General features: G+C 37.4%; 4 protein-coding genes, 1 non-coding gene and 2 pseudogenes across 25 annotated transcripts; 4 read left to right on the top strand and 3 right to left on the bottom strand.

Moving 5' to 3' along the window:
* Positions 1-5,058: 5,058 nt before the first annotated feature.
* Positions 5,059-101,110, top strand: MIGA1 (mitoguardin 1). 6 transcript variants are annotated; one of them, XM_046020318.1, is made up of 16 exons: positions 5,059-5,143; positions 7,901-8,014; positions 21,372-21,549; positions 23,619-23,755; positions 26,107-26,233; positions 33,505-33,638; positions 34,401-34,524; positions 67,100-67,200; positions 87,604-87,722; positions 87,983-88,055; positions 88,747-88,833; positions 90,923-91,021; positions 92,901-93,035; positions 94,467-94,520; positions 96,529-96,645; positions 99,412-101,110. In XM_046020318.1, the coding sequence occupies exons 2-16, from the start codon at positions 7,916-7,918 to the stop codon at positions 99,628-99,630; spliced, it is 1,803 nt and encodes a 600-aa protein (XP_045876274.1). In that variant the 5' UTR covers positions 5,059-5,143; positions 7,901-7,915; the 3' UTR covers positions 99,631-101,110. The 6 variants fall into 6 exon arrangements, with proteins under 6 accessions (XP_045876274.1, XP_045876238.1, XP_045876230.1 ...); XM_046020282.1 differs by lacking the exon at positions 5,059-5,143 and adding an exon at positions 5,309-5,503 and having other exon boundaries at positions 7,906-8,014; XM_046020274.1 differs by lacking the exon at positions 5,059-5,143 and adding an exon at positions 5,309-5,503.
* On the bottom strand, positions 29,423-29,522 carry LOC123928324 (annotated as a pseudogene).
* LOC123946996 lies at positions 80,611-81,184 on the top strand (annotated as a pseudogene).
* Positions 101,111-108,374: 7,264 nt separating the features above from the next.
* NEXN (nexilin F-actin binding protein) lies at positions 108,375-161,746 on the top strand. 2 transcript variants are annotated; one of them, XM_046008951.1, is made up of 12 exons: positions 108,375-108,888; positions 130,687-130,765; positions 132,564-132,642; positions 132,728-132,876; positions 140,433-140,474; positions 141,660-141,854; positions 141,956-142,132; positions 144,703-144,891; positions 150,513-150,710; positions 153,592-153,813; positions 159,947-160,132; positions 160,366-161,746. In XM_046008951.1, the coding sequence occupies exons 2-12, from the start codon at positions 130,739-130,741 to the stop codon at positions 160,735-160,737; spliced, it is 1,836 nt and encodes a 611-aa protein (XP_045864907.1). In that variant the 5' UTR covers positions 108,375-108,888; positions 130,687-130,738; the 3' UTR covers positions 160,738-161,746. The 2 variants fall into 2 exon arrangements, with proteins under 2 accessions (XP_045864907.1, XP_045864914.1); XM_046008958.1 differs by lacking the exon at positions 140,433-140,474.
* Positions 161,747-161,785: 39 nt separating this feature from the next.
* Positions 161,786-195,582, bottom strand: FUBP1 (far upstream element binding protein 1). Of its 14 annotated transcripts, XR_006818735.1 has the most exons (23): positions 195,365-195,582; positions 190,078-190,168; positions 189,164-189,226; positions 188,316-188,354; positions 187,798-187,837; positions 187,269-187,321; positions 187,106-187,177; positions 186,840-186,897; positions 184,394-184,556; positions 184,200-184,298; positions 183,964-184,065; positions 183,606-183,708; positions 183,414-183,514; positions 182,904-183,045; positions 182,092-182,252; positions 179,117-179,268; positions 178,948-179,027; positions 175,548-175,685; positions 173,805-173,879; positions 167,130-167,189; positions 166,904-167,049; positions 165,203-165,297; positions 161,786-164,335 (listed from the first exon to the last, which is right to left on the bottom strand). XR_006818735.1 is itself a non-coding variant. In XM_046008842.1 (22 exons), the coding sequence occupies exons 1-22, from the start codon at positions 195,482-195,484 to the stop codon at positions 165,292-165,294; spliced, it is 2,064 nt and encodes a 687-aa protein (XP_045864798.1). In that variant the 5' UTR covers positions 195,485-195,582; the 3' UTR covers positions 161,786-165,291. The 14 variants fall into 14 exon arrangements, 13 of the variants coding, with proteins under 13 accessions (XP_045864798.1, XP_045864894.1, XP_045864779.1 ...); XM_046008842.1 differs by having other exon boundaries at positions 161,786-165,297; XM_046008823.1 differs by lacking the exons at positions 161,786-164,335; positions 165,203-165,297 and adding an exon at positions 166,385-166,527.
* A 253-nt stretch (positions 195,583-195,835) lies between these two features.
* On the top strand, positions 195,836-240,564 carry DNAJB4 (DnaJ heat shock protein family (Hsp40) member B4). 2 transcript variants are annotated; one of them, XM_046008970.1, is made up of 4 exons: positions 195,836-196,085; positions 230,238-230,522; positions 236,808-237,376; positions 239,366-240,564. In XM_046008970.1, exons 2-4 carry the CDS (start codon positions 230,312-230,314, stop codon positions 239,597-239,599), a joined length of 1,014 nt encoding a protein of 337 aa, XP_045864926.1. In that variant the 5' UTR covers positions 195,836-196,085; positions 230,238-230,311; the 3' UTR covers positions 239,600-240,564. The 2 variants fall into 2 exon arrangements, with proteins under 2 accessions (XP_045864926.1, XP_045864935.1); XM_046008979.1 differs by lacking the exon at positions 230,238-230,522.
* LOC123928338 lies at positions 214,232-214,337 on the bottom strand. Its single transcript, XR_006815669.1, has one exon. It is a non-coding gene; the product is annotated as a U6 spliceosomal RNA (small nuclear RNA).
* Positions 240,565-243,793: the final 3,229 nt, after the last annotated feature.

Here is a 243,793-nt window from a genome sequence, read left to right as displayed (position 1 = left end):
TGTGCTCAGTGTAGAGTCTACTCGTCCCTCTCTGCTCCTTCCACAACCCCCTCTCTAATGAATAAATAAATAAAATCTTTAAAACACAAAGCTAAACAAAAAAGAAGTCCCATACCCTTTAGCAGCAATTTCCATTTTTCCACAACCCTTCCAACACTAGGCAAACTAATCTACTTTCTGTATCTATAGATATCCCTATATTGGACATTTCATATAAAGAGAACCGTATAGTATATATATCTTTTATGATGGGCTTCTTAGCATCTTTTCACATTGTAGTGTGTACACTATTCCTTCTTTATAGTCAAGTAATATTCCATCGTGTGGACACACTACATTTCATTTATTCATTCATTAGTTGGTAGATATTTGGGTTGCTTTCACTTTATAGGTATTATGAATAATGTGGCTATGCACATTCATGTACAAGCTTTTATGTGAATCTATCTTCTACTTTCTTTTGTGTATTATTTAAGAATGGAATTACTGGGTCACAAGGTATCACTGTGTTTAATATTTTGGGGAACAGAATCTGTAATATTGGATGTATACAGTCATGTGCTAAATTAACATCTAGAACCATAGTCTGAGTTCTTTTTTTTTCCCCATAGTCTGAGTTCTAAATGCCTTGGTTGGCTTTGTTCTGACTTGTGGAGGAGTCTACCATACACTTCTGGGTAGGTAATGAGAGCAAAGATATAATGGCCAATATATATACTTTGGCATCGTATAGATTTAAAAGGAGGTCCTGAATTATTTCTGGGGACCCTGCCAGGTTTTAACAGTTAATGGAAAAAGTAATTGCATATATGAATTACCTAAAACAATTAATCTATTTAGGTGATGTAATGTTTTTTAACTAAAGTACTGGACTTTGGTCAGACTTAATGTTTTCACTTGGTAAGTGCAGTTTCCACCTATACTTCATGAAGTTCACTGGACATATACTAATGAGTCAGCTAGAGTGAGCAGTGATCCTATATATCCTAAGTGAAATATCAGATACACACAATCAGTGCATTAAGTCTATCTAGAGTGCCTTCTGCATGCGACTCATTCCTAAATGCTGACTCTTTTCTTATAGGGCCCTTTTGTGGGTTCCTCAGTAACCTCCCCCTCTTGTTAGGGATCTCTCGCTGTACTATCTTCTAACATTGGGGGCAAAAATCTGTGGCTAACCATTTGGATAGTCCACTTAGCTCCTCGTTCAAAGATACACTCTCTTAAGCTCATTCAAGCCTGGCTAACTTCTGTGACATTCACATAACCCCCAGGATAATTTTTCTTGCAAAATTGCAAGTACAGGCCTCTTCCACTGTAGCCCTTTTTCTGCTCTGCCATCAAAGACCTCTTTGGATAGTCTGTTGTCTTTAGACTTTTCAGGTAACATAAACTACAGGGCACAGAAGTCAAATGGTCTGAGTTTGGGGCATGTGGGCAGCTTGGTTAAGTATCTGCCTTCAGCTCAGGTCATGATCCCAAGGTCCTGGGATCAAGCCCTGCACTGGGCTCTCTGCTCAGCAGGAAGCCTGCTTCTCCCTCTCCCTCTGCCTGCAGCTCTGCCTACTTGTGCTCTCTCCTTCTCTATGTGTCAAATAAATAAGTAAAATCTTAAAAACAAACAAACCTTGCCGGAGTTTCTGTAAGTTCCTTCACTTGGCTTGAGGTGGGGTTAGGATGGGATATGCACTTTCCTCTCCCCACTCTTGGGAAGGGGGAGGAAAATGCACAGCACTCCAGAAAACTGTCTCTTAGGCATCTTCATTTTTCAGTCTTTGATTGATTCTGCCGTATCATTCCTTGGAGGTATATGAGGACAGAGAATTGCTAAAGGGTCTTCAGGGGCACCTGGGTGGCTCAGTGGGTTAAAACCTCTGCTTTCGGCTCAGGTCATGATCCCAGGGTCCTGGGATCAAGCCCCACATCAGGCTCTCTGCTCAGCAGGGAGCCTGCTTCCTCCTCTCTCTCTGCCTGCTTCTCTGCCTACTTGTGATCTCTGTCTGTCAAATGAATAAATAAAATATTTAAAAAAAAAAAATAAAGGGTCTTCACATTATTCCTAGCATGCCTTGTATGGTTGGTCTAGCATCCTTTTTAAGAATACTTAGCACACTCACTTGACATTTCTTTCTTTTTTTTTTTTAAGATTTTATTTATTTATTTGAGAGAGAGAGAAAGTGAGTAAGAGAGAGCACAAGTTGGGGGAGGGACAAAGAGAGATGGAGAAGCAGACTCCCCACAGAGCAGGGAGCCAGATGCAGGCCAGATCACAGGACCCTGAGATCATGACCTGAGCTGAGGGCAGATGCTTAACTGACTGAGCCATCCAAGCACCCGGGATCTATTTCTTTTAACTTTGGAGCCTCTGCCAAAGAACATGGAAAATTCCCACTGAATATGACTACGTCTTAGAAATTTGTGCCAGGATTATTCTAAGTTCTTAACCATTTTTTGGTATCTTGGACCCCTCTAACATTCTGGTAAATGGCAAATTAGAGACCCCTTTCTCACATGACATTTCTATGTGCATAAAACAAATGTAAAGGATTACAACAGAGACCAATTATATGGCAGTAAACTTTAATCCTCAGATCCCATGGAGTTACCTTTCAAGTTGAAAACTTACATAAGAATCCTAGTACTTTACAAGAACTATTAGATTTATCTTCCTAACACCCCAATGAGGAAACTGAGACATAATGAGGTTAAATACTTGGCCTAAGACCACGTACCTAGTAAGAGGCAGAGAAAGGATTTGAACCTGGGCAGTCTAAAACTACAGTGTTGTTTTGAGATTATGCATATGAGAGCTTCCAAATTCATTGATGGTTGAGTTATGATTTCTTTGGGTGAGGGACAGACCTTTAGAGTTAACCAAGCTCCATTTTTCCCCTGGGCCAGAATAACATAAGGCATCATCTCCAAGGGTGCCTGTCTGGCTCAGCCAATAGAGTGGGCAACTCTTGATCTCAAGGTTGTGAGTTCAAACCCATGTTGGTTGGGTGTAGAGATTATTTTAAAAAATAAAAAATTTTAAAGATTTTATCTATTTATTTGACAGAGAGAGAAAGACATAGAGAGAGAACACAAGCAGGAGGAGTGGGAAAGGGAGAAGCAGGCTCCCCGCTGAGCAGGGAGCCAGACGTGGGGCTTGATTCCAGGACCTTGGGACCCTGACCTGAGTGGAAAGCAGATGCTCCATGAGTGAGCCACACAGGTGCCCCTAAAAAAATAAAATCTTTAAAAAAAAAAGCCATCATACACAAATATGAGACTGTGCCTCCTTGATGCTGTATCTATGTGGAATACTCTGTCCTGTGGTTTAAGCCACTATTTGGTTTTCTTGTAGCTAACAGCATCCTAACTGATATACGTACAAATGGCTAAGATTGTGTGTTAACCTTAAAAATAAAACAGTCAGTTATTTTACCAGCAAAAATGGGTTTATTTGGGAATAACAGAGAATTGCAATTTGGGACAAGCAAGGTATGGCAAAGCTATAGGCAAGTGTAACAAACACAGGAGAACATTATTTTATGGAGAAGGAGAAAGATGGGAGGGGTTATTTTGAACAAAAGGCCTTTGGAAAAAAGCAAGGGTTTGGGATGATGATAGTTTCTCACTGGCTGTGTTGCAGTAGTCCATTTCTTCTAGAAGATGCAATGTGTGCCTTTCCTGTTGGGTCCTGTAACGGATGATTCTTTCCCTGACATTGAGCGGTAAAGCTTTCCCTTCCAACCTCTCCTTAAATCATCTTGAGTCCACTTTAGTGGGGTTTCCCTTCATTAATTTTAGCAATTAAATATTCCACCAATCCCAGAGAAGGGAGTCTTGGAGCAAATTACATTGAATTAGAAAAGTAACAAAAATATGGTGTTTCTTATTCCCTTGTTGAAGAGTAAAAGCCATAACGAGTATGTACTAATATCTCTTCCGTAACGTTTATTATAGAATTAAAAGAGAAAATGTTCTCAGTAGAGTTAAGAACTACTGTTCTTTCCCTTACACTGAATGTTTGGAAGTTGTGGGAAGTAGGGAGGAGGCAGCAGAAAGGAGATTGGGAGAATAAACAAAAAACAACCTTCCAGATTCCAGGTTCTTCATCTGTTAACAGGAACAGATATTTTATAAGTGCAGAATATTTTCATACAGAATTTTGCTCACTTTGTTATTATTCGTCTAGTAATGCCACACATCAGCATTGTCATTCTCCCTACTTGCCATTTGACTAAATAGAAATCTTGAAAACTAACAGAAATGATTATTCATTCCTGTTCCTTAGATAGGAATAATAACAACTGCCGTCATGTTTTAGCTATCCTTACAAAATTATTTTGACAGTTCACCACTAATATGCTCAGCAATTGGAAGTTTTAAATCTAAAGGTTTGGTGGAATGTTTTGGCTCAGGACCGGATATGGAAACAGTATCTTTTTTTGTTGTCGTTCTCCATGTCTCTCCTCCCCCATCCCCATTTATTTACTGTGTTTAGAGCCTCAGAACAGGGTATACTCAAAACCTAAAAATACTCAAAAGCCTAAAAACTCGTAGTTGGCCATATTTACATATTCCAATTCAGTGGGAAATGTGGAGAAAAAAGAGTAATTGAAATCAATAACTGCATCAATACAGGGTTAGAATGCCTCTTAACATTTATTCGTTTAAGTGCTGAGGACCTATAGTAATAGTTTTTAATCTGAGATCCGTGGATTGGTCTGGGGAGTCTGAACTTGTATATACTGTAATATATTGTTTCTTTTAACAACATATGAGTGTCTACGTGCATTTTTCTCGAGTAAAGTCCCCTGGTTTTCACCAGATTCGCCGAATGGTCCTAGAGCCCTCAAAACGCTACAAAAATACGATACCAGTTGACAGTATTGCAAAAATACATTCTACCTAAATAGTTTTTGTTTTCCTATTTGGCAAGGCAGAAACCTCATGCCCTTAACAAAAATGGCGGGAGCGGCTTCACACGTAGCCCCTCACGCTGAAAGGCTAGAAGGCCCCCGCCACTTTCTTTCCACCCTCCCACTCCTGACCCCGGAAGGACTCCGCCCCCGCGGCCAGGCGGCTGCTCAGCTCGGGGCTGCGGCGGGGAAGCAGGCGTGGGCCAGCCGCACCTGGCCTGGAGGAGCACCAGGTACAAGGGCGGAGACGCCGGGCGCTGGAGCGGGAGGGGTCGCTAAGCCAACGGGGCTGAGGCTGCGGGGCTGGGCATGGTGGGGCGTGGTGGGGCGTGGTAGGGCGCCGGCTGGGGCCCCGGTCTTGGCCCTTGAGATTCTCAGTGCTGGTGAAGGAACCGAAAGCCGGAGAAGCCCCCACGCCGGAGGGAGGCCCGCAAGGGCAGCACTGAATCGGGGTGGGCACCTGACTGGTCCGAGCCCGGCTGAGGGCCAGGGCGGGCGAGCCGAGAGGGAGACCCCTTTCCTGGTCCCTTCGTAAAGAGGGACGACCACTGAGGAGAGTGCTGTGGGGATCGGGAGTGGGGTTCTTGGTGGAGGTAGGAGCGGCTTTTGGTCTGTGTTTCTGCTTAAATGCCAGTGGTTTGAGCTGGGAGTGGTATACGAATGGGGAAGATTACGCGTTCTTTGCAGGTGCTTTCAGAGAATAATATAGCATTGGGAGGGATTGGGGCGTTGGGATCCTCTGTCAATAAAGTTGCTTAACATTTATATTCTGGAGGGAGGACTCCGGAAGATCTTGCTCTTGCACAGACTTTATTATTGTTCTATCATTATTGCAACGAAGCATTTCTGTTTTTTCTCAGAGTTCGGTTGTATGGGTTTAGGCTTCACGTCAAAATTTTTTAGGGTATTTCAGACTTTCATTTTTGTTTCAGTTGCAAAGTCCAAGCTGTAGAACAGAATTTTAGGGTGTTTAGAAACAAACCCTATCACACTTTTTAGCTCCGCAGTGGTTAGCTGTAGAGATGCGAGTAATATTACATAATACAGTATTTTTGGTGATGTTTTAGACTCTTTACGAATTTGAATATTAAACTGCCTTAGTGTTCATTTTAATTATGAAATTCTTATGGAAGCAACTGAAAGTCGGGTTTTTTTTTTTTACATTATTCAATTATTATTAAATTTGGAATCATTCCCTCAGTGATTTTAAGTTAAAGAGAATGAGGTAGTTAGGATGCAAAAAAGGAGATTTTTCAGAACTCTTAAGAAAACCCCGGCAGTTTAAATTGAAAAGTTTGCTTTATTTTCTTTCTCCTCTCCTTAAAAAATAGGAACCTCTTATTATGGAGAAAGTCACTTTGGGTGAATTACTAAGGTTTTTTTTTTTTTTTTTTTTAATGTAGCAAAGTTGGCTCAATGATCCAGAATCTATTTAGTTACTAAAAATGTTTCTCAAGAAGTTGTCAGTTTTAGGGGGGTGGAGGGGATAAGTGTACTTTTTTTTTTCTTTTCAGTGTAACAAAAAAATAATATATATAGGTGGATAGAAAATCAAATACTTGAGAAGACTGATAATGAAAAGGAATGATTCCTTCCCCAGCCTCCCTTATACCCCAGAGGACCATTTTTCTCTTGTTTGTTTATGGATTCTTTTGTATTTCTCAGTAATATGTTTATATCATAGTTTATTGGTTGGAATAAATGTGGTTCAGTTAGAATTACACTGAGGCTGAACATTGTCATTAGAATATGTGTGAGGGGTATCAAGTTTATACTCTGCGTTGCTAGTAGGGAATAAAGTTAGTAGGTTAGTGTCAATAGCAGTAACCCACCTGTGTTTTATTTGAAAGGAGACTACTACTTAATCAGTGGTTTTGATACTTGTGGGAAGAAAGAATATTAACAGAAAAGGGTAGTATACTGGAGCCTACAGAAAGAGAAGACATATATGCAGAAATAAAGGACTCAAAGTATAGCTAGCTAGTAAGCTTTTATAGAGAGATTACTAATGATTTTTATTTTCTCTTTAGTTATGTTTATGTGGCCCTATTCAAGGAAAAGAAATATTAGACTTGGTAGACATAAACATTCTGGTTACTGGGAAGGCCTACTCTCTTGTGTACCAGAGAGCTGTCTCAGGCTTTAAATTGGCCTAGATAAGGGGATCCAGGGTTCCATTAATTTTGTGCTCACCAGGCAGCCTTTTCAACTCTTTAAAAAAATTTAGCTCCTTACAGTTTTTTATTTCAGAGAGGGTATGTTTTGATAACATATTTAAGTATTCTCTTACTAGATAGTATATTTCCTTATTATAAATGAATAAATTTTTAAGATAACTTATATATCAATACTATGAATTTGTTTAGGCACACAGGTAAGATTGAGTTCCTGGCTTTGAAAAGCATAGACCCAGAGCCTGAACCATTATGTTTCTATGAAGGCTACCCTTAAGGGCTTTTCTGAGAGCTGCTTTCTCTGTAGACATCTGACTTCTCTTTCTTTGGTTTCAATAGAAATAGGCATTAAAACAATTAAAATTTCATAGCATGTATGTGGCATTTCTTTGGAGATCTTTAAAATGGGCTAGTAGAATAAGTGCCTGAGTTCTGAAGTTCAGTGAACTAAGCTTTCTAGCTCCAGGAGTCCTGGTCCCAGTCATTCCCTTGTAGGAAATAAGTGGGAAGAAATCAGTTTTAAATTACTATTTAAAAGCTGAAATGTTTAACCAGAAAAGAGAAAATCGAGAACCTGCAATTTTCTAGGGAAAATGTGCTACCCGAACTCTTAGTTCAAATCTAACTCATTTTTTTTTGGGTGCTTTGGTGATAAATAAATAAACTTTTAGCTCAAATAAATTTGGCTCATAATTTTTTTCAGGGAAGTTTATCATGAATAATTAACTGCAAAAAGAAAAAAACTGATAGAATTAAAATTTCAGTTTGTCTCTTTCATTTGGTGGCTCATATGTTTTTATGTTTCATTTAATGAAGATTAGAAGAGGAGTCATGTCAGAAGAAACAGTAAGCGAATCACAGTTTTCCTTGAAGACAGCAGTACTAAGAGTGTTTGATCTTCCTCTGTCTTGGTACTATTCTCTCTCCCAGGTAAAAAAGAAAGAAACATGAAGTTGAATAATAAGTTTATTGCTCAGAGCATAGTATTTTATTTATAGTATTTAAATTTCAGTTGACATTTGAAATGTTTCAGTCAAATGTTTATTAAGGTGGTTTAATACTTACTTGGTTTTCATTTCTTGGTTTTTAGTTGTTATCATTTCAGGACTTTTTAAAGAAATAGTTCTGGGGTACCTGGCTGCCTCAGTTGGAAGAATAAGTGACTTTTGATCTTGGGGTCCTGAGTTTGAGCCCCATGAGGGTATAGAGATTACTTAGATAAATTAAATTAACTTAGACAAAAATCATCCTACCTTTTTTGTTAAGAGATTCTTTAATTTATTCATTTGAGAAAGAGAGAGAGAGCAAGCAAGAGCATGAAGGAGGAGGTTAGAGGAAGAGGAAGAGGCAGACTTCCCACTGAGTGGGGGAGCCTGGTACCTCATAAATGGAATTATATAATATTTGTCTTTGGGGGACTGCCTTATTTTACTTAGCATAATGTCCTCAAGGTTCATCTATTTTGTAGCATGTCAGAATTTCCTTCTTCTTTTTTTTTTTTTTTAAAGATTTTATTTGTTGATTTGTCAGAGAGAGAGAGTGCACACAAGCACAAGCAGTGGGAGCAGCAGGCAGAGGGAGAAGCAGGCTCTCTGTTGAGCAAGGAGCTAATGCGGGACTCAATCTTAGGACCCTGGGATCATGACCTGAGCCAAAGGCAGACGCTTAACTGACCGAGCCACCCAGCCGGGTCCCAGAATTTCCTTGTCTTCCCAGGTTGAATAACATTTGATTTTACATACATACCACATTTTGTTAATCCATTCATCCACCGCTGGTCATTTGTGTTACTTCCATCTTTTGGCTCTTGTGAATAATGGTGCTATAAACATGAGTGTATAAATATGTATTCAAGTCCCTGCTTTCAGTTCTTTTGGATATATACCTAATGTGAAATTGCTGGATCATATGGTGATTCTGTGTTTAATTTGTTGAGGAACTCACATATCTCTTTCCATAGTGGCTCCACCACCACTTTTCATTTCTACCAGCACTGGACAAGAGTTCTGGTTTTTCCAAATTATTACCAACACCTGTAATTTTCTGGCTTTTTGATGGTAGCTACCCTAATGGGTATGGGTTGGTATCTCATTGTGGTTTTGATTTGCATTTCCCTAGTGATTAGTGATGTTGAACATCTCTTCATGCACTTACTGTCCTTTTGTATATCTTCCATGAGAGCTGTCCCTATATTTTTAGTATTTGCTTCTAATGCAATTTGTGCTTCATTGTGCTAAAGAAAAAGGCACGTATAGAAAGTAGCATTTAGTTCTCTAAAGTTACACCAAATTTCATCAAATCCAAGATGATGATTTTTGACATTTCAACATTTGTAAAACTTGCTTACATATTGAAATGAATAGTATCTCAGATGGGTGAAATATAGTGTAATTTTACATGTATATAGGAAAGGAGGTTGCACAGTTAAAATATATGAGAATAATAATTACTACCTAGCATTCAGTATGTTTAAGATGTAGTTTATGTCCTTTATACATAAAATGTCTCTAATCTACAAAGTAGCCCTGGAATTTGGAAATCATATCAATTTTACTAATCTGGAGGCTTCAAGAGCTTCAGTAACTTGTCTAAAAGGGCAAATAATAGGGGTACCTAGGTGGCTCAGTTGGTTAAACATCCGACTCTATTTATTTGAAAGAGAGAGAGAGTGTGTGTGTGCAAGCAGGGGGAGGGAGAGGCACAAGCATACTCCATGCTGAGCACAGAGCCCCACACAGGGCTTGATCTCAGGACCCTCATATTAGAACCTAAGCTGAAATCAAGAGGTATACACTACTTGATCATATATACTATTCAGTGTGACTGAAGTGATTTTAATAGATGATGTAAGATAAATAGGGATTTATTTATTTAAGATTATTTTTATTGACATAAATTATTAGCCCCAGAGGTACAGGTCTGTGAATCGTTAGGCTTACACATTTCACAGCACTCACCATATCACGTACCCTCCCCAATGTCCATAACCCCACCACCCTTTCCTACCACCCAATCTTCCAGCAACCCTCAGTTTGTTTTGTGAGATTAAGAGTCTCTTATGGTTTGTCTCCCTTCAACAAATAGGGATTTAAACACCTTCAGTGATGTATTTTGATTCATGTTTCACCACTGTGGAATTGTGTGATCTTTGGCAGGTCACTTAACCTCTTTGAAGCCAATTTATCATATTTGACATGCAATAAAGATGAGTGAGCACCCCAATAAATGTTAACTCCTATTATATTTCCCTATGTCATTTATTTAAATAATAATACATTTTCCAAGTATTTGTTCTTTCTTTTAGTGAATATATACTCTAAACAAAATACTTCTGTCTCTTTTGCTTTTGTACTTTTCTTAAGGATTGCTTTGGTATATTACTGTTTATCATGTTAATAGAAACAGATTCTGATTTTCAGCTGGAAACCACAACATGAAGAGGCAAGTAGTTTAGTTGATTCTCCAAATTCAGAGTGTTAAGTGAGAAAGACAAAGACAAATTCTAAGCACTTAGGACAAAAAGTTGTCTAAATGCAATGTAGCATCCTGAACTGGTCAAGAACATCAGTGGAAAAACTGGTGAAATCAGAATAAAGTCTATAGTTTAGTTAATAATATTGTACTGTTAGCTTTTTAGTTTTGTTTTAATGTAAATTTTTTAGTTTTACAAGAGATTATATAAGATGTTAATATCAGGAAAATCCCAAGTGATGGGTATATAGGAACCCTATCTTTGCAGCTTTTCTGTAAATCTAAAATTATTTCGGTATGCCTGGGTTGGTCAGCTGGTTAAGTGTCTGCCTTCGGCTTAGGTTATAATCTTGGGGTCCTGGGATCAAGCCCCACATTGGGCTCCCTGCTCAGTGGGTAGTCTGCTTTTCTCTCTGCCTCTGCCCCTCCCGTGCTTGTGCTCTCCCTCTCTCAAATAAATAAATAAAATCTTTAAAAAAATTATTTCAAACTTTTAATTTTTTAAATTAGCATTAAATCATAGCTCACATTTTTGAGTGCCTGCTACGTGTCAGATATTATGTTATGTATGTTATCTATCCACAACAACCTTATGAGGAAAGGATTATTCCCATTTATTCAGAGTTTATAGTTTGCATGCAGTATGTTCTAGTTATCAGAAAGATGCATTCAAAGTATATCTATTAAGCCTCTACTGTGTTTCAGTCAAGACATAATTTGGTGAGCAAGATCTAGGCATAGTTACAGCCCTTACTGAGCTTAGAACCTTAATAAAGTTTGTAGAAACCACCCCTTCATCCCTGCCCCCACCCCGCCGCCACCAAAATAAAGGTGTTGTAAGTACTATGTTTGAGGAATAGATCAACTGAATCCTTTTGCTGAGTAAAGGGAAATAAGGTTTTTATTTATTTATTTTTTTTATTTTTTTATTTTATTTTTTTAAAGATTTTATTTATTTATTTGACAGACAGAGATCACAAGCAGGCAGAGAGGCAGAGAGAGAGAGGAGGAAGCAGGCCCCCCGCCGAGCAGAGAACCCGATGCGGGGCTCCATCCCAGGACCCTGGGATCACGACCCGAGCTGAAGGCAGAGGCCCCAACCCACTGAGCCACCCAGGCTTTATTTGATATATAGAGAGAGAGTTCACAAGTAGATAGAGAGGCAAGTAGAGAGAGAGGGGGAAGCAGGCTCCCCGCTGAGCAGAGAGCCCGATGTGGGGCTGCATCCCAGGACCCTGAGATCATGACCTGAGCCAAAGGCAGAGGCTTAACCCGCTGAGCCACCCAGGCGCCCCAGGAAATCAGGTTTTTAGAACAGGAGACTCGTGTGTGACTAACTATTCTGTTTCCGGAGAACATTAGATGGTGGGGGAAACTTGACAAAGAGCATTAAACAATAGCATCAGGTTATGAAGTGGGCAGGGTTGTGAAATCTGAGCTTAAGGAGTAGTGTTCTTTTCCTTTGTGTTTTCAGTGTCTGGGCCATAAATAGATGCTCAATTCATGTTGAATGAATAGGACATGTGTCTAGTTTTCATTTGTCTGGAGGTGAGGAAATGAACTGCATCACCACAGAAAACCCCTCTGAGCTTCAGGATTCTAAGATGCTATTTCCAGTGTTGCAGGCAATGATATAGGAAGTAACTGACTTCCTTATGGTGGAGAGGAGTAACATAAGAAGAAGTGATAAGCAGGAGTAAGAGACTTTCAAGTGTTGTATTTTCTAGATTACTTAGGATCAACAATTTCTTTGGGAAATTTGTTACGTTTTTTTCTCATGGAAAGGTTTTTTTTTTTTTTAAGATTTTATTTATTTAACACAGAGAGATCACAAGTAGGCAGAGAGGCAGGCAGGGGGGGGGGGAAGCAGGCTCCCCGCTGAGCAGAGAGCCCGACACGGGGCTCTATTCCAGGACCCTGAGACCAGGGCCCGAGCCAAAGGCAGAGGCTCAACCCTCTGAGCCACCCAGGCGTCCCTGTCATGGAAAGGCTTATTTTTTCATGAGATTATGACTGTAAACTTAATAGGTCTTTTACATAAAAATATATAACATATAAACAGAATTTGGATTTTAATAAAAGTGAATTGATTTTTATTGTATTTGAATTTATATTAGTAAAGACATTATATGTCTGATGGAGCAGTTTTAATTTTGTATTTATATCTCATAGTAGTTCTCTAACTTTAGTGCCCTTGGATATAGAACTGGCGATGTAAGCAGCCATGATCACTTAGCTGTGACTGGGCCTTTATTAATAGATTATTTTTCCGTAATGGAGGTCTTAATTTCTTATCTTACATTTACTCCTGCAGTAAATACTAATCTTTACATTTGATCTAAGATTAATATTTTTTTGATAATGAGGTCATGGCAGTTTATAAAATATATTGAAATTAAGAAGATGTTCTGGGGCACCTGGGTGGCTCAGTGTATGAAAGCCTCTGCCTTTGGCTCAGGTCACGATCCCAGGGTCCTGAGATTGAACCCCGCGTGGGGCTCTCCGCTCAGCGAGAAGTCTGGTTCTCTTCCTCTCTCTCTTTGCCTGCCTCTCTGCCTACTTGTGATCTCTGGCTGTCAAATAAATAATTAAAATCTTAAAAAAAATTAAGAAGATGTTCTTAATAGTGCTATTTTTATTTTTAATTAAAAAATTTTCTAAGATTTTATTTTTAAGTAATCTCTACACCCAACCTGTGGCTTGAATTCACAACCCTGAGATCAGGAGTCCCATGCTCCACTGACTGAGCCAGCCACATGTCCCAATAACAGTGCTGTTTTTAGAATTTATTTTATTATTGAGTGTTTAGCATCCAAATTCAGGGAGTGTCTTTTTTTCCAAATCTCATTTGGTTGCTCTTAACACTGAAGGTATGGTTCCAGAGGGAAAAACAGAAACGTAAAGAAATAAAAATTTGTAGGGCTCCTGGGTGGCGTAGTTGGTTAGGCATTTGACTCTTGATTTTGGCTTGGGTTATAATCTCAGGGTCTTTAGATCTGAGTGTGGTCCAGCACTGGGCTCCACACTTGGTATGGAGTCTTCTTGGGAATATTTTTCTCCCTCTGCCCTTCCTCCCATTCTTTTTCTTTTTCTTTCTCAAATAAATAAATCTTTAAAAAATTCGCTAATGCCTGTAATAGACACATTGCTTAAGAGAATAATTCTTAAAGTTTGTGAAGGGAAACAATTTGAGGTGTTGTTGGAATGTTCTAATTTTTCTTGATAGTTTTGAAGGAATTTAAATGGACTTGGAGGAAAACTAGAGAAGAATAGTTTTAAATTTTTTGTTAAATCATAGTCACTGATTTGCTGATGTTCTAATGATCACTGATATGCTAATGGCAAATAGAAGTAAATAATTTCTGGTACTCCGGAAAATGAGCAATTTTTGTGTAGAACCCAGATGTTATTTTACAAATAGCCTTATTCAGGTATAATTGACACATATTACACTGTCCATATTTAAAGTATACAATTTAAGTTTTGTGAAAGTCTTGCCACAATCAGGATAATGAACATATCCATGATCTCCAGAAGTTTCTCATTCCCCTTTGTAATCTCTCCCTTTGCATTTTCCCTGTCCCCTCCCTCATTTTCCTCCAGGCAACCACCGATCTCCTTTTTATCACTGCGTATTTGTTTGCATTTTCTGTTTTATATAAAATTATACAATATGTACATACAATATAAACTTTCTTATTTTTTCCCAAGTATTTGTTCTTTCATTTAGTGAATATATACTCTAAACAAAATACTTTTGTCTCTTTTGCTTCTGTACTTTTCTTAAGGATTGCTTTGGTATATTATTGTTTATCATGTTAATAGAAACAGATTCTGATTTTCAGCTGGAAACCACAACATGAAGATTTTGAAATATTACTTAGTCTGATTTTGAAATATATACATGTTATGTATATTAGTAGTTAATTCTCCTTTATTACTGCATAGTATTCCATTGTATGGATATACCACAGTTTGTTTACCTGTTCAGCTATTGGTTGACATTGGGTTGTTTCCTGTTTTTATTTTTTAATTGTAAGTAAAGCTGCTAAGATCATTCCCATACGAGTCTTTGTATAGACATATGCTTTCATTTCTCTTGGGAGTGGAATGACTGAATCATAAGATAGGGATATATTTAATTAAAAAAATTTTTAAAACATTTTTTAAAATTTGGGGCACCTGGGTGGCTCAGTGGGTTAAGCCACTGCCTTCGGCTCAGGTCATGATCTCAGGGTCCTGGGATCGAGCCCGGCATTGGATTCTCTACTCAGCAGGGAGCCTGCATCCCCCTCTCTCTCTGCCTGCCTCTCTACTTGTGATCTCTCTCTCTCTGTCAAATAAATAAATAAAAAACCTTTAAAAAAATTTTTTTTAAAATTTTTATTTGAGAAAGAGAGAGAGAGAGAGCGGAGAGGGGCAGAGAGGGAGAGAGAATCTGAAGCAGACTCTTTATTGAGGATGGAGCCTAACGTGGGGCTTGATTCCAAGACCACGAAATCACCATCAGAGCCCAAAACAAGAGACAGATGCTTAACCAACTGAGCCACTCAGGCACCCTGGGATATATTTAATCTTCAAAGAAAATGCCAGCCTTCTTCCAAAGTGGCCATATCATTGGGATTGCCAGTCTTTTAATTTTAGCCATTCTAATAGAATAGTAGACTCTCATTGTGTTTTGTTTTGTTTGTTTGTTTGTATTTAAGATTATTTATTTATTTATTTGACAGAGAGAGAGAGATCACAAGTAGGCAGAGAGGCCGGCAGAGAGAAAGACGGGGAAGCAGGCTGATCAGAGAGCCTGATGCGGAGCTCGATCCAGGACCCTGAGATCATGACCTGAGCTGAAGGCAGAGGCTTTAATCCACTGAGCCACCCAGGCGCCCCCTCGTTGTGGTTTTAATTTGATTTTCCCTAAGGACTAGTAATGTTGAACATGATTTCATATACTTATTGGCCACCTGTAAATTTTTGTTGATGTGTCTATTGAAAGCTTTTGCCCAATTTTAAATTGGGTTGTTTTCTTACTAAGTTTTGAGAATTCTTTATATACCCTGGGTACAGTTCCTTTATCAGATAAATCAATTGCAACTTTTTTTTTCTAGTCTATAGATTGTCTTTTCAACTTCTGGAAAGTGCCATTGATTGATTGATTGATTGATTGATAGATTTTATTTATTTATTTGACAGCGAGAGAGGGAACACAAGCAAGGGGAGTGGGAGAGGGAGAAGCAGACTTTCCACTGAGCAGGGATCCTGCTGCAGGGCTGGATCCCAGGACTCTGGGATCATGACCTGAGCCAAAGGTAGACACTTAACGACTGAGCCACCCAGGTGCCTCTTTATTTATGTTTTTAAAGACTTACTTATTTTAGAGAAAGAGCTCATGCAAGCAGGGGACAGGGCAGAGGGAAGAGGGTGAAAGAATTTCAGACTGCCCACTGAGGACAGAACCCAATGCAGGCTTGAGCCCACTATCCATGAGATCATGATCTGAGTGGAAATCAAGAGCCAGAGGCCTAAGTGACTGGCCACCCAGGTGCCTCTACGCAGTGCCTTTTAAAGAGCAGAAATTTTTGATTCTGAAGTCCATTTGCCAACTTTTTTCTTTTTTTGTAATGAATTAGGTTCTCAGTGTTGTCGCTAATATTTGCCTAACCAAAAGTCACAAAGATTTTCTTTTTTGCTTTCTTCTAGAACTTTTCTAGTTTTAGGTTTTATGTTCTTAGAGTTTTCGGTTTATGATCCATGGGTCAATTATTGTATGTAGTGTGAAATTATACAGTACATAATCTTTTGGAATTGATTTTTTTCACTTAACATAATACATTTGAGATTCATTCACATTGTTGTGTATTTGAATATCATGACCCTTTTTGTTGCTGAGTGTTCCATTGTATGGATGTACCAGTTTATCCATTTACCTGTGGAGGGACATGTAGGTGGTTTGTGGGTCTTGGTGGATTTCTAGATTACATATATTTTCTGTGTTTTCTTCTCAAAATTTCTTCCTTGAATTTACTTTTGACAAAAATAGATGGACTCTATTTGTGCAGGTTTATTTCTGAATTCTGTTCTGTTGCATTGATCTGTATGTCTATTGTTTCACCAATACCACACTGTTTTAATTATTGTAGCTTTACAGTTAAGTTTTGAAATTGGTAGAGTATGTTCTCCAACTTTGTTCTTTTTCAGAGTTATTTTGGTTATTCTAGTTCCTTTGCCTTTCCTTAATTTTTTAAAATAATGAGCTACCAGTATCTACAAAAAATTTTGCTGTGGGTTGCCTGGGTGGCTTATGCACCTGCCTTTGGCTCAGGTTAGGTCCTGGGATGGTGGTGCCTGCTTCAGGCTCCCTGCTCAGCAGGGAGTCTGCTTCTCCTCCTCCCTCTCCCCTCTCACCTGTTCATGCTTTCCCCTCTCTCAAATAAATAAGTAAAATCTTAAAATTCTTTTTGCTGGGCTTTTGACTAGGATTATATTGTTTTTTGTACATTTGGAGAGAAACAACTTTTTATAATTGATGAACATGATGTAGCTCTCCTTTTTATCTTTATTGATTTCTTTCATCAGTGTTTTGTTGTTAACTAGCACTGATTTTTTTTTTCGATTTATCTCTTAAGTATTTTTTTTCTTTTACTTGGTGCTATTATCAATGCTACTGCTTTTTAAATTTCAATGTCCAGTTGCTTATTGCTGTTACAGACTGTGGCCTATTTACCTATCAGTTCCAGGGAATTTGGGGTAGATTTTTGGGGGTTTTCCACTTAGACAATCAAAATTTTATGCAAATACAGTTTTACTTCTTCCTTACCAATATGTATCCCTTTTATTCTTTTTTCTTGACTTTTTATACTGGCTCATACTTTTAACATGATTTTGGTTCTGGTAGCTTCAGGCATTCCTTGGCTGTTGCAGTGTAACTGTAATCTCTGCCTCCCTTTTTTTTTTTTTTTTAAGATTTTTTTTATTTATTTATTTGACAGATAGAGATCACAAGTAGAGAGGCAGGCAGAGAGAGAGAGAGGAGGAAGCAGGCTCCCCACCAAGGAGCCCGATGCGGGGCTCGATCCCGGACCCTGGGATCATGACCTGAGCGAAAGGCAGAGGCTTTAACCCACTGAGCCACCCAGGCGCCCCTCTGCCTCCCTTTTTACAAGGCTTTCTCTTTTGTGTCTCTGTGTCCTTTAATCCCTTATAAGGACACTTATTTGATTTAGGACCTATCCTAAAACAGTGTGATGTCATCTTGATTCTTACCTTAATTACATGGACAAAAACTTTATTTTTAAATAAGATCATAATCAGATATTCAAAGTGAATGTGAATTTGGGGGTGGGGGACACTAAGCCACATACCTTCCAGTTCTAATTTGCTGAGTGTTTTAAAAATCATGAGTGGCTATTGAATATTTTCAAATATTCTTTTTGAATCTATTGAGATTATATTGCGGCTTTTCTTCTTGGTTTGTTATTATGGTAAGTTACATTAATTGATTTTTGAGTGCTAAACCAGATTTGTATTCCTTGGATATACACTACTTGATCTTATACAGTATTCATTTTATATACTGCTAGATTCAATGTGTTAATATTTTGTGAAGGATTTTTTAAAAAATCTGTCAACATTGTAGGTACTAGCCTATAATTTTTTTGTAATGTCTTTGGTTTTGATATTAATAGTAATGCTGGCTTCAAAAATGATTGGGAAATCGGGGCGCCTGGGTGGCTCAGTGGATTAAGCCGCTGCCTTCGGCTCAGGTCATGATCTCAGGGTCCTGGGATCGAGCCCCACATCAGGCTCTCTGCTCCGTGGGGAGCCTGCTTCCTCCTCTCTCTCTGCCTGCCTCTCTGCCTACTTGTGATCTCTCTCTGTCAAATAAATAAATAAAATCTTTAAAAAAAAAAAATGATTGGGAAATATTCCCTCATTGAAGGGAATTGATATTTCTTTCTTAAATATTTAGTAGAATTTGCCCTATCATTTGTTAAAAGACTTTATTTAACTACATATTCAAGTTTCTTCCATACATATATAACTATTCATACTATCTATTTCTTTCTGAGTGAATTTGGATAGTTTCTGTTTTTCAAGAAATTGGTTCATTTCATTTAAAGTTGTTGAATTTATGGGCATAGAGTTGTTTCTTACCTGTAAGGCCTTTAAGTGATGATATCTTTTATTTCTGATTTTGGTAATATGTGGCTTTTCTCTCTCTCCCCCTCTCTTTAGTTTGTTTTTGGTCAGACTGGCTAGAGCTTTGTCAGTTTCATTGCTTTCTCCCCCATCCCTACCCCCGGAACCTACTTGCAGTGAACGTAGTGATTTTTTTTTTTTAAACACTTGATTTTATTGATTTGGTTTTCTATTTCATTGATTTCTGTTAAGTCTTTATTCCTGTCTTCTGCTTGCTTTGGATTGAATTTGTTCTTTTTTCTAGTTTCTAAAGGCAAAAACTCAGATTATGAATTTGATCCTTTCTTCTTTAATATAAGCATTTAACGGTATAAATTTCCCTTGAAAGTTAAAGCTACATCCCACCGATTAAGTCTTTTGTTCTTTTTAAGGAATAGAGAAGGGTATTGAGGCAAATCATGCCCCTCCACAAAAACTCCTGATTCCCTCCTCCAGTTCTGCATTGTTAGGGACACTCAGGACTCTAGTAGTCTTTCTATAAGTAGGGCCTGGTGGGATTCATGAAGATAAAATCTGCAAAAAGATGCATTACTGCTATCTTTGCAGTATTCCCTCTACCCCCGGGGGTACTTTACCCTGTCTCACGAGTGCAGCTGTCTTTACCAATTTATCAGCCATACTAGCTGAACTCTTACTGATATCCTGCTGTGTTTTATCTCTGCATGCCAGAACTTATGTCCTATCTGTTCATGCAGATACGTGTGTTTCTTTAGTTTTAAGGCCAGTTGATTGCCCTCTGACCTCAAAATTGTGATGGGTTCAAGAAAAAATGAGAAGTTGCCATTTTTCTCGTTCTTTTAGTGTTGTGAGTTTGGAAGTGACACTGTCTCCAGCTCTTTACATCTCAAGACTATGGCTTTATTTATTTATTTATTTATTTTAAAGGTTTTATTTATTTATTTGACAGACAGAGACCACAGGTAGGCAGAGAGGCAGGCAGAGAAAGAGAGAGAGGAGGAAGCAGGCTCCCCGCTGAGCAGAGAGCCCGATGCGGGTCTCCATCCGAGGACCCTGGGATCATGACTTGAGCTGAAGGCAGAGGCTTTAATCCACTGGGCCACCCAGGCGCCCCACGACTATGGCTTTATTTTATAGCTCTCCTGTATTTTAGGAGAATGATAGTGTCTGTCCCCCTCTTCGTCTGATGTTAATACTTACTGTATACTTATATTACTGTATTTATCACACTATACTCTATCTGTGAATGTATTTGTCTCTACTATTAGCACACTGCTTGAAGGAGGCAAGACCTGTGTCCTCTATACCTAGTGCTTCCTGATCATTGAAAGGCATTGACACTTGCTTATTGAAGAGAATTATAGTAAAATTTTCATAGCACAGTGTGGTACATTGTAAAATGCTGAGTAAATATTTGTTGAATAATTCATGCAGAAAAGGGCTTATTCAGATCGCATTTAGAAATTGGTTAATTTGGGACTATTGGGTAGCTCAGTTGGTTAAGCAACAGCCTTCTGCTAAAGTCATGATCCTGGGGTCCTGGGATTGAGCCCTCTATTGGGCTACCTGCTTACAGGGAGTCTGGTTCTACCTTTCCTCCCCACTCATGTTCCCTCTCGCTCTCTCTCAGATAAATAAAATCTTTAAAAAAAGTTAATTCTTGGGCGCCTGGGTGGCTCAGTGGGTTAAAGCCTCTGCCTTCGGCTCAGGTCATGATCCCAGGGTCCTGGGATCGAGCCCCACATCGGGCTCTCTGCTCAGCAGGGAGCCTGCTTCCTCCTCTCTCTCTGCCTGCCTCTCTGCCTACTTGTAATTTCTGTCTGTCAAATAAATAAATAAAATCTTTAAAAAAAAAAAAAGTTAATTCTTGGCTCCTGGGTGGCACAGTCAGTTAAGCATCTGACTCTTGGTCTTAGCTTAGGTCATGATCTCAGGGTTTTGAGATCAAGTGCCACACCAGGCTCTGCATTTAGCACAGAGTCTGCTTGAGATTCTCTCTTCCTCTGCCCCTTCCTGCTTATGTGTGTGCGCTCTCTCTCCAAAATCAATCAATCAATCAATCAATCTTAAAAAAAAAAAAAAAGAAAGAAATTGAGTTAACTCATGTTTGTCCACATTTCCAGATAGTTAAAAAAAAAAATTGGTTTGTTTTAAAACTCTGACTTGGGGGGTGTGGGTGGCTCAGTTGGTTAAGCATCTGCCTCTTGATCTCAGCTCAGTTCTTGATTTCAGGGTTGTGAGTTCAAGCCCCACATTGGGCTCTACACTGGGCATGGAGCCTACTCAAAAAACAAAACCAAAACAAAGCAAAACTCTGAAATAATCATTCCTGTAATTTAAAATCTTGCAATGATTCAGACACTTAGTTGCATGAAAAATCTTTAGTTGTTCAACAAATTTTAATGAGGTTGAATTATTTTGTGTTCCTTTTGACTTTAATGGTAATATTGTTTACCTAAGAACTTTAGAAAGTAACAAATTAATACACTTCGCTTGTTTTTAAAATTCAAGTTGGGCTAGCTGTCATTTAAAGAGTGTGAAATAATATTCTCTAAGTAGTACTTAGAGCTAGGTTAGCTTAAGAATAATTTTTGTTTCTAAATCTTTATTTTAAATGAATAAATATAGGAAGCTTTTTTCAATCAACCTACATCTTTTCCAGATAAAAATTTCACCAGTAGCAAAAAAGTTGTTTGTGGTAACTGCAGTGAGTGCTGTATCTGTAATTTTTCTGGCCCATCACTTTAAAAGAAGACGTGGAAAGAAGAAAGGAAAAGCATTACCATGGGAACCAGAGCACCTTGTACTTGAATACACTAAAAGAGCAGCATCAGACAAAGGTAGGTGGAGATAGCTGAAGTCTAAAAAAAGAAATTTTATGTATAAATCATAACTGGAGTGCAGTGATTTCCGTGTTTCAGTCTCCAAAATTCCTTTCCTTAATATTTAACTTACAGATAATACAGTTTCATTTTAGAAAGATTAGAACATACAGATAAGCAAACAAAAAATTAAAATCACCTGATATTCTGGTACCTAGAAGTAATGACTGATAATACTTTGGCATTTATCTACCCGTTTCTATTTGCATTTAAATATATTGAGACATAAAATTCTGTATTATGTAGAAGTAAATGGTATATAGCGAAATTATGATTATTCTTTTTGTAGCTTTCTTGTAAGAAATTTAACAATATGTAAGATTGTTTTTCTAGGTCCACAAATATATTTCTGTGCTATCATTTTTTTAAAAAAAATATTTATTTATTTGACAGGCAGAGATCACAAGTAGGCAGAGAGTCAGGCAGAGAGAGAGGAAGGGAAGCAGGCTCCCTGCTGAGCAGAGCTGATACGGGCTCGATCCCAGGACCCTGGGATCGTGAGCTGAAGGCAGAGGCTTTAACCCACTGAGCCACCCAGGCGCCCCTATGCTATCATTTTTAATATATAATTAGTGTTAAATTTGAAAACACATACCCAATTTATTTAAGCAGTTTCTTATTTTTCTCTTTAGAATGTTTTTCTTGCTTTGCATATACTTGTCTAATTATTTTCTTGGTATATAAGTAGAAGTAGAATTGCTGGTCTTTCAAAGATAGTTTTTGTTAGAGATGTAGTACATACTGCCAAAGTGTATCAATAACAATAATTTCTTGAACATGCTGAGTTTCTTATTTATTAAAATTTTAATTTTAATTTATTAGAGTATCATATGCTTTTGTGATTAATTTGTCCAGCAAATAATCAATGAATGACTATTTTTGTGCCAAGTACAGTGAACATTGCAGTAATGATGGCTCTCACTTAATGAGATTATTAGATCTCGGATGTAGTGCTAAATTCTGTGTATTCACTTCATTATTTAACCTTCATAGCACTCCTAAGAATTAGGACTATATCCTGTGCTAGTGTTTAGACATAAAGAAAATTGAGATAAGGAAACTTACGTGACCTGCTCAGGGACATATAAGTCCAGGAATTGAAGTGTCTTAACTGTTGGATTAAGGTGAACAAAGACACAGTGTCTGCCATAGATGGATTGATAGGTGTTTAGGGGAGACAGAAGTATAAAAAACTGATTATAATGTAATGTGATATGCATATAGTTTAGATGTAATTCAGGAAAAGAAGTGCTTATATTTCGTTAAATTTATAACTTGAATGTTTTTAGTTGCCAGTATTTTTTAGAAAGATTTTATTTTTAATCAGTTTTTAATCATTTTTAACCAAAATGGGACTCGAACTCATAAACCCAAGATCAAAAGTTACATGCTCTCCTGACTGAGCAAGCTAGGCACACTAGTTGACAGTATTTTTATAGTGATTACAATAGATTATTCAAATATTGCTCTAATTAATTAGTGAATATTTTATTCTTTATTTAGGAAGCAGAGTTTAGCAATGTTAAAAACAATTGTGAAGAGATGTAGATTTTAGGGGCGCCTGGTTGGCTCAGTGGGTTAAAGCCTCTGCTTTCGGCTCGGGTCGTGATCTCAGGGTCCTGGGATCGAGCCCCACATCGTACTCTCTGCTCTGCAGGGAGCCTGCTTCCTCCTCTCTCTCTCTGCCTTCCTCCCTGCCTACTTGTGATCTCTGTCAAATGAATAAATAAAATCTTTAAAAAAAAAAAGATGTAGATTTTAATAATGGTGTACATTTAATAATTTACACAATTGAGTGAAATGAATTTTTTAAATTTTTTATTTATTTCTTATTTTTTTTAAACATACAATGTATTTTTATTCCCAGGGGTACAGGTCTGTGAATCTCCAGGTTTACACACTGAGTGAAATGAATTTTAAAATTAGAAGCTTTCTGAATGAATATAATATAAACTTTGAGATTTTACCTGAAATTTCTCATTGGAGTTACTAATACTTCTAATATTATTGATATATTTGTTTGGTAGGTTCAAGTTGTTCCAGTAGTAGACAGAATTTGACCTTATCTTTAAGTTCCGCCAAAGACAAAGGATCTCAGTCTTGTAACTATGCTAATGGAGGACTTTTCAGTAAATACTCAGGTTCTGCACAGAGTTTAGCCTCTGTAAGTAATGAAAAAATTATTATTTTATAGATTTGCTTTTGTGTCTTTAGTTATCTATTTGTTTAAATGTCATATAATTATAGATAGCCCGTGGTATGGAAAGAACCTTAAATCATCTGGTTGTGTCTGTTTTCTTTAAGCAAGTGAAATTTTCCTTTTGCTAAATAACAAGACTTTTTGGTTCCAGCTTTCTTTGAGTAAGTGATGTGGACAAATGGGTCCTGTAGAATAGTGTTGATGTGGAAGAATTGCTTCAAAACTAGCTGTTCTGCAAAAAAGCTGCAAAACTAGCTGTTCTGCAAAAAAGCTGTTCTGAAAAACAGCCAACTTTTGTAGTAGGTCACAAAATAATGAGCCTGGGTAGGTAAAAGTGTGTGGCTTGCTGAAGCCAAGTGTGGAGTTCCTCGCCTTATTCTTTGGAGCATTAATGTAGTATTGAATGACAAGTGAGGAATAAAGTTAGTATTTGTTGAAGTTTAATATAGTAAAAATGTATTAAATAGATAGGATATATATTTGCTACTAAATAAAGAAGAGGCAGAAAAATGTATAGTGATAAATATATTCCTGATCCTCTTGGTTCTCCTCCTTAGAGATAAGCAACATTGGTAATCTCCAATAAATATTGGTAATATATGGTAACATATATACTTCTGGGAGCATATGCCTCTACCATCATGTATATTCATTATTTTAAATAGTTTATTGAGGACCATGTTCTGTACCTTGCTTCTATATTTTGTTGGAATATATAGCTGTCCCATTCTTTTTTTTTTTTTTTTTTTGAGATTTTATTTATTTATTAGTCAGAGAGAGCGAGAGAGAGAGTGAGCACAGGCAGACAGAGTAGCAGGCAGAATCAGAGGGCAAAGCAGGCTCCCCACCGAGCAAGGAACCTGATGTGGGACTCGATCCCAGGACGCTGGGATCATGACCTGAGCTGAGGGCAGCCGCTTAACCAACTGAGCCACCCAGGCGTCCCTAGCTATCCCATTCTTAAGTGCCTAAAAATATACTAAATTTTGAAAGGCTATTCTGTGGTAGGAACATCTAGATCAAAGGCCTGTAGGCTTTCATTTCCTCTTTAAAACATAACAGGGTAATGAAGTATATGCCCATTCTATAATCTGATCTTATTCTGTGTCAGAGAAGTGCCTCTGTTTTGAAATTTTTCAAATGAAAGTTGAAGCTGTGCTTTTTAACTACTAAGTAGAGAAAGGGAGTTTCATGATAAATATGAGTAGAAAGTCATTAGAATCACTTTACTGTACTGGCCTCAGCTGACCTCATCATTCCACTGCCAGGGTTATGAACCCAGATTTCTGCCTTTTACTGAGTGCCCAAACAAGGCAACACATTTGGAAAGGAGGGGGACAGGGTCCACAAAACTTGGTAATTGGATATGAGAGGTGTGGGAAGAGAAGTTAAAGACAACTTTCTGTTTTCTGGTTTGGGAAATTTTGGGGATGGAAGTATTGTTAGTGAATCTGAGAGGAGGGAAAGATTTGTTTTGGAAAGTTACAGAGCTCCTTTTTCATATAGTTAGTTGAAGATGCAGCAGAAGAGCTGAGTAGAATCACCAAATATTTCCACCAGATGGGAATACAGGCTAAATTTCTTTATTTTTATTATTTTTTAAAAGATATATTTATTTGCTTTGAGAGAGAGAGAGAGAGTGTGTGTGTCAGTTCCCACAAGTGGGGAGAAAGGAAGACAGAATCCCAAGCAGACATCTTGCTGAGCACAGAGCCCAACCCTGGGCTTGATCTCATTACTCAGGAGATTATGTCCTGAGCTGAAATCATGAGTTGACATTTACCCGACCAAATCACCTAAGAGCTCCTAGATTTATTTAAAAAGGACAGAACTGGAAGTAGAGACTAGGTAGTCATTTGCATAGAGGAGACCAAAATGATTGGCTCAGTGCACCTTCCTAGAGAAGGGAAGATGATAGAGGCTCTTCAATTGTAGTTATCATTTAGAGAATCAGCATTGTTAATAAATTCTGAAAAGGAAATAAGCTAGTTACCTCAAACCAAAGTAGGTGTGGATATAATTTATAAGGAAATGCTTAATTAAACAGTAAACTACAAAAGTAACTGCTTGATCATTTAATGGAAATAACTTTTGTTTGAAATGCTCTCTGTGCATTTTTCAGCAAGCAAAGGCTTAAAATTCTTAGGGTCTTATGACTCCTAATTGAATATAATGAGAACTGTTTCTTCAGGTAGGAATTACTTGGGTTGTTTCACCAGGAATAGGACTTATATAAACAATTTGTAAATATAAATGATTGCAAAACGTTTTTGCAAAAGAGATTTTGAAGTAACTTCTGTTGATCTTAATTTTAGGTCCAGAGTGTCAATTCTTGTCATAGCTGTGCTTGCGGCAATTCTAACTCCTGGGACAAAGCAGATGAAGATGATATTAAACTTGTTAATATTCCTGTGACCACTCCTGAGAACTTATACTTGATGGGTAGGAATAACATAATAAAGTTTTAAGATATACTCATATTTAATATGAAACTAAAAAATGATGAACTATTTTAAGAGAAGCAACATAATTTTAACATAACATATCTGTTGAATCTAGTATACCTAAAATAACCTGATATATTAGTTTCTGGAGCATGCTCTAACAAATTACCACAAACTTGGTCATTTAAACAGCAGAAATGTATTCTCTCAGAGTTTTGGAGGCCAGAAGACTGAATCATTATCATTGGGGTGGAATCAAGGTATCATTAGAGCTATACTTCCCCTGGAGGCTTAGGGGAGTATCTGTTATTTGCTCTTCCCAGCTTTTGATGGCTTCTGGCTTGTGCCCTTCCATCATCACCTCCTCTCTGTATACCAAATCTCCCTCTGCCTCTTACTGGTACAGTCCTGATTTGATTTAGGGTCCACCAAATAGTCTAGGATAATCTCCCCATGTTAAATTCCTTAATTTAATCCCTTCTTCAAAGAACCCTTTTCTTTATAAGGTAATGTTTACAGTTCAATATGTTACACTCATCTAAGGGTACTAATTGAGAAAAATACACAGCCAAGAATACTATATCCAGCTAGACTGTCATTGAAAATAGAAGGAGAGATAAAAAGCTTCCAGGACAAACAGAAACTAAAAGAATTCGTGATCACCAAACCAGCCCTACAAGAAATATTGAAAGGGGTCCTCTAATCAAAGAGAGAGCCTGAAAGTAACAAAGACTAGAAAGGAACAGAGACAGTATACAGTAACAGTCACATTATAGGCAATACAATGGCATTAAATTCATATATTTCAGTAGTTACCCTGAATGTAGATGGGCTAAATGCCCTAATCAAAAGACACAGGATATCAAATTGGATAAAAAAACAAAACCCATTGATAAGCTGTCTGCAAGAGACTCACTTTAGACCCCAAGACATCTCCGGATTTAAAGTGAGGGGGTGGAAAACCATTTATCATGCCAATAGACATCAAAAGAAAGCTGGGATGGCAATCCTTGTATCAGACAAATTAGATTTTAAAACAAAGAGTATAATAAAAGATGAGGAAGGACAGTACATCATACTTAAATGTCTGTCTGACAAGAAGACCTAACAATTGTAAATATTTATGCCCCTAACATGGGAGCAGCCAATTAATAACAAAATCAAAGAAACACATCAACAATAATGGTAGGGGACTTTAATACACCCCTCACTGAAATGGACAGATCATCTAAGCAAAAGAGCAATGAGGAAATAAGGGCTTTAAATGACACACTGAACCAGATGGACTTCACAGATATATTCAGAACATTCCATCCCAAAGCAACAGAATGCATATTCTTCTCTAGTGCACATGGAACATTCTCCAGAATAACAGGGTCACAAATCAGTTCTCAACCAGTACCAAATGATTGGGATCATTCCCTGCCTATTTTCAGACCACAGTGCTTTGAAACTCGAACTCAGTCGCAAGAGGAAAGTTGGAAAGAACTCAAATACATAGAGGCTAAAGAGCATCCTACTAAAGAATGAATGGGTCAACCAGGAAATTAGAGAAGAATTTAAAAAAATTCATGGAAACAAATAAAAATGAAAACACAACTGTTCCAAATCTTTGGCATGTCCAAAGGCGGTCCTAAGGGGAAAGTATATAGCAATACAAGCCTTTCTCAAGAAACAAGAAAGGTCTCAAATATACAACCTAACCCTATGCCTAAAGAGCTGGAGAAAGAGCAGCAAATAAACATAAACCCAGCAAGAGAAGAGAAATAATATGATCAGAGCAGAAATCAGTGAAATAGAAACCAAAAGAAGAACAGAACAGATAAAAAAACTTGGAGCTGGTTTTTTGAAAGAATTAATAAGATGGATTACCCCCTGGTCAGACTTATCAAACAGAAAAGAGAAAGGACCCAAATTAATAAAATCATGAATGAAAGAGGAGAGATCACAACCAATACCAAAGAAATACAAACAATTATAAGAACGTATTATGAGCAACTCTGTGCCATCAAATTAGACAAACTGGAAGAAATGGATGCATTCTTGGAGACGTTAAACTACCAAAACTGAACCAGGAAGAAAGAAAACCTGAGCAGATCCATAACCCACAAGGAAACTGAAGCAGTAATCAAAAGTCTCCCAACAGGGACACCTGGGTGGCTCAGTGGTTTAAGCCTCTGCCTTCAGCTCAGGTTATCATCTCAGGGTCCTGGGATCGAGCCCCGCATCCCTGCTGAGCAGGGAGCCTGCTTCCCTCTCTCTCTGCCTGCTTCTCTGCTTACTTGTGATCTCTGTCTGTCAAATAAATAAAATCTTAAAAGAATATCTCCCAACAAACAAGAGCCCAGGGCCAGATGGCTTCCCAGGGGAATTCTACCCAACATTTAAAGAAGAATTAATACCTATTCTCCTGAAACTGTTCCAAAAAATAGAAATAAAAGAAAAACTTCCAAACTCATTTTATGAGCCCAACATTACCTTGATCCCAAAACCAGACAAAGACCCTATTAAAAAGGAGAGTTACAGACCAATATCCCTGATGAACATGGATGCAAAAATTCTCACCAAAATACTAGCTAATAGGATCCAACAGTACATTAAAAAGAATATTCACCATGACCAAGTTGGATTTATTTCTGGGCTGCAAGCTTGGTTCAACATCTGTAAGTCAATCAGTGTGATGCAATACATTAATAGAAGAAAGAACGAGAACCCTATGATAGTCTCAATAGATGCAGAAAAGGCATTTGGCAAAGTACAGTATCCTTTCTTGATCAAAACTCTTCACAGTATAGGGATAGAAGGTATAAACCTCAATATCATCAAAGCCATCTATGAAAAACCCACAGCAAATATCATTCTCAATGAGTAGTAACTGAGAGCTTTTCCCCTAAGGTCAGGAACATGGCAGGGATGTCCACATTTACCACTGCTATTCAGCATAGTACTAGAAGTCCTAGCCTCGGTAATCAGACAACAAAAAGAAATGATACGCATCTGAATTGGCAACGAAGAAGTCAAACTCTCACTCTTTGCAGATGATATAATACTTTATGTGGAAAACCTCGAAAGACTTCATCCCCAAACTGCTAGAACTTATACAGGAATTCAGTAAAGTGGCAGAATATAAAATCAATGCACAGAAATCGCTGCATTTCTTTTTCTTTTTCTTTCTTATTCTTTTTTTTTTAATATGGAACACTTAGCGAGTTTTCGTGTCATCCTTTTGCAAGGGCCAAGCTAATCTTCTCTCTTCCAATTTTAGTATATGTGCTGCCGAAGAGAACACCAATCAGTTGCATTTCTGTACACCAACAACAAAACAGAAAAAAGAGAAATTAAAGAGTCTATCCCACTTACAGTTGGACCTAAAACCATAAGATGCCTAGGAATAAATCTAACCAAAGAGGCAAAGAATTTGTACTCAGAAAACTATAGAATACTCATGAAAGAAATTGAGGAAGACAAAGAAATTGAAAATCATTCCATGTTCATGGATTGGAAGAATAAATATTGTGAAAATGTCTATGCTACCTAGAGCAGTCTACACATTCAATGCAATCCCTATCAAAATGCCATCAACTTTTTTCACAAAAATGGAACAAATTTGTATGGAATCAGAAAAGACCCCAAATAACCAGAAGAAGAATGTTCAAAAAGAAAAGCAAGGCTGGTGGCATCACAGTTCCAGACTTCGGGACACCTGGGTGGCTCAGTCATTGAGCTCCTGTCTTTGGCTGGGGTCATGATCCTGGGGTCCTGGGATCGAACCCCACATTGGGCTCCCTGCTTAGTGGGGGGCCTGCTTCTCCCTCTCATACTCCTCCCACTTGTGTTCCCTCTCTCACTCTCTTTCTCTGTCAAATAAATAAATAATATCTTTAAAAAACAAAACAAAACCAAACCATTCCGGACTTCAAGCTTTATTACAAAGCTGTAATCATCAAGACAGTATGGTACTGGCACAAAAACAGACACAAAGATCAGTGAAGCAGAATAGAGAGCCCAGAAATGGACCCTCAACTCTATGCTCAACTAATCTTCGACAAAGCAGGAAAGAATGTCCAATGGAAAAAAGACAAATGGTGCTGGGAAAATTGGACAGCCACGTGGAGAAGAATTATACTGGACCATTTCTGTACACCATACACTAAAACATATTCAAAATGGATGAAAGACCTCAATGTGAGATGGGAATCCCTCAAAATCCTTGAGAACACAGGCAGCAGCCCCTTTGACCTCTGCCACAACAATGTCTTCCTAGAAACATCGTCAAAGGCAAGGGAGACAAGGGCGAAAATGAACTATTGGGACTTCATTAGGATAAAAAGCTTTTGCATAGCAAAGGGAACAACAAAATCAAAAGACAACAGACAGAATGGGTGAATGGGAGAAGATATTTGCAAATGACAAATCAGATAAAGGGTTAGTGTTCAGAATATATAAAGAACTTACTAACCTCAATACCCAGAGAATAATCCAATCAAGAAATGGGCAGAAGACATGAACAGACATTTCTTCAAAGAAGACATCCAAGTGGCCAACAGACACATGAAAAAGTGGTCAACATCCTTGGTGTCAGGGAAATACAAATCAAAACCACAACGAACATCATTCAGAATGGCTAAAATTAAAAAGTCAGGAAGCAACAGATGTTGGCAAGGATGCAGAGAAAGGGGAACCCTCCTGCACTGTTGGTGGGAAGGCACTCTGGAAAACAGTATGTTGGTTCCTCAGAAAATTGAAAATAGAGCTACTCTACAATCCAGCAATTGCAGTACTGGGTATTTATCCCAAAGATACAAATGTAGTGATCCAAAGGGCATGTTCACCCTGATGTTTATAGCATTAGTGTCCACAATAGCCAAACTATGGAAAGAGCCTCGACGTCCATCAGCAGGTGAATGAATAAAGAAGCTATGGTATATATTTACGATGGAATATTATGTAGCCATCATAAAAGGAAATCTTGCCATTTGCAATGACGTGGATGGAACTAGAGGGTATTACACTAAGTGAAATAAGTCAATCAGAGGAAAACAATTATCATATGATCACACTAATATGAGGAATTTGAGAAACAAGACAGAGGATCATGGGGGAATAGAGGAAAAAATGAAATAGGATGAAACCAGAAGGGGAGACAAACTATAAGAGACTCAATCTCAGGAAGCAAACTGAGGGCTGCTGGAGTGGAGAGGGATGGGAGGGATAGGGTGGCTGGATGATGTACATTGGAGAGGATATATGCTATGGTGGTGCTGTGAATTGTGTAAGACTGATGAATCACAGACCTGTACCCCTGAAACAAATAATACATTATATGTTAATAAAAAAATGTGTTACACTCTTCTAACCTGATTTGTTGATGCTTTTTAAAAGATATACTTTTTTATTTTATTTATTTACTTTTTAAAGACTTTATTTATTTGTTTGAAACAGAGAGAGATAGTGAGAAAGAGCATGAGCAGGGAGGAGAGGCTCAATCTCAGGACCCAGTGATCATGACCTGAGTAGAAGGCAGACACTTGGCCGACCAAGCCACCCAGGGGCCCTACTTATTTATTTGAGAGAGAGAGAAAGTAGGGGGAGGGGCAAAGGGAGAGGGAGATAGAATCTCAACCGGACTCCAAGCTGAGCGCAGAGCCTGATCCAGGGCTTGATCTCATGACCCTGGGGTTATGACCTAAGCTGAATCCAAGTCAGATGCCTAACAGACTGAGCCACCCGTGTGGCCCTATTTATTTTTATTTTAAGTGCCCAACATGGGGCTTGAACTCAAGACCCTGAGATGAAGAGTCGAATGCTTTACCAAGTGAGCCATCCAGTCACCCCTAAGTTAAATACCTTTTAAAGATATTTTTTCTGGGGGGCCTGAGTGGCTCGGTTAGTGGGGCGACTGCTTTCGGCTCAGGTCATGATCCTGGAGTCACGGGATTGAGTCCCGCATTGGGCTCCCTGCTTGGTGGGGAGTCTGCTTGTCCCTCTCTTCTTCCCCCTCATGCTCTCTCTCCCTCTCAAATAAGTAAAATATTAAAAAAAAAAAAAAGATATATATTTTCTTTTGTATATCTAGAAAAATTGAAATTTTGAAATATTTTGGTTTTCTTTGAACTACAGTATTATTTTGGTAAGGTTTTTTTTACTTGGAGAAAAAGAAGCACATATTCACCTTTTTCCCCCCCATAAAAGCTGTCTAGCTTAGGGGATATGGAATTTCTAGTTGGACTGTACTGTTTGATGGGTTATCCCACAGTCTTGTAGATTTTTAACTGACTCAGCAATTTATCCATCCAAATCAACAAGTTGGTATCATATAGTTTAAGAATCCCTTTGTTGGGAAAAAAAGATGGAAAAACCTTACTCTAGGGGGTGCCTGGGTGGCTCAGTCAGTTAAGCATCTGCCTTTGGCTCAGATTTTGATCCCAGGGTCCTGGGATCAAGCCCCACATGGGGCTCCCTGCTCAGCAGGGAGTCAGTCTGCTTCTCTCTCTCTCTCTCTCTCTTCCTTGCTCATGCTCTCTCTGTCAAGTAAATAAAGAAAGCAAGAAAGAAAACCTTTATTCTAGACTTAGTATGGTATTTCCTCTCAGCTTTACTCTCTCCTTCTGACAACCTCTTAAAAACCTGATAGCTTTTTATCAACTAGTTTCTTCTATTTACCTGTTTTTTAATTTCGGGGGATATATTGAAAGATAGTTGTGTGAATATAAAAATTAGCCTTTGTTGGACTTTTGATGAACTCATGGTACTGTTCTAGAAAAATCCAAAGCACGATAGAAATTTGAGTTACATTAAAAAAAAAAAGGCAGGGGGTACCTGGGTGGCTCAGTCATTAAGTGTATACCTTCGGCTCAGGTCATGATCCCAGAGTTGTAGGATCAAGCCCCACATCAGGCTTCTTGCTCAGTGAGAAGCCTGCTCCTCCCTATCCCACTATCTGCTGCTTGTGTTTCCTCTCTTGCTCTCTCTCTCTGTCAAATAAATAAAGTCTTTAAAAGAAATTATACTTCTTCAAGAAAAAATTAAAAAGAAAATATATTGGTCATTTCTCTCTGATTTTTGGTTGAGTAGTACTGTAGACCTAGAATATATTGGGAAATTAAAATTCTGTTAAGGAATGAGGTGAACATAACATTACTCTTTAGTGCCAAAATTATATTCAGACTGCGCCATTGTTGATAACTATATGAAAAAGACTTTGGCTCTAAATAATTTTATTTTGGCACTTTTTTTCTTGTTTACAATTGTTCTGTTCTTAATTCATAGGTATGGAATTGTTTGAAGAGGCGTTGCGTCGATGGGAGCAAGCTCTTACCTTTCGAAACAGACAGGCTGAAGATGAAGCCTGTAGTTCCATTAAATTGGGTGCGGGAGATGCCATTGCGGAAGAAAGTGTAGATGTAAGGGTGATTTATCTGAGAGTGGCTTTCATAGTATTGGAAGAATTAAACAATGTTTAATGTTGACTCAGTGTACTTGCTTTTTGTGGTATTTAATAGAACTGGGTTTTTGTTTTGTTGTTGTTGTTGTTCTCCCTTGGGATAATGTGGGCATATGTCATATTGGGCCTTTTCTGTTCAGTTAATTATTAAATCGCAAATTTGCAATTCATGATCAAGTTCCCTGATTTTCCAAGGATATAGAGGATTAAGCTAATATGATTTCTAAAGGGATTTTTTTTAAAGTTTCCTTTATACTTTATGTTTAATTAAGTGCCATTATATCCATAAAAGTTACATAGAATTAGAGCTGGACTGGTACTTAATGATCATCTCAGCTAGTGATTCTCAAATTTGAGCATGCATCAGAATCATCTGAAAGTCTTGTTAAAACAGACTTTGGTTTTTAATTCAGGGGTGGGTAGGTCTTGAGAATTTGGGTTTCTAGCAACTACTTGGATGATACTAATGTTGCTAGTCAGGGATCTTACTTTGAGAACCCCTGATCCAGTTTCGCTGTTAAAATTAGAGGTAGAGAAGCTGAATCCCTGAGAACTGAGGGGACCTGGCCAAAAGCCCAGCTAGAACCCAGTGCTGTTACCACCAAACGGTTGTTCCTCTTATCCCACACTTTCTCTGCCTTTCATTTGAGAGTGGGAAGGTGTTGAGGATTTTAACATTAGAATCTAATATTTGCTATGTGTACTTTTTCTCTCCTTGTAGGATATTATTAGTACTGAATTTATCCATAAACTTGAAGCTCTGCTGCAAAGAGCATATCGTCTTCAAGAGGAGTTTGAAGCTACTCTGGGGGCATCTGATTCTAATTCCCTTGTTAATGATATCGGTAAGATGGGTATTTATATGGTTTTTATGAAATGTGAATTTTTTCTTTTATATTCTTGGAATCATTTGCTTAAGTATATTAATATGGTTGCATTTTTTTTAGAAAATAGTCAAGAGAAAAAATTGTATCATAACCACTGGGTTTTATCTTTCAATTTTATTTTTCTAGCAAGAACTTAATGCCCTTAAGATATAAAGTCAAATGCTTACCATAGGTAGGATTCTATCTTTGTTTTATTTATTTATTTATTTATTGTATCTTTGTTTTAAGATTACATTCTGATTGAAAGAATGCCAGTCCAAATGCTGGAGAGAGGAAGAAAATAAACAATAATATAAATTAGGACAGAGGCGCACCTCAAAAATGTGCATGCAGCTCATGGCATACATTTAAAATATTTTAAGTAATTCTGTTTCTTGAACCCCATTGTAACTGCAGGCTTGATTTTCACATCAGTAGTCAGGACATGCATTATTATATACCATTACTCATATTTCCTATTTTAAAGAGAAAAGAACTTTGAAAAGGCTTAAGTGACCTCTTCAAAGGGATGAATGTTTCGAATTGCTTTCTTGAATTCTGAAAATGTTCCAAAGAATGAAGACAAAAGTACATTGCATCTCTTTTTGGTAAAAATATTTTTTTTTAAGTTTGAGGAGAATTGTTGTTATAAGGAATAAAAATAGTTAAGGAGTATTAAAGTTTTTCACACTTTTTTCTAAACGTATTAAAAGTGGCTACATTTTGAAATGCTTATGTATATATGTATTTTGAATTTAGGTAAAAGATTTCATTTGTATTAGAATTAATAATTTACTGTTTAGGGTGCCTTGCTGACTCAGTTGGAGGGCATGTGACTTTTTATCTTGGGTTGTGAGTTTGAGCCCCCCGTTGGGTATAGAGATTACTAAAAAAAATAAACTTGAAAAGAATTATTGTTTATATGTCACAGGATTATATGAAGCCTCTTTGTATTATTTTGCTCCTTGCTTTTTCATACTATACTGTCACCAAAATTATTCATTAGGCTTGAGTATTTTTTAGTGGTTTCTCTGTGCTTATCATAGGCATAATGTTTTGACATGTGGAGGTTATAGGCCAGAAAAAAAGTAGACTATATTCATGTCAACAAATAGAATTTGTCAAAGTCTTCTCTTTATAGTTTCTTTCTATACAGTTTCTTTTATAACTTATTATAATGACATTTAGAAAGGACAGAGAGAAGGAACTTTAAAAGAATTCAAGTGTAACAATGGAATGGAACAACTGGAAAAGATAAGAAAGTAAAGTGGCAAGGAAAACTACAGAGAAAAAGGAGTAGGAAAAAATTATAAGGAGGAGAGAGGAAAAGGACCCCAAGTCTTAATGTCTTATTTAGGAATGGAGGCTTTGCCCTCACTGTTCTAATTGTCTATATGCAGCTTCTTTCCAGCCTCATGGTAAGGATAATGTAGGTGTGTAGTTCTTGCATTTGTACCTCAGATTTGGTTCTGTTTAGCATGCCCAAAGTTTCTTTTTTCTACTGACCATAAGAGTTGGCAAAGTCCATATCTGAATTTTTTTAGGTTATCAGGTTATAAAGATTTCTTAGCTGCTGCCCCAGAAGATCTGCTTTGGGTTCACATTACTTCTGGACAGGAAGTCGCCTAGGCAGATGATTTAATTTCTGGAGCATTCAACTTGTTTCTGAGTAAATTGTTGTTAATTTAGAACTCTAAATGGATAGGATTTCTAGAGTGGAGCCCATAATCAGTCCATAAATTTGGTTAACTCAGGTTGGGAATAAGTTCCCAACCCAACCCCTGTCTTAATCTGGTCTGTCAGTGGCTTCAAAGCTGACTGGCTTTTCCCTGCAGTGCCTTGACCTCTTATTGCCCTGGGAATTCCAGTTGACTTGAAACTGTTATATTTTGTTCCTTCTCAGGAGTTCTTTGGAAATTCTTCTCTTATTTCAAGTTATCTCTTATTTCATTTTTGAGCTTCTGGGCTGAAAGAAATCTATGGTCAATATTCTGGTAGGAGAGTACCTCTGTTACATCTGTTAGTATTGATTAGAATTGCTTAGAAGTAAGCTAACTCTCCTCATTTTCTAAATCTAAATTCATTTTACACATTTAATTTATATTATTCGGAGGCAACTTAAAGCTAGTAGTCATAAATAAAGATGTTAACTTTAGAGGGGCTTGAGTGAATTTAAACCAAATACTGATCTGATTTCAGTGAATACTTCACTGTTTCGGAATTTGATTTGTCTTATTTGATGAAATTAAATTTTTTTCCTCTTAAGAATTTGATAGGCTTTCAAGGTTGGAAGATTTCTCAGCAGTCATCTAATTTATCTCCTTTCCCCTCTGCCCTGTACTTAATAACCTGCCATTGCTTGCATGTTACCATGTGCCAAGCTCTTTGCTGAGCACTTACATAACACTGTAGTTTCTTCTTTCCCTCAGGTACTACACTGAGTGAATATTATCTCACTTAATCTTCACAACAACTTTTACAAGATAAATATAGTTATCATCCTCATCTTTCAAATGGGGAAAGAAGAAAGGAGATAGTGAGTAACTTCCCTAGGGTTGCATGGCTATCAAATGCTAGAACCCAGATTTGGACTGAGGCAGGCTAACCAGAGTTCATATTCTGAACCACCATGCTATTCCCTCACACTTTGTAAGACAGATACCTTCTTTGAATGGGATGATTGACTGTGAACTCTGTGAGTAGAGTATACCTACTGGCAAAGTTCCCTTTAGGAGATGTAATCTTGGAGCAGGTACAAGAGTCACACAACTGGACTATGTGGAAACCTCACAGCTGCTAAAATAAGGGAATATTTCTTGTGGTAGTACTTATTTATTGAAAAGATTTTATTTATTTGAGAGAGAGAGAGAGTGGACATGCATATGCATGCACGGGATGGGGGAAGGGCAGAGGGGAAGAGAGAGGAAGAGAAAAGAATCCCAAGCAGACTCTTTGCTAAGTGAGGAGCCCAGTACGGGGCATGATCTCACCACCTTGAGATCATGACCTGAGATGAAACCAAGAGTTGGACTCTTAACTGACTGAGCCTCTCAGGCATCCCTGTGGTGATTTATTTAATGTGGATCTTCCTTTCCTTAAAAATTTTTTCCTTCTTCCGTATGTGTGTGGGGATCTGAGATTAACTTTTGTATCTTTCCTCCTCTCTCAGGCCTTCTAGGCTCTCTAGACATATTTTGCTCATTTTGTAGAAAGAGGTTATCAAGATTTAATCCAAGGACAAAAGGAGAGAGCTACTATTCTTACCTGAGGGAAACAGTGCCAGCTGAATTTAGAGTTTCTATTTATTTATTTATTTATTTGGTAATCTTTACACCCAGTGTGGGTTTTGACCTCATGACCCTGAGATCAAGAGTAGCATGCTCTTCCAGCTGAGCCAGTCAGGGGCCCCAATACCAGCTGAATTTAGTGTGGTGCTTTAATGATTACGCTAATGGATTACCTTTTGGTCTATAACTCCATAATAACTGAAAGCACAGAGTCCAGATTCACACTGAGTTCAAATCCTTCACCATTTATTAGCTATGTGATTATATAACTTGTCTAAACCTCAGCTTCCTTATCTGAGAAATGGGCGTATAATACCTATTTTCACCAAAATAATTACAAGGATTAAATGAAGTAATACACATAGTGTGCTAGGTACAGGGTAACAGTGTTTATTATCTTGGAATTTGGAACTTCTCTGGGACACTCAGGAAAGCTGTAGGTTTGTTTGTTTGTTTGTTTGTTTTGGGTTTTTGTTGTTGTTGTTATTATTTTACCTTGCTCCTATATTTGCTAATTTTGAGATATTCTTTATCTGGTGGTACCTGGCAGGTTCAGTCAGTAGGTTGTGTGACTCTTGATCTCAGGGTTGTGAGTTCAAGCCCCATGTTGGGTGTGGAGATGACTTAAAAATAAAATCTTAAAAATAAATAAATAAAAATATAATTTCTTGTCCACTGATACCATTTTCATGTTTTCCAATGATGCTATAATTTTTTCCATTAATTTTTTTTCTGTCATTTTCAATGGGCCTTTGGGAAAAAGAAGAAGTAAATGCCTGTGCTCTGCTAACTTGAAATAGAAATTCTGGACATTATAATCACAGAGCCCAAGGACCACATTAGCTTTTCTACCATTAAGCTTTATCTTCCCTCATTTATTCTTGTGCAGTTGTTGTTTTGGACCCAAGTTTTAGATGTTTTATCTATTATTCTTACGAAATTGTCATTTGAGCCATCATTCTGAATTGTTGAGATCATTAGATTTTGAGTTGATATCCCTTTCGCTATCAGTCTCTAGTTTGGTCAGTCTGGTCTAATTGGTCATCAGTGTCTCATTGAAACCATTAACAAAAAGTATTTAAAGGAAAGCTTGTTAGCCTCTACTCATAATACTTTTTTTAAAAATATATTTTATTTATTTATTTGAGAGAGAGCAGAGAGCACAAGCAGGGGGAATGGCAGGCAGAGGGAGAAGCAGACTCCCCTTTAGAAGGGAACCCAATGTGGGGCTCAGTCCCAGCACCCTGGAATCCCAACCTAAGCTAAGGCTGATGCCTAACTGACTGAGCCATGCAGACATCCCTATTCATGACACTTCTGAAACTGTGTGTTTCCCGTATCAAGCAATTCTGCAATTCTCTTTAGACACCAAATGGATGTCCTACAGTTTAGTTTAGTTCTGACACTAACTTCCCAGAGTTTACATAGACCCCACAGATGAAGGGCTCTGCCTTATAAGATTGCCCTCCACTCACATGCCAATTACAAGTCCAGGTTTCCTGTACTTCTGACCAACCATCAATAAATCAGGAGTTCCACAGCTCCCTCAAGTTCGACAATTTGCCAGAACAGCTCACAGAACACTTTACTGCCTATCACCAGTTTATTATAAAAGGTATTAACTCAGGAGCAATCAAATGGAAGATACATAGGACAAGGTATAGGGAATAGGCGTAGGCTTTTATGCCCTCTCCAGGTGCATGAGCCTCCCAACACTTTGATGTGTTCTCTAACCTGGCAGCGCTCTGAACCCTAGTTTAGGGTTTTTATGGAGACTCCGTTAATGGAGGCAGGATTGATTAAATCATTGGCCATTGGTGATTAATGTTATCCTCGGGTCTTTTCCTGTCAGGAATTGAGTTTGGAGCTGAAAGTTCCAGCCTTCTAGTCTTATGGTTGGTCCCTTGGCAACCATCCCCCACCTCCAGAAGCCACTCATTAGCATAAATTCTGGTTGTGAAAGGAGCTTATTATGAATAACAAAGACACTCCCCTCACCCCCATCAATTAGGAAATTCTAGGAGTTTTAGGAGCTCTATGCCAGGAATTGGGACTGAATATATATATTATCATGTCCCAACATCACATCTTAAGGTGGGCAAAACCAGAGTCAGAGATCTGAGGTATGATACTTTCAAGTTGCCTTATGTCACTAAGAAGTAAATTCAACTGATTCTACTTTCAAACTTTTTCATCTTGATCATAAAAAGATCATGGAATACTTATTTATATATCATATCAAAATGAGTGTATATTTATATATTTAACCATTAATTTAGGAAAATGTAATTTTTTTTAAAGAGACTAATATGGGGACACATGGGTGGCTCAGTTGATTAAGCATTTGACTTAATTTTGGCTCAGGTCGTGATCTCCGGTTGTGAGATTGAGCCTGCTTAAAATTCTCTCTTTCCCTCTCCCTGTGCCCTTCCTCCTACTCCCCTTCCAAAAAAAAAAAAAAAAAAAAAAGGCTAATATCACTTCACATTTTTGGGGAAATATTGTTGATACTGAGCTATATCATAGGTGAGTATTTGCCATTAAGTCTTTATAGCTGGTTTTTAAACAAGTGTTTTTAATAATTTTTTGTTTTTTTTAAGTGATCTCTATGCCCCATGTGGGACTTGAACTCATGACCCTGAGCTCAAGGGTCACATGCTCTACTGACTGGGCCAGCCAAGCGCCCCTATAGCTGGTTTTTTATTTGTAAATCATCTTAGTTTTAGAAGTCACACATGTCAGGTTTTATTGACTACATAGAACCTCAGCAAAACTTATTTTACTAATTTGGAGTTCAAAATATAGACAGGGATTCTATTTAATTTTAAATCTGCACTACCTGTAGTAGTTTCCAAATAACTCTGTGGACAAGTTTACGAGGACAGTTTAAATTCTCCCCAACGTGATTCTTTCAGTATGTTTGGCATTTCTCTTTTTAGATAGCAGTGTGTTCATTAAAACTAAATTAAATCTATTCTCTTTTTTAAAAATAGCATATCTAAAAACTTTTGAGTTGTTGGTATTAGTTATTTGGCTACTTTAGGTAGGTAAAGTTAATAACAGTTGAAAAACATATAGTATGATTCTAGCACTGGATTATGGAAATGGTTCCACAACTCTTTACATTTACTCAAATTCATTGATTTGTACATTTATTTATCTATTTAAAGGTTTTATTTGGGAGAGAGAGAGAACATGATCAGGGGGAGAGGCAGAGGGACACGCAGACTCCCCTCTGAGGGTGGAGCCCAGGACCCTGAGATTATGACCTGAGCCAAAGTCAGATGCTTAATTGACTAAGCTGTCTGGGTGCCCCTGAATTTTAAATTTAAAAAGGGGGAGATTTATGGTATGTAAATTATACTTCAGTAAAGCTGTTAAAAACACAATATGGTTATTTTTAAGCTAATTTTGAGTAAGTTTTCATGAATTTTAATTAGTGCAAAACATCCCTTTATACGAAAAATTTTAAATAATACAAACCCCAAAAACTTTAAAAATTCATCAGGAATCATTTAGTTTCAAAGCTTTGGGCCTGGTGAATGTGTGGGTGGTGCCGCTTCAGCTGGTAACTAGAAATACTAAGTATCCTTTATAAATGTCCTGTGAACCATACTGTGGTTTATAGGCACAGAAAGTTCTGCAAGTGGTTTTAGTGATTTTGCTGTTATTTTTACTTCTGTTGTTAAATTTAGAGTCCTTTTTATATTTTGTAATATTGTCATCCAAGTGGTCGTTAAATTAAATTTTTAAAAGCACTGAAAAGATCAAATAACTGCTGATACTCTTGCTGTTAATTTAGTACTGAGCATGTTGGAAATATTGGCACTAGCAGAATTAAAGCAAGAGCACTTTTATTTTAAAAATTAGAAACTTCTGGCAACCTGGCTAAAATCACAACCATTAAAGTGCTTGGGTGGCTCAGTCGGTTAAGTGTCCTACTCTTGGTTTTGGTTCAGGTCATGATCTCAGGGTCATGGGGTCAAGCCCGCACTGGGCTTTGTGCTCAGCCCAGAATCTGCTTGAGATTCTCTCTTCCTCTCCCTTTACCCCTTCCCCCTGCTTTCTCTCTCTCTCTGAAATAAATAAATAAATAAATAAATAAATATAATCTTTAAAAAAATTTAAATAAAATCACAACCACTAATGTACTCCTAAGCCAGCTATCATCTGCATTAAAATAGGAAATACTTTTGATAATTGGGAAGGGATAGTGATACAAAAAACTTTCCTACAAATACTGCAAATGTTTTAAAAGCATTCTTAAAAAATGTTTTTGTTATAGTCATTTACTGTGCTTTAAAACTATGCTTGAAAAAAGAAACAGCATAGTAGTTGTGATGTACTTCAGCCCCTTTATATTTCTTTCTATAGGAAAGTAACTTTGAATTAGGCAGGGTTTTAAGGCAGGAATTCCTTACATAAAATATAACCACTATTTATTCTCTGATTCATCTTTTGCAGTGTTCTGTACTGGTATTTCCTTAACCCTTCTGAATTAGTAAATCATTATTGGATGTACAGTTGACCCTTGAACAACACAGGTTTGAACTGCTCAGGTTCACTTATACACAGATCTTTCTTGATAAATATGGTGTAGTACTGTAAATGTATTTTCTCTTCCTTATGATTTTCTTTTCTTTTCTCTAGATTATTTTATTGTAAAAATACAGTTTTATTTTCTCTAAGTTATTTTTTGTAAAAATACAGTATATAAAACATTTACAAAATATGTGCTAATCAACTATTTATATTATTGGTAAGGCTTCTGGTCAACAATAGACTATTAGTAGTTAAGTTTTGGGGGAGTCAGAAATTATATTCAGATTTTCAACTGCATGGGGGTTGGCGCCCCTAACATTCACATTGTTTAAGGGTCAACTATATTTCTTTATTTGTTCTTACACATCAGAAGTTTACTTGGGACTTAAATGGAAATTATTTGTTCTATTACTCCTACTATAAAATGAAATGAAGATTTGAATTCTCTAGTAATAAAAAAATGTTTTTCTTTACTTATTGAAACTGTTCAGTGTTAAATGCAAGTTATTGAAATCACTAGAGGGCAGCACATGTTATCTACATATTAAAAGCCCATGACTCACAAATACCATTCTGTGATACTGCTAGCACTTGAAGTTAAATTTAGGTCACCACATTTTTTTTCTGGCATGTTTTGTATACACCTGCTACTGTAAGTCACAGTTAGAGCATGGGTATGATGCACAGACTTGAAATAACATTAGTGTAAGTTTCCATTAGTGTACAAGTTCTTCCAGCTAACAGCATCCATAAGTATTATGTTTATATATAGTTTTTTCAGAGAATTATGACTTAAAATTTTATTTTTATTTTATTTTTTTTTTAAAGATTTTATTTATTTATTTGACAGAGAGAGATCACAAGTAGGCAGAGAGGCAGGCAGAGAGAGTGAGAGGGAAGCAGGCTCCCCGCCGAGCAGAGAGCCCGATGCGGGACTCGATCCCAGGACCCTGAGATCATGACCTGAGCCGAAGGCAGCGGCTTAAACCACTGAGCCACCCAGGCGCCCGACTTAAAATTTTATATTATAATTTAGTTATTGTAATTTTTGAAGGTTCATACCAAAAAACTGATATGATTTCAGTTATAGACAGTATAGCTTAGTAGTTAAGAACATAGGCTCTGGAGGTAAGCAAACATGGGTTCAGATCTGGTTTTAGGACTCCTAGTTGCTAAGAAACCTAAGCAAGCCTTCGCCTTTCTTAGACTCAGCTTCTTATTTAAGATGGAGGACTACATTAGAATCAACTTCATAGAATTGCGATGATTAAGTGAGATACATGTATCATTTTATTTATTTTTACAGTGTTATATTAGTTTCAGGTGTAGAATTTAGTGATTCATCACTTACGTATAATACCAAGTACTCATCACAAGTGCACTCCTTAATACCCATCACCCATTTAACCCATTCCCAGCCCACTTCCCCACTAGGGACCCTCAGTTTGTTCTCCATAGTTAAGAGTCTGTTTTCTGGTTTGCCTGTCTTAACGTGTATTGTTTTAGTATAGGCACATGGTAAATGCTTGTTATGTATTCATATTGTATTATAGTCTAGCATTTTTGAGGCCTGTTTTGTTTTTTTTTTTTTTTTTAAGATTTTATTTATTTGAGAGTGAGTGAGAGAGAGTGAGAGTGAGAGAGAACACGAGAGAGGGGAAGGGTAGAGGGAGAAGCTGACTCCCTGTCAACTAGGCATCCCAGTGTGGAGCTTGATCCTGGGACAATAGGATCATGACCTGAGCCATAGGCAGATGCTCAACCGCTCAACTGACTGAGCCACCTAGATGCCCCTATGAGGCCTGTTCTAAGATTATTTTAAAATTGTATGGTTACAGGTAGATTGGTGTCACATGTTCATAATTGGTTTTATAATGATATTGTCATATTCTCCAGATAACTTCCATTGTTTCTGGGAATTAGATTTTTCTCATGTTAAAGTAGTAACTTAAATTTGCATTTCCTGAAACACGGTATTTAGGTCATGTTTAAAGTTATTTGTGTGGGGCACTTGGGTGACTCAGTGGGTTAAGCCTCTGCCTTTGACTCAGGTCATGATCCCCATCAGGTCATGAGCCCCACATCAGGCTCCCTGCTTAGTGGGGAGTCTGTTTCTCTCTCTCCCTCTGTCCCTCCCCCCTGCTTGTGCATGCCCTCACTCTCTCACAAATACATAAATAAAATCTTAAAAAAATAATGTTATTTGAGGGGAGTCTGGCTGGCTCAGCTGGAAGAACATGCAACTGTTGATCTCAGAGTTGTGAGTTTGAGCCCCACCTTGGGTGTAGAGATTACTAAAAACAAATAAACTTAAAAAAATAATTTATTTAAAGAAGTAAAGAAGGTCTCTGGTCTCTTTCCCCATTGGCACATGTATACCTTGTTTCTAGAGTTATCTTCTTGGTGCAGCACTTCCATCTTGTCACTACCAGGGTCTCAATTACTTTTCTGACCTATTTGTTTTACTCTCCAGTATACTCCAGTCAAACTGAATAATGTCTTTTTTAGAACTGAAATTCTCTGAGATTTTAGTCATTTAATGAACTCCAGGTTTTTAGTAAATTTTTCTTGTTTTTCTTTTTGCATTCTTTTTCTGATACTATTCCTTTGCATAATTTGACATGCTCTGAAGCATTTTTTTCTTCCTATAGAATACAGTTCTCTTCAAAAGTACTTCCTCTGTGCATTCTTCTCTGCTTTTTCAGCTGGAGGATACCTCTCTCATCTTTCTCTGTTTCATAATAATATTTGTTGTTCTTAGTGGTACCATTTAAAAACTCCTCTGTCTCTCTGATTTCTAAATAAATTGAGAACAAAAAGAGCCTGATATTGATTAAACAATAGTTTTAACTTTATTTGGAACTTTTTTCGCTAATGTCCAGATTGGAAAATGTGGTAAGGCTTCCTACATTGTCCTCTCTAACCCTCAAAAAAATTCTCTGGAGAGGGGCACCTGGGTGGCTCAGTGGGTTAAAGCCTCTGCCTTTAGCTCAGGTCATGATCCCAGGATCCTGGGATCGAGCCCACATCCGTGAAAATGTGGTAAGGCTTCCTACATTGTCCTCTCTAACCCTCAAAAAAATTCTCTGGAGAGGGGCACCTGGGTGGCTCAGTGGGTTAAAGCCTCTGCCTTTAGCTCAGGTCATGATCCCAGGATCCTGGGATCGAGCCCACATCCGTCTCTCTGCTCAGCAGGGAGCTTGCTTCCTCCTCTCTCTGCCTGCCTCTCAGCCTACTTGTGATTTCTGTCTGTCAAATAAATATATAAAAAAAATCTTTTAAAAAAATTCTCTGGAGAAAAGCTGAGAATGTAGAGAAAATGCCAAGCACACTTAGCTAGTTGCAAAAGGATTCCCTACCTGCCTTATAATCCCTGCCAACACTGTCCAGTTCAGGAGAGTGCGATCCAGCACCAAAGTGAGGGGTTTGCAGACCCTAGACCTTTCTCTAGAAGACTTGAGAGAGAACAGACACTAGTATACATTAAGAGCCATGCAGTGAATAAGGATTTTATCCCATTTCCTTCTGTTTAGAACCTGGCACTCAGGTTCTCAGCATTAGCTAAGTTACTCTTCCTATAGGGAGGAGCAAATAAAGAGGGGAAGGGATTAACTTAATGTGTTGATTTCAGTAGAGCTTCTTCCTGGAAGAAGATGGGAGTGGAAGTCCCATATGAAATATGAAATTGTGAGAGGCTTAATGGTTTTCTTTGTGGAATTAGTTACTTTTGACAGTAAATTACAATTTTTAAAAAAGATTTTTATTTATTTATTTGTCAGAGAGAGAGCACAAGCAGGGGGAGCAGCAGGCAGATCCTAGGTCCCTGGGATCATGACCTGAGCCAAAGACAGAGGCTTAAAAGGCTGAGCCACCCAGGCGTCCCAGTTACAATTATTTATGTACATATCCAGTCTCCTATATTGGACCATAAACTCCTTAGGGGCAGATGGGAGTATTTAATTCTATTCTTTTCAATGCCTGTTACCGTGGCTTCACTGTAGTATAGATAATCAGTGGTCTGATGGTCCTAATAAAATGTTCATCAGAGTTACCTCTGCAGCTTTTCAACAACATAGATTCCTAGGCTTTGCTCCAGATGTATTGAATTTGAAACTTTGAGGTTGGGATTGTGAAATACATTCCTATTTCATAGTAGAGTAGATGATTCTCATGTGCATTTCTGTTTAAGAGGTCTTTCAAGTAATAACTGATAGCCATATCATTAATTTTAATTTTACCACATTTACCAATCTTTCCTTTATGGTTTGTACTTTTTGTATACTGTTTAGAAGATATAAAGAGAATTATTTTGTATTTTCTTTGGCAAGTTTTTTTTTTTAATTTTAATATACAGTGTTGTATAGGTTTCAGGTGTACAATGCAGTGATTCAGCAATTCTGTACATGACTCACTGGTCATCATGATAAGTGTACTCTTAATCCCCTTCCCCTATTTCACCCATCCCTGCACCCACCTACCCTCTGACAACCGGCAGTTCGTTCTCTATAGTTAAGGGTCTGTTTTTTGGTTTGTCTCCTTTTGTTTGTGTGTTTCTTAAATTCCACCCATGAGTGGAATTCTATGTATCTTTCTCTGACTTATTTAGCATTATACCCTCTAGATTCATCCATGTTGTTGCAAATGGCAAGATTTCTCTTTTTTACGGTTGAGTATATTCCACTGTGTATATATATATACCACATCTTTATCCATTCATCTATCAATGGACAATTGGTCTGCTTCCAAAATGTTGCACTAAATATAGCAGTGCATATGTCTTTTTAAATTAGTGTTTCGTATTCTTTGGGTAGATACTCAGTAGTGGAATTACTGGATCATGGGGCAGTTCTATTTTTAATTTTTTTTCTGTCTATTTTTAATTTTTTGAGGAACCTCCATACTGTTTTCTACATGGCTGCATCAGTTTGCATTCTCACCAACAGAGCGTGAGGATTCCTTTTTTCCCACATCCTTGTCAATACTTGTTTCTTGTGTTTTTGATTTTAGCCATTTTGACAGATGTGAGGTAATATCTTTTTTTTTTTAATTTATTTCTTTTCAGTGTAACAGAATTCAGTGTTTATGCACCACACCCAGTGCTCTTTGCAATATGTGCCCTCCATAATACCCACCACCTGGCTCCCCCAACCTCCCACCCCTGTCCCTTTACAACCCTTAGATTGTTTTTCAGAGTCCATAGTCTCTCATGGTTCATCTCCCCTTCCAATTTCCCTCAACTCCCTTCTCCTCTCCATCTCCCAATGTCCTCCATGTTATTTGTTATACTCCACAAATAAGTGAAACCACATGATAATTGACTCTCTCTGCTTGACTTATTTCACTCAGCATAATCTCTTCCAGTCCCGTCCATGTTGCTACAAAAGTTGGGTATTCATCCTTTCTGATGGAGGCATAATACTCCATCGTGTATACGGACCACATCTTCTTTATCCATTTGTCCATTGAAGGGCATCTTGGTTCTTTCCACAGTTTGGCGACCGTGGCCATTGCTGCTATAAACATTGGGGTACAGATGGCGCTTCTTTTCACTCCATCTGTATCTTTGGGGTAAATACCCAGTAGTGCAATTGCAGGGTCATAGGGAATCTCTATTTTTAATTTCTTTTTTTTTTTTTAAGATTTTATTTATTTATTTGACAGTGAGAGAGAGAGATCACAAGTAGGCAGAGAAGCAGGCAGAGAGAGAGAGAGAGAGAGAGAGAAGCAGGCTCCCTGCCGGGCAGAGAGCCCGATGTGGGACTCAATCCCAGGACCCTGAGATCATGACCTGAGCCGAAGGCAGCGGCTTAACCCACTGAGCCACCCAGGCGCCCCTCTATTTTTAATTTCTGAAGGGATCTCCACACTGTTCTCCAAAGTGGCTGCACCAACTTGCATTCCCACCAACGGTGTAAGAGGGTTCCCTTTTCTCCACATGTGAGGTAATATCTTATTTTGGTTTTGAATTGCATTCCCCGATGAAGAGAGATGTTGAATATCTTTTCATGTGTTTTTTGGCCATCTGGATGTCTTCTTTGGAGAAATGTCTTTTCAGATCTTCCACCCATCTTTAATTGGATCATATGTTTTTGGTGTTCAGTTGTTTAAGTTCTTTATACATTTTGGATAGTAACCTTTCATTGGATATGTCATTTGCAAATATCTTTTCCCACTCAGTAGGTTGTTTTTGGTTTTGTTGGTTGTTCTCTTTGTGGTGCAGAAGTTTTTTACTTTGCTGTAGTCCCAATAGTTTATTTTTGCTTTTGTTTCTCTTGCCTCAGGAGACATATGTAGAAAAATATTGCTATGGCTTATTGCGGAGAATTTGTTGTCTGTGTTCTCTTTTAGGGTTTTTAATGGTTTCGGGTCTTATGTTTCAGTCCTTAATCCATTTGAGTTTATTTTTGTGTATAGTATAAGAAAGTGGTCCAGTTTCATTCTTTTGTATATAACTGTCTAGTTTTCTGAACATCATTTGTTGAAGAGACTTTTTTCCATTGGATATTCTTTCCTGCCTTGTCAAAGATTAATTGGCCATATAATTGTCGGTTTACTTTTGGATTTTCTATTTTGTTCTGTTCTGTTCTATGTGTCTGTTTTTGTGCCAGCACCATACTGTTTTGATTACTATGGATTTGTAGTAAATTTTGAAATTGGAGTGTGTGTATCTCCAGTTTTGTTCTTTTTCAAGATTGCTTTAGCTATTCAGGTCCTTTGTGGTTCCATACAAATTTTAGGATTGTTTGTTGTAATCTGTGAAAAATGCTATAGGTAATTTGATAGCAATTGCATTAAATCTGTAGATTGTTGGGGAGGGTATGTACTATGGTGAGTGCTGTGAAGTGTGTAAACCTGGCGATTCACAGACCTGTACCCCTGGGGATAAAAATACATTATATGTTTATAAAAAAATAAGAAATAAAAAATTTTAAAAAAATCCATCTTATTTTAGAAAAAAAAATCTGTAGATTGCTTTGGATAGTATGGACATTTTAACAGTATTTCTTCTAATCCATAAGCATAGACTATCTGCATGTATCTTTAGGTGTGAAATGCATTTCTTGTAGGCAGTATATAGATGGGTCTTAGTTTTTTATCCATTCTGTACCCTACATCTTTTGATTGGAGGGTTTAGTCCATTTACATTCAAAGTCATTATTGATAGGTATGTACTTACTGCCATTTTGTTATTTATCTTATGGTTGTGTTTCTAGTTCTTTGTTCCTTTCCTCATTTGCTCTTTTCTTTCACGGATTTCTGGGGTTTTTTTTGTTTGTTTGTTTGTTTTAGATTTTATTTATTTATTTGACAGATAGAGATCACAAGTAGGGAGAGAGGCAGGCAGAGAGAGAGAGAGGAGGAAGCAGGCTCCCCGCCAAGCAGAGAGCCCGATGCGGGGCTCGATCCCAGGACCCTGGGATCATGACCTGAGCGAAAGGCAGAGGCTTTAACCCACTGAGCCACCCAGGTGCCCCTGGATTTCTGGTTTTATTTAATGATATACTTAGGTTCTTTTTTCTTTATTTTTGGCATATATATTTCTGGTTTTTGATTTGTGGTTACCATTAGGTTTATATGTAACATTTTATGCATATTAGCATTCTGTATTTGCTTGATGATCGCTGATGTTTGAACACATTTTTTACTCCTATCCCTCCAACATTCTAGGTATATGGTGTCATAGTTTACATCCTTTTATTTTGTGAATCTCTTGGCTGATTTTTATAGATACACTTAATTTTACTGCTTTTGTGCTTTCTACTTTTCTTATTCCTACTCATGGTCTTTCCTTTCCACTCAAGAAGTCCACCTTAACATTTTCTGTGGGGCTGGTTTAGTGATCATGAATTCCTTTAACTCTTGTTTATCTGGGAAACTCTTTATCTCTCTTTTTATTCTGAATAATAGCCTTGCTGGATAGAATATTCTTGCCTGCATATTTTTCCCATTCGGCACTTTGAATATAAAAACATGGCACTCCTTTTACTGGCCTGCAAAGTTCTGGTGAAAAATTGGTTGATAGCCATATGGGGTTTCCCTTGTATATAACTGTTTTATTTTCTCTTGCTGCTCTTTATCTCTACTTTTTGCCATTTTAATTACTGTGTGTCTTGGCGTGGGTCTCCTTCAGTTGATCTTGCTGGGGGCTCCCTCTGCCTCCTGGATCTGGATGTCTGTTTCCTTCCCTGATTTAGGAAGTTTTCTGCTATTATTTCTTCAAATACATTTTCTACCCCCTTTTCTCTCTATTCTCCTTGGATCCTTGTAATACAGATATTATCATGATTGCTGGTGTCTCTTAGTTTCCTTAGTTTATTTTCATTTATTATTATTATTTTTTCTCTCTCTTCTTCAACTTGATGGCTTTCCATTATTCTGTCCTCCAGGTTGCTGAACTGTTTTTCTGCCCTTCTAGTCTACTCTTTATTCCATGTAGTATATTTTAAATTTCACATATTGAATTCTTCATTCAATATGTTGATTGGTTCTTTTAAATGTTTTCTATCTCTTTGTTGAGGGTCTTAGTGAGGTCCTCCACTCTCTCAAGTCCAGTGAATATCTTTATGACCATTACTTTAAATTCTCTTTCAGGCATATTATCTCCATTTCATTTAGTTGATTTGCTGTAATTTTGTGTTGTTTTTTCATTTGGGACATATTCCTCTGTGTCCTCATTTTGTCTGACTCTGTGTCTGTGTTAAATGTGACTCTGTTAAAGTCAGCTTTGTCTCCTTCTCTTAAAAGTAGTGGCCTCATGAAGAAGATGTCCTGTAATGCCCTGCAGTGCAATGTCCCCTATTCACCAGAACCTGGCACTCCAGGGGTGTCTCCTGTGTGTGTTGCATGTACTCTGCTGTGGTGGCTGAGCCTCTTTTGCCTTCAGTCCATCTGAAGTGGCTCTCTTTGCCTTTTTTGGGCAGGTCTTGGTCCCTGTGTTGTTAGTGGGTCAGGGGTTGCCTTGGGCTTGAGTTCAGTCAGACCAGGCATTTGCCAGATATGTAGTAGCACCAAACTGCAGAGTGATTTCCCTGTGTTGTCCCCTGAGAAGCTTTCATTGTTGGGTGGGGCCTGCAGTCAGACCCTCTGTCTGTCCCCAGCCTTCTGCTGTGGCACCAATCAGATTGGCGTGTATGATTGTCTTCTATCCCAAGGTAGAGTGTGCTGGCCCCTTTCTGGGCTACTTGCACACTGGTGGGCTTTTGGCACAACTTTGGATGGACTCCACCTAAGGGCTTGTTGTGGGGGGGGTAGGTCTGCAGGAAAATTCAGTTTGGGGAGATGGGGTGTTAGCAAGGTTTGCACAGGTCTGCCCAGGGAGGAAACTCAGAGGCACAGAGAAAACTGTTCAGCCTGGCAGGTTGGAGGGGTGGATCTGCAGATGTGTGCTGGGAAAGTCGCACTGTTAGCAAGCTAGCTGGAGCTTGCTCCAGTTGTGTTGATTCCCGCAGACATCTTTGTATCTAGGCTCTGGAGCAGGGGAAGGAAATGGTATCTGCCAACTCTTTGTTCTTGGAAAAGTCTCCCAAAGATTCCTGACCTTCCAGCACATGCTTCTTCCCATAAACCATAGGTGTTTTTCACACTGCTGTTTCTATGCTTTATCTCCACGGGGCTATTTGTTTTCAACTCCTTAGGATAGGAACTCAGTTTCCTATGCCTCAGTTCCAGGTGTGAAGCCCCACTGATTGTAAGAACTCGTGAAGTTGGGTCCCGCTGGTTTTCAAAATCAAACATAATTGGGATTCGTCTTTCTAGTGCCTGGGGTGCCTGGTGTGGGGGTTTGCTCCTCTTTCCTATTTGTGCCTTCTGTGTCCCTCCCAAGGACATTTATGGGTTTCTTTTGTTCCTGACCATGTCTCTGCCCTTCTCTTGTCTTTGGTGTGGTCTTTTCTCTATGTTTAGCTGTGGAGAGTCTGTTCTGCCAGTGTTCAGTCATTTTCTGGGTTATTTACGATGGTGTGGGTGTCATCTAGGGGTATTTGTGGAACAAGGTGAGCCTAGGATCCTTCTACTCCACCATCTTCTCCAGAAGTTCTCTGATTTTTTTTTTTTTTTTTAATTTAGGTGTTTAATCTGCCAGGAGCTGATTTTTAAACATCTGTATTATTTCTATTTTTTAAACATTTGAATAAATTGTTGCCTCAGCACCATTCAATGAATAATATATCTTTTTTTTCTTTTTTTTACTGATTTGAAAGCCCCTGTCATATGTCAAGTTGTCTTATGTATTCTGTGTCTTTTGTGGACTGTTTGTTCTATTAGTCTGTCTGTTCCTGCCTTGGTTTCACAGTGTCTTCATTGCTGTAGCTTTATCTAGTTTTATTATGAGTCTTGACACCTAGCAGAGTGAGTCCATTCACTGTGTTCTTTTTTAAGAATTGCTTTGCTATTCTTAGCCCATTGCTTTTCCATGTGAAGTTTAGGACACCTTGTTAAGTTTTATGAAAACCTCTCTTGGGATTTTGATTATTACATTGCATTTATAGGTCAGCTTGTGAGAGAATTTAATCTTAATATTAATGTTTCCATCTAGAAACATGGTATGGATCTTCATTTCTTTAAGTCTTTTATGCTTTTCGTAATTTTTAATAATTTATTTCATAAAGGTCTTACATATTTTCATTCCTAGAGCCTTATAGTTTGGTTATCATTGTACATGGTATATTTTAAAAATTTACATTTATTGATATTTTCTTGTATCTAAAGTGTTGCTGATATTTGTATTTGAATATTATCAACAACCCTTCTGAGCTCTTATTATTTCTGCCACCGATAACTTGTTATAATTTCTTTTGGAATTTTTATCTGAAACACATAACTGTAGATAATAGCATGTTTATTTCTTTCTTTTCCACACTTTCTTTTTCTTTTTTTCTTTTTCTTTTATGCGCTCCACTCCCCACCCCATCACCGCATTTTACTGTAGATTCTTATGGTTCTTTTTGCCTCTGAGGAGAGCTGTGTAGAAAGGACTATGAGTTAGCTGTCCTACCACACAGAATCAAAGTCTGTGCCCCTTTTGTCTGCCATGGCCCCCTAGTAAGGTATAGGAGTGTTGATGGCAGAAACTCATGAAGACTCTGAAGGCAAATGATTGCTTAAAAATCAACTTGGTACTATTTATTTAACTTTACTCTTTGCCTAATATGTGATGGTATTCAGATGAAATAAGGACTAAAGGCCCTGTCTTTAGATTGCCTCTGGTATGATTGGCCATTTAATACTTATGAAGCAGTTAGAAAGCAATATAGGTTAGTATATGCCTCAATACTCAGCTATTTCATAAGACTCAGAGCATAAACTCCTTCCACAAAGCATAAGATCCTTCTTTTAACTTTTCCTTCCCACCTCCATTCTTTTTTGTACTTCCCAACTGAAGTGCTCCTGACCTGTTTAAGAACCCAAGATAAGAACTTGAAAGTAAACAGATCTGGTTTAGGACATGTGGTTATCTTTGGTTATCTGCTACTGTTTTTTTCCTGAAATATCTGAGTATGCTTTAAATTCATTTAGAAACACATATACATATCATGAATATGAGGTAAGAAGATATATACAGTACTTCATGACTACACTATTTTTCCTTTTAAGTAAATAATTTTGTAAACTTTGAAGAGTGTAAACGGTTGGTATATTTACAAATGTTTTTTGTAGTGGGGCCCCTGGGTGGCTCAGTTTGTTGAGTGTTTGACTCTTGGTATCTGCTCAGGTCATGATTTCACAGGTTGCAGGATCAGCCTGGTGTCTGGCCCCACTCAGGGCAGAGTCTGCTGGAGATTCTCTCCTTTTCCCCTAATCCCCAATCATGTACTTGCTCTCTTGCTCTCTCTCTCTTTCTAAAATTAATAAACATTTTTCTTCAAAGGTTTTTTCTTTAGGGGCGCCTGGGTGACTCAGTCGTTAAGCATCTGCCTTCGGCTCAGGTCATGATCCCGGGGTACTGGGATTGAGCCCCACGTCAGGCTCCCTGCTCTGTGGGAAGCCTACTTCTCCCTCTGCCTGCCTTTCCCCCTGCTTGTGTTCACTCTCTCGCTGTGTTTGTCTCTGTCAAATAAATAAAATCTTTTTTTTTAAGATTTTATTTATTTGACACAGAGAGAGATCACAAGTAGGCAGAGAGGCAGGCAGAGAGAGACAGAGGGGGAGGCAGGCTCCCTGCTGAGCAGGGATGTGGGGCTCGATCCCAGGACCCTGAGATCATGACCTGAGCTGAAGGCAGAAGCTTAACCCACTGAACCACCCAGGTACCCCAATAAATCTTTTTTTTTTAATGTTTGTTACACTGTTTTGACTCAAAATACACATCTATGCTACATATATAATTTTTGTACATATCAAATATTGCACAATAAAAATATACTTATCTTTCATATTAAACAGAAATTTGTGTTACTATCTTAATTCTTTTGGGAAAAATTAGACTTTAGTTGGTTACAACAACTAGTGAGAGATTGGTAGAATATGGGATTAAAACCTAACACCAAGGAATGATTTATACTTTAGGAGAATTCTGTTATCATCATATTGTGCAGGGTATGCATTATTATATGATTTTGTAGTTTATTTCAGTAACAGCACATTTAGGATTTAGAATCCTTTTTTTTAGATTTTATTTATTTGACAGCCAGAGATCACAAGTAGGCAGAGGCAGGCTGAGAGAGAGAGGAGGAAGCAGGCTCCCCGCGGAGCAGAGAGCCCCATGTGGGGCTCCATCCCAGGACCCTGGGACCGTGACCTGAGCTTAAGGCAGAGGCGTTAACCCACTGAGCCTCCCAGGTGCCCCTAGGATTAAGAATATTCTTTATTCACTTTCCTTAGGCTATTAGGGCTAGGCCAAATTGCTGAATTTAATACTAGTGTAAAAATAAGCCTGATGAACAACAAATGAAGCTTGCTAGCAGTTTCTTAGGGACGTGATTTAGTTGATTCATATATTTTTTTAAGATTTTATTTATTTGAGAGAGCATGAACGGGGGAGGATTGGAGGGAGAGGGAGAAGCAGACTCCCCTCTGAGCAGGGAGCCTGATGTGGGCCTCTATCCCAGACAAGATCATAACCTGAGCCAAAGTTAGACACTTAACTGACTAAGCCACCCAGGAGCCTCTAGTTGATATGGTTTATGGAAGTTAAGTTCAACTTGTTAATTATACTGTAATTAGATTTCTTCTAAAATTAACTGGGTTTCATAGTTTGTTTGCTTATGTTTTCTATAAAGAGTAGTATACATTTGCAATAGCTGTAATACAGGCAAATCTGAAGCCATAAGTTTGATAAATATTGTTTTTTTGGCTGAACAAAGAACTTTGAGATTCTTTCATACTGATGTGTAGGAACAAATTTAGCCCTTAAAAACAAACCGGAATTTTTATAGTTTTGCAGTATTGCTTTGCATATTTCAGATACATGTTTAGGCCTCATTACAATCTATTTTTTGAACAGAATGAACTCATAGGATCTTAGGTCTCAAATATTTATTTAGCAAACACTTGATTGCCTAATATATGTCAAGCATGTCATAAGGCACTGGAGAAATAAGGATGAAGATTTCATCTTTTCTTTTAAGCAACACAGAATCTAGTTTTGGAGTTATGTAGGCATTAAAAAATTATATAGCAGAGTGGAGTAAGTACTATAATAATGTGTTTAGAAAGTGCCATAAAAACACCAAAGAAAAGCAAAGATTTTTAATCTGGGGGCTCGAAGAAGTCTTCATAGGTGTTGACACTGTGAAGAAAGATCATCCACCAGGAAGATAATTGAGAAAAGGGCATTTTAAGCAGACCAAACACCATGAATTAATAAGCCTGTTAGGTCTTGGGAACACCGCGTATGTAGGAGAGAGGTGGGAAGCGAATCAAGAAAAGTGGGCAAGAGAGAAATCATGAAGGTTCTTGTTTTGTACCTTTAGGCAAAAGGGAACCACTGAGAATTATAAATTATAATCACATTTATGTGTTTGCAGGAGACTATGGAAGTGTTGACTAGTTAAGTTCAAATATTTTGTCCATCTTTCTGCTCTTTTATGCAGAGGATTTCATTGAGAAAGTGACACATTCTATAGGGAAACATTAGAGGTTTTTCCACACTAGTACTGACTGCACAAATTGTCTGGCAGAGAACAGGAAAACTTTAAAGTGGAACCTCCTGACCACCAGAGAGACGTTATTCTTCTTTTTTGATAAGCAGCCAGATAGAACATTTAGCAATATTGAAAGAGCTTGGTAACAAGAGGAAATACCTCAACCTATGATCTTGAATCAGATATCAGACAACCCAGAGTTGACCCCCTAAGACCTTGTCCTGTTCCTTTCCTGCAGCATCATTGTGTCGGGGGATAAACTCCCTGAGGGTTTATTTTTAGGGGGTGACATGAATTACAGGCTTCATTTGTATACTCAGCCTTCTAAATATACAGAGTACAAATTGCGGAACATACAAGAAATTTGGATTAGTAATTTCCTCCTGTGTTTTAAGGCTCATAATCTTAATTTCAAAGGGGTTAGTAATACTACAGACTGATGTTATATATGTAAGTCAAAGTAGGTTCAGAGCTGAAGCAATTTGGTGAATATCACTGAGGTGCCAGAGACAAGAGAAATTCCTGCTACTTGCCTTTGCCTCTTTTTATTCAAGTTACATCTTAGCAGCTTGGATTTCTAAGTCCAGGACTTCACTAACACGAGACCTTTGGATGGTTAGGAAAAGACCTATGTAGCCCCTTAGAAAGGGTTCTTTCATGATATGAAAAAGGTTCACCTTCCTCTTAGAAGATGCAGGCCCAGAATGTGGGCTGAATTTCTGCCCTGACTTGTCTCATTGGCCAGTGGCCTTTGTGTAGTATACAGAATGACCATCTCTTGCTAGTGACCCTATTAAAGTCTCTATAACTATAGCCATAACCTTAATTACTTTTGTTCCACTTTAGGTTATCTAGGCCTTTCTTCTGCTAAAAAATGGTAGAAAATGCTGTTATTCCTTTTTCTTTCCTGCTGTTACTCATTTTGCATTGGCAGCTGTATTTCTCTGTTAGGAATGACAGTTGTTACATTGGGCAGTCATGGCATATAAGAAGTTTTGATAGAGAACGCCAGAGACAACTGTTATGGAAAACTCTTTTGGTTAGATCAGTAGTGTCAAGCTGTTTTGTACACTTATTATTTCACATAGTCAAAGCTATAAGTCATAACACATCAAGAGCTGATCAGTTTTTTCTTTTGTTTCAGTGGATTTCATTGTTTTTCTTTTCAGTATTAAGGTACATTGAGGAAAAAATTAAGAAAATATCATCTCCTGGCTCTCTTAGTTGTTTTACTTCCTAAAATTATATTGGTTTAAATTTTTTGTATTCAACTTTTTCCCCCCCTAGAATTATCCTATAACATTTTAAAACAAATCAAAATAAAACGGTGTTCGCAATTTAGATGGGGCAGGTAGTTGTAGTCATAGAAGATGGACAAAGAGTAGCAGTAGTTTTCTAGATTTCTTAATTATTTTAGCAGATTACAGCAGACTGTTTGGAAAATAGCTTGTCTTGTCGGCAGCAGGAACTTTTCCACTTTTAATAAAACCATAGAAAAGACAAGGTTCCAAATCATTTAAGCCGCTAAAAATCGTCTGGAGAATAGCCGCTGACATACAAGTCAGATGACATTGAGACATTTGGCAGCCTTTCTCTTCTTGCTGGTGTTATAAAATCCATAGTGGACAGCCTGGATTTTAAAAGAAGAGTGGCATCTTTGGAATCTCCACTAGAATCTACTGAGGTTAAAATAGACCTGATGACTTCTTAAGTGACAGAAAATAGAATGTGCCTAGGGATGGCAAAAGTGAGACAAGCAGAAAACCCATTTGGATTGGTTTAAAGAAGTAGATTTAGGCCTGAAGTTGTAAATTCCAAGGTTGAAGTGTCTTCTTGCTTATTCTTTTATTTATTTCTTTTTTTTAACTTTCAAACAAATTCTGCTTTGAAAAAGACTTAAGTAATATGTGAATTATGAGATTGTGAAAGAAGGAGGAAGGCTTGAATCCAGTCAGATTTTTGGCCTAAAATGTATAACTGTTGAGTTAAAAGTAAACATTATACTTTTAGTATCGTTCCAAAGAAGAACATAGTTTATGTCTATGCATGAATGTTTTAAATGTTCTGGGTGATTGAGATAGGTAAAGCAATGTTCTTTTTTGGTTTTTTTTTTTTTAATTTTTATTTATTTATTTATTTTAAGATTTTAAAAAAATTTCTTTATTCGACAGATCACAAGTAGGCAGAGAGGCAGGCAGAGAGAGAGAGAGGAGGAGGTGGGCTCCCTGCTGAGCAGAGAGCCTGATGCGGGGCTCCTTCCCAGGACCCTGGGATCATGACGCGAGGGGAAGGCAGAGGCCCTAACCCACTGAGCACCCAGGTGCCCCTGTTTTTTTTTTGTTTTTTTTTTTAAAGATTTTATTTATTTATTTGACAGAGATCACAAGCTGGCAGAGAGGCAGACCGGGGGGGGGGGGGGGGGTTGGGGAGCAGGCTCCCTGCTGAGCAGAGAGCCCCGATCTCGATGCGGGGCTCAACGCGGGGCTTGATCCCAGGCCCCTGAGATCATGACTTGAGCTGAAGGCAGAAGCTTATCAACCCACTTATTAACCCACTTATTAACGCCACCCAGGCGCCCCAGTAAAGCAATGTTTTAAAAAGTTTTAGATTTGGGGTGCCTGGCCAGCTCAGTTGGTAGAGTCTTAATCTCAGGGTCATGAGTTCAAGCCCCACGCTGGGCATAGAGTTTACTAAAGAAGAAGAAAAGGACCTCTCTCTCTCGCTCATCAAAGTGGTAACTTAAAGTATTTTTTTTTTTTTAAGATTTTACTATTTTATTTATTTGACAGAGAGAGAGATCACAAGTAGGCAGAGAGGCAGGCAGAGAGAGAGAGGAGGAAGCAGGCTCCCTGCGGAGCAGAGAGCCCGATGCGGGGCTCGATCCCAGGACCCCGAGATCATGACCTGAGCCGAAGGCAGCGGCTTAATCCACTGAGCCACCCAGGCGCCCCACTTAAAGTATTTTTATATTTAATCCCCCAATTATGTGGAAAGTATTTTAGCTACTTCTAAGGTTAAAGATTAGGCATTATGGGGCATAGCCACATATTTTGGGTTTACAAGAAAGTATCATAAGTTTAATTTATAGCTGAGTATTGGAAAAATAAGAATTTTAACAGGGCTCTGAAAAGAAGTAAAAGTAATGTAATGGCAAAATGATTCAGAGGAGATACAAAAAAGGCTTTTAAAAATAGGGATTTTCATGTCTTAGGGATGGTCACTTTATATACCAAGTTTTATTTAGTTTATTTCAGCAAATATTGAAGTATCAGTAATTTGTTCAGTGCTATTTTGAGAACTGTAGGAACCATCAGGAAAAAAAAATGAAAGAAAAAGAAAAAAAGATGAGAAGGTCTCTGAGTAGTTGTTTCAGTCTAGCTAGACAGACAGGCTATATATTCAGGCAATTGCTAAGTGAAAATTCAGATAGCGTGGGGTGCCTGGGTGACTTGGTTGGTTAAGCATCCAACTGCTCATTTTGGCTCAAGTCGTGATCTTAGGGTCATGAGATCAAGCCCCGCATTGGGTTCTGCACTGGCTGTGGAGCCTGCTTAAGATTTTCTCTCTCCTTCTGCCCACCCCCAACACCCTTTGCCATACTCCACACTCTCCCTCTCTCTTAAAAAAAAAAAAAAAAAAAAAAAAATTCAAATAGTTATTAAATTATACATACATATCTTTTATGTAATAATGTGAATAGCTCATACTTATTGAATGAATGCTTACTTCACATGTATTAACTCATTTAATCCTTACACAACTCTATGAGGTATACTGTATTCCCATTTTCCAAGTAAGGATACTGAAAAACGGAGAATATAAACTTAGTCACGGTTGTTACACAGCTAAGTAGCAGAGTCCAAATTTGAATCCAAGCAGTCTGGCTCCAGAAACCATGATTTTATAGAAGCAAAATATCAGGTAAATTTTGGAGGATACCTAACAGGTGATAGTACTTGAGTTGCATATTATAAAACAACATGTGTTTCTGGGTAGCATGGAGCAAGGGAACAAAAGGAAAAATTTATGTGTTGGAGAAGATACAGAAGGAACCAAAGTCTTGAAAAGAATGCATATGCAATAGTAATAGCTGTGAAAAATTATTTAGCACTTACTATATACTAAGTACTACGCTTCCATAAATCTCTTATTTAATCCTCATGACAACTATGAAATTGATATCATTATCCCTAGTGTACCTTGATAACAAGTAACAAAACTGGTGATTAGAATTGGGATCCAAGTGCTACCTGATTTGAAAGCCCAAACTTTTACTCATTGCATTTTTACTAAGGTAAGTGGGAGTATAGTGAATAATATAGTATATAACATAGTGTAAGTATAATATATAGTAATATACACACAGTATGATTATAGTATAATACCCATTATACTATATGGCATATAGTGCACATTATATAATATATAATATGGTAGTATATAATAATAGTATAGTATGTAGTATAATATAGCTGAGGGATCTTTTATTAATTAATAAAACTAATTAATAGAAAACAAGATTAGATAGGGTGAACAGAAATTATGGAAAGTTTTGAAAACCAGATGAGGAGCCATTGAAGATTTTGATTGGAAAATGGCTTTTTTGTTTTGTTTAGTTTTTGTTCCAATAAAGCATTCTTGTGGATAATTAGACTATTCCTGCCTAACAGTTACACATAGTAAATATAATAGCCTGTGAAAGCATTTAGCAGAATGCTGTGGGCACTACTATTAGACACTCAAAAAATGTGAGTTGAGTCTGAATCCTGTAAAGGACTTGTAAACTCTGCACCGAGATAAGATATGAGACAGGAATACTCGAACAGTACTGTCTGATAGAAATATAATTTGAGCGACAAATGTAACTTTAAATTTTTCAGTAGGCCCATGAAAAAGTGAAATGAAAGAGGTGAAATTAATTTTAAAAATATTTTTTCTTAAACCTAATTTATATTAATAAGATTTTGTATTTTTTGATACAAAGCCTTCAAAGTCTGTTGCGTATTTTACACTTAACTGCACATCTCAATTCTGACCAGCCACATTTCATGTGCTCAGTAGATTGATGTGGCTAGCACGTACTGTGTAGGACACGACAGCTCCATAGTTTCATAGCATGGAATCTGATGTCAGATGACCTTTTTTGAATCCTGCCATTCCATTTCTTAACTGTGTGAGTGTGTACCATCCCTTAACATTTCTATACATTAGCTTCTTGATATATAAAATGAAAGAAAAAAAAAATAGTAGCTATCTCAAAGGATTAGTGTGAGAATTATGAGATAACGTATGTAAGGCATGTAACTTGGTTTCTGGCAAGTAGTTAGTGCAAAATAAATCTCTTTTGGTTTCATCACACTCTTGTTGTCATTAAATAGCCAGCATTGCTTAGTTTTCCATGTCTTCTTTCTGCAAATAGTTGATTATCCCCACCAAAACATTCCCACTTAAAATTCTAAACCAATCGATCACTAAAAAGCAAAGAAATACGGATAAACCAGGAGGAAAAAGGTGGGAGTGGTATCATCATGGCATTCGAGTCTCCCACAACTACTGGTATTCCATTATGCTTTTATACTTAACAAACTCATTGGATCTTTTGATTTTTTGAACTTAGCATCATTGTAAGTATTTCCTGTATCAGGGAATAAAATTTATGTCCAATAATTTATAGCTTTAATTCCAACACTGCAATAGTTCATTGTCTTTTCTGCTCTCAGCCATTTAGGTGCAAGATATATATAGATACATTGTTTTCTTTCCTTCTGTGTAAACCCTTAAGAGGATAGTGCACAAAACAAAGCATAGTGATTTGTTTCACTCTCTTGTGTAACTATCATGTAGATAAAAAGATAATGGATTGCAGGGGAGCCTGGGTGTCTCGGTGGGTTAAGCATCTAAACTCGAGGTCCTTGGATTGAGCTCTGCATCAGGCTTCCTGCTTGTGGAGAGTCTGCATCTCCCTCTCCCTTTGCCCCTCCCCCATTCATGCTCTCTCTTTTTCTTTCTTTCATTTAAATAAGTAAAGTCTTAAAAAAAAAAAAAACTTTAAAAAATTAAACATTGCCGGGACACCTGGCTGGCTTGGTTAGTGAAGCATGCAACTCTTGATCTCAGATTTGTGAGTTTGAGCCCCACATTGGGTATAGAGACTAATTACAAAATAAAATCTTCGGGTCACTTGGGTGGGTCAGCCAATTAAGTGGCTGCCTTCCACTCAGGTCATGATCCCAGGGTCTTGGGTTTGAGTCTTGCATTGGGCTCCCTACTCAGTAGGGAGTCTGTTTCTCCTTCTCCCTCTGCTGCTCCCCTTGCTTGTGCTCTCTCTGTCAAATAAATAAATAAAATCTTTAAAAAATAAAATAAAATCTTCTATTTATTTTTAAAGAATTTATCTATTTGAGAGAGAGAAGGCTTGTGAGAGAGAGAGAAGGAGTGCATGAGTAGGGGGGAGGGGTAGAGAGAGGGGGAGAAGCAGACTCCCCACTGAGCAGGGAGTCCCACACAGGACTCGATCCCAGGACCCTGGGATCATGATATGAGCCAAAGGCAGAAGCTTAACCGACTGAGCCACGCAGACACCCCAAGATAAAATCTTTTTAAAAAATAAAAATAAGGGTGCCTGGGTGGCTCAGTCGTTAAGCATCTGGCTTTGGCCCAGGTCATGATCCCAGAATCCTGGGATCAAGCTGGGCTCCCTGCTCTGTGGGAGGCCTGCTTTTCCCTCTCCCACTCCCCCTGCTTGTGTTTCCTCTCTCGCTGTCTCTCTCTCTCTCTGTGTCAAATAAATAAATACAATCTTTAAATAAATAAATAAATAAATAAATAAATAAGCAAAACATTGACAACTCCCTAGAAGGTCCCCTTGTACCTGGTTCCAATCAACACCCCTCCCCCATATACCTAAGACTAACCACTCTCCCAACGCTCATAGTAATTACCTCCTGGTTTTTCTTACAGTTTGACCAACTAAATGTAGTCCTGATCACTGTAGTTTAATTTTGCTTGTTTTGAATTTTATGTGAATGAAATCATACATATAATTCTTCACTCAGCATTTGAAATTCATCCTTATTCTTGCATATAGCAGGAATTCATTCACTTTTATTGTTGTATAATATTTCATTGTTTAAATATACCCCAGTTTGTGTATTGTGTGGTAGATGGACAATTACGGTTTTCTTTCTAGTTTGGAGTTGTTATAAGCAGTGTTGTTACTGCCATTCTTTTCCATATATAACTATGTACTTCTTTTTTTTTTTTTTTTAATATTTTATTTTATTTATTTGACAGAGAGAGAGATCACAAGTAGACAGAGAGGCAGGCAGAGAGAGAGGAGGAAGCAGGCTCCCTGCGAAGCAGGGAGCCCGACGCGGGGCTCGATCCCAGGACCCTGAGATCATGACCTGAGCCGAAGGCAGCGGCTTAATCCACTGAGCCACCCAGGCGCCCCTAACTATGTACTTCTGTAACAAGCGCCAAAGGATAGAATTGCTAATCATAGAGAATGCAGTCTTAAACTTTCAGAGATACTGCCAAACTCTCCAAAGTGTTTCTGCTAATTGACATTTATACTAGGGATATGTAAGTTTCCATTGTTGTATACCCTTAACAAAAATAAAAATTGCCATTTTTCCAATTTATATTATTCTGTTAGTGTGTAAAGATAATGTAGTTTTTGCTTTTCTTTCTTTTCTTTTTTTTTTTGCTAAGAAAAATTTGGTAAGATGTTTCTGAAAATAATGACTAACATGAAGCCATTAGTTTTCAGTTTTCCATGCTGTCCCTGTCTTTCAGTACCACAAGCAAGAATTTATACTTTTTAGAATGAGTATTTTATTTTAATTTTTTAAAATTTATTTATTTATTTGACAGAGAGAGACATAGCAAGAGAGGGAACATAAGCAGGGGGAGTGGGAGAGAGAGAGCAGGCTTCCTGCCAATCAGGGAGCCCAATTAGGGCTCAATCCCAGGACCCCGGGATCATGACCTGAGCCAAAGGCACACACTTAATGCCAGAGCCACCCAGGCACCCCTAGAATGAGTATTTTAAATTTTAATTTGATTCATGAAAGCGGGTAGTTAGAGATATTAATCAGTATTCTTTCTTTATGCTTTTTGTTTGCTTATCTAAAAAAACAGATGTATTATTTCTGCTCATAATTTAAGCTGCCATTCCAGGAATCATAACAATTACTGAAATAAGAGGTATGGTCTCTGGTTTCCGAAATTAGATTTAATGAATAAATCTTTCCACCAGTGCCTCTGAGCCATTTTTGCTTGTAAGGTTTTTTTCTCTTCTTCTTCTTTTTTTTTTTTTTTTTTTTTGAGTAAAGTACTAGCTGGTTACTGTTGAGTGAAGTAAAACAGACTTTTAACAGCTCATGGGTAATGCCTGAAAGGTAAAGTGACATAAGATAAATGTCTGTGTTCCACGCTGAAAATAGCAGAAGTCATATGGAACCAAGATTTAACTTAATTGACTCGTAATTTAATCCTGGTTTAAAAGTGGTTTGGCCTAATGAAAATTGTACTGTGATTTCATTTTGCACAATTAATGCTAACAATGGAAAAATAAGAAGGTAAAGTCTTGAAAGTTGTAAATGCCAGTTTCAATTTTGTAAATGATTTATCTCTCAAAGTTTGTGCATTTTTTATAATCACATGTGCACTGAAAGAACATAATGGGTATTTTTCTGGATAATTGAATGTCCAAAAATACCAATCTTACAACTGTTTATAAGCATAAAGCCAATTATGTTGTTTAGTTCTCAAGTTCAATGATAAATTTAAATTTTTAAAAGAAGGTGTGTTTTTGAAAACAGAATAATTTAATTTCTGATTTTTTTCCATTAATAGTCATTTAGTAGTAGAAGTATTTTAAGCTGTGAAGTTAAGTACTTTAAAAGGATTGATGCAACCTTCATCTGGAAACAGTTATAACTTAAACTTGGAAGATAAGTGGTTAACTTGTGAAATGTGGGCCCCCTAAATATAAAGTAGGAAAAAAAATCTGTATGGTTATTTTCAATAACTAATAGGAATGAACTTTGTACCAGTTATGGCTCCTTTGCATTTCTGCTTGGCTTACAGTTTGGAATAAAAATTGGTTGCAAAACTTAAGTTTAAACTAAATAGTTTGCATTAAAAAAAAAACACTCTACATTTCCTTAATAGAATCAAAAATGTCCGTGTTTTGTGGTACTTGAGGATTTTAAATAAGACTTGGAAAATTTCTGGTAAAGGTAATGAACTTTATTTTGGGAAAAATGATGGAATGCAAGTTTGGATGAATGAAAGCCAGAGAGATTCCTGGTTCCTTTTTAAAGAAGATAAAGTATCTGACAAATTTAGCAGATTGAGGATCACTCAATAATATTAGTATATAGTTTGTTCTTTATTTTTTCATACTTGTGATAAATTTTAAAAGATATCAGTTGTTTGCTACAATGTATACACATCTGTAAGCAAGTTCAGTATTTATCCAAAAATTCAATGTTAACAGATTCCTGATGATAGTATGTAAAGATATCGATACCCCATTCAGAATGCTGCATATATTAATATGTTGACTGGCTTGGCATGGCCAGATAAACCATTTGCCAAAGTATTTAAACTTTTACAGCTCCTGTAATCATTGGATGGTTATATTTGACCCTTAAGTAGCCAGAGGAAATATCAAGGTCCTAGCTCTGATTGTTTTTGTTATATATATATAAATATATAAAATGTATATATAAATATAAATAAACATTATACTTACATTTTTATTTATATATTTGAGAGAGAGAGAAAACAAGGAGAGGGAGAAGGTGAGGGCATCCACAGTGGACTCCCTGCTGAGCACGGAGCCTGACTTGGGTTGCCAATGCTAGGACCTGGGATCATGACCTGAGCTGAAACCAGGGGTCAGCTGCTTAACCAGTGGAACCAGCCAGGTGCCCCTAGAGATAGATACCTTCTTGAATTGTTTTAACTGATCAGTTTATCAGAAATGACTGGCTAGACAACATTTTATGTTAATATTCATTTAATATGAATGAACCTACTTGTGCTCATAATTTGGGTAAGGTAACTTGCAACTAATTTGCTCTGTTTCAGAATGTTTTTGTATATGCTGATTTGACAATGTATGGCAGATAATCTAACTCTAGTTATATACCAGTTTAAATTATTACCTGTCTAAAACCTTGTTAAATCTGATACTAAGTTCAATCCCTTTTTAAAGTAAAAGTCTGGGGTGCCTGAGTCGCTCAGTGGGTTAAAGCCTCTGCCTTCGGCTCAGGTCATGGTTCTGGGATCCAGCCTCGCATCTGGCTCTCTGCTCAGCTGGGAGCCTGCTTCCCCCTCTCTCTGTCAAATAAATAAATAAAATCTTTAAAAAAATAAAATAAAGTAAAAGTCTGCTTTATATTACTTTCTCCTCTGCTTGGCAGTGTTTCAGAATCAGTTGAACAATGAATACACTTTGAGAATCTATGAGAGTATGTCCTATTGGTTTGTACTTACTGTTTTTCTTTTAGGTTGCAGTCTAAAGATAGACAGAAAGAAAGAGGGAGGGAGGGAGGAAGGAAGAAAGACCTACTATAGAATGTCAGTGACAAGGAATATCAATTTCTTAACTTTTCTTTTTTTACTTTTAAGATAAAGATACAGATACCACCATGAAGGGGAATATGGATGAATTTGGCTTGCGAGACTCCTTGAGCGTTGCATCAACTGATTCCTTTGCTTCAGCTGCAGAGGTAGGACAGTATGTTCCTAGGGAGAATTTCTCATTCTTTTTCACCCAGAGAGTACAGTTTTGCCACTGTGCTGTAATCTAGTAGCCATTTATATAGTATTTCCTATGGGGTAGATACCATGTTACAATGATGATTGTAACATGAACATGAGTTTGCACAGGAGCTTATAGTCTTTTCAGAGAGGTGAATGTGTAAACACATACTTCAGAGGTACACTGTCATATACTGTGGATTATGGGTAAGGCATATAAGTATCTTAATGGAAAGTAATATCTTACATCAGGACTCTTAAAAAAATGTTTTGAGGGGCGCCTGGGTGGCTCAGTGGGTTGGGCCTCTGCCTCCGGCTCAGGTCATTGATCCCAGGGTCCTGGATCGAGCCCTGCATCGGGCTCTCTGCTCTGCAGGGAGCCTGCTTCTCCTTCTCCCTCTGCTTGCCTCTCTGCCTACTTGTGATCTCTCTGTCTGTCAAATAAATAAATAAAATCTTCAAAAAAATTTTTTTTGATTCCTTAGCTTAGAAGTTATACTTCTAGTTTTTTTGAAGGAGAAGCAGGCTCCCTGCAGAGCAGAGAGCCCGATGCAGGGCTCGATCCAGGACCCTGGGATCAATGACCTGAGCCAGAGGCAGAGGCCCAACCCACTGAGCCACCCAGGCACCCTTAGATATTTTTTTTTAAGATTATTTATTTATTAGAGAACACTTAGTGGAGAGGGGCAGAGGGATGGGGAGAGAGAAACAAGCAGACTCCATGCTGAGCACAGAGCCCCACTTGGGGCTCTGTCTCATGACCCTCAGATGAGAATCTGAGCAGAAACCAAGAGTCAGTCAGTCAACTGATTGTGCCACCAAGGTATTTCTTTCCAGAAGGTGATCAGATTCAAAGATTTATATATAAAAATAATTACAGTGGCATTTTAACAGTAATGAAAACCTGGAAATAGTCTAATGCCAAATTATGGTGCGTACATACTTTGAAATATTGTAGTGCTGAAAACATGTTTCCTTTTTTTTTTTTTTAATATTTATTTATTTAATTGACAGGGAGAGACACAATGAGAGAGGGAACACAAGCAGGGGGAGTGGGAGAGGGAGAAGAAGCAGGCTTCCCGCTGATCAGGGAGCCCGATGTGGGGGTCGATCCCAGGAACCTGGGATCATGACCCGAGCCAAAAGCAGATGCTTAACAACTGAGCCACCCAGGCACCCCATCCATTTATTTTTAATGACACGGGAGTATTTGTTAAATGAAAAGAATAGTATATAAAGCTTTATATAGAGAGTATGGTTGTAATTTTGTGATAAAAAAAACAGAAAAGGGGCGGCTGGGTGGCTCAGTGGGTTAAAACTTCTGTCTTCGGCTTAGGTCACGGTCTCAGGGTCCTGGGATCGAGCCCTGCATCGGGCTCTCTGCTTATCAGGGAGCCTGCTTCTCTTTCTCTGCCTGCCTCTCCACCTACTTGTGATCTCTGTCTGTCAAATAAATAAATAAAATCTTAAAAAACAAAACAAAAAACCCAGAAAAATATGTATGTAGTATATTGTGTAAGTATTTAGGCAGAGGAAAAAAAAGTCTAGATATAAATACACCATTGTGTAACCAATGGTGATCAATGAATTATAAATTTATGGGTTATTTGTTTTCTACTAAGATTTAAATTTTGTATCTAAAGAGAATGCTTATAGCGTGCTCGTCTTTTTATAATTTTTTCTACTTAAAATAACTTTTAAAATCACATATGCCCAATTTTTCTTAGGATAACGTTATTTTTAGGGTAAATTTTGGATATTAATGCTTTTTTCATATAAGTAGTATCACACATCTGCAATTCATGCTGTAGTGTAGAAAGCTTTAATATTCCAATACCTTGTACCCTAAGCCTTGATTTCTGCTTTTTTAATTTTAATTTTATTACTTTAAAAAAAAATTATTAGAGGGAGTGCAAGAGAGAGAGTGTGGTGGAGAGCAGAGGGAGAGAAAATTACAGGCCAGCTCCATGCTGAGTGTAGAGCCCTGTGTGGGGTTCCATCCCAGGACCCTGAGATCATGACCCAAGCCAAAATCAAGAAGCCGATGATCAACCAACTGAGCCACCCAGGCACCCACTGCCTTTTTTAAAGCTGTACTGATCATAATCTTTAATCTTCTCAAGATTTTTCTTTATATGTATATGTATATTTTTGTTGTTGCTTACAGTAGCATCTTCTGAATCGTTTGCATTTTCCCTTATATTTTTATATTTGTAAGTTTGCAATAGATAAAATATTTTACAGAAAAGATGTTCTCTTCCCTTTTACTATTTGATACAGACAGCTTTACCTTTCTGTTCTTTTATAACATTTTTTCCCAGCTTTATTGAGATATAATTGATATATCGTGTATAAATTTAAGGTGTGCGATGTGATAATTTGCTGCATATATATAGTGAATAATTACCATAGTAAGATTAATTAATATGTCCATCACCTCACAGGATTATGCATATATGGAGGGGCTGAGAATGTTCAATATTTACTCTCTCAGCAACTTTCAAGTATGTAATACAGTACTGTTAACTATAGTTGCCATGCTATGCCATAGATACCCAGGATTTCTTCATCTTCTTACTGGAAGCTTGTACCCTTTGACCAACATCTCCCCACTTCCCTTACTCAGCCTCTGGCAACTGCCATTCTACTCTCTGTTTCTATGGATTTAGCTTTTTCAAAAAGATTTCACATGTGAAATCTGTATTTGTCTTTCTCTGACTTACTTCACTTAGCATAATGCCTTTGAGGTCCATCTGTATTGTTGCAAATGACAGGATTTCCTTCTTTATCATAGGTGAATAATATACACACACCCCCACATATTCATACACACACACACACCCATATACACACTACATCTTCTTTATATGTTTATTTGTTATTGGACTTTTAGGTTATTTCCATATATTGGCTATTGAGAATAATGCTGCAGTGAACATGGCATATCTCACAATAGTGACTTCGTTTCCTTTGGATATGTACCCACCAGTGGGATTGCTCAGATGATATGGTAGTTCTGTTTTAATTTTTGAGCAACTTCTGTATTGTTTTCCATAGTAGCTATACCAGTTTATATTTCTACTAACAGTACACCAGAGTTCCCTATTATACTTGTCTAGGCCAGTATTTGTTATTTCTTGTCTTTTTGATGATAGCCCATTCTGATAGATGTGAGGTGAAATCTCATTGTGGTTTTGATTTGTATTTCCTTAATTAGTGATGTTGAGCACATTTTCATGTACCTGTTGGCTATTTGTGTCTTGTTTTGAAAAATGTCTACTCAGGTCCTCTGTCCATTTTTTTAATTGGATTTTTCTATTATTCAGTTCTGTGGGTTCCTTATATATTTTGGATATTAACTCCTTATCAAATAGATAGTTTACAGATATTTTCTCCCATTCAGTAAGTTACCTTTTCATTTTGCTGATTGTTTCTTTTGCTCGACAGAAAATTTTCAGTTTGATGTAGTTCCGCTTATTTTTGCTTTTATTGCTTGTGATTTGGTGTTCTATCCAAAATATCATTGTCAAGACCAGTGTCAAAGAGCTTTTCCCTGTTATCTTTTAGCAGATACATGGTTTCAGGTTTTATGTTTAAGTCTTTTTCTTTTTTTTTTTTTAAGTAGGCTCCATGCCCAGTGTGGAGCCCCGTGTGGGGCTGAACTCACAACCCTGAAATCAAGACCTGACCTGAGATGAAGGGTGGGAGGCTTACCCAGTTGAGCCACCCAGGCACTCCTTACTTTTAAGTCTTTAGTTCATTTCAAGCTAATTTTCTGAGTGGTGTAAGATAGGTGTTCAATTCATTCTTCTGCATGTGATTATCCAATTATCCCATCATTGTTTATTGAAGACTGTTGTTTTCTCATCAAGTATTCTTGGGTCTCTTGTAAAATATTGGTTGGCCTAATATGCAAGGGTTTATTTTTAGGCTCTATTTTGATTCTGTTATGCTGTTTTATGTGCCTGTTTTTATGCCAGTACTATACTGTGTAATTACTGCAGCTTTGTAGTGTAGTTTGAAACTGGAAAGTGTGATGCCTCCAGTATTGTTCTTTCTCAGGATCACTTTGGCTCCTTGGGATCTTTTGTGGTTCCACAAAAATTTTAAGATCGTTTTTTCTATTTCTGTGAAGAATGCCACTGGAATTTTGATAGGGATCACAACAAATCTAAAATGGCTTTATGGATTTTAACAATATTAAATCTTTAGATCCATGAACATGAAGATACTTCAATTTCATGTGAAAAGATAGTTTTCACTTATTTATTCACTTCAGTTTCTTCATCAAAGTTTTCAGTGTACAGATTTTCACCTCCTGGGTTAAATTTTTTAAAAAGATTGTATTTATTTATTTGACAGAGCATAAGCAGGGGGAGCAGCAGAGGGAGAGGGACAAGCAGGCTCCCCACTGAGCAAGGAGTGAGGGGCTCCCAGACATTAGGATCATGATTCAAGGTGAAGGCAGATGCTAATTAAGCCACCCAGCACCCCTCCTTGGTTAAATTTGTTCCTAAGTATTTTATTCTTTTTATTACTTTATAATAGGGTTGTTAATTTCTCCCTCTCTCTAAAATATTACCTCCAGTAGACATACAGTGTTATATTAGTTTCAGGTATACAATATAGTGATTCAACAATTTTATACATTTGGACCATTTTGTTTTCATTTTCATTTTTCTCCATATATTTTTTTATTTCGTTTTTAGTTCCTTAGTTGACCCATTGTTTAGTAGCATGTTACTTTACCTCTGCGTATATTTGTGTTGTTTCTGTATTTTTTCTTTCTTTTTCTAGATTTTTAAAAATTTTTATTTAATTTATTTTTTTCCTAGTTTTTTTTTTTTTAAAGATTTTATTTATTTGACAGCGAAAGAGAGATCACAAACAGGAAGAGCAGTGGGCAGAGAGAGAGGGCGGAAGCAGCCTCCCTGCTGAGCAGAGAGCCCGATGTGGGTCTCAATCCCAGGACCCCAAGATCATGACCTGAGCCAAAGGCAGAGGCTTACCCCACTGAGCCACCCAGGCGCCCCTTCCTAGATCTTTTTCTTATTGTTGATTTCTAGTTTCAGAACATTGTGGCTGGAAAAAATGTATGTTATGACTTTGATTTTTTAAAATTTGTTGAAACAGGCTTGTTTTGTGACCTAATATGTAATCTATTCTGGAGAATGTTCATATGTACTTGGAAAGAATATACATTCTTCTGTTTTAGGATAGAACATTCTGAATATATCTGTTAGATCCATCTTTTCCAATGTGTCATTGAAAGTCACTGTTTCCTTGTTTACTTTTTGGATCATCTATCCATTGATGTAAGTGGAGTGTTAAAGTTCCCTACTATTATTGTATTTCTATTGATCACTTCATTTATATTTGTTATTAGCTGCTTTTTGTATCTGGGTGCTCCCGTGTTGGGTGCATAAAAATTTACTATTGTTTTATCTTCTTTTTGAATTGTTCCCTTTATGATTATATAGTGTCTTTCTTTTTCTCTTCTAACAATCTTTGTTTTTAAAGTCTATTTCATTGGGGTGCCTGGGTAGCACAATCGGTAAAGCATGACTCTTGCTTTTACCTCAGGTCCTGATCTCAGGATCATGAGATTGAAACTACCTCTTGGCCTCCATGCTCAGCACAGAGTCTGTTTGAGATTCTCATTCCCTCTCTTCCCCTTCTGCTCATGCTTTCTCTCTTTCTCTCTCTCTCTCTCTCTCAAATAAATAAATAATTCTTTTAGGGCACCTGGGTGGCTTAGTGGGTTAAAGCCTCTGCCTTTGGCTCAGGTCCTGATCCCAGGGTCCTGAGATCGAGCCCCACATGGGGCTCTCTGCTCAGCAGGAAGCCTGCTTCCCCCCTCTCTCTGCCTGCCTCTCTGCCTACTTGTGATTTCTCTGTCTGTCAAATAAATAAATAAAAAAATCTTAAAAACTTATATTAAAAAATAATAATAAAATAAATAATTCTTTTAAAGTCCATTTTGTCTGGGGCACCTGACTGGCTCAGTCAGTAGAGCATATGATTCTTGATTCAAGGGTCATGAGTTCAAGCCCCACTTTGGGCTTAGAACTTACTCTAAAAAAAATAGAGTCAGTTTTGTCCCGTGGAAGTATTGCTGGCTTTTTTCCCCACTGCCCTTTGCATGATAAATAGCTCCTACATCCATTCACTTTTCAACCTGAATGTGTTTTTTTGGTCTGAAATGAGTCTCTTATAGGCAGCATAGAGATGGGTCTTGCTTTTTCATCCATACTGTCACCCTGCGTAAGTGTGTACTTACTGCCATTTTGTTACTTATTTTATGGTTGTTTTGGTAGTACTTCTCTGTTCCTTTCTTCTTTTCGTCTTTTCTCTCACGGATTGCTGGTTTTATGTAGTGATATACTTGGATTCTATTCTCTTTATTTTTTTGCTTATGTATTTCTGGTTTTTAATTTGTAATTACTGTTAGTTTTATAATCACATCTTATGCATATAGTAGTCTATATTAAGTTGATGGTCACTAAAGTTTGAACCCATTCTTGTCTTCCCCTAACATTTTAGGCATAGTGTTATATCATAGGTTATATCCTTTTATTTTGTGAGTCCCTTGACTGATTTTTATAGGCATACCTATTTTTACTGTTTTTGTACTCCCTACTTTTCTTTTCTTTCTTTCTTTTTTTTTTTAGATTTTGTTTATTTATTTGACGGACAGATCACAAGTAGGCAGAGAGGCAGAGAGAGAGAGAGAGGAGGAAGCAGGCTCCCTGCTGAGCAGAGAGCCCGACGCGGGGCTCGATCCCAGGACCCTAAGATCATGACCCAAGCGGAAGGCAGAGGTTTTAACCCACTGAGCCACCCAGGCGCCCCTACTTTTCTTATTCCTGCATATGGTCTTTCCACTCAGAGAGTCCCCTTTAACATTTCTTGTCTAGCTGAATTAGTGGTTATGAATTCTTTTAACTTTTGTTTGTCTGGGAACTCTTTATCTCCTATTCTGAATGATACCCTTACTGGATAGATTATTCTCGGTTCCAGGTTTTTTTTCTTTTTCTTTTTTTTTCCTTCAGCACTTTGAATATATCATGGCACTCCCTCTGGCATGCAGAGTTTCTGGTGAAAAATCAGCTGATAGCTTTATGGGGTTTCCCTTGTATATAACTTTCATTTCCTTTGCTGCTTTAAAAATTCTTTCTTTATCTCTACTTTTTGCCATTTACATTTGCCATTACTGTGTATCTTGGTTTGGGCCTCCTTGAGAAGATCTTATTGTGCCTCCTGGTTCTGGATGTCTGTTTCCTTCCCCAGATTCAGGAAGTTTTCAGCTATTATTTCTTCAAATACATTTATACATTGTCTGCCCCCTTTTTTCTTTCTCCTTCTGGGATCCTTATAATGTAATGTTATTATGCTTCATGGTGTTGCCAAGTTTCCCTTGTCTATTTTCATTTATTTTTATTATTTTTTCTCTCCTATTCAGCTTGATGGCTTTCCATTATTCTGTCTTCCAGGTCATTGATTTGTTCTTCTGCTTCCTCTAGTCTAGTATTTATTCCATCTGCTATATTTTTAGTTTCAGTTACTTAGTTCTTCATCTCTGATTTTTTGTTTTGTTTTGTTTTCTCTTTGTTGAGGGTCTCAGTGAGTTCCTCCATTCTTTTTCAAGTCCAGTGAGTATCTTTATGGCCATACTTTAAATTCTCTTTCAGGCATATTACTTATCTCCATTTTGTTTAGCTCACTTGCTGTGATTTTGTCTTGTTCTTTCATTTGAAATATATTCCTCTGTGTCCTTATTTTGTCTAATTCTCTGCATATATTTTTATATCTAAGTCAGCTTTATCTCCTCCTGCCCTTGAAAATAGTAGGCTTATGAAAAAGAGGTCCAGTATCCTACAGTACAGTGTCCCCTGTCCACTAGAACCTGCTTCAGGGGTGTCTCCTATGTATGTTGCATGTGCCCAGCTAATGTGGCTGAGCCACTGTTACCTTCAGTCCAGTTGTCTGAAGCTGCTCTCTTTGCCTGTTGTGGGCAGGGGGTGGTCCCTGTGTTTTTGGTGGGCCAGTTTCGGGCTGCCTTGGGCTTGAGTTGAGTCAGACCATGCATATGTCAGAGATGCAGTAGCACCGAACTGTAGGGTACTTTCCCTGTGCCCCGAGAATCTTTCACTTTGGGGCAGGTCCTGCAGTCAGACGTGGTGTCTGTCCCCAGTCCACTGCTGGAGCCACATTTGGACTGTTGTAGGTAGTTACTTTTCCTTTTCCCCAGTGATTCCCAGAATCACTTTGGAGTTTTGCCTCTGTCAGGGCTGCTTGCAGACTGCCAGGCTTACTGGATCATTTTTGGATGGGCTCCATTGAAGTGTGTATTGAAGGGGATAGGACCACAGGAGAAATCAGGGGCAGGGGTGGTGTGTTAGCAAGGTTTGTGCAGGTCTGCCATAAGAGGAGACTTGGAGGAAGGCCTAGTTGAAGAGGGTGTGTCTGCAGGAGACCACTGGGGCAGGGTGAACTGTTAACAAGTTATTTGTCAAATAATAGTGCTTCACTGATTATTGGAGGTGTCTGTGTATCTAGGTTGGGTGGGGAAGGGAAATTGTGTTTGCCAGCTCCTTTGTTCCTGGAGAATTCTCCCAAAGATCCCTGTCCTGCCAGCACATATTCTGATATTAGTAAACAAATCTCCCTCCTGTATACCCCAGGCATTTTTCAAATTGCTGCTTCTATGCTATATCTCAGTGGGGCTCTTTGTTGTGGTGCCTCTTTAAGAGTGGGGACTCAGTTTCCTGTCCCTCTGGCTCATACAGAACCAGATTTTTGCTGATTTTTGAAGTTCTAGGTGTTAAGCTCCACCAATTGTAAGAACTTGTAAAATTTGGATCAAAACCTCTGGTTGTCTTACTCTGAAGGTTCAGGTGGCTCAAGTGCTTGGTATAAGGTCTTTTTCTCTTCCCTCTCTGCACTGGTGTTGTCCCTACATCTCATGAACAGCCCTATGGGTCCATTTAGCTCCTGACCACACCTCTGCTCTTCCTACCCACTGTGATGTGGTCCCTTCTCCACATTTAGCTTTGGAGAGTTTGTTCAGCCAGTCTTCAGTCAGTTTTCGGGTTATTTACACTGATGTGAGTAATATTTACTTATATCCCTGGGTTGAAATGAGCTTAGGATCTTCTTACTCTGCCATGTTCCTCTTAATTTCTCTTTATGATTGTTGTGAGTATATAGAAATGCAACTAATTTTTATACATTGCTTTTGTTTCCTGCAACTTTACCAGATTTGTTTATGTTCTATCGGTTTTTTGGTGGTATTTTAAGATTCTTTTTTTTTTTTTTTTTAAGATTTTATTTATTTATTTGACAGACAGAGATCATAGGTAGGCAGAGAGGCAGGCGGAGAGAGGAGAAGGAAGCAGGCTCCCCACAGAGAGCCCGATGCGGGGCTCCATCCCAGGACCCTGAGATCATGACCTGAGCTGAAGGCAGACACTTAACCCACTGAGCCACCCAGGTGCCCCTAAAATTCTTTATATATATGATCATATCATGTGCAGACAGAGACAGTTTTACTTTCTTCTTTCCAATTTGGATGCCTTTTTTTCCTTTGCTTGCCCAATAGCTCTGGCTAGCACTTCAGTGCTATGTTGAATAGGAGTGGTAAGAATGGGCACTCTTATTTTGGTCTTAGAAGAAAAGCTTTCAGTCTTTCACTGTTGAGTATGATACTAACTATGACTCGTCATATATGGCCTTTATTGTATTGAGGTACATTTTTTCTGTGCCAAATTTGAGAGTTTTTAACATAAAAGGATGTTCTATTTTGTCAAATACTTTTTATCTTTCTGTTCTGTAGATACTTTTATCCTAGATGATTTATAAGAATTGCTACTCACTTGGCATTTTTCTGCTGTGAGGGATGATGTATATACCTAATTGCTCCAGTTTCTTTATAATATGCAACTTTAAAAAATATTTTGCCAAGTGTTCATTATACTTACTTTGTTGTTTAAGTTACAGAGGTTTGATAAAAAGACTCATTATGGAAAACAAAATACATGAAAACCACAAGAAGGACTCAGTATTTGAGAAACATCTTAGGAATGCTTCTAGGGTATAAATGTATGATCTTGGAATGTGAATGTTCCAAAATAAGTTCTTTTCTAAGAAATGTTTGTTAAATTATTTTTAATTGCCTTTATTATATGCCAGATACTTAAAGTAGGGAAAACTATTTTAATGAAGAAAGTTATTAAGAAAATAAGATCTGAACTCCTTGGGAAGTTAAACAATTTGTGAAGATTTGTAAGATTTACTCAGAGTTACGAGAAAGATTTCTTCCCTATTTAGATTAAAGAAATCCTGGCATAGGCTTCTTTCTAAGCCAGGTCTGTCATTTGTGAAAGTGATTAACAAGATTTTCCTATATAAGCTTTGCCAAACATTGGTTTGGAACTACAGTCTTTTTTCTCTGAAAAGTCTTTTTTAAATAATAGCTTTACTGAGAAATAGCTCACATGCTATAAAATTCACTTTTTAAAAGTGTACACTTCAGTGGATTTTAGTTGTGTTACCAATAACACATTTCTACTTCCAGAACATTTTTATCACCCCAAGAAGAAACCCCGACCAATTAGTAATCACACTCTGTTCTCTCCTATCCCCCCTCCACCCTAGTACTGATCTACCTCTGTGTCTCTATGGATTTGCCTATTCTGTACATTTCATATAAATAGAATCATACAATATGTACCCTTTTGGTTTGATATTCTTTGACTTAGCATAATATTTTCACGTTCTGAAAGGTCTTTTAAATGTTAGGATACTGCTGCACTTAGTGCTTCTAGCTCTCCCATCTGTTAAAGAGATTGTCATTTAATAGGTAGAAACTAATACTGCAGAGTAATTTTTAGCTGTGGATTCAGTTTTTCTTAGAATTAACATTCTGCAGCATGTGTATGTGTTTAATATATAAATTATAGGATGCTCTTTGAAGAGAAAATATTAGGGGCACCTGGGTGGCTCAGTTTGTTAAGTGTCAAACTTTTTTTTTTTTTTTAAGATTTTAGTTATTTGTTTGAGAGAGAGCGAGCACGCATATGCATGCATGAGCAAGGTGGAGGGGCAGAGGGAAAGGAAGAAGAAGACTTCACACTGAGCAGGGAGCTTGATGAGGGTTCAATCCCAGGACCCTGAGATCATGACCTGAGTTGAAGGCAGACACTTACCAGGCACCCAGGCCTAAGTGTTCAGCTCTTGATTTAGGCTCAGGTCATGATCTCAGGGTCATGAGATTGAACCCCCATTGGCCTCTGCACTGGGCATGGATTTGGCTTGAGATTTTCTCTCCCTCCTTAAAAAAAAAAAGGAGAAAATGTTACTTCTTATAATCCATACACTTATACACTAAATGGAAGCTTGAAAATTTTAAAATTTTTTCTGATCTTCATTTTTTTATAAAATTTATTTGAGAGAAAGTGCAAGAGCACAGGGTGGGGGGGGGGAGAGAGAGAATCTCAAGCAGACTTCCCACTGATCTTGGAGCCAGATGTGGGGCTTGATTCCATGACCCTGAGATTATAATCGTAGCAAAACCAAGAATCTGGCACTCAACTGATTAAGCCACCCAGGCGCCCCTTGAAAAGCTTTTAATACCCACCTCTGACTTGATAGCACTTGTTGATAACAATCCAAAATAATACACTAATTATTTTTTTTTAAAGATTTTATTTATTTATTTGACAGAGAGAGATCACAAGTAGACAGAGAGGCAGGCAGAGAGAGAGAGAGCGAAGCAGGCTCCCCGCGGAGCAGAGAGCCCGATGCGGGACTCGATCCCAGGACCCTGAGATCATGACCTGAGCCGAAGGCAGCGGCTTAACCCACTGAGCCACCCAGGCGCCCAATAATACACTAATTATAATATGCAAAATGACAAGGATAAATATTTATAATAATAATCTGAAAAGGGAGAGCTGTATATGCCATTTAATATTTAATATTTCTATTTCCTGAATTATTTCCTTCCTCTCGGGTCAGTTTTGTCTATGTTGGGTTCTCATTCTTGTACTGATGGTTTCCTTCTCAAATTCAAAAGCTTAATTGGTGACTAGACTAGTTAATATTCTTAGAGTGTGTGGGTTTGCATGTCTTTCCCCATGAACAGGAGACTAACTATACTTGGTTTACTTCTTCCAGGTCTGTTGATCCATAGGCTTTTCTTTAGGATAATGGTCTGGAAATAGCCTAGTAGGCAGGGTACAGCTCCATTAAGAATGAAAAAGGCCTTATTTAGGGGAGGGAGAAGGGACAGAAGGAGAGAGAGAATCCTAAGCAGGCTCCACACCCAGAATACAAAGTCCAATGTGGGGCTCGATCCCACCACTCAAAATCATGATGATCATGACAGACCTGAGCTGAAATCAAGAGTCTGTCGCTTAACTGACTGAGCTACCTGGGTACCCCAAGATAATTTTTAAAGGGAAATGTTATCTGGTTGAAAATTTGTTTTTCTATAAGCTATCCTCCTGTTCAGGGATGAAAGGGAAAGAGCAGGAATTAGAATGTAGGACTACTATAGTTGTTTGGACACAGACTTTCATTTAACCTCCCATTTTTTTCTAAAGATTTTATTTATTTATTTGACAGAGAGAGAGAGATCACAAATAGGCAGAGAGGCAGGCAGAGAGAGAGGAGGAAGAAAGCTCCTTGCTGAGCAGAGAACCCAATGTGGGGCTCGATCCCAAGACCCTGAAATCATGACCTGAGCCGAAGGCAGAAGCTTAACCCACTGGGCCACCCAAGTGCCCCTAACCTCCCATTTTTAATCCCTCTTCTTCACTCCTGTCACATACCTGCCTACTCCAAACCTGGTGTCTTTGAGGCTCTGCTTAGCAAATGTCTCTCCCTTGACTATATCCCCTATTAAATATATTTTAACAGGACTATGGGTTTCCTCATCATTTACATCTGTCCACACTCTTCCATTTGTTTTCTACTTTTTGGAAATTTGTGTGTCTTTCTTTTGCTGTTGTATTGTTCCCACTATTATATTAGTTATCTGTTACTGTATAATAATTACCCAGAACTTACTGTCTTAAGACAAAAGTAAAACTCGGGTGTGGACTTGGGGCTAGGGCTGAAGCTGTGAGGACACCCCAGGCCTCAGGGGCATGTCCTGGGTAGCAGGATTCTGTGCCCTAATTGGGGGGTTAATTCTGGGTGTCCTTGATTTCCTGGGGATTAATATGGGCAGAGGGCATATGTCTTAGCATTAATCTAGTAGTTAGAACCTTCTAAATCCTGGGGGCCCCACACTGGCCTCTAGTGAAGGCTTGAGTGTTTTGGAGGTTATTTTGTTAAAATTCAAGCTTTATAGGATAATTTTTTAGAAGCAAGAATTCAGTTCTAATGGCTAATTCAGGGAACCCTTTGTTTTGGTATTTAATTATGAACCTGCATATATTAGGTAGGGAGTGTCTTTTGGTCTACCAAAAGCAGCTGACCATCTTTCAAAATAAGGGAGTCTTGCTTGGAGAAATTAGCAAGGAGAAGCTCCCGCTCTCGCAAGAATGTTTGTCTGGGCCTCAGGATGGCCAGGGAGGCCATTGAAGTCATCTGTAGTGACAAGAAATGCCCCTTTATCAGTAAGATCTTGTTTGGTATTGTAACCAAGATGAAGATGCCGGGGACCGTTGTCATCGGCCAAGACTACCTTCACAATATCCAGAAGTACAACTGCTTTGAGAAGTGCCGTAAGAATATTTCTGTATACTTGTCCTACTTCCTTGGAGACGTTAAGATCAGTGATGTAGTCACAATGGGCAAGTGTTTGCCCTTGAGCAAACCACGTGCTTTAATGTGCTCAAGGTCAGCTAAGCCACTGGCACCAGGAAGCAGTTCCAAAACTGTGAGACTGGACACTTGCCCAGTCCCCCAAACAAAGTTATTTTCCCATTCAAAAACAACAGTTAACATTTATTATATCATCATTTTTGAAGGTCAGGAATTTGAAAGTGGCTTATGAGGGTGGTCTGGCTTGAGGTTTTTTTGTGAAGTTGTGATCAAGTATATTGGCTGGGGCTATAGTCATATGAAGGTTTGACTGGAGCTGGAGAATCTCTTCCCAAGACAGCTCACTTAAAGCATGTTGGTGCTACCTGTTGTTGGAAGACGTAAGTTGCTTACCACATGGACTTCTCTGTAGGACTGCTTTAGTGTTATCACAACATGGGACCTGGGCTTCCCGCAGAGGAAGTGATACAAGAAGAGTGAGAGCAATGCAGTGACTCTTAATGATCTAGTCTCAGAATTCACACTCATTATTTCTGTAGTATGCTATTGATTACACAGTGGTGCTCTTCAGTGTGGGTTGAGGCATGAGTACCAGAAAGAGAGAGTCATTGAGGGCCATTTTGGGGGGTGGTTATTGAGGATTTATTTCCTTTTTAATTTCTTTTCTTTTAGTGAGATAAGGGAATATAGTCAGCCTGCTTTCTTTAACTGTCAGTCCTATTTGCAATTTTAGGTGGTGGGTTTGAAAGGAAAATGTAAACATGTAAAAAATAATCCATGTTAAAATGGAACAGCCTATTTCATGACCCTATTTTGGGACTTTGGACATATCTTTCATGGTTGTTCAGAGCCTTGAAAAATAGTAAGGCTTTTAAAAATATTACTTCACGTTCAGCAAAGTCATTGCTTGCCAAGGAAGATAAGAACCAACCATGTCCCTCCTGTACCTCATGGAGAATAAGAGACAAGTAATTTAAGATGTTGGAAATCTGCAGCTAAAAAAAAATAAAACTTTTTGGCACATTGCTTCATTTATGGATTTTATCTATTTTGTTTGTTTTTATTGTTGCTGCTCTTAATGACTTGATTTCTTACACGGTCATTTTTATGGTACTTGTGAACCATGGAAGATAACTAAGGAAGTAGAATGATGCTTTGTCTAAACCAATATAATACTACTTTTCTTTTTGAAAATATTAAAATCAGTTTTTGAGAAGTGCCCTTTGCGGGAAGAATAATTTAGAAATAAAGGACATTTCAAGTTTCAGCTAGCAAAAAAGACACAAAAACAAAAAAACCCAGAAACCACCCCAAACCCTTTTTCATGGTAACATGTTTCCATATGCAGGAATTAAATAGTTTTACTGACCTCTGTTTCAAAAATAACATCTCAGGGGCACCTGGGTGGCTCAGTGGGTTAAAGCCTCTGCCTTCAGCTCAGGTCATGATCCCAGGGTCCTGGGATGGAGCCCCACATTGGGCTCTCTGCTCTGCAGGGAGCCTGCTTCCTCCTCTCTCTCTGCCTACTTGTGATCTCTGTCTGTCAAATAAATAAATAAAATCTTAAAAAAAAAATAACATCTCAGCTATCATAAGATGTTAATCTTTCTCTAAAACTTTTAAATGGGTTTTTGGCAGTTTTGTCAAAAAATTCTTCCTATACGATATAGTCTAAAATGAGGAATTTAAGACATCATGTTAGTAGTTTGCTTTTTGCTCTTAAGAAATTAATAATTTAAATAAATGTCTCTGAGTTATCATTGTCTTTTAAGAAGGGTTGATGATAATGCTAGTATCAGATCTTCAGTATGATGTATTTTCACAGCTGCAAGCTTATTTTTAAAAGACTTATTCAGGGGCACCTGCGTGGTTTAGTCCGTTGAGCATCCGGCTCTTGATTTTGGCTCAGGTGATGATCTCATGGGTTGTGGAACCAAGCCACCTCCACCCTCCGATCTGGCTCTTCTCAGCAGGGAGTCTGTTTCAAGATTGTTTCTCTTCCCACCTCCCCTCCAAATACACATGTGTGTGCATGCTGTCTTAAATGATCACTTCAGTGAAACCAGCAATAAGCAAGGTAGACCAATAAACCAAGGCTTGATTCTGGAATCTCTCATTGTTGAATGTATTCGTTTTTTATTAGTATAAATTATTTTAGGTAGAAAGTTTAGTTGGAGTCAAATTTTCCTCCTTAGGATTTTTCCCTACTGGCTGGTGAACATAAATCCTATTTTTTTTGATAGTGGTACAAAACTTTAAACTATTTAATATCTAAAGAATTTCTAAGTTATTTTAAAACATATTAGTTTAAAAAAAAAAAACTCAGAAACCTCAGAAGCGCATTGCCTTTAGCATAATATGTTTCCCTTAAAACGTGAGGGCAGATACTAAAGCAGAGAATATTTATATCAGATACTATCATTTCTGTTTACTTTTTTTTGCCTCTGATATAATGGCTGTATTTATACTATCTTAAATGTTGTTGATGCTTAAACTTCTTTCCTCTTGGGTTTTTGGAGAAGGCTAATAGGAGAGTGTAATTTGATATTTAAGAGTATCAGCTCTGAAATTAATGCCTGGGTTTAAAAATCAGTCATTTGGTTTTGGGACTTGGGGCAAGTTCCTGCTAATCTGAATCTCTGCTTCTCTACCTGTAAAATGGGGATAATAACAGTACCTACTTTATGAATTGTTGTAAAGACTAAGTCAGATTATCAAGTTAACTCATTTAGCACAGCACTGGGTGCATGGGAAGTGCCAAAACTACAGCATGGAAGAAGTACATCCAGAACAGTAGAGTAACAGAGTAAAAATCTCCTCCACGAAAGTAATGAAAACACTGGGAAGAATTGTCAAAAGCAAAATTTTAAGAACTCTGACAATTAATGAAAGACTTATTTCTGAAATTCATGGAGCTTTTTATTTCAAGAAAAATGGCTGAATCTCTGTAAGAGCAGTAAACTTTGTGGATTTTTTTTTTTTTTTTTTAACCTTGTGGATTTTTAACTTGATCTCTTCCCATCCCCCTCTCTTCCACGGTCTTGAAAACTAACAATCTTACAACAGAGGTAACTGCAAAAACGAGGCCTGGCAACCAGTAAAAGAACTTATGATTTTGGAGTTTCACAGATTCTATTTTGACCTATATGGCAGCTCCCTGCGAAGTTCCATTCTCAGGACTTAATCTTTATTTGACCTGATTTGGAGCTTGCGCCAAAGGAAAGTCCATATGGCCTTTGTTGAAAATAATCAGTGGCAATTGTTTAACATTATAGCGACCTGAGGTGGTGATACCAGTGAGGACTAATAAGAAGCTGACCAAACAACTTAAAGGGAAAAATTGAGCAATATATTTTAACAGGGGGCCTTGAAAAACTCCAACATATTCCTGGGAATCTAAAAGGCCACAGGCATGTGCAAGATTGTGATATGTCCAGGAAAAGCCACAGAAGTCCCTGAGCCCTCACTTCTGGCTGCCTTTGATGTTCTGCATAAACAGGGAGTAAAAGTTAAGGCAGAAAAGGGAAAGAATGATTAACTGGAATTTATCAAAAATAAAAACTTCTATGGTTCAAAGGACACCAACAAGAAAGTGAAAAAGCAGTAGATTGGGAGAAATATTTTTAAATCATGTGTCTTATAAATATATCCAAAATATATAATGAATGGTTACAACTCAACAATAATGGACAAATAATGCAATTTAAAAATAGGCAAAGGATTTGAATAAACATTTTTCTAAAGAAGATATGTAGAGGCCAGTAAGGAGATGAAAGATATTCAACATTGTTGTCTTAGAGAAACTAAACCACTTCACACCTGCTAGAGTGGCTATAATGTAAAAAATGGATAATAATAGGCGCATATGGTGGCTCAGGTGATGATCTCAGGGTCCTGGGATTGAGCCCTGTTGGGTTCCTTGCTCAGTGGGGAGTCTGCCTCTCCCCCTGCTTATGCACTTGGGCTCTCTCTCTCTCTCTCTCTCTCTCAAATAAGTCTTTTAAAAATTATTATTGGTGAGGGTGTGAAAAATTTTATCGTTATAAACATCGCTAGTTGGAGTGGAACATAGTGTAGCCTCTTTGCCAAAGTTTGGCAGTAGGGCATGTGAGTGCCTTAGATGGTTAAGCATCAACTCTTGATTTTTGGCTCAGGTCATGATCTCAAGGTTGGGAGATCAATCCCCATGTTGGGCTCCACGCCCTGCTTAAGATTCTCTCTCCCTCCCTCCCAAAACAAAAATTTAAAAACAAAAACAAAACCAAAAAAACGTTAAACATAAAGTAACCATCTGGCCCTTCCTCTTTTAGGTATATACTCAAGAAAATTGAAAACATTAAAAAGTTCTACACAAATGTCCAAAGCAGCCTTATTCATGATAACCAAAAGTGGAAACAATCTAAATGTCTATCAGTTAAGGAAGGGATTAAAAAAAGGAAGTGGTATATCTATACAGTTCGGCCATGAAAAAGAATGAAATACTGATACCAGCTACATCATAGATGAACCTTGAAAACATGCTAAGTGAAAGAAACCAGACACAAAAAGCCATATAGTATTTGTAAACATGAAGTTTCCTGAAGTGGGAAACTCCAGAGCCTGAGAGTAGATTAGTTTCCAGAGGCTAGAGAGAAGGGGAAATGGGGATGACTGATGATGGGTATGGGGGTTCCTGTTGGGGTGATAAAAATATTCTGAAACTAAAAGGTGGTGCTAATTGCAAAACCCAGTGAATATGCTAAAAAAACCTCTGAATTGTATGCTTAAGAGAATGAATTTTATAGTATCTGAATTATATCTCAATAAAGCTATTAAAAATAAAAGATGTGATATATATGTACATATATATACATATACATACATACATACATACAGTGGAATATTACTCAGCCATCAAAAGATGAAATCTTGCCATTTGCAACGGTGTGGAAGTAGAGGGTATTATGCTAAGTGAAATAAGTCAAACAGAGAAAGACAATTTTCATATATTCTCACTTATAGTGGAATTTAGGAAACAAGGCAGAGGATCATAGGGAAGGAGAGGAAAATTAAACAAAACGAAGCCAGAGGGAGACAAACCATAAGACACTCTTAATCTTAGGAAACAAACTGAGGGTTGCTGGAGGGGAAGTGGGTAGAAGGATGGGGTAACTGAGTGATGGACATTAGGGAGGGCATGTGATGTAATAAACACTGGGTATTATATAAGACTGAAGAATCACAGGCCTGTACCTCTAAAACCAGTAATATGTTATATGTTAATTGAATTTAAATTTTAAAAATGTTTATTAAAAAACAACAACACAAAAAGGGGCATCTGGGTGGTTCAGTTGGTTCAGCGTCCAGCTCTTGATTTCGTCTCAGGTCATGATCATGATCTTCTGGTCCTGAGATTGAGCCCTGCGTCTGGTTCACGCTCAGTGCTGAGTCTGCCTGTCCCTCTTGCTCCCCCTCTGCTCCAGCTCCCTCCCCACCCCACTTTCAGCTTGCACGCCAGCCTGTTAGTGTGCATGTGCGCACATGTGCTCTCTCTCTCAAATAAATAAATAAAATCTTAAAAAAAAAATCCAGGGGCACCTAGCTGGCTCAGTCGGTAGAGCATAAGACTCTTGATCTCGGGGCTGTGAGTTCAGGCCCCACATTGAGTGTAGTGATTACTTTAAAAAAAAAAAAAAAAAAAAAAAAAAAAATCTTGGGCCTCTGGGTGGCTCGGTCTTTAAGTGTCTGCCTTCGGCTCAGGTCATGATCCCGGGGTCCTGGGATAGAGTCCCTCATCATGCTGCCTGCTCTGTGGGAAGCTTGCTTCTCCCTCTTCCACTACCCCCTGCTTAGGTTCCCTCTCGCTCTCTCTCTCTCTCTCTCTGTCAAATAAATAAATAAAATCTTTAAAAACAATAAAATAAAGATAATTTCAAACTGTACTATTTTTTAAAAAATTTTTTTAAATTTTAACAGAAGGAAAAAAAAAAACCCCTACCTGCCATTTAAATGGATCACCTGGTATTGAAAAATGAAAACCACTCCAAAGGTTTCTTGCTTAACTGGCTACTCTAGTGTTTGCAGTTGTTGTGTTTAATGAATTGTCCGAAGACTGGAATTTCATCCGTGGTGTTGTCATGCTAGCCAGAGGTGCAGGACTGTTTTTTAGTTACACAAAGGTCAGTCAGAGCTGACTATGAGAAAAAATTCCTTGGAATTGGCCAAAGTGAGATTGCAGTATTTTTGTAGAAGTTTTACTGCATTTACAATTTGTGAGTTCTAATACTTTTAAGCATTCTTTGGATGATTAAATCCTCCCCCTTTTTTCCCTCGATGCTTCATCTTCAGTTGCTCTTATTGAACTGTAGGATACTGCTTTTCTGTGTAGTCTGTGGATTTAAACTGTTGAATTCAAATGCTTGTTATAAAGGTTTACTCATTTTTACAACTGAATTTTGAAACAAAATGCAGTTAGAGCTCACTAGCTCTAAAATCTTAGAGTGATTTTTATGGTTTAATCAAATTGAGTATGTTCTGATGTTAGCAAGATCCTGTTTTCCATCTTTTATAGTTTTTCTTCTTCTGTCAGTGTCATCTGTTGTAACCCACGGTATTCTTAGCTTGCAGAACACAGGGAAGGACGGCATGCCTACAGTCTGGAGTCTCTCTGCCACTGCCCTTTCTATGAAGAAGCCATGCATTTAGTTGAAGAAGGGAAAATTTACTCAAGAGTGCTTAGGTACCATTTCAGTTTTGCTTTTGTTTATGAAAAACTATTAACATACTGCTGCTGTGCTTGTGTAATATTTAATAAAGATGTTTATGAGAATGGGGGGAAGTGTCTTTTAGGCTCAAAAAATTTTTTTACATTTTTGTCATTATTGAAAAGACATGTGTTTTGTATTAAGGTCCTGAGGTGAAGCCTTACTTGAGTCCAAATTTGTAGTGGGCTTGATCTAGAATGCAGTTTAACAGTTGTCTTCCCTGTTTATTACATAGAACTGAAATGTTGGAGTGCCTCGGAGACAGTGATTTTCTTGCCAAACTTCACTGTATTCGACAGGCTTTTCAGGTATTTTGTTTAACATTAAGTGACTTCACCTAGCCACTCATCCCCACCCTCATGCTATAGAGTCCAGCCGAATATAAACAGGACAACTCTTTGCTTTTTATTATCCTTATTTTTAATGGCAAGTATAAAATCTACTAAGTTTATTTTTCCTGCCTGCTATTTCCTTTCATTTTATTTGTCTTCATTTGTCTTTGTCCTCTGCCATGGCTTCCCAGGTCACCATACTTGGTCACACAGGGTATTCTGATGCTGGAGATGGGTACAAATAAATGGCTGCTTAAAATAAAAATCCTCTTATTAGCAATTGGTATGCTTTCTGGATTGTTTTGTATTTGAATCACTTCTAAAATCACTGATTTCCTAAAATGAAATAAGATCACTTAACAAAAAAATCATCTTTATTTTTCTATATTTTGGGGACTATATAACATTTATTTTGGATTTCTAATATGAAATTGAACAGAACTTAAATTCATACTTATTTCCCTAATCTTTTTTGATTATAGGTTTCTAGAGCTCCTTTTACGTTAGTAAATTACAAGTTTCCTCTGTGGCCTACTTGCAGAAATAGTGCCACATGCAGTGCATTGACTGTATTAGGGTCGTTTTTGTGTAGATGTGCTGTAGAGTCAAATGTCCATTCAGATTAATTATAGGTTTCTTTTTTCTTTGGGGTTGGATATTTTTTCAGGTAATACTTTCGGAAACAGCCAACAGGATATTCCTTGCTGAGAGTGGAAGGAAAATTTTATCAGCGCTAATTGTGAAAGCACGAAAGGTAAACTTGTTTTGTTGGCAAGTTTTTTACTGTTGTTTACTGGAGATTACCGTACATTACATTACAACACATTGAATTTTTTTTTTCATTGAGATACTTTTTTTTATTTATTCCTTTTCAGTGTAACAGAATTCATTGTTTATGCACCACACCCAGTGCTCCATGCAATAAGTGCCCTCCATAATACCCACCACCTGGCTCCCCCAACCTCCCACCCCCCCCGCCCCTTCAAAACCCTCAGATTGTTTTTCAGAGTCCATAGTCTCTCATGGTTCATCTCCCCTTCCAATTTCCCTCAACTCCCTCTCCTCTCCATCTCCCCATGTCCTCCATGTTATTTGCTTTGCTCCACAAATAAGTGAAACCATATGATACTTGACTCTCTCTGCTTGACTTATTTCACTCAGCATAATCTCTTCTAGCCCCGTCCATGTTGCTATAAAAGTTGGGTATTCATCCTTTCTGTTGGAGGCATAATATTCCATAGTGTATATGGACTACATCTTCCTTATCCATTCGTCCGTTGAAGAGCATCTTGGTTCTTTCCAGAGTTTGGCGACCGTGGCCATTGCTGCTATAAACATTGGGGTACAGATGGCCCTTCTTTTCACTACATCTGTATCTTTGGGGTAAAGGGGGTTATGGACATTGGGGAGGGTATGTGCTATGGTGAGTGCGGTGAAGTGTGTAAACCTGGCGATTCACAGTCCTGTACTCCTGGGGATAAAAATACATTATATGTTTATAAAAAATAAGAAATAAAAGTGTATAAAAATTTCAAAAAAAAAATAAAAAATAGAGCTTCCCTATGACTCTGCAATTACACTGAATTTTTTTTTTAAGATTTTATTTATTTATTTGACAGAGAGAGAGATCACAAGTAGGCAGAGAGGCAGGCAGAAAGAGAGAGGGGGAAGCAGGCTCCCCGCGGAGCAGAGAACCCGATGTGGGGCTCGATCCCAGGATCCTGAGATCACGACCTGAGCCGAAGGCAGCGGCTTAATCCACTGAGCCACCCAGGCGCCCCAACACATTGAATTTTTAACAGGAGAAAAAGTTTTGTAGATTTTTGCAACGGTTCACATATTAAAAGTAAATTACCCAAAGAGCACTGACTTCTGCTTGGGTTGATTTAGTGTCTATGTATGAAGTCTGCACTATTCTGGTCAAGCTGTTCCTCATACATTATTCCCAGTTTGCTGTAAAGTCTGTGAATGTCATGTGGGGATTATCGCTAGATCTGATACTACAACCACCACTCTTATTTCTAATACCTCTTCACTTACCTCCCTCAAATCCTATTCAGTGAGGTTCCAGGAAATAGTGGAGATCTCAGAAATCTGGAAATACAAATTGAGCTGCCTCTTACTCTTATTCCTGGGACTGAATGAGGCAGAGCAATCACAAGAACTTCATTAAGACTGTAAGGAACCACTTCCCTTTATGTAAGGTGTGCCCAGATGTTGAGAACAAATCAAGTAAAACAGGCCTTCCTTGAGCCATTTGAACACCTGGTTTTCTGACCCAATCCTTTTGAACCTCAATTACCTCATTTGTATAATAGAATTATATTATGGCACACTATGTCAGAGGGTTTATGATCATTAATTAAATGATAAGTGGGAAAGCACAATTTTTTTAAGGTGCAAAATAAATGTAAGGTGATATTAACTACTTATAATTCCCAGTGTGTATCTTATGTTGCTTTCTTGACCTTCCCGTGACAGATTAAACCCAGCGATTTCACCTAGCTTCCTCTGAGAGGAATGGAACTGCATCAAAACCATCACATAGTATCTGTTGTCACCAGGTTTTCATCTGAAGGACTGACCTAAATAGGCATACATATTTGATTATGACATTTTGCTTTTGACATTTTACTAATGTTCTTAGTCTGGGGTTCTGCCCAATGTTAGAACAACAAAATATCAGACCAAGTAAATATGACATACCTTGAAAATGTATTTTAATTTGTTACTTAATAGAATAAAGAGCTAACAAACACGCTTGAAGAGTAAGTAATTTACTTGGTAGGCTTGAGCCTTGTTATAAAGTTGAGTTGAGGATTAAAGTTTGTTTTCTTCTGCAGAATCCAAAGAAGTTTGAAGATGTTTTTGATGAAATGATCTATTTTTTAGAGCAGACTGATCACTGGGATAGTACTGAAATGGAACTTGCTGCTAGAGGAGTAAGTTTCAATTTTTTGTAATATTCATCCCCCTCAGTTATGTACATATAATATTTATATGATCTGAGGCCACTGTTTCCTTGCCCCTGTTAAATGACAGTAAAACCAATTATGTGGTAGTGGTTATGACAGTCATAAACAATAGCAACCACGATAATTGAAAACGATTATTTTTTAAGCCCGTCCGTCCGTCTGTCCTTCTTTCTTTCCTTCCTCCCTCCCTCCCCTCCCTCCTTTCCTAGTTCCTTCTTTCTTCCTTCGTCAGTAAGAAGGCCCTAGCAGAGTGAGTGGTGGCCTGTGCAGGGATGGTTTTGAATGGGACAACAGACAGCTTAGATGGGCCAGAGGATTGGCTACACAGGATTAAACAAATAATTAAATGTATTGAGAATAATGGGAGCCAGGTTTCTCACTCTCAGGGAGGGAAGATATAAAAAGCTAAGATTGGAGTAGAAGCTGTCTGGGTCAATTTGTAGTTTACTCTGTGTGTGTATAAAGATGTAGAAATAAATATAAAGGTTTGCATATTTAGAAGTACCACTGTTCACTAAAAGGAACCTAGGACTCCTTGGAAAAATGGCTGATGTCAGCACCAGGATAGGGAAAGTATATGATGAGCCTGGAACATTTTGTTGTACCAGAAGCTTAAAGAATGAATTTGCAAGGGGCTGAAAGTCTTTCTTGGCAGAATAAATAGTTGGTACAAAGACAAAAAGACATAATCTTTCTTTTTTTGGTGTTCCCTCACTTGGTGCAGGGATTGGTAACTAGTCAGTTGTGCAGACCAGCACCCTGGGATTCACCCTTTACACCTCCTTGGTCCTTGCCTACCATATCATATTTATGTCTGAGTTTTGTCAGTTTTTTTAGTTTCTTCATCTTCTTTCTAATCCTGCCATTCTTTCTAATCCTAAACATTGTGCCTGAGCAACTACTCTTTCTCCCTGGACTACTTCAGAGTCTTTGCATTGCCAGATTCCCTGCTACTCCTCTGCTCTCTCCTCTCCATTCCTGTCTCTACACTGCTGCCAAAGAGTCTTTAAAAAAATGCAGATCTGATCATCCACCTCCCCTCTACCACTGCCCGTCCAAAATACTGGTTAAAATCCAAAGTTATGAATATGGACCTAGCCTTTCCTGGTTGTGTCCAGCCACTTAACCCCTGTGCCCTCTGCTGTAGGGTGCTACAGCACATTGTCGATGGTTTTCTTCAACTCAACACCACTGTGTTCCTTCTTACCTGAAACACTTTGACAAGTATTTCCATACCTGGGATGCCTCTGGCCCTAAAAAAAAGGCCCTCTCTGACATCTTGTCTAGATTAGACTCTCCATCATAAGCTCTCATAGTCCCATGTCCTTTTGCCTTTACTGGGTTTATCACAGTTTATAATTGTGTGTTTGTGGCATTATCTGTTCCTGTTTGTTTTCCCACAAAATTCTAAGAGTCTCATTTGGTTGCCATGGAAGTGTGAGCACCTGGTACAGCATGTAGTACAACACGGTATGCATGGCTGAGTGAAGGAGCAAGAGGCTCACGATGTGGTGGGGAGGACAGGCAGATATCCCAGGAGCTATAGAACAAAGTAGCTGGAGCTTGGCGGATCCCATAATCAAAGCACGGACCAAGGGCTCTGAGGATGCGGTGAAGGAGAGATTAATTTCACCTGAAGAGATCTAGGAAGGAAGAGTTGTTACATGAATTATAGTTTCTGGTGGTGAGGTGTTTTCATATTTGTCTCTCTTCCCCTTTTCTCGTCAGGGATATAATCTGAGTCATCTATAAACACCCTGCTATTATAAAGCGTGAAGCACTGGTTTGGACTTTATTTCCGCTCTATGTAACAGTAATTTGTGTTTTAACACATAATTTAATGCAGGTGAAAAACCTAAATTTTTATGATGTTGTTCTGGATTTTATATTAATGGATTCCTTTGAAGATTTAGAAAACCCACCCACTTCCATACAGAATGTAGTAAATAATCGCTGGCTGAACTCCTCCTTCAAAGAAACTGTAAGTGGTGGTTTACCTTTATCTCAGCCATTTAAATTTGATGATAAATGGTCAGAGCTGGGAATATCAATAAGATTTACTTATATATCTGCTTATAGAATGATTAGCATGGAAACTGGGTTCAGTCTTTGATACTGGAATCAGATATGTGTGATACACAACATCTTCAGATGAAATTCCCTTTGGCTCTTCTGTCTGTCCCTGTGCTGACCTGGAGGACCAGTGTTTTCTTCAGATCTCAGACTTGGGCTTCAGACCAGTTCATGCCTAACCAAATAACCGAACTAGCTCTGTGACTAACCTGAAATACAGCAGTTGTAAAAAGACAGTATGTATTTTTTAGAGGAAGATACAGAGATTTATGTTCTCAAATGCTATAAAAAATGAGGGGGGGGGTACCTCATGGGCTCAGTCCGTAGAGAGTACAACATGACATCAAGGTTGTGAGTTCAAGCCCTACCTTGAGTATACTTAAAAATAATTTTTTTTAAATGAAAGAAAAGGGGGAGTAAAAGAAATAGGCATATGCAAAAGTAAAACAGGTTTAAACTATATTCTATACTTTGAATGTTTTCAGTTTCTCTTGTTTTTTTGCATTCAGATCTCTATTTGATATTGTTTTTTTGTTGTGCTTTATTTAAGTGTGTACCCAGAAGGAAGTAGGTAAAATAAATATTCATGCTGCAATAGAATGCCTTTAAAAAATGTTCCAGCTGCCTATTTCACAATTATTTTGGAAATATCTGATATTAAATTTTAAATTTTATTTTAAATTAAATTTTAAAGCATTTTTAATAAATCCACTTTTCACTCAAAATATGTTTTAACCATAAAAGTTATATGTTCTCTCATTTCTTAACTGATTTGGCAAAGTGATCTTGATCAAAGTTGGGCCATGCCAGATTTCCTTAAGATCTACTTGGGTGTTTTAGTCCCTATCATTAAGGTTATATTTCTTAGTTTTTTATTGGAATAAAACTGTTAGCTCTACCCACAGCTATTTCCAACAATACTGTTCTTAAAGAAAAAAAATACTACATTGTCTTCATTATTATACATATACATATGCATATACATATACATTATACATATACATATTATACATATACATATACATATACATGTCTCTGTGTACACGTATTTTTATTCTTTTCCTATAGGAACAGAACTGAAGATTTCTGAGAGTTGAATTATAGTTAACCAAGTTTCTTGGTACCAGAGCTCAGCCTTTTTCCTTTAGTGCCTTTGTATTTAATTTTAAAATTTATAAAAACTAGATACCATTATTATTCACAAATAATAGGAAAAATGTTAATGTTTTGAACATTTTAAACCCATAAACCTATGAATTTCTCACAAAAATCATTCCTAATGCAAAGTCTATAAAGTCATAAATGTAAGTCTTGCTTTTTCTCCTTTGCATATATTTAGGCTGTGGCTTCAAGTTGTTGGTCAGTGCTGAAACAGAAAAGGCAACAGATGAAGGTAAACTTCATTATGCCTTGGACAACTTCTTTTTTGGGTAATTTGAGGCTCTTGTCAAAGAAACTGCTGAGTCAGTTCTCAAGTGGGGATGGAAGCTCTTGGAACCGTCCCTCAAGCTGGATGAGTGACTTATTGATACTGGGTTGGCTTCCCTGTTTTGAATAACTTCTCCCTCTTCCTTAACATTCTGTATAGTTCAGTAGAGCAGATTGAGGCATGCATGGGATTTCTACTAGGTGAAAGAAGGTTAAGGGTTAGAAATGGCTCTGAAAGAATTTTTAAGATAACTGGGGACCATGTATGTGAAAAATTCTTGTTTAAAATTATTCCAGAGGGCAACCTTCTCAGGTCCCCTCCCTCTTCGGGAGCTTTGTAGTCTATCATTCAATAAACTTAAAAAAAAAAAAAAAGATTCCAGAGACCCTGTGTTTTAAACAAGATTTCAAATGATGATTATGAACTCTTAACATTTGGGAACCACTGGTTTGGGGCTACGGAGCAGACTTGTAGACTTGGGCTTGATTCTCAGACTAGCTGTTCTGACCTCAGACAAGTTCCTATCAGCTGACCTCCACTTCTGTTTGCAGAATGGAATTGGTGCCTACTCATAGGGTCGGTATAAGGATGAAATAAGATAATACTAACCAGGTTCATTTAAGTATAAAATAAAAAGTAAATATAAAAATGAGCTTAATAAATAGTAGTTTCCATAATAATCATAATAATAACATTATAACTTTATGTTTTCTTAGCATAAATCCTATACCTTAGACTAGTCTTCTGTCCATATCCATAGATTACCTATATGTCTCACCTCTTGGGGAACTATTTTCTATACCTGGAATGCCATACTCTTAAATATGTATACATATTTAAATATATTTTACCTCTTGTTGAGTTCAGTTCATGTTATTACGTGGGGAACCATGTCTCTTCAGTCAGTTCATGCTAATGTCTTACCTGTCTGAACTCTTACTACAGTTAGAGTCTATGGGGTTTAGAATTTTAATATATGCAGAACCTCTCAGACTAATAACTTCGGTGCATCCTTCGTAACCTTTTGGCTTTCACTGGTTAGCTATGTGTGACAAAGGACAGGTTTCTTAACTCCTTTGATGTATCACTTTGTACATGATTAAAATAATGTTAACATGACCTACTTTTTCAAGAACATTTTATTAGATTAAATAGAACCTAGCACTTTATCTGGAATATAACAGGTACTCATTTAAATGGTAATTGCTGCTAGAGTATATATATATTTTAAATCGAGGTTTAGAAGATGTTTTGGAGCCTATAAAATAGGAAATAACCCCTCCAGGAGACAGAATCTTAAGGCATAGTTATCCCCAGTTGATGCTATATGACAAATCACACAGGACGTTATTTAACAAGGGAAATTCAGAAACTTATTAATAAACTTAGAGAGGTTCCTAAATTACAACTGTATGTATTACTATTATACAAGAAGAGGTAGTAATTACACAATTAAATGCTTCAATAATACCTGGTTCCTCAACTAAAAGTTAGGATTCTAATAAGCGTATTTTTGTGCTAGTCATTTAAAAATCAGTTTGGTCTTTTTCAGGTAATCTAATTAAGCGATTGAGTGGAACTGTTTAATAGCTGAAACCATGGTAATCTCATTCATCCTAAGAATTACACCGCCAAAGAATACCATAGCATTCTTGTTATTGCTTGGTTGTAACACTGATATGATTACTTTTTTATGAAGTATTTTTATGAGGTGAAAAATGCCTTTAAGAAATAATGTTCCTCAGCACATTTGAAACTGTTGGCTAGGATATGAAAATTATATAAAACATTCTGTGACTCCAGAAGTTACTTGTAAGCTTATTCAGTTCCCTAGCAGGCTGACTCCTCGTTCACCCTTGCTCTGTCCTCAGAAAGAGCTGATCTTATGATGGATAGCAATTTAAGTTTCTCTGCTAGAAATAGCTAATTCAAGAAAGTAAGAATAACTTGATTCTCCTTTATTTCCCAATAGATCCCAGATGGATTTTTTGCCCATTTTTATGCCATTTGTGAGCAAATCAGCCCTGTCCTCGCCTGGGGCTTTTTGGGTCCTAGAAATTCTCTCTATGATTTATGTTGCTTCTTTAAGGTATGTTCAGTCATTGAATCATCTTTTTTTTTCTAACTCGAAAAGTGGATGGAGACTTTATTCTGTTTTGTTTTTGCTTTTGTAGGAAAAAGAATGTTAGTGAAAGGTGAAGTTATGAAAGTCACTTAAATTCAGTGTTTAAACACCAGTGAAACATTTATTATATAGATTTGGTGCTTTATTCTGGAGTAGATGCAACAAATCCATTCCTCTTATCAATTCCTTCTATAATAGATGCGTGCTTTTGTGTGGCGTTACTGTGTTACAATCAACTTGCTGCAGACAGTTGTTCTTCACCTCTGGACTCTTTTGAAATGTATAAAACAAATAATAATGTGCCTTGTTGCACATCTGGGCAATTTAGAAGTAAGTTCTGGTTTAAGGTAACTTGAATGATAAAACCCCAGTTCTGAGAGATACCATGGGGGTTTAAGGTTGTATTCCGATGTCAGTGGTTTGCCAAAACACAAGTTACAGCTCCTTGCAGAATTTTCTGCATTGCACAGTGCCAAGAAAAGTCTCACTATTTCATAGTCTTGAATTTAGGCTGAGTTTCAAGGAGCAAATAAAAGTAAACATCAGTATGAATTTGAAAGTTTTTGATGTTTAAAAGTTTGGATGTTTCATTCTATTCATTTAAAAAGTTAAATTATTATGTTTATATGCTGTTAATGTAAAATTTGTTTAAATGTTTAGGAAATAATTATCTTACTGTCATTCCAAACTGATCAGTTTTCACTCGTGTTTTTTTGAACTCCCAAAATGTAAGGTATGTGGGAAGAATTTGGACTGGGAATTAAGTTTATCATGAATGAATGAACAGCCTGATTCTGGGCAAATCATGCACAGATCTGTCCTCCTTCTCTTCATCTATAAAATGAGGGGGCTTGACAAGTTCATTGGTAACGACTCATCCAGATACAGAGTCAAGCAAATCTATGAAGTGTGCCTTCCTAGTATTTCTTAACACCTGATTTCTGTGGGATAGATATTAAGTATTTCTGGGTTTTTTTTGTTGTTTGGAATTACTTTTTTTTTTTTTCCCATCATGGCATAACAGCCTGTGACTTAATACATACAAGTAGGATACAACTTGTTTAAAATGAGTTTCAGCAAAAAAGAGTGAGATTTTGCCATTTTCAACAGCACAGTTGGACCTACAGGGTATTGTACTAAGTGAAATAAGTCAGATAGAGAAAGACAAATGCCATATGATTTCACTTATATGTGGAAACCAGAAAACAAAGCAAATGAACAAAAAAAAAATATGTAGAATGGTAAGTACAGAGAACAAACTGGTGGTTGCCAGAGAAGAGGGGATTGGGAGGATGGACGAAATAGGTGATGGGGAGTAAGAGATATAAACTTCTAGTTATAAAATAAGTAAGTCACGGGGATAAAAAGTATAACGTAGGGAATATAGTCAATAATACTGTAAAAATATTATATGCTGATAGGTGGTAACTACATTTACCATGGTGAGCATTGAGTCATGTGTAGATTTGTTGAATCACTGTGTTGTACACTGAAACTAATACAACACTGTATTTCATCCGTACTACAGTAAAAAAATGAGTTTCAGCACAAGTATTAATTTACTGAAGTGTAATATCCTTCAGATCTTCCACCGGGTTGAGACCTGAAATTTTAAATTTTCATGTATCTTAAGTTTTTATATACAGAAAAATATACCCTTAAAACTTAAAAGTTAGGGCTCCTGGGTCGCTCAGTTGGTTAAGCGACTGCCTTCAGCTCAGGTAACGATGCCAGGGTCTTGGGATTGAGCCCTGCATTGGACTCCCTGCTCAGCGGGGAGCCTGCTTCTGCTTCTGCCCCCGCCCTGCTCATGCACATGTGCACACTCTCTGTCTCCTCTCACAAAAATAAATAAATAAAATCTTTTAAGAAAACAACTTAAAAATTGTAGGGGTGCAAAAAAAAATTACAGGGGCGCCTGGGTGGCTCAGTCAGTTAAGTGTCCAACTCTTAGTTTTGGCTCGGGTCATGATCTCAGGGTTGTAGGATCAAGCCCCAAGTGGGGCTTCACGCTCAGTGCAGAGTCTGTTTGAGATTCTCTGCCTCTCCTTCTCCATCTGACCCTTCCCCTGCTTGTGCTTTCTCTCTGTCTCTAAAATCAAAAAAGAAATAAAAGTTAACAACTATTGGAAATCGTTTACTCTTGGGTCTTAAAGTAGTACCAGTGCTCAGAGGTAACATTGAAAATATCAGTTATTGAGAAAGAATTAATAATGGCCCCTTACAGTGCTTTAGGGTTTACAGGCATTTGCCATAGATTTTTTTTTTTCATCTTCACGTCAGCCCTGAATATTATAAAGGACAAGTAGTAGTATCCCAGATTTTACAGAAAAAGAAAGTGAGATCTAGGAAAGGTTTAATCACTTGTTCAAGGTCCCTTTTTCAATGAGATATGAGACTAATACTTGAAGGCAGGCCTTCTGACTCCTAATTCAGTGCTTCTTACAATATTGGTAACCTTTTTTTTTTTTTTTCCAAAGATTTATTTATTTATTTGACAGACAGAGATCACAAGTAGGCAGAGAGGCAGGCAGAGAAGGGGAAGCAGGCTCCCTGCTGAGCAGAGAGCCCAATGCGGGGCTCGATCCCAGGACCCTGAGATCATGACCTGAGCCAAAGGCAGAGGCTTTAACCCACTGAGCCACCCAGGCACCCCACAATATTAATAACTATTTAGATTAATATGATTTTGGTCTGATAGTGCCAATTTGTTTTGTGTTCATTTTCCAGAATCAAGTTCTTTTCTTTCTCAAAGACATTTTTGACTTTGAGAAGGTGCGCTATTCCAGTATAGAGACTTTGGCCGAAGACCTCATGCAGTTACTTATTCGCCGCACTGAACTCTTGACGGCCTATCTTGGAGCTGATGCACTGAGGCATACAAGTAGCTGTCTAAGTAGTCATGGTCATGTCATGTCCAGTGGCCTTTTGGAAGCCAAAGTGCAATAAGTACCATAAAAAACATACAGTTGGAATGTACTATGAAATAGTTAAGGTAACTATTGATTTTGTACCATGTATTATAAGGAATTGGAGGATATGGACTCAGGGAGGGAAAAGACATCTGGTAGAGTATGAGTGATCATACTGTATTTACACAGTCCTGTCATTGAATCCCTGTGTACTGTATCCAAAGTGGCACTTTCTAGTCTTTAGGTAATAATTTAAGTCATGAAATGTTGTATATTTTACAGAAATACTGCTTGAATTAAAACCAGTACTTGGGAGTTAGTTGATTTGTCTTCCCGAAGCTGTCTGCGATGTCCAGTATCATTTTCAAAAGCTCTGTTTTTATGCTTTGCACCTTGAAAATATACACTGTAGCCAAGACCTCGTGGCCCCCTTATGTAAGGATATATTACTCCTAGGGTCAACACATTTAACTTTGCCTGAAAATGTATTTTTCATTGTAAAGTTATTTATTCAATCAAGTTTAGGCAGTAGTGGTGTTTAATACATGCTGCTTACATTATTGCTTGTGCATTTGCTCATGTTTGAATCAAAGAAATTGTAATGGCTGAGTATCATTATAAAACATTTAAATGAATTGACACTGAGAAGTTTACAAGTTTATATTAGATTTGCTGCAGTTTCCAAAATATATTATTGTTGGTCCTGGAAGTTAGAATAATGAGACCGAAGAAATTTCTTTTATCTTTTTATAGATTAGAGCATTTTTCCCTGGAATGATTATTGATTAAAAAGATAACATTTATTAACTCTAAGAAGTTGTTAAGATTTTTTGTGTGTAGTTTTGAAACTATTTCCCAATATCTGAAGATACTAATGTGGATACAGTAAAATAGTTTCTAAGTTCTCCTCCTATAGAACTTATAGTGCACTGGGAATTTGTCATATTATGTCCAATTTTAAAAATATTCATACTTTGACTCTTAGTGAGGTTTTAAACGTTTTTTTCCCCCTGAATATAAAACAAAATATTTTTTAGTGGTATGGAAGTATATTTCATGTCCTTTATGGTAAATAAATGAACAAATGGGTTGTTCATATGAGTAGGGTTCTTCAGAGTATATTAGATACATTCAGAGCTGTGTTTATTTTGTGTCTAAACCATGTATTGCTTATTTAAAGTGGCTCACTCAACATATCAAAGCACTGGACTCATTGATTTTGCTCCTAAGGTGAGCTTTATTTATTTCGGGAGGAGGTTACCCAGAAATATCTAAAATATATTTTTTAAAAAATGAATTTTTAGATTAAAGTGCCTAGTTTCTGACGAATGAATAGAAAATGAAAAGTGAGGGAGAAAAGCATAATCTTTTAAGGTTTTAAATTTACATTTTACATTTTTGCCACACTTATGTAATAGTTACAAAATATGAGTTTCAGAGTCTTTATGCTGTTTGCATGTATACTGTGTCCCATAATGTGTGGGTTACAGAATTAAACAATATGAAATACTACATATATTCTTCATTTTAACAATTGGCTATTCATAATTGTTATTATTGATGGAGGAATAGCGTTAGAAGTATCAAAGCTAAAAATGGCATTATGTGTTGTTTTATTTTTTAATTCATATCTTGTACTTTTAGCTTCTCGTTGGGTACCATGGGCTTTGAATGAGTCATACACGTGTGTGTGTGCATACGTGTTCCCATCATTGTGTAGGCAAGACAGGTATTGTTTATATTTATCTTCCTGTTGGGGTGGCTAAATGTTTTAAGCTGTGGTTTTATAAACAGAGCTGTAAGTAAACTTAATTACTTTTTTATTTGAGGAAGATATTATTTGAAATCTATTTTGAAGAATTGCACTATTTAATAATGCTGCTACTACATAAGGTAATTCTGGGAAATTTATTTCATCAGATAAGATGAATAGCTTTCCAGAAGGTGGGTTTTTTTCTCTTTTACACTTCATCTTAAAAAAAAAAAAAAAAAGTTGCCCCGATTCAAGAGGTCAGTTTGTCAAATTCAGTGTTTGAGATTGATTCGTTTCTGGTCAGTTATGTAGCTACTACTTCAGAAAAATGCTTTCTTTGTGGCCTTTGACAGAAGAAACAAGAGTGACCAAATAGAATTTCAGGGTAATTAGTATAGGTAAAAAAAACGCTTCTGGTTTATAAGGGAAGAAACTTGAATTTTTTAAAAGAAACATCTCTTTAAAATGGTTCTGACCACAGCAGACATACTTAAGACATATGTACCAATTTCAGCTTGCCTTGAAATTGGGTTAAACAACTAAAGCAATGTTATAAATAATTTTAAAAAATGATTAAACTAGTCTAAAGCTTTTTAGGAAAAAACCCTGTTAGACGCATGCTGGTACAGTCGGAAAACTGCCATTGCCACCGCCAGTCCTACTAGCGTCCCTTTCCCTGTGTATGTGATAATCCGAGGGCCTTGAGTTCATCCTGAGAAAATGGTTTTTTCCTCTCGTTTTCTGGAAGAGAAAAGATCCGTGTTCAGGTGATTTATGTTTAGTAACTTTCTTTCTGTTTTGGTTTCTCTACGTTTTTGTTCAACTAAAAGGCTAGTTATTTCTTCATTTAAGGCTTACAATATGTTTATAAAATGTCAAAATGAGAATTTTTTAAAAAAAGAAGCCAAGAGTCTCATACGGTTATAGTCAGCTCCAAAAAACTTTCTCTCATAAAATAGTACTTTTATTTGGATCCATTTATTTTTATTCTGTTGTTAAATTACCTGGCTTTATAAAAAATATTTACAAACTTTTTCTTGCCTTAAAATGTAACATTTTCACACCTGAAACTAATGTAACATTGTCAACTACAATTAAAAAAAAGTCACATTTTCTGCTTAAATGATTACCTAAAGAGCGATTATTTGCATCACAAAAGAATTTAGTTTATTATTCCTTTAAAGCTATTAAATAGGAATGCCAAAGTAACATTTGATACACTTCTCTGTGACCTTTCATAATCAGAAATTTAAAATTATGTTCATGACAATTTGTCTTTAATGTGAACACTTATTTGGAATATACATTTCAAAGTGATTGTAAGAATTAGGCTGAATTCAGATCTTTTGTTTTTTGCTTGGATCAATTACATCTAGAAATTTCTCTGCAAGTGAGACTTAAGAATTTGTATAATCTGTGATTAATGGAAATAATGGAAATGGGTATTCTTTCTTTGTTCCTAGTGATTCTGTTATATTATTGTTTTGCTTAGTTTGTAACAACCATGTATTGTCCTTACTCGGCTGATTAGTAAATGTGTCTATTTCCTAAATGTAGGGATTGTACTTACTAATTTATGTAAAGGTGAAACACTACAGTAGCAGAAAAAAAATAGCACTGGCTCTTTAGCTAAAATAAGCACTGTAACATGGATGTATTTCTACTACTGCCAAATAAAATAGTGATGGTACATTTTACTGATGTGTTGAGTGTTTCATACAATGCTTATATGCACATTTGCAAGATCACACTGGTCTCGTCAGACCCCGTCCTATGGGAGCTTGTGGTGTGGTGGCTGTAAGACCACATACACAGGCACAGAGAACACCGACGACTGCAGAACTGTTGGAATCAAGTGCCAAAGCACATGTTTTCTCTGTGGACGAAGTGGGAGAAGGGACAGTTCTGGGAGTGAAGCCAGAATACTTGTGTTTTAATCAATAAAGTGTTTGGGTTGGGAATGCCATCAAGCACACTATATACTTATCTAATTCATGTTCGTGTGTCTGTCCCTATTCAGACCTCCTGCTTCCCCCCACTTCCTGGTCAGAGCCCACACACGTTTTCTCAAGGAGAGGGGATGTTACCGGGCTGGCCCTGGGGGCACCAGATGGCACCGCGGCTTTCCTTGGATGTAAAAACAGTCCAAGGCACACAGTCCACGGGCACTCTTCACAGCGAGCAGACGGGGTTGGACGTGGACGGGAAGCTGGAGCAGCACCTCAGCCGCATCTTTTGTTTTCTGTGTCGCCTGCCATCCTCCAGGCTGTCCCATGCCATCCTCTTTGATCCCGCTCCCTGAATATCATGTTTTGTATATTTTAAACATCTCTGGGTTTCAGGGTGCCTGGCTGGCTCAGTCGGAAGAGCATTTGACTTTTGATCTCGGGGTCATGAGCTTAAGCTCCATGTTGAGCGTAGAGATTATTTAAGTAAATACATCAGGGGCACCTGGGTGGCTCAGTGGGTTAAAGCCTCTGCCTTCAGCTCAGGTCATGATCCCAGGGTCCTGGGATCCAGCCCCGCATCCGGCTCTCGGCTCAACAGGGAGCCTGCTTTCCCCCTCTTTCTGTATCTGCCTGCCTCTCTGACCACTTGTGATCTCTGTCTGTCAAATAAATAAATAATCTCCAAAAAAAAAAGTAAATAAATCAAAAAAACTTTCAACATCTCTGAATTTTTAGATATGTTTAAAATACGTCTCAAGCAAAAAAAAAAGAGGGAGCGATACCTGGGTGACTCAGTTGGTTAACCATCTGCCTTTGGCTCAGGTTGTGATTCCAGGGTCCTGGGATCAAGTCCTGCATAGGGCTCCCTGTTGGGAGAGGAGGGAGAGTCTGCTTCTCCCTATCCCCTTCTTCCCGGCCTGTGGTCTCTCTCTAGTAATCTAAAAATAATAAAATAAAATAGGTCTCTACAAGCATCTCAATGTCTTATTGTTACATTATTTGTAGGGCTTTGCTGGAAATCTCTGTTAACTCATTTGGTTCATCCACTGTCTTCCTTACTGTTCTTATGCCACTTTTGACTTTTATTATGTAGTATTTCTTTTCATACCGGGTATTCTGTGATACTTCACCCTGTCACCTCTTCTCCTTTAATCTTGCTCTCTTCTCATGCTGCTGACATCTTTGATCATGCTGCACAGCTCTCTTGTCTGCTAAGGTGTTTTTGGTTCTTTTTTTTTTTTCCTACCTCTAAGTAACCTTCATCGTTTGTGCGGGGAAGGACTGAATTCCAGTACAGAAGAGAAAAGTAAACCTTCCTACGATACTTTATTCTTTACTTGAAAGCCACAGCAAAGTAGTGGGTACATCAAATACCACCTCAGTATTTTGCTTTTAACTGTCTCTTATGTATGTCACAAAAGCCTTTCACAAAGTACATTTATATATAGGAGATTACAGAACTTTTATAATTTGCTACGTTTGAAATAATACCATAATGCTTGAATACAGAGGAACACTTTGACATTTGCAAGCACTTGAAATATATGATTTCCAGAACTTTGCCTTTTTTTTTTTTCCTTAACACTGTGAGAGGCCCACAGACTTTAAAAAGGACTGGATCCTTAATGTGGTAGGGGGTGGCTAATTTAAAAAAGTAGGTTAAAGCAGGTGTGTTTGTTATCCACTGCTGCATAACAAATTATACCAAAATTTAAGCAGCCTGAAACAACAAATAGTCTGGCACAGTCGCTGAGGATTAGGAATCTGGGAATGGCTGTTTCCGGTTGTTCCGGCTCAGGGTCTCTCCTGAGTTTGCAGCTATTTGAAGGTCTGACCAGGACTGGAAGATTTGCTGTCAAGATTTGCATACTCACATGGCTATTGTCGGGGATGGGAAGGGGCCATAGGTCCTTGCCACGTGGGCATCATAACAGAGCTGCCTGAGTCTCTTTAAAACTACTACTGGCGGGACGCCTGGGTGGCTCAGTTGGTTGAGCCGCTGCCTTTTGTTCAGGTCATGGTCCCACATCGGACTCTGCTCAGTGGGGAGCCTGCTTCTCTCTCTGCCTCTGCCTGCCGCTCTGCCTGCTTGTGTTCTCCCTCTCTCTGACAGATAAATAAAATCTTAAAAAAAATAAAATAAAACTACTGCTGGCATCTCCCCAAATCGAGTAATCCAAGAGGTATCAAGGCAAAAGACACAGTATCTTCTATAACCTAGACTTGGAAGTGACTTACCATAGTTCCTGGCTAACATAGCATGTTATGTTGATCATACAGACCACCTTTTGACACAGTGTGGGAGGAGATTACACAAGGGTGTAGATATTAAAAGGTGGGATCATTTGGGGTCATCTTAGCAGCTCGACGCCACTGCAAGGAACGACAGTACACTCTGTAGTTAAGGTAGACCTTTTTCGTTGGGCAGCCTTGATGTAGGGTCAAGACCTTTGCTTGGAATATGGATTCACTCGGTATTCTGAGATGTCTTCGTTGTATAAACTACACCACTAAATCATCATCTGGGATTTCCAGTTTCCCTTACTTACGAAGGAGAAAAAATTTACATGAAAAGCAATGGATGCCGAGTCCCCCTAGTTTTTATAATTTTGTACACAATTTTATACATCTGTCTTCCCTACATCTAGGTTGATGATAATTTTTATATTGTTTATCAAGTCTTCAAAACTTTCATCCTAGCTTTTATAAAACCATAACTCATTCTGCCTTTATCGCTCTTCCTTTTGTAATGTTGGTGTTATTTCAAGAGCATGCAACTGATACGATCAAGTTGAAGAACAAACCCAAGTGACTCAGGATAGGTATATGAGGAATGTTCGTACACACTGGCGAATCTTGGATTTCCGATAGCCTGAATCTTAGCATGTCCCAAACTGAGCTCCTGACTATAGCTGTTCTACCTCCTCCCGCCAGTCTTTCTCATTCCAGGAAATGACAACTCCATTCTTTTACTCCTCAGGCCAAAAACTTGGTCCTCACATCGCATGTTCAATCTGTTGCCAACATCTCCCAGTTCTACTTCTTAAAATGGACCACGAAAAAGAAAGTGCCAAGCACATATCCTCACAGGCATCACTGTGGTCCAAACTCCCATCACCTGCCAGCCCAGTTATTTTGGAAGCCTTCCAGATGGTCACCCCGCTTTATTTAGTGTATTTGCAGCACATCAACCAGAATGAACGTGTTAAAAATACGTCTGATCATGTCACTACTTTGTTCAAAATCATCATGGCCACCCACCTTAAAGGCCAAAGTCTTTCCAACATTGGGCAAAAGGATTCTCTACCAGCTGTCTCCTGCCCCACTCCACATCCTCCTTCCCCCTTGGCCTGCCCAGCTTCACCTGCACAAGCCTCCTTGCTCTTCCTAGAACATGTCAGGATCCTCCTCGGGGTTTCTATATCTCTCCCTGGGCCGCTCTCCCCCATGTCTTTCCAGATATTTACATGATTCATGTTCTCATTGCATCTCCAGAGACTTACCTCACTCACTGTCTCACTTTCCTCCGGGCTGATTTATATGAGGCTGTCCCCAGCCACACCATCTACAAGGACAGTATCTACCTGCCCCATTCCCAGCATTCCCTGCTTTCACTGCTCTGGATTTATCCATCGAGCATATCACTAAGTACATCGTTTATTTGCTCATCGTCTGCCCTCTTCCACAAAATGTCTCGAATACGATGGCAGAGCTTTTTATTTGTTTTCTACTGGTATCCTCAGTATCTAGAACTGTGTATTTGTTCAATGAATGAATGAATGAATGAATGAATGAATGATGGATTGGTGAGAGAAGAAATAGGCCTTGCACGCTGTGGGTAGCTATCAGAGTTTTGTAGGAAGAATGGAGCACTCTATTTAATCTGGTGAATCCACTGAGTGAATGTCCCTTAAGAGAGCTACGCATTTCTTTTAAGTCATACAAATAAATGTATCCTTCGAAGTTGAAAAGTGTAGGGAGGAAAGGGGTAGAATGAGAGTTTATAATAGGGGACACTGGCACAGACGGAGTGAAAGGAGAACTTCTCTGAGAAAGCAACATTCAAGTAGACAGACAGCGAAAGCTTATACCGAAGTTAGGTAGGTAGGGAGTGGGGGAGAAAGGACTTCATGCAGAGAGAACAGCTTGTGCAAAGGCCCTGAAGCTGGAAAGCTCCATGAACTAAAGAAGGTCAAGATGATGGTATTGAAAAGAGCAAAGGAGCAGGGTGAGCTAGGTCACCCAGGTCACATGTCTGTATTAGATTAAGTTTAAATAGCTGTTTTAATTACCAATCTGGAACTTTTCTCTAATGGAAGAATGAATAGCTTACACCTTTTAAAAGAATTTCCATCCCGAGTAAATAGTGAATGTGGATGGGGTGGAGAAGAGAAGTTACAACTGAGAGTAGAAAGCCTTCTCAATACCCTGAGAATATAACCTGAGCACCACTGTCTGCCCAGAACTTGAAGTTGGAAGTGGGTGTCCCTGGTGGATTTCTGTGGATGCTAGTTCAATTTAAAATTTTTTTCTTTCATCGTTATTTTATTATTTATTTTCTGCCTGCAGCGAAGAACTGAAGATCTCCCCAACCAGAAAAATTTCCCCTCTGGATAAGCATTTCAGGTTTTAATATGGGTTGTGTGATGGGTTTAATTGAAAGGCTGGTGATCCAGGTTGAAAAGGCCCATGGGTGCTAATATCCGCAGGTGTCTTTATGTAGGTTTAGAAGGACCGGAGACGATTTGCTTTCAGCTAAGGAAACGTGGAAGATTATATAAGTATTACTTGTTTTTAGGGTTGTTTTTTTTTTTTTTAATCTCCTCTCCTCCCTCCCCCTTCTCGTTCCACTCTCCTCTATCACCACTCTCCTTGGAGTTAAAGAGGAGAGCCAAAAAAGGTCAGCCACAGACAGACGAAATGGTCCCCGGACTGCTGCCCTATGGTCTCGGCAATGAAAGAAAAACTGGCCAAAGGTCATGCTTTGGATGAAGGTAGTGAGTGGCTCAGCGTCTTGGGTAGAAACCAGGACGGGAAGAGTCGCTGAGAGAAGTGGGCCCAGGGCAAACCGGCTGTGGGTGGTGGGGAGCCAGCTCCAGCCCATCCATGCATCCCATTCCAATATCAATCCCTTCCCACCGGGGAGGCGGCCTTCCGTCCCCGGCCCCCGCCGAGAGGTGGAGGCAGACAGACCCCTTGTGAAAGGCTCCACGACCCAGAGTCGGGCGACACGCAGGTTCTGGCGGAAAGTTGGCAGCCACCGCCCCCTCTCCCGTCTCCCTGCCCGACACCCCACCCCTCTCCGGGCGCTACGGCGGCGGTGGGGGTGGGGGGAACTGGCCTAGTGTTCTGGAACAGCTGCAGCCGGCGCTGGGCCCGCCTGGAATGCGGGAACAGGCTGCGCACCAGGACTTTTATGGAAACTTGCTGGTGGAGACGGCGGCGGCGGCGGCGGCAGCCAGAGGGCTCCCAGCGGCCGGAGCGGCAGCGGCAGCGGCCGGAGCGCCCAGACCCCCGCCCACTCCCAAGCGCAGGACGCGCACAGCCTCTCTGCGCGCATCGAGGACCCTAGCTCGTCGCCGGCTCCTGGCGGGTGAGAGGAGTCGGGGAACTGGGGCGGGGGCGGAGGCGGCTGACCGGGAGGGGTCGGGGCCCCGCGGGGGCGGGGGCCGCAGGGAGACGCGCCCCCCTCCCGGCTCCCGGCGGGGCTGCGGCCAGCTGGGGCGGCGCGCCCGGCCCGGCCCGGCCCGGCCCGGCCGGTCCTGCGGGCTCGGTGGGGTGGCGGCCCGGTGTCTGGCCGCGCGAACCGGCCTTTGGCTCTGGCGGCAGTTCCCTCTCCCGCCGCCCCTGCTTTCAGCTCCCCTCGCGCCGGGTCGGCCGAGTTGCATTCGGGCGCTTTCTCCACTCCTGCAGGGAAGAGCCCCCCGCGAGCGGCGTGGGTGCAGTCCCTTCGCTCTACCTTTGGGGTCCAAGCGGGTATAAAGTTTAGTGTCGTCCCCCACCCACCACGTGCCCCCGGCGCGGTCTCTACCCCGCGATGCCTGCTGATTTTAAGAGAAATCTTTTCCTGGTCTGCCCCTGCGGAGGCTGGGGAGTGAAATGTGCTTTAACAGCCTACCATCCACCCCCTCCCTCCAAAGTACGGTTTGGAGGCGATTTTGTCTGAGCTGGGATGTTGGGGTGCATGACGTGGTCACCTCCTGAGACCTCCCCTGTCCCTCTGCGTTTTCCAAATGCGAAGCCATTCCAACTGTTGATAAACTGTGAGATGCTCTACGGTGCTAAAAATGTATTGGCATTTGTAAGGAAAATAACCAAGTTCAGAGGTTAGTTGATTGTCGCAGGGCTTCGTTTTATATTTATTTAAGGTCCATAAGGCGAACAAAGAGAGTTGGGGGGAGGGTGCGGTGGAGAGAGAGCGAGAACAAGGTAAAAAATAGCATAAGGAGGTGTCCTAACAAAATGTCTGTCCTAGGGAGAGAGGCAGGTAGGAAAATGAAGTGAGCCGTAAGAAAGAAAGAGTTCCAAGAGCAAAGCAATGGCAGCATCATTCATCAGCTCAATTTTGTTAATGAATTCATATAACGGGCCCATTGGCCTGCGAGTCACAACATAACTATGTGTTGGGCAGTACCATTAAGTAAACCTGAGTATTTATACCATCTTAGTCACACGTCATCAAGTGAACCTCATTATTCCCCCCCCTCCAGTCCTTGTACAGCTTAAATAACTGCCATCAGAAAACTCAGACGACACAGAAGTCCCTGAAATTCTTTTGACTTTGAGGTGTGCAAAAGTGGAAAAATGCATCATCAGATTGAGTGACAGTTTTCTGGGGAGATGTGTTTAATATAAATGAAATTTGATTATTTAATATAATTAGTTCAGATTCATACTTACAGGTATTAGGCCATTTTTGAAACTCTTTTATATTTTGACTGGAATAATTTAAATAAAAATGTGGGGAATTGTGTATTTGATCTGCAACAACTTCTTTAAGGAGCCCTAAACAAAACCCACAACAAAATTAAATCCAGTTTCCCTCAATACAGTATTGGTGTAATTGTTTTAGTGGAAGATTCACATTTCTAAAACCATTTTAGGCGGAACTGTAGTGAATAGCAATTTTTCTTGCTCACCTTCAATGGAATCTGTGCTATTTTTGAAAATTTGATATGTAAGACTGATCATTGTCAAAATGTATGTCATCTTGAGATGGCTATATTTAGCATCAACAAAAGAATGCCTTATCTAGGCTTCTGAACAGTATTTTTCCCCTGAAATTACACTTAAAGTATTTAGGTTAGGGTTTCATTTGTGAACAGAATGAAAACTGGGTATGTATATTTGGAAGAGATTAATTGGGGATTTAGATTGCTTAGAACCAAAGTGACCTAAAATTACATACTTCATTTAGGGAATTAAAAAAACCCTACTGTAATTTTTAAAACACCATAAAGGCAAATAAAGGTATTGTTTAAATAAAAACACATGCCTGTAAGAAAGAAAACAGTGCAATAAATGTAGAAAAGTAGACAGGGAGATGTCTAAAAGTTTTTTATGGAAGAGAGGACTCAGTACATTTTATAGTATGTAGGCCGTATACACACAAAAAATAACTTGGTAGTCTACTTTATAATTTAGAGGGAAAATGACCTACAACAATTTTTTAAAATATTTTTTTATTTAACAGAGAGAGAGAGATCACAAGTTGGCAGTGAGGCAGGCAGAGAGGGGGGTGGGGAAGCAGGCTCCCCGCTGAGCAGAGCCCAACTCGGGGCTGGATCCCAGGACCCTGAGACCATGACCCGAGCTGAAGGCAGAGGCTTAACCCATTGAGCCACCCAGGTGCCCTGACCTACAATATTCTTAATAACTTCACCTATTTCTGTTCTTTAATCAGCTTGTGCTCTGTATCACCTGTGTAGTTTCTTTCATGCTCTCTTCTGGTTTTGTAATTGCAAAATCACATATTGTTTACATACACTTGGAATTGTTATATTTTCTCTTTCTGTTTAAATATTCAGGGCTTGTTTGGCCGGACTTAGGGTGGTGTACTTTCTACTGTCTAAGATGAGTGGATTTTTTTCCCTGAAATCCAACTTACTTAACTTCTAGTAAAATTTGTGTTTGTTTGTTTGTTCTAAAGTCAATATAACCATATTATATTTATGGTTAAAAATGATTAAGAATGGAAAAGGGGACTTTCAAAACGGGACACATGTACCGTTAGTGTTTTGATACGTTTCTCCTTGTCCCCGTGCACAGGACTTTTTTCTCGAGTTGCTGTATCTCCGGGAAGCCGTGTGTGCACGCCCCCAGTGCAGTCTCTGCCATCCAGTACGTGTTCAGTACCTCTTCTTTTTCTCCCCATGCCTCCTTTTGTTTTTTTCCTTCTTGTCAGCTCCTTTTTGCTATCAGATTAGAAGACAGATTGGGGCTCCCTGGGCCACGTTTTGAGGTTGGTGAAACTTCACCTTTCTCTCTGGGCCTCGTTCTTGTCCTTTCCTCCCCTTTGCCTGTGCCTCCTCCATTCAGGCCAAACTAGGCCTCCCTTTGTCTCTCTATTTTCTCAGTGCTGCCTGTTCCTTTAGATCAGGGGCTGCAAATTGGCAGCCAGAAAGCCACCTGCAGCCACAAGCCTGGTTACAAATTGGTACATTTTATGATAAAATAAGGATTTCCAGCCTCTCCTGAAAAACTGGGTCATTTCTGCATAGCAGCAGTACCCTGGGACGAAGTAGTTGCTCCTCCCTCAGGGCACACATACCCCTTTTGACACCGGCTCCACTGTTCCAGGTTACCTTACAACCAGCCGTCACTCATTCACATTGCCTGTCGGTGACACTGCCCTGCATTATCTCACAGTTCCGTCGCCTGACCCTGAACTCTTGAGTATGCAGTAGCCCGATGGAAGTGTGAGGCAGGTCTGGAGCCGTGATAGGATGGGAAGTCTGGACCGGGCATTAGGAACCTGGACTTGAAATGCTGTAGATGTGTTTGGGTTAGCAGTCCTTCTCGCAGATGATAGGATCACGGGAATGAGAAGTTAGCATTCACTGGCACTAACTGCTTGTGTTAGTTGGAGCTAGAAGGCACCATGTGTAACTAAACTAAAACATTTTAGCTGCTGGGATTTCAGAAAGCACAGGGTAGGTATTTCGGGGAAAGAAATCTTTCCCAGAACTCTTAAAATATCCTCCTCTCTCTCCACCCTAGAAGTGTTCAGGAGAGTTTTGTTTTGTTTTTAAACCTTCTAGAGATTGGCCCTAAAGAGGAGTTAACTGCTGTTCCTCTTCTGCCTCCCCACCCTCCCTTTGTTTGGAGCCCGATGTCTGGGTCTGTCCATTCCCAGCTGTGTCCTTCGTTGAAAGGCCATCATCCTCCACCTGCCCAGAGGGTCAGGCGGCCCGGGCGCCTCCAGAGATTACCACGTCCTTATGCTTGGGAAACCAGTTTCTGGTTTTTCACAATTTAATTTAAACCCATTTGATTTTATTTTCTGTTCATTCATGGATGCATCCTCATCATCAGCCCTCTTTTTGGAGATGCTGATCGAAAGTTTGACTTGGGCGGGCTTTGGATCAGGCAGTTTTTCTCTTATCTCTTTGTCATTCATCCTCTCACGCCAGTATGAATTGGTTTACACTGTGTTCTAGTTGTTGTGTGAGACACTGAGGATAAAAAACAGCAGAGCAGCATTCTTTTAAGGGGCGTATAATATGGTGAATGCTCTTTGAAAACTATCATATACTTTCATATGAGAGCAAAGTGTTATACATTATTAATAGAGAAGAAAATCAAAGGTTGAAAATAAGATTCTTGGTTATCAGTGAGGAATTGTTTATTGGTGGGAGGAAAAAAATCTCATTATTTGGAATAGGTAAAATATTTTTGAATTATGACAAGGTTTATGGTTGGCTTTATATTTTGATTTAGCTTATTAAATTTTATTTGTTTATTTGACAGAGAGCACAAACGGGGAGAGAGGGTAGAGGGAGAAGCAGATTCCCCAAAGAGTGGGGAGCCTGATGTGGGGCTCGATCCTAGGACCCTGGAATCATGACCTGAGCCAAAGGCAGATGCTTACCCAACTGAGCCACCCAGGTGCCTCATATAATATTTTTAAAGTTTAAGGTTATAATGTTCATTATAAATGTAATAAAGTTACATTGTATTTAAGTGTATATTTCTGCCATAGTGAAAAATGATAAAAATTTGGGCTCACATTTTATAAAGCTCAAAACAACATTTGTTCAAAGACTGTAAAGAGGTAGGTTTTAACATTTATTTGTAGTATACAGTTAAGTGTTCTCAAATCTTTTCTTTTTTAAAGACTTTATTTATTTATATGACAGAGAGCTAGAGAGCACAAGCAGGCAGAGCAGCAGGCAGAGGGAGAGGAAGAAGCAGGCTCCCCCCTGAGCAGGGACCCCAATGTGGGACATGATCCCAGGACCCTGGGATTAAGTCCTGAGACAAAGGCTGATGCCCAAATGACTGAACCACCCAGACGCCCCAAGTGTTCTAAAATCTTAAAGGAATGCCTGGGTGGCTCAGTCAGTTAAGCGTCTACCTTTAGCTCAGGTCATGATCCCAAAGTCCTGAGATTGAGCCCCACGTCAAGCCCTGCTCAGCAGGGAATCTGCTTCTCCATCTCCCCCTCCCCCTGTTCATGCTCTCTTGGGCACTCTCTCTCTCTCTCAAATAAATAAAATCTTAAAAAATAAAATCTTCTTAAAAGCTGAGACCAAGAATTTACTTGAATTTAATGAAATGCAGATTTAAAGCTGTCCGTCTTGACGGTCTGTTCCTTGAGAAAGGAGATAACACATTAACACAATGAAACAGTTATTATAAATGATAGCTATGATTTAAAATTCTTTTCTTGATTGCTGGATTATTTGCTGTCTTGGAATATTTTAATTGCATGTCTAAAAAGGAAAATTAATTAAATTTAGAAAATACGGAAGTCAAACATAGATCCAGGATCCAGTGAGATTCTAGGACCGAAATACTAACATGCATATTTTTAGATCCATTGTACTTAATACTACATTCTACTACAAGACTTACATATTGTCTCACAGCTTGAGCTTCACACCTTAATATCCAGCCTGGAAATTGTAACAGCCCAAAATTATACTCTGTTCTTGAACACATTTTATCAAGCTATGAAGTCATCTTCAAAAGCTTCTTGAAGCTTATCTCACTAATTGCTATGCTTGTTGATGCCAATATTAATATTACCATTGAGCATGTTCTATATATGTTTCAGGTACTTAAATTAGGTGAAAATGGAGAAAGATACGGTGAAGTGAGTAGTTGAGTAACAGTCAGGAAACCTGGAGTCTAGTTCCTTGTTCTGTGACTGAACAGCTTTGCAACCTGGATAAGTCACTGAATCTCTTTGCGGCTATTTTTTCATGTGGTAAATGAAGGGGTTGGACTAAGTGATCTTTTTTGTTTGTTTTTTAAGATTTATTTGAGAGAGTGTGCGTGTGCATGGGCCCATATGTGCGAGTCAGGGGAAGGGCAGAGGGCAAGAATCTTATACCGAGCTCAATCCCAAGACCCATGAGATCACGACCTGAGCCAAAACCAAGAGTCCGATGCTTAACCGACTGAGCCATCCAAGCACCCTAGACTAAGTGATCTTTAAGGTCCTTCAATAATGAGCTCTAAAAATTCATGATTTTTTAAAAAAAATATTTATTTATTTGACAGAGAGCACTAGCAAGGGGAAAAAGAGAGGGAGAATCAAGTTTCCTGCAGAGCAGGGAGCCTAATGCAGGCTCAATCCCAGGATCCTGGGGTCATGACCTGAGCCAAAGGCAGACACTTAACTGACTGAGCCACCCAGGTGCCCCCAAATCCATAATTCTTAATCCATGTATAAACAGACCCCAAATGTAATTCTGAAAGGTAGTAAAACCTGTTCAAAACTCTACTCATTTTCTTCAAACATATTTTCAAATTTAATCTCAATGGTAACTCTGTCTACTCATTCGCTCAAGCCAGAAACTTTGAGTTAATTCTTTCACAGTATTCGTCTTCTCTCCTCTCCCTTTCCGGATCTAACTGGCCAAAGTTCTTGCAGTAGTACCTTGGCTGCAAGGTAAATTCCCTGGATTCAGGGACTTAGTGTGTTGGTTCACTCTCATCCTTCCACAGCCTACAATAGTGCCTGGCCTATAGTAGGAGCTTGATAAACCCTGGTTAAATAAGTGGATGAATGGGCCACCATGTCCTGTCAATTCCACTTCTGAAACATCTCTTGCAACTTTTCATTCGTAATGCCACTGTCTTAATTCAGGCTCTTGTCTCGCCAAGAGCACTGTGCTTGTACTCTTCCCTGTAGCCTTCCCCCATTTAGTCCAATTTTTTTTTGCATGGCTGGCAGAGGGCTTTTTCTTTCTAGAATACATATCTGATTCAGATTCTTTTTTTTTTTTTTAAAGATTTTATTTATTTATTTGACAGAGAGCGAGAGCAGGAACACAAGCAGGGGTAGTGGGGGAGGGAGCTGAGCGGGGAGCCCCATGTGGGGCTCAATCCCAGGACCTTGGGACCATGACCTGAGCTGAAGGTAGACGCTTAACGACTGAGCTACCCAGGTGTCCCTGATCCACGTTCTTGCTTTAAAAATTCCTTTTTTGGATCCTCAATGCCTAGTTTAGATCAAGTCTAAGCTTTCTTAATAAGACATGTAGGAATCTTCCCAGTACATGGCCAACCTTTCCAGTTTCACATGGATTTGCTGGATAACCTACAGCTCCCCAAATTTGTAATGAGTCATCAGGCATTGGTGTTTTTATTCATGTTGGTTCTTCTGTCTGAATGTGTAGAATCCCATTTATCTTAAATCTATTTGTCTTTCAAAGTCTAAATCGAATGTCACCATCTCTGTGTAACTTTCCTTAAGGCCAGCCCCCTCCTTCACCCCACTGTTGTCTTTTCCACAACTTTTCCATGTTTCTATAGCCCTGTATATATACTGCTATTATAGTACTTAATACTTTGTGTTATAATTATTTCTGGTCCCATCTATTTCACCGAACAAAGGTACGTGACTTCAAAGGCTTTTTCATACATTTTGTATCCTATTGCCACACATAATGTCTGGTACAAAGTATGTTCTCTTTCTCATAAAAATACTATATTGTAAATACAAACCAAATATGTCAAAATTGAAAAAAATGGAGCCTTTCTGATAAATCGTTTAACAATATGCTATAGGCTGTAGTAATATTACAATACAGTCTCTGAAATCTATAATGTGTACTTAGTTGTCTTCATTTGACATGAATGATTAATATGTTAGAACAGAATTAAATCCCATCATCATCCCAGCCTTCTTTATTATGGCCAAGCTCTAGCTGATGAGCTACATGTTTAGCCTTATCTTTTGGTGTTTTCTCTCTACTCATTCTTCATAACAATTCATCTGTGCCTGTGATGGTGAACACTGAACAGTGCAGAGGGACTGGATTGTTGTGTTGCTGCTGCCCCCTGAAGGTGGCCAGGGGCATTGCATCTGCCTGTGCTGGCTGAAGAAAAGCCACTTAATACTAGGTTAAGAAAAAGGCTATGAGATTCCCCATATAAAATCCTTTGACATTCAGGTTACTGAGTATAGGAATTAAGTTATTAAAATAACTTCATTTAGCATTCTAAAACAGTGATGGGAGTGCTCAGTCCAACTACTTTGTGGAATGAGAACTGACGAACGTTCTTTCCTGTAATTCAGCCAATCTCAGAATGTGGTTTTAGAATACCTAGGAGTCCCCAGGAGCCTTTAGGAGCCCCTGAAGCCCTTCCTTTTCCAATTACATGTCTGTATGAGGCCATATCTTTAAATACTTAGAACAGCATATCACAATAGTTTGAATGCAGAAGCAGGTATGAGAATGTATCTGTCTCTTATTAAACCAGAATTAAAGAGATGTGCAAAAATATAAAACAATGTTACTTTACTATATTTATTTTGAAAAAGTTATTTTTCATAAAATGTTTGTGTTGATATATAACGGGTTTGTTATTATTTTAAATGATTCTCTTGGGAAGACTTTAAAGTAACCACTCAAAAAAAACTTGTAAGTACCTATTTGATGAAGTCATTAATAAGATTAAGTTCCATATGTAAATAAAATGTGAGAATTTTTTTAATGTAAGGATTTTTTTTTAAGCTGCAGTACATTGCAGGGAAGACCTGGGGTCTCTTTACTGAATAAAGAAGAGTGGGAAGAATCTTTTAATTTACAAAACATTAAATATCTGTAGATATAATCTATACAAAAGTTCTCTAAGGCTTCTCTATATGGCACAGACATTAATCCCTGAACTCAAAAAGTTTGAGAACCACTCCTCTAAATCATAGCCTTTCTTCTACTGGAGGCATTTTTTTTTTTTTAAACATCAGAGAACTTATTTTTATATGTGTTCACACTTTCAGAAGTTATTTAAATGAGTCATTTTTAACTAAAAATGTTAGCCTCATTATATTGGTAATTATCTTTTATCCCATATAGATTATGAGCTCCATAAAAAGATATCTTAGGGACGCCTGGGTGGCTCAGTGGGTTAAGGCCCTGCCTTTAGCTCAGGTCATGATCTCAGAGTCCTGGGATCGAGTCCCACATCGGGCTCTCTGCTCCTCGGGGAACCTGCTTCCCTCTCTCTCTGCCTGCCTCTCTGCCTACTTGTGATCTCAGTCTATCAAACAAATAAATAAAATCTTTAAAAAATAAATAAATAAACAATAAAAATAAAACCCCCAAGACATACTTATGTGTTGTGCTGCACGAGATGTACAAAGTAAATGAAGCAGACTTCATATTGTTGAAGATGATGGAGAAGGTGAGTGATCGTTGAAGTTTCTTGATGGGCATGTGAGGGTATGTTATATTAGTCTAATTTTGTACACGTCTGAAATTTCCTTAATAAAAAGGTAAAGAAGATAGATTAGAGTGATGGGTCTGGGATGTTTAACCATATAAAAATTTTTAAAGTTTATGCTGGGTATACCTAGAAGCCTAAGCACATTTAGAGGTCTCAAGAGACTGAAGGAGAGAAAACATTCATGCTTAGGGTTTACTGGGAGAAAATCGCAATTTCTACTACAATTAGTTTGGGAAAATACTTAACTGGTAAAAAAAAGTGGCTTAAGAATTGTCTTGGAAGAGGGCACCTGGCTGGCTCTGATGGAGGAGCATGGGACTCTTGATCCTGAGGTCAGGAGTTTGAGCCCCACAGTGGGTGTAGACATTATTAAATAAATAAAAGCTTAGGAAAAAAAAAAAAAAAGAATCCTCTTGGAGGTGGAGATGAATGTGTATGTTAGGTGAGAGGTTGAAGGACCGAGAAGGGAAACCATGCCTGGGGGAGTGTGCAGAAGGCTTCACAAGCCCAGGTGAGAATCTTCATTGTGATCCGTGCTGCCCCATACAGTTCTTGTGTTCAGAACTGGAGCGATAGGCCAGAGTTCAGGAGCACAGAGACGTAGGGGATGTGGTGGTGAAGTAGGTGAGCCTGATGAAGACAGAAAGAGGATGACTTGTTACCGTACTAGAAATCAAAGGAATCATGGCTACAAGTGACACTGAAAACTTTTTTGAACCTCGTTTTACTAATTATGTATACTTAAAATCATTATTCTGATAATATGTAACCAGTTTCTTAACTTTGAAGAAACTGCATTAAAACAGTTTCCCTCTAGAAACTGAAGTAACTTTATGTACTTACCACACTTGGATTCTGGGACCTATGGATAAGACTTGATAATTTGAAAATGTTTATTAGGATTCTGAAGAAGAGGAAACTGTTAAAATGATACTTTGAATTTTAATAGCTTCTTATCTTGTAAGTTTATTAATCAAAATGACAGTAATATGTGTGAATACTAAATATATGAGTATTTGGTAACTCTAATTATATGAAATTAAAGGAGGGCGTGGGGTCTCTCTTCTAAATGGGCAAATTCCACGTTTGTAGACTAGCAGATGAAATGTTGACTAGTAGCATATAAAAAAGCATGATAGTGAGAGGCAATGATAAAATTAGTCTAAGATTGAATGGATATTTGGATTTTGAGAATATGTGCCCAAAAGATTAGATTGAAAATCTTCTGTAACTGTCTAATAGCAGATTTTAACCCAAGTACAGTCAGTTCATTAAGGAAATAAAAGTTGGGTCAAAGGAATGGGATCTTTTAGACTATTCAGTTTTGATGATTACTACATGGATATTAAAACTCTTTCCATGATAGCTTTTGGGATTTATTTTTAATTATAACTTATTATTTAATGGGCATTGAGACAGGCACTGGAGAAGAGCCAATCTGCTATAACCTGGGAAAGGAGCATAAAGTCTACCAGATGGACAGGTGAACATCTGGGAGGATGTAAGAGAAGTGCAAACAGTAGTCTGAGAATGGAGGTCATTATCTTGGGGATCTAACTGGAAGGGGGAGGTATGGTGCATGTTGCCTTCCAATTTTATATCAGAGATGGTTGATGTTAGAATTTTACCCATGTTGGGGCGCCTGGGTGGCTCAGTCTATTAAGCATCCAACTCTTGATTTCAGCTCAGGTCATGATCTCAGGGTCGTAAGATTGAGCCCCACATCGGGCTCTGCACTCAGTAGCAAATCTGCTTGAGATTCTCTCTTTCTGTGTCTTTCCATATCTCCCTCTGCCCATCTATATCTCCCTCAATTAAATAAATAATTCATTTTTGGGTATTTATTAACTGAGGATTTTATTTATTTATTTGACAGAGAGAGACACAGTGAGAGAGGGAACACAGGCAGGGGGAGTGGGAGAGGGAGAAGCAGACCTCCCACAGAGCAGGGAGACTGATCCCAGGACCCTGGGATCATGACCCAAGCCGAAGGCAGACACCTAACGACTGAGCCACCCAGGTGCCCCATCTTTTTCTTTTGTTTTTTTTTTTAAAGAACCCTACCTTGCCTGTAGATAGTAAAACAGACTGGACCATTAAAAATTCTGTTCCAAGGCTTTTGTTGAGAGTTTGGGCCAAGGGACTCTTAATAGCATATGAGACTAGGGATAGTGTCTGTCTGTTCATTGAACTGTATTTCTCAATGCTCAGCAGAGTGCCTGGCACATAGCAGATGCTTAATAAATATTTGTGTAATAACTGGTTTGTTCTATTTATATTGTATTCCTGCATGATGAAGATCATAATGATAGTAATAAATTATATCCCAAAAGCTTTAACTGTTTACAAAGTACTTCACCTTGAAGTTGGCAGGATTTACTTATGCAGTAAATAGTGATTATGTATGTCTTCTGTATGCCAGGCACATGCCACGGGTAATGGACACAGTAGTGCATAAACTACCGTCTGTACTCTCAAAGAGCTCACACTCTGGTAGAGAGGTAGTCAGGAAAGTGGTTCATTACCATACATTATGGTAAGTGCTAGAGTCAGGGTAAGCATGAGGGTACAATGGAAACACACACAGGGAAGCACATAGTCCAGTCTTGTGGGGTCAAGGAAGACTTGCTGGAGAAAAATGACTATCGAAAACCTAAAAGATGAGGAGGAGTTAGTGAAGAACTTTAAGCTGAGGGAGCTAGCTGTGCAAAGGCTGGAGGTATGCCAATTTTTCCTTGTGGATGATAGCATGAGAGGAAAGTGTGGACAGAGATGTGGCTAACAAGGCAATGAGAACTACCAAAATGTATTACATCGCTGAATAAAAAGTGTAGAGTGAGAAGAAAAGGGCAAAGACTGAAACATGTGGGCAGACCACATCAAAGAAGTGGAGAGAGGCAGAGCAGCCCTCAGAAGAGACAGAAGGAATGGGCGGAGACATGGAGGAACAGGGAGAGAGCGGTGTCATGTGCCAAGGGAGGAGGATTTCCCAGTGGAGGAGTGCCTGAGAATGTCAGACGCAGTCTTGACATTCTGAAGGAGGGAACTGTCCATTTTATTGGGCAGTGTAATGAGAAAGGTATTGTTGTGCTCAATGAAACAAGTTCACAGAAGTAAACTGGCTTGTCCAAGACCAGGCATCTAATAAGGAGCCCAAACAGAATCCCTAATACAAGTTTTCTGGGTCTAACTCCAGTGCTTCCTCCACCATCGCGGTGTTCCTAATGTGACTGGAAAATCAGCAGTTTCCTGAGAAAGTGTCATCAGGATATAATTTTGAACATTTTGCTACAAAGGTCCTTAAGCAACAAAAGCTCTAGTTGAATACTTTGGAAGACTTCAAAATATGTTTATTAACCTTTTGCCAAATTTAATACATCGCTTTAAACATTTTTATATGAGAGGAGGTTTATGAAAAATTAGGACAAGATTGAACCTGAATATGCAGTTTTAAAAGCTGAAGTGTTGTTAACAGTGTTTTGTATTAGTTTCAGGTGTACAACATATTTATTCAACAATTCTATTCATTATTCAGTGTTCACCATGATATGGGGGTACTCAACCATTTGTCACCATATTTACTGTGTTCCCTATAGAGTGCTTTTTATCCCGTGACTTATTTATTTTATAACTGGAGTTTGTACTTCTTAATTCCCTTTATGTATTGGGCCCATCCCTCTACATGCCTCCCCCGCCCTGGCAACTACTGGTTTATTCTCTGTTTTTGAGAGTTTACTGGGTTTGTTTCTTTATTCATCTGGGTTTTTTTTTTTTTTTAGATTCCACATATATAAGTGAAATCATATGGTATATCTCTTTCTCTGATTTATTTCACTTAGCATAATGCCCTGTAAACCCATCTGTGTTGTCACAAATGGTAAGATCTCATTCTTTTTTATGCCTGAGTAATATTCCTCTGTGTGTTTTGTGTGTGTGTGTGTGTGTATCTTCACATTTCTTTATCCATCCACACAGTGATGGACACGTGGGTTGCTTCCATATCTTGGGAATTGTAAATAATGCTGCAGTAAACATAAGGGTGCATTTATCTTTCTGAATTAGATATGACCATTAGAATGACAAACACTGGAATCTCCATGCCATCTTTCACAGTGGCGGCGCTGGTTTGCATTCCCGCCAGCAGTGCATTAAGGTTACGTCTTCTCCATATTCTCACCAACACTTATTTCTTATCTTTTTGAAACTTGGTCATTTTGACAGGTGTGAGGTTATAGCTCACTGGGGTTTTGATTTGCATTCCGTGATGATTTGATGTTGAGCATCTTTTCATGTGTCTGTTGGCCCTCTGTACATCTTTGAAAAAATGTCCTTTTGGGTCCTCTGCCCATCTTTCAATTAGATTGTTTGTTTTTTTGATGTTGAATTGTATAATTTCTTTATATATTTTGAATATTAACCCCTTATTGCATATGTCATTTGCAAATATCTTCTCCCATTCAGTGAGTTGCCTTTTTGATGGTTGATGGTTTCCTTCATTGTTTTGGTGTAATCCCAAGAGCTTATTTTTGCTTAGTTTCCCTTGCTTGAGGAGACTTACCCATAAATATGTTGCTGGGGCGATTTCCAAGAGATCACTGCTTTTGTTTTCTTCCATGCATTTTATGGTTTCAGGTCAGGTCTCACGTTTAGGTCTTTAATCCATTTTGAGTTTATTTTTGTGTATGGTGTAAGAAAGAGAAGTTTCATTCTTTTGCATGTAGCTGTCCAGTTTTATCATCACCATTTATTTTCTCTCTTGTATGATCCTGCTTCCTTTGTTGTAAATTAATTGACCATGTAGGAGTGGCTTTATTTCTGTGGTCTCTATCCTGTTCTGTTCTATTGATCTACGTGTGTCTTTTTGTGCCAGTACCATACTATTTAGATTTCTACAGCTTGGTAATATGTTTTGAAATCTGGGATTGTGATACCTCCAGTTTTGTTGTTCTTTCTCAAGATTGCTTTAGCTATTTGAGGTCTAAAATAATTTTAGAATTATTTGTCTTAGTTCTATGAAAAAATGCTATTAGTATCTTGATACAGATTGCATTGAATCTGTAGATTGCTCTGTGTATGTTTTGGATGTTTTAATGATATTAACTCTTCCAATCCATGGGCATTATATCTTTCCGTTTGTTTGTGTTGTCCTCAATTTCTTTCATCAAAGTCTTATAGTTTTCAGCATACACAAAAATTAACTTCCTGGGTTAAATTTTTTCCCAGGTATTTTATTCTCTTTAGTGCATTTGTAAATGAAATTGTTTTCTTAATTTCTCTTTCTGCTACTTACTTATTAGTGTGTAGAAATGCAACAGATTGCTGTATGTTAATGATCTGAAATTTTTGTATCCTCATACACTTTGTATCACAAAAAACTATGATCATTTACATATTAGGCAGCTATTATTTAGTCCACGTTGGTCCCTAGTTGGCTGATACATGAGAGGGAGGCAGTTTGGGCAGAGTTGAGGTCACTGTGCCCTTCTGGGAGGAAGGGGCCAGAATATTTAGGACCTTGTGGAGAGAGGATGGAGAGGGTGATAGCATCAGAAAGGAGAGGATTTAAAGGAAATGGAAAACTTTCAGCTTAATGATCCATTCCTCGACTAAGTATCAGTACTGTGGGACTTCCTTCCACAGGAACTTCCTTGAAGAGTTTATGGTTCAGTGTTGAGATTCACTAACATGTGTGACACTCACATAATTTTTGAACATTTCAGTCTATGTCATGACTTTGTTGGAATCACATATACTTTAAAAATCCCTCATAAAATCAAAATCCTCACTGTCATACAATTAGAAGTGCGTTTGGTAACTATAAGAGTATACTTTTAAGTAATGTCTGCTAGATAAATTCAGACGCAATTTAGTAGAATGATAAGAGGTCATTCCTTAAGAGAATGACATTCATGTGAATATTGTTACTTGATTTTTCACTATCATTAATTACAACAATAAGAGTGCTAACTTGCATGTTGTTGGCTTGGGTACTTTTAAAATCAGAGAAAACAGTACCTGACTTTATCACATGTGAATGAATTCACTAAACGTATTCTAAACCACAGCCAGCTGAGTTAACTGCTTTCCATTCAGTACTTGAGAATCATTTAATAACCTAACTGTGGGATCTCCTCAACTCCAAGTAATTCTAAGATAATAACTGCTAGCACATATCAACTTAAAATGAAATAAATGTGCTTAAATAAAAATTGTGCTCTCATGGGGCAAAATACCAGCACCATGTTCTTCTGCCAGTTACCAACTCAAGACTACAAATTCATTAAATGTAGAGAATACTATCAGTCATGTCTTCTGAGCTTCCAGTATATTTCTACTGCTCAGAATTATGGTTCTCAAATAATTTGACTACACTAGTAGGTTAAACCTCCTAAGCTGATTGGTATTCCCCTCCCTTCACCAGTCACACCAGTTGTACTGTTTTCTTTTTCTTTCTTTCTTTCTTTTTTTTTTTTTTTACATCAGCATAATACAGTGGGTAAAACTGTAGAGTCTGGGGGCACCTGGGTGGCTTAGTGGGTTAAGCCTCTGCCTTTGGCTCAGGTCATGATCTCAGGGTCCTGGGATCGAGCCCCGCATCTGACTTTCTGCTCAGCGGGGAATCTGCTTCCTCCTCTCTGCCTGCCTCTCTGCCTACTTGTGATCTCTTGTCAAATAAATAAAATCTTTAATTTAAAAAAAAAGGGGGTGCCTGGGTGGCTCAGTGAGTTGGGGCCTCTGCCTTCGGCTCAGGTCATGATCCCAGGGTCCTAAGATCGAGCCCTGTCGGGCTCTCTTCTAGGCAGCGAGCCTGCTTCCCTCCTTCTCTCTCTGCCTGCCTCTCTGCCTACTTGTGATCTCTGTCTGTGAAATAAATAAATAAAATCTTAAAAAAAAAAAAAGACTGCAGACTCTGTAGTCAGACAACCTGTTGTATCCTGTGTCCAGTACTCGTTACTTGTGTGGTCCTGAGCAAGTTACTTAACTTTCTAAGACTCAGTGTCCCATCTGTAACAGTTTACAGGCTTCAAACCTATTGATAAACTCAAAGATATTATTTTTGTCTTGATATTTTAAGAATTTTTAAATTACTGGGCTTGGAAATTTTGAGAGTCTTTACCTGAAAGGATTATTGAGGGGAGTGGATGAAATAATGCTTTTTAAACACTTGGCACGTTTCCTGGCACACAGTAAAGTCTCCATAAAATGTTAGCTTGGATTATTAATATCATTTTATTCATATGTGATCAAAGGATTTATTAGTGAGATAGTCAGTTTCGATAAGACAATACAACCATGGACTGTGGAACAGAATTCTTTCTTGTGAAGTTACTGATCCAAACATAGTCAAATTCATACCTTTAACTTTAGCACAGGAAGATAACTGGGTTAGCAATTGGAATATAATGCTTTTTCTACCAGGCAGAGTCACACCTTTTAAAAAATTATAAAGGAATCCTGGGGTGCCTGGGTGGCTCCATTGGTTGAGCCTCTGAGTCTTGATTTGGGCTCAGGTGGTGATCTCAGGGTTGTGAGATCAAGCCCTGTATTGGGCTCTGCGCTTAGTGTGGAGTCTGCGTCCCCCTCTCCCTCTAAATAAAATCTTTGAAGATAATAAAAAATGTAAAGGAACCCTATAGATATTTGCCAGCTTGTTTTTGAAAATTTTTTCTCTAACATGAAACTATTTGATAAATAGGAACGCTGCTGGTTTGTAATCTACACCTTAAAAGACAAGTCTGGGGATGTCTGGGTGGCTCAGTCAGTTCCTCTTGCTCAGGTCATGATCCTGGTGTCCTGGGATCAAGGCCCGCATTGGGCTCCTGTTCAGTGGGGAGTCTGCTTCTCCCTCTCCCTCTGCTGCTCTCTTTCTGTCAAATAAATAAATCTTTAAAAAAAAAGACAGGTCTGTAAGACAAAAAAAACAGTAAACTTACTTTGCTACAAGTTTTTTTTATCATCAAAATGCAGAACAGAGCAAATTCTGCAAAGGATCACTTATATTTTATTTTAAAAAGTTAAATTTAGGGGCGCCTGGGTGGCTCAGTTGGTTAAGCGATTGCCTTTGACTCAGGTCATGATCCTGGAGTCCCGGGATCGAGTCCTGCATCGGGCTCCCTGCTTGGCAGGGAGTCTGCTTCTCCAGCTGACCTCTCTAATGCTCTCTCTCATTCTCTCTCTCTCTCAAATAAATAAATAAAGTCTTTAGAAAAAAAAGTTAAAGTTAGTACTATTCAAATTTTCACAGACTTTCAGAGCTCAGAATACTGAAATGATATTTAAAGACTTTTGACTGGTTTTACTCATACTGATTTTAAAAATTAAGCTTATTTTATTCTGAATCTATAAATAAGTCAAGATATAATTTGAAGATTTAAAAAAAATTAAATGAAGGTAGCTGATTCATTTATTCTCCAGGACTATTCTTGACGGGCTAATTTTTCACCATCAGCAAACCACACAATTTTCTTTCATTTCACTGCACACACAGAGAAAAAATGTTCCCTAAATTTCCCTCTGGCCAGTTCATCCAGCTAAATTTATCAATCCCTATAATCTTATGTGAGATTGCTCAAAATTTCCTCTTGTCCTTTGGTATTACTCTTTTAGATTATATAAATAATATATTAATATGTGCTCACCAGCAGGGAAATGTAGGTTTTTACTGAAGATGGTAAAAAAAGGTCGTGAGGGAGACCATGAGTAATGAAATTGATCAAAACTATGGGTACCTACTAATGTTATGTATTGTTCTAGAATTTTTCACATATGTTATCTATTCCTAACTGGGAAGCACAGAATCAAAATTTGGATTTAGGTGTGATTATCAAATTGTGATCAAAGTGTGAGGCGTTAAAGGCTCACCTGTATTATTTATGGAGGCAGTGAAAATAGTGAAGTAATATATTTGAGCAAATTTGAAAAAACCATTCACAAATCTTGACAATCTATCATAATTTAGGAGCCCTAAAAGAAGAATGAGCCAGAAATCATTCTAAGGTTTGAGAAGCTAGGAGAATGAAGGGTAAGTTTTATTATATACAAGAAGAAATCTCTAATAGTTAACTCTAGATACGATAGAGTGACTCAGGTAAGAGCTCAGGACTAGAGCTATTTGTTATTTTTATCTCAGGCACACATTACTCACAAACCTTGGTAATGACACATAGTCACACGTGGCCTGCTTTTATTAGAAAGTATTATTAATAATGTAATAACCACCCACAGGCTCACTGAACAGTAAAAGTTAAGACTTTGTTGGTAATTTTATGGAATTGTGTCCCATCCACATCCATCATATTGTCTTCTTCCAGAGAGAAAACTTTAGCCCCAGATGGCTTCACTGGAATGTTCTTGGAAATATTTAAGGAAAAAGTGATATCAATTGTACATGAGGAAAGTCTTACAGAGAATTAAAGAAGAAATACTTCCCAACTCATTCTACGAGAGCAGTATTACTTTGTTAACAAAAGCAGATGTTACAAAAAAAGAAAACTACAGACCAGTATCTCCCATAAACATCGATACAAAACTTAACAAAATTTTATCAAATTGAATTTATCAGTCTGTTAAAAAGATAATGCGTCATGACCAAATAAAGTTTATCCTAGGAATGTAAAGTAGATTTAACGTCTGAAAAATAAATTAATCTATAATAAAAATAAAAACCATCTGATTATCTCGATACAGGAAAAGCATTAGATTAAATCCAACATTCATTTCTGAAATTACTCTTGCACAATAGGAATAGAAAGGAACTTAATCTCATACAGGGCATCTAAGAAAAATCTGTAGCTAAGATCATAGTTAATGGTGAAAGACTAATCATGTTTCTCCCAAGATCAGGAACAAGGCAAAGATGTCTGCTCCCCTCACTTCTATTTGACTTTGCATCGACTGTCCTATAGCCAGTATAGTCAGGCCAGAAAAAGAAATAAGAGACATCCAGATGGGAAGGGAAAAAGTAGAAATGCATTCATAGATGATATAATTGTGTATGTAGAAAATCTAGTGGAACCTACAAAAAAAAACTCTGGTGGAACCAGTAAGTTAGTTTAGCCATGCAGCAGTATATAAGATCAGAATATAAAAATATATTTCTAGGGGCACCTGGGTGGCTCAGTCAGTTGAGCCTCTGCCTTCAGCTCAGGTTATGATCCCGGGGTCCTGGGATCGAGTCCAGCATCGGGCTCCCTGCTCAGCGGGGAGTCTGCTTCTCCCTCTTCCTCTGCTCCACCCAGCCCCCAACTCATGCTGGCTCACTCTCTCTCTCTCAAATAAATAAATCTTTAAAAAATTTTATTTCTATATACTAGCAACAAATAATCATTGATTGAAATTTTAAAAAGTAACACCATTTATAATAGCATAAAATTATGGAATTATTTATGGATAATCTCACAGAATATGTGGAAGACCTGCATGGAAACTACAAAACATTTCTGAGAAAAAAAAACATAGAATATATAAATAAATGGAGAGTTGTATAGATAAGTAGAGTTAAAAATGGAGAATTCATGGCTTAGAAGACTCAAGATGTCATTACAGATTCAGTGCTGTCCCAATCAAAATCTCAGCAGGCATTTTTACAGAAATTGATTACCTGATTCTAAAATTTATATGTGAATTCAAAGGACTCAAATACAAGTTTAAAAAAGAACAAAGTCAGAATTACACTAACTTTTTCAAGGCTCATTATAATGTTCACTAATCAGACACCGGAGTAGCTCATTCGGTTAAGCATCCCAGTCTTGATTTTGACTCAGGTCTCAGGGTCCTGGGATCGAACCCAGGGTCAGGCTCCTTGCTCAGCGGGAAGCCTCTGTCTCCCTATCACACTCCCCATGCTTGTGTTCCCTCTCTCACCGTGTGTGTGTCTCTCTCTCTGTCAAATAAATAAAATCTTTAATAACAAAGAAGTTAAACACACATCTACCATAAGTCCTAGCCATTATACTTTACTTGAGAAATAAAAAAGCGTATGTTCACACAAAGACTTGTACATGAATATTCATAGCAATTTTATGTGTAATAGTAACTGTAAACAACCCAAATATCCATCACAGATTGTGGTATATTCATACAATGGAATAATATTCAGTACTAAAAAGGAATGAATCTTTGATATATATAACAACATGGATGAATCTCAGAAATAATTATGCTGGGTAAAGAAGCCTGGCAAAAGAGTACATACTATCTGATTCCATTTATAGAACATTTCATCTACAGTGGCCAAAAGCATACCTGCCTACGGATGGGGGTGGGAAAAGCAAGAAAAGGAGGGAGTTAAGGGGTCTGAGAAAAATTTTGTGGGTAAATATATGTTCTGTTATGGTGATGGTGTCACAGGTACATACATATGTCAGCTTATCAAATTGTGCACTTTTAAAAGTAGTTTATTGTATGTCAATTAGTAAAGCCTTTAAATTTTTTTAAGCCAATGGATAAAATTCTAAAAATTATTCAGTTCAGAATTAGGCAGAGAAACAGTAATAGAAGAAGAAAAAAAAGGCAAGCAAGAAGCAAATAGTAAAATGGTAGACTAAAGCCCACTGATATAAATAATAACATTAAATGTTAATGGACTAAATGCTGCAATTAAAAGATATTATCAGAATTGATTTTTCAAAAAACCAAGGTCCAATTATATGGACCAATATGAAGTAAATGGCTAGAAAATTATATACATCATTCAGGCTAAACTTAAAGTTAGTGTAGCTATTTTAATATCCAATAAGTTCAAGACAATAAGATCAAAAGAAAATTTCATATTGATGAAGGAGTCAATTCAAAAAGAAGATACTGTAATGCATATCCACTTTAAAAAGCTTGAAATTACATGAAAAAAATTGATGGAATTAAAGGAAGAAATAGCCAATTTCACATAGTTGAAGACTGTTAGAAGAGCTAGGCCACGCACAAAAAAATAATTAGTAAAGACACAGAAGATCTAAATAACACAATTAACTACCTTGATCTAGTTGATATTTATAGAATAATATACCCAGTAACTTCAGAATACAAATTCTTTGCAAGTACACTTCATACATTCAACAAGCTCTTCTGAATTTACCAGGATCCTTTTTTTTAAAGATTTATTTATTTATTTGAGAGAGTGAGAGAGAGCGAGGGGGAGGGACAGAGAGGGAGCAACTCAAGCAGACGCCGTGCTGAGCATGGAACCTGTCGCAGGACTTGATCTCATGACCCTGAAATCATGACGTGAGCTGAAATGAAGAGTTGGATACTCTACCAGCTGAGCCACCCAGATGCTCCTATAAGGATCTCTTAATACCTAATGTGCCTTGTCCCTTCTATACCCTGAATCTTGGGAAAGAAAGCTGAAGGTTATCCCAGTTTATTACTTGCCTGGATTGTGTCAGTGTATTTTGAGGAGCAATTAACATGTTGTTTCTGTTTACAAATATACATAGCATATTAAGAATTAAGTCATTAAAAATTGTTACTCAATACTAATGTATTTTTTCAGGTACAAAAACATACAGAACTCCAAAAACAACCTGAGACTGCATTCAGCAAACATGAATGATATTTCCCAAAAGGCTGAGGTAAGTCTCCAAAGAGGAAACATAGGATTGACTACAGAGCTGCGGAAACATAGAGCTGCTTGGTGGAAAGGTCATAGTTCATAATGATATAGTGTCAGGATAGAAAATGTAAAAGCTAAAGTTCGTAGGCTCTTCTTGGGCCCAGTATTTTCGCTTGGATCCTAATTAATCTTGGCAGCATGATTATTAAATTTGTGGATGACTGTGAAGTAGATATGATGGCTAGCACCTTGAATAGAATTTTAATACTTTGATAAGCCTTGGAAGTTATTTTTTAGTATTAAAAACCAGATTTGATGTTTATCTTTGGGAGAAAGCAATAATTCACTCTCAAGTGAGGCTCCTTCTCAGCTACTTTTCCCACAGCTGCAGTAAAACTCCTCTTCACCTTTTTTCTGGTTCTTGGCTGTACTTACTGGGAGTTGTAGTAAGAGTTCATTTGCTGACACCACAACATTATGAATTAAAAAAAAAACAACCTTACAAGGCCAATGACAGCACAAGACAATAATAAAATAGAGGCTGGGTATGCCACAGATTAATAAGTAATTTTCCATTATCACGAGGAGACAAGGTTTTGGTGTTCTGAGGCACTGACGTTTTATTTACTGAAACTTTTTAGCAATCAGCTTAATTTTCAAAATGATTAAAACAAATGGCTTTCCTGGTTTTAGAGTGGAGGGAAATATTTTCTCCAGTCTTTTACTAGATTCCTCCTTTCCTGGGAAGCTCTTTTGCCATCTTAGAGTTTATCCTGCTTGGAGTGATACAACCTTTTCACACATTTTTAATGTTGGTTTACAGACATTCTAGATGGGCTGGACAGCAGCAGTACCAACCTCCAAATCACTGCTTGTATGTAAAGACCCTAGGACACCTCAGCCACACAAGGAAATAAAGGACTACCTTCAGTTTGATTCATATATTTTAGCGAAACAAGCAAGAGTGTTGATACATGAATTAGACTTTTTAGACTTTAAATCTGAAAGCCTAAACTTTTGCTTTGTTTTTACCTTCACCTAATTTATTGAAATTAGTCCTGGTATCTTTTAAGGGAGAGATGTCAAATCTGAATCTTTAATTATGGTGTAGGAAAATAGAGTATATTGTTTTAAATTACAACCCAGTATTCTATTTTTATATTTCACTAGCCTTCAGCTTCAGGGGAATACACCTACAAAATGGTACTTCTTTATATTAATAAAGGCTTTAATCATATTTTCTTAATTTCATGTTTCATACTTAGACTTTAGCAAGTAATCAGATTATGATTGTACAAATGTTTCAAACTTGTTTCTATTTTCTATTTCTAATAAGTATTTCTTATGTTGCTTGTTCTGATCTATCTTTACGTGATTTTTCCTGTGTTATTTTTTTTAACCTTTTTCTCTTTATTTTCTTCTAACGAAGATTCTGCTTTCTTCATCTAAACCTGTCCCAAAAACCTATGTGCCAAAACTTGGCAAGGGTGATGTAAAGGATAAGTTTGAAGCCATGCAGAGAGCCAGGGAAGAAAGAAATCAAAGGAGATCTAGAGATGAAAAACAAAGAAGAAAAGAACAATATATTAGAGAGAGAGAATGGAACAGGAGAAAGCAGGAGGTTATTTTATTTTATTTTATTCTTGTGCAAAATTCATTTTCATCTTTTTAATTTAGACTTTATTATTCACATTAACCATATTTTATATTAACTATAATTAAAATAATTTTCTGTATAAGTTAATTTTGAACTCTGAATATAATATAATTTAGTCTAAATTTTGGACATGTTCATATTAATTTATTTAACCATTTAGATTAAAGAAATGCTTGCATCTGATGATGAGGAAGAGGCATCTTCGAAAGTAGAAAAGGCTTATGTCCCAAAGCTAACAGGTAAGAAACTTGAAAGGTAAATTGTAAATGAAATTGCAAAGAGGGAAATGTAGCAAAATATTGAACATGTTTCATATGTTCTTAGGAACTGTTAAAGGTAGATTTGCTGAAATGGAGAAACAAAGACAAGAGGAACAGAGAAAGAGGACAGAGGAGGAACGAAGACGCAGAATTGAGCAGGATATGTTAGAGAAGAGGAAGATACAACGTGAATTAGCAAAAAGGGCTGAGCAGGTATTCACTAAATATTAAATTGGTATGTGCTTCAGAAACTAATTGTACAGAGTAAAACTAATCCGTACATTGCCTAATTAAAATATTTTAATATAACATTAGCTTATTAAGTATCAGCTAACTTGAAAACAAGATCTTAAGTACAAATATTTATTATCAAATGCCAAGAAGGATAAGGGCAGAATGTACTTATTTTAAGGTTGAATGCTGAGATAACTTTTGTTGTGTACCATCTTGTCATTCAGTCCATATTCCTTACATGGTCCACATTTCTTGTTTTTCCTGACATGTTAGAGGGTTTTACAAAGATGTAAGGCAGTTTCACATAAACTATCCACAATATGTTGGTCTTTCAATAGTAATCAATAAATACTTGTTGGTTATTACACATGAAGCATAATTAGGATATCTTCCTACTCAAGAATTTGAGACAAATCATATTTTATTTAATAATGGTATTAGATAGCTTATTTTTTAAAAAGATTTTATTTATTTATTTCACAGAGAGAGAGAGAGCGACAGCAAGAGAGGGAATATAAGCAGGGGGAGTGGAGAGGGGAAAGAAGGCTTCCCATGGAGCAGGGAGCCTGATGCAGGACCGGATCCCAGGATCCTGGGATTATGACCTGAGCTGAAGGCAGACGCCCAACGACTGAGCCACTATTAGGCTATAAACTAGCTTTTAACTTTTTTTGCTTTTGGAGGTTTTTTTTTTTTTTAAGATTTTATTTATTCGTCAGAGAGAGAGCACATAAGCAGGGGGAGCTGCTGAGCATAGGGAGAAGTAGGCCTCCGGCCGAGCAAGGAGCCCAATACAGGACTTGATCCCAGGAGCCTGGGATCATGACCTGAACAGAAGGCAGACACTTAACTGAGCTACCCAGGCGTTCCAGCTTTTTTTGTTTTTTAAGTTGGGGATGGTGGTAGAAAAGGGCAGAAATGTGTGACAGCTATTTCCTTCAGATAGCCATTATTGATGCGCATAGCCACAGGGAACAAATTAGAGGGGAGAAAAAAATTACTACTGTGATCTTATGTAGTCTGTTTATGAATTTTGATTCCCATGTTTTTTAGGGCGCCTGGGTGGCTCAGTGGGTTGGGGCCTCTGCCTTAGGCTCGGGTCATGATCCCGGCGTCCTGGGATCGAGCCCCGCATCCGGCTCTCTGCTCAGTGGAGAGCCTGCTTCCCTTCCTCTATCTCTCTGCCTGCCTCTCTGCCTACTTGTGATCTCTGTCTGTCAAATACATAAATAAAATCTTTAAAAAAAAAAGAAATAGTTGCAAAGCATGTCTTCAGTGGTAGCTTCTGAGAGCCTACAATATAACAGAACTGAATGTCTGAATTCACAGTTCTCTGTGAATATACTGACACCATGGCCACTCAGACAAATTCACCTTTTCCTTTGTTTATTGAAGCCCAATGGAAATAAAATTCTGTCTTTTTTTTTTTTTCTGTTGTGCAAGGAGTTTAAATTTTATTTTATTTTATTTTTTTAATTAATTAATTTTTTTTCAGCATAACAGTATTCATTGTTTTTGCACAACACCCAGTGCTCCATGCAAAACGTGCCCTCCCTATTACCCACCACCTGTTCCCCCAACCTCCCACCCTTGACCCTTCAAAACCCTCAGGTTCTTTTTCAGAGTCCATAGTCTCTTATGGTTCGCCTCCCCTTCCAATTTCCCTCAACTTCCTTCTCCTCTCCATCTCCCAATGTCCTCCATGTCATTTGTGATGCTCCACAAATAAGTGAAACCATATGATACTTGACTCTCTCTGCTTGACTTATTTCACTCAGCATAATCACTTCCAGTCCCATCCATGTTGCAACAAAAGTTGGGTATTCATCCTTTCTTTTCTTTCTTTCTTTCTTTTTTTTTTTATAAACATAAATGTATTTTTATCCCCAGGGGTACAGGTCTGTGAATCACCAGGTTTACACACTTCACAGCACTCACGATAGCACATACCCTCCCCAAGGTCCATAACCCCCTCCCCCTCTCCCAACCCCACCTCCCCCCAGCAACCCCCAGTTTGTTTTGTGAGATTAAGAGTCAGTTATGGTTTGTCTCCCTCCCGATCCCATCTTGTTTCATTTATTCTTCTCCTATCCCCCTATCCCCCCATGTTGCATCTCCACGTCCTCATATCAGGGAGATCATATGATAGTTGTCTTTCTCCGATTGACTCATTTCACTAAGCATGATACCCTCTAGTTCCATCCACGTCGTCGCAAATGGCAAGATTTCATTTCTTTTGATGGCTGCATAGTATTCCATTGTGTATATATACCACCTCTTCTTTATCCATTCATCTGTTGATGGACATCTAGGTTCTTTCCATAGTTTGGCTATTGTAGACATTGCTGCTATAAACATTCGGGTACACGTGCCCCTTCGGATCACTATGTTTGTATCTTTAGGGTAAATACCCAGTAGTGCAATTGCTGGGTCATAGGGTAGTTCTATTTTCAACATTTTGAGGAACCTCCATGCTGTCTTCCAGAGTGGTTGCACCAGCTTGCATTCCCACCAACAGTGTAGGAGGGTTCCCCTTTCTCTGCATCCTCGCCAGCATCTGTCATTTCCTGACTTGTTAATTTTAGCCATTCTGACTGGTGTGAGGTGATATCTCATTGTGGTTTTGATTTGTATTTCCCTGATGCCAAGTGATATGGAGCACTTTTTCATGTGTCTGTTGGCCATCTGGATGCCTTCTTTGCAGAAATGTCTGTTCATGTCCTCTGCCCATTTCTTGATTGGATTGTTTGTTCTTTGGGTGTTGAGTTTGCTAAGTTCCTTATAGATTTTGGACACTAGCCATTTATCTGATATGTCATTTGCAAATATCTTCTCCCATTCTGTCAGTTGTCTTTTGGTTTTGTTAATTGTTTCCTTTGCTGTGCAAAAGCTTTTGATCTTGATGAAATCCCAATAGTTCATTTTTGCCCTTGCTTCCCTTGCCTTTGCCGATGTTCCTAGGAAGATGTTGCTGTGGCTGAGGTCGAAGAGGTTGCTGCCTGCGTTCTCCTCAAGGATTTTGATGGATTCCTTTCTCACACTGAGGTCCTTCATCCATTTTGAGTCTATTTCGTGTGTGGTGTAAGGAAGTGGTCCAATTTCATTTTTCTGCATGTGGCTGTCCAATTTTCCCAGCACCATTTATTGAAGAGGCTGTCTTTTTTCCATTGGACATTCTTTCCTGCTTTGTCGAAGATTAGTTGACCATAGAGTTGAGGGTCTATTTCTGGGCTCTCTATTCTGTTCCATTGATCTATGTGTCTGTTTTTGTGCCAGTACCATGCTGTCTTGATGATGACAGCTTTGTAATAGAACTTGAAGTCCGGAATTGTGATGCCACCAACTTTGGCTTTCTTTTTCAATATTCCTTTGGCTATTCGAGGTCTTTTCTGGTTCCATATAAACTTTAGGATCATTTGTTCCATTTCTTTGAAAAAAATGGATGGTATTTTGATAGGGATTGCATTAAATGTGTAGATTGCTTTAGGTAGCATAGACATTTTCACAATATTTATTCTTCCAATCCAGGAGCATGGAACATTTTTCCATTTCTTTGTGTCTTCCTCAATTTCTTTCATGAGTACTTTGTAGTTTTCTGCATATAGATTCTTAGCCTCTTTGGTTAGGTTTATTCCTAGGTATCTTATAGTTTTGGGTGCAATTGTAAATGGGATTGACTCCTTAATTTCTTTCTTCTGTCTTGTTGTTGGTGTACAGAAATGCAACTGATTTCTGTGCATTGATTTTATATCCTGACACTTTACTGAATTCCTGTACAAGTTCTAGCAGTTTTGGAGTGGAGTCTTTTGGGTTTTCTACATATAGTATCATATCATCTGTGAAGAGTGATAGTTTGACTTCTTCTTTGCCAATTTGGATGCCTTTAATTTCTTTTTGTTGTCTGATTGCTGAGGCTAGGACTTCTAGTACTATGTTGAATAGCAGTGGTGATAATGGACATCCCTGCCGTGTTCCTGACCTTAGCGGAAAAGCTTTCAGTTTTTCTCCATTGAGAATGATATTTGTGGTGGGTTTTTCATAGATGGCTTTGATAATATTGAGGTATGTGCCCTCTATCCCTACACTTTGAAGAGTTTTGATCAGGAAGGGATGCTGTACTTTGTCAAATGCTTTTTCAGCATCTATTGAGAGTATCATATGGTTCTTGTTCTTTCTTTTATTAATGTGTTCTATCACATTGATTGATTTGCGGATGTTGAACCAACCCTGCAGCCCTGGAATAAATCCCACTTGATCGTGGTGAATAATCCTTTTAATGTACTGTTGAATCCTATTGGCTAGTATTTTGGTGAGAATTTTTGCATCTGTGTTCATCAAGGATATGGTCTGTAGTTCTCTTTTTTGGTGGGATCCTTGTCTGGTTTTGGGATCAAGGTGATGCTGGCCTCATAAAATGAGTTTGGAAGTTTTCCTTCCATTTCTATTTTTTGGAAGAGTTTCAGGAGAATAGGAATGAGTTCTTCTTTAAATGTTTGGTAGAATTCCCCTGGGAAGCCGTCTGGCCCTGGGCTTTTGTTTGTTTGGAGATTTTTGATGACTGTTTCAATCTCCTTACTGGTTATGGGCCTGTTCAGGTTTTCTATTTCTTCCTCGTTCAGTTGTGGTAGTTTATATCTCTCTAGAAATGCATCCATTTCTTCCAGATTGTCAAATTTGTTGGCGTAGAGTTGCTCATAGTATGTTCTTATAATTGTCTGTATTTCTTTGGTGTTAGTTGTGATCTCTCCTCTTTCATTCATGATTTTATTTATTTGGGTCCTTTCTCTTTTCTTTGATAAGTCTGGCCAGGGGTTTATCAATCTTACTGATTCTTTCAAAGAACCAGCTCTTAGTTTCATTGATTTTTTTCTATTGTTTTTTTGGTTTCTATTTCATTGATTTCTGCTCTGATCTTTATGATTTCTCTTCTCCTGCTGGGTTTAGGGTTTCTTTCTTGTTCTTTCTCCAGCTCCTTTAAGTGTAGGGTTAGGTTGTGTACTTGAGACCTTTCTTGTTTCTTGAGAAAGGCTTGTACCACTATATATTTTCCTCTCAGAACTGCCTTTGCTGTGTCCCACAGATTTTGAACCGTTGTGTTTTCATTATCATTTGTTTCCATGAATTTTTTCAATTCTTCTTTAATTTCCTGGTTGACCCATTCATTCTTTAGAAGGATGCTGTTTAGTCTCCATGTATTTGGGTTCTTTCCAGCTTTCCTCTTGTGACTGAGTTCTAGCTTCAGAGCATTGTGGTCTGAAAATATGCAGGGAATGATCCCAATCTTTTGATACCGGTTGAGACCTGATTTGTGACACAGGATGTGATCTATTCTGGAAAATGTTCCATGTGCACTAGAGAAGAATGTGTATTCTGTTGTTTTGGGATGAAATGTTCTGAATATATCTGTGATGTCCATCTGGTCCAGTGTGTCATTGAAGGCCTTTATTTCCTTGTTGATCTTTTGCTTGGATGATCTGTCCATTTCAGTGAGGGGAGTGTTCAAGTCCCTACTATTATTGTATTATTATTGATGTGTTTCTTTGATTTTGTTATTAATTGGTTGATATAGTTGACTGCTCCCACGTTAGGGGCATAGATATTTAAAATTGTTAGATCTTCTTGTCGGACAGACCCTTTGAGTAGGATATAGTGTCCTTCCTCATCTCTTATTATAGTCTTTGGCTTAAAATGTAATTGATCTGATATAAGGATTGCCACCCCAGCTTTCTTCTGATGCCCATTAGCATGGTAAATTGTTTTCTAAAATTCTGTCTTTGTTAAAGTTTTGACAGTGGCTTAAAATGAACAATGAAGCCAGCATACAACAACAAAATAAAAGCCACTCCAGATATAATTTATTATCTTACCATAAGGTAATAAAAATCAGAGTATGTTTAAGCAGCAAGTAAAAGAAATTTGGAGTTAAGACATTTAGAATTTATCTTTCCTATACTCTTAATGTTTGGCTTCTCACCATGTCTCCTAGAACTTTTTATTGAGAGACAAATGTGATTTGTCAAGGAATTGTCAGCATTCTTTGGAAGGTAAATACTTTTTTTTCTTAAGTTTATTTATCTATTTAAAGTAATCTCTAGAGGCGCCTGGGCATCTGCCTTTGGCTCAGGTCATGATCCTGGGGTCCTGGGATCAACCTCTGCGTCGGGCTCCCCGCTTGGTGGGAAGCCTACTTCTCCCTCTCCCATTCCCCCTGCTTGTGTTCCCTCTCTCCCTCTTTCTCTCTCTCTATCAAATAAATAAAATCTTTAAGAAAAATAATCTCTACATCCAGTTTGGGGCTTGAACCCTGAAGATCAGGTGTCACATGCTCTTCCAACAGAACCAGGCCACTGAAGAGAAATAATTTTGTAATATTTTTTATTATAGCTTAAAATTTTTCTTAGTAGAATACATCATTCACTAAAACTTTCGCCATTTACCTAGCAATATATGTAATAAATAATTGTGCAAAAGAAATTATTCTAAACACAGCATAATAAAATTAATGTGTAAAATCGATTTATTTTTAATAAATTATTCAGAATTTATTTTTCAAGATATTTGGTATCTTAATAAAATGTATTAATTCTCCCATGACAGAGAATATAGAAAAGGAAAGTGAAATGATGAAGAACAGGGACTTAGCCAGTCCAGTTCCTCCTATGAGCCAAGGTACAACAGAATTCCCTTAGACTGGTTAAGGAATGAACTACTTTCAGCCTCTTCCAGTGATGTTAAAAATCATGTCAAAACATAAACAATATGAATGTTTACTTTCTAACTTCTCCCATTTTCCCATTGCTTATGTTTCCTTTTCCTGAGATCTCAAACACTGCATTATTTAAACCATCTATCTTCTCTCTCGTTTCTGTTTGTTACATTCATTAGCCTGCCCCTTACGCTACCCTAATGGTGTTTCTTATGAGTAATGTCCAAGTTGGGACCCCTTCTATTGAATGAGGGCCTTTCCTTCTTAGATGTGGTTAAAATAGAGAGTAAACGTTTATATCTACCCGAGTTCTTGTCTCTGCTAAACTTGCCATGTGAAAGCTTGTGCACTGCACTGTATTACTGTGTCAGTTATATTTTCTCCATATATTGATATTGCAAAATATAGTCATGATTATTTGATTACTAATGATAGGTTTTACTTAGGCTGGGGCAGAAACAGAGAATGGAGAAATGTTTCTGTACCTTAGTTTAATTGCTAATTTATAATTGCTACTTGTAAGCTTACAGCAGGTCATAAGAGTTTGGTCCATTCAAATTCCAGAATTACAAAGGTAGGCTTTATTTTCATTTTTTTCTTAATATATTCCCTAGATACTGATTTTTATGTCAAAATACAAAAACTAATATAAGGTTTAATCTCCACTTAAAAGGACATAGTAGGCTAATTTGGAGAAACAAAAATATTCAAAAAGTATAAATTTGAAAATTTACCATAAATCACAGCTAAATTACTTTTCAAGTGTATATTTAAAAGCAGAAAGCAGAAATTCAATGTAATGTAATGATATGAAATTCTCATTCAATAGATTGAGGACATAAACAATACGGGAACTGAATCAGCACCAGAGGTAAATGGACATTTCCTTTAATGAAACATCACCTAAAATTATCTGGTTCACAAATAATCTTTTAATTAAAAAATTAAAAACATTTTTATTTTTATTATAATTACAGCAACAACAACAAAAAGGACAAAAGTATTTTGCAAAGCAAGATCATACTTTTGCACTTTCAAACAATAGCTTAGTGTCTTAAAAGTATGAAAAAAAAAAAGTATGTTTTTGCTTTCATGGTTAGAGACACAAGCCTCAATTTGAGATACTCTGTCAAGACTACATATTTCTTGAACTGTTACTAATAGTCGAGATTGTTGAAAGCTAACATTTTTTAAAAGCAGGGTTTTTTTCATTTGTCTTCTTTCCTCAGAGTTCTTCATAAGTTTGATTATCACATACTAGTAGAAAGTACAGTGTCTAGTACCATGAAGGAATGTTCAACAACCACAGATATTTTAGTTAATCCCTTTTTATCTAACAGAGAAAGTTGAACATCAGTCAATTTGATGGTGTACCTAAAACTACAGCCATATGAATTGGAAGGAATTTTATTTTAGGGGCATGTGTTACATATTATAACTTTATTTTTTAAAAAGTTCAGAGGTAACAATAGATTATGTAATAGAACTAATTAAAATGAATTTTAAAAACAAATTTAAGAATATTTTACTAGTACCAAATGCTAATGAGTATTGTCTATAAGTGTTTTATAAATAACTTAGAAATACTGTTTGTTTTTCTTCACTAAATAATACTTTTGTTGAGTATTTAAAACTTACATGGAGAAAAAAAGCCCTATGGAGAGACTTTTGTGTGTGTTTAAACTGTATCTATCCACCATCAAATTGATTGAGAGTACACTCACATGCATATCACCTTTTGTGGAATGAGTGCACGGACAGCTAAATTCAGATGATTGTCATGCGGTTTTATCCAAACAGCTGTATTAACACCACCTTCTAGGAAAGAAGATGCTCCTTGAACCTTATCAGCAATGGATTTCAGTTAAATTAACTCAATGTACAGTGAATTCAGAGAAAGAACTATTGAATAGAAATCGGTAAAAAAAAATACAAATTTTTGTTCTTCATAACATTGATGGCAATGTAATGAAATACACCAATAATGGAGGTAAAGTCCCATAAGACAAAACTTTGGTTAGCAAAAAATTTGCTAATTATCTATTTTATAAATTAGGAAGGAGATGATTCACTACTTATAACAGTGGTACCTGTCAAATCACATAAAACTTCTGGAAAGATAAAGAATTTTGAGGATCTAGAGAAAGAACGAGAAGAAAAAGAAAGGATCAAGTATGAAGAAGATAAAAGAATAAGATACGAAGAGCAACGGCGATCTCTCAAGGAAGCAAAGTGTCTTTCGTTGGTCATGGTAATTTTTATTTTTTTGTTTTTTTAGGAACAAATCAAAGCAGTTAAGTTACCAGCATTTCTTTTTGGGATTAATAGATGTGTTTTCACAATGTTTCTTAGGATGAAGAACTAGAAAGTGAGGGAAAAAGAGAATCACTCTCTCCTGGAAAATTGAAACTAACTTTTGAAGAACTGGAAAGACAAAGACAAGAAAACCGAAGGAGGCAAGCTGAAGAGGAAGCAAGACAACGTTTAGAAGAAGAGAAACGTGCTTTTGCAGAAGCAAGGCGGCAAATGGTAAAACAAATCTATATAAAAAACGTATTTTTAAATATGTATAATATATATGTTTTTAAGATTTTATTTTTAAGTTTTATTATATTATCTTTATATTCAACGTGGGGCTTGAACCCACAAACCTGAGATCAAGAGTTGCACACTCCACCAACTGAGCCAGCAGGTGCCCCTATAACATATATATTTATATATAATGACATTATATGTAATGATATATAACCTATAAATTATATTTTTATACATGTTACATATAAAACATTTACTGTTAGGGAAGGAAGCTGGCTTTAGATAAAATTCATTCCTATAAATTCAAGGAGATTTTCTATATAATATAAAAGTTCTGATTTTGAAACTGTACATTTTTCCTATATAAAATGCATCTGTATTATTTTCTAGTTTCCCTTAATGGGACATTTTACCAAATATGCTTTAAATTTTTTCTTTTAAAGATTTTATTTGACAGAGACAGTGAGAGAAGAAACAGAAGCTGGGGGAGTGGGAGAGGGAGAAGCAGGCTTCCCACAGAGCAGGGAGCCCAATGCGGGGCTTGATCCCAGGACCCTGGGATCATGACCTGAGCCAAAGGCAGAAGCTCAACAACTGAGCCACCCACGTGCCCCTATGCTTTTTAAATTTTTATTTTTATATTATAAATCATCATAAATATGCAAAATAGTCAATGAGCCTGGTTTCTCTTTATCTTTAGTTTAGCCTTTAGTGTATTTAATGACAGCGTACAACACATGCATACTTTCAAGTCTAGTTGTAAATGTACACTTAGTTTTGAACATAAAAAAATGTTTCCTATGGAATACGCAGTTTGTCATATAAGGTATATCGATATATGTGTGTTTGTGTGTGTGTGCATGTGTGTGTAAGTATAGAGTATAGTGGTTAAGAGCATAGCTTCTGGATTCATGTATCTGGAGTCACATATCTACTGTTTATTAAGTGTGTAACCAGAGACAAGGTATTCAACCCCTCTATGTCTTACTTTCCTTATTTGTAAAATGGTGAAAATAATTATGTCTACTTCTTAAATTGTTGAGTGAGTTAATACAGAAAGCAGTTAAAGTAATGTCTAGCATCTAGTAAGTGCTATAAAATGTTAACAGTTATTATATTAATGACTATATCAATAAAAAATAAAATTGAAATAAGAAAATACTGATTCTAAATCTTATAAAAATTTTAAAAATTTTAATGGACTCTATAATTTTTTAAAAGTTTAGAATTTCTTCATCAACTTTCATTAATGTTCTAAGGACTGTATCTACAAAAGCTAAATTCTTTTTTTTTTTTTTTTTTTTTTTTTTAAAGATTTTATTTATTTATTTGACGGAGAGAGAGATCACAAGTAGGCAGAGAGGCAGGCAGAGAGAGAGGAGGAAGCAGGCTCCCTGTGGAGCAGAGAGCCCGATGCGGGGCTCGATCCCAGGACCCTGAGATCATGACCCGAGCCGAAGGCAGCGGCTTAATCCACTGAGCCACCCAGGCGCCCCCAAAAGCTAAATTCTATAGACATTTGTTTGAAAATGTTATTACTTTTGGGTAATTATAATTATATAATACACGTACACTTTAGCTGTCAGTCAATTTTGTCAAGAGAAAATAGAAATATCAATTGAATCATAAACTTCAATAAATAATATTTAACTATAAAATCATAAAATTTGAATTTTATAAAAAATAGTACCAGGCAATCTTTTATCTGATTAGTATAAAGAAAAGTACCATAGTTCATAGTAAAATATCCATGAAAATTACAAAATGAGAACTTTATTTTACTACAGAAGAGACTTTCTATAGGTATACTTGAAGCATAGTAAGTATACACACACATATTTTATGTTTTGTTCTGAGAGTTTTGTTTTTTTTTAAAGAATTTTTACTTATTTATTTGACTGAAAGAGAGCATAAGAAAAGAGAACAGCAGAGGGAGAGGGAGAAGCAGGCCCCCTGCCAAGCAGGGAGCCTGATGCGGGGCTTGATCCCAGGACCCTAGAATCATGACCTGAACCCAAGGCAGCTGCACCACCCAGTTGCCACAGTTCTGAGAGAGTTTTAATAGAACTCTTAAATGAGCCCTTAAGTTTTTCAAGCACTCCATATCTCTATTTAAAAATTTGACTTTCTGGGGCACCTGGGTGGCTCAGTGGGTTAAAACCTCAGCCTTCGGCTTGGGTCCTGATCCCAGAGTCCTGGGATCGAGCCCCGCATCGGGCTCTCTGCTCAGCAGGGAGCCTGCTTCCTCCTCTTTCTCCACCGGCCTCTCTCTCTACTTGTGATCTCTGTCTGTCAAATAAATAAATAATCTTTAAAAGGAAAAAAAATTTTTTTTTACTTTCTTGGGAACTGTTATTTAACTTGAGTACATCTTTATTTGGAATTTCTCCAAATTTGAATACTTTATCAGATAAGACATTATAAAGGAAGGGAATTTTGATCAAATATATTAAAGGCAAGAAAATATTTTTGTGTGAGGTGGCCAATTCTGTGCCTTTTCATTGATAATTCATTCCTGCCTTTGATGAATTGCAGTTCTTAGTAATGAGTTGTTTCTTCGTTAGGTGAATGAAGAGGAGGAAAACCAAGACACAGAAAAAATTTTAAAGGAGTACCGCCCTGGTAAACTCAAACTCAGTTTTGAAGAAATAGAAAGACAGAGGAGAGAAGATGAAAAAAAGAAAGCAGAAGAAGAAGCCAGGAGGAGAATAGAGGAAGAAAAGAAGGCATTTGCTGAAGCAAGAAGAAGCATGGTAAGATAGAATGTAACTGGAGAATGCCATTAGGATTCAGCTTTTTTAAGAGTATATTAAGATGGGGTGCCTGGCTGGCTCTATCAGTAGAGTATGCAACTTGTGGGGTTGTGAGTTTGAGCCCCATGCTGGGTGTAGAGATTACTTTAAAATTTTTAAAATTTGGGTGCTTGGGTGGCACAGTCAGTTCGAAGTGTCCACCTCTTGGTTTCAGCTCAGGTTGTGATCTTGAGGTCTTGAAATCGAGCCCTGTGTCAGGTTCCACGCTCAGCACAGAGTGCTTGAGACTCCCTCTGCTCCTTCCTCCTGTACACACACACACACACACACACACACACACACACTCACTCTCTCTCTCTCTCTCTCTCTTAAATAAACAAACCTTAAGGGGAACTTGGGTGGCTCAGTGGGTTAACTCCTCTGCCTTCAGCTCAGGTCATGATCCTGCAGTCCTGGGATCAAGCTCTGCATTGCGCTCTCTACTTGGCAGGAGCCTGATTCTCCCCACCCTCCCCTGCGTCTCTGCCTACTTGTGATCTCTGTCGTCAAATAAAATCTTTTAAAAAAATAAACCTTAAAATTTTTTTAATTTAAAAAGATTAAAAAATAGCGAATGTTAAGAAAAATAATTAAGCTTTGGAGAATATTATTCCTGGAATCTGTCAAAAGTAGAGATAGCAAATAAGCTTTAAAGTCTCCTATGGCATTAACACCAGTCAAACATGTTTGCTTCAGTGTAATGTCGAGAAGGTTCTGATTAAGTTGCTGTGCCTGGCTTAGAGGATTGAGTATTATCTTCCTTCTCTGGGAAGGCATGTTTTCCAGAAGTATCTAAGCAGGGAGTTTCCTACTCTACCTTTCCTTCCATTCTCTCTGTTCTTCTTTCCCTTCCCATGTTTCTTCCTTCCCTTGATTCTTCCCTCCTTCCTTCCTTTTTTCTTTCATTTCACCTTCTATCCCATCCAGTACAGATGAAATGACCAAAGGCATTTAATCACAATTATTTAGTTCTCTGAAATGCTCACCCATCAACTTCTGGGTGATTGCTACCAAACTTAATTCTGTCACAAAGTTACACACCCTATGCCACTTTAATGTTTGCAAAACGTACAGTTATCTCACAACAATTTTCAAGCAAGTTGACTTGTAAAGGCTGTATCTCCTTCTTGAAACATTTTTAAGTAGGCTCTACACCCAACATGGGGCTTGAACTCACAACCCAAAGATCAAGCATAGCAGGCTCTACCAATTGAAACGTTTCAGTTGGTTTCCATATCATGACCTGGTTTTCTTCCTTTGTCTGGGGGAGCTTCAGGCACATATATCCACATGTTTATTTAGCTTCATCACCCATCCTAGATGCTCAAATCAGAAAGTTGGGAGCCTTAAAGACTTCCACCTTCTCATTCATGCCTCACATCCAGTCATTCACTAAGTCTCTCATTCATTCTAACTTCTAAATCACTCTAAACATCAACCAGTTTTCCCCTCATTTCCACTGTTGTTATCCCTTGCTTGGGTTACCTATCTCCTCCTACGTCAGTTACCTCTAGCATCAAACCAACTCCTGTTTAACTTGCTTTCTTGCCTATTATCCACTCTTCTTTGTAAAGAAAAGAGTTCTTTTTCTCACTCTCTCCTCTTTTTTTCAAGTAAATGTGTTACTGGGGCTCCTGGGTGGCTTAGTTGTTAAGTGGCTGCCTTTGGCTCAGGTCATGATCCCAGAGTCCTGGGATCAAGCTCCACATCAGGCTCCCTGCTCAGTAGGAAGCCTGCTTCTCCCTCTCCCGCTCCCCCTACTTGTGTTCCCTCTCTCATGGTCTCTCTGTCAAATAAATAAATAAAATCTAAAAAAAAAAAAAAAAAAGTAAATGTGTTACTAATTTGCTTAAAAATTTTCCACTTCCCTTAAGCAAAAATCTAAAAATTTCAGATCTAAAAAAATTTTTAAACAAATTCCTTGGGGCACCTGGGTGGCTCGGGGGGTTAAGCCTCTGCCTTCGGCACAGGTCATAGTCTCGGGGTCCTGGGATGGAGCCCTGCATCTAGCACCCTGCTCAGTGGGGAGCCTGCTTCCCCTGTGATCTCAGTGGAGAGCCTGCCTGTGATCTCTCTCTCTCTCTGTCAAATAAATAAATAAAATCTTAAAACAAAACAAATTTCTTTATAATATTGCCCAACTTTTATTTTCCCGATTCATGTCTTGATTATTCCTTAATCTGCCATCTTTGTTCCGGACATACGAAATTTTCCCCAATTTCTTCAAAATACTGTGCTCTCATCCAGCTCTAAACTTCATAAATGCTGAATGAAACATGTCCCTTTTTCCTTTCCCTATGCTCTGCTGTCTTCTCTTCATATTTTCTGTTTCCTCTGGGAAGCCTTTCCTGAGAACACAAGTTCCAAAGACTTTCTTGTATGCATTCTTATAGCATTTAGTACTCCCCTGGCATAGGACTAATGCTTTATTATTATTGCTTATAGCTGTCGTGCACACTCATGAGGCTGAGATTGTTTATCAGGCATGTGGCACAAAGCATTCTAGCATAATAATTTTCCTATAAATGTTTGTGGAGTATATTAAAACTATCTTTTAAAAAAAAATAATTTATTTACTTGCTCAGTAAATTCTACCCTGACATGGCACTTGAACTGACAACCTCAAGATCAAGAGTTGCATCTCTACTGACTGAAGCAGCCAGGGACCCCTTAAAACTATCTTGTGTGTGTTACTAGGTAATCCTTGACTCACAAATGGTTTCTGCCTAGAAACTCCACAAACATTGTGACGGTACCTAATTTTTGGAAAATAAGCAAGAAGTAGCTGTGAAGATCAGGAGATCAAGTCCCAGGGGCAGATTTTTAGGCTGAAACTGCCATGATTCATTAGTAGAAAAAGTGCAGGGAAGGAAAACTACATTAAACCGAAACCCTAGTTTCCTGGAGATATTTCTGTATCAGGAAAGAGAAACTTTTCCCTTCATTTGTGTTGTTTTCTTATCCAGGGCCATATTTTAATTTTGTATTACAGCTCAGTTAGCTCATATATTAATAAAAAATTTTGGCAATCATATAAACATTGTTTCTGAGTAAAACTTATTCTTCAGTAAAGCCTGTCATATATAAAACTTGGAACAAATAAATAATTACTCTTTGTCCTTTTATTACCCTGTGTCTTCTTTAGCCACACGGTCACAATTCAGGCCAGAGGCTTATTTTCTATTTTCAGGGGATAGAAAAACAGAATTAGGCAATTACTTTTCATGGTAAAATGTATCCCAGTCAGTGATTTAAAAAGTGAAGTTTCTATTTGCAATTTAGGGATTGCCTTTATTACAGGGAATTATAATGTAATAATAAAACTGCCATTGGGGGAGGCCAGGGTGGCTCAGTTGGTTAAGCTACTGTCTTCGGTTTGGGTCATAATCCCAGGGTCCTGGGATCAAGTCCCACATGGGTTCCGGGCTCAGTGCTTCTCCCTCTGCCTCTGCCCCTCCTCCCTGCTCATGCTCTCTCTCTGACAAATAAATAAATAAAATCTTAAAAAAAACCTTCCTATTGGGAACTTATCATTGGGTATCAGGCACACTATCAATGTTTGATTCTCATGACAACTATATGAAAAGTCATCACAGATAGGGAAACTCACAGAGGCTGGATAACTTGCCCAAGGTCACAACTTAGACATGTAATTTGTGAAATTACAAAAAGATAATCTAAATAATTATTTATAATTTTATTAGACTTTTAAGGTTTGAATCCCACCTTTGCCAATTGTGTTGACTTTGGAAAAGTTACTTTTCAGTGTCTCAGTTTCTCGTCTATAAAATGGGGGATATTATTAATATCTATTTCATAGGATTATAGGATTAAATAAGTCAATATATGTAAAGTGCTTAGTATTTTACATGGCAGCTCTAAATAAGTATTAACTATTATTATTTAATTAACTAGACAGTAAATACATTAGTATAAAAATTACAGCATTAAGAGTGATTTTTTTTTTTTTTAAAGATTTTATTTATTTATTTGACAGAGAGAGAGATCACAAGTAGGCAGAGAGGCAGGCAGAGAGAGAGGAGGAAGCAGGCTCCCTGCAGAGCAGAGAGCCCGATGCGGGGCTCGATTCCAGGACCCTGAGATCATGACCTGAGCCGAAGGCAGCGGCTTAATCCACTGAGCCACCCAGGCGCCCCAAGAGTGATTTTTTAAAATTAAATTTATTTTCAGCATAACAGTACTCATTGTTTTTGTACCACACCCAGTGCTCCATGCAATACATGCCCTCCCTATTACCCTCCACCTGGTTCCCCAGCCTCCCACCCCCCCCCGCCCCTTCAAAACCCTCAGGTGGTTTTTCAGAGTCCATAGTCTCTCATGGTTCATCTCCCCTTCCAATTTCCCACTACTCCCTTCTCCTCTCCATCTCCCCATGTCCTCCATATTCTTTGTTATGCTCCACAAATAAGTGAAACCATATGATACTTGACTCTCTCTGCTTGACTTATTTCGCTCAGCATAACCTCTTCCAGTCCCGTCCATGTTGCTACAAAAGTTGGGTATTCATCCTTTCTGATGGAGGCATAATACTCCATCGTGTATATGGACCACATCTTCCTTATCCATTCGTCCGTTGAAGGGCATCTTGGTTCTTTCCACAATTTGGCGACCGTGGCCATTGCTGCTATAAACATTGGGGTACAGATGGCTCTTCTTTTCACTACATCTGTATCTTTGGGGTAAATACCCAGTAGTGCAATTGCAGGGTCATAGGGAAGCTCTATTTTTAATTTCTTGAAGAATCTCCACACTGTTCTCCAGAGTGGCTGCACCAACTTGCATTCCCACCAACAGTGTAAGAGGGTTCCCCTTTCTCCACAACCTCTCCAACACACATTGTTTCCTGTCTTGCTAATTTTGGCCATTCTAACTGGTGTAAGGTGATATCTCAGTGTGGTTTTAATTTGAATCTCCCTGATGGCTAGTGATGATGAGCATTTTTTCATGTGTCTGATAGCCATTTGTATGTTCTCATTGGAGAAGTGTCTGTTCATATCTTCTGCCCATTTTTTGATATGATTATCTGTTTTGTGTGTGTTGAGTTTGAGGAGTTCTTTATAGATCCTGGATATCAACCTTTTGTCTGTACTGTCATTTGCAAATAAGCATTAAGAGTGATTTTTACCTGATTATGAAAGAATCATGATGGGCTATCTAATTCATTCAGACAAAACCATGATTTAATGGAAATGCTCTATTTTAATTAGCAGAATGGAAATAAATTATAATTCAATTAAAAGTGTTTTCAGTATCAGAAAATCTTAATATCTAATTCAAGTTACTTGTCGTACAAATTCAGAGGATTTCTTTGTGTTCACTGGAAAGGAAAAGAGATGGTCACCATTTCCTCTGTAACCACAAAATACCATAGTGTTGTATTTTCTAGTAATTACTCCCTTGTTCATTATTTTATAATTTTGAAGAGATTTAAGTCTCCAAATTTTTAGTTCAGTGTGAAGCCTTTCTACTCAAGTGATTACAGTTTCTAAAAAAAAAAAAAAAAAATTCCTCCTTAGTTTGTGTAATTTTGGCAAAAGTAATGAAAGAATTATTTTAAATAGGTAGTAGATGATGACTTCCCAGAGATGTACAAAACCATTTCTCAAGAATCTCTTACACCGGGAAAACTGGAAATTAATTTTGAAGAATTATTAAAACAAAAAATGGAAGAAGAAAAGCGACGAACAGAGGAGGAAAGGAAGCATAAGCTAGAGATGGAAAAACAGGAATTTGAACAACTGAGACAAGAAATGGGAGAGGTGAGATTTTAAGAAATACCTATATTCTCCAAATATTTATTACTATAAGTATTTTACAAGTAGTATCTTACAATAACTTTTTAAGTATTATTATTCACATAAAGGACACTCAGCACATTGGGGCACCTGGGTGGCTCAGTGGGTTAAGCCTCTGCCTTCTGCTCAGGTCATGATTTCAGGGTCCTGGGATAGAGCCCAGCATCAGGCTCTCTGCTCAGCGGGGAGCCTGCTTCCCCGCCGCCCTGTATCTAATCTCTGCCTACTTGTGATCTCTCTCTCTCTATCAAGTAAATAAATAAAATCTTAAAAAAAAAAAGACAGCATATTAGGCACTTGGTACAAGTTTTGGCATAGTTATGAGCACTTTCTAGCTTGCTATAACTCTGCTTCTTTTTTACTAGGTTAAAACATACATAATTGTATGTGACTTAGATATTACTATTGTATCTTAAATAAATATTTCTTTCCATATACCTCACAATTATGTGGTTACATTATGATGGAGAATTTTTCCTAAAGTGCTTAATATGCCCATTTATATTTATTCTCTTTGAAATAAAACTGATTAGTCAAAATTACAAGAGTACCATGGATACTAATAGAAACATCAGTTTGCAAGTCTTTGAATGATTTTATTTTACTAAATTAGAAGATAGAACTCTCATAAATATCTTAATATGATTTCTCTAGTATTGAAGTGAAATACATAAATGTATATATTTACATAAATATAGACTGTACAGCATCAGCTTCATGGGTATACAACTTGTGCCCTCCCAGGACCTTATGCTTAGACAGGCCGCGCATAATGTTTAATGTTCTAGGGTGCCATCTTGATTTTTAACTTAAAAATTTAAAGTAAAATTTAAAAATTAAAACTGCAATCATCTTATCTTTGAATTTGTGTGTTGTTAGTGAAAGCTGACTGGACAATGGAACATGTGCTAGGCTTTGAGCTATGGCGCTCTCAAACCTCCTGCAGTCCCTTGCTTCTCTGTGGTGTATTCTCAACCTTTTTCCACCTCCTGATGCTGCTAGGCCCTGTCTAAACACTTCCTTCCCATGGCCGACACCCTCCATCTGGATGACCACTTGTGTAGGCAGAAGAGAGGAGATAGAAAAAGGGGCCAGCATTCCACTGTCACCCTCAGCTTCTCTGATTTGGGGGGGGGGTCTCTTGGCAGCAACATGAACAGGGTCAGGGATCAGCACACAGCCCAGTGACTTGCGGTGAAAAAGCAGTGTTTGTCCCAGACTCAAACTGGCAGTGGCGCAGCATGTTTGACAGGCAATTTGGTAGGGACCTCTTGCTAACTCCTGATCTAGGAACTGAATGGGATCCTATGCAGAGGTTGCGATCTCTTAGAATTTGCCTCTTATGTAATGGGTTGGGGCAGTGGGCCTGTGGGGATATTTACTTCCTTGCCCCAGACACCAAGAGACTATAAATACTATAGATAGGTAATAGTAAAATATCATGAATATGCTGTAGGAAAGTATATCAAGGTCTAGCCTTAAAATTCTTAAAAGAACGTAATAAGCATTTATTTTATAAAGGATGCTGAAAATGAATTGTCTAGAAAACCTTCTAAATTAGATTTATATTTGTTCAATCATTAATTTTCACCAGATTGATTTGGGAACCAGTAACAGGAGGTACATAACAAATTTGTTAGGTTTCTGGTATTATAGGAATTGTCTGTTTTCACCCACATAGACTAAGAAAGTGAAGGTAGTATAAAGGAATGTTTTCTTTTTCCCCTTTGGTTGAACAAGAAATTAAGCCTCATGTCATATCATCCACTGGGACTCCACCTCTGCACCTTTATTCCCCTCCCCTGCTACCCCCTCCCCACACCTAGAATTCTAGGTCTTCTCCAGGAAATGTATACCAGGAATAACTGCAATTTTTTTTTACCACTTTAGATAGTGAGATTTGGGTTTAATGTTAAGAAGAATACAAAGAACTAGTAATAAATTATGAAAAGCCAGTGGAGTTTCCAAAGGAAACCAGAATAAAAAGTATTTAAGATCAAATGGTTTCAAGAACTGGAGCCCAATTTTGGTGGACTCCTTTTCTGTCTTAGCAGAATATAAAACTGAGAATAGAAGTGATATGTATTGCATATAGGGGTTTTCCCAGACAGTAGTGTAGAAAGGCTTCATTCAGTTAACTTGAGTATTAAGAGTGATACTTAATAGACTATCATCAAAACAAAAATAGGAGGAATTTTAGGATACTCTGGCTCTATATAGAGATTAAAAAAAAATCATGTTCAGGGTCTAAGTGACAAGGCAAAAGGCCACATGGTATCAAAGTCATAACTAGAACTTGTATCTGAGTTCTTCATCTTCCTCTAAACATGGATTTTCCTACGGTTCCTAGTAAAAGCTAATCTTGATAGGCATGTTTTAGTTTTAGGAGTTATCATGAAATAGTAAATGAAGTTTTGAGCCATTATTCCATAATGAAGTATTTTTAAAAGATGTTATCTAAAGTCTTAAATTTGTAGCATTACTTTTAATCAGTAAATGTAGGCATTGTAGGGGCGCCTGGGTGGCTCAGTGGATTAAGCCACTGCCTTCGGCTCAGGTCATGATCTCAGGGTCCTGGAATCGAGCCCCGCATCGGGCTCTCTGCTCCGCAGGGAGCCTGCTTCCTCCTCTCTCTCTGCCTGCCTCTCTGCCTACTTGTGATCTCTCTCTCTCTGTCAAATAAATAAATAAAATCTTTTAAAAAAAAAATGTAGGCATTGTATTTAGGGAACAGGTTGTTTAAGCTTTGTTTTTGGCTTCAAATAAGAAATGAACAAATTTTGGAAGATTTATTATACAAATTAATTTTCTGGTATTTAGTATATAAAAATTTATTTTTTTGAAGGAAGAGGAAGAACATGAAACCTTCGAATTGAGTAGAGAATATGAAGAATTAATCAAACTGAAAAGAAGTGGCTCTATTCAAGCCAAAAATCTAAAAAGCAAGTTTGAAAAGATTGGACAACTGTCTGAAAAAGAAATACAGAAAAAGATAGAAGAAGAACGAGCAAGAAGGAGAGCAATTGACCTCGAAATTAAAGAGCGAGAAGCAGAAAACTTTCATGAGGTATACTATATTTAAGAGATACGGTATAGTAATTATGATGAGCTTAAAAGAAATGTAACATTGACTTTGAAGGAAGTTTTGGTACTTAAAATTAACCATAGTTATATATATAATAATCTGAGAACTAAATAGCAAAAGCACATTAAGATCTCAAGAGGCTTTGAAAGATTGCCTCAGTTTAGCATTGTTTCAAAATGGGTTTTATCAGAATTAGCCTATAGTGAACACCAAGTAGTTCACTCTGGAAAAAGGAGTTTAAAAATATTTATGGCACAGGATGCCTGGGTGGCTCAGTTGGTTAAGTGTCTGCCTTCGGCTCAGGTCATGATCCCAGGGTGCTGGCACTGAGTCCTGAGATGGGCTACTTGCTCAGTGGGGAGCCTCTTCTTTCTCCCTCTCCCTCTCACTCCCCTTGCTTGTGCTGACAAGTAAATAAATAAAATCTTTAAAAAATATATTTACGGCACAAGTTTTAGTTTGACTCCTTAGAACCAGTGTACATACAGGTTAAAATAAACTCCAGAGATTATTCATACTTACTTTTTTAAGGATAAGGCCCATAAAGCTTAATGACCTGCTCAAAGTCATGCCAACAACTCAGTGGCAGAACCTAAATTAGAATTCAGAGGACATGAAAACCTCCAAATGTTAAAAAGGCAATTACTAGATGACCCATCGTGTTCCTTCCAGCCCAAGGTCTAGTTCCAGGATTATGAATATTGCTTTAAATAGGATCTGGAGAATTTTTTCTGCTGGAATTGCCATTTTATAATACTTAACAGCATTTAACTACTGTTTTTCTAGCAATGAATTTTCATCAAATATTCAACTAGTAAAGCAGGTGTGGGAAGTTGGGCAGTCCTTCAGAGGAGTCTCTGAGTTAGAAGATAGAATCAAGAAATTATGTGCAAATTCTTGGATCTGTAAGCAGTTCATTATTATTGAAGCAAACGGTCTGTAAAGAACAGCAAAGGATAATGATGAAGATAATGCAAGCACAAACAAGATGGCCATGCAAGGTCGTAGATGCCATGTTAAGGAACTTTGCTTTATTATTCATAGAAGAGATTTTTTTTTTTAAGATTTTGTTTATTCATTTGACAGAAATCACAAGTAGGGAGAGAGGCAGGCAGAGAGGAGGAAGCAGGCTTCCTGCTGAGCAGAGAGCCCGATGCGGGGCTCGATCCGAGGACCCTGGGATCATGACCTGAGTTGAAAGCAGAGGCTTTAACCCATTGAGCCACCCAGGTGACCCCATTGAAGAGATGTTTAAAACATGAAGTGATACTGTCAAATAAGCATCTTTATACATAGATCATACTTAAGCTAAAGATGGTTTTAGATTAGTGCATTAAAAAATTATTTTAATGCCTTCTACGTTTTAAAAAATTATTTTAATGCCTACTACGTACATGAAAGGGACTGTTTTGGACACTGGGACTACTACATTGTTAAATAAACCTACAATCTTTGCTCATGTGTTTAACAGGGAGGATAGGAAACAAGATACTAAGTAAAAAGTATGTAAAAGCTATGGAAATTAACAATGTAGGGTACTATTTTGTATAGGATGGTCAGAGAAGGCTTGATGAGGATTTGAAAAAGGGATTGAATGGAGAAAATAGTTTATTTTCTGTAGGATATAGAATATAATGTAGGATATAAAAGTAAGACGACTTGGGGATAGTGGCAGATATGAGAGGAAGAGGAATTAAAATGGGTATACACGAACACAGATAATATGGGAATAGAGTTTGGAAGGAAAAGAAATCACAAGCTGTTTTAGACAAAAGGAGATGCTGTGGAACATCAGATATTCATCAATGAAGTTGATATGCATTTTATTTTATTTTTTTTTGACAGAGATCACAAGTAGGCAGAGAGGCAGGCAGAGAGAGAGGGGGAAGCAGGCTCCCCGCTGAGCAGGGAGCCTGATGTGGGGCTCAATCCCAGGACCCTGGGATCATGACCAGAGCCGAAGGCAGAGGCTTAACCCACTGAGCCACCTAGGTGCCCCTGATATGCATTTTAGAAAGATTTATTTGTTTTTGAGAGGCATGGGGAAGGGTAGAGGGAGAGGGAGAGAAACTTCAGCGGATTCCATGCTAAGCCCAGAGTTTGAAGCAGCTCAGGGTCATGACCTTGAGATCATGTCCTGAAATGAAACCGAGTAGGTCGCTTAACTGACTGCACTACCCAAGTGCCCTGAAGCTGATATAGATTTGAACTGTGTGTGACATACACTAAACCTGGAGGACTTAGGGCCTGGGCTGGTAGGAAATAATTTTGTCATTGCCAAAAGCAAATGCTATTGCTAACAGCTTCTATGTTGGGCCTTGTGTTGTTTTGGGTACATGAAAGTGAATATAATGTGCCTTTAAAAAGTTCAGCCTGGTGGGGCGCCTGGGTGGCTCAGTGGGTTAAAGCCTCTGCCTTCGGCTCGGGTCATGATCCCAGGGTCCTGGGATCAAGCCCTGCATCGGGCTCTCTGCTCAGGCGGGAGCCTGCTTCCTCCTCCTCTCTCTCTGCCTGCCTCTCTGCCTACTTGTGATCTCTGTCAAAAGATAAGATCTTAAAAAAAAAAAATAAAAAGTTCAGCCTAATGAGATGTAGGAAAATAATAATTATAATTTTAGCTTTAAGTGTTAAAATAGGAGTTATATATTTAATGTTATGGTATCAAATAAGGTGGAATCAATAATTGTATAATAGAGGGATGAGTGCCTCTTTATAATCTTTACATGAAGATTATAAAAATTTACCCGGGGAATGGAAATTTTGCTCAAAGTCATGATTTATAGCACAATGGATGGTAAAGTTGGAAAAGTAGTGGCTAGCTAATACTGGGTGTTTTTAATCTTGCAGGAATTATGATCTGGGAACAATGTTAACAATTAGTTTCTGGACAGAGTAATGAAAGGCTTGTATTTTCTTTTTTTTTTAAGATTTTATTTATTTATTTGACAGAGAGAGATCACAAGTAGATAGAGAGGCAGGCAGAGAGAGAGAGGGAAGCAGGCTCCCTGCTGAGCAGAGCCCGACGCGGGACTCGATCCCAGGACCCCGAGATCATGACCTGAGCCGAAGGCAGCGGCTTAACCCACTGAGCCACCCAGGCGCCCCGAAAGGCTTGTATTTTTAAAGAATCCTGGGTTCATGGAGAATGAACTAAAAGACAGGGATAAGGCATGAAGTTAGCATGCAGGGAGAAAAATGGACCCAACTTTTTGTTTATTTATTTGACAGACAGAGATCACAAGTAGGCAGAGAGGCAGGCAGAGAGAGAGGGGGAAGCAGGCTCCCCACTGAGCAGAGAGCCCGATGCGGGGCTCGATCCCAGGACCCTGAGATCATGACCTGAGCTGAAGGCAGAGGCTTTAACCCACTGAGCCACCCAGGCGCCCTGGACCCAACTTTTAACCAAAAACTGGGTAACAAACTGCTTATGGGTAGGTAATTGCTGAGAAGACCAACATTACTTCAAGATTACCAGGGAAACTAGATGATACTACAAAGAATTCAGAAGATCTAGAGGTAGATGAATAGTTTTGGATAAAGTTTGAACTATATTTGGGTAAGGTAAAGGCATTCTGGAGCATAGGTACTGAGTTCAGGTGAGAGGTTGGAGCTATAGATTCTAACTATTATGGATAGTATTAAAATCTATCGAAATAGTGGGGGTACACCTGGATGGCTCGGTTGGTTGAGCATCAGACTCTTGGTTTAGGCTCAGGTCATGATTTCAGGGTTTTGGGGTCTGCACTCAGCTGGGAGTCTGCTTAAGAGTCTCTCTCTACCCCTCCCCCCACTCCCTAAAATCAATCTTTAAAAAAATAAACAGGTAGACAAAGCCATCTTCAAGGAGTTTATAGTTGAAAGGTGAATGATAAAACTGGAGAACACCAACATTTAATGGTTGGATCACCACAAGATCAGTTTATTTTTTGAGAGGAAATATATCACGGAAGGTAAAGAAAAGTTCAGTCACCATGCACTTGCTCCCGTTTTTGTGTTAAAGGTAGTGAAACCTCACCAACAGTCATACCTACAGAGTATTTAGGTACAATTAAAAATAAGGTAGGTGACTTATGGTTTTATTGCTATTACTGGCATAAAACGGATGAGATTAGGACATGGCTAATCTGTAACCTGTGACTGTGAAGGATGCTGACATTCTTCATATCTCTAGATTAAGGGTCACTGAGATACCCTTAAAGCATTGTTTGGGCATTGAGTGTAATCAAGTTCTAGAGGACTCTCTTCTCCCCATCTGATATTATCTGGTTTCCTCTTTTAAAAATGTCCACTTCAATGTCTTCTGCTTATTCCAGACATCTTTCAAGGTCTACCTCATCCATGTAACCTCCCCTAATTGAAGAATTCTATCCCAGATCCTTGTAGCCCTTAATCTGTGTAACGCATTTGGTATTTAAATCACTTAATTGCCTTAAGTGTTTGATTTTCTAGTTTTCTAACAAGACATACTCCAAAACCGTCTCTTATGCTCACTCGCTTTTATCTCAAGTTCACTGCCCAACTGTGCTTCCTTTGATATTCTTATGGTAGGTGTCAATACTCTAAGAATATACCTAGAGAACAAAGATCATTCCATTTAACATGAATCTCCATAGATTCATTTCCCAGAAACGTTTTTAACCTGGCTTTTCAAGCCATGAGGAATTCTCTCTCACTGAATTTATTTTCTAAAGGCAGGTCTGAAGTAGCTAAGTGAGTTAACAGTTATGAATCTGCACAAAATTTTTATCCTTAAATCCAGAAAGCAAGGTAACTGGAGGGACTCAGAACCGCAGTTATCATACCTGCCAAAATATTATCTTGAAGATCTGATAAACAAAGGATAAAATTATCATATGAACAGAAATCCTTTTTAAACCTCCCAAAAGTCCACTGAGATAAACCTGCAGTAAGCAAACCAGTATTTAACATATCTTTTAGCCTTTTTCTTAATAAAAAACCATTGTAACATCATTCATTAGCATTTAACTATAGTCTGGCATTAGTTTATCAACAGGCGTTAGGTTTATCATTTCAAACTGAAGTATTTGTGTTAATGGCACAAGTAGAATTTACCCATTACGATGTATCTGATGTTCTAGGATTTTCCAACATTAAATAAAAATCTGATTCAAGAAAACAAAAACTATCCAATTCCTTTTTTATTATTTGAACTGAGGTACAATACTTCAAACTGATGCAAAACATCCATACACCAAGATTTTTCTTATATAGGCAATTATTTTAGAGCTTGTTTCAGAATGTCCTTCAGCTGGATGTGGTATCCTGACGGTTTCTTTAGTACTGTGAAATATAAATGGTGAGATTTCCGACAGATCCATAAAAGTCTAAGTAGTTTAGAAACTATAGCTAAAGTACTTTAGAAACCCTGAATTAACTGTACTTATAACCCTACTCTAACACCTCCCTCAAAAGCCACTAGTGACCTCTTTATCACCAAACTGCTTTATAGATTCAACAGTTTAAATAGTTGAATCTTAGATTAATCCCTAATTTCCATGGTTTCTAGCTCTTACTCTAACCACCTACTTCAACTCAGTGATTTCCCTAACTTCCAGTCGCTGCCTCTTTCAGTTATCTTCCCATTTATTCTACCTGCAAAAACTTCTGTCTGCCATTTGACCATCAATAAATTTTGTTGGATGAAATTCATCTCAAGGACAGTTATTAGCTAAGAAGGGTGAGGAAGGAAATCATGAAGTAGAAAATAGCAGAAACTGCATTTTCTGTATTACATAGGTGTGTGAAGAGTGATGGACAATCTTGTGACAAGGGAGTATTTTAACAGTTAAAAAGTATAACATCCCCACCCTTTTCTGTTAGCCAGCACAAAGAGTTGGTTAAGCAAATAAAAACTTTGGGACTCCAGTGATATTGTATAATCTTTACACTGGGAGGAAAGGGTTGTCAGGAAACTTTCATCTTTTCCAAATTAGGGGATAGTGAAAATTTTACATCCAAGCATAGCACAAATATGTAAACCAAACATGGCTAATTATTTTGTTCTATAAATGACAACTTCATTAACTATTAATGTTTAGCTCTTGTTGGTTTCTAGAAAACAAACAATTCTTATTCTTGGCCCCCTTTCATAAAGGAAGAAGATGTTGATGTCAAGCCTGCAAAAAAAAGTGAGGCCCCATTTACTCATAAAGTGAATATGAAAGCTAGATTTGAACAAATGGCTAAGGCAAGAGAAGAAGAGGAACAAAGAAGAATTGAAGAGCAAAAGTTATTACGGATGCAGTTTGAACAAAAGGAAATTGATGCAGCACTACAAAAGGTACCAGGCTTACATAATCTTTATTTTTCAAATATGCTCTTAGAATTTTGTGGGATTAAAAATAATTTAATAGCTTTCAAGTCAGTGGAATGTTTTGTAAAGTACACATTGTAGTAGGCATAGTTTCATGGTCTTTGGGAAGCAAAAACCCATTTACACATGAAATACTTTTACTAAAACATTACTGAAATGCTACTTTAAATGCCAATTTGAATGCACTTATTTTAATATAGAAAAGAGAAGACGAAGAGGAAGAAGATGGTGGTAGCATCATGAATGGTTCCACTATTGAGGATGAGGAGCAAACGAGATTAGGAGCTCCGTGGTTCAAGAAGCCTCTAAAAAATACCTCGGTTGTAGACAGTGAGCCAGTTAGATTTACTGTTAAAGTAACAGGAGAACCCAAACCAGAAATTACATGGTGGTTTGAAGGAGAAATACTGCAGGATGGAGAAGACTACCAATATATTGAAAGAGGAGAAACTTACTGCCTTTATTTACCAGAAACTTTCCCAGAAGATGAAGGAGAATATATGTGTAAAGCAGTTAACAACAAAGGCTCTGCAGCTAGTACCTGTATTCTCACAATTGAAAGTAAGAATTAATCACTTAATGTAGAATTTTTATTCTATTTAATTATTTTTTTCCTTAAAAAAAAAAAATCACTTTTCTTCTTCTCTTTTTTAGTGGACGACTACTAGCTCCCCTTCCCTTTCCCTGGAACTTTCTCTCTCCCTCTCTTCCCCTCTTTCTTACTACATCATGTTTTCTGTGGCGGGGCCAAAATGGAAACCAGAAGTGCCACTATGTTGACTTTTTAATTCCTTTTCATAACAGTCTTCAAAACACAAGCTCATCTAAAGAATACCTTCTTCCTTTCCAAATCATCACCAGATTCATCACCTTATTAAATGCAGAAGTTAATTTGTATCTAATGGGGCAAAGTGGAAACTTTACTCAATTATTCTAAGTTTACAGTAATAATATTTTAAAAATTATATTTTGCATGAAAGAATGTCTTTTATGAGCTATTTATACCTAAAGTTAGTCCGAAATAGCAGAGACTTAATGAATTTGGAACCTATCAATTTGAGTTTTCCTTAATACATCATTTCCTTGTTGTAGTTTCAGAGTCTTTCTGAAGCAGATAAGGGGAAGGGGTACCATTCCTTTCAAGGGAAAGGGGGAGCATGGAGAACAAAACTAAGACTTTCAAGAAACAATTGTCAGAGAAAATTTAATGGAAACCACCGCCTATATAGAGTTCTGAGTGTTGAGAACAAATATTAACATGTACTTTTCAAATGTGTGTAATATATATTCAAGCTTACAAAGCAAATTTATGTTGTGACCTTGCCTGACAAATTATATTTTAGTGAGAAAACTTTGTATCAGTAGTTTATGCAGGAGAAAACACTTTTAACATATGGACAGTTTCAAGATCGAAGAGGAAAAAAAAAATGGCACAGTCTTCAATTTTAAAATCTGGTCTTTAAGTTTGTAAATAATTAACTACCATGTTCTATTACCAAGTTGTTTTATATTTTAGTTTTCTGGAAGACAATTTTATTTTACAATGTAAACTCAATAAAGAATAACTTCTGTATTAAAAAAGTCTTTCAGTATTTTAGAAAAGAAACAAAACACTCCTTATAATATTGATCAATGTACATTTATTTTTTTTATTGAGGAAACCATCATCAATACAAAATTACAGCAATCATGTGCCCTTTTACATACAATGTCATTAAAGCAAACTCTAAACCACAGTTTGTAAAGTATTCAATTTACCTCAAGTCCAAGCTGCATCTCCCTAAGACACTGTTCCCATCACAGTAGCCATTTTAAGCCAATCTTCTTTTTACACACGGGTAGTTTCTGCAGAGAACACTTTTCTCAGGACGAAAATGCATCGAGCATGCATAAGAAAAAATATATATATATATGCGCAAATACATTTAAGAGTTTCTATAGGGCTATCATTGAAGAAAATAAAACCTTGGGATTTGCTTCTTAAAAGCACCAACTTAAAAAAATCCCTCAGAAATTTATACTGTGGCAAGAAAACTCAAGTGACTAAACAAAAAATAAGGTTATTTTCAGAGTCAAAATTATCTTTAGGTATTGTTAAAATACATTTTAAAATGAGGCAGAATTTTCAGAAAATAAAAAGACATCCTCATTGATCATTTCTACATCCTTATTCTAGACAACAGATGTTTGCAGGTAGAGCTGGTTCTCCTGGCAGAGTATTCAAACAAATGTTACCACTTCTCCATATATTCCTATTTCCCTCTTAAGGTACTCTGCTACTCCTACCCAAACCCACCCTTATGAATTAACTACCAAGGTGCTTGGCTAAGGAAATATTTTATGTTTATAAACACTAGTATTAAATCTCTAGTTTTAGTATTAAAACCATTTTCATTAATTAAAAGTAAAAGTATACTTTTCATTTCTAAAAGAAACTGAAACCATAAGAATTCTACGTTTCACCACACTAAAATATCTTTAAAAAACGAAACACATTGTCAAGTTTTTAAGTGCTAAATAAAATAAATCAGTTCAATTTCAATCTAAACATTGTTGCTACCACTCCTAACATCCATTGCATTCAAGTCAACTGGCTCACCTTTTCTGCTTTCCATTTATTTCATGGTTAAGAATAGCGCCATTTTAAAAAATGCAGTATCAGTGAAGGCTTATGGTAATGAATAAAAGAACTCTCCAGATAGAAACAATGCCCCCATATCTATTAGCATTCATCTATATTTTATAAAAATGCAAACTACGACTAACCAAAACTTGACAGGCTCTTTAGTTTCAAAGAGCTCCTTTATATTACCATTCTTAACATACCTATCATCTATTAAAACAATACATACACACACATGAATGTGGTGCAGTAACTACATAACTTACAAAATTTTAACAGTTCATGGAACATTTAAGATCAAGCGAATAGCACGTTAAAATGAAAAGTGATCAAAAGCAGGTACATTACACCCTATACCATATTATGTATGGGAATACATTTCATATTTTTCAATTATGATTTGCCACTTTTACCTTCTACATTGAGCCCTTCTATGGTCCATGCTCATCGGCTCACCAATGGCATACACTCAAAGGATTCCTCTTTATGGGTAACTATCTCAGGACCTGATTTTATGAGCTATGATTTGGTGCTTGCAGCATCTTCAGCACTGTGTGTGAAAATGAAGGCAGTATTTTTGAATATTTTTCTTTGTTGCAGAGATAAGCAGGAGTTTTTAAACGGATCAGCACATTTTAGAAACTGAATAAACAAAACTGATATGATGCTGCTTTAATACATTCATCTTAACTCAAAATCTGTACCAGTTAAAATAATTTATAAGAACACAAACATTTTAAACTGGCAAAAATTAAAATAAATGCAGCGTCAGTTATTAAAGTATTATAAATCAGAAAAATACTGGTTGCTATACCAATTATGAAAGGTTATTTGCTATACAGTTAACATTTCACTGATGCACATGCCTTAACAAAAACATACTGCCAGTATTCCTTATAAATTTTTCCTTTTTTCAGTGTATATAAAAATTATGAAAACTGAATTGTCTAAAAAAAAAAAAAAGTCATATAATAAAACTCTGACCCATAATGTCCTTACTGAATTATTATACTTCAAGAATAAGACAAAAAGAAAGACTCCATAGCTTTGGAGGGCAAAGAAAATGTCCTGTCAATCAGAAAAAGACTGTGAAGGCTGTTGAAGTTTCTAATCAAGTGATTTCCTCAATCTAGAAAACTATGTAATTGCTCTTTCTTAATTTTAACAATCCTTCTATAGTTGGGAAAAGATTACAAAAAGTTTGGATGTAGTTCAATTACAGCAGCAATCTACTCATCATTTCTTTTTTTTCATTAAAAACAAAAAAAAAAAACCAAAAACAAAAACACAAAAAAAAACCCCAAAAACCATTACCCAGAAATGTAAACAGTTGTTTGAACAACTTACAGACTTTCCACTGAAATGGTAGCATAAATAACAAAATACATTTTGGGGAAGCAGTAGCAGATTGCTTTTGAATTACACAACCACAAAAACCTCACAGGGACAACATTAATGTACTGAAATATTTATTTATATATGTCCTTAGGTTGTGCTTACCTGTTGCTTTTTGCAGCAGAACCTAAGGTGGAAGGTCTGGGAAGGCACTGTGAAGTATAAATAATTGCACTGTTTGCAATTAATAAAGATTTTAAACCTTAAATGAATCAAAATCAACAGCCTCCAATTTGTGAGTTATGAAACTGAATCCAACTGAACTATTTCTTCAGTTTAATTAATAAATGCACCACTTTCCTAAAAGGTCATCTATAAAACAGTATCATGCAAAATACTGAAATTGTTCATGTCAATAACCCTACTCTTAAAGATAACACAGAACTAACTCCTTAACTATTAAACTTGAAACTAGAACTACATATCCATATCTAAATAAGGGCAAGGGAAGTCACTCCAGGTTCTATGAAACAATCAAAAACATTTCAAAATATCTATAATGAACTGAACTGCTATCTTCTACCCTATAAGTAATCTCAACATTTATGTCCTTGTACATCTCCCTTAATATTCAGAACAACTGGTGCTCCCCACCAATGAAAGAATTAATATATATTTATGAAATGGTGTTAAACTGCTAAATTGCTTAATATTTGCAAACTGAAAACCACTTCTGATACATTTCAAGTCTTTCATATTAATATAGAAGATATGCATACTGTACACTGAAAAACAATATTTTTAGGAGCACCAATGAGTAATACTATTCAATTTTAATGATCAGTTTTCTTTAGCTATAGCTAAAGCATATCAAAAATACTTACCCATTAAGCTCACTTAAAAAAAAATACAGACCTATGTATTATTCTATGTTAAATTAAGAAGCAGTTATGGTTTTCCAAGATATCAGCACTGTATTCCAACATAATATTCACACAAAGTATGGCATTTACATTATGTGGAACATTGACAAAAAGATACTGTTGCAGTTCATCAATTTGTCATTCTGATGTACTTACAGTGCAATGCTCCTTGAAGGAACACAATCAAGGATGATACACAGCACAGTCCTCCTCACCCCTACAGAGCTAGTTCTATACTGGCTGGATCAAACCTGCACTTCAACAGACAATGGCAAGACAGACTGTATTTGCATGTAGTCTAATATATTAATATGCAAAGAGCCAACAAATATGCAAAGAGTAAACAATGGATTTCAACAAAATATCAGAACTTCAGCATGAGTGTTATAGAATAATAAAGTGATTTCAAGTACATAAAAAATTAAGTTGATTCAATGATTGGACTTGTGCATTTACAAAACAAAGCTTATCTATACTGCAAAAAGAAAAAAAAGGAAAAAGCTTGAACATTTCCATACCCCAATAATGTTTCAATGGCAGATGCACTGTAGCTATACTTTTTGCATACTATTCACTTTTCTACCCTAAATTTAAAAAAGAAACACACTAATATTGTATACATTGAAAGTTTCTTTACATGAAAAAACTTCTTATTCAACTACTCATACTCACTATCCGAGAACTGTTTAAAATTAGTTATGCTGAAACAGTCTTGGAAATCAAGTAATTATTAAATTAAGAACAGAAAGGTTAACTGTTATAGCAGCAGTACAGATCTGAAACAGTGGTCATGTATAAAAGGAAATTTCACTGTTAATTCAATGGAAGTATGCCAAAAGATCATTGTACACACATGCAGGTTTTAATCAAACAGAAGGAAAAAAAATGAAGATATCAGGATTACTTGTGCTGAAACAGCCAAATACAATAAATGTAAAAGATCCTCCAATCTACTACTATACTGCAAGGGGGAAAAAACATGCCAGTGTTTAAAAACTCAATTAATATTTCATGGGGAAAGCTTATATATTGGTGTATATGTATCTTAATTTATCATTGCTAAGAAATTATGAATCCTTTAAATACCCACATATCCAACTTACCGACACAGGAGGTTTCATATCATTTATTGTAAAGCACAAAACAGGCATTTTAAAAGTGAAAGTATACATTGGAAAAAGTACATTTATATCACAAAGCATTGACCACATAATAGTTGCAAATACATTTGCTGGAATGTGTACATCTACACTAAATACTAAAAACAAACCAATTTTCATTTCTACACAGAAATATTAACCTCCTATCAGTAGTGATAGATATTTTGTACATTTTCAAAAAAAAAAAAAAAAAAAACACTATTTTAAACCAAAACCAAATTAAGATCTTCATCAAGTCGTCTGCATCCATATATTTAACAAAGGTTTTTTTCCCCCACACAATGAAGCAAATACTGTATTGTCCACTTCTTATTATTGGCCCTGTGCAGAAGAGATACATAAGAAATACACAAAAAGTTAAAGAAAATCCTTTAAATGGAGCTAACTCAGGAGTGAATCCTTTAAGAAAGAAAAACTGGTTAATATAAATGGTGGTGGCTTCTTGCATGATTTGCAAATCCCTGGGGGAAAAAAATTTTTTTTTTAAATCAAAGGCATTGTAGAAATATTCAGCACTCAGATGCCAGAAAGCATTTATAAAAAACAAACAAAAACCCAAACAATACACCAAGGTACTTCATTTAGTTATGCTATGCCAGATAAAAATTAAAAAGGCAAACATAATCCCAGACAAAACAGTAAACATGCAGAAAACATGATTGGATCAGAAATCAACACATTAGCAAGTTTAGTATACCTGAGGTGCTGGAGGATGCTGTGGCATTCCCTGGGGACTTGTCTGGGCATAGTAGGCTGCTTGTTGTCTATAGTACTCAGCCCAGGCTGCACTATAATCTGGCTGACCACCTGGTGGAGCACCAGTAGGAGCAGGAACAGCTTGACCTTTGAGAAAACAGAACAGCTTTGTTGCTGTAACCACAATTAAAAGCCCAAAAGAATCTCATTTCTAATAAAAACAATACCTTGCTTCTTGTAATATTCCTCCCAAGCTTTTGAATAATCTTGTGTCTGCCCTTGTTGACCTAAAAAAAACCCCCTAAATTTTAATACAAAATTATATCCACTGTAAGTACAGGTTATAAAGACAAGCACAGAGGGTCAGAATTGCTCCTGTTTTATTTTATATATTCATTAGTGTCCTATTTTATTTCAAATAGTCCTTAGAAAACGATTCTTGCAATTCAAAAAAAATCAGAATGCTGTTTCTTTTTGCCTTATATTAATCATTAACTTTTAGTTCTAGAGTATCACTATCAATAAAAAACAAAATTGAAACCATCCACATAGTTTTAACTAGGAAAGGAGAAGATTTAAGTATCTTGAGTCAATGCAAAAATTGAAAATTAATGTTCTAAAATGAGTTTGGAAAGTACTTCAAGTAAGCAATCTATGGTACCCTGGTACTGATGCTGGGCACAGAGATGGGAAAGACCTTTATTTTTTTTTGTCTCATTCATTTGGATGTTACACTATAGGTTTTAAATAAAATGTAAATCCTTGATGGAGAAAAAGAACATTTTTGAGAACAACCACAAAAAAAACCCCCACCTGAAAGCTATTAAATATTTTATTTTAAGATCTTGTCAAGATTTTTGTTTCCTGATTAGTAACCTATAAACTGTATGTACCAAGACTAATCTTCAAGATACTCTTTAATAAGATGTTAAGAATTGTAATACAATGTATTCAAATCACAACAAAATTATATTAAAAGTAACCTGACAAAGAACGTTAAGAACAATTACTGAAGAGGCTCAAAGTAACATGACCAATGAAACATAAAACCCACAGCTTTCATGAGCAGCTTTTTCTAGGCATCATAACTTCTGAATTCAGAGACTAAAGAGACCTAACAACCTAAATATACTCACAAAACTAAAATTGGCTCTGGATTAAACAAAACTTAACAAAACTCACAAACACAGCAACAAAAGACACTTTCCTAACAACCAAGGAAATTTAAATATGGTGTGTACATGCTAATAAGTCTGCAACTTACTTTGTAAAGGCTTAGGCACAATAAATACGTATACACACAGACACAATGTATATACGGTAAGCTTTTAAGAAGTGTTGAATTTGAGTAGAAAATACAAATATGGATGTTTGCTATACTATTTTCCAGTTTTCTGAAGGTATAAAATTTTTGAAATAGAAAGGTAGTAAGAAAGAACACGTGTTTTCTTATTTAGCTCCTTTGAGAATTTTATTTAGCCTGTAATTACTTGACCTGATGAATTATGGCTAGAGAAAAAATACTGAAGCACAGACACAGAGAAAGCTGTTTTTATGTTTTGCTGGATATTGCCAACAAGGTTAACTTTATATAGCTGCAGAAATTAGTGTGTATCAGCATCACAAAACTGGGTGAATAGAAGCAATTAATGAACAGAATTTTAACATTTATGAGTAACTTTAAAAACCCAAGAAAACCCCCCCTTCTATAAATACAGGTAATAGCAGAGAAATCCCATGTAATATAAACAAAATTCTTATTTTTGCTTTTCCTAATTCTCTTCAAAGAGGAATTGAGTTTAACATTCTGATCCTATGAGGAGACACTAAATTAAAGCAAATCTGAAACAGGTTTCAATGACAACCGCCAAATACCCCAGATTATCAACAGTAATAAAACTACACAATATCTCTTACAAACTATACACCTGAAAACCTGCTGACTTAAGGCCAAACTTGGTTAAGACACCAACAATTTTTACTTTGGGTTTACAAAAAGGAACTGATCACTGTCAAGTTACTCATTTTAGAGGCAAAATAATGTAAGATGGTAGAAACAGGGAGACACATTAAGAAAATACATTAAACTCAAATGTTCCCTACCCTCCCCTCAAGTATTTCTGCGGAAAGTGAAAGGTAAACATGTTAGACTCTAAGGAAAACAAGCACTTGGTAAGCTGTAAGCACCTCACACTCCAATCTTGAAGGTCTCCAAAGAAAAACTCAACTCATGCCTCCAATCTGAGGGACAAATGTGATTCATCTTGCCCTGCAGAAAGTAACCGAAGAACTCTTCCTATCTACTTCAGACCTGGCTATCCCCTAGCCTTTTGTGCCTCTCTGCCCCTTTTAGGAATGTCCTTAGCTAGCTCCCTTTATCCTTAGGTTCAAAAACTATTTTGAGGCCAGATAGTTTTAGTTTATGCTTTAGAATATCACTTAATATTTACATATAGGTTTACAATATGTGAAAGGTTTTACTTTCTTTTTTTAAAGAAGATTTTTTATTTATTTGACAGAGAGAGATCACAAGTAGGCAGAGAGGCAGGCAGAGAGAGAGGGGGAAGCAGGCTCCCCACTGAGCAGAGAGCCCAGATGTGGGGCTCGATCCCAGGACCCTGATATCAGACCTGAGCCGAAGGCTCAGGATTAGCCCACTGAGCCACCCAGGCACCCTGGTTTTACTTTCATTTTACTCAAGAGATGAGACTTGGCCTAGAGTTCACACGTAACATTCTATTATTACAGCCCAACACTCTAAATTATCTCTAAACACCTACATCTTTCCCACAATCACTTTTTCCCTACCACTCACCCTCCACCACCCATCCCCCTGGGCCTTTACCCATTAAGGCACCACACACCAAAGGTGACAGTCTACCATATCAGTGCTTAACATTGTTAAGGGCCTTCCTCACTCTCAGCTTTTCCAAAAATGCCTTCACTATCCCTCTTCCAAAGGGTTACTCCAGTCTCTACTTTGAAATCCTGTTTCATGTCTTTAGGGTGTTTACTTATTACAAAAGTTTCCTTCATTCTAGCTTCAAAAATACCTACTCTTCCATGTTGGCTGCCATTCCTTATTAAGACTTAAAATTTCCTTCATTAACTCTCTCTAATCTCATCTTTATGACTTTCTCTCCTAAATTCTGATGGTGTTAATCCTAGGAAATTCAGGGGCTCGCCTGGGTGGCTCAGTGGGTTGGGCCTCCGCCTTCAGCTCAGGTCATGATCTCAGGGTCCTGGGATCGAGCCCCACATCACGCTCTCTGCTTAGTGGGGAGCCTGCTTCCCCTCACCCCCCACCTGCCTCTCTGCCTACTTGTGATCTCTGTCAAATAAATAAAATCTTAAAAAAAACCCAAAAACCTAGGAAATTCAGAATTGTTTCAGAAAACAAAACTAATTTAAAAACTTAACTCCTATTTCAAGAGGCTTATTTACTTATAAGCAGACAATGACAAATTTATAGGATTAGTATTTTGTGTTAAGAGAAGCAGCTGAGAGGGTGCCTGGGTGGCTCAGTGGGTTAAAGCTTCTGCCTTCAGCTCAGGTCATGATCCCAGAGTCCTGGGATCAAGCCCCATATCGGGCTCTCTGCTCGGCAGGGAGCCTGCTTCCCCCTTTCTCTCTGCTTGCCTCTCTGCCTACTTGTGATCTCTGTCTGTGAAGTAAATAAAATCTTAAAAAAAAAAAAAAGAGAGAGAGAGAGAGAAGCAGTTGAGGGGCACCTGGTGGCTCAGTGGGATAAGCCTCTGCCTTCCGCTCAGGTCATGATCCCAGCGTCCTGGGATCAAGTCCCTCATCGGCTCTCTGCTCGGCGGGGAGCCTGCTCGCCCCCTCCTCCCGGCCTACTTGTGATCTCTGTCTGTTAAATAAACAAAATCTTAAAAAAAAAAAAAAAGAAAAGAAAAGAAAAAAGAGAAGCAGCTGAAATTTGCCTTCAAAAGTTGGGACAGCCTGTCCAGTTTGGTAAAGAGGACACTGGATTGGGAATTGGAAGGTCCAAAGTCCTAGAAAATCCCAGTTCTGCCACTGGAAGAGTTCAACTTCAAGAGTTCCTCTCCAAACATGGGAGTTGGATTTGGAGATAAAGATTTTTATCTTTAAAGATCCAAACATGGGAGTTGGATTTGGAGATAAAGATTTTATCTTTAAAGCAATTATCTTTTATATTTAATATTTTATTTCTTCCCTTTCAAATTTTGAGGGCATCTGGCTGGTTCAGTCACTTAAGCACCTGACTCTTGATTTTGGCTCAGGTCATGTTCTGAGGGTGGTAGGGTCAAGCCCGCTTTGGGCTCCACGCTTGGAATGGAGCCTGCTTTTCTCCCCCTCTGTCCCTCTCCTTGCTCACAAGCTCTCTCTCTGAAATAAACATAAAAATCTTAATAAAAAAGTAAAATATAAAAATTTTGAAAACTGTCTCAGTAAAGCATGTGACTCGATCTCAGGGTTGTGTGTTAAAGTTCCTCGTTGGTATACAGATTACTTTAAATACATACACAGATACATAAATACATAAAGATCAATCTTGAAAACTAATTTAAGGTCACTTATGTGTGGTTGTTCTAAAAGTATCCTAAGAACCAGTAATGCACCTAGGAGAAATGAGGGTAAAGCAACCAGTCATTTAACAAAAGAACTTTTAAAGGAAAAAAAATAAATTGACTTTGTAGCTATCATTAAAGACCTGGCAATTTAACATTATTTTCTTTAAGATTTACAAGTGAGAGAATTCTTTGCTCCATAAATTAACAGCTGATCACTGTCATGCTACAGAAAAACACACGACTGGGGAAAGGGAAAAAAAAGAAGGTAGGGGATAGGAGGTTCTTAAGCCAAACACAATATTAGTTATTTTTGTAACTTTTTTTTCTCCACAAAGGATTCAACAGAGTCCAGGACACTATCTATAAAATTAAAATTTTATAGTCAGCAGAGTAAAGACAGAAAATGAAGAAAGAATGGCAAGGTGAGAAGTCTATCCTTAAAAATCTGAATGGTATTAAGACCTCACAGATTATATTAAACACACACCCCTCACTTTGGGCAAGTAAAGTATAAAAAAGTTAAAACAGTAATTAATGGCTATGCTGCAAATGAATGATAAAATATACAAAAACGCAAGCTGCACTAATTCCCCAATAATTCTCTAGTACACATACAGGCCTATTTTTACTCATTTTTAATATTAACATAGGGAACATCTCTGGCATATTAACCACTGTGAAAATACAAGTCAGATCCAATGATTTTTAACTGCAGCAATTGCAAATGTTCAAATCTTTAAAATGGTGACACTATTTCATAAAAGTTAGGGTGACCGTAAGTTCTGACAGAATAGCATCCTTAGTTATTCTCAAAACTATCCATATCTGAACAATAAATTATATGATCACCCTAAACAGAATATACTGTTTAGGAGGAGAAACAATTTTTCTTTCTTTAAACAGATTATCAAGCTGTATAAAACATTCTTATCACCAGGTAAATGTATCCTACACAAGAAGATTAATATAACTACCCTTCTGGAATTTCTTCTTTCTCTGGAGGATGACAAAACATCCATGGGCAAAAAAAAAAAACATTGAAATTTACACTGAGAATCTCAAATAGACTGTATCTTATGAGAAAATTCTACCATCTTTAGATCTGTTCTGTACCAGTGAAAGATGGCTAAGTCTGTTTAGCTTTCTTTTATGACAAGTGGCTGTGGTATACATGAGTTAATTTTAAATGAGTAACACCACAGGCTTCTAAAAGCAAAACTATTTGTTCAGAAATACAGCTGACCCTTGAACAACTCAGGGATTATGACTTCCCCAAAACTGAACTACTAATAGCCTTCTGTTGACCAGAGGTCTTACAGATAGCATAATTAACACATATTTTGCATGTTTAAGTATTACATACTGTATTCTACAACAGACTAAGCCAAAAAACAGAACCCTGAGAAAATCATAAAGAAAATTCATTTACAGTACTGTGAAAAAAGTATCTACTTATAAGTAGTCCCATTAGGTTCAAACTTAACATTATTATTCAAGGGTTAACAGTAATAATTCCCAGGTTCCAAGTGGTCCCAGGAAAAAGCAAATTCGGGAGACAGACTTGGGATTTATGCCCTCTTGGGAGTTCAAAATCTTCTGCTACCAGAAGCTATACACTTGATGTGTTAGTGGAAATATAGTTCTTTTCACTCATAACAGCTCGTAGTAATATACCTGACAAAGTACTTGATTAACAACTGTATCCTCCATGAGAATATAAGCAGAAGGACAGGGGCTCCTAGCTATTATACCCATAATCACATTCTCAGCTCTATCATTATGTCTGGCATGTAGTATATGCTCTACAGTTACTGAATGGAAATGGCTTTTCTGGGTGACTTTTTCCTTTTTCATATATGCAAATGTTATTTAAGTAATTAATGCAGTATGTCACTGTCAGTTTTATTTTGCAGCAGAAAATACCACATACAACCCTTTTTTGCTTGGCACTCCAGAATTTAACCTATGCCAGTTAGGCTACTAATATATGTAACTATCGTTGACAAAAGCCAAGTAATATCCAGTGTTATGTGCGCCAATGGAGCAATTTTTAGTTTCAATTATTAAGTGGTTGACAAATGCATTTAGAAATAAAAACACTTCCTTGTTATGTGACCACAAACTTAAGAATTATCTGTAACAATCCCAATACACCTAAAAGTTCAGTGATTTGAGAATGCATTCAACTATTCTCCACTTCAAGATTTTAAAAGTTAAATATAAAAGAAGTCTCAGTAATAAAAAATATTCAAACATCGTTTGATCGGAATCTTCATCCTTCTATTGGTATTTACTAAATGCTTCAATTTCAATTTAATTAAATGTATAAAAAAGAAATGTAGAACATACCCATTTTCTTGTAATACTCTTCCCAAGCCTTCGTATAATCAACCTGTCCAGCTGGAGCTGGATTCTGCTGATCTCCTTGTTTAAGAAAAACAAAAACAAAAATATAGTAAGATTAAGGGTTTCCAAAGACATTCTTGGCCCTTTCCTTCTGTTCCTTGAGTGGAGAAACTGGGAGCAGCCTGCCATAGTGACTGAGGGTGCTGTGTGGTAGTGGGATTCTTGCTCCTGCCAAAGACACAGGAAGCATGAGGTATAGAGGCAGTCAACAGAGAAAATCTGTCTATATACAATGGAAGAATAGTCACATGAGCATTTAATTCATTGGTTAAATAAGGAAACACACTGATTATACAAGGTCTTTCACAATTTATAAGCATGTAAAGGGAAAAGCTACAAAGAACCCTGAAGTGTTTTAATGGAATTGCAGGGGATACGACAGTCTTAAAAATATATACATGTGTAGATATTTATGTTGTTTCATGAATGTGTATACAGATATACATGCAGGTAAATTTCCTAGCTCTTTATGCTGAAAGGATTTAGAAGCAATGACACCTTGGTAGCAATGAACACACTGAGTTTGGTTTCTTGGATGGTGGTTTTTATTAAACAGAATCAGGGCTCCTGGGAAAAATGGCTGATTCTAGAAGCTTGAGCCCAGGAAGCACAAAATAAGAATCTTATTGTGCAAGAAAGTAAAGATGTGCTTAAAGAATGACAGACATGTCAAAAGAATACAGGAGCCATCCTGAAGGTACTCCTGATTGGCCAAAGTTTAAAACACGACATGTTGAATAAAACAGGAGGCCATACTGGTATAAATAGAAAAAATACTTCTTCCCTACAATACCAACTAAGATATATAAATATAAAATGAATGATGTAAAAAGAATTATCATCATAGCTGTAGCTGAATCAGGAATGTTATCATCGAAGTTGCTGTTAGGAATAGAATACTCCTATAGTCTCAGTATAAATTCTCCAACAATTTTTACTTTCAAAGAGAAAAATGCAATTTTATGGTATAGAAACCTGGTGAACACCAACATGATGAAGTGACTATGGTTACCATCTCCAGGAATGAAGCAGGTCAACATTATGTGACCCCATGATATAATGCCTAAGAGCACAGGATTATTTCTGAGGTACTGCTAACTCCCAAGAAGGACCTCAAGAGCATGACGTTATTATTGTGAGAAAAGTTGAAGGAACTTATGTTGATCTGATTGTCGTTTCATAAAACAAAATGTTTGTACTTTTTTGCCAGATGGGATCCTGGATCAGAAAAGAGAAACTGAGGGGACAACTGGTGAAATCTGAGTTAAGGGTTCTGCACTGGGATAGTACTGTTTAGGAGGGCTGTATGATAGTAATGTATTTTTGGAGTAATGCAGCAAGGGTACTTAAGATTACTGGGACATGATGTGTACAGCCTGATCTTAAATGGTCCTGAAAAACTATTGGTAATGGATATGGACATGTATGACAGGATAATGGAACAAATGTGAGGTGGGGATAAAAAATTAACAGCTAGGTTACCTGGGTGTTCTATAATACATCTTGCAACTTAAACTTTTATGAAAGTCTGCAATTATTTCAAACTTATTTTCAAAAACGGAAAGTCTGCTCACTGAAGCTATAATTAAATGTTGTAAAATTTTAGGTTTTATACATTGATGTACTTCATATATAATTCCAAACACAAGTTTCTACTTCTACATACAAAATAAATTCTTTAATTACCATAGTTACCTTGTCCATTGGTTTGGGTTGTAGTTGGTGCACCAGCAGGAGCTGCAGGTGGTGGCTGTGCTTGCTGTTGATAATAGTGAGCATAATAGGCAGCCCAAGCTGCTGAATTTGGATCCGTTCCTGCCTTAGCTAGAATAAACACAAGTTCAACGTTTGCATCTGAATCTATAATCTCTCTCTCACACACACATACACACTCTTTGGTAGACCCCCAAATTAAATGGCTACCAAAAAATAAATAGTAAATGGGAAGTTTACAATTCTATTAATTAACATTCATTAGCTTTAATTACAGAAAGTGAGGTACAGGCATTAAGTGATGTTCCTGGAAAATTAGCTGAGTGGCAGAATTAGGATAGGAATAAACATCATGTCTCCAAATTTGATGCTTTTCCTCAAACCATCCTGTTGCCTTGGTTTTTTCCTAAACTGGTTTTGCCTCAAGCATAGCAGTTCTACATGGCAAATGACTAAAGCAAAGGATTTCTAGGAACTAATGTGTATAAGAAACAATTATATAAGAACTATGAATTCTGTCCTTTCTTGTTTTGGATGTAGAGCCAACATAAAAATCTTAAAAAATAAACAGATTAGCCATATTTCATCTCATCATATTTTACAATAATTATCGTAAAACATACACTTGATATTATTGCCCTACTTGAAATTCTTCATTAATTCCAGAGTCTTCAGGGTTGTCAAAGCTTTTAAGTGCAACATTATCATCACCCAGTATCTTTAATGATCTAACCCCTTGATTTGTCCTTCCCATTCTAACCCTATGTTCCCCCATTTATCAGTATTTTTCCAACACTCAAGTTCTGGTCACAGTAAACTGCTTGTACGTTTCAGAGGTCGCCATGTTCATTATCTGGCCTTTGACCATGTTATGTTTCCTCATTTCATCCTTCATAATAATCAAGCTCATGCAGTAACGGTTTGAGATCTCTCAATCAGAAACAGAAATCCTCTTCTTGATTCTGTCCTTTATATGAAGAATATCGTATGACACTACAGATACATCTTAAAGTTTATTATCGGGGAAAATGTAATTTCCTTAGCCAAAGTCTGTGTCTATATGAAATCTGTGTAGCCTTTATCCCAAATGAGTATCAAGTCTCAGCTGTTTAATAAAGTTTGAGAAAAAAGGAGCAAGGATTTCTAGAGTGATACAATGACTAAGGTAATACAATTTTAAGGCATTATCCACCCTCCAAACCTCCCTCAAGTAATAAATGCACTGCTTTTCTAAGTTGCACGTTTATATCTTAATTGTGTCATTACCTATATACTAATACAAGTATTTCATTTGACACCATCTCTGGCCAGAGAAACTAAGACATAACAGACTTCAGAAAACAATACTTGAACTCCTGAATGTGTAGAGGGTGTAACAGAACCAATGCAACAGTTAGACATAACTCATACAGAGATTTTATTAATTATTCATTCAACATGATTATCCTTCACTTATCATTTTAAAGGTAAGAAAAAAGATACAGAGGGATTAAAAAACTTGCTTAACTACCACACAATTACTAAAGGTGTAGCATTACGACTTCTCTGGGTCTGTCTCACTCTGAAATCTAAGTTCTTGACTTCTACATAAATTCTTTAATAGCCCATTTTTAAAAAAAGATTTTATTTATTTGACAGAAAGATCACAAGTAGGCAGAGAGGCAGACAGAGAGAGAGAGGGAAGCAGGCTCCCCGCTGAGCAGAGAGCTCGATGCGGGCCTTGATCCCAGGACTCTTGAGATCATGACCTGAGCCGAAGGCAGAGGCTTAACCCACTGAGCCACCCAGGTGCCCCAATAGCCCATTTTTTTTAATAGAAAAAGATTTAGTTCTGAAAATATGAACTTTGTCATGGCCACATTTAAATACCAGAATGTTAATAAGTTCACCAGAAGTTTCCTCTAAATAAATTATTTTGGTTTTTACATAATGCAAAATCTAATATGAGCAGTATCTAACCCTAGCTACCATCTTTTAGCTAAATGGGTTACTTCATTTTCCAAAGGGAATACTGTAAGCCATATTCATCAACCAATTCTTAATGTGGTGACTTCACTACTACTCCCAGTGTGAAATCGAGACTGTGATAGAGACTACTTCTGATTCCCAACATTTCTCTCAATCATGTTACTAATCCAAACAGTGCTCATAAGGTGCAATCCTACAAATCCAAGTTTCGAAATATAAATTCACCCCTTAACCAGCTCAAACTCTTGAATCTCTTAAATTTTTCTGCCTAATCACAGCATCCCAGTTGGCTTACAAGAGGGAATGGAAAGTCTTCATTCTTAAAAGATGTTTATACTATTATACACTAAATTATATTTAACTCTCAGTCCATCACAGCATTGCTAACATTTAGAGTGCACTTTTCTGCTTTAGAACATAAACGAATCTTTGCATACCCACATCCTAGCACACTCAAGTTGTTTCTTGAATGAGTGTGGTTGTGGTTATTTGCTTATTGTCATGCTGTGCAATCATATTCCAAAGAGCACACTTCCTATGAAATTAAAGTATGTTATAATATAGGGCCACATTTAAATAACAAGAATGTTTAATCAAATTCACTAAAACAATTTCATTTAAATCAATTATTTAGGTTCTTTTAAAAAATAAATACACTAGTGTGGAAAGGAATCCATAATTCAGTACCTTCCTTGAAACTACTCCAGTGAAAGAGGCCTAAAAGATAGGTAGTAGGTGAGAAAGAAGGACCATAAATAAGTGTTAGCTGATTTTGATGAATGCACCTTTGACCATCAATGAAAAGAAAACTAGAGGATGGCAGATGCAGTAACAAAATAGAATATATATATAAAATCCAGATCTGAACAGAGAAAACATGTAACTTAATGTATTTTTGAATTCTAACATGCAGATATTAAACACAGCCCTGTTTTTTTACTAATATGTGAAGTTACCATATCAGGAATATGAAAACGGCTTTTATTATCTTATTTGGAAACTTCGAAGTTTAATACTCAAGTATTAAATGCTCCATTAGATACTCAGATAATTCTATAAATAAACTTACACTATTCTTTCATGGATAATGTCACATTTAACACATTATACATTTTGATGGACTGGTATTTAAAACTAAGACATTGTATTTCTTCTTGTAGCTTCTGGCTTTTAACACTCTGCTCTTATCATGCTGAAAGGGCAGAAAGCCAAATTGAAGTAGAAAAAAGTTCACTGAAAGCAAACCATTTACACACCAATCTTATACACCGTGGTAAAACCAGAAACCAAGACTCCCGCTGAAACAATCAGTGCAGAAAATGCACACAATGTAGAACTGAGATTAGAAAACCTATGAGGGTAATAGGAATGATAATATAGATTACACATGAATAATGTCTTTTACCTGGATCAGGAGGGGCCTGTTGCTGCCAGTGTGGATATGCATTTCCCCACCCCTGGGGAGCATAAGGAGCTGGAGGACCACTGAAAAGAAAGAAATCATTATAAAAATGCAATTTACCAAAAGCTACAATCTTTGGGGGGGGAACCCCAAAACCAAACTCAATACTTACTGAGGAGCAGGACCAGGTGGTCCTGGATTATAAGGTGCAGGGTTGTATGGTCCCATTGGAGTTCCAGGCCCTGGAGGCCCAGGAGGCCCATGAGGGCCTGGGACACCATGGGGCCCATGGGGTACAGGTGGCCCTAAAGGATTTACTGGACCCTATAAAAAAGCAAAAAGATGTACAAAAAAAAAAAATCAGAAAAATGGTAATGGCTGAACAAGTCAAAGGCTAAATTAACCTTCCACTTCTACCCTTTTATACAGCCACAAGCAACATATTTTAGATTTCCTTCATTTCCTCATTCATGTTGTTTAAACTCGTTACCACACTGAGACATGTAAATTCATTATAATCAACAGCATCAGCAAAAACTGAAACATCTCCTTTACCTTCCATTCTATTCCTTTCAGACTATTCCCTTCTGTTATTTTGCTTTCCTTTTCATAGTTCTTTTACTACTCCTTTATTTTTTTTTACTACTCCTTTATTATTTTAGTCATGGAAATATGTGTCTCTAGCTTTTCTTTTTCTGTATCCGTTCTACATCTACTTTTTTTAAAAAGAACATTTATTTATTTGACAGAGAGATCAAAATCAGGCAGAAGAGCAGGCTCCCCGCTGAGTAGAGAGCCCGATGTGGGGCTCGATCCCAGGACCCTGAGATCATGACCCTGAGCCGAAGGCAAAGGCTTTAAACCCACTGAGCCACCCAGGTGCCCCTGGATCTTCATATTTATATCATACCATATAGTTAATAATGCTTAGTTGATTTTCCTGTTCATAATCCAACTTGTAAAGACCACTAGACTAGATTTAACTACCCTAACACAGCTTTCATGCAGTTAATATGGATAATAACATTTTGGAGCAAACTGCTTAAACCACATTTGGTTGTCTATTTTCTCACTACAAAATAATGAAACTAAACTTCATGACTTTTAAAATCCTTTTTATTATTTTATCCTTTTAAGTCTCTACCTCTTGTCATTATCACTCACTTGCATTATCCATAAACAATCCTTTCCGAAAAGTAAAAATGGATTACTGAAAAAGTATCAGTTATTTTTACAGGGCTATGTGCCAGACACTCATCCCTACAACCCTGTAAAGCAGCTACTATTATTCTCCTTTATAGAAGAACAAACGGGAGGCAAACAAGAGTATAAATAGCTTACTCCAAGGTCACAAAGTTAGTAAATGACTCTGAGTATTCTGAACTCTAACAACATGACTTCAGTCTCATGCTCTTAACCACCATACTAAACTGCTTCTCTGTAACAGCCTATCTTTTTGACCATCAAGCTATTGGAAACCTTGATCCATGCATGTTAGGAATCATAAAACCCAAAACCAAGACATGTTCATTTTTCTAGCATCAATTTCTGCCACTACCAAGTCCGGAATTATTTTCTTCACGTTTTTAAACACTTACTGTCCATACCACAGAACTTACAATGTTTGTATGTATTTTTACAATACATTCTTTCTATTTTTAAGTAATCTCTACACCCAACGTGGGGCTTGAACTCACAACCTTAGATCAACAGCTGCATGCTTTACTGACTGAACCAGCCAGGAACCCCTATAAGACATTCTTTAAGCATCTTTTATACATCTATTTGTCTTTCTCTGTAGACAGAAACAGGGTCAAACTTCTATTGTATTCCATCCACAGTGCGGCAAACATCAAGGAGAATTTTCCTAAGAAATTCTAATTGTTATTAATAATTTAAAATGGTCCCTTACGCTCTATAGTAAAACAATGCAAGAAAACACTAGTTTCTCATTTGTAAGAAAGCACATTTAAGACTCTATGCATTTTTTTTTGTACTACCACCAGGAAACTGTTCTAAAGGAAAAAATTTGCCAATTTGGCCATGTGTCTGAATCACCTGGAACACCCTTCTAAAATTAGATGCTGGGCCCTGTTCCAGACATTCTGAATCAGAGCTGTGTGGTATGTGTAGAGGTGGAAAGCATTCAAGTAGTATATATTTTAAAACTCCCCTAAAAGTCACTGTCAGTCTAAGAGTTGGATTTGTAAATTTCTACTCTGAAGTGGGGGATGCATATAATTCATATCTGCCTCACAAGGGTTGAGTAAAGTAAGCCCTTGTTAAATACTGAATTCCCATTAACTGTGTCCTTCAAGTATATTCTATAACCCTCCAACCCTAACATCGTATCTGTAACATTATCCGTTTTCTACTTATCCACACCCAAATACAAGTTTCTAAACCCTTATAAATGTATATTTAATTGGGTTATTTTTCACTGCTCGAGAGTCTTCTCTATGTTACATGTACCCATTATAAGATGAAACATAATCTTAGACTAGAATTGGCATTTTTCTATATAGCAGTTATAGAAACATGTGAATTAATGTCTTATTTAACTAAAGAGGATCTATGTATAAACTGAAGTTAGTTATCTATTTATGTATTTGGTTTTTTTGATCTCTTTTTTTAAAAGATTTTATTTATTCATTAGAGACTGAGCACATAAGCAGGGCCAGGGATAGGGAGGGGCAGGCTCCCCGCTGAGCACGGAGCCCAATGTGGGGCTCAAACCCAGGACACCCCAGGATCACGACCCCAGCCTAAGGCAGATGCCCAACCAACTTAATCAGGCATCCCTATTTATTTAAAGATTTTATTTATTTATTTGTCAGAGAGAGAGAGAGAGAGGGAGAGTGAGAGAGCGAGCAAGGCAGACAGAGTGGCAGGCAGAGGGAGAAGCAGGATCCCTGACGAGCAAGGAGCCCAATGTGGGACTCGATCCCAGGACGCTGGGATCATGACCTGAGCCGAAGGCAGCTGCTTAACCAACTGAGCCACGCAGGTGTCCCCCTATTTATTTTTTAAATTAAGCTCTCTGCCCAATGTGGGGGCTTGAACTCACTACCTAGATATCAAGATTCACATGCTCTACCAACTGAGCCAGACATGCACCCCAGAAATTGACGTTTAAAGCACACTCACACCAATCTTTTCTTCTATAAGTTGCCGTGCATAGTCTATTTGCTGTGGAGTGCCACGAATTGTAAATAATTTCATATTAGGATCTGCATTAGGTGGAGGATTTCTCTGAAGTTCTATTCTTGCACCAGACTGTTGGCTTATGCTTTTTATGGTTTCACCTCCTAAAATCAAAACACAATAATTTATCTAAAGATTCAAAGGATACAAAAGGAACTACCTAAATGAAAATGGTCACAATTAAAAGAGCCATAAAAAAGTTTTGAGCAGTATCCCATCTGCCAATATTCTTTTAGATTTTCCATTTATTCTACACTTGTAAATCAAGTTCTATAAGGCATTTCATGCTTCTCCTAAAACACACTCAAGTTTTTAAGACTTAAATTAGTATGTCTATACCCAACCATAAAACGAATTATAACAGAAAAACTAACTTATCAAAACATTTGGCTCAAATAAACTGCTTTTATAAGTAACATAAACCAACAAACTTACTAAAAATTCTAAATTTTAAGAAGATGTGAGTTAGGATAAAGCAAATGACACAAACATCCAAACCACTTTTTCGGTCAAAAGTTTCTCACACTGATAATTAAAACTGCTGGTCCCTTCTCTAGTAGCCAGTGTGATTCCTATCACATTTTTATTTTATATATAAGGCCCCTCCTTTATGTTTTTGTTACAAATCAACCTAAGATACAGCCAAGGAAAAATCACTGCTACTGATGTACATTAGAAATAGCATCCAGAAAAATCAGGTCATGTGTTAAATTTTTACCCATATATCAAAACATTAAGAGTTTAAAATACATTGCCTTTTCCTATTATTAATCCAGTTTTCCCAGTTGGTACAATGAAATTAAATTCCTGTAGTCCACCAGGTGGTCCCATGTTCCAGTTGCCTTGACCTCTACCTCTTCCTCGACCACCAGGCCCAGGTCCACCAGGATTACCAGCCTAGAGAAGGAAAGAAACAAAGTCAACATAGAAGTGTACTCTTCTTTCCATGATAAAGTCATTCCATGTCTATCTTCCTCAACCTTCATTTTCCTAAACCAGAAGTTTAAAGAGGCTGGGAGATGATATGACTGCCAAACAGTCAACAAGTAATACCCACCATTTTTATATTGTGATAAGCAAGATAATCCACTTACATAGCTACCTTCCTGCTCTAGGATGTCTACCTCAAAGCAACAAACTTTTTAGTTATTAACAAAGTATTATCAGACAAATTCTTATATAAAACTAAATGGGGGGGACCTTTTCAGACTCGAAGAAAAATATTTTTTAAATGAAAACAATGAAAATATTAACATCTGTCAAACCTGAACACTTCGAAGAAGGTCTGTAATAATTTCTGCAGCATGCTGACATCGGTCTGGAGGTCCTGTTATTTGTGCTATTCTATCAGGTGTTGTTCCATCATCTTTAAAACAAACAAAATGGTTTGAGTTAGCAACAATGCATGTCAAAAAATTAACTGCTAATAACATATAGATAACGAAATATGTACTCACCTGGCTTAAACTGAATTCGAACACCAGCATCATTTTGTATTTTTTTTATCATCTCTCCATTTCTTCCTATTACAATGCCAACGGCAAATCTTGGAATGGGGACCTTATACAAAGAAAACTAAGTATTAAGGAAAGCTATTCCCTGAAAATTAATCTATTTCAAATCATAAAAGTATATATAGCACTATGGTTGCATCAAATAGAGTAACAAGATTTATATTCTGTACTCTAAGGTGTAAGTTATGGGGAGGGAGGGCAGGAATCCAATGTTAAAGAAGGCTATGTAACACTGAACAGGAAAAACACATGTATTTATGAATTAGTATACAACCATCTCTGAATGCGTATTTTTACTTACATCTATCCCTTCATTTCCTCCTATTCTTGACCCATACTCATTTCGAACTTCTCTGAAACCACCTTGATCACGGATTAACTCTAACACCATTTCCTTGGCTTGCTGAAGTACAAACAAAACACAAAACAAAACACCCAATTTACAAGGCATGTCTCAAAACATTGTAATTATATTCCTATGTGTTTTGTCCATTCTGTTCCCAAATCCTTCTATGTAAAATATAAACTTAAGTTTACCTGTACTTTGTATGGGTCTCCTGTAATCCTAAGAGGTTTGTCAGCACCAGTGTTCTGAGGTCCATCTTGAATCATAACCATTTTAACTCCAGCCCGCTCCTATTAATCACAGAAATCATACGTATTAACAAAAGGGAAGTGGAAACGAACTGGCTTCAAAACAGATGAAAACTAATCACTTTACAGAGTAATACCTGAAGCTGTTTAATAGTTTCTCCCCCCTTTCCAATAACTAATCCTGCCTTGCTAGCTGGAATCATGATTTCTTGAACTGCATTTCCTGGTCCATCACCATGGTGGAAGCCAGGGGCTGGTCTTCCTTTTTCAACAATCTGGTCCAATAATCGTTTTGCTGATCTGTTAACAAATTAGGAGTCAAACAATAAGTTATGGCATACTCAAAAACTTATCCAAATACAGAAACACAAAATAATATAATCACGTACTTCCCCCATCCCAATTCAGGGTTAGGTGGCTTAAAGCTAATTTCACAATTTTAACTAAAAGAAAATATCAGGGACAAAGAATGATAACACAATAAATTTTCTAGGTATACAATTTGCAGTATTTTTGAGAATAGTCCTAAATTTCCAAGAAGTAGCACTCTTTTTTTTTTTCCACTTTACTTTGAAAGTCATCTAAGAATTAAGCTACTCTGCCAATAACTGAATGATGTATTTCCAATTTTAAAACACCACTTTGGGGGCACCTGGGTGACTCAGTGGGGTAAAGCCTCTGCCTTCAGCTCAGGTCATGATCCCAGGGTCCTGGGATCGAGCCCCACATCCAGCTCTCTGCTCAGCGGGGACCCTGCTTCTCCCTTGCTCTCTGCCTGCCTCTCTGCCTACCTGTGATCTCTGTCTGTCAAATAAATAAATAAAATCTTAAAAAAACAAACAAAACAAACACCACTTTGGTCACTCACACATTAAAATTTATTTATCCATTCAAAAATACTTAAGAAATGTTAACTATATACGAAGTACTATACTAGGTAATAGAATTACAACACTGAATGAAATGCACAGGGTCCCCGCTGGTACAGCTTACCCTGATTAAATAACTAAAAAGAGCATGTTTGGTTAAGTGCTACAAACAAAATTAAAACAGGATAAGGGGGGACAGAATGTGTACGCATAAAGATATGCTATTTCATGCAAAGCAGACATAAGAGACTTTACTGATAAGATATAGCAACTAAAATGTAGAGGAAGAGAGGGAGTAACTATGAAAATATCAGAGGGAAAAATGTTCCAGAGAGAAGAAACAGGAATTTGCAAAGATCTCAAATGAGAAGCATGCTTGGGGTGCTGAAAGAACAAAAGCTAAAAGGGGCTTAAACACAGTGAGTTGGGAGAAGAGAGGTAAAAAATGAAGTGAGAAAGGTGGCAGGTAAATCAGGCCATGATAAAGACATGGTGAAGCATTAGAGGATCTGAGCAAAATAATGACATAAACTGATTCCCATTTTGAAAAGATTATATGGCTATACTATTCTAAGAACAGACTACTTCTGAACAAGGCTAAAAAGAATAGAAACATGTTGAAATATAGACAAATAGTGACAGACAAGGCAACAGTATAGAAGATGGCAAGAAGAGGCTGGATTCCAAATAAATTTTGAGGAAAAATGACCAAAGAATTGCTTATGGATAAATGAAAGACAAGAAAAAGATAAAGGTAATTAAAAAAATTTTTTTAAATTTATTTTGGAGTGCTCATGTTCAGGGGTGGGGTAGGGGAGTGGCAGACTCTGCCGAGTGCAGAGCCCAACCTCACAACCCTGAGATCAAGACCTGAGCTGAAACCAAGAGTCTGGTGCTTAATGGACTGTGCCAACCAGAAACCCAAAGAAAAAAATAAGAGTATTAAAACAGTGCTGCCATATACTGAGATGAGTAGAGGACAAAGCAGACTGGGTAACGGGGTGGAAAACAATTATGAACAATCCAAAGTCTGAAATGTATAGTAGACGTTCAAGTGGAAATACTAAGTGAGCAGCTTGATAGGAGTCTATAAGTTAGAAAAAGAGAGCAAGGCTGAAAATAACAATTTAGGAGTACATAAAATTTATAATATATAAAGGTACATATTAAAGTTTGTGAAAGAGTAAATGAAGTCATCTGAGGAGTACATGCAGACAGACTGTAGGACTGAATTTTGTGGCACTTTCATACTGAAACGCCAGGAAGATAAAGCTGGACGACCAAGAATGACTGAGAAAGCAGCTAGGGAGGGAATTATCTCTAGGAAAGTGGGTCCATGTGTCAAACAACCTTTATGGGTGGAAAGATGCAGAGGCCATACGTGATCTTGAAAAGAGCAACTTCAATGGAACTATGGGAATAAAAGTCTGATTCATAGAAGCTCAAGACAAAACGAAAACAGATGCAAACGACATGGTGAAGAGATTACTCCTTTTAAGGAGTTTTATTGTGTAAGGAGGCAGAGAACTAGAAATGTGAGGTTAAAGGACAGTTTTTGTTAAGATGGAGGGATTTTGCAGCATTTTTATATCATGTTAGAAATTAGCTAGAAAATGGGAAAATTAATTGTGCAGGATAAAATCCATTAAATTTAGGGGCAATGTCCTTTAGTAGGAAAGAGGGGCTGGCCTCAGGCGTATGATTTCATACTTACTGGACAGATTCTGGTGTTCCAGTTAGCATACAAGACCTTTCTGGAAGGCCACCACTGTCTATAATTAAATAAAAAACACAAAAATATTTTAGGCCAAAAAAAGATTATAATATCACTTTCGATAGTTACTTAAAAAAATGTGCTAATTTTCTAGTCACTTTGAAAATAGCAAGAGAAACGCGCCCGATCTCGTCTGATCTCGGAAGCTAAGCAGGGTCGGGCCTGGTTAGTACTTGGATGGGAAAATAGCAAGAGAATAACATTACCAGGAGCTATCTGTATTTTGCATCCAGATTCTTGCTGTATGCGTGAAATCTGTTCACCACCTCTGCCAATTACTAGTAAAGAAAAAAGGAAAAAAATTATTCGTTAAGACTACATAAAGTATGTTTTGATTATTTTCAAAGCTTTAAAAATTAGGCTACTTACTAAATCCAACCATTCCATCTGGAACTTTGTATTCTTCTGTCATTACAGACCTGCTAACAAAAAACAAAAACCAACATTTTCCTTCAAAGAAAGAGAAGTGATTACATTCAAAAGGTAATTCAATAAAAATGGAAGTCTAATGGCTTAAACTAGGTTTTCAGGCACATATTCATAGTCAAAATGCAGAATCTTAATGGGACACACATCAAGTGAGGTGGGTATGGTAGATAAACAGTCTGAAAGCATTAACTGAAAAGGAGCTGGGGTGGAGGTTCAGGGAATGTTTTCTTAACAATTATTTTCATTTGCTTTAGTTCTTCAAATATGTGGCTAATTCTACCTTCCTTCCAAATTACAAATATATCTCACTCAAAAAGAAAAAATGGTCATTCTGTTCTCAACTAAAATGGACAGAAATGAATAAACAAAAAGAATATACAGGCACATATTCACTATACACTAATTTGTGTTTTTACAGACATTTCAACTAAAACTTGCAAAGTACTCTTTGAAAAGACTTTCACTATACCTTTGCTGCTGATGCATCGGTGGTAACTGTGTTCCAAAAGCTACCAAAAAATCAAATAAAATGAAAACTTTAAGTTCACACATATTTAATAATACAATTATATCAAGCAATACTAAAATCTTTCCCATACACAGAGAAAACACCACCTTTGAGAGTAAACTTTTAGGCAGAATACTTAAATCAACATTGACAGGGGCAAGAAAGTCAGTGAAACAGCAGGTATCATTAGCAATGACATAGAAACAAACTGTTCTTTCTCAAGGGGCACAAGCTTAGGTTAAAAAATGGAGTTATAAAATTGAATATGAAAATAATTTAGCAATCAAATCGTATGAATATATGCCTAGCCATAATTCAAGTGAGAGATTATGAAGACAAGAAGTGTTATTTACAAAGACAGTCATTCTAAAGTGTTCTGGCCATCAACTAACTCCAAAGACACCAAACAAAAACCAGGAACAAAACTCTGATATTAAAATCCAGTTACTTTAGCTTTCAAACCAATTTAAAACACTTACAGTCATTTTGAGGAGCAACTTTCTTAGCATCAGGTTGATCTGCAAAATTAAGAGCCTTTTAACTTTTTGCCAGTAAGTACAAATACAAGACATAGCTAACCCGTGCCCAAGCAAGAATATCAATGTAAACACTTATTGAAACAGCTGTAGGTAATTGTTGATCATTTGAACCAAAAGTGATAAAACTTATCCCAACTCTTAGTAATCAAAAGAAACATTACATTTCTTTCATTCTTTTCATGTTTAAAAGATGCACAGACATTTAAAAAAATTCTTTTTGATTTTATCAAATCACTGACCTTAATGTATGTTAAGCACTTTAGAATGATACAAGACAAAGTATTTAGGTCCATTACTAGCAAAATATCACATGCTAAAGGCTAATGATGCTTCCCACTGTAGGAACTGAAGACTGGAAGAAAAACAGAACCTATCAAAATGTGAAAATTTGACATATCAAAGTTGAGTGTATCTGACAGTGACCACAGGCTATGCAAAATAATAAAAAAAAAATCACATTACAAGGCAATCTCAATCTAAACTATTCTACTATTCCTAACCAAACATTTCACGGCATACGCTTCAGCAGAAAAACTCAAAGCAACTACATGACTACCTTCATCTACATCCTTTACACAGATGAATACAATGCATACCTTAGAATAGACAACCTGCATCTGAAAGTACTACATTTTCCTCCCCCCTTCAAACTTAAATGATTAAACATCAGAATGTTGTGCAGCAAAAATTCAGACACATAATCCAAGAATTATTTGTGTCCATTTAAGAATCCACTGGTTTATTTCACGGTTACATACTAAACACAGGTAATAAATAAAAATTCCTGCCTTTAAAAGGAGAGGGCATTCCCTCCCAGTGTGTTGTACTGCTCGGACTTGTCCAAGAGCCATCTACACATAAAATAAAAAGAATACATTACATACAACATCTGAAGCATCATTAGCTCATTTTTTTGTATATTAAAACCTCACTATAAATGTGAAAGACACTTAAATAAAAGGAAACCAAGTACACCTGATCAAAAGCTACAAATACATTCTACAGGCTCATTCAGAATCCTCCTTAAAAAAGAAAAATTAAGTAAATAAAAGGGCAAAAAGAAAATGTATCAAAATTCATACATCACATCTAAAACAAAAAATACTTGCAGACTTCTAAGTTCAGAAGCTTCAACAATTATTTTTTAAAAAAATACAAAGCACTGTAAATCTGTTTTAAGCCACATTTTGAGTTAAACCTGAAACACAAAACAAGGTACTAAAACAAAAAAAGTAACATAAAAAAAGGTATAACCTGCAACACACTACAGTAGCAAGCTATAGCAACATCAACCTTTAAAGTGAAATCTGAAATAGCAAAACAATGAAAACATAGCATATAAAGATTAAGTCGCATATGATGAGAAAAACCAGTGAAATGTCTTCTAAACATTTTATATTTTTGCTCTTTTTAGTATATTAACAAGATGTCTGTGCAAACTGTCAATCTGGCACAATCCTAAAAGAGAAAATGTTGTTTTCTACTAAGACAAAACTGGCTGATTTGTGACTCAAAATTTTACCTACCTTGTCTAAGGTCTCCCCCCCCCCCACTTTTCTCCTGAGGCCAACATAAACCTTACAATTTTAAGAACATTATAAAAGCAATGTTTCAGTAAAAAAAAAAAAACTGAAGAATATTGAAAATCACCTTCAACTAACCTGTGTGTGAAACAATTAAAATACTTATGACTATAACTTACCTCCATCTTCCAAAGGTCTTTTTTGTCCCCCATAACCATAGTCATTTGAATTCAGTGATGTACCAGCATCACCTCCAATTTTTGCTGCAATCTTAAAAAACAAAAGCACACCATCATTAAGGATAACATCATAACTATTATACACTACTTAGTGCTATATTTCCTTATACATATATATACCAAATATCTAATACATAAAAAAATTAATTTGAAAGAAAAACAAAAATTACAGAGCAATGTATTACTATCATTAATACCATAAATAACTTCAAGGAGTTAAAAAATTATCATCATCTGGAATTAAGCTGATACATTTCTGTAAGAACAAACAAAGAAGTAATCAATCAGGAATCTTCAGAATCGACTGACCACGTAAATAGCTTTGGGGAAAATGTGGTTCTAATTCTATCTTCTCCATGGCTCTCTCCCATGACACTTCAAAAATGTGCTGTAGGCACAGAGAATGTGAACACCTTATGGGATTTCAAGGCCGTGTTGTCTAATAAGGTAGATGCTAGCCATACATGGTTATTTATTGAGTATTTCTGGCTAGCCCGAATTAAATATTAAGTACACAAATGGATACTGAAAACTTAAATCAAAGAAAGAGTGGAAAGCATCTCAGTTTTTTTAGAAAATTGTACACATGTAACGTTTGAGTACGTTGCATTAAATAAAATATGTGACTTGCATTATACTTCTATCAGACAATCCTATTCTACGGAAACATGGGGGTGGGGGAAGCCTGGGAAAAGTTGTATTTCTAAGAAAAGTCTCAGCTACAGAAAAATAAATCATTTCATTCCTAAAGACTTTTTTAGAGTGGGGCAAGTAACTGCTTACACTTACCTAAACATCATATTAAAAAAACAGCAGCCTCAAGTCATAAGACAGGACACAACCAGTAAAATAAAATTTATATTTGTTCATATATTTCAATATATTCAGTATATTGAATAAGTTCAATATACTGAATATATTAAACAAATTCAATATATTCAATGTATTTCATGTATTTCTTTGAGTATTTACTTCATTTTTTATGAAATGAGATATGGAACTAATATTGCTGAGTGCCAGCAATAGGCAAAACGCCGTATTACGTGTTTTATACTCATTTTGTCACTGAATCATCACAACGACCCTGAGAGATGAGAATACTTAGTGAGACAGTGATCCATTTTACCGGAGAAAAAAAATCTCAAGAGGGAACTTAACTCAGGTTACATGGTAAGTCAATGGTGGAGATGTTCCAATTTCTATATAGCTCCACGCTAATTACTAGAAGGGGGTAAGCACCAAATGTGAGTGATACGCTCATTAGAGCTTCATTACATTATTCTGCTAATTCTGAGTATGCCTGAAATTTTCCATGATAGAAAATTACTCAGAAAATTCAAACATCTGGTGCCTAGAATTTCCCCAAAGAATCCTGATGTGAACTAAGCCAACTGCTTCATGCTTCATTATAATTAGAAAACTGGAAAGGATTAAGTATATTCAAAGACTTGAGTCTTAAAATCCACTTATGTATCACTTAAAATTGAATATATATTTCAATTCCCAACTGTACTTCCTAGGGTTTCTAGATTTCCCTTTTCCTCCCAAAGCACACCAGGATTAAATATTAAAAATGCTTCATTTAAAAAAGGCTTCAGGGGCGGGGGCAGCACCTGGCTGTCTCAGTTAGAAGAATCTGTGACTCCTGAACTCAGGGTCCACATTGGGTGTAGATATTACTAAAAAAAAAAAGGGCTTTGGTTAATCGAACCTTCCTTAATCATCCTTTCACTTACTCAAAAGCCTGTTCCATGTCTTTGGGCAGCTATAAAATCTTATTTCTTTTCTGAAAAGTTTCTTCATCAAACCTGAAAACAACTGCTTTTCCACCAAGTTTTAAAAGGCTATACATCTGAATTGTTCCTTATTACTTAAATACACTGCCTGGTACTGATTTCAGAAGAACTATTTCAGGCCAGACAAGACAATAACTACTGATGATCTTAAGCCATGAGTACCTTCTGCAGTTAGCTTTTGTAAATGCTGCGTGAGTTTGCAGAACACCACTCCTTGAACGCCAAGGAACTTCTGCACAGAGAAAGGATACTTATTTATACCTCCCTATTATTCACTATTCATTGAATAGTTCTAAAACCATCCAAATGAAAATGAAAGGTTGATACTTAGTTCACTTAAAAGAATTAGTAACACCATCTTAAACATTCAGAAACAGTACAAAGACATTAGAAAAGAACTCTCAGTAAGAATACTAACAACCATTTTTAACACTGTCCCCTCCTACAACAGAGGAATTTATCATAATCAAGCTTTGCTATCCTGTTACCAAATGTAGAAACAAACCAATCCCCCCCAAAAGCCTACTCAAGTGCTAGTTTTCAACAGAAATTAGCGTTAACTGAAAAACAATTCTATCTTATAAAATTTTCATTGCATTCAAACAACAATTGCAGCTTGCATACTTTTACAATCAAGAAAGAGATTCCAAGAATAACTGAGTACTTAAAGACTAATAGCTGTTTAGAAGCTAAAGAATCAAGGCTTATACTCTTGCTTTAATGCATGTTCTACCAATGACGGAGTCCCATTCTGATTCACTTCCATCTTCATAATGTCAAGGAGAAAAAAGGTAGAGAGATACATTTTGATCTTTCAACATTTCAGAGATAAACCTGCCTTAGTGTGATCACCAAACTCCTAACCAAAGAATCCCAACCCACCCTTTAGAGTTACAGCTTGAAATACACAAATAGAAATCTCTCCAGTGTACCGGCTGGAAACCCTAAACTAGAGAAGCAATCTGGTGCCCCTGTGCTGAATTTAGCTCAGAGAGTATTTAAAAATCTGGAAATTACATATTAAAAAATAAGCCATTGGAATTCTCTGGGAAAATGATCGAGCAATTTGGTCTAAATTACCAGACGGCAAAATGAGCTAGGCAGTAACCACTTGTCCTGCATTAACAAAGAACCGTCCAGTTAAAAAAAGCCAAGAGCATCCCCGTTAGTACACAGCTCTGAGGGCAAGAAGCTGTTCTTACACCTCTTCCTTCCAAGAGCACAGCATAATACGCTGGACAAAGAAAAGAAGGTTAGAGGAAGATTTTGGAAATATAATCCAGCATGCTTTTAATATAGATAAGGAAAAAGTAGTTCAGATATTAACCTAACTTGTTTCTTCAGTCCAAGTACTCCTCCCTGTATTCCATTTATATATCAGACAAGCAGCTACAACTGACATATAGAGGCATCTTCAAATATAATCAGAAGGGGAAATTCAAATCAAAAGCTAAATTTAGGAATCTCAGGCTTAAGATCAATTCTGTAAAGAGACAATCAAATTATTACAGCAAGACATCTATAAAGAATCATATCATTACAACAAGAGCATTGAGGCAGCTGACCTATTGGCATAAAAAGAGAGTACAGGAAATCCACAGTTTGAGGGCAATTTCTATATTTAAAAAAGCCATCTAACATAATCAGAAAATTACAGCTTAGCCAAATAATTAAGTCCAATTTTAATTAAAGCATGGCAACCCAAGGCCTTTCAGAAGTTGTATTCATCTGTACTCACCTCAATTTCCACCCTCTTCCCCAACCAACATTATCCTCCAGTGACTTCATTCCTGGGTTCCTGTCATTCCAAAACCCTCATACCTTTGCACATGCTGCTTCTTTTTTCCACTGATCAAACTTTCACTCATTCTTTAATGCCTTGCTTAAAATATCAGTCCTTTGGCAGTTAGGCACCCCACTCTTTGGTGTTGTGTACAGTGCCTGACTCACAGCAGGAACTCTATAAATGTTTACAAAACAAGTGGATAAATTAACGGTGCCCATTTTTGTCTACTCCTCTCTGAATGCATTAATCAGATATTACTATTCATTTGCATTTGGTTCCTTGATTGTATCATCACTTCCTAGAAGGCAGAAATACAATTCACACAGTAAAAAAATCTCTAGTATCTAAGTTCAGTGTGTAGCACAAATTAATTCAATACACTGGTCAAATAAAGTAATGCAGGTGAGTCCTTCAACCAATCTAATAATAACCCTCTAACAGTTTATGTCATTATATAAATGTTTCAGTCGCTATTACAAAAACGTTCAGATGAAAGAAAATTCAGGTGAAAAATTACACAATTAGTATTAATGGTGACTTTGACTATTTCTGGTCATACACAACTATAGGTAAGTTTAATTATATGTTCACATTATAAAAATAAGAGCCATTTGTTACATTATTACAGAGTTTACACATTGACTCAAATGATGCTTTGAAGCAAGTGGAGAGTGAAAAAGGTTAACAAAGTTAACTAACGCAAACAAAACATTCCACAAAATTAGTTTCTGATTCCCGTTCGCTTAACGCTATAATCTAAAAATGTCGTAACTAGAATAAATTATTTTGCTTACATACAACTCCATACCAACATCACACACTTTATGTTATAGTTATGTTAAGGGACTATCTAATAAAGTTCCAATTAAGCCTTCAAATTTCCTGGAGTAATTCCCCCCCCCCGGTTTGGGAAAGAACTGCCTTCAGGGCAAATGTACGCACCTACGTAATACAAAGAAGTCTGGTCAGTTTACGACTCTGAACAGAGAGGCAGATTCAAACTGAAACTCGGATATAATGGGCCTGAAGCCATTTTGAGAAGTAAGAGGAAAGGGCTGGTACAACACACTGACATATAAATCCTGCTCTGAGGAAAGATTCTAACATGGGATACTAGTGCTCTCTTCCTTGTAGATGTGAAAGTGAATGATACAGGAAGATTAATTTTGAGACAGCCCGAATGAGCTGGAAGCTGTAAAGACTGCTGTACTGACACATCCCTCCCTTATCACGGTTCCTGAGGACAGACCCTAGTCCTCTCCCAAACTCATTACCAGAACCTTCCATACTATTGTTTAAAAACTACGCGCGCTTTATCCCACCGAAAATATTCAATCTGAATAAAAGAAAATGCCACGCTAACTCCTCAGTGAAAGAAGCGCGACTGCCGCAGAAGCGAAAGACCTAAAGCCACCTATGCGTAACACGCGTTGGGGTTCTAACTGGCTTAGACGCCAAGATACACAAAACTGAGCTCCGGCCTCCGAACTGTATTACCAACGTGGGGAACCATAAGTCTCCTTACATTTCAGAGCCCGGAAGGGCACTTCTTTCCTCTTCCTCATGCGCGAAGAAGTAGCGGCCTACTCAGCCAGCGGCCAATTACCAAGAGCGTTCGGGATCCCGCCGCGCGGTCCAGACTTACCTGCCGTGCTCTCTGCAGCGCATCTTTGAAAGCATCGTTAACTCCCCCACCACCACCGCCGCCGCCTCCACCACCAGCTGAGCCAGAAGAAGGTGGAGGCACTGTTGAGTAGTCTGCCATGCCTACGCTACAGTGGCCGCTGCCGCTTCTTCGCAGACACCTTCCCTCAGCCAACTGCTAAGAAAGAAAGAAAATGGCGGCCGTCGAGCCTGTATTACATTCTTGTGCGACCATCGTGCCGTAAAGGGGCGGAGACTGAAAGGAGAAAATCTCGCGATGTTTTCAGGCAACGACCTGGTGTGGCGGCTGGGGCTAAAAAAAACAAGGAGAGGCCAAAGGATGTCGCGAGACTTGTGTTTAAGGTCTCGCGAGAGTGGAGTTTATTTTGGCGCCTCCTCTGCGCGCATTCTCCTGTTGAGACTGTGTTGCTTTTACTTCCGGGGTGGTGGGTGCCACCGGCGCGGCGACCCCGGCAAGAAAGGGTGGTTGGTTTTTATTGGTTGCAGACTCCGGGAGGGACTGTGGGTGAATTTCGCGCCTAGGGTCATTCTCTGTATCCGAGGGAAAGAGGGTAACGTCGACAGGCGTAAGGACGACGCTACAGTATCTCGAGAGCGCTGCGACCCGGAGTGTGCCTGGGAGAAGGGCGCCCGGGACGCCACGCGGAGATGTTTCTGAAAACGCCTTCCCGGCCCGGCGGGATCTCGTCCTGATTTTCAGGGTAGTAAAGTGTCCCTGTATTTTACTTATAGATTGGCAGATGTGTTTTATCACAAGTGGAGATGAATTCAGGCTTGAGGCCTCTCAGTTCTCTAGCTGATTTCGGTATTTTTGTGTAATGTGGATGAGGCTGTGAAATTATAACTGCCCTTTTCCTTTTAAAAACGTGATTGTTCCTAAAGTTCCGTTGTAACTACACTTAGTAACCTAGTATGTGTCCAGGGCCAGTTTTATTGAGGTCATCTTAAAGTTAACAAAAACATCATTTTTTGACCAAAATCGACTTTGTGGCTTCCGGAAGTTCCTGTAGTTTCTTTAAGAACCCAAATGTAACGAACGTCATGTTCTGAATTGCCATCCAGGGCTGGATAACTTGTGTGTGTGTTTTATGTCATCTACTTCAGTTATCAAGTAATTTCAGACCTTCCCAAGCATTTGGTGGCACATAATTTACTCCAGTACTACTAGTGGCTTCAGACTCATTTGGATGCTTTACGAATCTTATTTAGGAGTTGATCAAAGTGATAATTTTTTTTTTCTCCAAAATTCCCTTGTTTTTAGATAACAAAGACCGAGGTAAAATGAACTTTACCAATTTTGGCATTTTATGTTTTGTGAGTTAGGTCTAAAAATACTTTTCCCATTGCTAGTCATAAGAGTAATTGGAAGAAATGTGTGTTGTGGTCTTCCTGATAATTACGGTTAATGTGTCCACTTGTTCAAGGGCCCAAGTAAGATAACTAGACACACATGCATGTAGCTGCAGGTGGGCGGACATTTTCCTCCAATGAAGCTTTTCCTACGGTCTTAACCATTTATAGCTCTGATTATCTTCTTCAGTGTTAGTACCTATCCCTTTAGGTTTGCAGGGGTGAGGATATGTATTTGGAAAAGTAGCAAATGTATTGGACTACAGATTTAAGTATAACTGGGGGGAAAAAAGACTAAAAGCATTTTGGGTGGTGTTACTAAACAATTTTTTCAGTTCTGTTTTGAGAAACTATGTCTAGCAAATGACATTAATCAACTGATTTGTTTTATTTATTAGACATATACCAATCAGTCCTTCTGATCAACATAATGTTAACCATAGAGTGATATGATTCACCTGCAAACAAACTTTATTTCAGACAATTTTAGTTGTCTCTAAATGTGCAAAGTAAAGCCTTTCATCTGTATTTTATTTGTAGACTCTCCTGGAACCAGGGTGAGGAGCTGGAATCAGTTTAGATTAGGATTTCTAATCTAACTTAACTTCAACACTGTTGACAGTGTTTAACCAGATAATTATGTTTGGAAATACCACTGTGTATTTCCATTTAGCACCATTCTTAGCCTCTACCCATGGATGCTAATAACATAACACCCCCCCACACACACATACACACCACCACACACACTCAGTTGTGGCAGTCAAAAACATCTCCAGACATTTCTGATGTCCCCTGGTAGGCAAAATCATCCTATATTGAGAACCACTGGTCAGCCTTAATTCCTGCCCCTGCCTCTCCATTGGGAAAACCTATTTACCATACTTCTGTGGTACATTCCAAATTCTATTAATTTCCATTTCCACTACTCCCAAGTTACCATCACTTAGTCCTGGACTGTAATAGTATTCTACTTGGTTTTTCTGCTTCCACCCTTAAATGTCCATAATTTGCTTTTTTAAATGGTGAAATTATAAAAATATGTAATATACGTGTAAGTTCTGAAAAGTAACAAGGATCCATTACCAATACTTTTGAAGTTCAAGCCTCTATCCGATTATATTACAATTTTTTCTTCATATAGTGGCTTGAATGATTTCTTTCTCTAAAACAAATCAGATCATCTCACCTTTGTCTTCCTATTACACTTTTTAAAAGATTTATTTCGGAGAAAGCCTGTATAGTGGGGGTGGGCATAAGGGCAGAGGGAGAAGGAGAGAAGACTCCTCACTGAGTAGGGAGCCTGACAGGGCTCCATCTCACAACCCTGAGATCATGACCTGAGCTGAAACAAAGTTGAACACCTAACCGATTGAACCACTGAGGCGCCTCAAGTATTGCACTTTAAAATCCTGTCTCCTGGAGTGGTGTAAGGGCTCCATATGACCGGGCCACTGTCTCTAAACACTCCTCACTTTCATTTTTCACTGACCTTGCTGTCCAAGATACTTCCTGCCTTTGGGATTTTATGTTTGCTTTTTTCTTCTGCCTGGCCTGGATGCTTTTATAGACTTTCACGTGGATGGTTTGTCCTCATCATTCAAGGCTCTGTTCAGATGTCACCTCCTTAGGCCATCTCTGACCTCTAGCTGTGCCATTCTGCAATCAATATCCCATTACCATTTTATAGCATTTATCTGAAATTATGTTCTATGTGTTTACTTGTTTATTGTTTCTTTTCCTTTAGTGTAAACTGGAGAACAAGGACTGTCTATTTACCATTGACCAGTCCCTAATGCCTAGTCAACATTCTAGACATTTGTTAAAAGTGCATACTGAAAAAAATCTGCCTCTGCATTTTAGTTGTGTGTGGCCTTGGGCAAGTAACTTAGTCTCTATGTCTCAGATTTCTATTGATGATCATAACTTCCTTTACTGTCCTCAAATGAGGTATCTGTGAGTTCTTCAGAAAACAGAAAGTGCTATGCAAATGGAAACTAGTAATAAACTTGTAATTTGGCTTCTGGCATTTTATAATCAAGAAAGGATAATCTGGGTACATTTTTTGGATTGCAGTTATGTTGAAATCTTAGTTTTGGTAAAATCCAGGAACCTGCAAGAACAGCTGAATTGTGGGAAAACTAACCAGTGAATTTTGATTAGGCTGTGTGAGTTCTCAATCTCAGAGCCATTTGTACTTTTCTGGTTACTTTTAAAATTGATGAGATCAGGCTTTTCTTCGCTAAATTCATTCCCTTTTACAATGTAAATTTCTTAAAAGTGGATGTACCGTAGCTAATAATCTAAAATTGGCTTATGATGCTTTGATATTTGGCTGAATCATATTTTATAGTCAGACTCTTACCACAGAAATTGGTATTTCATATTTTATCCTTAGGATAAAGCAAAAGTTGGTGTTTTGAACTTCCAGAAGTATAGTAGGGAGCATTTAGATATACCAGATAACAGAGTGAGAAGATAAGCAAATGCAATAAAAGTTGAGCTGTTAAATGCACTGGCAAGTTTCTTATTTTACCTTCTGACTTACTGGTTACCAAATGACTACATGGTTTTTTTCTTAGCACAGTTTCCACTTTGGATTTGTTAAATCTGTGAAATATTAACAGATTCTTATTTTTAGCTTTTGGAGAAAAGTCCATTATGCCACCCCCCCCTATCCATTATGGCTTTTTAACAGGCATTTTTTTTTTTTTTTTTAAGATTTATTTATTTTAGAGAGGGAGAGAGTCCCAACAGACTTGCTGCTGAGCACAGAGCCTAACAAGGGACTCCCATCTCACAACCCTGAGATCATGACCTGAGCTGAAACTAAGAGTGGGATGCATAACTGACTGTGCCCCTTAACAGGCATCTTAAAGTGACGGAATTGTACAGGCTTCCTGCCTCAACTTTCTATGGATCACCTACCTCCTAACAACTTTTAGCCAGAAGGATCTGAAAACTACATGCTATCTACTGTGTGTCATTTAAACTAGGCCAGTATTTCCTCAGTACATAGTTAAAACAAATTCAGATTAGATGTGAGGAGGGAAGTGGCCACTTCAAATTAAATAGTTCAGGATGTCGTTAGGGTGTTTGATCATTAGGTTGGTTTTTGGTTTAATGACTTTTATATCCCTTTTGACTGAGTTTTTAGAATTCTATTTCAGACTGAGGTGTGAATGGAAGCAGGATATATTAGCATTTTATTTTTTAAAGATTTTATTTATTTTTGCGAGAAAAATAAATTTATTTATTTTAAGAGAGAGCATGTGAGCACATGAGTTGGGGGAAGGGGCAGAGGGAGAACTGGACTCTCCGCCTAGCAGGGAGCCTGATTTGGGACTTGATCCTAGGACCCTGGGATCATGGTCTGAGCAGAAGGCAGTCACTTAACCAACTGAGCCACGCAGGCACCCATATATTAGCATTTTAGAGAACCGAGTTAATACAAATTAACTTTGGAACATTTTGGAAAACAACAGTTTGACCAGTGTCTGAAACTGGAGGTAGCCCCAGATAGTGGAAAGGACTCTGGGCTAGGTCCAAGAGGATATGTGTTCAGGTATGACCCATGTGCCCTTTGGTAAGTCACACAACTTCTTCCTTTTACCAGTGTACCAAAAAGAGAGGGCAATTTAATCTGTTTCTGAAAAGTAGCCAACAGTAAAGGATAATAAAAGGTCTTATGTTTTTACACTGTAACTTCTGTTTTACCTTTCAGAAGTTAATAATACTATCATCTCATGCTCAGTTATTAGAGATTTCTTCTCTGATTTGGTTGCCAAATTTGATAGTGTGTCCTGATTGAAGGGCTGTAAGTAGACTGAAGAATACTAGCATATTGTTTAAGATCATTGATTTGCCCTAAATCTAGACTTTTTTATTATCTTTGTCATTCTCACTTACCCATAACTCGCAGAGCTCCCTTTTTGTCAGGTACACTTCCCACCTCTTCCATTTTACTATTGCCTGGTAATTTCCATTTTAACAGAAAGCCTGTCGAGAACTCTAAAAATTCAGGGATTCTTAGTTGTTGTCATGTACTACATCATGACAATAGTAGCATAGTATCACTTATTGTTTGTTTGGAATTCCCCACTAGATTGTAAGGTTCATGACAGTAAAGGTTATGTCTTTTTCTGTGTCTTTACTGCATAGCACACTCATAGCAGTAGCTAATAATGGCTAGTGCTATATACTGGACACTGTTCTAAGTGCTTTGTCTGTAATTCATTTATTCTTACAGTGGCTCTATGAGGTGCTTATTAAAATCTCTTTTGCTGGGGTACAGGTAAGTTAACTAACTTGCCCAAGGTCACATATTAGTAAGTGTTAGTGATCTGAACCCAGGTGACCTGTGTTGAAAGAATGGAAGAATCTATAAAAAAATCAAGTAATGAAGTGGATCTCTGTAGTTTTCTATGGTGTGGTTCACAACTTAGTATTTCTTTTTTTTTTTTTTTTCCCCACAACTTAGTATTTCTTACTTGGATTTTAAAAATACATGGATTTGTTTTTATTGAGATGTATGCCAAAGTTCTTCATGAGAACCAGGTCTTAATGTAAGGTAATAAAAATATTACTTACAAAATTAAAGAACCCGGGGCGCCTGGGTGGCTCAGTGGTTTAAGCCGCTGCCTTCGGCTCAGGTCATGATCTCAGGGTCCTGGGATCGAGTCCCGCATCGGGCTCTCTGCTCGGCAGGGAGCCTGCTTCTCTCTCACTCTCTCTGCCTGCCTCTCTATCTACTTGTGATCTCTCTCTGTCAAATAAAGAAATAAAATTTAAAAAAAAAAAACAAAAAAACAAAATTAAAGAACCCATGTATTATATAAAAGGATAAAGGCTTGTTTTTCTGTGTTCATTGTATTGGATGAATTAGTAATATGCTTTACTAAAATTTATATATATATATAGTGCTTAGAGTGTATGTGTATACATACATATATATTTGGTATGATTAATATTATTTTTCAGATACATTGTTTAGGGGGTTTATGTGTTTGTAATCCACATCACAAACTAGATTGTAAGCCTCTTCAAGAAAAGAATAGGATTGCTTAATTTTAATTTTTCCTCTGTATTACCACAGAGCATCTATGATAGTGTTTGTACTGTTTGCATATTGGATTCCTCTACAAAATAGCCCACCTCCCAAAAAAAAGCATATCAGAAGTTTTAAAATCAGACTTTTGGGGCTCCTGGGTGGCTAAGTTGTTAAGCATCTGCCTTCAAGCTCAGGTCATGATTCCAGGGATCTGGAATCAAGCCCTGCATCGGGCTTCCTGCTCTGTGGGAAGCCTGCTTCTCCCACTCGCACCCCCCCTGCTTGTGCTCCCTCTCTCTCTGTCTCTGTCAAATAAATAAATAAAATCTTAAAAAAAAAATAAAATCAAATCAGACTCTTCAGAAAATTAAGAGTAGAATTCTGTATAATTTTTTAGAACAAGTAATGCTTGAGACAAAGGCTCATTCTGAAAATGAGATAAATTTTCTTTGCCCTTATTGAAGGTAGAAGGCATATATGGGGGAAAAGAGGGGCTTGCTAAGGTTCCTTCCCAACTTTACATGGTTCTTTAAATTTAATGAAAGAAGGACCATCCTACTGCATCATACACAGTGCCTCTTTGAATATATAAATCGTGTTTAGCTAGTTGTACGCATCTGTTGGCCGCCTGTGTGTAAGCAGGATCTGTCCTTTGACCAGGATTGTGGGAGATACAGCACAGCATCATAAAATATATAGGAAATTGAATCAATATTTAATGAAAAAAATTCAGAGCTACCTGCTCTTACTGATACACCATAATGCTCCGTTACTGTAGGGATAATGCTAGGTTGAAAATTTGGTTCTCCTGACAGTATATGTCTCAAAAAACTGGCTTTACCACCCAGTTCCTGAGTGCTTTTAGTTAATTCTATAGCATATATCCAAATAACTTATAATAAAGCTGGTATATAATGCTGTAGAATATAATATATAATAAAACTATAGAATGTATGTAATATATATGGTTTCATAATTTTTTGGACCTGTGAAATTATTTAAAAATTTTAATTCCACTGTAGTTAACAGTGTTACATAAGTTTTGTTAGTTTACTTTGAATTAGTCCTGTTCTTATTCCTTAGATGTATTTCCAGGTCTGTGTCTGCAGCTATCTTCAAGACTCATTTTGTGTGTTGCTTCAAAACCAAAATGTCTAAAATAAATTGATATATTTACTGTTCTTATTCTCCCTTTATTTTGTGGTCAAAACATGTTTCTTTTTTCTCTCCCTAATTGAATCATATATTTATACTTCAGTTCCTTTCACTTCTATTACATTTATCTTGTTCATTAAAATTTTAGCCAAATAAAGATCAAAATTAAAAATCATCTTTTTTCATTAACTTTAACCTGACTAACCAATTCCGTTGATCTTTTACTTAATTCAGTGCATTGATTACAGGGAGCTTTTTTTAAATGTTAAAGCTGAGCCCTGGCCCCCACTCCCAGAATCTTGATTTCGTTGGTCTGTATCTGTATGTGTAACAACTTTCTAAGTTGGTCCTTAAAGTGTAGCCCACACTTGAGAACCACTAAAGTAAAATCGCTCCATTAGACTTTTGCTAATTTTTGATGCCTTATAGTTTGTTCTCTAGTTATTATGGGCATATAGTCTAGAGAATTCAAGGTCTAGAAGCATCTTCTGTTTTTGAGCCCTATCAAGTTTTTGTTGATCCAGGCTAGGACAGTGTTCCTTAAACAAGAGTATGTTTGAGAAAAACCCTGCATTATCTGGGGTGTTTATTAAAAATGTGGATACTTGGGCCCCACCTGGGCCTAATGAAACTTGTTTTAGGAAATTTACATCTCTTTTACTTAAAAAAAAAATAGGCATCGTAGTTGATTCTTATGCTTATCAGTCTGAAAACTGCCCTCTTATGCAAAAAGTTTACTAATTACAGAATTTAGCTTAATTATATTTTGTTTCCCCAGTTAGACTAGTACATGTTCTGAGCACAGAGATCTTGTTCTCTCCCCTTTTCTCTCGTATAAAAGAGGGCTGGATCTTACTTACTCTTTGGTTTGAAGTGTAGCTTATGTTGGTAAAGTTGTGTTGTTGTTGTTGTTGTTTTTTTAAGATCTTGTTTATTTGGCAGAGAGAGGGAGGAGAGCAAGAACAAGCAGGGAGCCTGACATGGGGTTCGATCCCAGGACCCTAAGATCACGACCCGAGCCAAAGGCAGACACCTAACCCGCTGAGCCACCCAGGCACCCCATGTTGGTAAAATCTTAATATCAAATTGAATTGTTATCATAGTTACCACTTCCCTGCAAAGTTAGAATTCAAATTGTTAAATACGTCGTTATAAATATTGGGGGCTTTTGAGGCTATCTAACATGGAAAAGAAGATTCACTCAACTTCTTAGGATAGCAGACTTGGAAAGACCTTGAAGATCATCTAATCTGTTTCTCTCATTTTATGGTGGAGGAAATTGTGACCTGGATTGCTTGAGAGCCATGCACAAAGTGACAAGATTAATTGCTGTGTCAACACTAGACTCCTAACCCAGTGCTCTTTATTTCATCAAAGAACTCTGAAGCAGCAGTGATTCGGTTAAATTTCAGTTGGAGGTTTTCTGCTTCTTAGGTACAAGGGAAAGACGAATCTTTGCAGAACCAAAAACATCTTGATTTTTATAATCAGGGCATCTACCTTTACAACATTCATATTTTGAAATAGATTATTGAAAGAGGATCTTTGCCAATGAAAAAAATCCTTAACTGAAGATGGGTGGGTATGAGAGGTAAAGCCCACTTGGCATACGGTTTTGTTGTTGTTTTTTAGTGGAACTTTGCTTCTCTGTCCTGACATTTTCATGTCTCTATTTATAGCAGTGATCTCTTTGGAATTTGCCTTCTGATTCTGTTTGTCCTTTTATGTTGCTTCATATTAAGTGATATTCTCACTTCACTTTTGTTAAAATATATTTGAAAGGACTTGAAAAGAAGTAATTAAAATTTTTAAAAGCAGCACCTGAAATTGTCATTTTTCTTTGATTTACATAGTCTTTTTTTATAACAGGTCATCTAATTGTAGTACCTAGTGCTACAAATACTAATTTTTCAAGATAGAATGGTAGTTTATTTTTTAAATTTAAGATCATATGAAGCCTACAATAAATTTCTTTGGTCCAGGACAGATAATGCTTTTAGATTCTTAACAACCTTGCTCTTTAAGGATGTACTTTGATATAAGTGAAGACCGAGAGATTTTTACTTAGATCCTTTTTTTTTTCAATAAAGATTTTATTTGACAGAGATCACAAGTAGGCAGAGAGGTAGGCGGGGGCGGGGGGGGAGGCTCCCCCCTGAGCAGAGAGCCCAATCCCAGGACCCTGGGATCATGACCTGAGCTGAAGGCAGAGGATTTAACCCACTGAGCCACCCAGGTGCCCCTTACTTAGATCCTTTAAAATGGTAAACTCCTTAAGGGTTGGAACCGTTTTATTTACCTTTGTGATTGACATAATACCTCCAGTAGGTGCTTATTTATTCGGTTCAGTAAAAATGCTGGACATTGTTCTAAGTGCTGGAGATATAGTAGCGAACAAAATAGACACGTAGGCCTACCCTCATGGAGCTTATTCTAGGGAGTTAATGTTGAATAAAACCATGAATCACTGCAAAGACTCCATCTTTGTTTTCAGATAGTTCTTTGGATCGGTCTAACAAAGAATATCTAATATTTGAGCCCCATGTTGGGTGTAGAGATTACTTAAAAATAAAATCTTTTAAAAAAACTAGTTTATTAAGCAAGTGTTGAAGAGTTGGAAGAAATTTAATGATCAGATAATTCATTAAACGTTTACTTCCGAGTGTGCATATATAAAATTATGTGAAATACATAATTGCCGGTTACTGTCATGCCGATTCTCATTCATTTGTGTGCTGTGTGCAACCCTGTGTAAGGACCCCAGTTGCTAGCCAAGCCACAACCAGGGAACTTCATCTCAAATCAGATCCTACTGAGTGTCTTTAACTATGCTGGCCAGAAACTCCATATTCACCAAAGTTCTAGTTGTTTACTTGTTTGTCTGTTCTTAACACCAAAGTGTGAGCTCCACAGGGCACCCTGTGTGTTTTAGTTGGCACTGAATCCCAAGTACACAAAATAGCAAGTTACATAGTGAGTGTTAGTAAATATTAACCAATCAGTCCCTGAGTACTCCAAATACAATTAATTCCCTTTCATTGGTACAAGCTACATCTAGTCTTCAGACTACTCAAAAACTAAAAATCTTCAATTCTAATATTCTTTTTTTTTTTAAAGATTTTATTTATTTATTTGACAGACAGATCAGAAGTAGGGAGAGGCAGGCAGAGAGGGGGAGAAGCAGGCTCCCTGCTGAGCAGAGAGCCCGATGCGGGGCTCGATCCCAGGACCCTGGGATCATGACCTGAGCCGAAGGCAGTGGCTTAACCAACTGAGCCACCCAGGCACCCCCAATTCTAATATTCTTAAGAAGAGCTCTTTTCACTTTATCTTGTTTACTAATATACTCCGCAACTTGATACTTCCCTTTTCAATCTCGATTACTTACAGGCCTTGGTTTGCCAGTCACTTTGAGAATTCCCAACTTCTGTTCCCCATGTCTTTCAGTAGTGTCCACTCTTCAAATTCACAACTCTTAATCAATTAAAATAGATACTGGAGCTAGATGAGCTTCAATTCACCATTGTTACCTAAGTGCTAGGTTATTTAACCTTTCCAACTTTAAACTTTAATTTAGAGTTTCAATTTGTTCATTTGTGTTTAAATGTATATATTTTTAAATTAAACTCTGTGCCCAATGTGGGGCTCAAACTCATGATCCTAAGATCAAGAGTCACATGCTTTATTGACTGAGACAGCCAGGCACCCCCCGAGTTTCAGTTTGTTTTTGATACCCTAAGCATTGGTATGAAAATGAAAAATGAGATTATTGTAATCAGATGCTATTTCCCATAAGTAATGAAAACCAATATTAAATAATAACCAAAAAATCCAGGCACAGAGTGACCCTACGGCTGGTTGAGTTATAGCTCAGCAATACATGAGATACCCATGTTTTTTTCGTCTTTGCCCTCTGCCATCCTCAGCATAATGCACCTGATGATTGCATAAGGGTTGCCATGGTTCCCAGTGTTATGCAGTCATAACTGTAAAGTGGAAGAAGAGAGTTTCTTGTCTTCAAAAGCAAGGAAACCTTTCTACTACCCCCCTCCCCTGGACACCAGTCGGACTAACCTTGTGCTGACCAAAGCTGACTCACAGGCTTACTCTAGCAAGTACCATACTTGGTTTTGAATAATTAAGATTCATTTCCTGGGGATAAGGGAGAGGACCCCACCTTCCTAGTAATAGTTACTACTAATGCATTTGTGAATCTTAGAACTCTATCCTTGGAACTTCTTTTCCCCATCTGCATTCACTCTATCTCTAACCTCGAGGTTATTTTTGTTTCTTTTTTTTTAAGATTTTATTTATTTGATGGAGAGAGATCACAAGTAGGCAGAGAGGCAGGCAGAGAGAGAGGGGGAAGCAGTCTCCCCGCTGAGGAGAGAGCGCAACGCAGGGCTCCATCCCAGGACCCTGAGATCATGACCTGAGCCAAAGGCAAAGGCTTAACCCACTGAGCCACCCAGGCGCCCTCTAACTTTTATCTTCTGTCTGGACTGCTTCTATGAATACTAGACTCATATATCCAACTGCCTATTAGATACTACCATTCGTGAGTTTATTAAACTTAATAAGCATCTTAAACTTAAAATGTCCAATATTGAACTCCCCAATTCCCCACCCCTCAGCTCTTCTATCTTCCTATATTTGTCAATAGCAACTTTGTTCTTTCCGTTTGCTGATGCTGAAAAATCTCGTGTTACTGATTTCCTTCACATCCCACATTTGATTCATCAGGAAGTCCTATTGACTCTACCTTTAAAATAAATAACACCTCCACTGTTACATCATTGTCCAAACCACCTGAATTATTTGGTCTTCCGTCATTGCCCACCATACTTTCCCACTCTTTTCTTAACATAGAAACCAAAGCAATCCTGTCATTCTGCATAAAACTCTCCAATGGCTTCTCATCTTCCATTGATACAAATCAAAGTCTTTAGCAGCCTACAAGACTCTACACCATCTAGCCCCCTTATTATTTCTCTGTCCCTACCCCCATCATTCTGACACAGCTGCACCTCAAAGATGCCTGGCATTCTCTCACCTCCAGACTTTTGTACTTTTCATGCTTTATTTTTCCTTCTTTCTGGTATCAACCCATACATATATACATAGCTTTCTCCCTTTCCTCTTTCAGGTCATAGTACAAATGTCATTTTCTCTCTGAAGCCATTTCTGCCCACCCCATCTAAAATTTTAATTCTTTTCTTTTCCTTAGCTCCTACGACCATCTAACATTGCATAGAGTAGTTTTTTAAAAAATATTTTTAATTACTAAATCTTTATAGGCATGCCTGGGTGGCTCAGTTAAGTGGCTGACTCTTGGTTTCAGCACAGGTCATGATGTCAGGGTCCTGGGATTAAGCCGAGTGGGGCTCCATGCTCTGCAGAGTCTGCTAGAGATTCTCTTCCTCTCCTTCTCTCTCTCCCTCTCCTCCTGCCCCTTCCTCTGCTCGCACATACTTGCTTTCTCTCTGTCTCTCAAATAAAAAGATATTTAGAAAACATCTTTTTAGGAATGCCTGGGTGGCTCAGAGTTAAGCATCTGCCTTTGGCTAGGGTGGTGATCCCAGTGTCCTGGGATAGAGTCCTGCACTGGGCTCCTTGCTCAGCAGGGAGCCTCCTTCTCCCTCTGCCTGTCACTGCTGTTCTCCCTGCTTGTGAGCTCTCTCTCTGACAAACAAAATCTTAAATAAATAAATAAATAAATAAAAAGGGAACAAAAAATTCTTTAAAAAAATCCTCTGTCTTCCTCATTAGAACATTAAGTATACAAGGCAGGAATTTTTGTTCATACTGTATCCCCAGTACCTAGAAAGGTAGCTTAGCATGTGGAAGGTCATTAAATTGTTTGTAAAGAAATGAATGTCTATTCATCATGATTTCTTGGTTTTAGCTGTGTCAAATTTAGTAATCTTACTTGTTTCTGATCAATTTCTGATCAATTCCTATTTCTCATAACTGCTACGCGAGACCATCACCATTCTTACTAAATGCCCTACTTTAAGTCTCAGCTCTTTAGTAGTGGATGTCCTTTCTAAAAATTTTTTTAAAGAACACTGATAGCATCTATGAAATTTTTTCTTCCTAGTCTGTCCTCTTGGCTTCAAATTTATAAATTGGTCCTTACCTATTTTCTGTTCATCTCAGAGCCCACTTCTCCTTTTGTTCAAATTTTATCTACTTGTACTCTTGTACCAAACACTCCTATCTTCTCTGAACCTTACCTAGCAACCGTTTCTTAAGTACTTTTATATCTCATTTTCCTCTGCATTGTTTTCTTCTTCTGTTGACCATCTTAAAACCTCCTTTATTCCCTCCCTTATATATAGTTCTCTTCTTACCTTCAGATGACTTTCTTGAAATGTTTGAATTTACTATTCCATTTTCATATCCCTCTTGTTCAGTTCACTGGATTCTGGCTTTTGCTTTTCATTGCCTATAATTACATCTACTTCATAGGATTGTTGTGAGAGATTAGATGAGGTTATATGTGTTGAGTAGTGCTTGCACATGGTTAATGGTTTTTTTGAGTGCTTACCATGATTATAACTCTTGAAACCGAAATCATTCTTGTGGGTACCCTTCTAATACCTTTCTTGACTTTCCTGTATCCCTCATGAAATGCTCCTCCTTTTGATTTTGGGACACCAGTGGTATCAGAATGCTTTCACCTTTAAGTAACAGAATCTCTCTAGCTGTAAGTCCAATGGTGGTTCCAGGATTGATTGAGAGATGCAATAACACTACTGAGAACCCAGGCTCTTGCTCTCTTTACCCTCTACCATTCTCACTGTGTCACAGATATTTATCTTGTTGTAAGATAACAAGCATTATGTTTTTATTATCCAAAAGTAGAAAAGCAGTGCTATGGTTTCTCCTGGGTGGGTATTCCTTTATAGGGAGTACAGTCTGCCTTAAGTTCCCCAGAGCATTTCCCTTACATCTCCTTGGCCACACCTACACCAATCACTGGCAAAAGGAAATGTGATTGCTATGATTGATTTAAGCCAACCATGAGTTGGCTCTCACCTTCCTTGAGTTCATTATTTTGGAAGAAATTCGGTATCTGTTAAGCCAGAAAGAAGACAGGGATGGCTATTTGGTTCATAATCAGTAGTGTCTGCCATTCCATTCTTACTTGGTTTCTGATTGTTCATTCTCAGTGTTTTTCATTGTCTCCTCTTGATTGATATGTCCCGTAAGTGCTGGGCAACTAAAGTTCTGTCTTTGATTCTTCCAAAAATTATTCCTTTTTTCCACTTTAAAATACCACCTGTGTTATAATATATTTTTTTAAGATTTTATTTGTTTATTTGACAGAGACAGGGCGAGAGATGGAACAAAAGCAGAGGGAGTGGGAGAGGGAGAAGCATGCTTCCCACCAAGCAGGGAGCGCAATGCAGGGCTTGATCCCAGGACTCTGGGATCGTGATCTGAGCCGAAGGCAGATGCTTAATGACTGAGCCACCCAGGCACCCCTGTGTTATAATATTTTCTAAAGCTTTATTTCAGATAAGACTTTTTTCCGAAGCCCCAATTCAGAATATCCAACTCTCTCCTGGACATCTTCAACCACATTCAAGTCAATTAAATATTGTTTTACTAGGTTTTGGGGAGTCAAATAAACCTTTTTCCTATGTGATCTTACATTATAGTTGGGGGTTAGCCAGAGAAATGAGTTGTTATAACATAGATAGTAATTAGGAATGCAGTCTTAGCAAATGATAAAATTTACCAAGTATATAAGTAACATAGATGGATGGGTGATTAGTGGGGGGGGGGGGGTAGGCATGTTCTGGTGGGTCTCCTTTTCCCCTTCAAATGTACTCTTCCTATATTCTATATTCTATACCATCATTAATAGCCCTGCCACAAGTAGCAAGTAGTACACATTCTACCTTTTTACTACTTAAATTTACTCATTTGTCTTTTTACATCCTACTCATACTTTAGTTCCCTGTAATTTCTCACTTCATTGAATTATGTACTTAGTAAAAGTTAATTGAATATCAATGTATTATAGGGCTTTGTACTAGGGGAAAAAAAGTAGAAAAAAAAACCCCCGAAACTGAAACTCTCAGGGCTGTTAGAACCCCGTGAGTGAGACACAAACACAGAGATGGTTATGTAATTGTGATAAGTGATGGAGTAGAGATATGAGGGGGATATGGGAACTCAAAGTCAAGGGAACCTCATCCAAGCTGGCCCTCAGATTTGCCCAACCAGAGGCTGAGTCTCAGAGTGGTGGTAAGCTCCGGGCAGAGAGGGAAGAGTGGAATACACCCACACCATTTCCGTTATACATACCAAAGAAATATCACTTCAGAGACATTACTTTGGGGGACTGTACTTAATATTACTATTGCTCAAGAAGAGTTTTTTAACTGACCGTCATTAATTTAGAGAATTACCGGTAGTGTATATCATACAGTTGATCCTTCAGGATTCACCAATTCTGTACTTTCATATTTGCCCTCACTAAAATTAGTCTCCCTGAAATCAGTATTTGGGATGCTTTCCCAGTCATTTGCAGACATATACGGAGGAAAAGCAGCAAAAAAATATGAATCTGTGTTCCCAGCTGAGATCCAACAAGGCGGTGCTTTGACTTATTTTAACTCTCATAATAAGCCTTTGTGATCTATTAGTGCATTTTTTGTATTTTTTGTACGTGTATGCATTTTGTTGGTGACTTCACTGTTTAAAGAAATGTTTCAACACCGGGCTGAATTGCTGTCTGGTGTTCCTAGGCACAAGAAGGCTGTGATGTGCCTTACGGAGAGAATCCATGTGTTAGATAAACTCTCAGGCGTGAGTTACAGTGCTACTGGCCATGAGTTCAATGTTAAATTGAATGAGGTGTCTTGAAACAGAAACACATAAAACAAGGTTATGTATTGATGAGTTGACTTAACCCTGCCATTTCCCTTAGGGGCAGTGGTTCAGTATTCGCTAATTCAGCATCCATGACAACTTTATAGAACATAACTATGGCAGATAATGAGAGTCGACTATTTTGTGGGTAAATTTGATTTTGGAAAATAACCCAAAAGAAGTCATTTATGGCCAGGAGGGATGGGTTAGATGAGGATGGTTAAACTGGACAATATAGAGGTTTGATCACTAAAGTCTTTGTCAACCTTTTAAAACATATTCCGCCCTTGTGATAAACAAATAGCTTACTCACCACCCTAAATATTCTAATATATTCCCCTTAGCAGACATGCCTAGGTTGAGAATTAGTGTACAAGTTTTATCTTACCACCAGCCAGGCTGATGTTTTATAGTGAAAACTGTGTTTAATAGTGAAAACGACAGTTTTTAAAAAGTTTACTAGATACAATAAAATTTTATTATGGTGCCTGCTTAGACTTCCCTCTCCCTCTAGTCAAGAATAATTTGTATAAAGCAAGGGTTGGCAAATATTTTTTGGTCAAAGGCCAGACAGTATATTTTTAGGTTTTATGGGCCAAGGTCTCTGAGGCAACCCCTCAGCTCTGCCACTGTATTGCGAAAGTGGCAACAGATACTAGGTCCTATTGTATATATTTGTATTGTAAACTCCTGATACTGTTTTATCCTTCATGGCATGTAACACATAGTGCACAATAACTGTTGAGGCAAACTTCCTGATTTAGCTTAGATAACCAAAAGGCTATATTTTAAAATATTTAAAAGTCAAATGTTAAAAACCATCCATTTAAAATTATTCTTGGGGCACCTGGGGGGCTCAGTCAATTAAGCCACCAGCTCTTGATTTCAGCTCAGGTCATGATCTCAGGGTTCTGGGATTGAGCCCCAAGCCAGGTGTGGGGCTCTCCCATCAGAGGTGAGTCTGCTTGGGTTTCTCTCCCTCTACCCCTCTTCCCACTCCCACTCCCTCTCTCTCTTTCTCTCTCTCAAATAAATAAATCTTTAACAAAAGAATAACATTAAATTATTCTCTTTTTTAAAAGATTTTATTTATTTATTTGACAGAGAAATAGAGTCAGAGCACAAGTAGAGGGAATAGCAGAGGGAGAGGGAGAAGCAGGCTCCCCATAGAGCAGGGAGCCTGAAGCGAGACTCAATCCCAGGACCCCAGGATCGTGAGCTGAACCGAAGGCAGACTCTTAACCAACTGAGCCATCCAGATGCCCACATTAAATTATTCTTGCATCCTATTTTTACTCTTATCTTTAAATGTCCTTCTTTAAGCAATTACGGTAGTTTGGATGTGTTGTATTTGGAATCAGGCAGATTCCAACTGCCTAAGTTTATAGTAGTTGGTGAATACTATAGAACATGTTGGCTTAATACATTTCCTCATACTTAATGTTTGGTAGGTTGTAATAAAGTCTTTGAATCATAGTTAAATCACAGTAGCAGTGGTTTAATTATTATGACTATAGTAATGCAATGTATTATAAAGATAATTGATAGCTTGGGTTAGGTCCTGAGTTAAATGAAAAGAAATCAATTTAGAGTTATAAACATTTGGAGAACTAAACAAACTTGCTAGATAATCAGTTTATTGCAGTTTTGACTAAGATTCTAATAGTTCAGTGAAATAGCAGCCTGTGTTCTGCTTTCCTGCCTCTCCTCTGTGCTAGACATTTTTCCCCTTGTATCACTGGTCTTACTCTGAAGAGCTATTGGCTTCACTGTGGCTACAAACTACTCCCCTTTCTCTAGCCAACCAAGTAAGTTTTCCAGCGGATTCTGATGCCTTCTCTGACTACTTGTGAGAGGAGAAACTTTAGAAAAGAATAAAGTGAAAATCATACAGGTTCCTCATATCCTAGTGTTGCTTCTGCTTACAACACTGTGAAACTTTGTATACTAAGTGAACTTGTATACATGGAGCCATTCCCACTGCTTTAAATGTAAAGTATCATTTCAAAACGATATAGTATCTTTTTTTTTTTTTACTGAGAGAGAGAGAGAAAGCATGTGAGAGAGTGAGAGGGAGAGGGAGAACAGGAGCAGGAGAGGGGCAGAAGGAGAAGCAGGTTCCCCGCTCAGCAGGGAGCCCGACATAGGGCTCTATCCCAGGACCCTGAGATTATGACCTGAGAGGAAGGTTGACGCTTAAACGACTGAGCCACCCAGGTGCCCCACAAAGGTTTTTTCCTTAAAGATAAAAAATAGAATACTATTTTTCAATGTTGCTGAGGTAAAATTGACAAAATTATAAGATATTTAAGTGCACACTGTGATAATTTGATATATGTATGCATTGTGAAAGGATTCCTCCCCTCTAGTTAATTCACATCCATCACCTCACATATTTACCTTTGTTAAGACAGTAAATGCTTCACAAATTTGTGTGTCATCCTTGCACAGGGGCCTTGCTAGTCTTTCAGTGTTATTCCAATTATAGTGTATGTGTTGCTGAAATGAGCACTGGGATACTATTTTATAAGTAAAAATGGAGTTTTCTTTAGAGTGCATCTGTTGAGATTTTATTTCCCATAAATGTACATGTGAGAGATGTGTATGTGTGATACTTAAGTTCTGAAAAATTGGATCATAGGGCTGGTGATTTGTAGAAACCTCTATATCTACACTGTGTAATGCAGTGACCACAAGCCACATGAAAGCTAAAGACCTGAAATGTGGCTACCTGAATTGAGATGTTGTATAAGTGTAAAATTCATACTGGATTCTGAAGACCTAGTGCCAAAAAAAGAGTGTAGAAGATTATTATTATTGATAGGATTTAGAAAGAGGGTCACGGAGAGGGTTTTCAGTTTGGACGGAGAACGCAAATCCCAATGGAAAAGAGCATAAAATGTGTATGATACAGCAAAAAGACAGGTCAGATTATAGCACTGGACTTAGGAAGGCACACATTAGGAAACTCACAAAAAAAGTTATGGTCAGATTGTTGAGGGTTTTGAATGTTATTTTTGTTTTTAAGTTTTAACTTAATAACATTATTATCTTTATAATAGTTACATGTTGTGATGGTAATATCTTGGGTTTATTGGGTTTATTGAGATCATGACCTGAGCCCAAGTCAAGAGTGAGCCACCCAGATGCCCTGTTTGTTTATCTTAAAAGTTTATTTTTTTAAAGTAATCTCTATACCCAACGTGGGGCTCAAACTCAAAACCCCTACATCAAGAGTTGCATGCTCCACAACTGAGCCAGCCAGGTGCCCCTGTACTTTTAAACTTTGTTGTAAATCTTTTCTTTTGTAAAGGCCATTAAATCAATAAAACTAAATGTGTATCTTTTATTATAGTGCTTTCTGCAGGAAAAGTGTTATAAAATCAAGCAATGACACAGCATTAAAACTTGAAAATTTGGGGAGTTACCAATATAGCTATAGTAATAAAGTGCTGGGAAATTCCAATGGTACAGACAATAGTGAAGGAGAATTATGACTAATAAAAAGTCTTGTCAAATACTTGGGACATCTGGGTGGCTCATTCGGTTAAGTGTCTGCATTCAGCTCTGGTCATGATCTCAGGGTCCTGGGATGGAGTTCTGCATTGGGCTCCCTGCTCAGTGGGGAGTCTGCTTCTTCCTCTGCCTGCTGCTCTCCCTGCTTGTGCGCTCTCTCTCTCTGACAAATAAATAAAATCTAGAAGGGAGGGAGGGAGGGCAGGCAAATACCTTTAAAAAGGAAGTTTGTTTTTGGGGCGCCTGGCTGGCTTACTCAGAGCATGCCATTCTTGATCTTGGGGTTGTGAGTTCGAGCCCCACGTTGGGCATAGAGTTTACATAAAAAAATAAATGAAGTTTTTTCAAAGACCTAATGAATTAGCCCTTTTGAAGAACATGAAGGAGCAGTCATTGTTAAAACAATGATATTTAAAACTCCCAAAAATCTGACCATAACTTTTTTTGTGAGTTTCCTAATGTGAGCCTTCCTAAATCCTATCCTGTAATCTGACCAGTCTTTTTGCAGTATCACATACATTTTATGATCTTTTTCATTGGGCTTTGTGTTCTGGGTCCAAACTGAAAACCCTCCCCGTGCTCCTCGTTCTTTCTAAATCCTATCAATCTTTCAAGATTCTGCTTATATTTTTATTTTATAAAACTTCCCCATACTACTTTCTTTCTAAATCCTATCAATCTTTCAAGACCCTGCTTATATTTTTCTTTTATAAAACTTCCCCATACTAGCCCAAGATGAGCATATAATTATCATTTGTATATATTTTATTTCTGTGAAACCCTTTCACATATTTTCTCATTTTTTATGTCAGTAAATGAGATAGGTGTTGTTATCTATTTCATAGAATAAAGGAACTGAATCTCAGAGAAATAGTCATTTTTCCATTTTTCCAGAACTTCATATAGATACTAAATAGTGAAGCTAAGAATATTGGAACCAATTCCTCTCATTCCAAGTTTCCTGATCTTTTCTCTGTAGCTTAATATAGTCCCTTAAGTCCTGTAACAGTTACATAACACACTTATTCAAAGCTATTAATTGTTTACCCTATTTGTACCAAACTGTTTAACTTGATTGTTAGCTATAGGCTTGAAGGAATATATACAGATTGTCCATGGGGAGGGGGAATAAATGGAAAAGGTGAAGAGAACTGAATATGTTTCTTGATAATAGAATCAAAGAGGTCATTAAGAGCTCTTTACCAGTCTGCTTGCTTTTCTGAAAGCATTATACTTTTTAAAAACTGTGATACCTAGCCTTGCTCCTTTTCCTCTACCTACCTGAAGGCGAAATTTTTAGTATAATTCTTAAATCAGAGCTAAACAGTGAGGTCTTCCCTGACTATCCTGGATGAAGTGGCCCCTCTCCATCAATCCGTGCCTTAGAAACGTTTAAAATTTTTCTTCAAACTACTAAACTACTAAAATTCAAACTACTAAAATTCTATCATTTCTTTATTAACTCGTTTCTTGGTTGTCTTCTCCCACTAGAATGTGAGTTGAATGAAAGGAAGGATGTTGTGTATCTCGTTTTTAGTACATAGTAAGCACTCAGTAAATATTTGCTGAATGAGACACTTTATTCATGGAAAATGTTCACTATGATAATATCCACTTTAAAAACAAGTTTTATAGTACTCATCAAATTCTATACAATATCTACTCAAATGTTATTGACTGTTTAATTCCAAATACGAGTCCAAATTACTGTAATTGCCCAAAGAAGGACATTTTATAGTTAAGAAAAAAATGGGATTTTTAGAACATTTAAATAGGGTTAATGTCTTAAAGTCTTGCCTTAAGTTTACTTATTCTGTCTTATAACCCAGATAGAGTGAGAAATAAATCTCTAATATTTTTCTATTTTTTTTTCCTCCTAAAGATAAATTTGCATTTGAAATGATGACAAAATTTTTACATATTGTAACTTATGGTCAAAGTCTAAGGTCTTTCTACAAGAATGATAATTTAGGGGCACCTGGGTGGCTCAGTTGGTTAAATGTCTGCCTTCGGCTCAGGTCATGATCCCGGGATCCTGGGATCAAGCCCCACATCAGGCTCCCTGCTTGGTTGGGAGCCTGCTTCTTCTCCCTCTGTCTGCCACTCCCCCTCTTTTGCTATCTCTCTCTGTGTGAAGTAAATAAATAAAAATTCTTAAAAAAAAAAAAAAAGAATGAAAATTTAACATCTGAGTTCCAAACTTACAACAGAAACTGCAGCAACAGGAACTAAGACTAGAAAGATCTGACTGACTCTAAAATCAAAGATACCTATTTTAAGGGGCATCTCCCAGGCTCAGTCAGTAGAGCATGTGACTCGATCTCCAGGTTGTGAGTTCAAGCTCCTCACTGAGTGTAGTGATTACTTAAAAAACAAAACAAGACAAAAAACTATATTTTAAAAATACAAACATTGGGGTCGCCTTTGTGGGTGGCTCAGTGGGTTAAAGCCTCTGCCTTCGGCTCAGGTCATGATCCCAGGGTTCTGGGATCGAGCCCCGCATCCGGCTCTCTGCTCAGCAGGGAGCCTGCTTCCCTCTCTCTCTCTGCCTGCCTCTCTGCCTACTTGTGATCCCTGTCTGTCAAATAAATAAATAAAATCTTTTAAAAAAATAAAGAAATACAAACATTGTACTTTTTTTCCAAGTATTTTTAAATTTTTAAGTGGACTTTATTCTTTTAGAGCAGTTTTAGGTTCACAGCAAAATTTAGTGGAAGATACAGAGGTTTCCCATAAACCTCCACACCTGCACAATCCACCCCACCTCATTATCAATGTCTCTCACTAAATGGAACATTTATGTACAACTAATGAACTTATATTGATACATCCTTATCATCCTGAGTCTATAATTTACATTAGGATTTACTTCCGGTGTTGTGCATTCTATGAGTTTGGACATGTGCCCACATTTTGGTATCATACAGAGTAGTTTCACTGCCCTTAAAAAAAAAAAATTCCTCCATACTCTATTTATACTTACCTTCCCACTAAACCCTGACAACCACTGATTTTTTTTTTTACTGTCACAAAGTTTAAAAAAAAAGAAAAAGGATAGTTTTACCTTTTCCAGAATGTCATATAGTATATAATCTTTTCAGACTGGTTTCTTTCACTTAGTAATATACATTTAGGGTTCCTCCAATATCTTTCCGTGGTTTGCTAGCTCATTTCTTTTTAGTACTGAATAATATTCCCTTGTCTGAATGACTGTACTTTATCACATTCACCTATAGAGGACATCTTGGTTGCTTCCAAGCTTCCAAGTTTGGGCAATTATGAATGAGGCTGCTGTACACATCCATGTACAGGGTTTTGTGTAGACCTACGGTTTCAATTCCTTTGAGTAAATACCAAGAAACATGACTGTGGGATCGTATGATAAGTGTATGTTTACTTTTCTAAGACACCACCAAATTATCTTCCAAAGTGTACCATTTTGCACACCCAGCAACAATGAATGGTTGCTTTATATTCCTATTGCTCTACATCTTTTTTTAAGATTTTATTTATTTATTTGACAGAGATCACAAGTAGGCAGAGAGGCAGGCGCAGAGAGAGGAAGGGAAGCAGGTTCCCTGCTGAGCAGAGAGCCCAATGCGGGGCTCGATCCCAGGACCCTGGGATCATGACCTGAGCCGAAGGCAGAGGCTTTAACCCACTGAGCCACCCAGGCGCCCCTTGCTCTACATCTTTGCAAGCAAGTGGTGTTGCCAGTGTTCTGGATTTTGGCCGTTCTCATAGCTGTGTCGTGGTATCTTTGTTTTTATTTGGATTTCACTGATGACATTTGATATGGAACATCTTTTCATATGCTTATTTGCCATCTGTGTATCTTCTTTGGAGAGGTTTCTGTTAGGTCCTTGGCCCATTTTTTAATTGGGTTGTTTGTTTTCTTGTTGAGTTTTAAGAGTTCTTTATATATTTTGTTTTGTTTTGATTTTCAATTTTTAAAATTTAAGTTCAATTAATTAACATATAATGTATTATTAGTTTCAGATGTACAGGCCTATGATTCATCTGTATAATACCCAGTGCTCATTACATCACATGCCATCCTTAATGTCCCTCACCTAATTACTCCATCCCCCCACCCCTCTCTCCTCCAGCAACCCTCAGTTTGTTTCCTAAGATTAAGAGTCTCTTATGGTTTGTCTCCCTCTCTGATTTCGTCTTGTTTCATTTTTCCCTCCCTTCCCCTATGATCCTCTTGTTTCTCAAATTTCTCCTATCAATGAGATCATATGGTAATTGTCTTTCTCTGATTGATTTATTTTGCTTAGCATAATACCCTCCTAGTTCTATCCATGTCATTGCAAATGGCAAGATTTCTTTTTTTTTTTTAAAGATTTATTTATTTATTTGACAGATCACAAGCAGGCAGAGAGGCAGGCAGAGAGAGAGAGGAGGAAGCAGGCTCCCTGTTGAGCAGAGAACCCGATGCGGGACTCATCCCAGGACCCTGGGATCATGACCTGAGCCGAAGGCAGAGGCTTTAACCCACTGAGCCACCCAGGCGCCTGCAAGATTTCATTTTTTGATGGCTGCATAATATTCCCGTGTGTGTGTGTGTGTATCTACACACACCACATCTTCTTTATCCATTCATCTGTCGATGGACATCTAGAGTATTTCCATAGTTTGGCTATAGCAGACGTTGCTGCTTTAAACATTGGAGGTACACGTGCCCCTTCGGATCACTACATTTGTATCTTTGGGGTAAATACCCAGTAGTGCAATTGTTGGGTCATAGGGTGGCTCTATTTCCAACTTTTTGAGGAACCTCCATACTGTTTTCCAGAGTGGCTGCACCGGCTTGCATTCCCACCAACAGTGTAGGAGGGTTCCCCTTTCCCTGCATCCTCGCCAACATCTGTCATTTCCTGACTTGTTAATTTTAGCCATTCTGATTGGTGTAAGGTGGTATCTCAATGTAGTTTTGATTTATATTTCCTTGATGCCAAGTGATGTTGAGCATTTTTTCATGTGTTGGCCATTTGTATGTCTTCTTTGGAGAAATGTTTGTTCATGGCTTCTGCCCATTTCTTGATTGGATTATTTGTTTTTTGAGTGTTGAGTTTGATAAGTTCTTTATAGATTTTGGATACTAGCCTTTTATCTGATAAGACATTTGCAAATATCTTCTCCCATTTTGTCACAAGGTAAACAAGGTTCTTTATATATTTTGGGTAATAATCCTTTATCAGATATGTCTTTTTTTTTTTCTCCCAAGATTTTACTTAAATTCAGGTTGGTTAACATATATTGCAGTATCGGTTTCAGGAGTGGAATTTAGTGATTCATCATTTACGTATAAAACCCAGTGATCATCTCAACAAGTGATTTCCTTAATGCCCATCACCCATTTAGCCCATCCCCCTACCCACCTCCCTTCTAGCAACACTCAATTTGTTCTCTATAGTTGAGTCTCTTGTTTGCCTCCCTTTCTGTTTTTATCTTATTTCATTTTTCCTTCCCTTCCCCTATGTTAATCTGTTTTGTTTCTTAAATTCCCATATGAGTGAAATAATATGGTATTTGCCTTTCTCTGATTGACTTATTTCGCTTATCATAACACCCTCCAGTTCCATCCACATCTTTGCAAATTCAGATGTCTTTTGAAATATTTTCGCCCAATCTGTGGCTTGTTTTCTCATTTTCTCAACAATGTCCTTCTCAGCAGAAAATTATAATTTTAATTCAGTCCAGCTTATCAGTATTCTCTTTCATGAACTGTTCATTTGGTAATATATAAAAATCATTGCCAAATCCAAAGTCACCTAGATTTTTTCATGTGTTCTAGGAGTTTTATAGTTTTGCATTTCACACTCAGGTCTGTGACCCATTTTGAGTTAATTCTTATGAAAGGTTTAAGATCTGTGTCTAGATTGATTCCTTTGCAAATGGATATCCAGTTTTTACAGCACTATTTGTTGAAGACTTTTTTCTCCATAGTATTGCCTTTGCTCTTTTGTCAAAGATCAGTTGACTGTATTTATATGTGTCTATTACTGGGTTCTCTATTCTGTTCTGCTGGACTATTTGCCTGTTCTTTCATCAATACCACACGGTCTTAATTACTGTGTTTGAAATAGTGTATTTGAGATTTGCATTTGAAATACAATGAATGCTACCTATGTGAAAGTTTAATGATTTTAAATATTAACAGAGTTAGGATGAGTAAGTAGCAAATATTAACTGGGGTATTTGGAAAGAGCCATTTATTCTTAGTTTGACAGCTGTTGTGTGTGGATGTATATGCTTGTAAATAAGGACATTTTATTATACCTATGGTATGGTAATTTTTTGTCTAGAAAAAAGTTCTAGTTCATATGATGAGATGAGATCATTGTCATCACAGTAGTAGCTAACACTTTCATAGTCCTCATTATGTGCCAGTCACATTTAAGTGTTTTATACATTTATCTCATTTAATCCTCACAACAGCCCCTTGAAGTAGATATTATTGCTAATCCTACTTGACAGATGAGGAAAGTGAGGAACAGGAAAATACAAGGCCACACAGCTAGTAAGTGGTGTTGTCAGGACTCTAACCCAAGCAGTCTGACTCCAAAATCTGTTTTTAACCACTATACTATCAATATTCCCTGGTGTTGCCCTAGCAAATTTTATAACAACTATTCAGCTATCTAAAGCACTTGTGAGAACAATGTGTAAAAGAGCCTCAGTTTGTAAGAAGTACTGGGGAATTGAAGACACAATTTACTATAATTACTGGATGAGACATTTCTGGACTAAATGTACCCATTTAAGAATTAAATATTGATAAAAAAGTTTCCAACAGGAACACTGGTAAAATATTAGAAGTCATCTGTCTTTAAGTATTTCAGTGATGATCTGAATTTCAGTAGTGATTTCTTCTGAGACTCTGGAAGGCAGGCTGTCTTTCTTCATACTAGTGAATGATAAACTGAGAGATGATCTGTGAATTGGAGAAAAAAAACTTTTTTATGGTCTATTAATAAAACCAAAGTAGAAGGTGAAGATGGCATCAATTGAATGACTATTTATGTACTTTTAACATTCTTTGTGTGTGGTAAAGTGCTATTTTGAGCTCTCATGATCTAAACATATATAATATTTTAAACTGTGATTACACCATCAAAAAGAACTCATACTTCTTATAAAAATAATTTATAATTATTATAAAAGCATAATATCACAAATAAGGAAACTTTGTTAAAGTTTTTGAAAAAAAATATGTCATTAGAATTTTTACTTAATTCTGGCCCATGTCTCCCTAAGATAGAGTGACACACTTCCTCCACATACATTATTCGGCACAAAAATTCTTAAACTGTGTTTTAAAAAACAACTTTGATAAAAAAATAATAAACACACAAGTTTTCTGAATTTGGTTGAAAAAATTAAAATCTCTTAAAATACATTGTAACTTACCTTCAGTTAGAGATGAATCAACCCTACCCCAGCAAGAGACTTAAACTTGTGAACTATAAACATTAAGGAGAAAATCTCTTTGTGATTTTATTTATTTATTTACTTATTTACTTACTTACTTATTTTTAAAGTAAGCTCTCCACCTAATATGGGACTTGAACTCATGACCCCATGATCAAGAGTCGCAGGTCATGCCAACTGAGCCAACCACACATCTATATACCTATAAAATCATATAAGCAGGATTTATGTGACTTTAAGACAATATTTCAAATAGACTATTATGTAGTTTTTTGGGCTTATCTTTTATTTTTACATTTATTTATTTATTTATTTTCTGAAGACTCCATCTGTCTGAGAGAGAGGGAGTGCAGGAACAGGGAGAAGAGGAAGAAACAGACTCCCGGCTGAGCAGGGAGCTAGATGTGGGGCTGGATCCTAGACTCCAGGATCGTGACCTGATCCAAAGGAAGCCGTTTAACCGATTGAACCATCCAGATGCCCCTACTTTCACTTTTAAAAATATTAAATGAGCCAGGCGCCTGGGTGGCTCAGTGGGTTAAGCCGCTGCCTTCGGCTCAGGTCATGATCCCAGAGTCCTGGGATCGAGTCCCGCATCGGGCTCTCTGCTCAGCGGGGAGCCTGCTTTTACCCTGCTCCCTTTCTCTCTCTGCCTGCCTCTCTGCCTACTTGTGATCTCTGTCTGTCAAATAAATGAATAAAATCTTAAAAAAATATATTAAATGAGCCTTGTTCACATCTCAGCTCCATTTTCCTTGAAAACTGCCACTGCTTTTCCCTTTACATACTCTTATTTTTGCCATGATAATTATTTATAGGGATAACAATTGGTCACACACCCCCATTAAAAAAATAAAACAAATCAAAACAAAAAAACCGGGGCACCTGGGTGGCTCAGTGGGTTAAAGCCTCTGCCTTCGGCTCAGGTCATGATCCCAGCGTCCTGGGATCGAGCCCCGCATCGGGCTCTCTGCTCAGTGGAGAGCCTGCTTCCCTTCCTCTATCTCTCTGCCTGCCTCTCTGACTACTTGTGATCTCTGTCTGTCAAATAAATAAATAAAATCTTAAAAAAAAAAAAAACAAAAACCATGGGATTCCTGGGTGACTTAAGTGTCTGCCTTCAGTTCAGGTCACCATACCTGGGTCCTAGAATGGCGTCCCAAGTTGGGCTCTCTGCTTGGCAGGGAGCCTGCTTCTCCTTCTCCCTCTGCTGTTCCCCCTGCTTGTGCTCTCTCACTCTGTCAAATAAATAAATAAAATCTTAAAAAAAAAAACAACAACAAACAAAAAACCCCTACACTTATAGATGAAAAAACTTAGATGAAAAAAATTTAATGCAAAATGACTGTATAATGTATTTTTAACCCCTAATGGTAAGGAGACAGCTCAGTCTGAAAAAGTAAATGTAACAGCAAAATTTCTCTAAAGTACTATGTAATTTAATAATTATATCCGCTACCCTATTGCATCTAATTGCAGTGAGTATATTGGTATATTTAATAGTTTTTTCCCTTTGGATTATTTTCTAGGGATTAATTGCAAGGTATGGTATTTACAGAGATTTTAAAATCATTTTTAATAATTGTTCCTAGGGTCTCCTGGGTGGCTCAGTCAGTTTTGTCTGAGCCCCCCCCCTTTTTTTCCCCAAGGAAATACTTTAATTAAAAGAGGATAAAGTAGGGACAGCTGGGTGGTTCAGTTGGTCAAGTGTCCACCTTCGGCTCAGGCCACAATCCTGGGGTTCTGGGATTGAGCCCTGCATAGGGCTTAAGTGTCTGACTCTTGATCTCAGATCAAGATCTCAGATTTCTTGAGCTCAGGGGTTTTTTTTGTTTGTTTGTTTGTTTTTTAAGATTTTATTTATTTATTTGACAGACAGAGATAACAAGTAGGCAGAGAGACAGGCGGGGATGGGGGGGTGGGGCGCGGCTGGGGAAGCCGGCTCCCCACCGAGCAGAGAGCCTGATGTGGGGCTCAATCCCAGGACTCTGGGACCACGACCCAAGCCGAAGGCAGAGGCCTTAACCCACTGAGCCACCCAGGCGCCCCCTCAGCTCAGGTTTTAATCACAGGATTGTGAGTTGTTCCCAAATGGTTTTAAAATTATTTTTATTATTTATTTATTGTTAATGGATAAATGGGTGTTTAATTGTTACCCATTTTGAACTGTCAATTTACATCATACAGACTTTTTTGTATATCTCACTACTTTAGTTTCCTCAGGCTGTTAAACAAATTGTCACAAAACAGGCATCTTAAAATAACAGAAATTGGATGTGAGGGCGATCTGGCTGCGACATTTGTCACCCCATTGATCGCCAGGGTTGATTCGGCTGATCTGGCTGGCTAGGCGGGTGTCCCCTTCCTCCCTCACCGCTCCATGTGCGTCCCTCCCGAAGCTGCGCGCTCGGTCGAAGAGGACGACCTTCCTCGATAGAGGAGAGGACCGTTCTTCGGTCAAGGGTATACGAGTAGCTGCGCTCCCCTGCTAGAACCTCCAAACAAGCTCTCAAGGTCCATTTGTAGGAGAACGTAGGGTAGTCAAGCTTCCAAGACTCCAGACACATCCAAATGAGGCGCTGCACGTGGCAGTCTGCCTTTCTTTTGGAAAAAAAAAAAGAAAAAAAAATAACAGAAATTTAGGGATGCCTGGGTGGCTCAGTCAGCTAAGCCACCGCCTTCCTCTCAGGTCATGATCCTAGGGTTCTGGGATCCAGTCCTGCATGGGGCTTCTTGCTCGGCGGGGAGCCTGCTTCTCCCTCTGCCTACTCTGCCTGCCGCTACCCCTACTTGTGCTCTGTCTCTCTCTCTGTCTGACAAATAAATAAATAAATAAAATCTTTAAAAAAAACAACAACAGAAATTTATTCTCACACTTCCGGTTGCTAAACCAAGATGTGGGTAGGGCCATGCTCCTATCAAAGGCTCTGAGAGAAAATCCTAGGAGAGTAGTATAGATCTACACATTTCAGGAATAACTTTTCTGCTTATTTGAGTGTTTCTCATTTTTAAAATAAAAATGTAGTGGATTTTTATTTTATTTTTATTATTGTATTTTTAAGTAAGCTCCATACCCAGCATGGAGCCCAATGCAGGGCCTGAACTCCCGACCCTGACTGAGATTAAGATCTGAGCTGAGATCAAGGGTTGGATGCCTTAACCCAACGAACCACCCAGGCACCCAGAGAATTTTAGCTCTTAAAAAAAAGGATGTTTTTCCTCGGTAACCTGAATGTACTGTTTCCTTTTTCCCTGGGCCTACCTTGTTTCCTGGGATCCATGTTGTTTTTTTCTGCTCACTTGACAATGAAGTAGTGGAGGGGTAGTCAGGCTCACCTAGCTTTGGGTATAAGTTGGCCTTGATCCCTGCAACCTCCTCCTGATGCTGCCATATTTATTTTCTTTATTGAAGTACAGTTGACCCACAATATTGCATTAATTTCAGGTGTACAACATAATGATTCAGCAACTCTGTATGTTGTGCTCACCACAAGTGTAGCCATCATGTGTTACTGTACAATGCTATCATGTTACCACTGACTATATTCCCTATGCAATACCTTTCATCCTTGTGACTTACTCATTCCATACATATAATATCTTCTTTATCCATTCATCTATGAATGGACACTTAGGTTGCTTCCCTATCTCGGCTACTGCAATAATGCTGTAATGAATATGTGGGTGCATATATCTTTTTGAATTACTGTTCTTCTTTCCTTTGAATAAATACCCAGCAGTGGAATTACTGGATTGTGTGGTATTTCTAATTTTAAATACCTGATGAAGCTCTGTACTATTTTGTGCAATGGCTAACCAATATACATTCTTTTTCTTTTTTTTAATTAATTTTGCCCAGTGCCTTAAGTAGCAGGGCATTGCACTTTTTTTTTTTAAAAGATTTTATTTATTTATTTGACAGACAGAGATCACAAGTAGACAGAGAGGCAGGCAGAGAGAGGAAGGGAAGCAGGCTCCCTACTGAGCAGAGAGCCCGACGTGGGGCTCGATCCCAGGACCCTGGGATCATGACCCGAGCCGAAGGCAGAGGCTTTAACCCACTGAGCCACCCAGGCGCCCCACCAATATACATTCTTACCAACAGTGCACAAGGGTTCTCTTTTCTCCACATCTTCACCAACATTTGTTATTTCTTGTCTTCTTGATATTAGCCATTCTGACTGGTGTGAGGTAGTATCTCATTGTGGTTTTGATTTGCATTTCCCTATGATCAGTGATGCTGGACATCTTATCCTTTGTCTGTTGGCATTGTTCCCAAATGTTTGAAAGAATTATTTACACTACTCGTTTTATCGAAATCTAGCTAGACTGTTTTGTATTATTTTAAATTACAATTGCTTCCTTATTAACTTGAAATTTCAAAGTTGAGGTGACTTCTTGCTTTCCAAATTTAGCACTATGATTCTTTTTTGTGTGTATATTTGAAGAAATATGAAAATCCTTTATCACCCTTCTCTGTGTGTGGAAAGTCAGATTTGTTTCCATTTGTTAATATATAATGCATTTTTCAGAAATGTGAAAGATCTAGTCTTTGGTTTTAAAATCCTTTAATATGTCAAGTCCTGATAATATTTCTAACCATCTAAAAATGATTGAACCAGATAAGAATCTGTTTTTCTTTCCTCTCAGTATTACCCACCAGAACAATTCAGACTTTCCACGTATAGTAATAATCAGTGTTCCTTTGGTAGTGAGTATTTAAATGAGCAATTAATTCTAGAAAAGGCGATTTTTATTATATTTTTACTCTAGATGCTGATCTTCAACTTGCATTTTTTTTTTAAAGAAGGAGTTTAGGGTGACTTTGGATATTAGCATTTTTCCCCAAGCTTTTTTTTTTTTTTTTTTTTTAAAGATTTTATTTATTTATTTGACAGACAGAGATCACAAGTAGATAGAGAGGAAGGCAGAGTGAGGGAAGCAGGCTCCCTGCCAAGCAGAGAGCCCGATGTGGGACTCGATCCCAGGACCCTGAGATCATGACCCGAGCCGAAGGCAGCGGCTTAACCCACTGAGCCACCCAGGCGCCCTCCCCAAGCTTTTTTGAATTTGAATGGTTAACCTTTTGACATGGAGTATTCCTTGGTGGGACTTAAAAATTTTAATAGCTAGGGCGCCTGGGTGGCTCAGTGGGTTAAGCCGCTGCCTTCGGCTCAGGTCATGATCTCGGGGTCCTGGGATCGAGTCCCGCATCGGGCTCTCTGCTCAGCGGAGAGCCTGCTTCCCTTCCTCTCTCTCTGCCTGCCTCTCTTGTGATTTCTCTCTGTCAAATAAATAAATCTTTAAAAAAAAAAAAAAAATTTTTTTTTAATAGCTAGCTGACCAACCTCTGTAACCTATAAATAGGCTAGACAGATGCTATATATTTCTAATACCAAGTATTTTTAAAGGAGAGAGTTTTGAAAAGTAGGAAATCCTAGCTATCAAATGTACAAAGATGAATGTTCTGAAAGAATTGCTGAATCATGAATGTAAAGCTGCTTGGCATATAAAGTAGGTGTTCCCATATCTTTAAAGTTTAACATGTTATCATTAACTTTCCATCATACTCTAAACATACCTAATCCTAGCTATCAAATGTACAAAGATGAATGCTCTTTTTTTTTTTTTTTGAAGATTGTATTTATTTATTTGACAGACAGAGATCACAAGTAGGCAGAACATGGGGGCTGGGGGGAAGGCTCCCTGCTGAGCAGAGAGCCCTATGCGGGGCTTGATCCTGGGACCCTGGGATCATGACCTGAGCTGAAGACAGAGGCTTTAATTCACTGAGCCACCCTGGCACCCCAAAGATGAACGTTCTGAAAGAACTGCTGAGTCATGAATGTAAAGTTGCTTGACATATAAAGTAGGTTCCCATATCTTTAAAGTTTAACATGTGATCATTAACTTTTCATCATACTCTAAACATATATGTACATTTCCTTTTCCTTTACATGTTCTATTTTTCTTTTAAATTTTACAGATTTAAGCTATTTATAGGGCTTTGTGCAATTCTTTTCACATTTTCATATGAGTCCATCTTTCCATTATATTAGAAATGGGAACATTTTTGAAAAGATGACAAAACAATATAGGAGAGAAAAGATGAGTAATATACATTGAAAATATTTCTCATAAGCATCCAAAAAAGAAATATATATACATATATAAAAACAGACATCGAAAGAGTATGTAAATGAGAGGATATAAATTTTGTTAACAAAAAAATACAAAACTACAACAAATAAACATAAGTATCAGAAAAAAAGGACTAGAAGGAAATATACTAACATTTAGCAGGGATTACCTAGAGTGGTATGATAGGTTTTTATTTTGTACTTTTTTCTTCTGTTTTCCTTTTGTGTTTTCCAAAATCTTCAGCAATGAGTATTGCTATTTATAATTAGGGAAATGTGTTTTCAAAAGAAAAAAATGCTTCTCATATTCACTGCCCCGTAAATAGCATATCCAGTTTTTAAGATGATCCAGTCAAGGTCTTATAAGAAACATGAGTATTTACTGTCTGTAACCTGATACTTGTCTTCTATCTTTCGTGCAGCACAAAAATTCTTTAAATAGTGACCCTAGGAATTGGGTGGAGGCGGGGAGGGGCTGAGAAGCGGGCTCTCATTCTGTTTTTGCAGAAGTAACTAAAATCAGATATGAAGCTTTCACAAATGTTTAGTTTGCCAGAACTATTAACTCTTGTATACTACAAAAAACTAGTTAGAACCACTAGCTAAAATAGCATTTAAGTCCCTTACTGGTTTTGATGTTTATGATATGTGGCCTTTACAATGTGAAATTAGTAAATTGACTTCCTGGCATTTCTGATTGCTAGACCCCAGGAGTTCTAAAAATGACACAAATTACCTGAAAATTTTAATTTAAACAAACCATATTTTGGTATTGTATATCTTTCATTTGGATAACTTGAAATAAAAATTAAAATACCTAAAATAAGTTCAAGGGTACCTTTATTTGTATAATACCTTTTATTTTAACATGGGAGGCCAATAGCTATAATTATCCTTGTTGTTTTTTCACCTACAGTAGAGTGAATAAATATGTAGTTATGACCTGCTATGCTGAAATAATTGGTTTTTGAATCCACTTAGCTTCTTAAAAAGGAAATAAAACTGGGAGAGCCAGAAGGAAAAGGAATAGTTAATCCTGGAGGAGGAGAAAACCTAGCTCAGTACTTTGACTAGAGGCAGCTGGGGAAGTGACGTCCTGTAGCATTTGCTGTTCTAGAAAGTACAGAGACACGTAGTGAAAATGGGAGGATCTAGAAGGAGGCCGTCTCCTGTGTAGTGTATATTTATCTGTAAGTGAGCCTTTGGGGAAGGAATTAAATACAGAGACGCGGTTTGCTTGCTGCCTTAAGACAGCGAAGCTGAATTGCTGATTTGCTTTAACTTTTAAAATACCCAGCTTGGTTTATTTTTCTTAGAATCGTACTGCTAAGACTGGGGACGCTGTTTTCTTTCACAAAGGGAAATCTAAGTTCATTTCAAGGCATTCGGAATGGGGAAAGACTATTATTGCATTTTGGGAATTGAAAAAGGAGCTTCAGATGAAGATATTAAAAAGGCTTACCGAAAACAAGCCCTCAAATTTCATCCGGACAAGAACAAATCTCCTCAAGCAGAGGAAAAATTTAAAGAGGTCGCAGAAGCTTATGAAGTATTGAGTGATCCTAAAAAGAGAGAAATATATGATCAGTTTGGGGAGGAAGGTAAGTATTCCTTGTATATCTTTTGGTCTCTCTGTCTCTGTCTCACTCTCTCTCTTTTTCCCCTCTCTTTCAGCCTTCTGGTTATCTTTAAATTAAATTCTCAGACATCGAAAGTAGAAAGAAAAATAATGGATAAAAATAAGATTTCATCTTTGATCATCTGAATGAATATTATTACATAGCTGTGAATGAAATGTACTTGTTTGCCTTTTTTAAATTTTGGCATTTGTTAATATATATTTATTCTGCCACTAGATTTATAATGTTAACATTGTGTATTTGAAAAGAAACCTTACATTCCCATACTCACTAATGAATTGTGTCAAAAGTCTTATGCAACCTGTTTTGTATTCTAATGAATTTTCTGCCATAACCAGTATAAGCCCTTAAAATGTTAAGATTGGCAGTTCGAATTCTGGGTAGTTTATATTTTATTCACAAGAACAAAAGAAGTTTTTGCCTTTCTGATAGCAATTTAATTTAGATTGAACAAGAGAGCATCGACTCTCTGAGAAGCAGAAGGCCCAGGCATTTAGCTCTAGTTGTTTTTGGCATTCCGCCTGGAGAGGAAAGAATTTTCCTGATGTCATAAAATACCAGAACAAGTTTTTAGCATAATTGTAAACAGTAATTGTGTGCCAAGAAAATGAGATCTCAGAAATACAATTTTTGACCTAAAATGGCCACCTAGTTAGAACAATTATTGATTTACTTTTAGGTAACATTATTTCTTTGGAAATTTTACTATCTAGGTATAGAGGAAAGCATGACAACTTCCCTTTCCTTTCCCTGCCATACTTTTGTTTCTTTCATTGTGAGATCAGAAACTAGTTGAATACAGTAAATGAGGGTTATTAAGATTAGCCTTTTATCATTCTGTATTTTAAATTAAGTTTGTCCATCATTTCCATATAAATGTAGCTATAAAGTAAGACTATTTTAAATTGCTAATTAACAGCAACAACAAAAACACTTTAATTCCTATAGATTCTGGGATTTTCAACATTTTGAATCAGGACTAAGTTACTTCATTAATTTTTTCTCCCAAAATATTCTTTTAAATCATTGTATCATTCTTTGCCTCCTTTATCACATTTAACATAAAGTTTTCTTAATCAGAAATATATCCTAATTTATAGTGAAGCAGTAACCACTCATTCTTAGTTAAAAAACTAAATTTATATAAGCAGAGTGATTGTGTAAAGGGTTTTTTTCCCCCTTCCTTTTTTGATTTGTTTTGTTTTTCTTTTTGATCTGAGTAGCTAAAAATTGCAATTTCTGCTCTTGGTTTTTGTGTGATGAGGACCTGCAGTGTCAGGTTCTTCCAAAGTCAATATTGAAAAAGGCAAGTAATGGCCAGTTCAATTCTGCTTGTTCCTTATGGCTGTACTAATCAAAATACTGTGATTTGGTTCATCTCGAAAGCTAAGCAGGATTCTGAGGTACTACAACCAATATGCTCTTTCTAAAAAGTTATTTGTAATTTTGTAAAGGAATCCACAACCATTCCCCCTGAAAAAGCAGATATCCACTGCTTAAACCACATCTCATTGATAGCTCAAGTTTATTTATAACTAAGCCATAGAATTCAGTATTTTCTAAGGATATTTATCTTCAGAATTTTTAAGTCATCAAATGATACATTTTTCTTAACATTACCTCTTAATAGTTTTTTCCTTGAGTGCTGTTTCTCTAGTTTGATGCTTACTGATCATTATCAGTGGATGAATTTTTTAAAAAATCAAAGCAATGTCATTTGTGTACCCTGAATCTTTTTTTGGTTCTTGATTCAGATAACTGATATAACCAATAGAGGTAATAGAGAAGAACAAGTGTTTTAAAGCATTGAAATTTATTCAGAAATATTCTCTAGTTATGAGTGACTTCAGAATATAGTTAAATGAAAATTATTTGATTATTTTTTAGAAATTATTCTTCCTTTACAGAAAAGCATTATGTTTATTTGCTCTTTATTCAGAATAGTTCATTTATACTTTGGAAAAATCCCTTTTAGTTATACTGTTTTAATGTGGAAAAATATTTTTTGTCTTTGTCTTTCGTTGGTCAGTTTGTGCCTGCAGGCCTGGTTCCATCACCCAATGTGTTCTCCAGTAGTAACAAAACACTGAATTTTAGGACTGTGGAGCTATTAGTAATTTATGTAATATACTCCTTAACCCCCCCACCCCCCATTATTACACTGTCTTTCAAGGCCTGGGACAGTGGGTACGGAAACCATGAACTGAGAAGTGTATGAGTTGAACAAGCTAAACTTACATAGTTAGAAAGTAAGAGAGGGGCCCCTGGGTGGCTCAGTTGGTTAAGTGACTGCCTTCAGCTCAGGTCACGATCTGGGAGTCCCAGGATCGAGTCCCACATTGGGTTCCCTGCCAGCAGGGAGTCTGCTTCTCCCCCTGACCTTCCGCTTCTCATGCTTTCTCTCCTCTCTGAAATAAATAAATAAAATCTTCAAAAAAAGAAAGAAAGAAAACCAGTGATCCAGTTTATTCATGTTTTGAAAATCTGTAATATCCACAATTTTAAAGGTTCAGTTTAAAAAAATTTGGATAAGAATAGAGATGTTTTAAATTTACCATATGACCCAGCAGTTCCACTCATAGGAATCTATAAAAGAGAAATGAAAACATAGATCCACAAAAAGACATGTACGTGAATGCTCAGAGCAGCATTATTTGTAATGGCCCCAAACTGGGAACAATTTTAAAGTACTAGCATTAAGTGAATGGATAAACAGAAAGTCGCATATACGTACGTGTACACACACCCACACACATGCACGCACACACATACACCCTAGAATACTACTTAGCAATTGAAAGCATTGATTTAATAAAACATGCTACAACATGGATTAACTTAAAAACTATGCCAGATAACAGAAGTCAGATTGTCAAAGGCTACATAGTTTATGATTCCATTTATATGAAATGCATGGAAAAAGCACAGTCATAGAGAAAGAAAGCAGATCAGTGAGTTGCTTAGTGCTAGAAGTGGGAGCAGAGGTTAGCTACAGATAGAAATTAAGAAAGCTTAAAAAAAAAAAAAGCATGTTGGGTTGATGGAAATGATCTATAACTGGGCTGCGATGATGGCTGCAGAACTCTACAGCTTCACTAAAATCACTGAATTATATATTTGCAATGGGTTAATTTTATAGTATACAAGAAATAAAGTTATTTTTAAAAAGGGAGAAATGTTCTCCATACTTGAACCATTTGAAAACAAAAAAATGCAACTACATAAATTTAAAATTGGATTTTGAACCTGTCTCTCCAGAAAGTTTCAGGTTTAGTTCTGAATTGTTCAGTGGATATGAACAGAAATTTGTATTAAAAGACTGAAAAAAAATATTTTAGTAACACATCCTTACAGTATCCTAGTTCTCTAACATTTCTTTTTCTTTATGCCTTTTTTTTTTTTTTGGTTTATAGTTTACTCAATAACTTTCATTAAATACTGGAAGGTAGTATCTAATGATCAAACTTGTGTTCAGTCTATTAATCTATACCAGCTTGCTTCTTTAGTTCTTCAGTTTACATAGTTAGCCAATTGAATCTCTTATTATTAACTATGTATTTTTAAAAATAAGTTGGATTTTTGTGAGTCACAGCTGCTTAAAGGATCTCATTATGCTAGTAACTCTGTAGGTCTTGCTATAAATCTATAGATTTTTACAAATCAGATCTCCTTAAAGTAAGAGTTATTAAAATCCTAATTCTTTTTTCTTTTAAATCCTAATTCTTCTCCAGTGCTGCTGCTTTTGACACACTTTCAACTAACTAGTGGAAATCATGGTTATAGATTATATACCGAACATATATTTGTTTTTGGATTGCAGATTGGTTGGTTGGTTTTAAATAATAGCAGTCTTTCTATAGCATAGGCAAATGTTGATTCTAAAGCATATTCCTTGACACGCAAAGTGATGATGGTGTCTAGAAAACATTTTGGAGAGCAGAGGGAATCCAATTGAATATTAAAAATTTTCCACAAGCAGTCAAAACGTATGTAATAAAGAGTTGACTGTATGGTTGATAACATGCTTGGTACAATTCAAGTGCTAGGCAAGGCAGTCCTTGCATAATAATTCATGTTATATTGTTGTGACTTTTGGTAGGATTTTTTGCAGTCATTATATAGCAGTCTTGTCCTTTATCTAAGCTGTGTACTTGACTGTTTAGTGTCAAGGAAAACGTCAAAGTTTCATTGGAGCCTTCCTGTCTGCTTTGATAAATGTCACTTCAGACTGTGAATCTTCTCAGGGACTCTGTAATCCTGATTGAATTACCAATTTTGGCAGAGGAGGAAAGAGGTTTTAGGGAAAACCCAAACCCATAATAAAAAAAACTTAAAATGTTATTCCTTCTTTTCATGAATTTATCGTGAGTCCAAAACATTTAGATATTGACTTGTAGAGATTGAGATTGGGCAAGCTAATTGACTCAATTTATGTTATTAACTCTCTGTTAAACTATTATACTCTATTATATTTGTTGGATGAAAAATAAAATGATTGAAGTAATTTAAGCATTGGTTTAGTCACATTGATCATGACCTTGAGTTATATACCTAAGCTATCATTTGTAAAATTCTGTCTCTAGCTTTTTTTTTTTTTTAACATTTGGAGTTATAACTGAACTGCTAAAATTTATAAAAAGAAATTTGTATGAGCTGCATGTTAAAAGTCCTTGTTCTGCTTTTACTGGTCATTCTGTTTCTATAAGGGATATCCTAACTGCTCTTTGGATATATCATTTAATACATATTTTGACAGTTTACAGGTTATTAGACTTTTCTTGGTCTTTCCAGATTTCTGTGCATGGATGAAGGTAAAAATGTAAATATCAGCTGAGACTGTTGGATAACACAGAATATATGTATACCTTTTAATAGAAGAAGACAAATAGAATAAGACATAAAACTAAGTCTCTTTGAAAGCATGCTGAGTATAATTTTTTTATTATTAAGTCTCATATGTATATGTGTGGTTATACTTTATATTGCTATATATTATACTATATATTGCTTTTGCTTTTGCTTTTGCCTCTTTTCTATCCTGATACTCAAGACACCTTTTAAAGTTTAAATAGACTTTAAGAACTAGTTCATTCTCTATTCAATAAATATAAGCACCTATCATTTTCACCCTGTATATGTGAGCAATGCAAAAATGAATTAAAATGTATTTCCTGCCCTCAAATTACTGTTTGAACATATTAGAATCGCTTAGTTTAATCTCTAGGACTTATCACAGTTTTAAGATTTTTAGATTTTCTTCCTGCTTGTTTCCTTTGTCAGGAAATCCCATAACAGTCATTCAGAATCTTTGCTACTGCTGTGATGATGTAAATCCTTGTCAGTATTGATCCCTCAAAAGATCACTATACTAATGTTTTATGGGTTTTAATAGAAACTTGCTTTGGAATGTAACAGAAAATGCTAATTCAAATATGTAATTTCTTGTGAGCTACATATTAGTTAGCCGAACCTTAAAGAATAGGGTCAAACATCACTATCTTGGTGTCTGAAGCGAGTTGTCCACAATAGGCAGAAATTACCAGTCCAAAGGACTAACATGTCAAAAGGGTGTACAGTGCTTGATTTTAATCTTTTTACATACTGTTGAAATTAATGCCATCATATGGTAAGCCTAGATAAACAATTTTGTTAGCTAGAATAGGGATAATAATTTTGGAATCTAAAAAAACATTTTTCATAGCGTCCTATTATTAGAATTTTTCCCTTTCTGCCACAGAAAGAGTTCATTTTAATTAACTCTTCAGTAAAAGACCTGAAATAAAGCCAGTTAGTATGAAGATGGTATTTTATATTGTTGATTATGCTCACTGATTATAATGGCACTTAACGATTTAGGTCATGCATTTTACATTGATTACCAAAGACCTATTTCAATTGACATCTTTTGAAAACTTACGTTTATATGCTTTAGATTGTCCAACCAGTAGTTTACGAGATAATAAGTTTCCGGTTTTATTTTATTTACTAGTGGAACAAAGATTCAGGAATAAATTGTCACTAAGCATGGGGATTTGGAGGAAGAATTTGAAAGCTAACAGTTGACCTTAGGATGGAATGGTCAAAAGTTAGGTAGCTGTTCTGCATTTAGTCATAATGGCATTTCTGGCCAATTTATTAATAGATTGTAACCTAAGTTGGCCAAAGTTTGTTAGTAATACAGTTTTTACAAGTTTCACTTTCAAGAGTTGCAAGCTTTTTCCTAATCATGTTTATTTGTTCGTTTAGGATTGAAAGGAGGAGCAGGAGGCACTGACGGACAGGGAGGTACCTTCCGGTACACTTTTCATGGCGATCCTCATGCCACATTTGCAGCATTTTTTGGAGGTTCCAACCCCTTTGAAATTTTCTTTGGAAGACGGATGGCTGGTGGTAGAGAGTCTGATGAAATGGAAGTAGATGGAGATCCTTTCAGTGCTTTTGGATTCAGCATGAACGGATATCCAAGAGACAGAAATTCTGTGGGGCCCTCCCGCATCAAACAAGATCCTCCGGTTATTCATGAACTTAGAGTATCACTTGAAGAAATATATACTGGTTGTACCAAACGGATGAAGATTTCTCGAAAAAGGTTAAATCCTGATGGAAGGAGTTATAGATCTGAGGACAAAATTCTCACCATCGAGATTAAAAAAGGGTGGAAAGAAGGCACCAAAATTACTTTTCCAAGGGAAGGAGATGAAACACCAACTAGTATCCCAGCAGACATTGTTTTTATCATTAAAGATAAAGATCACCCCAAATTTAAAAGAGATGGATCGAATATAATTTACACTGCTAAAATTAGTTTACGAGAGGTAAGTTAGTAGGACTTGGGATTCTAAAACCAAACAGAATTATGCCTCCAGTCTTAGGGAATGTATCTAATATTTATTAAATGCTTAGTACACATTATTTTTTAAGTTCTCATAAGAGCCCTCCAGAGGTGGAGCACCTGGGTGGCTCAGTCATTGGGTGTCTGCCTTCGGCTCAGGTCATGATCCCGGAACCCTGGGATCGAGCCCCGTATCAAGCCCCGCATCGGGCTCCCCGCTCAGTGGGAAGTCTGCTTCTCCCTCTCTCATTTCCCCTGCTTGTATTCCCTCTCTATCAAATAAATAAATAAAATCTAAAAAAAAAAAGAACCCTTCAGAGGTAGTACTACTATTATACCTCTTTTATGGATAAGATTATATTTTCTATGTTTAGTTACCTGTACTAACAATTTAAATGCCAACTTGAAGTGCTAACCAGATTATGTACTAGGAAGCCTAATACTGGCTTTATGCTACTCAAATTTTATAGGTATGGTTTATGAACTGTGCATTGTAATTGAAGTCGATGTATAAGATTTTTTCTAAAATTGTTAATTTGGAGTAATAATTATATAACCAAAAAGATATTAATTTAAAATAATTTATAAGCATACTGCTTTAATATGTGAGTCCTTATTTGTTCTATTTTTAGACATCATTTTTCAAATTGGATTATAATCCTGCAAAAATGGCCATGTCAGTTACTGCTTAAAATGCTTAAATGAGGGGCGCCTGGGTGGCTCAGTGGGTTAAAGCCTCTGCCTTCGGCTCAGGTCATGATCCCAGGGTCCTGGGATCGAGCCTCGCATCGGGCTCTCTGCTCAGCAGGGAGCCTGCTTCCCTTCCTCTCTTTCTGGCCGCCTCTCTGCCTACCTGTGATCTCTGTCTGTCAAATAAATAAATGAAATCTTTAAAAACAAAATGCTTAAATGATCCCACATACTATCTACCATAAAGTCCAGACATTTAAGCTTAAAGTGAAAGGTCATTTTCAATCTGATTTCTACCCATAAATGTTTATGCATTTCCCTAAGTTTGCTCTATTATTATCTTATTTACATTTATGTCATCGTCTGAGTTCTAACCTATGGAGCACTGTTCCTTATTCTGCCTTGAAACCTGCTACTGGTTTAATGTTTAGCTCAAGTATTCTGTACTCTCAGAAGCTAAGGGAGGGTAAGCTGGGTGCCCTTTGTCTCACAAAAGACTTCTGCACCTCTGTGCTAACCTTATACTGTATTATTATTCCTGGTTTGCTTCTGAGTTCCTTGAGCATTCCCTGAGGTGGGATCTGTGTTCATGGTCCCTAAACTCAGTATCTAGAAGGAATGTGTGGCATATAGTAGCACTCAGTAAACATTTGTTGACTAAACTAATAAAATGTATTTCTTATGCTAACATTTTTCCTTCCAAAGAAGTAGGTAGTTGCTCTTATTCTAATTCCCCTCACTCCTAAATTTCTCCCTCTTTTCTTGCCCAGTTCCATCCCTGCATCTTGAATGTCATAATGGCAACCTCCATTTCATTTTAAGACAATGTGGAAAACCTCCTTTACTTCTCTTTCCTTTCCTTCTCCTTCTCCTTTCCTTCTTTTGTAGTATGTCTGATCATGCATGTCCTGAAGGGATTTTTTTAATAGGGGAAAAAGTCTTAAAATTATTGATATGCTTTTGGAGGTTAAGATTTTACCTTATGGGGCGCCTGGGTGGCTCAGTGGGTTAAGTCGCTGCCTTCGGCTCAGGTCATGATCTCAGGGTCCTGGGATCGAGTCCCACATCGGGCTCTCCGCTCAGCAGGGAGCCTGCTTCCCTCTCTCTCTGCGTGCCTCTCTGCCTACTTGTGATCTCTCTCTCTGTCAAATAAATAAATAAAATATTTAAAAAAAAAAAAAAAAAAAAAAGATTTTACCTTATGGTTTCGTCCTTTATACCGAGTTTTGTTGTTGAGTTTTTGAAGTTCTGAAGTTTGTTAATTTTATTTGGTCTATTTTAGGCATTATGTGGCTGCTCAGTTAATGTGCCAACAATGGATGGAAGAACCATACCTATGTCAATAAATGACATTGTGAAGCCTGGAATGAGGAGAAGAATTATTGGATATGGGCTGCCGTTTCCAAAAAATCCTGACCAGCGTGGTGACCTTCTAATAGAATTTGACGTGTCCTTCCCAGATACTATATCCTCATCATCCAAAGAAGTACTTAGGAAACATCTTCCTGCCTCATAGAATGAAAAACTTTGTTACCCATATTTTGATAAGGCACTGAAAATATAAAAGGACTGGCAGTTTACTGATGTAGATGTGAATTCTGTATAAAGATGTGTAAATTATCTTGAGGATTCATTAAATTGCATGAATAGAGACGGGTCAAATAAATAGGCAAAAGGGATTTTTACAGTTAGAGATGAAGACACAACCGTTCACTGTATTTTATTTCATTTCTCCCAAATCAGAAATTTTTAGTATTTTGCTTACATGTAAAATTTGTTTTTGTGGAGTTAGTGGATATATTTCTAATAAAGTACTAGACTATCCAAGTACTTTATTTCTTTTATCTTTACATTGTCAGTATGATAGTTTCTCATTTTTAATGGAAATTTAAGTTCTTAACTCACCTACACATGTGATATATATTTCTAGAAAATAAAAACCCAAGTAATTTGGAAATGTGGTTAACAAGATTTAAATCTCCAACTGAAATGTTGCTATAGGGCTGGGACCCATAAAAGAATATCTTAATGCATATGTTTTACCATTTTGGTTTTTTAAAGTATGCTGTAGCATTTCTTAATAACATGGTTGTAATGTTCTTAAGGCATACCTTTTCATCATAAAGAGTAAATTAATGGCAATATATCTCCTGTGGAAATCCCAATTGCCTGAATTACTGATATTTTAGAAATAGGCTGTTTTTAAAATGCCATATGTAATTTTATGCAAGTTGACTATATATCTTGTACTTAATAAATTATAGGCACACTTTATTGTCCACTAGTTTAAAATAACTTGTTTAATAATAAATGTGTTTTTAGAGGAAATATTGTTACTTGGAATTAATTTTCCAATTATACAATCTTCTATAAATTACTCATCTTATGCTATATGTATCTTATGCAATTTCCCTAAAAAGAATAACTACCACTATGGTGTTAAACCAAAATATGGGGAAAATAAACACTAACTGCTGCTTATGAATGACATTGCTACTACTTGTTATGCATATAAATATTTTACTTTTTCATATGTATAGATTGCATTTCTTGGGTGTTTTAATTTTTTAAATATATTTACGTTTAAAAAATTGCTTTCTTTCTTTTTTTTTTTTTTTTTTTGACCATAGTAAGAATGATGTCTTGAAAGAAAGTTTTTGGTTCAAAAGTAGCTTTTAAGATAACTGATCTATGTACAAGGTACACTGGATCCTATCACCCTTCAGCAGAGTACGAGGACTCTTTTAGAGATACAGTAAGTGGGCTCTCATCACCACATACTTTATAGCCTTACTGCATTGTTACTGACATGCCATAAAGCTTAGCTTTTTAAGAGTATATCGTTCAGGGGCACCTGGGTGGCTCAATGGGTTAAGCCGCTGCCTTCAGCTCAGGTCATGATCTCAGGGTCCTGGGATCGAGACCCACATCGGGCTCTCTGCTCAGCGGGGAGCCTGCTTCCTCCTCTCTCTCTGCTGCCTCTGCTTACTCATGATCTCTCTCTCTCTCTCTGTCAAATAAATAAATAAATAAATCTTAAAAAAAAAAGTATATGGTTCAGTGGTTCGTATATTCACAGAGTTGTGTAACCACTAAAACAGAACATTTTCATCATCTGAAAAAGAAATTCCATATCCATTAGCACTCACTTCCTATTCTTCAGTGTCTGGGGAATACAAATCCACTTTCTGTCCCTACAGATTGGTCTATTCTGGGCATCTAGTACAAATGGGATCAAAGAATATGTGGTTTTCTTCCCTCAGCCTCTTTCATTTAACATGATGTTTTCAAGTACATCCATGTTGTATCATGTATCAGTATTTTGTTCTTTTTTACGGCCAAATAATGTTCTGTGCTATGGAGATAACCACGTTTTACTTTTACATTTATTAGCTGATGGACACTTAGGTTATTTCCTCTTTTTGGCTGTTGTGAATAATGTTGCTATGCACTTTTTTTTTTAATAAGATATGATTTTTCTCTTTTTTTTTCTAAAAGATTTTTATTTATTTATTTGACAGAGATCACAAGTAGGCAGAGAGACAGGCAAGAGAGAGAGAAGGAAGCAGGCTCCCCCCTGAGCAGGGAGCCTGACGCGGGGCTCCATCCCAGGACCCTGAGATCATGACCTGAGCCGAAGGCAGAGGCTTTAACCCATTGAGCCACCCAGGCGCCCCACTATGAACATTTTTGCACAGGTTTTTGTGTACGTAACTTCTCCATTTTCTTGGGTATATATATCTAAGAATAGAATTGCTGAGACTAAGCATATGCTTTAATAAAATAAAGCATATGCTTTAGTTGTAAATGGAACCTGGCTGGCTCAGTTGGTAAAGCATGCGACTCTTGATCTTGGGGTTGTGAGTTTGAGCCCCATGCTGGGTGTAATGGTTACTAAAAAATTAAAAAAAGAAAATGTTGAAAATGCCAGAGAATTCAGCTAATCATACTTACTACTCCACCTACTTCATAAATAATCCCTTTATTATTTTGTTCTCTGAACAACAGTTTAAACTGTTAGGAGGGGCGCCTGGGTGGCTCAATTGGTTAAGCATCTGCCTTTGGCTAGGGTCATGATTTCAGGGTCCTGGGATGAAGCCCCACCTTGGGCTCCCTGCTTAGTGGGGAGCCTGCTTCTCCTTTTCCCTCTCTGCTGCTCCCTCTGCTTGTACTCTGTCTCTCTGTCAAATAAATAAAATCTTTAAAAAATAAAACTCCTTAGGGAAGTATGTCACAAAAATTTTCTCACAGGTCTAAAGAGAGCTGAAAAGCATCAGTCAAGAGTGGTGGATGTGGTTTCTATACTAAACCCACTGTCATTTATTGCAATTTTTTTGATTAAGCATTTTCTCCCAAGTTAAAGGATTTATAGTCTAGGTAGATGGATAATCTTTGAATTAAAAAGTACTTTTTGAAGTACAGAATTATTGTTTTAGTAGTAAAAAAATTCATTTTCATTGCTTTATAGAAACAGTATGCCAGTATCTTTCTTGCCTTAAAGGATACTGATAATGCCTTAGCATGTAGTTGGTTCCCAATTTTTATTTGAGTGCTGAATTAATGTAAAAATAGAGTTTGAAGTTTTTATGTAAATTGTGAAAGTACTTTTTGTTTTATTTATTTATTTATTTATTACTTTTGATTTTTAAAAATGCCCTCTTTCAATTCAACCTCGAACTCGGATACCCGAAATAGTTTGGCAGTGTTGGAGATGGTAGTAAGCTAATTGATAGAGATGTTTATCTTTCCTACCAGAAAAACCAGATTGCTTATGCTTTATAATTAGGATGTCTTTAGGCAAGGTGTGAACTGTTGTGTTGTCACTGACCTAACAATCTCAACTGTGTTATATGACGCCACTTCACACATTTAGTTCATTTACTTTGCTGCCTCTGAACGCATCTGAGTTTGTGACCTTTTATCTTTTAGCTCATTACTCCTGCCTATTATTAGCCTTTCTTGGGGGCAAGGAATTGAAAATACCTTTGTTTATTTTTAAGAAAAAAAAAATATAACTAGTTATGATGGAAAAAAAGAAATTTTTTTTTTTTTTTTTTTAAGATTTTATTTATTTGACAGAGATCACAAGTAGGCAGAGAGGCAGGCAGAGAGAGGAGGAAGCAGGCTCCCCGCTGAGCAGAGAGCCCAATGCGGGGCTCGATCCCAGGACCCTGAGATCATGACCTGAGCCGAAGGCAGAGGCTTAACCCACTGAGCCACCCAGGCGCCCCGAAAAAAAGAAATTAATATATGTGATTAGACTTGGTAAATGGCTTAGAAGTAATTATTTTGTATTCCAAGGACTATTAACCTCACAGTGTTAAGCTTAAACATTACCCAGAATCTAATACAATGTTTATGCAACAGTGTGTAGTGTAGTGTACTTACCTATATACTTGACTTTTATACATATATATTCCCACTTTATGGAGAATTATAGAAAGAAATGTGGTTTGTTACTTTTATATTATAGCTTCATCAATATTTATTTGATTAGACAAGTTCTATAGATTGAGTATTTCAAACTTTTTATCCTTTTTTTTCTGTGATTTTTAATTCATAAAATTCATAAAAGTTTTGGAGCTGGGAGAATTTTAGAGATCACATTTTCTAGATGAGGAAGTAAACCCGGAGATGCTAAAGTGACTTGCCTGTAGCTAAAAAACAAGCTTGTAAGGGAATTCTGAGATACCTTGTTTCTTATTTTCTG

The sequence above is a fragment of the Meles meles genome, chromosome 1, assembly GCF_922984935.1.
Source record: "Meles meles chromosome 1, mMelMel3.1 paternal haplotype, whole genome shotgun sequence".
Taxonomy (NCBI): domain Eukaryota; kingdom Metazoa; phylum Chordata; class Mammalia; order Carnivora; family Mustelidae; genus Meles; species Meles meles.
Note: the sequence above shows the minus strand (reverse complement) of the source record. Positions and strands in the feature narration are given on the sequence as shown.

What these genes read in the sequence shown, in the direction of transcription:
- DNAJB4 (XM_046008970.1), top strand. Translation starts at nt 230,312, where the DNA reads ATGGGGAAAGACTATTATTGCATTTTGGGAATTGAAAAAGGAGCTTCA. An exon ending in TGATCAGTTTGGGGAGGAAG is followed by an intron (nt 230,523 to 236,807) that starts GTAAGTATTCCT and finishes TTGTTCGTTTAG; the next exon opens with GATTGAAAGGAGGAGCAGGA. An exon ending in CTAAAATTAGTTTACGAGAG is followed by an intron (nt 237,377 to 239,365) that starts GTAAGTTAGTAG and finishes GGTCTATTTTAG; the next exon opens with GCATTATGTGGCTGCTCAGT.
- MIGA1 (XM_046020318.1), top strand. Translation starts at nt 7,916, where the DNA reads ATGTCAGAAGAAACAGTAAGCGAATCACAGTTTTCCTTGAAGACAGCA. An exon ending in GGTACTATTCTCTCTCCCAG is followed by an intron (nt 8,015 to 21,371) that starts GTAAAAAAGAAA and finishes CATCTTTTCCAG; the next exon opens with ATAAAAATTTCACCAGTAGC. An exon ending in GTATTCGACAGGCTTTTCAG is followed by an intron (nt 88,056 to 88,746) that starts GTATTTTGTTTA and finishes ATATTTTTTCAG; the next exon opens with GTAATACTTTCGGAAACAGC.
- FUBP1 (XM_046008823.1), bottom strand. Translation starts at nt 195,484, where the DNA reads ATGGCAGACTACTCAACAGTGCCTCCACCTTCTTCTGGCTCAGCTGGT. An exon ending in ACCTTCTTCGAAGTGTTCAG is followed by an intron (nt 183,046 to 183,413) that starts GTTTGACAGATG and finishes TTCCTTCTCTAG; the next exon opens with GCTGGTAATCCTGGTGGACC. An exon ending in AGAGTATTACAAGAAAATGG is followed by an intron (nt 167,190 to 173,804) that starts GTATGTTCTACA and finishes GGTTTTTTTTAG; the next exon opens with GTCAACAAGGGCAGACACAA.
- NEXN (XM_046008951.1), top strand. Translation starts at nt 130,739, where the DNA reads ATGAATGATATTTCCCAAAAGGCTGAG. An exon ending in TTATGTCCCAAAGCTAACAG is followed by an intron (nt 132,643 to 132,727) that starts GTAAGAAACTTG and finishes ATATGTTCTTAG; the next exon opens with GAACTGTTAAAGGTAGATTT. An exon ending in GAACTGAATCAGCACCAGAG is followed by an intron (nt 140,475 to 141,659) that starts GTAAATGGACAT and finishes TTTATAAATTAG; the next exon opens with GAAGGAGATGATTCACTACT.